This window comes from Lissotriton helveticus, chromosome 6, assembly GCF_964261635.1.
Source record: "Lissotriton helveticus chromosome 6, aLisHel1.1, whole genome shotgun sequence".
Lineage (NCBI taxonomy): Eukaryota > Metazoa > Chordata > Amphibia > Caudata > Salamandridae > Lissotriton > Lissotriton helveticus.
The window spans coordinates 811,809,658-812,098,015 of NC_136067.1; the positions used below are offsets into that span (position 1 = coordinate 811,809,658).

The 288,358-nt window shown below is 43.3% G+C and overlaps 1 long non-coding RNA gene across 2 annotated transcripts; it reads left to right on the forward strand.

Moving 5' to 3' along the window:
* Positions 1–48,709: 48,709 nt before the first annotated feature.
* Positions 48,710–222,771, forward strand: LOC144761543 (uncharacterized). 2 transcript variants are annotated; one of them, XR_013595777.1, is made up of 5 exons: positions 48,710–48,832; positions 81,487–81,627; positions 87,427–87,567; positions 198,969–199,012; positions 222,697–222,771. It is a non-coding gene; the product is annotated as an uncharacterized LOC144761543 (long non-coding RNA). The 2 variants fall into 2 exon arrangements; XR_013595778.1 differs by lacking the exon at positions 48,710–48,832 and adding an exon at positions 54,759–54,878.
* Positions 222,772–288,358: the final 65,587 nt, after the last annotated feature.

A 288,358-nucleotide genomic window follows, 5' to 3' on the forward strand; every position in this document is an offset into this window, starting at 1 on the left:
TATGGTTTTTTATGTACTTTGAAAACCGAATAAAGATTTAGGGCCAGATGTAGGTAGCCAAATACCGGTCGGTAACGGCCGAATTCGGCCGTTACCGACCGGTATTTGGCTACCGAGATGTAGGGGGACTGAAACGGGGCAAATCGGTAATTTTACCGATTCGGTAAATATACCGGTCGGTAAATTTACCGACCGGTATATTTACCGAATCGGTAAAATTGATATGTAGGTGGGACTCTTCTGAGTCCCACAAGGCCTACAAAATCGGTATTTTACCATCGAATTGTATTTGATGTTAAAATACAGATTCAGGTGTGCATGCACATGTGTGCATGCACACCTGTGCCATATGACAGGCAGACCTGCCCTTAGGGCAGGTATGCCTGCCATATGGCCCCCGAACCTTTTTTGGGGGTGCTAGAGGGTGTCAAAGTGACACCCCCTGCACCCTTGTCAAAATCGGTATTTACCGATTCGGTAAATACCGACCGGTAATGCCCCATTCATTCCTATGGGCTTCAAAGCCCATAGGAATGAATGGAGCATTACCGGTCGGTATTTACCGATTCGGTAAATACAGATATTTACCGAATCGGTAAAGTACACATCTGGATGGACCTACATGTCCACCCTTCATATTTACCGATTCTTAATTACCGAATCGGTAAAATTCGGTAATTAAGAATCGGTAAATATTTTTTACCTACATCTAGGCCTTACTTACTTACTTACTATAAAAGTTCATTAAGTTATCTTGTTCCGTTCAGAATATTAATGATACGTATTTTTGACACCTCTTACATCAACTGCTTGCACTTATAAAAATCTTCCAGTACATTGTTACCTAGAATCAAAGGGTTAACATTTACACTTATGTCTTCTTTTTAGGCATTCACTGGATGTATTATATGAGGTTCACTTAAAGGACATTTCAGTTTAACTCAAACCAGTACATCAAAGCCTCAGACAGGTTGAAGAACCCCTTCCTCCTTATCTAGTTGAGCGCTAGTTGATTTAGCCTATATTTTGCATAGAATTACAGGTTTTATTACACACTGGCTCTCTGCGACATTTCACAGTCTGGTCAGCAAAAACGCTAGGTTACTAGGTACTCAGATCATGTCTCTAATGTCCCCCAAAGATCGTCTCCTCAGTTCAGCCCGACAGCTCCAATTTATTTCCTCTGGGCCGTCTAGTCTCTAGGACCGGGAACGTAGGTTTCTATTTTTGGAATCCCTCGCCTTTACCACAGAACCTGCTTACTTGTTTTAGCGGAGCACCGCTTTCTCACTTCACTCCATTTCACCATGGATCTGCGAGCAAACCTCACTGCCAGTCTCGGGTGTTCCGTGTTGATTTCCCAGCACAATCAGGTCGCTTTACTTCAGAGCCTGTGCTGAGGAAGAGTCGCGTTGATCTGGCAGGAGCGTCGGGATCGCGTCTCTGCGTCTCCTCACTCGAGCGCCCCCGTCGCTCCCATCGCAAGCCGCACACTGGGCCTGCGCAAAGAAGCAGCATCTGAAGCGCGGGGCCGCCCTCCTTCCCACGCAGCCGGCAAGCCCTCTAACAGTTCCGCCTACAAGCGGCTGATTCTCCAAGGCCACTCCGCCCCCTGTCAATCTTGAAAGACGCTCAATGGGCCTGCGCAGGGGAGCAGTGTCTCCTCGATCTTGCTCTACCACCTATCGCTCTCCCCACAGTGCAAACAGGGGCCTGGTCTATCGCCTGCTCCAGGTCCACGGGGCAGCCTGTTTCTCTCACGGCGGCTGTGCCACCAAACCAGGGAGCGTGACAGGGTGTGAACCACTTTCCCAGCAGCACGAAAGAAACCGATGGGACCCAGCCAACGTGGGCAGTGTACAGGAAGGACAGGGTAAGAATAAGGCTGATTAATTCCCTCTGTCCGGGCCTTGCCCTCTCAAAGCTCCAAGGGTCTGTGGTTGACTCCCTTGTCAGAGGTAATAGGGCGGAATTCTCTATTCAGCTCAACCACAATACCCTTTTCTTCTCCTAAGTCTATCAGGTCCATCCTAGTACTAGAGGTCAATTCCTCCTAACACGCCAGGAGACCCCAACCAAGTCCAAGAAAGTAGTCATACAGCAGGGCCAGATCTGTGGGTAGGGGGGGCAGTGGCAACAGTAAGACAGCAACCCTCTATCAAGAAGTCAACCCTCTGAGCTTCCTAACCCTCAATCCCCACAGCCTGCACTCCGACTGGTTCTGTGTCCACTTAAAATGGCCGCCCAGGTTCTGGCCTTTTATAAACTGGGCTCTGGCTGCTAGAACCAGCCAGAAGGTTCTGGAATTTCCCATAGAGTCCTATGGCCTCAACTCTGAGGTAACATTCTGTCAGTTAACAGGCCACCATTTTGTGGGACTAAATTTTCATGATAAAAGGGGGGCATCTAGGCCTAAAAGGAATTTAGAGGGTCAAGGACGCACCTAACCCCTAGGACAACATCAAAAAGTCAAGTGGACATAAAAATGAAAGGAATTGGAAGTCAGTAAGGGGACAAAAATAAAGAAATAAATAGGAGGGACCACCCAAAGGGCTGACAGGTCTAACACGCGTCCCCCCCAGCTGAAAGTGGGGAGAGCTACCCAACCCCTTGGGAGTTCTCATCACTAAGGCGGAAATACCTAGAGAGACCGTCTGCATTGGCGTGGTCTACTCCAGGCCGATGTTCCACCCGAAAGTCCATTCCCTGTAGGGAGATAGACCATCTCAACAACTTGGGATTTTCTCCCTTCATTTGCATCAGCCAACGAAGGGGTCGGTGGTCGGTCTGAACCAGGAAGTGCGAGCCAAACAGGTATGGCTTCAACTTCTTCAGAGCCCATACCACTTGCTATGGCTTCCCGCTCAATTGCACTCCACTTCTGTTCCCGGGGAAGCAGTCTCCTGGACAGGAAGATAACAGGTTGATCCAGACCCTCTTCATTGAATTGCGATAACACCGCCCCAATGCCATGCTCTGATGCGTCTGTCTGGACAATGAATTCCTTGGAAAAATTCGGAGTTCTTAGGACTGGTGCCACACACATTGCTTGTTTCAACTTTTCAAAGGCTTGCTGACAAGCCTCCATCCAGACTACCCATCGGGGTTGCTTCTTGGATGTAAGCTCAGTTAGGGGTGCTACAATAGTGCCATACCCCTTCACAAAGCGACAGTAGCATCCTGTGAGGCCCAGGAAGGCTCGGACCTCTGTTTGGGTCTTGTGGGGCTCCCAGGCCATGATAGCCACAATCTTCGCCAGGAGGGGCTGCATCGTTCCCCTGCCCACCAAGTGGCCTAGGTACACCACCGACCCCTGCCCGATCTGACATTTACTGGCCTTGATTGTCAAGCCAGCCTGCTTCAGGGCCTGGAGAACAGCTTGTAAGTGACACAAATGGTCCTACCAACTGCTGCTGAAGACGGCAATGTCATCCAGATAAGCAGCGGAGAAGGCCTCCATCCCTGAGAGGACCTGGTTCACCAGCCGCTGAAAGGTGGCAGGGGCGTTCTTGAGCCCAAAGGGCATTGCGCAGAACTGGTAGTGGCCCTCAGGCGTGGAGAAGGGTGACCTTTCCTTTGCTCCATCTGTAAGGGAGATCTGCCAGTACCCTGAAGTGAGGTCAAAGGTACTCAAATATTGGGCAGCTCCCAGCCGGTCAATAAGTTCATCCGCCCTAGGGATCGAATGTGCATCAGTTTTGGTCACTGAATTCAGTCCCCGGTAATCCATACAGAACCTTAGTTCTGGAGTGGTGCCCGGTGGGGCAGCTTTTGGTACCAGAACCACCGGACTAGACCAGGGGCTGCTAGAAGGTTCAATTACTCCTAGCTCCAGCATTTTAGTGACTTTACTGTGGATGCTGGCCTTCACCTTATCTGACAGCCGGTAGGTCTTAGACTTCACTGGTGGGCTGTCTCCTGTGTCCACATCATGGGTACACAGGTGGGTCCTCGGCGGGATAAGGGAGAACAGTAAGGAGTACTGCTCCAGGACCTGGCGGCAGTCCTCCCGCTGTTCAGGAGTTAGGGATGGGGAGAGAATCACTCCATCCACCGACCCATCCTTTTTCTGAGACGAAAATAGATCATGGAGAGGTTCACTTTCCTCTTCCTCTGCTCCATCAGTCACCATCATCAAGATGACCTTGGGCCTCTCATGGTGGGGTTTGAGGCGATTAGCATGGAGCACCCGCAGGGGCTGCCGGGGGGTCTTCAGATCCACTAAGTAAGTGGCCTTACCCTTTTTCTCCAACACCTCAAAGGGACCTGTCCAGCGATCCTGGAGGGCACTAAGCTCTCCAGGTCCCATCACCCACACTTTCTGGCCAGGCTCCAACTCCACAGGGTGAGCATTGTGGTCATACCACTCCTTCATCACTGCTTGGCTGGCTTCCAAGTTGTCAGAAGCTTGCTTCCACAACTTAGCCATTTGGCTCCGGAAGGCCAGCATGTAGCTCACCACATCCTGGGGAAGCTTCCTGGGAGTCTTTTCCCATCCGTCTTTCACCAGGCTGAGAGGACCACGCACAGGGTGCCCATACAGAAGCTCGAAGGGGCTGAAGCCCATTCCCTTCTGTGGAACTTCCCTGTAGGAAATCAACAGACAGGGTAGGAGGACGTCCCATTTCCTCCGCAGGCTCTCAGGCAGACTTCTAATCATGCCTTTCAAGGTTTTGTTGAACCTTTCCACTAGACCATTGGTCTGTGGGTGGTAAGGAGTGGTGAACCGGTAGGTAACCCCACACTCTTTCCACATAGCCCGCATGTAAGCTGACATGAAGTTGGTCCCCCTGTCGGACACAACTTCCTTGGGGAAACCCACTCGGGTAAAGATCCCCATCAGGGCCCTCGCCACTGCAGGTGCAGTAATGATCCTCAGAGGAATTGCCTCTGGGTATCGTGTGGCGTGATCCACCAGAACCAGGATGAACCTGTGACCAGCTGTAGTTGGTGGATCCAATGGCCCCACAATGTCGATGCCCACCCTTTCAAAGGGGGTGCTAACGACAGGAAGTGGTTCCAGGGGAGCTTTCAGCTTCACCCCTGTTTTCCCACTGGCTTGGCAAGACACACATGTCCGGTAGTACGTGTCGGATGCCACCTTCATCTGAGGCCAATAAAAGTGGAGGACAAGCCGGGCAAAGGTCTTGTCCTGACCTAAGTGTCCTGCCAAGGGTATCTCATGAGCCAGTTCTAAAAGAAAGGCTCGGTAACGTTGCGGGACAACCAAGGCCCGTGACAAACCGTGCACTGGTGCCTTTGGCTCACTGTAGAGGAGACCATCCTATTTTTTTCTATTTAGGGAGTTTTGTAAAGCGCTTGGTGACGCCAAGAGGCCTGTCCCCGCGCTGAGGAGCAGATACTTACTGGAACCTACAAAAGTGGAATACCTTACTGTTCGAATAGTGCAGTTTTAAGCTTGGCCCTAAATATTAGTTCTGATGGTTCTAGTCGCAATGCTATGGGTAGTTTATTCCATCTGGAAGCTGCAAGGTACCTAAAGGATCTTCCGCCCATCCGTGCTCTAGACACCTTAGGAATAACCAAGAGTCCTGAGCCGGAGGATCTCAGAGAGCGGGACGGCTCGTAAGACGTCAACAGTTCTTTCAAAGGGAGAGGAGACCTCCCATTGATGATCCGATGGCACGTGCATAGTGCTTTGAATTCTACCCTGCTTCTAATCGGGAGCCAATGCAAGGACCGGAGAGCCGCTGAAGATGCGGCTCTTCGGGAAAGTCTAAGCACTAGCCGGGCAGCGGCATTCTGTAGAACCTGCAGGCGGCTCAAATTCTTCTCTAGAGTCCCTAAATAGAGAAGATTGCCGTAGTCCATCTTTGATGTGACTAGTGCATGCACCAGGGTTTGACGGGCTCTTATAGGTAAAAACTTCAATGCCTTCCTGAGACTTTTGAGTGTCCCGAAGCATGATCCTACCACCTGATTGATCTGGGTGCCAAAGGTCAGGTCAGAATCAAACCAGATGCCCAAGTTCTTTGCTTTCTGGCACGGAGTGGAAATTGGACCTAGGCAAGGTGGCCACCATGCCGACGTCCACGCCGATTGTCCTCCCCCCACGACCAGCACCTCGGTCTTGCCTCCGTTAAGCTTGAGGTAATTGGCGGACATCCAGGCAGCTAGATCTTGCATGCAAGCTCTGAAGATGTCCGCCGAAAGACCGGGTGCGCGCGACAGGGAGACGACCAACTGCGTGTCGTCGGCATAAGACACCATTCGGAGGCCGTGACTCTCTACCAAGGTGGCAATTGGGGCGACATAAAGATTAAAAAGTGTTGGATTCAGGGATGAGCCCTGCGGCACACCCTGGTCCGAAACGATTCGCTCGGAATAATGGTCACCTTGCCTCACTTGGAAGCCTCGGCCTACAAGAAATGAATAAATCCATTTCAGCGCTGCCCCTTTCACCCAACCTTTGTTCAGACACTGTAGCAAGATGGAATGAGCTACAGTGTCGAACGCTGCGCTGAGGTCTAAGAGGATTAAAGCCATGGTTTGTCCCTCGTCAGCACCTTGCCTCAGGGTTTCGGTAGCCCTGAGAAGGGCGGACTCCGTGGAGTGACGAGGCCGAAACCCAAATTGGGTAGGGTGAAGAAGGTTGCTTTCCTCCACATGTTTCATTAGCTGTTTATTTACCACCTTCTCCGCTACCTTAGAGAAATAAGGCAGCAGAGAAATGGGGCGTAAATTGTCCAGCTTCTCAAAGCTAATGTTGGGCTTCTTGCGGAGGGGAAGCACCACGGCCTGTTTCCAACCCTCAGGTATAGAGCTGGATCGGAAGGAGACATCTAGCAAATGCCTGATGTAGGGTTCAAGTGTCTCCAGACTGTCACTCAGCCTTTTTGGAGATGCAGGATCTCGAGGAGAGCCGGATTTAACAGATCTACAAATTTTAACTAAATCCTCCGGTAAGGGGATAGTAAACTGGAGTAGCGAGTTTTGATCGGCTTCCTCTCCTGCTGAGTCAGCAGGCTCTTCCGCTGCAGGAGGTATGTCGGGAAAAGCAGAGTAAATCTTAGACACTTTGTCTCCAAAGTAATTAGCAATGCGGTTGCATGCTGTTACTGAGTGGTCTTCGTCTTGAGTGAAGGTTTTTGGGGTGGATAGGGACTTATATATGCTGAACAGTTCCCTGGCGGAATTTTCCGCCCCGTGGATTCTGTCAGCATAGTATGTGGCTTTCTCTATCCGGATTTTGTTATGATAGGTACGCCTCTTAATAAGATAGGCCTCTTTCAACCGGTCATCATATGCCACTCTCCATTGTCTTTCTGCTCGTTTACAATCCCTTTTAGCGCAGCGAAGCACCTCGCTGAACCAGGGGGCAGTTCTTTGTCTGCGAACACCTTTGATTGGCTGACCCAGTGGGGCAGTGCAGTCCAGAGCAGCCGTAATGCGGTCATTGAGCAATTTATTTGCCATTGCCACGTCGTTGCCTCCTGGGGGCCCTTCCGCGGTAAGAGCCTTATTAAACTCTATCAGGGAGAATCTTGCCCACCTGCGACGAGGGTAGTTAAGAGGGGTGGGAGCGCTAGCTTTGTACTTGGGCAAGTGAATAATAAATGGTACAAAAAAGTGATCTGTCCAGGGCAGGGGCACCGCGGGAGCGGCTAAAACATCCTCCCAGTTAGCAAATATAGGGTCTAGCAGATGCCCACGATTATGTGTTGGAAGCTGCCCTTTTAGCTCTAGCTGTAGGGTGTGAAGTTCTTCCCGGAACTCCACCGCTCCTCTGTCTAATGAGTCTTGCAGGTGTATATGTAAGTCTCCCAACAGCAGAAACTTGTCCCTCCTTATCGCTGTTTCTGTGACCCACTCTAAAAGATTGCCTTTAAATCTGGACATAGGTCCCGGTGAGCGATAGACTAGTAGGCCCTTTATAGTCATGCTTCCGTCGATTGTTATGGTGAAAACACCCGCCTCACATCCTGCCAGATTGACTAGTTCTAATTTGCAGGCCCATTGCTGTTTAAAAGCGATCGCAATTCCGCCTCCTCTGCCTACTGGTCTGTCCAGGCGCACCATCTGATAGTCATCTGGTAGGGCCTGAATGATATCGGGATCAGAGTTGGCATCAAGCCACGTTTCAGTGATAAACAGCAGATCAGGGTGTTTATCACTGAGAAGGTCATATATATCATGCTTATGACAGCTAAGCGACCTCACATTAATGAGGCCGCAGGACAGCGAAAAATTGCTGGCCCTGGTGTCTGCTAGCGCTGTTCTGAAGCGGAATTGGCAATGACTACACCCTTCGGTCTCCCCTACCCTTACGCTATGGTGACCGGGGGTACACACATTAGAGGAAAAACTTACTAGTTCACTCCTACTCCAGGTGAGTCTACACTCCGGGCCAGGGGTGGGGGCCCTGGGCCGAGTCCGGTCGCGGACGGGCGCAGACGGGCTTGGCTTAGGCGCGGCTTCGGCGCGCATCTGGCGCGCCCGCTGCGCCAGCCCGCTGCGCCGTCTGGCCGGTACACACATTATGTAGGGTGTGAGGAGGGCGGGAGGGCGGCGCGACTAGAGCGCACCCCCAGCCCTACCTAAAATGGCACCCACCGCCGCCAACAGCAAATCACACAAGACGGCTGGGCGAGGCAGAGAAAAGGAAAACCAGCGTGTTGAAGAAATGTTAGTGTGCCTACATTAATTCCCCAGTTTAAAATTCTATTTAGAAACCCCCAAGTGAAAATTCCTAAAACGATCTTTTAGCAGCTTTAAAACACAGATTCACTCGTAAATATGCCAGCAAATAGGTTCCAGTTAAAAACGCTTGCAGCCCTAGTGTCTCTCGCTAGGGAGAGCTCTAAAATGGGCAGCGAGGGTTTCAATAAGCAGCTCTAAATAGCCTGGGAGGGCGGGAGGGCGGCGCGACTAGAGCGCACCCCCAGCCCTACCTAAAATGGCGCCCACCGCCGCCAACAGCAAATCACACAAGACGGCTGGGCGAGGCAGAGAAAAGGAAAACCAGCGTGTTGAAGAAATGTTAGTGTGCCTACATTAATTCCCCAGTTTAAAATTCTATTTAGAAACCCCCAAGTGAAAATTCCTAAAACGATCTTTTAGCAGCTTTAAAACACAGATTCACTCGTAAATATGCCAGCAAATAGGTTCCAGTTAAAAACGCTCGCAGCCCTAGTGTCTCTCGCTAGGAAGAGCTCTAAAATGGGCAGCGAGGGCTTCAATAAGCAGCTCTAAGTAGCCTGGGAGGGCGGGAGGGCGGCGCGACTAGAGCGCACCCCCAGCCCTACCTAAAATGGCGCCCACCGCCGCCAACAGCAAATCACACAAGACGGCTGGGCGAGGCAGAGAAAAGGAAAACCAGCGTGTTGAAGAAATGTTAGTGTGCCTACATTAATTCCCCAGTTTAAAATTCTATTTAGAAACCCCCAGCAAATAGGTTCCAGTTAAAAACGCTCGCAGCCCTAGTGTCTCTCGCTAGGGAGAGCTCTAAAATGGGCCCAGTAAATATGGTAGTTCCCCGTGACGTTACCTGCTGCTTGGGCTTCGGCCTGTCGCCTCAGTCCCTCAAGGGTAGGGCACTCCTTCTGGCCCTTACAAAACTCCTCCCTGGTAGGCCCTCCTTCCACATGCCACTCGGCAGGGATAGGTAGGTTCTCCAGGGGGATAACATCCCCCTCCGTGGACTCCTGGTCCACCATTGCAGGTGGCCTATCCGTCCCACGGGGCGTGGATACCGAGGCAGGCTTCTCCTGTCCCCGCATCTTTCCCTTTTTGGCAGCCGGCTGTGCCTTTGTTCCAGGCTCCAGCCCAAGCGAACTCCCCCTCCGGGTAGTCGCGGACCTTGTGCTAGCACAGGCCCAGTCAGGTGTACCCAGCATCTCAGAATGAGTCCGGTATTCCACCTCCTTCCAAGCATTGTGCTCCATATCATTTCCCAACAGACAATCAACTGGCACGGCAGGGCTTACGGCAACTCGAAGTGAACCTGCAACCCCTTCCCACTCAAATGGAACCTCGGCCACGGGGTAGTGGCCCAATCTGCCGTCAGCCATCGCGGCGGGGTGGAGTACATGTGGAATCACCTGCTCTGGAGACACCAGTTGACTCCTTACCATAGTCATACTGGCTCCTGTGTCTCTCAGAGCCTCCCCTCTTTGGCCATTGATGGTGACCCATTGCCCATACTTAGTAGTATTTGAGGGCACCTGGATCTTAGAAACCATCTCCCAATCTCCCAGGGACACTAAGGTGACACCCGCCCACTCCCCCCCCTTATCTAAGGGCAACTCCTCCCCGAGCACTACACTAGCTACTCCTGGGGCTTTTCCTCCAGTGGGAGGGGGTGGTCTCTTTGGGCACTTAACATCACCTTTATAGTGCCCAACCCCACCACACTCATAGCAGCGGACAACCCTTGGCTGCTGACTATGGTCAGGATGAGGGTTTCTTGTCGGGTTAGCCTTGGGAATTAATCCTGTTCCTTTTCCCTGGAAATTGTTTTGGGGGCCTCTTGAGAACTCCCTCTTTTTATCTCCCTCCTCTTTCTTCTGGGGAGCGCCCTGTCTGGTCCTTTGGGAATCCCCTCCAGTCCCCTTTGAGGACACCCGGGTACTAGCCCAGATGTCCGCTTCCTCAGCAAGCTTCCGGGGGCTGGTCAGCTTGCTGTCCACCAGGTGTTGTCGCAGCTCGGGAAAACATTTCTCGAGTAGGTGCTCCTTGAGGATAAGGTCATACAACCCCTCATAGTCCCCCACCTCGCTGCCTTGTACCCAACCCTCTAGGGCCTTCTTTGCATAGTCCAGGAAATCCACCCAATTCTGTGTGCCTAGTTTGTGACTATTCCTAAACTTCTGTCAGTATTTTTCTGGAGTCAGCCCAAACTTTTTTACCAGCACCACTTTCATGGTGGGGTAGTGGGTCTGCTCTCCCTGCTCTAGGGCCAAAAGTGTATCCCTTGCTGCAGGAGGCATGTATTTATACAAGCCACCCCCCCAGTGTTTTTCCAGTATCCCATGGGCTCTTAAGGAGACCTCATAGGCAGCCAGCCACTTGGCAATGTCATCCCCTGCGCTGTTGCTGGCGACTATGTCCTTTGGCAAATAGGGTCTGGGTTCCCTGGTTATCTCCTTGGATTCGCTGCCACCAACAGGAGTACTAGGAGTCCCTATTTGTAGGGCCTTTAGGTCTAACTCTCTGAGACTCAACTCATGAGCCATCCTCTGTTCCTCCCTCTCCTTTTCCAACTTAGCTAGCTCCCACTTCAGCTGTCTTTTCTCTCTCCTGTCAGCTAATTTGGCTTTGGTCAAGCTTCTTTCAGAGACACTGCTGCCCCCCCTTGAAAGTGTCCTAGGACCCGTTAGTAAGTTCCCCACTTCAGGTTGGTAGAGTCCATCCACCCCAATGACAGTGTCCAGATCCCCCTCTTCCTCCTCCTTCCCATCTGGGTGCGCTGCCACCCACGCTCTCAAGCTGGTTTGGAGTTCCCCCTTTTTAGCACCACGCTTGAAAAACACTCCCATACTTTGGCAAAATTCCCTAAGTTGGGCCACAGTATAGGTCTCCAACTCTTCCAGTTCAAAATCCATCTTGCCAATTAGAGTCAGTGACAGCCACTTGGAAGAAGTTAAGACAGGGGGTAATTAAAAGCTACCTCCACCCACCACCAGGAGTAAATTTGGAAAAGCAAAAATTATTAATTAGGGAGTCCGCTAGGAGAAAACTCCAGGTGTTGGCAAGTGTTGCACACTGAGTTACTATTAAGTGGATGCAAGCACAAGCTCTAATCCCACCACTGATCACCAATTATGTTAGACCTGGGCTTACCAGTCAACATAGGGTAGCCTGGCACAGAGCGGGTTTGGCTAACCTCCCAGGCAACTTGCATCAATCACTTACAGTAACCCAATGCCTAGCCACTAAAATAACTGACACCACACCAGTTTAGAAAAATACAAGTACTTTTTATAAAAGTTCATTAAGTTATCTTGTTCCGTTCAGCTTATTAATGATACATATTTTTGACACCTCTTACATCAACTGCTTGCACTTATAAAAATCTTCCAGTACATTGTTACCTAGAATCAAAGGGTTAACATTTACACTTATGTCTTCTTTTTAGGCATTCACTGGATGTATTATATGAGGTTCACTTAAAGGACATTTCAGTTTAACTCAAACCAGTACATCAAAGCCTCAGACAAGTTGAAGAACCCCCTCCTCCTTATCTAGTTGAGCGCTTGTTGATTTAGCCTATATTTTGCATAGAATTACAGGTTTTATTACACACTGGCTCTCTGGGACATTTCACAGGCTGGTCAGCAAAAACGCTAGGTTACTAGGTACTCAGATCATGTCTCGAATGTCCCCCAAAGATCGTCTCCTCAGTTCAGCCCGACAGCTCCTATTTATTTCCTCTGGGCCGTCTAGTCTCTAGGACCGGGAACGTAGGTTTCTATTTTTGGAATCCCTCGCCTTTACCACAGAACCTGCTTACTTGTTTTAGCGGAGCACCGCTTTCTCACTTCACTCCGTTTCACCATGGATCTGCGAGCAAACCTCACCGCCAGTCTCGGGTGTTCCGTGTTGATTTCCCAGCACAATCAGGTCGCTTTACTTCAGAGCCTGTGCTGAGGAAGAGTCGCGTTGATCAAGCGGGAGCGTCGGGATCGCGTCTCTGCGTCTCCTCACTCGAGCGCCCCCGTCGCTCCCTTCACAAGCCGCACACTGGGCCTGCGCAAAGGACAGCATCTGAAGCGCGGGCCGCCTCCTTCCCACGCAGCCGGCAAGCCCTCTAACAGTTCCGCCTACAAGCGGCTGATTCTCCAAGGCCACTCCGCCCCCTGTCAATCTTGAAAGACACTCAACGGGCCTGCGCAGGGGAGCAGTGTCTCCTCAATCTTGCTCTACCACCTATCGCTCTCCCCACAGTGCAAACAGGGGCCTGGTCTATCGCCTGCTCCAGGTCCACGGGGCAGCCTGTTTCTCTCACGGCGGCTGTGCCACCAAACCAGGGAGCGTGACAGGGGGGGAACCACATTCCCAGCAGCACGAAAGAACCCGATGGGACCCAGCCAACGTGGGCAGTGTACAGGAAGGACAGGGTAAGAATAAGGCTGATTAATTCCCTCTGTCCGGGCCTTGCCCTCTCAAAGCCCCAAGGGTCTGTGGTTGACTCCCTTGCCAGAGGTAATAGGGCGGAATTCTCTATTCAGCTCGACCACACTACCATTTTCTTCTCCTCAGTCTATCATGTCCATCCTAGTACTAGAGGTCAATTCCTCCTAACACGCCAGGAGACCCTAACCAAGTCCAAGAAAGTAGTCATACAGCAGGGCCAGATCTGTGGGTAGTGGCGGCAGTGGTAACAGTAAGGCAGCAACCCTCTATCAAGAAGTCAACCCTCTGAGCTTCCTAACCCTCAATGCCCACAGCCTGCACTCCGACTGGTTCTGTGTCCACTCAAAATGGCCGCCCAGGTTCTGGCCTTTTATAAACTGGGCTCTGGCTGCTAGAACCAGCCAGAAGGTTCTGGAATTTCCCATAGAGTCCTATGGCCCCAACTCTGAGGTAACATTCTGTCAGTTATCAGGCCACCATTTTGTGAGACTAAATTTTCATGATAAAAGGGGGGCATCTAGGCCTACAAGGAATTTAGAGGGTCAAGGACGCACCTAACCCCTAGGACAACACCAAAAAGTCAAGTGGACATAAAAATGAAAGGAATTGGAAGTCAGTAAGGGGACAAAAATAAATAAATAAATAGGAGGGACCACCCAAAGGGCTGACAGGTCTAACACCCACCCTCCTCTTTCTTTATGTAGAATCATTTTTGTGTACGCTTGTCTATGTCGTTTATAACTCCATAAGAATCTGGTTGACATTCTCTCTAACTCTTTAAAACAGCTATTGATAATAGCTTTCTATCAAATATATATTCAAGGAGGATACAACTCCTTCCTATCATTCTACCCATTCTACCCATTACCAATCCCCCCCTCCCATATCACATCCTATCGCATCATATAAAACAATAAACAGTTTATCAGGGGAAGAAAGAAAAAAAAAGCATAGTTTCTCTCTTCAAAGAAAGAAAGCATATATCAACATCATCTTCGTTTTAGTTCAATTAGTTCAATTCAGTTGTGGAATTATTACAGCGAAGCCAAAAATTCCTTAGCCCTGTTCTCTGAAGCAAAAAATTGGGTTCTCTCCTTATGTACAATCTTAAGCTTGGCAGGATTAAGCAAAAACGCCTGTGCTCCTTTTTCCTGGAAGAGGGGTATAAGCTGCCGCAGAAGCCATCTCTGCTGTACTGTGACTTGACAATAGTCAGGTCTTACAAAGAATTCTGTACCTTTCCCCTTCCGTTTTTGGTCAGGTCTGGCTAGGTCGTAGAGCGCCTCTCTTGCGAGGAAGTTGTTCAAACAAATCAGGATTGCCCTCGGTCTTACATTCGCAGTCCCTCTAGAGTCTTTCATATGAAAGGGAAATCGATGTGCTCTTTGGACTTCTCTATCCCATTGCCACTGGGTTAGCTCGGGGAAGGCTTCTGTAAAGAGATCTATGATAAACTGACAAATGTTTTTCCCTCACTTCCCTCCTGTATACCCAGGACCCGTAGATTGTTACGTCTGGACCTATTCTCTAGGTCAACAAGTTTCCAGTCAATATCGTCACGCAAGGACAATAAACTAGTAATCTGCGTTTTCTGTTGCGTCATTGCGTCTTCCATCGATGAGATTCTTTCTTCGACCTCCACTACTCTAGACGCAAGCTCATTACAGGTTTTAGCAACTCTTCGCACCGTGTTTTGGAGTCTCCGCACTGCTCCTTGAGCTCTTAAATTCTCAGTTTTAGTATCCTTGCGGTGCTGCAACATAACCTGGTAGATAGTTTCAAGCGTGATGTCAGACCCTGCATGTATCTCGTTTATACTCTTAGTGGCTCCCTCCAACTGATTCACGATTAGTGACCCCTCATTTTCTATGATACCAGTTACCGTTGGAGGAGATTGGGAATGCGTGATCTTACGGACTGTGCCTTCCTCAAGAGGCCATTCCTCCATCCTTGCTGGTGTCACATCTCCATCCTCCTCCTCCTCTTCCTGTATAGAGCCTGTAGTGCTGGCCAGGCTCCTATCATCTCTTCAGTCATCTTTACCCTCCACACTCTCCATTTCTAAAGCGTTAGAGAGGTCTGACATAGAATAAAAATTGCATGCGGAGTCAACTGAGTCTGAGTTTAAAACACATTCTGGTACAGCGCCTGTCATTCCTATATTTCCTGTCTTTCCTGGCAGAGTTAGCTGCTCCTCAAATTCGCCTTGCAAATTACCAGCCGGGGGCACTGAATTAATCTGTGCCTGATCCACATGTATAGCTATCTCAAATCTTCAGTAATAGGCAGAGCTTCTATTACTAAGCTTGCAGTGTTAATATTTGCCACTTCATTTAAACATTTCTTTGAAATTACAGGCGTTTGTTTCTTACCTTTGGGTAAGTTCTCCTTTTTGAACATTTCCGGAATTTTCGGAACAGCCCTCTCTGTTGGTCCACTTTTTGCGGAGTGTGTCACAGGTGTATTTATAGTGGTATTATTCTCCAATACTGATCCGGTATTCACGGAAAACGTTGCAGTTTCCTGTTCGAGAATGTTCTCTTCTGGGCTCCTTATATCCGTTTCATTTGCAGCAGCCACCGCTCGGGTTTGCGGTCTGCTCGTTTTATTTTGTGCATTTGTATTAATACTCTTTGGTGGCATCTTTAAATTTCCTATCTCTCTTTGTTTGCTCTGCTGGCTCACAGCCGTACCGTCATGAGAGTTAACCCTTTTGAAGAGAAAGCACTTGGCGTTTAAGCACACCACCGCCTTCTTCTCCTCTGAGCCAGCAAAACTGAACGCTGCCCTGCACGCTGCTTCAGTGGACACACCTGCGGGGTTCTGAGTGATGAATCGGCAGCGGCAGCAACTGCACCGCTCGTAGCAGCTAAGCTGTCGAAGACGTAGCCGGGGAAGCTGCCAGTAAAGACGAATACAATCTCCGATCATTCCGGAGCGGGGGGAGCTGCAATTCGAAAAGCCGCCACTCGCCGTTAGGGAGAAAGGGTCCGATCAGAGGTGAGGCACATCACAGACTGCTCACTCGGATGCGCGCTCATCCGCCATCTTGCCTACTGCTCACTCGGATGCGCGCGCATCCGCCATCTTGCTACTGCTCACTCGGATGCGCGCGCATCCGCCATCTTGAAAATCAATTTTTACATAACTTTTTGTAACTTTTAAAACATAGTAAATATAAACATTTTACTTTAGGTGTTATTTAAAAATGTGGGAAATATATGTTTTATTTAATTTGATATATTTCATTTAATTAGGTATTTAATTTAAGTATAGTTAATAGTCCTGTAGCATTTTAAAAATGTTTTCTATATTTAAAATTCATATTTAAAATGTGTTTACTTTAACATTATGATAAAAATATTTTAACTTTTTTAAACTTTTGTAAATGTTCCTATAATTTACCGCAGGAAGATCTCTGTTCCGATTGCTGGGGTCTCAGACAAGTGTAGGAAAGGTAAAATGTGGTTGGATAGTCACCACTGTCAGTAGCTTTATGGTTGTATATAAGGTTTTAATCAGCTCTACCTTCTCTTTCAGGAAGTGTCAACATGTAAGTTTACACTTTCTAGTAACTTTACAATAAAAAATGGTCATTAGCCTAAAGTAGTGAAGTTACTACAAACTGTAAGAGTAACTGTAAGAGTAACTATACTTATGCAGATTTAATCATGTGTAACATTACCTTTGTTAATAGTCCCTTACATTGGTATCAACTTGATACATGTGAGCAGTATGAATACAGTAATCTAGTATGGTTCATTGGTTGCCTCAACTGAAGCACTGGTATGCCCTGACAAAAAGACTACATGCATCAAGAGCAAGAACACCAAGTAATATTCTAGAGTTTAACGTATCACTTTGTCTTTTAGAAATAATGCCAAACTTAGAAAAAGCTTCAAACTTTCCATAATATTTTTTTATTTGAGAATTAAATTTGTGCAATTGTTTGTTGTATACTTGTGTGTGTATTTCTTCATATTGTTTTGAGTTTCAAATTGCAGAAATTGCTCAGGCCGGGTTCCCCAGCTTCCAGTTGTGATTCACTGGGGTCCACTGCTCTAACAAATCTCAATTATTTTACCAGATCAGGATTTAGAAACCTCCATTTTAGTAAAGTATACCCACAAAGTTCATACTCACATATGCCAAAACCTCCAAATTCTTTGATCCATCTGCATGGATTGTTATGCAATGGTTTGAAAATGCCTTTTACTAATATTCCTACCACTAATGATTGTTCAGTAAGTTTAAAATTAGTTGTCACTACCACCTCACTTTTTTGATGGATCTATTTTTTCTCTTTTATCATAAATGTAGTTGAGGACACTCTAGAAACAATAATTCAAACCCAGCCTCTCATTTTACACACGTAGTATAGCGCACCAAACATTTCTTCAATCTCCGTCCTGATTCAGTTTTTTAATCAGTTCTTATATTTTGAAAAAAGAATGGCTCATGAAATGTACTACAATTGATGCATTAGAAACATCTACTTACAATAACTTAAGTGTTATGTTTTGATCAGCTTCTTATGGTGTGCATGCAAGATCAATGAAAAACATGACAGTGCCCATGATGAGAAAACAAAAATAAAATGTGTGTGTATGTGTGCACGCACAGATGACCCCCTGATCAGTGCTTCTCTCTTCAACACCAAGAATATCTGTGCAGGTCACCTTTCATCCCTATTGACCCTGGAACAATGTAAAATTGCAGTTTCTGCTTTGTGATATTTGGTAGCCCTGCACATTGCTTCCAGTATATCACTATACAAGGCTGAACTGCTAAGCATTTTAAGTACTATTGTGTTTTGGGAGCTGGTACAGTTTCCAATTGCAGGAAGTCTTGCTTTGATTATGTTTCACACCTGTTAAGCTGTAAAACATTTTGTTTGTACAGGTCTCCTGTTACAGGGAACCAGATGGCATCTGACAATGGCGATTTTTATACATACTGGCTGTGTTTTCAGTCTCAGGAGGAGTCTGATGATTGATCTTATCCATCGGTCAACATACTTACTCTACGCATCTAAATAATTGTGTGTTCTGATATTACCTTATTAATGTGTTTTTTGTTCTACAGATTTTGATGGCGTGACTCAGATGACCAGGCACTGTCATTGTAAGGGCTGCAGAGCAAATTATTCTCCCCTGAACAACCAAGTTTGCATACCTTGAAAAGTTAAGGGACCCTATTAAAAAATTCCAGGTCAGTTATTACGGGGGGACATAGTGGATTCAGGTGGCCAGAATACACAAGGTAAAGAGAGTAACAACAGGTAAGAATAAGATTTGTTGTAAATGGAAAGAGGGTTTTAGGTTCTAAGGGCTAGGATTAAAGAGATATTTTCAAAGCTCTAAGTTCAAAGCGCTAGGTTTGACGTGCTGGATTCACAATGGCTGCTTCAAAGTGTTAAGTTCAAAGTGCTAGGCTCTTATTTCTAAGGATCCTAATGTGCAGTGCATCAGATATGGATATAGATGATTACCGGTATGAACATTAGAGACAGGGTGTTGGGTATTAATTCAAGTTTGGAATGTTGTGAGTCCTGTATAAATAGAGGTATCACCGTTGGCTAGGTCTAATCACTTAGTTCAGATGCACCACTTTTCTCACAAAGATGAGATCCTAAAGTGCGGGGGAGCTTTGTGAGAACATGACCCAACACAGAATATTTGTTTCTATACCCTGGGTTCCAGCATTGTTCTTTTGTTTCTTCTTTCTTTTCCCAAAATGAACTGTTTTTGCGCCTCGAATGTAGAGCAATACCTTTTGTACTGCTCTTTAACGAGAAACATCATGCTGTGTTTTTGCCTTGAGTCTAGAGTGATACATCATGTAATGCTCTTTAGAAAGAAATATCACAGAAGAAAAATAATGTAAGCTTTACACAATCCCATCCCTTTTCTTGTCTCCACTATCAGAGGCCATCTGGTTCCCCATAAGAGGAGGCCTGTACAAACAAAATGTTGTAAACTTACCATGATAATATTTTAAGCAAGGCTTTCTGCAATTAGAAACTGTTTCAGCTTCCCAAAACATGATAGTACGTAAAATGTTTAACAGTTTAACCTTGTACAGTGATGTATGGTAAGCAATGTGCGGGCATAGCAAATGTCCCAAAGACGAACATGCTATTTCAACTTCTTCCAGGGTCGACAGTTTTTAAAGGAGACCTGCACAGACTTTCTTGGTGTTGAAGAAAGGTGCACTGGTCTGGAGGCCATCTGCACACAAGCATTTTATTTTTGTTTTCTCATAAGGGTCACTGTCATGTTTTTCATTTATTTTCCACATTTGTATTGTGGTTTTGTGTCCATATCCTAATCTTCTATAAATAGTCTAATCTTTCTCAGTACCTTTATTCCTGTGTAAGGAGCTTTGACATTCAATGCTTTGCTGATGTTTTAATAATGTATACAACTGATACAGGGAGCATTCTCATGGTTGACATCTTAGTACTATCTGAATCATTGTTAAACTTTTCAGTTAGTATAAGAAGTTGTTTATTGTTTCTGATATGTTTTTAAGCAAAAGGGTTTCACTGTTAAAAACAATTTAAGATCCTCATTATTGTTATTCTGCAACTTTTCTTGTTTATTTTTTTCTGATCTACAAGCTCTGTAACAAATCTTTCTTTATTCATTCTAGCTGTTGGTTTGTGACTATTTTATTAAACCATGTAAAACAGTTTAGCCTCATGTAAAATCTCTTGATGCTAACCATTTTTCCCAAACAATTTGCTCACTCATTTATTTTATCCCCTCTATTTTTATCCAGCATACTCCACCAAAAGGTTTAGATTACTGCACAAAAACTATTAAAGGGACGACCAGCATCACTCACACTGAAACATATTAAAATCATAAATATCTCCAAAACATATCAGAAGCTCACATAGGACAACAGAGTTGAGGGTGATACAAGTGAAGGGAGAAAACAGAAGAGATGAGAAAAGCATAAGTGGGGTGAAGTGAAAGTTGAATTGACACTTTAAAATGTGGTGAGATTAAGAGACAAGAGAACTCTCAGATAAAAGATCAATAATAGAGTACAGGAAGAACAAAAATAATCTTTGGACTCAAGAGAAGAAATAATTTAAGTACGCTGGTAGATATTCAGTTTTATCCTGAAGACCTGACTTGACTTAGTCTGATTTTCATGCAGGATTGGTGATAAGCAAAGGAATGGGATTTTTGGCATTAAATAAGTGTTTCTATTGCACATTAGAGTTGATATTTGTTTTTAACGTGTTTATTTGCAATACCATTAATACTCTACTGTTGGTAGCTGGGTGGCTGATTCACAAAGGTAAACTGCAATAAAAGTCCAACTTTATGACTTTTGGTATTGACAGATCATTTACGAGTCATATCTTTACGCCCACAATCGGGTTGGAATCTCTGCTCCCGTGCCAGAATCTCCACACTTGGGCAGGAACCTCCGCTCTCAGGCCAGAATATCTGCACTCAGGACAGAATCACTGGCTCGGACGGAATGGCCAATGCCTTCAATCCTAAACACCTGTGTAGGTGTTTACCACCCCCCTCTGCTAAAGCTGAAACACTGCAGCCCAACAACCAATCACTTCCCTGAAGCAAAAATAAAAGCGGAGCTACCACATACAAACCCTTTAAGACCTTTCAATATGTCGCTGAATCTATTTGTTGCACTGCCCCTTGCCATGCACCAAGAAGATTTGAGAAAGAGGAAGAGGACAGTAGAGAGGATTTTCAGAGAAAGGATTAACCTATTTGGGATGTCCAGCCAAGATGTCTGGCCAGATACCATTTCCCCCCAGATGTCATCTTGGAGATGGTTTGTGAGTAGGAGCAGGAACTTGACTCTGTGACTGGTCACTCCCATGCCATCCCAGTCTATGTCAAGATGATTTCTGCTCTCCATTTTGTTGCTACGGGGTCATTCCAAAGTGTCACCAATTACCTTGTGGGTGTCTCACAGGCAAGCCAGTCCTGATGCTTGCATCAGGTACTGAGCTGCATCAATAGGAGAGCCCATCTCCACAAAAGAATGCCTCAAATACTGGCCACGAGGCAAAGGGTAGCTTGGGATTTCTATCTCATTTCCCGCTTCCCACGTGTGCTGGGTGCAGTTGATTGAACCCATGTGGCACTTCAGCCACCTCACCGCATTGCACACGTTGTCTGCAACAGACACTGATGGCCTTCCATCAATGTACAGGATGTCTGTGATGCCAGTGGTAGATTCATTGATGTGCATGCAACTATGTATTCCGCAGGTCACCTCTTGCCTGGCAGATGGCTGCGGGATCATTTAGAAACATGTGGCTACGGGGTGAGTACCAAGCACAACAATATGTGTGAAATGGATACATGTAATGTATAAATTCTATCTCACATAAGCAACCATTTTATAACAATATTCATCATGACACATACACGGCCTCGACAGACACTGCATGTACCAAAGTATAGATCATGTACTGTACAGATGCAAGAGGGACTTAATCAAGTTCCCTAATTTCCCTCCTCAGGTGATGCTTGGTATACACTCTCCCCTCAACTCCTCACAGCATCAGATGTGCAGCCACTGTACCTCTACGTAGGTACAATAGGGCATAAATATGAACTTGAGCCATCATAGAGTGCCCTTTTGGTCTCCTGAAGTCATGATTTAGATGTCTTGAACGTACAGGGAGGTACTGATGTATTCCCCTGAAGTTGTGTGCAAGATCATAGTAGCCTATTGATTGTGCCTTGCACAATATAGCTTTAAGTCATGGCTTACACATACCTATGGACTCTCAGCTAGGTGTGAATTGGGGCAACCAGGCCATGTCACAAAACAGGGGGCAGGGTATGCGAGTCTGTGATCAGCTGGTTGGCACTTTTTTCACCTGAGCAACCTGTTGTGTTACGGACAACATGAGGTTTGCAGTCTGTTGTCAATGATGAAAGTTGGAGAGACTCTGTCCAAAAATGCCATCCTGAGTCTACTTTGCAAGCCACACTCAATGTATGTAAACACCAATTGTTGACAGGAGTCAAACGTTTGGCCATGCAATATGTCTTGTGCAGATGTCAGCAAATAGTGTTGTCATTGTCTCTAAGGAATCCATTTCCTCAGAGGATTAAGTGTCTGCACATGTGTGAGACATCCCAGGACCATTTAACAATGGGGGCATGATTCACAAAGGGACTTAATTATTGCATTGTGAAGGATTTGTCCCCAACTGAAATGACTCCCCCCACAACTGAGGGGCCTCCAACATGATTGTGTCTGAGATACACAGCACTGCTCCATCCAAATTTGGTGTAACACTACAGCATGTGGAGAAGCGTGGCTCAATTGTTAGAGCGGCAGACCCTGATGCAGAGGTCTGGCCCGGGACCAGGGTTCAATTCCTGTCTCGGCGGCTCTTGGACTCAATCTCCCCGCACCTGATAATTCTCGCCTTGGTGCCTAGTCTAATCATGGGTCTCACTCTGTGACTCTGGGCAATAGCTTGCTTAATCTCCACAACAGCCCCAGCAGTGCTTGGATGCCTGGCCTCACCTTGGGGGTGCCCAGGAGTGGACATTTCACATGGAACAGCCAGGAAGGGTTCCACAGTGTTATGAGTGCAGCACTGGGACGCCCCGTGGCGTGGGCAGCCGTGCGCTTTACAAATACAATTTTTTTTTTTATGCCAGAATCTAGACCACCATTGTGGAGTGCTGCAGTGCAGTGCAGTAGGCTTGTATGACCAGTGGGACAGGGCATGTCATAAGTGTTGGTAGGACCTAAAATGGTGGGTCAGGTTGAAGGCCGAGGTAATCTAGGGCCAGTCCTCCCAGCAGCATGTGCACCAGCCTGCCTCTCACCCCTGTACAAGAGGGTACTGAGGGCAGCCTGGCTAACCCTCCGTGCTCATCTGGAGGAGGATGAGCAGCAGAGAGCTGGTAAGCACCATACCTGCAATATGTCTCTGAAAGTATGATGTGAGGGAAGCGAGAGCTGTACCGTCAAGTGTCCCATGTCTCCATTTACCTAATCTGTGCAAATGCAGCAGCCATTATAAGGCCAACAGCTCACTGTAGCACACAGAATGCACTGAGCAGAGTGCATACTGAGACCTGTAGTTTTTGGAATCCACCGAGGGAAAAGAGACACACACATGCATTTGTACGTAAATTGCACTGGCAGCACGATTGCTAGTGAACAAGGGCTTTATAACCTGATGTGTGCACTGGGTAAGCAATGGTACAAACACTGTCCAGTGTGTGGATGAGAGGCCTTTGGTGTTTTATGTTGTAACTTGCATGCCTTTGGTGTGTGTCTCAAGTCTCCATTTACCTAATCTGTGCAAATGCAGCAGTCATTATAAGGTCAAAGGCTCTCTGTAGCACATAGCATGCACTGATCACAGTGCATTCTGGGACCTGTAGTTTTTTTGAAGCTGCGGGGGGAAGAGCCGCACATGTGCATTTGTATGTAAAATTGCACTTACAGCACCATTACTAGTGAACCAAGGGCCTTATAACTGATGTGTGCATTGGGTGAGGAATGCTACAAACACTGTCCAGTGTGTGGATGAGAGGCATTTGGGTGTTGGATGCTGTAATTTGCATGGCCTTTTGTGATATTATGTTCTGATGTACCATGGAGTTAAGACAGACTTTGAGATCCTTGTCTGACTCTAAAGTGATAGCAACTCTTCTAAGGGGGTCCACATATACACGTCTTCCCAACAGTGGCTTGTTTGTCATTTGTCCTGTAAAGGTAGCTGTAACAACTAGCCACAACTGTTCACCAGAGCACAGCACCACTTGAGCAGTCTTTGAAAGCAAAAGGTGGTACTGGACTGACTGTAGTTGTGATCGAATATCGAATTATTAGAGTAACCTCTAAGCACAGCTAATGTCCAAGCCCTTATTTGTATATGTACACCCAATTGAACATCTGCACATAATGTGCAACTTAGTCTTGACTTGTGAGGACATTTATCTTTTATTTACACATATTGTGGATAATATTTTTTCCTGTGATCATAAGGGATCGTGCTTGTGACTTCGCAAATTTGGTGGTTTGATTGCTGTAAGTGCCTTTGCTATGTTGTTGCCGAGGTGCAGGTTGGTGTGATGCATCTACCTGTACAGGTGGGGAAGTTCCTGGACAGGGGCTGAAGGTGGCTGTACAGATGAGTGCAGTACCTGGACAGGGGCTGAAGGTTTCTGTACAGGTGGGGGGAGTGCCTGGACAGGGGGTGATGGTGGATGTGCAATGGAGGTGGGCTCAAGGGTGGTGGTGGCTGTGAACTCTTTCAGCAAGCCTGTGCAGCTGTGATACAGGTGGGTGGGTGTGATGTGCTCTAGGTACATGTGATGGCTCCTCTCCCTGCATTGACCTTAAAGGGAAACTTTGGATCAGTTTCAGCATGTCCTCCATCATCTTCATGGCCATGGCATGGTGCCTTGCACTCTTTTCCCTTTGTATGGATATTATCTAATTTATGTTCTTGGACACGTCTTGCCAAGATTTATCCATACTGTCCGACACCTGGGTCAGGTTGTCCACCACCTGAGGGATTTGGCGCATATCCTCCAGTGCCTCTGAAATGTCTGACAGAGTGGCCCCTATGGCTCTAATGTCCTACCTCACATCTGCCTGCTGTTGGAAGAACTCCCCTTCCCACCACAACCATCTGCTAGCCCCCTCCACATGGTTTGGCCATGGATATGTCCTTCAGATCTACCAGCGGGGGGTGTCGGGTGAGAGTCTGTGGACAGACAATTGGTGATGGAGAGAATGCCTGGGATGCACTGTATTGGGATGAGTGTGTAGGGGAACCACCACATCTGTCTTGGATGTGAGGGCTGTGAGGGAGTGATGTCTGTGTTGGGGTATCTGAGAGCTGTGGCTGGTTAGTGCTATGCTGAGAACAGGCAATCCTGGGCTTTGGTTAATGAGGCACTTTGCTGGTCCGAGGGGGGTGCCCTTACACACTTTGCTCTGTGGACCTAATATTTTGGTCAGGGTGTCTGACTCTTCATCCTCTATATGAAGGGCCAGATAGTCACCTTCATCCTCCAATTCATCCGCCTCCTCCGGAACTTCCTCCTCTTCATCCTCTTGTGCATTACTGGCAGCTAATATGGCTCCTTGTAAAGTAGTGGGTTCTCCCCTTCAATTGCCCATCGTCCGCGACTGGTGGAAGGTTCATTGTCCTCATTGTCCTCATCACCAGGAAGACAGAGGTTGCAACAGGATAAGTAATTGACCTAGTATATGATGTGGTACAACACAAACGTTGATTCTACTGTACGTTGCACCAACGGCGGATGCACATGTGACCTAGTTTTGGTACACCTACACTTGATAGCTCACACCATATCACTGAGGTGTTGAATTAAGATGTACAATGCACAAGCAAACTCACCAGCTCCAGCCTCAGCTCTGTGTTGCTTTGAGATCACCCCTGATGTCAACTGCTGAACCTGGCTCCTTGTAGGTGTAGCTGAAGATGTTGTCCTCGATCCAGCAGCTTGCAAAGGAAGTGACACCATACTTATTGATCTGCATGACTAATATGCTAACAGAGACATGTGACACACACATAACTAAATGAGTATGTATGAATGTGACACCATACTTAATGATCTGCATGAATAATATGCTAACGGGGAACACGTGACACACACATAACTGAAAGAGTGTGTATGTAACCTTTTACATACTAACTACATATGCTATGCAGAAGGGGATACATCTGCTAAAGTCCTTCCCCAAGGATTAAGATCTTCTGAATTATTTTAGAATCCATAATTGGGAACACCTTATGGCATGCTTACCTGAGAGATAGATGTGAATGGGGTTGACTGCTGCAGCCAGGATGTCTTGCATACGCCTGGGTGGTGTTGTCTGCAGCACTGATGAAATATTGCCAGCAGCTGTAATGATACATACATGTCCATATAAGTTCACAGAATGATAGCAATGAGTTAACATGTATATGTCATTGTCATAGTGATATGCTATTTCTGGCCAGTGTGCTATATGTTTTCCTCCTGACCTTTACATGCGGGCCCCTGGTCACCAGCAGCATTTACCAGCTGATACTTCCGTACAGCACTAACATCAACAAGATATTTTATTAACAGACAAACGTGTATTAGAAGGTAACTGATATTTGAAGGAAGGGGGTAATTATGGTGAACGTCTCCACGTACCTTTGATACACCTTCATTGTTAGGCCTATCATGTATCATGAGTATGATGTTGTCTGTCGACAAATCTAAAGGAGTGTACCTCAACATGCAGACCAGGATCTCCTTTGCACATCAGATTATATCACTGCATAGGAGAGTTAATATGTTAGATATTTAATAGTCAGGTACATTTTGGGCAACATTGATGCTTCCGTCACCATGGAGTCACAATACCCATTTAGGATCGGGGATCACACATTTGTTATGTGCAATTTTTGTGTGACCTCCATTCCCATTATACATGTATGACTTCATGGTAGATTTTAGCTGTCAATGGATGAGGTCGTGGGCAGCGCACATCCTAAACTCACATATTTAACCTGTCACTTATATATGAGAATAGAGTAGAAGAGGAGGCAAGCTGAATTCAACATTTGACTAGGATGACACTTTGTGATAAAGTGTAGAAGCTTCGACAGTTGCCACCTACACTGAATTTACGTTGTGCAGTTCAGCCACCAGATGTATATATTTCACTTCCTATACATCCACCTTAGCAGCCATCACACCTCTCCCCAAACAACACAACCCAACTGGCATCAGTGTGACCCTCATCCACTTCAATTTCCATTCATTAGGGACCCTGGGATTTTGCTTGAGAGTTTTCATGTGATGGACTGTCAATCCATTTGTGGCTACTCCACTTCACATGACACAATATAGTCTATTATGTACATACTGCACTCACTTGCCATACATTTAGAGTAATTCTTTCACTAGTCAGCATTGTGTGATATGGTATGCTGTAAAATGCCATATGTGGGCATATTAAGATGAAGGCCAACAGTGATGTTTGCACATACAACATACTGTGGACATTAAATCCACATTTTATGAGCATAATTCTTGGGTTTACTTACCAGGGTCCCACATCCGCCCAGTGCGTGGTTCCTGACCAGATGTCACAGTCAACCTTGTAGCAGATGTCACTGTGGGGTCTGGATTCTTGAACAACATCATCGGGCAAACAAAGATATGTGTGTTTGCCAGTTCACATTCCAGTTGCCACATGTTATGCATTCGTTTTCAGAGTTCAATTCACACTGTTGATGGATGTTAGACTTGGCATCCTTGGCATAGTTTCCACTGACTTTTTGCCTCTACCTCCTCTGTTTTTGATACTATGCTGGATTTCATTTTTGCTGGGATGCCCTAGGAGGAGTGCCTCTAGGAAAGAGGAGCTTCAGAAGGCCCTGAGGGCCTGTTGGGAGTCCAGAGAAGCTGGGGTGACAGGGGATGCAGTTGTGGACATGGATTTACCAGAAGGGGGCTTTGTGTCCCTGTAGGAAGAGCAGCCTCTGTGGCTGGCAGCAGCATGTCTTCCAGAAATTTGTCTCCAGAGGAAATGGAGGAAAGGAAAGTGTCAGAATCATGAATTGAAGCTGCTGAAGCTCTAGATGAGGAAACTGGAAATGGAATAAGACCAGGAAGCTACCCTTGCCTTTGAAGAAAGGAAGTTGCTTTTTGCACATGAATTGAGCATGAGAGAGCTAAAAATCAAGGCCAAACAGGCAGCGTCCAGTGCAGCTGCTGGCAGTGTCCAGCCAATGCAATTTGGGGGTACGGTCTACATTTACAAAGATCTTGTGCTGAAATTCCAGAATTGGGAGGATATTTATGCTTGATTTGCAGCTTATGAGGTAGGACTGTGTATGAATGAGGTCCCTGAAAAACACCGGGGGTGGTCCTGTGGCAACACTTTGAGGTCAATGGGGGGAACACCCTGACACCTTTGGAGGAGGCAGATACTCTCACCTATTCCAATATGAAGGATGAGTTATGCTTCAAGTATGGGCTCACACCTGAGTAGTACAGGGAAACGTTTAGATCTTTCAAAAAACCTAAATCAAACACATCAGTGGAATGTGTGAATTTATTTTGCAGAGCACTGGATGGTTGAATAAAGGGCAGCAAGGTAACTGACTATCAGCGGTTGTACAATGTGATTGGTTGGTGGTACCTGTCTAGGCTTTGTGCTCCAGAGCTGCATCAGCATCTGATGGATAGTAAGCTGACTGACACCAGGAAGCTTGTTCAGGAGGCAGACTACTGGACAAGAACCAGGGTCCACAGGGGGTATGTGGGAAATCCAGCCAAGGGTGGGCAGGGTCCCCAGCAGAAGAGTGCGGGGACAAGGGTAACCAAAAGGATTACTCTAAAGGGCCCAAAATTGTTCCTAGGGCAAAGATCCCCAATCTCCAGTGGTAAGAAGCAATTTTCACCCGATATCCCTTTTGCCGGCACCTGCAAAAATGCTAGAGAAACTTGCACAACGGCAGCTAGTCAAGTACATTGAAACACATGACCTCCTGCATGAGTCTCAATCTGGATTTCGGACAGGCTACAGCACTGAGACAGCTTTGATTGAAGTGGCATAATCTGTGAGTATGACTGTGGATGTTGGCGCTACTGCTGTGCTACTTTTATCAGACCTATCAGCAGTATTTGACACAGTAGCACACTCAATCATATTGGATAGACTAAATCAGCTGGGTATCTACAGGGTGGCATTATCCTGGATTCTGTCCTATCTTAAAGACCACACCCAACAGGTCTACCGGCGACCTTTTCAATCCACAGCTAAACCCCTACGGTATGGAGTGTCTCTGGGCTCTGCATTGAGTACACTACTTTTTAATATCTACATGGGGCCTCTTGCAACTCGCATTGCATCCCAGGGAGTGAAAGTAGACTCTTATGTGTACGATACCCAGCTTGTGTTTTCGTTCATAGAACATTTCGAGGCAGCCTTTCTCATTTTTAGGGTGTGCCCAAAGGACATCTCTAAATGGATGCGCAGTAACTACCTAAAATTAAATGCAGATAATTCCAAAGTACTGTTCTTTAGTCAGGCGTCTCCGCCCCCTGTGGACCTCTAGTGGCTGGTAGAACTGGGCTCACCACCGACCTGACAAAGACAGCAAGGAATCCAGGCATCAAATGGGATACAGATTTGTCTTTTGCAGCTCAAGTTCATCAGATTTCTTCAGCCTGCTTTGAAAAGCTGAGAATCTTAAGAAAAGTCCTTGATTTACTGCCAGAAGATAGCCGCAGAATAATAGTCTATGTAATGGTGACTTCGCACTTGGAGTATGCCAATAGTCTGTATTTGGGGCTGCCAGCCTACCTGATCTACAGACTGCAGTTAGCGCAGAACACAGTGGCAAAACTAATTTGGCGGGTACCTTTCAGCCATCACATATCTCCTCACCTGAGGCTGTTACTTTGGCTCCCAGTGGCATAGAGGATTGAATTTAAGGCTCTTACCCTGTCCTTCCAAGCCACCCGGTACCTGGGCCGAGGTTACCTTAAGTTTAGGCTTAGTCCGTATCTGTCGCGCCTACCAATCATCCGTGGAACTGAACGACGAACTGACGAGACCAATCCAAGATGGCCTCGCCGTAATGCGCATGCGCGAGGGGTATGAGCCGAATATAAGCTCGAGTTCCCCGGCTCTCAGCGCTTTGCGCTCTAGTTGCTATCTCTATCGGCTAGTTACTTCCGCTTGGCCTTTTCCTGTTTCACGCCCATGTTTAGTTATGGGAATACCTTCCGTGATCTAAGATATGACATTCTATCACCAAGTGCCGTTCGTTTTTGCTTGTTTGCTTCAGCCTGGGGTTTATGGTTTCCTGGAACTTACCTCTCGCCCGGAGACCAGAGCGGTCCATCCTGTCTTTGAAGCCGCTTTTCTGATTTCTGTCCGAGGCTCTGTCTTACTGAATACCTCGCACCGAGTCATTGTTTTCTTCGGTGATTCACATTGGTATTTCGGTATCGCCTCAGTCCGGTAGACCCACTCATCCTATTTAACGTGGGTGCTACTTTTCCCTTCCTCCCCTCGCTCAGTGCCGGCTGTCTTACCCCTGTGTCATTGGGACTTTCTGCACCCTGCTTCTAGCGGACCCGTCATTGGGCCGGACTACGGTTCCGTCTATCGACTGGTATTTGCTGGATCAGTGGTGCGGGTGGTTTACGTGGCATTGTGGGATTTGTGGTCTGCCTGGTGAGATTCCTACTTCCTTTTATTTCCTTATTTTTGTGTTTGTTCACTGGACATCCTGGATGGTTGGCATTCATCACAGTACAGGGACACGAAGAACCGGTAAAGCGCTTGTAGCGCACTACATTTACATTGCGTTCTTGTTAAGTTTCTTTTGTGTTTATGTATGCATTTATTGCCCTCCAGGCAGCTACTTCTGTGATTCAGATCTTTTTCTAGACAAGACACCTTAGATGGGCTGTGGTTCTGGTTGGGTAAGAAGTATATATTATACCCTCACTTAAGTACTTACTTGTGATTACTCAGAGGTAACAATTCATACCTCTCCATGACCAGACAAGTCAACGCCGTCTCCTCGTCGTGCTTCAACATCCTGCGCATGCTACGCAAGATCTTCCGATGGATTCCCACCGAGACCAGGAAGACGGTCACCCAGGCCCTCGTCACCAGCCGTCTGGACTACGGTAACTCCCTCTACGCCGGAACCACCGCCAAACTCCAGAAAAGACTCCAGCGGATCCAGAACACCTCAGCACGACTCATCCTGGACATCCCCCGCCGCAGCCACATCTCCGGACACCTGAGAAACCTGCACTGGCTCCCGGTCAACAAGAGAATCACCTTCCGGCTCCTCACCCACGCACACAAAGCCCTACACAACCAAGGACCAGGATACCTCAACAGCCGCCTCAACTTCTACGCTCCCAAACGCCAGCTTCGATCGACCAGCCACGCCCTCGCCGCCGTCCCCCTCATCCGAAGAGCCACCACAGGAGGAAGGTCCTTCTCCTACCTGGCCGCCAAGACTTGGAACTCCCTTCCGACCCACCTCCGCCTGACCCAGGACCACCTCGCCTTCAGGAAGCAGCTCAAGACCTGGCTGTTCGAGCAGTAGCGGACCCCCTTCCCCTAGCGCCTTGAGACCCTCCGGGTGAGTAGTGCGCTATATAAATGCTTTGATTGATTGATTGATTGATACCCCTCAAACTAGGTCATACTGGATATCTATAATTTCCGTGATCACGTAGATTCCCAGAGGATATCCTAGTTGCTTTCATTGTCACACCATTGTGCTATCAGGTAAAGGTGGTTTATGTATCAACATTGGGGGCTTGTGAGTTGACTGTTGTTGTATTAACCCATTATTCCTTTTAGCTTCATCTTCCACTTGAAGAAGAGAAGTGTCCGAAGAGTCCAGTGTTTTGTCTTCCCCTACTTTCCTTGTTTTGTTCCTTCCTTTCCCTCTATATCACCCTTGTGTCCTAGTGTTTGATAGGCACAGGCGGTGTAGGGGGGAAGGGTTGGGTTTCTCGTCCGCCCCTGGCACTACTGCGGAAACTGCTAACGGATCCTTACAGTATCAACAGGTACAGTCATTGAGATCTAACTATCAGTGTCTGCTCCGTGTTCCGCACTTTGCGAAGTCTCGTCTTGGGGAAAAATCTTTCATGGTCAGGTCCTCCAGACTCTGGAACTAAATACCATCTCATTTGCGCCAGATAGAGTCGGAACGTGATTTCAGGAAGGCCTTAAAAATCTGGCTTTTTAGCCAGGATAGGGTTTACATGGTTCGGCTAATCCTCTACTGCTATATCTGCATAGAGCTGGGACACCTCTATTTGAGGTAGCTGGGCACTTTTTTAAATACTTATTGTATTGCATTGTATTGTATTGTAAGAAGCCATGGCCCATAGAGGTTAGCCAGGTGATAGGGGTCCCATAGATGTTTTGCATGTTGTCCGGAGGATCACCTGATAGGGGATTCCAAGTGTCCAAGGCCCATGCCAGCACCCACTGGTGCTTCGTTACCGGGGTTAGTTAGTGTAGTGCTGGGGTAGCAGTTGATTCCTAGTGAAGAGAAGAGCCAGTTGTGATTACCCTTATCTCGCTAGCAGATAGAGAGATGGTCCAGGAAACCTGCCTGCAAGATAAGGCTAAGAAGTACCTGCAGTGGGTGACCATCAATGGGAGGAAGGTGGAAGCGCTGAGAGACACAGAGCAAGTGTGACATTTGTGAATGTCAGTGGATGTCTGAGGATCAGGTAAACCCCAATGTACTTCACCCTGTAGTTGCTGAAGAAAACTATGAGTGCCTGTGTAAGGTGGGTCAGGTTCCCTTTGAGTGGGGGAGGGTCTCAGGTCCTTTGAAGGTCATTGTGAGTCCATCCATCCCTGTTGATTGTCTGCTTGGCAATGACCTGGTGAGTTCCCTTTGGAAGGAGGTGGAACACCAGGCTCCTTTGAGAAGATATTGGGTCTGCCCGAGTGGGCATGAGTGATCACCAGGCCAATGGCAGCCGCTAAGAGTAATCAAGAGGACCTAGACCCGGAAACAGTGGTCCAGGTGCCTGCCAGAAATAGGAGGGGCAGTGGGCGTGGGAAATTCACCCTAGAAGTTCCCATGGTGCAGGATACAAACTTCATATCTAGGTATATGACGTCTTTGTGGGAGGAGTGCGGTGTAATATACAAATTCACAACTCTTTACCATCCCCAAGGAAATGGGTTGGTTGAGAGATTCAGGCGAACCCTGAAAGACATGATAAAGGGTCTTACAGAACCCATGAGACGTAAGTGGGACGTCTCCTTACCATGCCTGTTGTTTGCCTACAGGGAAGTACCGGAGAAATCCTTAGGGTTCAGTCCCTTTGAATTGCTGTATGCGCATCTTGTGAGAGGACCTCTTAGTCTGGTGAAGGAGGGCTGGAAGAAAACTCCAGGTGAGACTCCCCAGGATGTATTTATCTACATGCTGACCTTCAGAAACCAGACTCAGAGCTTCAGGAAATTCACCCAGTCAAACCTAGAAGCCAGCCAGGAGGAGATGAAATGTAGGTACAACCAGAAAGCCATTCTGGTAAAAAGTGTGGGTGATGGCACCAGTGTAGTCTTGTTCACTCTGGGACAAGTGGACTGGGCCATTTGAGGTGGTGGAGTGCAAGAGTGAAGTAATCTACTTGGTGAACTTGCAGACTCCTAGTAAGTCTTTGAGGGTCCTCCATGTGAACCCCCTCACATCTCACTTTGAGAGGTCTGAAGTAACTATGCTCCTGACTACTGATCATGGGATGAAAGAAGAGAGTGAACCTCTTCCTGGCCTCCTGTCTGCCAAGGAATATGATGGGTCAGTGGATGGTGTGAACCTCTCTCCCACCCAGAGAGACTGTCGCCATGTGCTGGGACAGTTCGTCTCCCTGTTCTCCCTGACCCCAGGAATCCCCAATTGGTGTGTCCATGATGTGGACACTGGGGGCAATTTGCCTGTAAAACACAAAATGTACAGGTTGACTGACAAGGTCAAGACCAGCACCAAGGAAGAAGTTTCCAAGATGTTAACGTTAAGGGTGGTAGAGCCCTCCAGCAGCCCCTGGGCTAGCCCAGTCTTCTTGGTTCTGAAAGCTGTTGCACCTGGTTCCACTCCTGAACTGCGGTTCTGTGTGGACTACTGTGGGCTCAGTGCTGCCACCAGGACTGCTGCGCACCCCATCCACAAAGCTGATGAGCTCATTGATCGGTTGGGAGCTACCCGGTACCTCAGCACGTTTGATCTAAAATCTGGGTAATAGCAGATTGCTTTAACTGAGGGGGCTAAAGAGAGGTCTCCGTTCTCTATGCCGGAAGGGCACTACCAGGTCCATGGGATGCCCTTTGGGTTGAAGAACGCCCCTGTAACATTCCAGAGACTGGTTAACCAGGTGCTGTCCAGGCTGGAGGAATTCAACACTGCCTACCTGGATGACATAGTGGTGCTCAGCTCCAGCTGGGAGGATCACTTACAACACCTCTTGGAAGTGTTGAAGGCTCTGCAGATGGCAGGGCTTACTAGCAAGGCCAGTAAGTGCCAGATAGGGCAGTGAAGTGTGTTGTTCTTAGGGCACCAGGTAGGAAGTGGCCAGGTGGCACCCCTACAGTCTGAGATTGACACCATTCTGGCTTGGGGGCCCCCGAAGACACAGACAGAGGTGAAAGACGTCTTAGGTCTCACCGGCAACTAAAGATGTTTTGTCAAGTGGTATGGCACCAATGCCACCCCCTAGACAGAGCTGACTTCAAGGAAGCAGCCAAGAAAAGTGATCTTGACTGATGCCTGTCAGACCGCTTTTGATGCCCTGAAATCTACTATGTGCACGAAGCCCATGCTCAAGGCACCCAATTTCTCGAAAGAATTTGTTGTGCATACAGATGCATAAGGGCATGGTGTAGGTGCAGCTCTATCACAATTGAATGACGAGGGCTTGGACCAACCTGTAACTTTCATTAGTAGGAGGCTACTTCCCAGGGAACAGAGGTGGAGTGCTATTGAGCGAGAAGCTTTTGCTGTGGTCCGGGCAAAGAAGAAGCTAAGGCCCTACTTGTTTGGGACTCACTTCCGGGTTCAGACAGATGATAGGCCCCACAGATGGTTGATTCAAAGGCGAGTAAGAACCCATAACTGTTGAGGTGGTTCATTTCCCTACAGGGAATGGACTTTACGGTGGAACAACGCCCTGGTACAGAACACGCCAGTGTTGATGGTCTATCCAGATTCTTCCGCCTTAGTGATGTGAACTCCCAAGAGGGTGGGTAGTGACTTGGCATCTTTGGTGTGGTTTCCCTATCTTTTTGCCTCTAACTCATGTAGTTTTTTATTTTGTTTTTGCTGGCTTAGATGCTTTGGGCATTTTACCACTACTGATCAGTGTCAAAGTGCAAGTGCTCCCTGTAGATTTTTATTCTGATTGATTATCCCTGATGGACATATTTGATTTACTGGTAAGTCCCTAGTAAAATGCAAGGCATGTGCCAGGGCCTGTACATCAAATGCTACTAGTGGGCATGCGGTACAAAAGGGGGTGGTGATGGACGGAGCATCTGAACCAATCAAACACTCACACCCAGTCAAAAGATCTGGGTTGAATCCATCACCGTTCTTTAGCCCACTCTGCCACCCCAGTTCAGACATGGCTATATGCAAATCAGTCTGACCCTGTGCCTCATGGGAACAGTCCAGCCCGAACTGCCAAGCCATGCCTTCCCTGGACCAGAAACAAGCTTCCGAAGACCGGTTTCTGGCATTACAGCCGTCTTCAGCCCGGCTTGCTTGAATCCAGTGGCAAAGTGAGCAAGGGACTCACGTCTGAGCATACCCTGCCACACTTATGGCGGCCAAAAGCGGTACAAAAGGGGGTGGTGATGGACGGAGCATCTGAACCAATCAAACACTCACACCCAGTCAAAAGATCTGGGTTGAATCCATCACCGTTCTTTAGCCCACTCTGCCACCCCAGTTCAGACATGGCTATATGCAAATCAGTCTGACCCTGTGCCTCATGGGAACAGTCCGATACAAAAGGGGGATGATGGACGGAGCGTTTGAGAAAATCAAACACTCACCCCCAGTCAACTGATCTGGGTTTAATCCATCACCATTCTTTAGCCCACTCAGCCACCCCATTTCAGACATGGCTATATGCAAATCATTCTGACCCTGTGCCTCGTGGGAACAGTCCAGCCCGAACTGCCAAGCCATATCTTCCATGGACCGGAAACAAGCATCCTGGAACCGGTTTCGGATTCATAATCCTCATCAGCCAGGCTATCTTGAATCCAGTGGCCAAGTGAGCAAGGGCCTCACGTCTGAGCATACCCTGCCACACTTAGGGCGAACAAAGCGATACAAAAGGGGGATGATGGACGGAGCGTTGGAGAAAATCAAACACTCACCCCCAGTCAACTGATCTGGGTTTAATCCATCACCATTCTTTAGCCCACTCAGCCACCCCATTTCAGACATGGCTATATGCAAATCAGTCTGACCCTGTGCCTCGTGGGAACAGTCCAGCCCGAACTGCCAAGCCATATCTTCCATGGACCGGAAACAAGCATCCTGGGACCGGTTTCGGATTCATAATCCTCATCAGCCAGGCTATCTTCGTCTGAGCATACCCTGCCACACTTAGGGCGAACAAAGCGATACAAAAGGGGGATGATGGACAGAGCGTTTGAGAAAATCATGGGAACAGTCCAGCCCGAACTGCCAAGCCATGCCTTCCCTGGACTGGAAACAAGCTTCCGAGGACCGGTTTCTGTCATTACAGCCGTCTTCAGCCCGGCTTGCTTGAATCCAGTGGCAAAGTGAGCAAGGGACTCACGTCTGAGCATACCCTGCCACTAGTGGGCATGCAGCACTGATTGTGCCACCCAAGTGAGTAGCCCTGTAAAAGTATCACAGTCCTGCCACTGCAGTGTCTGTGCGTATTCTTAAACTGTCATGTCAACCTGACAAGTGCACCCATTTGCCAGGCCCCCAGCTTTCCTTTTCCTACATGTAAGGCACCCCTCAGGTAGGCCCAAGGTACCCCCATGGGCAGAGTGCAGTGTATGTAAAAGGTGACACGTGTACTGGTGTGTTTTACATGTCCTGATAGTGAAACAATACCTATTTCGTTCTTCACTATTGAAAGACTATCTGTCCAAAAGGCTAACATGAGAGTTACTTTGTAACCTCTTACAAGTATAACTTTCCATTGGGATCAGATCGGCAAATGGAGTTTAGGCTCTCTGAACTCAGAATTTACTAACATCTTTTTAGGAAGATGGTTTTTATATTGTGTGTTCGAAAATGCCACTTTTAGAAAGTAGGCATTTTACCTGTTTAACCATTCTGTGCCTCTGCCTGGTTGTGTATTGACTGTCTGGTTTTGGAGTGACAGAGGCTTTTGTAAAACCTTTTAAAATAGTAAATATTAAATAGCAATAGATATTTCTCATAGATATCACAATTACTATTTAAAAAGGTTGCACAATATAAACTTTAGTTTATATCTCTATGAGAAATTTTGTTTATTCTTTCTCGCTTATGTGCACTTGGAAAAAGTCATAAGCCTTGTTCAAAGAAAATTGATTGTTTTGTATGTTGTTCTTTCCTATGACACTGTATCAATACATTGATATAAAAAAGAGAATATAGGAGATCATGTGCATAGTGAAACTCAATGGTATGATTTAAAAAAATATTTTTTAACGTTTTTAATTTCTGTGAGTCATCCACCCGCCGTAAAGGCTGTTTCATCCACCGACTGCCGGCCTTCCCCCACTCACATTGGGGTAAGTGCTGTCCTTCCATTTACAATGCTCCTACTTTTTTCCTCCCTTCCATCCTTCCCCAATCTATGTGTGACTTTTTCTTTTCCCCTCACATTACCAGTACCCGGCTGGGTCCTCATGTGAGTATCATCTTTGCTTTTCATTTACCACGTGTGGCACACCGTCTTCACTAGGCTGCGCAGTTGAACCAACAGGTACTTCCTAATCCTATACACCCTTCTCATATTTTTTGCATTTGTGCCGGTACATGGGCCTTATGCTTTTCTCATCCTTTTCTTCATAGATGTCCCAACATCAGTCAGTTGTGATGAGACCCTACACCGATTCGAGGGTCGAAACGTTGTCGACACATAGAGGAAGCGAACCATTACTCAGCGCGTTTCACTGTATATAGCTGCTGTTCACAAGAAATATAATTGATAATGGCCGACTTATATGAAATTGTGGAAACCTTGTATATAATTATCACACTTTCACTCATGTTTTAGATTACTTTGTTCACTTGGGACACTATGCACAATAAATGTTTTTCAATGAATCTTGAACATTGTATATATCTTTTTTTCCTTGTTGAAAACGTATAAATTGTGTATACTGAACAATCAGTCTATGTGGTTACTTTCCCCTCTGACCTTAGTTAAACCCGCTTTATTGCAATTGTGCATATTATCACAAATATTGACTGTATTATTCCACAGGAACCACTGTTTTCCTTTATAACATTTGCAACATCTAGCATTGCTCCTTAGTAAATATTTGCCCCAGTTTTGCCTCTTGCATTGAGTAAATTCAGCATTGGCTGCCTCTGTCACTCTGTCTCTTGACCCACACCTTCAATTTTCAGAGGTGGCCTTGTGACATCTACCCATAGACCCAATTGCTCAGGGGACAGACAAAATGCTAATATGGCCTCTGGTAAGGTCGAAATCTACCAGACAACCCAGCTGTCTGGTTTGCTAACTACATCTGCGGGACATTCGGAAAGCTTCCCTGGGAATGCATTCCACGCATTACTTACCATTAGTTTTATGGGTTGTAACTCACATTTTCTTGCTTTCTACTCTTTGGCTTTATTTGTTTTAGGCTATCTAACTTGGGTTTGTCCTTTCAATGCCCATACCTTATTTACCGTATTCTTTTGATTGCTCGCTTTCGGGAGACAGCATGTACAACGCAGTCATTACATCGCAGTTCCTTTACAACACGGTCGTTACAACGACCGCGTTGTTAGAACACGATGCCTTTACAACGCAAGTCATTAGATTGACTTACTGTAAGGGGGCGCTCTAACCTAAGGAATAGTATAATTTACTATTCAAACACCTTTCCTACTGTTGCGCAGGCTGGAGTTGGATTAGTAAATGATACTATTCCTAAATCCACGGACCCCCTACAACAAGTCGATCTAATGACTTGCGTTGTAAAGGTATTGCGTTCTAACAATGCTGTTGTTGTAATGACCGCGTTGTAAAGGAACGCGATGTAATAGCATGCGATGTAACATGCTATATTCCTCCCTTTTAGTAAACAGGCCTTTAAATCTTGTTCTTATTATGTCACATTTGCTGTGCATTCAAAGACAGAGGTCAAATGTCAGGCTCTTGTCTTCCGAAGGAGCTTGCTGTTGGCTTTTCCTTCTCTGACTTAAAAATCAGAGAATTTATGAGACAGCCTTGCTGAAAAATTGAAGTTTTTTTTCTCTCACACAACAGGAATGAATTGTTCTCATATTTCGGAATATATCAGAAATTGGAAAAGAAAAAACTTTTTTGTAATTCTGAAGAATGGTGGAACCAAATATTTTAATGCAATCAAAACACATCAATACACTAGGTGACACCATTTCTATATATTATCGCTTACGGGCTATATACTTTTATCAGTAAAACTGTATTTTTGTGCCACTCTACTCTGCAACACTGCACTCTATGCCACTGCACTCTAAGGCAATGCACTCTACTAAGTACCACTCCACTGTATGACAGTGCACTCTATTCCAATTCACCCTGCGTCACTCTAATCTACTCTGCACCACTCCACTTTGAGCCACGCCACTCCACACCACCCTACACCACTGCAGTCTACGCTACACCACTCTACTCTGCCCCACTCTACTCTATGTCACTGCACTCTACTGTAGCCACTGCACTCTATGTCAACTATGCAACTGCACTCTACGCCAATCTACTGTGCACCACTGTACTCTATGCCACTATACTCTACTCTTCAACACTCTATGCCACCGCACTATATGCCACTGCACCCTAAACAGTTTTAGTCTACGTCACTGCACACTACACCACTCTGTTCTACTCTACACAACTGTACTCTACATCACTGCTCTGTATGCTGCTCTACTCTGAAACACTCTACTCCATACCACTGCACTGTACACCCATAAACTCTACACCATTGCACTCTACATTAATCTACTCTGCAACTCTGCACTCTATGCCACTGTACTCTACGCAACTCTACTCTGTGCCATTCTACTCAGCGCCACTGCACTTTTGCCGCTGCATTCTATGTCGCTGCACCACTCCACGACAATCTACATCAATGCACTCTACGCCACTACACTCTACACCACTGCACTCTATGCTGTTGCACACTATGCCACACCACTCTACGCCAATCCACTCTACACATCACTACTTTACTCTACTATGCACCAGTGCACTCTTCGCCACTGCACTTTACTCCACACCAGTATAGGCCACTCTAGTCTGCACCACTCTACTCTACAGCAGTGTTCTGTATGCCGCTACTTTAGTCTACTCCAGTCTACCCTACACAACTCCACTCTATGCTTCTTCACTCTACTCTTCTGTACTCTATGCCATTGCACTCTACACCACTCTACGCCCCACCACTCTACATTGCGCCACTCTATGCTTCTCCACTCCACTCTACTCTGCTCCACTCTACTCTTCACCACTGCACTCTACACCACTCTACTTCAAACCACTGCACTCTACACCAATGTACTCTACAGCAATTTACTCAAACCATTACACTCTATGCAACTGCACTCTATAATTACCACTCTGCACCACTGCACTCAACACCACTATACTCTAATCTGCAACACTCTACTCTATGCCACTACACTCTATGCCACAACACGCTATGCCACTATACACCATTGCACTCTATGTCACTGAACTCTGCACCACTCTATTCTATTCTGCTGTACCACTGTACTGTACGCCACTGCTCTCTATAGCACTCTACTGTGCAACACGCTACTCAATGCCACTGCACTCTATGCCAATGCACTCTACACCAATGCACTCTACACCACTGAACGATGTGCCACTGCTCTCTATGGCACTCTACTCACAAGATTGTAGCCTCTGCCACTGAACTCTACGCTACTCTACTCTGCAAAACTCTGCGCTATACCGCTGCACTCTGCTCTGCACCACTCAACTCTACGCCACTCTACTGCACTCTACAGCAATGCACTGTACACCACTCCACTCCACACCACTCAACTCTACGCCGCTCCACTATATGTGACTATAATCTACTCGACACCACTGCACTCTACGCTACTGCACTATGCACCGCTTTACTCCATTGCACTCTACTCTACACCCCTGCACTCTATTCTGCACCACTCCACTCGACCTTGCACCACTTCACTCTCCTCTGAAGCAATCTACTCTATGCTACTGCACTCTCTGCCACTCCACTCCACCTTGCACCACTCCACCATGCATCACTCCACTTTACACCCCTGCAAACTACACTGCGCAACTCAACTCTACTCTGTACCATTCGTCTCTATGCCACTCTACTCTGTGTCACTTCACTCTATGCAAAGCACTCTACAAAACTTTACTCAGAATCAATGACCCTGCACTCTATGTCTACTTTTAAGCACTGTACTTTACTCCACTTTGCTCTACGGCACTCTACTCTACTCTATGACTCTCCATTCTGTGGCACTCCACTCTATGATTCTCTACTCAATCAAACTCTACTCCATTCCGACACTCTACTCCACTCTCTGCCACTCAATGACACTACTACAGTCTACGACTCTCTCCACAACTCCCTCTATGCCACTCCAAACATCTTGGCAAAGCAATAGGCGAGACCTATTAACTTTGCCAATGCTTACCCATCATGCCCTAAAATCTCAAGTGTAATGCGGTTGTATTTCTCTGCATATATTCGATTATGTAAGTGCTGAAACCATCAGTGGAATAATGTATATATTGAACCAAGAAGAAGAAAATAGGTACCCTGAAAAACCTATTGTGAAAAGCTGATAAATACGATTCACACATATGCAATAAAATTAGGTAGAACTTGTTTGTGACCTGTTTTGGACACAAAGTTGCGATATTGTGTTGCACACAATTCTTTGCTTATCACAATCAGTCTTTAGACCTATGTATAGTAGATTGAGGGATTCTGTGGGAGAAAGCCCCAAAACAGGTGGGAAAATATTGACCATTGTGTCAGCTGCCACTTAGACAGCAATGAATAATGAGGCACAATAAGGCCAGATGCTATGTGTATGGAACATCAGGAGAGAGAGATCACTGATTCTGCTGACCTGAATACTGAACTGTCTTATGGAGATACAAATGACATTGTTGTATCTTGAAAGCTGGAAAAAGATTGAGACTGTACTGATTGGTGCTAATTTCCACAATTATTCTTTTAATTACATTGGACTTTGTAAGAACTGGGATCACACCCCATTCCCCCCATTTCCCCTGTGTTTCCTTGACGGACAATGATGGTTTGCAACAAGCTGTGCTATCATATTACAATTTGATCCTAAAAAAGTACAAAGTTTAACACTTTGCAAAGAGTTAATTTTAGAAGGGCTGATGGAAACGAATTTACAGATGAAAGTCAGGCCCATTAAGGCACCAAATTTGCCTCAAGTTTCACTTAACCTCAACACAGCCCTCATTGTCAAATTTATTTGTTGAAAAAAAGAATTGCTTTAGGACAAAAACTAATTGATTCTTGAAAAGAGCTAGTTAGCCATTAGACAATAAGAAAATAGGTTCATGAGATGTAGGTCTAACTCTTATGAGAAACCTCCCCAATTTGCATTGTGGCACAACAGTTTTTCCTTTCAGATTCTAAACTCATTTCGCCATTTAGGAAAAACATAACATAAATCCAAACCTAATTTTGAGCAATTGCAAACTGATTTCTCTTATATCCAGCTTCATGTTAGCAAAATGTGAGGATGTAATATGTTTCTATTTGTAATATATTAAAGTCAATATAGGACATTGGTTGGAGAAATACAAAGAAGGTAAAAAAAGATCTAGACTGCGAAAAATATTTCACCAGCAATAATTTAGCCTAATGCCTTTTGGTTGTTGTAATGCTTTTAAAATAAAGTTACACTTTGGAAACGCAGTACTTCAATGTTCTGTGCACAGCGGACGAGCTAGACTGTAAACCATCTGGGCTGCATCATACAGCGCCTTTCATTGCTCAGTAGTCAGTCCCTCGGGAGATATAAGCTTTTTGGCAAACTCGGCTCCACAGGACTTCTGGCTTTGATGAATTTATATCACAATGGAAGAAAAACAACAGTTTTTGTCACGCGAATGAGAAAACAAACACACATCTTTTCTAAAGAGACAAAACACGGATAGGGCGGCCAGTTAAAAAATTTGCATGCTCGTATTTGCTTCCCTTCTTACTTTTCTTTCAACGGCTGTTGTTTGCCGCGGTCACCATGGCAACGCTCACTGGAGGCTGCATTAATGACTGCCCACACAAGCTCATCTGAAGTGAAACGGGCTCTGACAACAGGCTCAGCTCATACACGTCCAAGCATCGCGTTCCCAGGATGATGGTTCTATTGACATGATTTACAAATATGCCTTCCCTCTCATTATCAGTCCCTTGATCCTGGACATGGAAGGCAGGAAGTGACCGCCCCTTATATTATAAGGAATGCGGGTGATCAGTCTGTACTGTAGGAGCTCGTTACATTTAAAAAGCATTGACAAAGCCAATAGATCTGAGTTTCATGTGCCAAGGCAGGCGCCTGAGCCATGAATACTCCCCTGGGCTGAGACAAGATAATAACTGACACACTCTCAAGTCAATGGCTGAAAGAGACTGAAAGAAAGCCATTTGTTGAAGAGGTGTCCAAAAATCCAGCCTATGTATATATTTATACACAGCTGTTCCTGTCAAAGCTAGCAATGGGTACAATTGCATTTTTCCAATATGTACCTACCCAGCATTAGGAAAAGGGAGAAATGCAGGTGAAATATCATGCAAAACAAGAATTCGATTTAAGGAGGAACTCCAATACCACCCAGTACTTTGAGTAATACAACTGGAAAGCAGTATTGTAGCAAGGATGCCATAAGGGACGGACTGGCCATATCTGGCATTGGGCGTTTCCCCGCTGGATTCGAGGCCGGGGGCGATTTTCAACCAAGGGGGTCGATTTTCACCTATCAGGGCCTCTCTTAGTGAAGGATTGAACGGGACACAGTAATTCCAGCAGCGAAGTGCAATGAAAATACAAGCCTCAGCTCAGCCCGAGATTGACTATGCAGTGAGGGAGCTGGTCCACCAAAACTTGCCAGGGCTGCTTTTGTCTCTGAGTCCGGCCTTGAATGACATGAATCCTGGTGCAAGCAAGGACTGCTGGGAGGGTAGTAAATTACAGAAATTACCAGGGGTAAAAGGCAGCGCCGGTCCTAGGCCTTCTGAGGCCCTGGGCGAAAGGGAAGATGTGAGGCCCCTCTAAGTGCGCTTTTCCCATGATTATAATTTATTTATTCCCGCTGCCCGCAACAGCGCGAGGCCCTGGGCAGCTGCCCATACCGCACATGGCTAGGACCGGCCCTGGTAAAAGGACACTGCGTTCCTACTGGGAAGAATGTTGCGTAGTGACACAGCAAGAGACGTAGCAGTGCTAAGGAACTTAAAGAACAAAATGTAACCATTGTTTTTTTAGGCCCAGCCTAGAGGCAGGCATAGCTGTTTCACCATTCTCATTTCTTTACCAAAAAATCATAATAAAATTACAAACATTTTGGGTCAGCCATTTTCGTCCATCTGTCTGTTCAACAAACTCTGGAGAACACTATCCGAGATCTCAGTAAAAAATATGTGGAGCTCCCCCACTAACAGTGAATCACCTACTGCAAAGGGATACGTTGCAGCTCAATTCCTTGGTTGGAGAAATTGTGGAAAGATATTTTGTTAAATTCAGATGTTGTAAGGAAACAGGGTTTTTGCAAGTTCTACTACTCAATTCTTGCCTCCATTTGGACTGACGCTGCTGTTTTTTTTACTCTCAAAGTACACTGAGGCCTGCAAACCAGATCCCAGTGTTTTAATCCCTTACAAAGTGTTTGTCGAATTGAATATCCCCAATTGGCAGAGACTGACTTACTTATAAGCTCCTAGTATATGGTACCCAGGGCATGTAAGGCAGAGTGTCCACCTAGGGCTGCAGCACTGATTGTGCCACCCTGTGTGTGACTAAGTACAAAATGGCCCCCAGCCTGCCACTGAAGACTGGAAGGGCAGTTTTAAAACTAAACTAATGACAAAACCCCCACTCCCCTTAACAATATAATTAAATCTCCCCTAAGGAAGGCCTACTGACCTCTAAGGCAAGGGAGCTGTATATTATTAGGCAGGATGCACATGTTACTATATGTCCCAACGGCAAAGCTTTAATTTGTTGTTTTGGCTAACACAGAGTTATGGGCGAGCCACTAAGCCTGGCTAACTTCTGAAGGGGACTACTAAAATGGGTACTTCAAGGTATCAAATTAATCGTGGCATTAAATCCGACTTGATGCCCAAGCCAAATTTAATGTCACTTTTATGGAAATGAACCTTTAAAAAGTTTCTATTCTCTGGCCCAGTTTGGCCAGTGGCCTCACACAGTCCCTGGCAAACCAGACAGCTTTTTGCCCTCCTGGAGAGTAGTGTAAACAACTCCCAGTCTCAGGAACAATTGCAGCCTGCTACAGGGAACCACTAAGGGTGTTGGCCCAAATGGCGACCTTCAAAGGCAAAGCCACCTTTGGGGGGCAAATGGTGGTTACAGTCCTAAAGGGTTGCCCCTTTCTTAAGGTACACAGCTGGTAGCGGGAACAGAGAGGGGAGACCAGTGTCCAAACCAGTTTTCCCGTGGGTAAGTAGCCCCCAGGTAGCCACAGCTCTAGGGTGGGCTACCAAGCTCCTAATATTCGAGGAAGTATTCAGACATCATGGGAGTGGGCAGAATAGTGCACCCTGGTATTGCTTGTTGCCACACGTAGCCGGAAGTGTCCACAAGGTGGGGGGATCCTGATAGCCCATAGGCTAGTGACCCCATCATTTCCCCAGGGCACTTTCTGGGCATAAATATGGCAATTGCTTGCATCCTGAATGTCATATCATAACAGAAACGGAGAAAGGACCAAAGAAGGACTTCCCTGCTGACCCGTGTACTTGGCAAAGAGAGGTTGCACCATCTGCAGGTCTGCACCTTGGGCTAGCGAAGAGAAGACTATGCCTGTGGCTCCTGGCTTGAGAAAAAGTAGCTCCCAAGCCCCAAATCAAAGAGGGGACTCCAAAGGTCAGTAGGCTGACCACCTGAAACCAGCACCGGGGCCTTCAAAGCAAAAGTAGCCCAAATCGGCAAGTCAGTAGTCACTTCTGGAGAATCACCACTGATCACTGCTGGGCACCCCAAGAGACCAATCCTTGATGGCCAAATGTTGCTCCTGAGCCTGCTGGACCCATAAGTGTCACCTGACTCAAGATTGGTTGCCAAGTAAGGACACAAGCCTCCACCAAAGGATACACCTGAGACCGCTGTGGACAGAGACCGGATCGCCGAGAAACAGCTGGTCTTCTACTGGCACAAACAGGACTTTAAGGGGAGAGGGGTTGGCCTAACGGCTAAGGCGCTCGACCTCGGACCTGGGGATCTGGGTTCGAGTCTAGGTAAAGACGCCAAAAACCCCCTGTGATTCTGGGCAAATCACTTAATCTCCCCGTGCCTAAAATGAAAGTGTGTCCTCATGTAACGTAACTGGTGCTATGTAAAGCGCTCTGATAACTGATTCGGTTCGTTTCTAGTTCGCGCTATATAAAACTCTGCAAAAAAAAAAAAAAGAAAAAGGGGTCCCAACCTCTGTGGCCAAAGTTGCCCCACCTCCCCATGGACTGGAGAATTCTTTTGTGGCCCTGTAACTGTCCAAATACTCCTTAGTGCCCCCCTGACCTTCTTCCTGTTGCATTTGCTTATCCCAGTCAGGCTGGGGTAACGAAACATAACTCTTACAAACTTTTCAAATATTTACAAACTTTTCTGTTACCAGTGCTTGTATAAGGTTGAACTCAGATTTAAGTTTTCTTTAAAACGCTATATCTTCTGAGCCATTTGGTGTATTTTGCTAATCTTAGTCTCTAAAAATTCATAATATTTTTTAAATTGATGTCACATTTCTTTTGTGTTGTGTCACTTCTTATTTCATTGTTTGGTGCTGTTAAATTCATTACTCTAGTTCCTTTATTTTAGCCTTGCTGCTTGCAGCCACAGCTACCCTGGGTAGAGCTAGAGGTTTTACAAACAAGCCTGACTGGAACCAAGACAGTTTTTGCGAGTGTATTACATGGTAAGGTCTCATAACCATACCATTAAATACACATGAATCCTCACAGCTGTCGATACCAACATGGTGAGAAAACCGGCAGGTTTCTGGCATTACAGTTATGAAATAAAATTGCAGCTTAAACTGATGCAAGGTTCTAATGCATCCTTTCTCTATCACTCACAGGTTTGCCTCTCTTATGAGTCGCTGTATGACTCAGACTAAATGGATATGCAGGAGCAGATAGGCACATCTATCCAACCTTTGCACCTGACTGTCCTTTTCAATGAAGGTAGAGAACAGTTTGGGAGCAAAATGTCCAGAGAGGAAAGTGCACAGGCTATCTCAGCACTGCTGAACTGTAAATCACCCTGAAGGATCGGTATCAGGGGGAATTTTGCATGTTTGGGAAATCTCTGGTTGTCCCCGTGCTACATCAAGTCCTTAGGAAAGCAGTATTTATGGGTTCCCTGAGACTAATTTCAAATACGGCCAGAATAATGCTTCTAACCAAGGTGAGCAAGGACCCTATTGAAGGGGCGAGCTATCAGGGATGTCAAGATATTTGCACTTGCCCAGGTGATCTCTGATAGGAGTCAAACTAGAATGCACATGGCCAAATCATTTATGAACTTTGGTGCATCTCCTGTGGTAGACTAAAGATTACCCAATGGAAGTGATAGCCATCCCACTCGATGTTGAGAGGCCTTTGAGCGGATGGAATCATTATATTTCTTTCACATCATTGCCAGAGTTGGGTTGAGGATGGATTTGATCAAAAAATGTGTTGACTTTATGATTTACCCATCGTCTATATTTATTGCAGTGGATTCATGTCCAGGACAATAATTATTAAAAGAGGCATTCATCTGGGTTGTTTGTTGTTCCTTTTGGCACTAGAACCCTAAGCTACAGCTATCAGGAAATCTCATATGGTACACAAAATGGACACTAGTGTAAGTACAGCCAAAGCATTCTTGTATGCTGCTAACATTTTATTGGCATTTACCCACCCAGACATCTCTTACCCTCTGTGATGTCTATCATTGAAACCTTTTTGCATTTTCCTGGTTCTATGATTAGCTGTAATACATGTGACATTGTTCTGATGTCCAGGGCAATGACCAGGGCGAGGCTCTAGACTTTTATACAAAATAGAACTAGCTATTGATATTAATAGAGGGTTGGTATAAATGGGGGGTAGATAACCTAAAACCTCAGATAAACCTCACTAGATATGACGGTTTGAATTGGACCCACCTTGCTCTCACAATGGGCAGAATGCAAACTATGAAAATGACAATTGTGTGTCTGTTTAATCATGTCTTCATCGCATTACCACTCAAGATCCCCAAAAGATATTAACTGAGACTGAAAGTATCTAAACTATGGGAACATACTATGACTGATTGCCTCACATGCAGGTTTATATCTTGGTTTTCAATTTATTACAATTGTCATGAAATCTGCAGCACACAAAGGAGGTGCATTTATATGTATCTTTGAAACGAAAATGGTGAGTGATAAAGATAATCCTACACTTAGGTGCATGAAAAGCTATCTGTCAGGATCTAGACAGGTTTGCGCCTGCTTGAACTACAACTCCCATGGGCAGAGGGCTTAGAACTACGGTTCCCATGATCCTTTGCACATCGGGATATAGCAGGGCAAGAACCAGGAAATAGTGCTCATGATTTTGGATGTGTTTGGAAGGAGCCTGCCGGTTCCTCTTTCTCCGTTGTACCAGTGGCGCTCACCTTTCGATGCAACTCTGAGAAGTTCTGTATTACAGCGCTGTGGTGAACAGAAGGGTATAGTTTTGAGCGCTTGCGCTCTTGTTTGTTTGTTCACTGGCCTTTTGACTGGAAGCTTAATTTAAACGTGCCACCTTTGAAGAGCCTCGCGGCTGCGAGGCAATTACTCTGTGTTAATTTTCGAACTTCGACGGGAGTTTATATATGCCTTTTCTCAATCTCCGGCTGGGGATTGTATTTCACTATTCAAGTGACGGATAGCAGGGGGGGGGGGGAGTTTTTCCGCTATGCCGGCATGAAAGGATAATTCATCTGGATTCTGGCTCGCTATTGTTTGTGGATTACAAATGCTAAAGCGGATGCTGGTAGTGTTGTTTAACTACAGCATGCCGTGTTTAGATGCTTACTGGATCTAGAGAGGATATCTGGAACCTGGTTTTGAATTCTCTAACAGAGGAGGAGTCTGATGCAGTGCAATTGAGATACTTTATAATTGCTATACATGTGCAAAGAACTGCTCAATATAGTTTACGTTTTCCTTTGGAGTGTTCCCAATTTAAGAGTTAGCTTCTTTTCTCACAGGGTATGTGTATAGTTGCCCCATTACATAGGAAGATCTTTGTTTGTGGTGGCATTATTAATTTACGTGCTTCTTGTGTTGTACAGGGGGACAGGAGTGATATATGAAGATACTACATATGAAGAGGCACATGCTGTATTTGTACAAGGTGAATCAGATTGTGCATTATTAGCGAGAATGTAATGAGAGTAGCGTTTATACCATTATTAATTCTTTGTGCATTTCTGTTGCAGCTTCTTTTCCCCTGCTGTCCCTCCCTTCTCTTCTTTCCTTTTGGGTTTTTTCCCCTTTTGGGGTTTTTCCCTCACCGTATCCCCTAAACACCCTGTGTATTACGTTCATGGTATTTGGGAGGTCCGGAGGTGGAGCATTTCTGCTACATACGGATCCTGCGGAGTGCGACTGTGTCAGAATCACGAGCCCAAGAATTTCACTCTGCCTGATCCGTGTGTAGGAGGAATGGCGTCCATGGAGGATGTGTTGCATGCTCTGGTGTTGGTGCAGCAGGAGTTGGCTGCTTCTAAGGCCGAGACAGCTGCTCTCAGGGAGAAGGTGGAAAGGTTGGGGAGTAACCCTTTTAATGCTTCTGCCCCGGCCTCTTCAGTACAGCTTACAGTCCCTCCTCCCATCCCTTTGGCCAACCCAGAAAGGTTCTCAGGAGATCCTCGGAAGGTGCAGGTGTTCCTGACCCAGATCCTTATGCACTTTTCATGTAAGCCTTCTTCCTTCCCTACGAACCATTCTAGGGTGGCGTTCACTATTTCCTATTTAGTGGGGGATGCCGCTAACTGGGCCGTACCTTTAGTGAAACGCGATGACCCTATCTTGTCCGATTGGTCAGCATTCAGAACTGAATTCGAGAGGGTTTTTGATCGGAGGGCTACGTCTTGTAGTGCAGACCGAGAACTACTTGAATTACTCCAAGGCAAGGGAGATTTGGTTCCATATTTGACCACATTTAACAGGTTGGTGGCCGAAGCTGAGTGGCCAGAGGAAAAAAGGATGTCCTTTTTTATTTGGGACTAAAAGAGGAGTTAAAAGACGTGGTGGCACAGGTGGATCCACAGCCCACCACTTATGTGGATATGGTGAATTTGGCATTGAGGTTGGATAGCCGCTTAACAGAGAGAGGAGGTAGTAGAAGACGTTGGGACAAAGGTATTCACTGTTACGAACGAAACCCTCGTAGGAGTGCAGGAGGAGCAGAATCTGCTCCTGAGCCGATGGAGATAGGAGCTCTTAGGGCACCGTTGTCAAGAGAGGAAAGGGAGAGTAGGAGAGTACAGGGCCTGTGCATGTACTGTGGGAAGAAGGGGCACTACGTTAGAGAGTGCCCCTCCAAACCCAAGACTTCGGGTGGCTTTAACAGGTTTAAGAAGGTGGCGGTATCTTCAAACATGTTAGATACCTCAGCAAGGGAAGAAAATAAACCCAGGGCTGAGGGGGGACAGGAATGGAAACTCACCTCGTTGTCCTCCGCCGGACCAGAAGAAACTGAAGTGCATCTTGTGATAGTTATGACTATTGAAAGTGATGATGTGCCACATCAAGTCATGGTGATGTTGGACTCTGGAGCCACTGGCAACTTTATTGATGACGGTTTAGTGACACGTTTAGCGTTGCCTCGTATTCCCAGAGAGAATCCTGAAGATGTTTTGGCGGTTGATGGGCAGCCACTAACATCAGGTCAGATAACAGAAAGGACTAGTGAATTAGGATTGTCAATGGAGTTGCAGGGGTATGTGCAAACAGAGAAACTGACGTTAAACATCATAGCAGCTCCTCAATATGAGGTCATCCTAGGCATGCCTTGGTTACACAGACACAATCCTGTGGTGGATTGGAAAACGAAGACCTTTCAATTCACACCCGAAAGTTGTCAGGATGTTAATGTTAATGTTAATGTTAATGTTATGGTGATTTGTATAGCGCACGGCTGCCTCAGCCAAGGGGCGTCCCGGCGCTGTGAACAAACAGTTTACAGAAGAAGAGAGGCGCAGAAATGGAGCAGTTAGAGAAGAGATGAGTTATAAAATGGAAAAGTTATTGAAAAAGATGGGTTTTGACAGCCTTTCTGAAGGCTAAGAGATCCTGTATCCCACGGATAGCTTCAGGCAGGCTATTCCATAACTTGGCCGCCAGGAAGCTAAAGGAACGGCCGCCCACTCTGGCCAGTCTGGTGCGGGGAATGATTGCAAGATGCTGCCCCTCTGAACGGAGCGATCTTCTAGGGATGTATTCTGACAAAAGCGGGCAAAGCATTGGGGGAGAGGAGGTTTTAAGAATTTTAAAAGCTAGGCACAATGCCTAGGATCATTTAGTTCCATGTGTTCCAGCTCATGTGGCGGGGTTAGCAACCCCGTTTATGGCTGCTACCGCGGCAGAAACAAATGTTCAATTACCTTTTGAGTACAGGGCTTACAGCGATGTGTTCAGTGAACGTAAAGCAGAGTCTTTACCCCCTCACCGGGAATATGACTGTTGTATAGATCTGGTGGAGGGGGCTACAATACCCACATGTAGGGTGTACGCGTTGTCTGTGCCCGAAACCACCCACCTGAGAGACTATCTAGATCACTATGTGCGGTTGGGGTTCATTAGACCTTCCCGCTCTCCAGCAGCGTCTCCCCTGTTTTTCATCGCAAAGGCTAATGGGGAATTGAGAGCATGTGTTGATTATCGCGTTTTAAATAAGAACACTATACGCAATCGTTACCCTCTTCCTCTCATTTCAGTCTTGCTTGACCAGGTGAGAGAGGCCAATATTTACACCCGTTTGGACTTACGTGGGGCTTATCACCTGGTCAGAGTAAGAGAGGGGGATGAGTGGAAAACTGCGTTCAAAACGAGATTCGGTCTTTATGAATATTTGGTGATGCCTTTTGGGCTTTGTAATGCCCCGGCGGCGTTCCAATTTTTCATAAATGACGTCCTGAAAGAATATGTGGATAGGTTTGTAGTAATGTACAATGACGACATCCTGATCTATTCACATGATGTTACATGCCACAAAGCTCAAGTATGCCAAGTTCTGGACAAACTGAGAGAACACAGTTTGTATGTGAAATTGACCAAATGTGAATTTGGGGTGCAGGAAGTGGAGTGCCTGGGTGTAAATCTTAGTCCTCATGGCCTCCAGATGTCAGAGCGTAAGGTACGGGCTGTCCAGGAATGGCCAGTCCCAAGAAATGTGAAAGAAGTGCAGAGTTTTTTAGGCTTTGCGAATTATTATCGCCGGTTCATTCTGCACTTCTCACAGACGGCGGTTCCCATCACAAGGCTGTTACGAAAGGGAAGACTGTTTGTATGGACTCCTGAAGCCGACAAAGCATTCCAGGCCTTGAAAAGAGCTTTTACCACTGCCCCGGTGTTGGCACACCCGGTGCTGGAAAAACCGTTCATAGTAGAAGCCGATGCTTCTGATGTAGCCATAGGGGCAATCCTATCCCAGCGGGACTCTGATAACGGTCAGCTACATCCTGTTGCTTATCTGTCTAAGAAATTGACCCCGGCGGAGGCTAACTACACCATAGCAGAGAAAGAGTTACTGGCTATCAAACGAGCATTCCAAGAATGGAGACCTTACCTTTGGGGGTCTAGTCACGCGGTGACAGTATACTCTGACCATCAGGACCTTCAGTATATGTCCTCAGCAAGACACCTAACGCAGAGACAGATGAGGTGGATGCTGTTCTTTTCTGAATACAATTTCGTGGTAACGTTTCGTCCTGGTGTAGAGAACAGGAAAGCTGATGCTCTGTCCCGGCAGGAGACAGGTACAGAACCAGCTGAGGAAGTACGGCATTCCATAATCTCCCCTACCAAGGTAGTGTGTGAGGTTCGCGCTGAGAAGTTCTTGGGAGACATTAGGAGTTCAAGAACTTTGGGTTCATGGGAGAGATGGGCTGCTATGAAACCAGGCAGAAGGGTGAGACAGGGGTTGCCTTTTCAGGGTGACTGTCTGTTTTTACCAACTGAGGAATTGAGGAAAAAAGCCTTCGTTTGGTGTCATGTAATTCCATCAGCAGGACATCCAGGGGTTACCAAAACTGAGCGACTGCTTAGAAGACATTTCTGGTGGGAGTCTTTGGTTTTGGATGTCGCCAAATGGGTAGGGAAGTGCGAAACCTGCGCCAGAGCAAAGGGCGAGAACACCAAACGGAAGGGTCTTTTGATGCCTATGCCCACCCCTGATCGCCCCTGGCAGAACATAAGTCTGGATTTTATAACAGGCCTACCTTTGGATCAGGGCAAATCAGCCGTGTTGGTGGTGGTGGATAATCTGACAAAGATGGGACACTTTATACCTTGTGTAAACCTCCCTACGGCAGGTCAGACCGCTCAATTGTTGGCCTCGCAGGTCATACGGTTACACGGCATTCCACGGGTGATCGTGTCAGACAGGGGACCGCAGTTTATTGCTTGTTTTTGGCGAATGTGGTGTAAGGCATTGGGCATAGAATCGGCGCTCTCTACTAGCTTCCATCCGCAAACGGATGGTCAAACGGAACGTCTGAACCAGACTCTGAAGAAGTACCTACGCTGCTATTCTGAGGCAGCTCATGAATCCTGGGTGGACTTGCTGTGGATGGCTGAGTTGTCATATAATAACACATGGCACAGTTCGACCGGTATGTCACCTTTCAAGGCTAACTTTGGTTATGACGCTGACACCTTGCCTATTACCATCCCTGCTGAGTTGGCCGATCAACCTACTGTGAGAGAACGTATCATGGCCTTACGAAAGGTGCATAGGGGGGTTCAACAGCATCTTATGAAAGCAAAGGAGGTGTATAAGAAATGGAAGGACAAACATCGGGCACAAGGTCCTCTGTTCCAGGAGGGTGACAGGGTATGGCTCGCAACTAGATACATCCGGTTTAAACTGAGGAGTGTCTTTCATCCTCGGTTCATTGGTCCTTATCCCATAGTGCGTCAAGTAAATCCTGTGGCGTACAAGTTGAAGTTACCTTCATATTCAAGGATACATCCTGTGTTTCATGTACAGTTGTTGAAAAAGACCTATTCTACATGCAGGAAGGCGCCGCCTCCGGTTGTATCCGATGGTGGATTGGAATACGAGGTGAAAGCTATTCGTGACTCTGAACTCCGCAGAGGGGTGCTGTGGTATTTGGTCTCCTGGAAAGGATATGCTGCTGAGGACGACTCTTGGGAGCCTTGGCACCACGTGCATGCCCCCGGTGCGGTTAGGTCTTTCCATGCTCGGTTTCCAGCCAAGCCTGGTCCTAGGAGGCGCATGGGAGGAGGGCGTACTGTCAGGATCTAGACAGGTTTGCGCCTGCCTGAACTACAACTCCCATGGGCAGAGGGCTTAGAACTACGGTTCCCATGATCCTTTGCACATCGGGATATAGCAGGGCAAGAACCAGGAAATAGTGCTCGTGATTTTGGATGTGTTTGGAAGGAGCCTGCCGGTTCCTCTTTCTCCGTTGTACCAGTGGCGCTCACCTTTTGATGCAACTCTGAGAAGTTCTGTATTACAGCGCTGGGGTGAACAGAAGGGTATAGTTTTGAGCGCTTGCGCTCTTGTTTGTTTGTTCACTGGCCTTTTGACTGGAAGCTAAATTTAAACGCGCCCCCTTTGAAGAGCCTCGCGGCTGCGAGGCAATTACTCTGTGTTAATTTTCGAACTTCGACGGGAGTTTATATATGCCTTTTCTCAATCTCCGGCTGGGGATTGTATTTCACTATTCAAGTGACGGATAGCAGGGGGGGGAGTTTCTCCGCTATGCCGGCATGAAAGGATAATTCATCTGGATTCTGGCTCGCTATTGTTTGTGGATTACAAATGCTAAAGCGGATGCTGGTAGTGTTGTTTAACTACAGCATGCCGTGTTTAGATGCTTACTGGATCTAGAGAGGATATCTGGAACCTGGTTTTGAATTCTCTAACAGAGGAGGAGTCTGATGCAGTGCAATTGAGATACTTTATGATTGCTATACATGTGCAAAGAACTGCTCAATATAGTTTACGTTTTCCTTTGGAGTGTTCCCAATTTAAGAGTTAGCTTCTTTTCTCACAGGGTATGTGTATAGTCGCCCCATTGCATAGGAAGATCTTTGTTTGTGGTGGCACTATTCATTTACGTGCTTCTTGTGTTGTACAGGGGGACGGGAGTGATATATGAAGATACTACATATGAAGAGGCACATGCTGTATTTGTACAAGGTGAATCACATTGTGCATTATTAGCGAGAATGTAATGAGAGTAGCGTTTATACCATTATTAATTCTTTGTGCATTTCTGTTGCAGCTTCTTTTCCCCTGCTGTCCCTCCCTTCTCTTCTTTCCTTTTGGTTTTTTTCCCCTTTTGGGGTTTTCCCCTCACCGTATCCCCTAAACACCCTGTGTATTACGTTCAGGGTGTTTGGGAGGTCCGGAGGTGGAGCATTTCTGCTGCATACGGATCCTGTGGAGTGCGACCATGTCAGAATCACGAGGCCAAGAATTTCACTCTGCCTGATCCGTGTGTAGGAGGAATGGCGTCCATGGAGGATGTGTTGCATGCTCTGGTGTTGGTGCAGCAGGAGTTGGCTGCTTATAAGGCCGAGACAGCTGCTCTGAGGGAGAAGGTGGAAAGGTTGGGGAGTAACCCTTTTAATGCTTCTGCCCCGGCCTCTTCAGTACAGGTTACAGTCCCTCCTCCCATCCCTTTGGCCAACCCAGAAAGGTTCTCAGGAGATCCTCGAAGGTGCAGGTGTTCCTGACCCAGATCCTTATGCACTTTTCATGTAAGCCTTCTTCCTTCCCTACGAACCATTCTAGGGTGGCGTTCACTATTTCCTATTTAGTGGGGGATGCCGCTAACTGGGCCGTACCTTTAGTGAAACGCGATGACCCTATCTTGTCCGATTGGTCAGCATTCAGAACTGAATTCGAGAGGGTTTTTGATCGGAGGGCTACGTCTTGTAGTGCAGACCGAGAGCTACTTGCATTACGCCAAGGCAAGGGAGATTTGGTTCCATATTTGACCACATTTAACAGGTTGGTGGCCGAAGCTGAGTGGCCAGAGGAAAAAAGGATGTCCCTTTTTTATTTGGGACTAAAAGAGGAGTTGAAAGACGTGGTGGCACAGGTGGATCCACAGCCCACCACTTATGTGGATATGGTGAATTTGGCATTGAGGTTGGATAGCCGCTTAACAGAGAGAGGGGGTAGTAGAAGACGTTGGGACAAAGGTATTCACTGTTACGAACGAAACCCTCGTAGGAGTCCAGGAGGAGCAGAATCAGCTCCTGAGCCGATGGAGATAGGAGCTCTTAGGGCACCGTTGTCAAGAGAGGAAAGGGAGTGTAGGAGAGTACAGGGCCTGTGCATGTACTGTGGGAAGAAGGGGCACTACGTTAGAGAGTGCCCCTCCAAACCCAAGACTTTGGGTGGCTTTAACAGGTTTAAGAAGGTGGCGGTATCTTCAAACATGTTAGATACCTCAGCAAGGGAAGAAAATAAACCCAGGGCTGAGGGGGGACAGGAATGGAAACTCACCTCGTTGTCCCCAATTTAAGAGTTAGCTTCTTTTCTCACAGGGTATGTGTATAGTCGCCCCATTACATAGGAAGATCTTTGTTTGTGGTGGCATTATTCATTTACGTGCTTCTTGTGTTGTACAGGGGGACAGGAGTGATATATGAAGATACTACATATGAAGAGGCACATGCTGTATTTGTACAAGGTGAATCAGATTGTGCATTATTAGCGAGAATGTAATGAGAGTAGCGTTTATACCATTATTAATTCTCTGTGCATTTCTGTTGCAGCTTCTTTTCCCCTGCTGTCCCTCCCTTCTCTTCTTTCCTTTTGGGTTTTTCCCCTTTTGGGGTTTTTCCCTCACCGTATCCCCTAAACACCCTGTGTATTACGTTCAGGGTGTTTGGGAGGTCCGGAGGTGGAGCATTTCTGCTGCATACGGATCCTGCGGAGTGCGACCGTGTCACTATCCATTCTCTTCTTAGGCTAAACCCCAAGTTACATAAGAGGGTACAAACATGGCATAATGTAGGTATTCAGACAGGAGGCTGTATGGACACAATAAACCATTCAGTGACATACAATTACAATACAACATACCAGCAAAAGACTACAGGAAACATTGGTAGTTGGCGCATTGTCTCTGGATCGTACTAGGAACAACTCAGTGTTTTACGTCATTCCCCTATAGTGCAATATTTGAGGATCTGGGGCACCTACAGGGGGTAGTTTCTGACCTATATAGAGCTATTATTTCCAATGTATATCCTTCACAGGTTCAGAATGCTGCTAGGCTTTACAGGCAGACTCTACTTGAAAAACAATGTTACCCAGAAGACCTGACCCTATTATTACATTACCATAACAGTGTGCTCCCAGAATCAAAATTGAAAGTCCTGTATTTCAAGATTTTATATGATATGATTGGAACGGGACACCCCCTTGAGTTGATGAGGGTGGTTTAGCTTGGGCACTAGTTATTGAAGATGTGGCATGTATAATTGTAATACTTATCACATCCTATGGGACTGCTAGAGGCTGCAATCATACTGGGGTGCAGTTTAGACAGAGTTGTGAATACTTAAAAACATTGCTTTCTAGCCCTCCTCACTTTTGGCTGTCTCCCAAGATGCCTCAGATATTGTTGGCATGAGAGGACACACCCACAGATGAATAGCCACCTCTCTAGCAGCAGCAAAGTTATGTATACTCAGACACTGGCATCAAGTGGCTTTCCCACATGTGAAGAATGGATAACTGAATTGTGTTAGAGATGAGGATTGCAAAAAGATTGCTTACAAATAAATGATTAATTAGAGATATTCAACGCAACATGGAGTGATTTTCTTGCAATGTGAAGGAATGTTACTATTAAAGATGGGATAGTCATACGAAAGATACAAGCAACTGGCTCTGAGGTAGGATCACAACCTAGACCAGTCTATAGCACTCATTTACATGCCCCATGAATTAGAATCGGCCAGTTTTTCCATTATCGTTTCCCTAACCTTTTTTTGGTACGCCTCTGTTGGACCTGGCCCTTTTTGCAGGGTCACACTCAGATTGTTACCTTCTGTAGCTGAACCCATTTTTGTTGCCATTACTATTCTCTGCACTTCCCTGATGCGGGACTGATACATATGGTGTGAGACTGTCCGAGATTGGGGAACTACGGGGCATCTGTGTGTCAAATATTAAAGGGCATAGCTCCAGTGCGCAACAATGATTTAATGAAATATTGTATTTTGGGGCTGGGACCAAAAGGGAAGAAGGGTAAACCAACTCATAAGTACGCTAATCTTGCGCTTCTATTAGCCAAAAGGAACATTACAACACAATGGAAAGCCAAGAGGGCGCCACTCTTGCAGGACTGGCATGCAGAAATGGTCAAGTGGGGTAGAGCAGTGGGAGCTGAATTACAAAGAGGAGAAAAGAGGGTTACGGAAAACACCGATATCTATGGCTTGGAATGCACTGTTGGAGGAATATAGGGTGAATGACATACAATCGTATTGAGAGGATATAGTTGCACCCACCCAATTCACATACAGTGAGCTGTAATTAACACATATGATGTCAACGTACTTATTACAGTACGGGCTGGAACAACAGTAGAAATTCATATAGAGACACTACGTATACGGGACTGTGGTATGAGCATGTGTATGTATCACAACGGGGTAGTGGTTGCCGAGCACGTGGAGGGAGGGAGGGGTGGTTGAGTTTGCTATGGTAAGTTAGATGTAAAATATCAGACGTATATACTTAATTCTACGATTTTAAAAGGGTGTTTACTGGCAGATTCATGAAAAGTGCGTACGAGTTGTACTGTTGTAAATCGGCTTGCAAGTGTAAACCTGCCATATTGTACGCAAGAAACAATGTACTGTTAATTGAGACTTGTACGAGGTCCTCAGGGACCATGCAGGGACTTGCTGTGCAAGTGATGTAGCCGCATACGATGTATGAAGTACAAATAATATGCCAAAATGATGCCTTCTCTTATATGTGATATTGATTAATAAAATCAATAAAATATGTTTTTAAAAAAACTATTCTGTGCACTTTTTCCTTGCTAACCAGTGGTAAAGTGATTATGGTCCATTCCTAAAACCTAGCACAAGTGGCAACTACCTGATCGATACCTTTAATTTGATTACAAGTCCCTAGTAAAGGGCCAGTAAATTAAATGCTACCAGTGAGCCTGTCACACTCAGTGGGCCACCCACTAAAGCAGGCTTTTAAAACATGCATTTGGCCTGCCACTATAGCCTGTAGTAGAGTTTTAAAATGCCATTTCGACCTGGCAAAATAAATCTTTTGCCAGACCCAATCCTTCCTTTCTAATACTTGTAAGTCAACCCCAAAGGAGGCCCTGAAAGCTCATAGGGCCAGATGCGTTGTATTCAAATAAAGGACATGTTTGCTTACGTTTTTCATCTTCTGGCAGTAAAACACACCTAAAGTAATTTTTCACTGTTGTAAAGCCTATCTCCCCAAATGACTAACAATAGGTTTATTTATTACATTTAATACGTGATAACTTTGGATTGGGGCAGATAGAAACATACTGTTATACTTAAATTAATTATCATTTAAAATCCTCTTCAATGGTAAAGGCAGAGTTTAAGTCACAACTCTGAAAATGTTACTTTTAGAAAGTTTGCTTGTTTTTGTACCAACCATTTGTGCCTTCTGCTGGTGTCCTGGGTCACATGGTTGTAAATGGCTCTGTTGCTGGGGTTTCTGTATTGCTTCCAGACAGTAACGAAGGGGGCTTAGGTGTGGTCGGACTGGCAGTTTGGCTGGGGGAGGAGCTATACTCAGCTCCACTTACACTTTAAAAGGCTTTGCCTCCTACACACACAAAGGAACCTGATACTAGGCCTACCCTGTCTTTCCTCACTCCAGACAGTTTGTAGCCTTGACAGTGTAAGGGGAAGAGCTTTCCTGAAACAGATGTTTGGGTGCAAAAGGGAGTCCCCCCCCATATAAATTGCCACCAGGTATAAATGTTGGACCTCAAGAGTCACTTATCAGAACCCTCCTGGACCAGTGGAAGTCACTGAAGAAGGACTTTCCTACTGGCAGAGGACTGCCCTTATGCTTTAAGGGCTGCCTTAGTGTCTGTGAAGGAAGACTGGACCTGTTTGTCTTTAGCCCAGGCTGTTGAGAATAACTCCAAGAGTCAGTTGACTGACCTCGTGTGTGAGCTCCAGGGACACAACAAGCCTTGGAGTCCTCCCTTCAATTGGTCAGCTGACCTACTGCTCTGGACCTGCCTGAGCCTGCAACTATACCTGCCTGAGCACTGCTGCTGGACTCTACCTGGAGAGAGTCCTGCTCCCCAAGAGTTTCCCCAGCTCCTGGACCCTTGGTTGGCATCAGTGTGTACATCTTCCCGCCTACCTGTAGGGCCACTCAATTCCGACGCAGTGTGCTGCAGCTATGAAACCAACGCTGTGCGTGCCTACTCAACGCAGGTCCTCATATCACAGACCTCACAGTTCCTGGTGCAGCTGGGACGCAACTCGATGAAGGACTCTGCAGCACAGTGCAGTCCCTGATCAGAACTGATGCCAAGCGATGCAAAGCCTCTCAGCAAGGACATAAGGTACAACCTTCAGAGGACTAACCTGGTCACTGTATCTGTGCCCTGTTCCATCACGCTCAGTCATAACTTGCGACATTATCTCGGTCCGGTGTGACCAGATTACCCTATTTGGCTCTTTGTGCTTTTAGGTGCTATTTTTACTTAAAAAGATGAATGTGAATATCACTCATTCTTCTAATTGGATTTTTGTCATTCTGTATCATTTTCTTAACTAAATGTACTGGATTTTTCTAAATAGGTTTGGAATTTTTCTTGGGTTGTGTTTTCACTTTATTACTGTTTTATTATGCATAAATACTTTACACATTGCCTCTAAGTTAAGCTTGACTGCTTTGTGCCTAGCTAGCTACCAGGGGGTTAAACACAGTTTAATCTTCTTACTTTTGTGGTTCACCCCAACAAATTTTGTGGTTGTTGCCTGAGTTGGGTTTCCACCTCCCTCAACCAATTATCCAATTTTTCACACCCTCTTGCATACTTATAATCTATGGTGAATAAAGAGTCCTTTGAAATGTTGTTTGTTTATATCCTCGCAAATGCCTATGTCTGAGCCCATGCCCTTATTTTATAATAAAGTAGGCCCTCAAAGTGGAGGAAAAATGCCTCCTTCTGCACGACTGCTTACTGCTGACGAAATACATACTTAAAGAAAGTGGTTTTGAAGAATTCTTTTCATCCAACCTTTTAGGACAAATATTTTGTTATTAGTAGATTTCTTCAGATTCCCAAAACTATGCCTGAGAATCCCATTTTTGGAGAAATTTTTATTTCTTCATTTTTATTTATATTTTAGAGGGTGTTTCACCTCGCCACTTTTAACTGCCTTCACCTTACCTTACCTCACCTCCTCTTCCCTTTGTTTAATACCAAAATCGTGCCCTACCCCTTTACACTTATATTCTTTTACTACTTCCCCTAGCCCATTTACATTGTCCTCCATTTTAAACACCCTTCTCAGTAACATTCCTCCCTTTTACTCGCTTCTAGTCTTTAACCCTCACTTTCCTTTCTTTAATATGTCCCTATCATCTCACTTTTAAAATTTTACTCTAAGTACTTCCTCCTAACTCATCTATGTTTCCCCATACAATATGTTCTTCCCCTGCAACCTTCCCCTTTTTACTTCCCATTCCTTCCATACATCTTTTATCTTCCCACTTTTCTCCTTTTTAAGTTTACTTTTATTACTTCCCCATAGCCCTTTTCATTTCCTCATCTTATAGCCTCTCCCCTGATACCTTAAACATTTTGCTGACTCTTTCTTTTTTTTTAATACTCAAAGTATTGGGCTATCCTACTTTTCTTTTTTACATTTTTACTGCTCTCCCCACTGCTTTTTGTTTCCCCCATCCAATGCATCCTCCACCTATTACCTTCCCCTTTTTACCTCTTACATGCTTTTACCTCTGCTTCCCTTTCTTTAATATTCATACGTATTCTATCCTCCAGCTTTAATCCTTTTTTAGATTTTACTTTCATTACTTCTCTCCACCCACATATGTTTCCCCATTCAATACATTTCCCCCTGCTACCTTCCCCCATTTAATAGAGGTGGAGAGGTGTGGCTCACTGTGGAGAGGTGTGGCTGGCTGGTTAGAGGTCGCAGACCTGTAAGCAGAGAACGTCCCGGGACCAGGGTTCAATTCCCGACGCGGCAGGGTCTTGGACCAGGGTCAATGGACTCGATTATTCTCGCCTCAGTGCCTACTCTGACCAGGGAACACACTCGGTAACTCTGGGCATTAAGCTTGCCTCATCTCTACAACGGCCCCCCACAGACGCTGGGGATGCCTGGTTTCACCCTGGAGATACCCAGAAAGGGACCATCTCACAGGGAAAACCAGGACGGGTTCCCCAGCGGTCTACAGCGCCAGGACACTCGGGTGGAGGAACAGTGCGCTTTACAAGTATCCAACATTTACATTTAATACCCTTACTTTTCCTTAAGACCATGCATGTTGTAACCTGTCACTTTACTCCTTCTTTTCCTTTTAGTATTTTGCCACCCCATTTACATTTCCACATCCAGAAATCCCTCCCCTTTACTTCCTTCTATTCTTTCATATTCCTTTCCCTTTATTAAATGCCCATGTGTCTTCTACTCTCCTGCTTTACTCTTTTTTTAAAGATTATTTCACCACACCCAATCTACGTTTTACACCATGTTAAACACTGCCCTTTCTTACCTTTTTAACTTTATCTGGAAGACATATGCCTTTTCCATGAAAGCATACTATTTTTGTGGAAAATGTATTTTGTCATTTTGTTACTTCTGTAGCCTGTAGTTTAGTCATCCTGATTTTGTCAGGATGGCTTTCCTCACATTTGGAAATCATCAAATTAACGATGGAAAAGTGACTATTTGCACTGTAATGAAACTGAAGTGTGAAAGGGTAAGGCTCGATCAGTATACAAAAGGAAAACATTTTTGATAAGTAGATGCATAATGGTCATATATTACACATTGTAAGATATTGAAGTGTAGGATCAAAATTAATCATTAAAATTCCAATGTTAATTTTTTGAGTGTTTAAATTAGCATATCTACTAGGCCTGCATTGTTTTTCGTTTACAGCTGAAGACAACATGGCTTTTAAAAGTGCAAGGAACATTTTGTGTGTGCATTTTTTATCTCTACAATGCCTTTCTTTCATAAAATATTGGTAATGGGATCTGTACTGGGATGCTGTGTTGAACCAAAATGTAATTTATTTTGAAACATTCTCTGAAGCTGTGTTCTAATTGTACTCTTTATTGCAAAAAGTCAAATAATTTTCCTGTTCCTGCAGATGACACTGTAGGGTCCATGTATGTAATACGTGCAAAGATGTAACACCGTTCTCTTGTTTTTCGGTTAAGGGTTAGCATTCATTATGCATTCTGAAGGTGCCTCTAGCAATGTTGAAGTTAATGTAGCATGTGTTTATGAAAATCCATTGGTTGTTGTCATTATTACTTCATTTCACAACATATCTCAGCGTGACTTTCACTGTTTGAAAACCTATAAGAAGTGCCTTTTTTTAGGATATATGCTAGAGCTTTTTGCCTATTCTCCAGAGGCAGATCCACGGCCGGACTGGCCATAGCGAGCTCCGGGCAATCCCCCGGTGCGCCGCACGGGTGGGGCCGGTTTTGGGGGCCGTTTTTGTTAATGGGCCATTTTTGCAGCATCAAAATCGGCCGAAATCCGGCACCGGCACAGAGCTCGGCGGCACCTCCAACTCCCCCGAGTGGGGAGGAGGGGGTGGGGGGGCGGCCGAGTACTTTGCCGGGGCCAGTCGTAGTTCCCAGTCTGGCCCTGGGCAGATCTCATGTTGGTCCTCTTCCTGACTCTATACTTTTATTTTCCTTTTGACATATGAAATAAATAGACGCTGAATTCACTAAACAATTTCCCTTTTTCCTTTCTGTAATTATAAGTTTCCTTCATTTTCCTTGTGCCCTAGTACTTCCAAACGTCCCGTTAATAATTTGTTAGTACAAAACGATAACAGATGTTATTGGCAAACTCAGCAAATTTTATACAAAATCTCAATGAAATTGGAATCGGAAGATAAATATTATGGTTTTCTGCTGAAAAGGTGTGTGGCGAAATGTCAGATTATAGGTCTTGTGAAGCCATAATAGTCTAGCTGCATATGAACTAAGCAGGGTAGTGTTGTTAATTTCTCTGTATGGTAAATAGATATGCTGACTCAGAGATTGATTGCCCCTGGTCGAGACCCTATCTTGATTTTGGTACAGCCGGAATCCTATCTGGATTTTTCCCTTACCAATCCTTAGAATCCACGGTCGACTAGATCTTTTTTGTCTGCTAAGAAGTGTAAAGGGAAGATTACCAAATACATAACTCACAAACATTTTACAATTGACCAAACCAATCCAATTTCAAGGAACCACTGACTAAGAAATACAACTTTAAAAGGTTTATTACAAAATCAAAAATAAATGAACATACAAACACCTCAGCAAGAGGTTTAAGAAATAGACGGGCACTAATACAAACATAATCCGACGCAAGAGTCTCAGACGACTCAAGATGAAGAGTAATGTGACTTCCAAGAGCATCAGGCATACGATGACAGTTCCTGCGTGGAGCCTTGACTGCATTTACTCAAAGGAAAAAAAAGTTAGTCTGTCCCTACTCTACTCTAAGGTGACATCCCTACTTAGCATCCCTTCCAGGCAAGAGAAATGGTGTCAGCAGTGAAGGCTTCGTAAGAAGCACACTCACTTTCTTCAGGTAAGTATCCTAAGCTACCAAGCTTGTTCTAAGATGCTCCTTCCTGCTTCCCCCTCCTCGGACTCTACTATTCTGTTCTCATCTCTGTTCTGCCTGCTCCAAGACTAACCTCCACCCTCGTGGTACTGTCCCTAATACAAAATCCCCAAAACAGTAGACACGCCTTAAACACACCCTCTTTAGGCAGGTGCTTGCTCCTGGATTTTTCCACAAGTCTCCAAGTCCGTCCAAAAACCGTTGCTGTGTCCTTGGGTCCCAGGTGTAGTGTCCTACTACAAATAACACACGGACGCGGTGGTATCCATTCAACCCCTTTATTCTCTGCGTCTACTTCGTTCCCCGTCCCTACTCTAACTGCCCTTTCCTGTCCTGTCCCCTCCTCTTCCCCTCTGCCCACCTAGCTCCGCCCACCCCAGCTACTGGACTGCTAACTTCGTTACATCTCCCCCTTTCTTAATAAAGTAACAAATGAAATAGAGATTAGTCCATCTCTGCAATCAGTCTCTTGGGAGGCCGCACGTGACGGCGGGGTCTCGCTGGTGTGGACACGACACCTTCAGGTGAGGGTTCTTCTATAGGTGAAAGTCCGGTGTTGGGTGCGACAGTCTCAGGGTTGTCCCGGCTTTCAGGTGTGGGGACCACAGGTGTACTTTCATGGACGTCAGGAGAGCACTTCTTGAAATGAGAAGCGTTGCGGGTGACTCTTCGTGTCTCTGATTCTGCTGTCACCATGGTGCCCTTTTGTTGGGTAATTGTTAGGGGCTCATCCTTGAAACGACAATCAGTCTTTTGGCGTTGTTCCTGTTTGACAACAACTCTGTCGCCTTCCTTCAGGGAGGGGGATCGGGCCCTTCGCTTGCGGTCCGCTTACTCTTTCATCTTGTCTTTGCGGTGCCGATCTGTTATGGCCATTTCTCGGTGTTGTTGATCCGACGGAGGTTTTCTCAGTGCTCCGTCCCATGTGGGGATCCGATTCCTCATTGTCCTCCCGAGCATGAGAGTCGCAGGGCATTGGCCCGTTGTAGAGTGGGGAGTGGTCCTGTAGGCACTAAGGACCTCGTTCAGTGCTGACTGAAGATCTTTCTTTTCGGCCGTGGCTTGCTGGAATGTTCTCTTAATGGTGGACATGAATCTCTCCACAGTGCCGTTGGCCTGAGGCCAGAGTGGCGTGACTTTGCGATGTTGAAAGTCCATGTGTTTCGCGAAGTCGCTGAATTCATGACTATTGAATGGGGGCCCGTTGTCCGTCTTGATGACCCTGGGAACACCCCAAGTCGCGAAGACTTCTTCAAGCACCTTGAGGGTGCAGGCGGCACTGGTGGATGATATGAACTGGGCCACTGGGAACCTGGAGTATTCATCCAGGATGACGACTACATACTTCCCGGATTGCAGGGGGCCATAAAAGTCCATGGCAACTTCTTGCCATACCCCATCAGGCAATGGGGTCATCTGTAGGGGTGCAGGTGGATTACTGTGGCTGGTCAGTTGACATGGGTGGCAGTCTTTCAATGTGTCCTCAACCATCTGGTCGAGGGCTGGGAACCAGACACGTTCTCTCAGTGCTCTTTTGGTGGAGACGACTCCTCGATGGCCTTCGTGGGCCAAGTCGATTACTCCTTGTCTCAGTGTCGCTGGTATAACTAGTCTGTGGTCTCTGAGGAGGAGGTCGTCACCGGTTACAGAGAGTTCGTCGGAGACATGTCGGAAGGCTTGGAGTTCTTTCTTGACAGCAGGGCTTTCCTCTTCCTCCTGCGGGTGGTACCTCCATCTGTTGGTTCGGGTACGCTTTATTACTGCTTGTAGGATGCTGTCTTGACTGGTCGCTTCCCGAATGGCGTGCATGGGGATGGCTGGTGGACGAGCATGATTAGCCACAAAGTGAATGTATTCTTCCGCAATGGAGGGCGCAGTCTCTGATGAGTCTCGGGGGTGGCGAGACATATAGTCAGCTGGATTCTCATCCTTCCCCGGTTTGTGAATGATCGAGAACGTGTACTCTTGCAGCCGCAAGCCCCATCTTTCGATCCTGGGGGGCATCTTGCACTTGGGATTCCCATATATCGTGACAAGTGCCTGATGGTCGGTTATGAGTGTGAAGTGTTTCCCATATATGAAGATGTGGAAGTGTTCGCACGCCCACACGACGGCCAGGCTCTCCTTCTCCGGTTGGGAGTATCGTCTCTCAGGGTCTGTTAGGCTCCGACTGGCATAGGCGATGATCCTCCTCTGATCCGACTCATGGTCGTACTGTGCCAGGATGGCCCCTAAGCCCACGGGGCTCGCGTCCACGGTGATTTCTGTTTTCCTCTTGGGATTGAAATAGGAGAGGCACTTGGCTGATTCCACGGCGCGTTTGATGTCCTTGAAGGCACGCTCACACTCCGGGGTCCACACAAATTGCGCGCCAGCTTTCGTGAGGAGCCTCAGTGGGTGACTTACGGTGGCGTAATCACGAATGTAGCGGGCGCAGTAGCTGGCCATCCCAAGAAAGGAACGCAGGTCGTTGACGTCCGCCGGACTCTTGGTGTTGTTGAGCGTGGCGATCTTGTCCGGGTCTGGTTTCATGCCACTCGCTGAGAAGATGTGCCCGAAGAATTTCAGGGTCGACTGATGAAATTCACATTTGTCCTTGTTGAGGGTTAACCCAGCTTCCATCAGAGCGAGGCAGACACGATCGAGGGCGGTGTCATGCTCCTGCGTGTCTGAACCGTAGACCAAGATATCATCGCTGTAATTAAGGGCGTTAGGGATGTGGTGGATGACGAGACGTATGGCCTCCTGGAAGATCTCGGCGGCTGATGAAACGCCAAAACTGAGACGTTTGTAGCGGAAAAGACCAATATGGGTGGCAAACGTCGTGATGGGGCGAGAGCTGTCGTCTAGCTCGAGCTGATGGTAGCCCTTGTTCAGGTCCAGTTTAGAGAACACGGTTGCCCCGTTGAGGGCCGTGATCATGTCGCTCAGGAGTGGGCCTGGGTGTCTCTCCCTCTCAATAGCCGTGTTCGGCAGACGCATGTCCACACAGAGACGGACTTTGTTTTGGGACCCTTTCTTGGGGACGATAACCACCGGGGACACCCATGGAGTGGGGCCCGCAGTGTGCTCAATGATGTCGGCGTCCAGAAGTTCCTGCAGTTCACATTCAACCGCGGATTGCAAGTGAAATGGCACTTTTCGCGGGTGTTGAGCCACCGGTTTGATTTGCTCGTTGATATGCAGATGGATCTGACGGCCTTTCAGTTTCCCCAGACCTCGGAAGAGGGAAGGGAATTTTCCAGCGCAGTCCGAAATGTCATGGACGTTGACGAGGATGTGCACCAACTGAAGACGTTCAGCCGTGGGGAGGCTCAGCAGACAGTCAGCCTCAGGTCCCTTAATTACATGGATAACTGCTGGGATGGAGAGCTTGCCATGCGTGAGGGTGGCGTCAAACTTGCCCAAGCATTGGAGAGGTTTCTTCACCATCCAGGTGTAGACGCGGACGGGCGCGAAATGCAAACGTGGTTTGGGGTCCATACGGTCATGTTCGGCAACTGATATGTAGTTGAGCGATGCTCCGCTGTCCATCATGAACTTGGCGGCATGGTTGCCCACTTTGATGTTGAGGCGTGGATAACGTTTGAACTGATCATGGTCAGCAAAGTTGACATATTCGGTGGTGTAGGATGAATGCCTGGATGAGGACGATCTTGAGTCTCTTGATGGAGAACGACGGTCCCATCGGGAACGCCGAGAGTCGTGACTGGAGTGGGAGGACGTGGGAGATCTAGGAGGCTCTTCTTGAACTGCTCTGATGTGATGACGCTTGGCCTCCGATCGTGAGGGCCGCTGCGACCCATCCTGTCTGTCACCGTCGTTGCGTTGTTCTTTGTGGTAGTCCCCACACATGGCCTCAAAGTGGTTGGACCGTCCACATTTTCTGCACTGTTGGCCCATGGCGGGGCAGGAGTCGATGTGAGGGTAGTCGTATCCACACCTGAAACATCGCCTCGTGCGTTCAGGTCGGCGATCTCTCCTTTCGGATACTTTCCTCCTGTAGTCCGGGCGTCGCCTGGGCGAGTACTTGGAGCGCCGCGATCTGTCTCGCGGGTGACGTCTTCCACTGTCGCGCCGATCCTGTCGTCCCTGCCGTCTCTCAGTGATACGGTTGGCGTGTTCACGGCTGGTACTGGGTCCTGTTTCAATTTCCGCCGCATTTTCTTCAGCTTGGTCGTACAGTCGGGAGTTTTCTTCGATCTCTGCTAGTTCCTGTGGTTTTCTCAGCAGTCGCCGTCTCAGCGACTCCGAGTGACACCCAGTGATTATTTGCGATTTGATGGCTGCATCCGGCGAGAAGTTGGTAAAGTCACAATGTTGGGACTGCCGCCGCAGTCGATGTATGAAGGAACTCAGTGGTTCTTCCTTTCCCTGGCGCTGCTGGTGGAACTTGTGTCTCTCATAGTCGACGTTTCTCTTATGCAGAAAACGGTTATTTAGAACAGTTCTTACTTTATCATAGGTGTCACCATCTGTGGCTGGGATCTCTCGTACGATCTTACTTATTTCACGCCCCCCTAGATTGCGAAGGGCTATGATCTTGTCTTTGTCTGGTTCAATTTTGGACCCTTCAATATAGTCCTCGAAGTCCTCTAGCCATTCTTGCCATTTTAGTCCCATGCTGCTTCCTGTTGTGACTGTTAGTGGTTCAGGTGCTCGTAAATGCGTGCCACTCTGAACCTCCTTTTGCGCGGGAGGGTTAGACATCTTGACGGTGGGTCTTCTGGTGCTTATCTCCGATTTTGTTTCACTGACTGGTGTGCTTTTCCCAGGATTGTCCTATTGTGGCTGACAATGCTTGTTTACGTCTCTTTTCCTTTTATATTTGGGTCCGCTTGGTTCTCTGCCACAGCCGGAAAATTTTCACTATTGGGGCTCGTCTCCGGCTCTTGCCTGACTCAAAGATGGCCGCCACACAATGACTAAGGAGCCTGTCCTCTCACTTGCCTGACTCCAAGATGGCCGCCACCAGTCATCCACGAGGTCTGAGCTCCTCTTCCCTCTCAGTCACACTTGGTCTCTTTCAGGACTCACCGAGGGTCTTTTCTTCCAGCAGCTAGGATTTTGCAGTTCCCTTTCACCTTCTGGCCACTTTCCACCACTCAGGTAGGCTGGCGCAGGTTCTCGCGTCTTGCTTGCCGCAGCGTGCTGTTTCCCACGCATCGGGGGTAAGACCCGGTGTCGGCAGAATCAGCGCTCTTGTCCCGGCGCCTCTGCGAGTTTCGCTTGCTTCCCGCTGCGCTTCTCACTTGAGCGGGACACTTCAGGAAGGCGGGGTAGGCTCCCGATCTCTTTCCTCTCGATTCCCTGCTTCGGGGCAGACTCCCAGAATTGGCGCGAGCGGAGCGCCGGGCACCAAAGGGGCAGCGTCTTACTTTGCGCTGCTCTGACGTGGCCACACACGATCTCCTGGTCGCGGGCACCTTCTCCACCGCTGGCCTCGGGCTGGAGGCGGCGGCAATCACAGGGCTCAGACGTCGCGGGCAGCGGTCGCGTCTGGCCGGTGTCCTGGCCGGGTCAGCTTCTTGTCTTGCTCTCTAGTGCTACGAGTGGGTCACCTTATCCCACCTTCGTCGCCAGCTGTAGTGTCCTACTACAAATAACACACGGACGCGGTGGTATCAATTCAACCCCTTTATTCTCTGCGTCTACTTCGTTCCCCGTCCCTACTCTAACTGCCCTTTCCTGTCCTGTCCCCTCCTCTTCCCCTCTGCCCACCTAGCTCCGCCCACCCCAGCTACTGGACTGCTAACTTCGTTACATCAGGCACCTTCTCCACCAAATGTAACATCTTTGCATTCCGATTCACTCCCTCCGTACTCGCTCCTACCATCATATCTCATAAACAAAGGGTTATTCTACGTAACGAAGCAAAAGTGCTTGCACCTGCAACAGAAAGGTGTGAGAAAGCAACCTTGCACGCACAAAATATTGCAATTGGAAATTCAACTGAGAACGGAACTTTCCCAAGGAAAATACATTTCAAGTCTACTGCGTATAGTCAAGCTAAGAAAATACAGTTATGCCTCTACTAGCATTTTCATGTCTCAGGCCTTTACACGTTTAAATGCACTTCTAACATAACATCCTAAGCATTACATTCAAAATCATTCCGAAGGCATTATTTCATTGCATTTCTAAAGCATCACTTTTACATGTGTCAGAACATTACGCCATTTCATTAATAAGCAACCTACACGTGCAACTTTAATATGGCACGCTAATCCTTAATGCAACATTTCACACATGAAGCAGTAACCTCTGCGTTACTTAAGGCATATTCTTGGTTAAAACACTACATTAGACTTCAAATGATATGAGCACACTTCTACATCTTGCAGTACTCTTGATTAGATCTACATTTCTAATAGTCACACGTTAATACAGTCCTCTAAATATGTGGGTGCTGACTATCCGTGAATATGATGCACCCCTACAAATTTCAGAATAACATGGCACTCTATCAGTTCCCCCTTTGATGACCTGTGTTATCACCAAACTACACCATCCTTGGGGAAAGAACCGACTTAAACAGAACTTGTTGCCATTTTTCCTCTCCTGAGCAACTCCATGTTTTTAAGGTTCTGATATTGACTGTCCTGCAGTCTCTCCATTTGCCTCTCCTGCACTCTCAATGATCTCTCAAGCCTGCTGGACTTATACCACTTGTAAGCCCTAATCAAGCCCCACAATCCAATCACACATGCCACAACTATAATAAGAGGTTTCAACACATGGTCAAGGAATCCTTTTCCTAAGCTCACAAACCAACCTCCTACCTGACTAAATCCTTTACCAACTTTTTCCCACACACCTTCACAAGTCAAATCTTCTATCTCATGATGGATCGTAGTAATGTTACTTATGTACTTTTCCAGATCCTTCCTGTTGTCTGGAATATACATGCAACATTCCTGGACATTCAAAAGTTTACAGACTCCTCCCTCTTTTGCTAGAAGGACATCTAAAGCAAGACAATTTTGCAAAACCATGGTCCTTATCGACAACATCTCTCCTTCAACCAACACCAATGATTTAGCCGTATTCATTGACAATTCATCCACAACAGTCGCCAACTGTCTGATCTTCACATCATTCAAGATTACTCCTAGTCCTGGTATCACTGCTTCAAAAATATCTCCAACTATTGCTGCGGCACTTTCACCTCGTTTCACTCATCCATGCTGTCCTCCTTCTAAATGCTCCAAATACTCCGCTTGATACATCTTGGGGAAAATGATCGCTAAATAACACGTTTCATACCATTTCGCAGGCAATCTCACATAGGCATATCTCCCACAAACAAAATACACAGTTAGAATCACTTGCACCACACTCTACAAAAAGTCCTTTGCAGAATCTTCCAATGTGAAGATTTGATCACGCGTGGTCTGTCCCACATTAACATTCTCATAATATTTCTGTGGACGCCTTATGCTTAACTTCCCTTTCTGTACTTCATCTAGAGCTATAGGACCATAACTACCCTTCGATTTGTGCAGCCTCTCCTCATCTGTCCAATCCACTTTATCTTGCCCTGAATCTTGCAACTGCTTTTGTTTCCGGTATCTATCTTCTACTTTATCTACAAACTTCTTCTCTGTGTCCGACAACCTACATGTCAGATTATGGCGATGAGCATAAACTGTATCTAACTCTACAGTGGGTATGAAATATTTCCTAAGCCAATCTTCTGATTTGTAATAATCATACTTATTTAAATGCTTGTGGGCAGGTACTTCAGCAAACACTGCATCATAATTCAAAAAGAAGTACTCAAAACGATTACGTCCATAGAAAATACTAAGCAACAAACTACATGAAATACCATATGTCAGCGGGAGATGATGGTATCTAATACCCTCATCCACTGACGCAGGCAACTGCATACACACATAGCAATCATTCTCATCCATTGCATCAATATACTCATACAGCAATTCTGCATACGCATTGAACTTAAAGTCACTTCTAGACAGATCTATGTGAAATCTACGACTCTCCTCTAGTAGCAAAGCTTTTTCATCTCCTATTTTGACCTCTTTCTCACTAGGATCCCCTGTACCTCCACTGCCTACTCATGTGGTGCTGAATATGAAACTACAACTATTAGAACTATGAAGAGTATCACTCCTCCTACAAGTGTACCGACTTTACATCTAGCCCTACGATTTGGGTTTCCAGCCTCCACGGTCTCAGAAATATTTTCAGCTTCTTGGTTCAGCACTAAACGCTCAAAAGTCGCTTTTCTCCTTCTTCAGATACTTGTAAACCAACTCAAACCACACCTCAGAAAGCTGGAGGTCCCCTTTTTGTTTCAGTCCTCTATTTACACCATACAAAAAGACAACCTTATTCCTTCACTGACCTCTGTGGAAAGTCCCTATATTTCTTCTTCTTCCACTCGGACCTAGGTTATCTGTTTCAGCTTATTTACAACAAAGTTTCTTTTTAATCCAAAATCAGATTTGCTCCAACAGCTTCCAGAACATGCTGCAAAAGTTCAAGACGAAGAACAATAGATTTGTGAGATGGTATTTCAGTTCCAAACGTAGGAAATATCAGTCTATTGAGAATCAGATTACAAATTCTGCTCAATATCAGGGGAATCGGGACTGTGATGGTCAGTACTCCTTCGATTTCAAGTCCTGGCACCAACAACACCACGTCCAGTTTCATGTTAGGACTGGTACTCACCACTGTCACTGCTCTCAGTTTTCCCGATCTCAGTACTCCTGGCATCAGTCACAACGTATGACCACTCTGGAGTTGCGTATTTCCGGCAAGGCACTCTCGTTCATCTTGACCTCCTCAGACCTCCACGAGCTTGCCCTTTTTTGCCTTCATCTAATTCAGAGTCTTCAGACACTGGAGCAAGATCCATCTCAGGGACCAGTGTCAAGTTCAGTTGCCTCTGTCTTTCCGGCCACCGCTCTTCTGCTCTGCTGGTTCTCCTACTCTCTTCTTGCTCACCCTGCTCACAACCACTCTCATCTGGGTCTGATTCTGGACCACTTTCAAGCAACTTCCCCTTTCGGAGGCAGTTTCAGGGTCGCTTTTGTTGTGACCCTCCTCGGCTTGGTCTGGTGAACAACCAGCTTCTTCAGCCACCCTCACAGCTTGGCTTGTCCCCTCCTGTGGCCCTGCCACTTCAGCTGGATTTTCAATTGGGAGAGGAGCTGTTTCTTCCAAGGGTGCTGGAACTTGATGGGTGTGGGAAACATGGACCCAGTTTGGCAGTCCACCACACTTCACTGCAGTGTTTGTTACCAGTATGACCTGGTAAGGGCCTCTCCAACGAACATCCAGGCAGCTCTTTCTCACGTGCTTCTGAACCAGTATCCAGTCCCCCGGACTCAGGTCATGACAGAGATCACTTGAAGCTGGAACCACAGCAGCCTGCACCTGATGGGACACAGAACTGATGACATCAGCGAGTCCCTTGCAATAATCAAGAATCAGATCATCTGTGATGCTAATCAAGGCTGTCGTTTGCCCCGCTGGTAATCTCATAGCCCTCCCCATCAGCCCTTCATGAGGTGAAAGAACTGTTCTCCTGTCAGGGGTACTGCGAATGCTCATCAACACCAGAGACAATGCATCAGGCCACTTCAGAGACGTAGATGAACACACCTTTGCCATGCAAGCTTTCAAAGTCCTATTGATCTGCTCCACTATCCCAGAAGCCTCTGAAAGATAACTACAATGGAGTCTCTGATTAACATTCAGTGCTGTGCAAAGCATCTTCATGAGTTCACTATGAAAGTGTGTTCCTCTGTCCGATTCCAAAGAGGTTGGAATCCCAAATCTAGGTATGAGTTCCCTCAGCAACAGTTTAGCTACTGTAAATGTGTCGCACCTGCGTGTTGGGTAAGCTTCCACTCACCTTGAAAATACCCACACCACTACCAAGATGTACCTCAGCCCATTGCACCTAGGAACTCGATAAAGTCCAACTGTATCCTATTAAAAAGTCCTCCCGACCCCCCAATGTGACTCATTGTGACCACAGTTTTCTTTCCAGCATTCATTTGTTGGCATGTAACACACCTCCGACACACAGCCTCAGCCACTGCATGAAATCGCAGATTATACCACGTCTGTCTGAACGCTCACACCAAGGCATCTCTTCCCAAATGCACCGCACCATGAATCTGTCTTGCCATCAGGTTCAATAAATGATCTGGCAACACTGCTCTACCATCACTTGAGACCCAATTGTCCACATCTCCTTTCATGCAGCCTGAATTGGTCCACACATTCTTCTCCTGATCGGAAACCTGTTCCTGCAGGCACTTGAGAGCTCATCTCTATTATCTGCCATGGCTAACATCATGTTGAACTCGGTTCTCTCTTGGCTCCCTTCTATGTGTCTTTCAGTAAAAGAACAACCCTGTTCAGCACAGAAACGTGTAACTTCATCCGCATAGCGGTTTCCAAGTGACACAAAATCTGTCTCTTTTCCATGAGCCGTGCACTTTACAGCAGCAATCTCTTTGGGGTGCTGCAAGGCTTCTAGAAGCAACCTCACAAATTCCCCATTCTGGATGGGTGATCCAGACGATGTCATGTACCCTCTCTGGGACCATAGCTGTCCGAAATCATGAACCACACCAAATCCGTACTGCCTGTCATTGTAAATGGTCATTCGAATCTGGTCTGCTGCCAAGCAGGCATGAGTCAAAGCAATGATCTCAGCTACCTGAGCGGAGTATACTCCTTCCAAGTACACTGCTTCAACCACTCCCATAATGGTGCATATAGCAAATGCTGCTCTCAACTGGGCGATATTATCCCTTAAGCATGAACCATCCACAAAGAAAATCTCATCATGGTCAGGCAATGGTTCATCAACAATGTCAGGTCTCGGTTTGGTGCAAAGTTCAGTCTCATCAAGACAATCATGGTCCGTACAATCTTCATCAAATGTGTTTGGCAATGGCATCAATGTTGGAGGATTCAAAACAGAACACCTCCTAAGGGTCACATTCTCCGCAGCAAGAATGACTTGCTAGTAGAGTGTGAGCCTATTATTAGTCAGGTGCCGTGTCTTGGTCCTTGTCATCAACAGTTCAGCAAAATGAGGAACATACACAGTTAACTGATGACCCATAACAATACTTTCACATCTCTCAAAGCTGACACCCATTGCAGCAACAGATTTGAGACATCAGGGCAACGCTGAAGCTACTGGATCTAAAGTAGCTGAAAAGTAGGCAACTGGTTCACAACAGAATAATGAAAAAGGTATGTTGTAGTCAGGCATTCCCAGTGCCGGAGCACGACAAAGGTCCTCTCTCAACTCTAGGAACGCCTTCTTACAGTCATTGTCCCATGGTACCAGATCACTCACATCCTTGTGTGTCAGTCTCTGCAAGGGTTTTGCCTTCAACGATAAATTGGCAATCCACTGACGTCAGTAGCCAACCATCCCTAGAAACATTCTGACTTCCCTCTGTGTATAGGGCACCGTCATTTTCATGATTGCTTCAATTCTGTCAGGTGACACCTTCCTCTTGCCTTTTTCTATTTGGTGACCCAAGTACTGCACCTCGTTCAAACAGTACTGTAACTTATTTGGCAACACCTTGTGTCCATTCTCTGCCAAATGATTCAGCAAGGCAATGGTATCAATCATACATGCATCTTAAGTCTCTGACGCCACAAGGAGATCGTCTATATACTGAACGAGAACAGAGTTCTGGGGCAGTACAAGACTCTCAAGATTTTTTTTCAAAATCTGAATAAAGATCGATGAACTCTCTGTATACCCCTGTGGGATATGACACCACGTTAAAACGCGGTTTTCCAGCTTAAATGCAAAAAGAAATTGTCTCTCCTCGTGCAAAGGCATCAAGAAGAACGCCTGACAAAGATCAATCACAGTGAACCATTCTGCTTCACATGGATGCGGTACCACTGGACAACATGGAACAACTATGGTGTTAATCCTGCATAAATCCTGCACAATCCTAAATTTCCTGCTTGGTTTCTGCAATCCCATAATAGGTGATTTACATTGACTGCCCATTACTTCCTTCTGAATCCATTGCTTGATCATGGACTCAATCACAGGCTTTAGCCCTGCAATCATTTCTGGTGTCAAATTGTACTGAGGCGTCCTCTGGAATTCAACATTCTCCTTAATCTGAATCTTAACTGGCTCAACTCCTTTAATCAAGCCTATGTCCTCGCCTGTAAAGTCCCACACTTTCTGTGAGATTGAGTCTCTCAAATCAAGTGGAAGTTCTTCCACTGTCAGCACGGGGTGCATTTCTATGCACAAGTGCTGATTCGTAACCTTAAAGGTAGCATCATCATCGTTGGTCTTTAGTTCCACTCCCTTGGGGGTGCAATAGATGGTACAATTAAGTTTGCACAAGAGATCTCTTCCTAACAAGCAAACAGGGCTCGAATCACACACCACAAATTGATGTCTATCCCTAAATGTTCCTATCTTCACAGGAATCCGCTCAGTCAGAGGGTTTGTCATTTTCCTATTTGCGACACCTACAACTTGTTTTGATTGTCCTGATAGGGGTAGGTTGGGGACTACTGCAGATCTCACAGTAGAACAGGTAGCACCAGTATCAACCAGAAATATGGTAGGGGGACCATCAACATCAGCTTCCACAAATGGTCCCCTGTGGTCTACCTCCAAGACTGCCCCAAGTGTGCAGTCTCCCTCCCCCCTCAGGCACACCCATGCCAACTGGTCTAGGTAACAATCGTCGCTGTCATCAAAAAGAGGCATCTGCTGGTAGGTCCGGGTCCCTGTTGGGATCCTCGGTGGCTGGGGAACCTGTACTCGTGGAGCCAAAGTCACACCTTTCATCGACCTTGGCTTCATTACTGTCGTAGTTACCTCAGGCGCCTGCACTTGTACTACTTCTTCCTCCTGCTGTAACTGATTCGCAGGATTCAAGGGACACTCGCGTCTCCAGTGACTCTTACTCAAAGGAAAGAAAAGGTTACTCTGTCCCTACTCTAACTTTAAGGTGACATCCCTACTTAGCATCCCTTCCAGGCAAGAGAAATTATGTCAGCAGCGAAGGCTTCCTAAGAAGCACACTCACTGTCTTCAGGTAAGTAGCCTAAGCTACTGAGCTTCGTTCTAAGATGCTGCTTCCTGCTTCCCACTCCTCGAAGTCTACTATTCTGCTCTCATCTCTGTTCTGCCCGCTACAAGACTAACCCCCACCCTCCGGGTACTGCCCCTAATACAAAATCCCAAAAACAGTAGACACGCCTTAAACACACCCCCTTTAGGCAGGTGCTTGCTCCTGGATTTTTCCACCAGGCTCCAACTCCATCCAAAAACCGTTGCTGTGTCCTTGGGTCCCAGGCACCTTCTCCGCCAAATGTAACATCTTTGCATTCCGATTCACTCCCTCCGTACTCGCTCCTACTATCCTAACTCCTAAACAAAGGGTTATTCTACCTAACGAAGCAAAAGTCCTTGCACCTGCAACAGGAACGTGTGAGAAAGCAGCCTTGCACACACACAATATTGTAATTCGAAATTCAACTGAGAATGGAGCCTTCCCAAGGAAAATACATTTCAAGTCTACTTAGTATAGTCAAGCCAGGAAAATACAGTTAGGCCTCTACTAGCATTTTCATGTCTCAAGCCTTTACACGTTTAAATGCACTTCTAACATAACATCCTAAGCATTACATTCTACATCATTCCAAAGGCATTATTTCATTGCATTTCTAAAGCATCACTTTTACATGTGTCAGAACATTACGCAATTTCATTAATAAGCAACCTACACGTGCAACTTTAATATGGCACGTCAATCTTTAATGCAACATTTTACACATGAAGCAATAACCTCTGCATTACTTAAGGCATATTCTTGGTGAAAACACTACATTAGTCTTCAAATGATATGAGCACACTTCTACATCTTGCAACACTCTTGATTAGTTCCGCATTTCTAATAGTCACACGTTAATACAGTCCTCTAAATATGCGGGTGCTGACTACCCGTGAATATGATGCTCCCCTACAAATTTCAGAATAACACGGCGCTCTATCAATGTGATTGAAAGTACTGAAGGGGAAAACATCATCCCTTCTTTGTTTTGTTTTCAGTCCCCTATCCTGGTAGGCAGAGAAGGTATTTGTTTTGGTACATGTATTGCATTTCAAGTCTGGTTTTGAAGTCATATTGTGATTAGTGGAATTAGTTTTGTGTTGTGTTAGGTTTAGATTACAATAGTTGCATGTTTAAATAAGCCAGCGATTACTGCTTATGGAGGAGACTTTACACACAGCATAATATGCTGATGGGCCATGGGTTACATACATATATATGGAATGGGATAGAATTACTGTTGACAATAAAAAAGCTACCATTTCTTATGTATGGTTCATCTGAAGTCAGAAATACTGAGATTCTGAGGTGTACCATATTTTAGATGAAACCACAGTCTAGACTTGCATAGTTTGAAGCCTTGAATGACTTGGATTACTTGGTGAATAAGAGAACACATACCAAAATGGTAATAGGACAGCTTGATAAAGCTGTTAACCATTGGATGAATCTAAGATTACGTTTATGGAAGAAGACATGGAGGTAGGAAGTACTAGAGACTATAGGAGGTTTCCCGGCGACTTCCTGAAGAGTCAGACAAAAAGAATGCTAAACATGACAGAAAGAAGAAAGAGACAGAAAATAATGAAATTGACTCAGAAGATGAATTTATGAACAGGTTGTTTACTGAAGTGAGACCACCTCAGTATAATGAGGCACATGTTTAAGCATAAGTGCAGGAGGTAGGAGCAGGATAGCCAAGTATCAGGAAGTACCTCATTCAACTTCAACTTCAAAAGATGAGTTGGGTGGAAATCAATTCTTTCAATCTTCTAGGAGATTTGGAATTAATAGGGGTCACAGGAGGAGGTGATAGAGACAAAATTTCAAATTATAATAAAGAGGAATATGGATATATTTGAGTGCCAAAGCAGGAAAACATGCTCCTCAAGCATTTGGAAAATGTCAGGTATTGGCAAGAAGTCCTAAAGTGGGTTTGACACAAAAGATCATTTGAGAATCAAATATGACAGGCTGCCTAGGAGAATATTACTGAACCAGAACACCCATAAAATTGACAGAGACGATTATTAAACTGGAAGACTTGACAACGTTTCAAGAGGAATGGACAAACCAACCAGATAAGCTTGAGGACTGTAGAGAGATTAAAAGAAGAATAGTAGAAGAGTGATTGATTCTGAGCGTGAAGTGATGGTTAAAAAAGGGTTTCTGTTGGTTGGGAGAAGGACAGGGAGGAGCATAGGTGCATGTACCCTGGTTAAAAAGATATCCCTACAGATTTACTAAGAATTTTCCAGTCCCCAGGGAGGAGCCCAACAAGTGGTTCTGTCAAAGCCCAGCTCACCGGAGTTTCTGTTCAGTTCTGATGGAGGTTGAAGACAGTCCGACCCCACCCTGAAACTGCTTGTTCCAGCACACTAGTTTTAGACAGTGCACTAAGAAACAGAAGCTCAAGGGAAGGGGGGAAGTGGATAAAATAAAAAAAGAGAGACAACACCGTTCTTGAGTTTCCACTGCTAAAATCTGCGGCCCTCTCTGAATTCTGTAGAAACTGGTGCCTAATGAAACATAAACAAAGAACAGGTAAGTGCAACCTATTCCTAAATGTGTTCCTGACTATCCCTTTATCTATTAGAAATTCTCTTCTAAAAGTACCTCTTGGATCCTGGTCTCTAGCTTCCAGGTTTGGAATGTGTTACTGTTCTGGGATGCGCTTTCTATTACCGTAAAGCTTCTATAAAATTAAACGAATACCATTATCAGAATTACCAATATCAAACATTCACCTTAATATAACTAAAGCCTAAATTCTTAATAGCAAACTCACTTTTCACACGTTTCCAGAATTTTTATAAAACAAATACTGTACTTTTACATCAAAATACAACAGGTAATTTGAGCAAGTCCTTGATTTACTGTTTGCCTTGCTGTCAACAGTTTCCACTGTTCGATTCTTAAAAGTTCCATGTAAAACAATGTTTATTTCACAAAGTTCCACAAAGTATTCTTGTAACAAAGGGTTTGAATCACAATGTTCGTGGAAGGTATCTTGTTCCAAAATGTCTATACACGAATCCAGAAATCGCTGTCAAAGATCTTTCAGGTAATAAAAAGTTTTGCACTTACTTGTTGCTGGAAAGGGATACTGATCAGTCTAACCTTGTCCTCTTTCTCTTTTGCAGGTCGATTGTATTGGACAGGAGAGGGGCTGAGGCAAGGAGGAGCCGGAAACCGGAAGAAGGAAGAGCCAGCAGCCGCGCCCGTTGAAGCCGATGAAGGTCTGTAGAGAGCAGGAGTGCCAGCGCCGAAGGATCTGTTCTCAGGTAAGCAGGAGGTAGATGAGCACAAGCACTGGGTGAGGCTCGGGGGCTGCCTTTTATAGACAGGGCTGGGTGTGGTTCGAAGAGCTGGGTGTGGTTCGAAGAGCTGGGTGTGGTTCTCACATGCTGCACATGTTCTTAAAAGGTCTGTAGAGCTTCAGTTATTATGCAAATGAGTTGAATTAACACATGGCCTAGGGAGGGGTGCTCTAAAGAAGCCTTGGTAAAAGCAAGGTCCAATGTGTAAACAAGACAGCAATGTCCAAGCTTGTGAGTACATTGAGCAACATACACAGAAGCCTAAGGGGGGGGGGGGCAGAGATAACAAGAAAGGCTTTCAATAGTATGTTTAAAAGAGAGCTATTACAGAGACCACTAATGCAATGAGAGGGAACATGCTCTTTGCTGTGCACAAACCCTAACAGTCGCCCCCCTCAAAGGCCCTCCTACTGGACGGGGTTTCCCTGGATTTTTTAGATAAAACTGTCAAATCAACCGTGGGGCATGTACATAGGACGCTGGTTCTCATGAATTCTCAGTTTCGTCATATCCTTTCCATTCTACTTAATAAAACAGACGTCCATGAATTCTTTTTGCGTCTTTTATGCTTTTCACTTCATATTCTAGATTTCCCTTAATTGGTATGGGTGGAGGTGGTGATTCGGGTCGGGTTTTTTGGTTGTACGGCTTAAGCAAGGACACATGGAATGTGGTATGTTCTGGGTATTCTTTTGGTAAGTCCAATTTTACTGTTACCGGGTTTACTATGGCAGTTATACTAAAGGGTCCAATGAAACATGGTTGCAGCTTTCGGGATCCCTCTAGATGTAGGTTCTTTGTGGAGAGCCATACCTTGTCACCGATTTTATACATTGGGGCCTCAGATCTGTGTTTGTCTGCTTGTCTTTTCATGCTTTCTTTGTACTTTAATAAATGTTTCCTGGCCTTGTCTTGATTGTCACCTAAGCTCGTTAGTCTATCCGTTACTGTAGGCAACAGGGAATCTTCTAACAAAATGGGTATAGCTCTTGGATGATACCCCTGCATGAAATAGAATTGTGAGTAAAGTAGAGCTGCATGTTCAGTATTATTATAAACAAACTCCGCTACAGGGAGAGCTTCCAACCATTCACTAGAATAATCAGCCAATAAACAACGTAGCGTTTGAAGTAAGGTTTGGTTCAGTTTGTCCATCTGTTTCTGGACGGAAAGCAGTGGATAATGCCACATCTATTTTCAGTTTTTCACATACATTTTTCCAAAATCTAGAGTTGAACTGGCTACCTCGGTCTGACACCACTTTGCTTGGCAAACCATGTAAACGCACAATTTCTCTTATAAAAATATCGGCAAATTCTGCCGCAGTTGGCAATTTCCGTAATGGTACAAAATGTGCCATTTTAGATAAAAAAAATTCACTATCACTAACACTGTTGTGAAGGATTTTACTGGTGGTAAACCTACAATAAAGTCTACACTCACAGTGTGCCAAGGTTGTTTGGGTGATGGAATTGGTATTAACAAGCCGTCAGGGGCCTTATGAGAAGATTTATATCTTGCACAAATTGGACAGGTAGTGACAAATTGCTTAATGTCCTTACTCATATTGTCCCACCAAAAGTGTTTTCGCACATTTTCCAGGGTTTTTACCCAGCCAGGATGACCTGCCAACGGTGAGGCGAGATGCCAAATTATCACCTGTGTTTGTAATTCTGTGGTGGGCACTAACAGCAAGTTGTCGTGATACAATAAACCTCATTGTATTGTTTTATGGGAATCCTTTAACCAATCTTGAGGTGCTATTTGCATGTGTGCATTATATAAATCTGTGATGAAATCCTTCTGTTGTACTGGTGCCAAAAGTTTTTGGGGAGGAATAATGGGTTCTCCTATTTTGTCTTGTTTCATGTCTGAGGTATGTCCGTATCTAGATAACACATCAGATTGAATTTGTTGTGCACCTGGTCTATAGGTTATAACGAAGTCAAATGTACTAAAAAAATTTAACCAGCGCATCTGACGTGGTGTTAGTGCTTTAAGTGATCCAAAAAACTGTAGGTTCTTATGGTCAGAAAAGATGATAACAGGGTACTTGGATCCCATTAAATGGTGCCTCCATTCAGAAAAGGCTACTTTGATAGCTAATAGTTCTCTTTCAGCCACAGTGTAATTTTGTTCAGCTGGTAATAACTTTTTGGAATAGAAGGCTATAGGATGTAATTGGCCATCTACTGCATCTCGTTGAGAGAGAACTCCTCCTAAAGCTACTTGTGAAGCATCCGCTTCAACAAAAAATGGGAAGTCAGGATCAGGATGTTTCAGAATTGGGGCTGAAGTGAACTTTTGTTTCAGGGGTTGAAAGGCGTGTGCCGCCTCATCAGTCCAAAGAAATCGTTGACCTTTCCGCAACAAGGTGGTTATTGGGGCCACAATGTCTGAAAAATGAGAAATAAACCTCCTATAAAAATTGGCGAAACCAGAAATTTCTGAACATCTTTTACAGATGATGGTCTGGCCAATCAGTAATAGCACTGATTTTCTTTATATCTATAGTTATTCCTTGAGGTGACAGGCAGTATCCTAAAAAGTCCACCTTGCTGACATTAAAAGTACACTTTTCTAATTTAGCAAAAAGATGATTTTCTTTTAACTTTGATAATACTGCACAAACATATTGGGTATGTTCTTCCGGGTTCTTAGAGTAAATGAGGATGTCGTCTATGTATACTATGACAAAAACGTCCAGGAATTCATGTAGGACCTCATTTATAAAGAATTGAAAGGCCTCAGGGGAATTACACAACCCAAAGGGCATTACTGTTTACTCAAATAGACCAAACTTTGTCTTGAAAGCTGTCTTACACTCATCCCCCTCTTTTATTCGGACCAGGTGGTAAGCTCCCCTCAGATCTAGTTTAGTGTATACAGTAGAATGTCTTAATTGATCCAACAACACAGGTATTAGAGGAAGAGGATATTTTTTTTTTTATTGTAGCCTTATTTAGTCCTCTATAGTTGATACACGCGCGCAGGGATTTATCCGGCTTTGGGATAAAAAAGAGTGGAGATGACACCAGAGTTGTGGAATTTTAGATGAACCCAGACTGTAGTAGGTCGTCTAGGTAGGTTCTTAAATATTTGGTCTCTTCGTCAGTCAAAGCATATAATCTGTTATTAGGTAAAGGGGCCCCTGGGATAAGATCTATACGGCAGTGGGGGCAGCACACTAGCCTTCACTGGATCAAAGACGTCTTTAAAGTCAGAATATTCAGGAGGGAGACTTGGTTCGTCTTGTGTAACACTAGCACAGTGTATTACTGTGCTCTGTTCTGTACCTGCTTCTTGATAGCAATTGGTTCTACAGAAAGAGGAATCCAAAGTAACTGTTCTATTCACCCAATCAATTTTTGGGTTATGAGTTGTTAACCAGGGTACCCTGAGAATCAAGCAAAAATTAGGGGTATCTATCAGATCAAAGCTAATCACCTCTGTGTGCCCGTTTTGACAGACCATAACAAGTCGACTTGTTTGTTTTGTGATTAATCCAGAGGTCAATTCTGACCCATCCACTGCATATACTGCTTCTGGACAAGGCTTTAGGCAAATAGGACGACCTAATGTTTTAGCTAACTTATTATCCACAAAATTTCCTGTCGCTCCTGAGTCCAGTAGGACAGGGAGAGAATGTCTAACTTGGGTAGTAACAATTAAAAAGATCTGAATTATGAAATGTCTAGGTATGTGGTGTACCATGAAGGCTGCAGAATTAGAGGTTTGATTAAGATGTTTTCTCGAACAAGTAACCTCCTCCCTTGTCGAGCTTAATCGTTTCCCGATTCAGTTGAGGAGGTTGAGGAAACAGCACCCTTTCGTGAAGTTTTAGGTTTTACTGGACATTCTCTGGCAAAGTGACCTGCCTTGCCACAATATAAACATAATTGAAGTTTTCTCTTTCTTTCTTTTTCCTCTGATGTGAGTGGACCTCTGAGTGTCCCTATTTGCATAGGCTCAGGTTCAGGGAGTTTATTATCTGTGTCTTTCTTCTCGTGTCTAATAAAAGTTAACCGTGATTCCAGTTTGGATTTATCTCCCTTTCTTTCTCCTAGTCTGTGTTCCAATTTCACGACTAAATCTACAAAGTCAGAATAGTCTTCTGGCAAATCAACGATATGAGCCTGCGCGTCTTTTAACTCGTCTCTCAAACCTTTATAAAAAAGGGAGACACGCTTTTCTTATGGCCACCGTGTCTCGGTGAGTAAACGATTAAAACTAGTGAGATAGGTCAATAAATCCTTGTTACCTTGTTTAAGATTTAAAAGCTCATTATCACTTGCCGGCATGAAAGTGTGTTTTGCAAAAAGGCTGGTCATAGTACGTTTAAATTGATTCCAACTATGGAGGATGGGATCATCTCTATCCACGAAAGGAATTGACCAATCGGCTGCTGTGCCACCCAAATAAGACAAGACGAATGCCACTTTCGTAGCATCAGTAGGGAACTGTTGTGGCTTACAAACGAAGTGTAATTGACATTGATTGATAAAAACATGGAATTTGTTACTATCTCCATACAAACGTTCAGGTGCTGCTAAAGGCACAGCATTAGGAACATTAACAGTAACCTCAACTGGGGGAGGCAAAGTTGTATGTTTTGATCGCGCCCCTGTCTCTGAGGAAGTTTTAAACAAAGGCGTAAAAGCTGTGTTCCACTGAGATCCCCTAGGTTTATACCTGCTTAAATCCTGTTTTAAAGAGGTGTTCTCCATCTTTAATTTCTCTATTTCCTCTTGCATATGTTGCAAGATGCCAGACACTGATTCATTATGGGCCAAGTCCTCATTTAGGGCCTGCGCCATATCCGTGGCGCCAATGCCCTCAATTTCTTCTCCGGCATTCATCGTCCAAGAGAACTGAATATTTTAAGGCTTGTGCTTCTGTCAAAGCCCAGCTCACCTGAGTTTCTGTTCAGTTCTGATTGAGGTTGAAGACAGTCCGACCCCACCCTGAAACTGCTTGTTCCAGTACACTAGTTTTTGACAGTGCACTAAGAACCAGAAGGTCAAGGGAAGGGGGGAAGTGGATAAAATCAAAAAAGAGAGACAACACCGTTCTTGCGTTTCCACTGTTGAAGTGGTGCTAAAATCTGGGGCCCTCTCTGAATTCTGTAGAAACTGGTGCCTAATGAAACATAAACAAAGAACAGGTAAGTGCAACCTATTCTTAAATGTGTTCCTGACTATCCCTTTATCTATTAGAAATTCTCTTCTAAAAGTACCTCTTGGATCCTGGTCTCTAGCTTCCAGGTTTGGAATGTGTTACTGTTCTGGGATGTGCTTTCTATTACCGTAAAGCTTCCATAAAATTAAACGAATACCATTATCAGAATTATCAATATCAAACATTCACCTTAATATAACTAAAGCCTAAATTCTTAACAGCAAACTCACTTTTCACACGTTTCCAGAATTTTTATAAAACGAATACTGTACTTTTACATCAAAATACAGCAGGTAATTTGTGCAAGTCCTTGATTTAATGTTTGTTTTGCTGTCAACGGTTTCCACTGTTCGATTCTTAAAAGTTCCATGTAAAACAATGTTTATTTCACAAAGTTCCACAAAGTATTCTTGTAACAAAGGGTTTGAATCACAATGTTCGTGGAAGGTATCTTTTTCCAAATTGTATATACACGAGTCCAGAAATCGCTGTCAAAGTTCTTTCAGGTAATAAAAAGTTTTGCACTTACATGTTGCTGGAAAGGGATACTGATCAGTCTAACCTTTTCCTCTTTCTCTTTTGCAGGTCGATTGTATTGAACAGGAGAGGGGCTCAGGCAAGGAGGAGCTGGAAACCGGAAGAAGGAAGAGCCAGCAGCCGCGCCCGTTTAAGCCGATGAAGGTCTGTAGAGAGCAGGAGTGCCAGCGCCGAAGGATCTGTTCTCAGGTAAGCGGGAGATAGACGAGCACAAGCACTGGGTGAGGCTCGGGGGCTGCCTTTTATAGACAGGGCTGCGTGTGGTTCGAAGAGCTGGGTGTGGTTCGAAGAGCTGGGTGTGGTTCGAAGAGCTGGGTGTGGCTCAAAGAGCTCTGTGTGGTTCTCACATGCTGCACATGTTCTTGAAAGGTCTGCAGAGCGTCAGTTAATATGCACATGAGTTGAATTAACACATGGCCTAGGTAGGGGTGCTCTAAAGAAGCCTTGGTAAAAGCAAGGTCCAATGTGTAGACAAGACAGCAATGTCCAAACTTGTGAGTACATTGAGCAACATACACAGAAGCCTAAGGAAGGTGGCTGAGATAACAAGAAAGGCTTTCAATAGTATGTTTAAAAGAGAGCTATTACAGAGACCACTAGTGCAATGAGAGGGGACATGCTCTTTGCTGTGCACAAACCCTAACAGGTATACAGAGGTTTGGAAAGTGATTGTGAGAGAACGTTGGACATATATGGATGTATTATTTTTGATTGTTGTACCTTGAGATTTATTGACTGAGTGTAACACTATAATACAATGGCCAACAGAAGACCTGCAGAGAGAAGTCCCTCACAATATGCAATCTCCTGTTGTTAGGGAGAAATATAATATTGATATTGAGAATTTGAAAACCAAGCTTCCTCAGGAGAAAGCAAACTGTTCAAAGATTATGATAGTGACCCATGGTAAAATGATTGTGCATAATGTGAGAGATTATTGCAGATTTAAGGTCAAGACTCATGAAAGAGTGCTTTTCTGGATACATTTTGGCTATTTTTGTTGAAATTGTGGCAGGAGATTAGTTTGCATATTCAGCAAAGTTTGATCTATTGGCAGGCTAAATCTATGGAGGAGATCATGGCCTACGTAAAGTATTATATTGATTGTTCTGAAGCTAAGAGGAAAATGATGAAGCAGAAATTGTTGATGACTCAAATGAAGATTTCCAGACGCCTGGACAAGGCGGTTTCCAGGTTTCTGGCAGAAAATTAGTTTGCATATTCAGCAAAGTTTGATCTATTGGCAGGCCAAATCTATGGAGGAGATCATGGCATATGTAAAGTATTATATTGATAGTTCTGATGCTAAGAAGAAAATGACAAAGCAGAAATTGTTGATGGCTCAAATCCCTCTCGGCAAAAGAGATCCAAGTTTCAAATAAACAAGTTACTAACAAGTTATCAGGTAATGTGTAAAACTCCTACTCTAGGAATGCCAAGTTATGAGAAAGGCTTTAATTTTTTTGTCATGAGAGAGATGGGTGTGCACTTTCAGTCCTCATGCAGCATCAATGGACGGGGCAAAAACTACTGATTGCAAAAATCATATTTTTATGCTACACTGGGTGCAGTAGCCGCAGTGCACCTGGTCTATATGAAGAATGTGACAGCTGATTCCCTGGCAATTGTGCAAAGTGAAATGATTGTGATGGGGCACACATTTATTGTGCTGGTTCCTCATTCAGTTGAGACATAGCTGACATGCACCTGTGCTCACCATCGTACAAACAGTAATTTAACTAAATGTGAGAAAATAATACTGGCAGCAGAAAACATATCAATGAAATGCTGCAATACCCTGAATCCTTCAACACTTATGTCATTTCCTTGATAGGAAGTTGATAATAAAATGGATGAATTTGACCATGATTGTATAGATACAACTGAATTGTGCACCACTTGAATCGGCTGAATTTATTTTATTTGTGGATCGGTCTTGTCTGAGAGACCATTATAAAGCTCTTTAAGTGGCATATGTAGTCTGCACAATAATATATATTGTGGAAGCATCACACGTGTGTAATTTAACACCTGCACAAGTGGAAGAATGAATTGCAATTAAAAGAGCATGCTACAAAGGCAATGGATTGAGTGTTACAATCTATACAGAAAGTCAATATGGTTTTGGAGTGGCTCAACATTTTTAACAATTGTGGTCACAAAAAGTTTATTGACATCTGCTGGCACTCCAATAAAGAATGGATCACACATTATGTATTTATTAGAAAATATGCAGTTCCCAAAGAGGGTTGCTGTTGTTGAATCTGCTGCACACAAGTGTGTAGATGAAATTGTTTAAGCAGGAAACAATTATTCAGATGAAGTAGCAAAGTACTGTGCTCATGCGTCTGGGACATTGAGAATAAATAAAACATCAGAATGTGAAATAGATAGATTCAAACATTTCTTGTCTATGCCAGCTCAGTCACTTGAGGAATTGAGATAATTGCAGAATGAGGTACCAGAGAATGAAAAGAAAAATGAAAAAATGCAGGTTTTTAAAAAGATATACCATCTGGGTATCGATGGACGAAAGAGTTGTTTTGTCTGATTCTGTGTTTCTACAAATGGCAAGCTATGTTCATAAACCAACACATGCAGCATGTGATGGTTTGTTGTCACTGTTTAAGAAATACTGCTTTAATCCTTATTTCAGAGAGTTGTTGCAGATAATCTATGCCAACAGTGCATTATCTGCCTGCAGATGTATGCAGGTATGAAGATGAATGTTATCATGAGCCTTATAGGGAACTCTGAAAGATCCTTCTAAGATTACAGATAGATTTTCTTGAAATGACATCATACTATGGACTAGTTGGTTCCCCTCCAGACCGCATCTGGAGGGGAACCCACTAGGTGACATACAGTGAGGAAATCTCTCACCAAAATTTAGGAATACGAGTCACCCTGAGGCCCCTCCATGTCCATGGGGCACAATTTTGCTACCTAATATATACTACTTGACAATGTTCAATCATATGTATATATTCACGCATGCTTATTATTCGCAGCGTCATTTATTGTTAGATTGCCATACTTAGGTTAATTAGGAGTGGCGGACACAGGGCTGGCCCCTGTGTAGTCCTTACAAAGAGCTCTGGGGAATGCTCGAAACATGTTGACGAATACTAGGGTCACCTGACCCATTATAGCTAGGTCTTCCAGTATCCTACCTCATTTTTAGATATACCAACTAGGAGCAAGAATAAAATTATTTCGCCTACTAGCTAGGTATTTTTAACCCACCCTTGTCCACTCCACCACACCTTTTGCACCACACATAGTCTTCACAAAAGTGCTCCTACGTAATACCACAAGTCGTAGCACACCTCAGTTCATAGAGGACTGAGATGGCCCCTATGATGAAGCATGTCACCCTGGGGAAACCCTGGTGAGTGAGGGGACTCAAGAAAGAAAGTTTTCTTTCCTGCTGATTTTCTAACTCATATTGAGTGAAAAATCTCTTCTTTCCTTTGGCTAGGTTGTTTACTCGACATTTCGGGTTTTTTCAGGTCTACTATTGCATCAGGAGGGTGGACCTAGCTCATACCTCTACCTCCCCCCATTTGATTTGGATTCTGTAATTACCTACCTACGTCTGGTACAGAGGGGGTAATATATTACCAATTTGCTTTTAACTATGAATTGATGTTTAGTGTTCATTTTTTAACTTTTACTGGAACAGGATTTATTAAAGGAGTTTGAGTCAGACTATGAATTGCCATTTAAGGAGATGCGTGAGATTAATAATTCAGTTAATAAGAATATTAGTCCCAATGGCATTGCATAGGATGCATGCAGCCAGCTGCCTGGATCCAGAGCTCTGTCGTCTGAATCGAGGAGAGGCAATAATCCTATTCTCCCTGGGGCCACAGCACCCGTAAACCTGGGGAGCGAGGTGGCACAAGTAGTGGCTTCAAGGCTGTCCGACATGGGAGAAGCCGCTGTGCGTAGCAGTGGAGCCGAGGAAGACAAGGTGGTGGCCAAGTGAAGAGAACTTCCCTGGTGGCCCACCCCTGCTCTCAGAGACGAGCTGCCAAGCACAGAACATGGAAGGAGCCAGTCCGTAGACAGGAAATGGCAAGGGCCATGCAGAGGAGGTACCAACAAAAACAAGGTAGCCTCTCCTAGAAAACTATTCATCTATAGGTAATATATCCATCAATTTCTATATATTAACATTGTCCCACATAAGAGCATTTATTTGAAAAACATATCACTTTTTTATTTTTTGTCCAAAAATCTTGACTTTTTGCATAGAAATATATACAATATAATTCAATAAAATAGACATATCATGCAGCCCCCAAACAACCTCAAACAAGCAGGCATCCTCACAGGCAACCACACCACCATATACAACAACAAAACCATATACAAATATAACAAATTACAATACAGAAATACAAAAAGCACAAACAAGAATGAATACAGGCAAAGAGCGCCAACGCGCATTTCAGAAAGGACAAGCATCCTCAGATCCTTCGTCAGGGCGCAGAAAACATATACGCAACTTCTTCTAAAGCGTAGAATTCTTCGATATTCAAATAATCAATTCCAAATGTAGATACATAAACAACCAGGGCTGTCTCTTCAAAAGTAATACATGTAACTTTGTAATATCTCGAGCGGTCCACAGAGTAGTAAAACTAACCCACAGCGTCCATAATGTGGCTGGCAGAGTCTCAACTCAATGTAAGGGCAAATGCGCCTCAATCAAGGAAGATACGATATTAATGGAAAACTCTGTGCTGGAATATCAGAATCCTCCCTCAGGTAAAGCAGAATAGAACCTGGGGGTCCCAATCTTAGCGTATTCCCTCCGGGGAAAATGGGGCCTTAAGTCCAGATCGAAGACTGCTCCCCCTATTGCTGTACTGAAAGTCACGGGGGTCCCAATAAATACAAGTTCCCTCCAAGCTGACAGGGGCTTAGATCAAATTCACAAATTCCTCCTGCGGCAGCAAGTCATCCAAACGATCGCCGGTGAAATGTCAGAGGAGGTGCCACAAGTGCTATTGTTATTGGTATTGTTATTTTGATTTATTTTTTAAGGAGCTCAACTACCCTAGGGCTTCCCGGTGCTGTCTGAAAAGAGCCAAGTACAGAGGAAGAAATCTATATGTTAAATAGCCAAGTTTATAAACCCCTCCAAAAATTCTCATAAGAAAGTTCATTCTGGAGACCTATAGGAAGGGAGTTCCATAAAGAGGGACCCAGGCCGAGAAAGAGTGACCGCCCATATGTACTAATCTCTTACTAGGAACAGTAAACTTGGCCTGAGTGGCAGAGCGGAGAACTCAAGATGGTACATAAGGGTAAACTAGAGTCTTCAAATAGTGTGCCGCCTTACCTGATTTTATCTTAAACGTAATACTCAGCGCTTTAAATTTAATATGGTTCTCAATCCTGAGCCAGTGGAGGTCTCAAAGTGACCCAGAAATGGAAGCAGTTTTAGGAATCTTACAAAGCAGCCTCGCTGCAGTATTCTGTGCTAACTGAAGTTTGCAAAACACATCCTTAGTGGCACCCAAGTACAGAATGTTACTGTAGTGCAGTCTAGAGATGATAAGAGCCTGGACCACGGTACGTTGGGTAGAAGGCGGCAAAATCCATAAGATTTTCTTAGGCCATCTGAGGATTGGGAAGCAAGTCGAGGTAACTCTCAATGCTTGCTGCTTCATAGATAGTTGGTCGTCAATTAAGAAAGCCAAATTTTGGACCTGATGTTTCGGCTGAGGTAGAGAACCCATTTCAGTGGGATAATGCTGGGGGCCCCACAGGTCTTAATTCTTGCCCACGATCAGCTAGCGCTGTTAATATTGGGCGAGCCACCGTCCCTTGGAGATGAAGCAAGCAGTGTCAAGGGGGCCTGACAGGGAGACTTTGCAAGTCCACCACAGCCATCAAGGGATTAGCTGCCCAGCCCAGACCACTGTGGTGAGATGCCGGGCCGATGAGTAATCAATGAAACAACTGCCCCATACTGAAGGCACCGTAGACCGCCCTGCAGAGGAGCCAGTAGTGTTGGTGTCAACATACAGTGAGCCTCTGCACCATTGGTGACATGGGGGACCCGGCGGGGTGACAGAGCAAGCACATAAAAGCCGTTGGGAAAAACCAAGTGGACCAAGTATTCTGCGGGGTGATAGGTGATGGAAGACGAGTGCTGGAGGGCCTGAAACTTTTCACCCATACCTGTGCTTAATGGTCTGATGCTGGTCCATTGGTTTTTCAAGTACCCTAAACGAAGCCAGGCCCACACGAGTTGATAAGTGTACCTGCCCTGACTCCAGGAGACGGTTCTAGCTGCGGAGGTGCTTGTGCCGGGACATGCCAGCTGACCTTACTTGGGGGAAGATGCCCTGGCCTAGTGTGGATCCCCACCTGCTAGATGGTGGGGCAATCTCTGAGTGCCTTGCTGGGGGCCAAAGGATGACAGATCATGGGTGGGGTGGCGGCGCTGGTCAACAGTGGTCTCCAGAAAAAATAAGGGCACATCCCTGGAGCAAACTGGATGAGTCTCTGACTGAGGTCCCTTCCTTGAAGATGTGTAGCTCTGGGAGGTCATCGAGGAACAAGAAGTGCCCTGCCCATAGATCTAATAATGGTATATCTAAAATCCACCAAGACATTCATTCCCACAGGATCTTACGGCACAGAGCAAGAGTCCAGAACAAGGCACTCAGGCAGTGGTATAAATAAGTCACAATGAAGGGTGCACCTGGGCTGATACTAAGGCAGGGGTATAGGGGAAAAAAGACTACAAAATCAAAAAGACAAACCACCTGCCTGGAAACTGTTTCTTTCATATGGTGGAAAATCTCAACTATAGGTCCGGGACATAAATCGTCACATCCACAAGGGGCTAAGACTAGTGTGCAGTTAAAGACACTTATATAAAAGGTAGTGAGAATCAGTTTTCATATTAACAGAATGTATATCCTGAATTTATTATGTACACCATACAAAATGTATATATAGCAGTGTACATCAGCTAATCATAAATAGTTAGTAAAATTCATACACAATGAGAGAATACATCTAGATTAACATGTACCCCTACAGATCAGAACATGCTTCATAAAACTGCCCCATGCCATAAGGAAATCCTTCAGCATGAGCTCTGACATTTACACTCTCACTCGAACACATGAAAAGGACAAAGACTACAAATCAACTGACAAGATACTAATTACTAAAAAATAATCATAGATAGGTAGAATACACACATAAAACAGTATTAATTCATACTAATAACTATAAAATACTAAGTAGATATCAACAGATACTGTTATTATTACTTTCACTTTTTTTAATACATATTTTTCTTGAAAAAGACACATGTTTGTCATCCAGTCTTGTTCAGATGGTGCACCAACGCGTTTTTCGGTGAACGACCCGAGAAAATGTCACACCTTCTTCAGGGTGCTTAGAGGATAGAAGTAGGGGGCAGAAGAAACGAAGAGGGTATCTGAACAACAACTCGTAGTCGGCCAACAAGTATGTTGTTGCTTGGCCTCATTCAGCGCATCAACCGGGTGAAAGATATAGCAACCTCAAGGATAAGGGAAGAATCTCTGAACCAACAGACCCACACATACAGGGCCTCAAAGTATCCAGAAGTAGTGTGCTAGAGAAAATTTGTGTAGAGGGGTCCAGGCTCTGGCAGGGTTTATATAAATACCATTATAGAAGAAAAATGCACTCTGGAAAAAGCAGAACCAAGAGGGTTGGCCTATCCCAGCATCCTTTGTCTCTAAAGGGTGTGGATGGGCAGGACCTTGGCCCCGGCTCTGCCTGGGTGTGGCCCGCACAGCAGGAAAACCGTTTGTTTTTTAAGTGCTGCGGGACTCATGCTCTTTCTCTCCCACTCGCGCATTCCTTGATGCGAGGTATGCTGGGGCTGGAAATCCCCAAAGCAAATAATGCATCCTGTGCTGTGGGAAAACTGTTGGGTCATGCTCCTCCTACCCCGCTGGCACCTTCCTTGGTGTGAGGTATGCTGGAAGTCCCCAAAGCAAAGTTGCGTCCCGCCAGGACAAAGGATGATGGTCTAGGCCACCCCTCTTGGTTCTGCTTTTACCAGAGTGCATTTTTCTTCTATGATGGTATTTTCATGGACCCTGCCGAAGCCTGGACCCCTCTACACAAACCTTCTCTAACACACTACGTCTGGATACATATTCAGAAGCCGTTATCACCAACACAACATTCAGTGATGTTGTGGTGGGGATAGGGGCCTCGCCTTATTCACAAGGCAGAGTTAAGCCACTTAATGATTCTTAAAGCTGCCTAGGGAATAGGCCCGCTTCCACGCTGTGTTTAGTGTGAAAGAGGCGTGCAGTGGGTGTTGTGGAGGGGGTTCCACCGCAACACCCATTGATATTTACGCTGCCCCCTATTCAGAAGGGCAGCATAAATAGGAGCTAACACCAAACTTAAGACCAGGAAATCCCTGGTCTTAAGTTGGCAATATGAGGAGAAATGCTTTATTTCTCCTCGTTTTTGCATTTTCCATGTGTGCTGTCTTGTGCAGCACACATGGAAAATGCAAACTGCCATGGTTTGTTTATGTGCAGGAAGGTGTCACTTCCTGTACATATACAAACCTTTTTTTTAAAAAGATTCTGTTTTATAACTTACATGTGTGCTGCATGAAGCAGCACACCTGTAAGTTAACAAACTGGCATTTTAGGTTTGTTTATGTGCAGGAAGGGACACCTACCTGTACATAAACAAATCTCCCTGTTTGCAAACACCCTTGCACTCTGGTGCAAGGGTGCCTGCGTTGGCGCTAAGTTGTGAAACTTAGCTCCATAGCAGGGGGAAAAGAAAGGCTGCACCATATCCTTGTGAATAAGGAGCAGCCCTGCTTTTCTGAAGTGGCGGAGAGAGGTGTTAAGCCAAGAAGGCTAAGGCCTCTTCCCGCCACTTCCTTGTGAATATCCACCCACTGTGTTGGTGTGGAACTGTTGCAATATCTAAAGTGCTCATGTTGATAGGGCAGAAGCACTTAAGGCAAAAATGTAATGTGAGGCTGGCCATCATGTTATGCTGTTGCACACTACATTGTTTTGGTTTTTCAGAAACAAACTCCCAAAGCCAGGGTTTGTTTTAGAAAACACAATTAAATGTCTCTGATGTGCTGGGTGTTATCTCCTAGTATGTGGAGTTGTTATTTCCTAGTATGTTGGAGGCATAGCTGCATGTGTTCTGTTCGGCACAAGGAAAAAATATTTTTTTTCTACGCACACGTGTACATATGCACCATGACTTTATGACCATTTTTGTACATTTACTCTGAAGCAGTGACCTAGATAGGGCTGAAAGAAGCAACAGAAGAGCTGGGCAAAGCAATAGAGCAACAAAGTGAGAGCTGGGTGGTGGGAATTAGACCACAAAAAGGAGAGACAAAGGAAAAACATCAATCCCATGAAGTGTAAAAAGTAGTTTCCTGAATGTGAGCAGTGGGAGGATACAAGTCATCCAATTAAAAGAATGACACAGAAGCTATGCTGCAGAAGAGAGACAGGCACATTAAGGGAAGCCATTAAATAAGAAACAAGCAAAAGCGATAGGCAAGGAGGCCAATCAATGCTAAGTAGTGTGCTGACCAAAGCCCACTAGAAGTGTTACTATTGGCCACATTATGTCTCCGACAACAGACAGGACAAGTCTGTACTCATGACCTAAAAACAGAAGTGAAAGGCCCATCCTAAATGGGGCAGGCTTACCAGTACTGTTTAATCAAGGACCCCTTTAACATATGGGTAAATGGGAAGTAGTTGCCAATGGCAAAGCTGAGTAAAGATCTACTGTTAGAAACTTGGCATTTCCCTAACCTTTGAATAAGGTTGGGGAACCGTGAGGTGTGCGAAACAGGACATCCATCAACTTATATCAATCCCAGCAATGTCTGAATGAACTGCATTGCCCTTATTTGTTCCAACTATCCCCACTTATCAAGTCAACTCATATTACTTCCAGGTAATTTACATAAAATGGAAACTAGGAAACAATGACACAGCTGCAGAGTCTCTAAACAAAGAGAGAGGGACCCAACAACCAAAGGGGTAGGGTGCCAAAAAGACAGAAGTCTAAAGAAAAATCCCATTTCTTTAGACAGCTGCAGAGTCAACAGGGAAGTACGACTGCATGGAATTCATAAATCGCGTCAATAAAATGTCTGCAGAAAATGCACATCTGTAAAATGTAAATAATATTGATGGTAATAAACTTATCTCCAGAGATTTGTGCAGGCATTGTTGTGGCATAGTTGGGATGCAGTCCTTCTGTTCTCTTGGGATTCAGTCCTTATGGGCATTTTAATAGAGGTTTCACTACTGCATCTTTCCACTTTTTGTCACACATCCCGTAGCGAGATTTAAGAATCCATTTTGGCTCTAAGCTCAAGTCAACAGTGATCCAGCACTGCAGCACTACTAACAACAAGTTCCCCCCGAGGCAGAGAGGCCCAAAATCAGTCTTACCCACACCAGCAGGCATGGAGCATCAAGAGTTCCTGAGTGTGCCTTGTCCATTGGCGCTCGAAGCAGCTACAGCCGAGTTTAGGTAAATCTGCCACAAACAGCATGGGCAGCTGCACTCAGACGGTCATGCTTCTGATGTGGGCGGAAGTTCTCTGCAGCTCTTCCTGCCGGGTAAGTGTCTGGTTTGTCACCCACTAGGGGGATGGTTGTGCTTATCCTGTTGCGGGCCCCTCATCTGGGTGATGATGCACTGCTTGCTCCCACTGCATCCCTACTTCTCCGGTGGGGGATGGCAGTTCAGGCCACAGTTCTTCATGCTACCCGTAAACCCACTCTGGCATACGTAGTCACCAAATCTCACAGCACACATTCACCCGACCTCTTGGCATGGTGAAATCTTCGGCGACTGCTCATCCTGGAATATGTGTTCTTTGCCTTGGCACTATGCACAGGCCCTGGCCTGATCAGTGCAGTGCAGCACACAGCTCACTCCAAGGTGTCACTCCCCAGGCATGCTGGGGTCACCAACTTTGTTCTGCACACGGTTAATGACTCGATTGGTGCAGCAGTAGTTTCCTCACATCTCTCAATTGGAGTCCACTCCCCACTGGACCTTGATCCTTCCAATGCTCTCCTCTTCCTCACAGGGCACACTAGCCTAGGCAAACAGGCAGGGACTGGTTTTCCAGGCTCTAGGGCAGGTGGTCTTGGAATCACTGGGTGATGTCTCCTCACCCAGCAGATAAGCTAGCTGGCCTTGTCCCCAAGTCGTGGTCACAAGCAGAAGTCTTGTAGAACCTCCACTCCCCACAGAGGCCATCTGGCTGCTTGGAAGATTTCAATTTTTGGAGTCTCAACCTCCCCTTTCTATATTCCATTTCCAGACACCAAATGGGATTTAAGGGCTGTATTTTTGAAGTTCTATGTTGGGGATCTGTCTACTTCTCTGCTTCCTCTTCCCTCTTGAAAAGCAGTCTGTAACGGAAGGAGGGACACCAAAGCTAATAGTCCCACAACTCAGGCCACGGGAGTGACTAGAGTTTATACTGACATGCACCCACCTGGACCAAACCTCGGAGATTACACTGGAGCCGATGCTGGACCTCCTATCCTTTCCAAAGACAGCTAATGCTTAGGAACCTAACCTTATCCCACCCTCCCAGGGAGAGGATGTTCTTGTTCATATTGAGGAATGCTTGTGTTTTCAGTGTAGAATTTAATTTGTAATCTACATTGGTTGCAGTGAGAGAATTAGCCCATTGTATCCATCTTGGATGTAAGGCTGTAGCAATTGAAACGCTTGACTTTGTAACAGCCTCTAAGGCTAGTTCTGGAGTTACGACAATAATTTGGTTTCCCTGGGCCAGTGCTTTTTCTCTGACTACAGCGGTCTGTACTGCTGTAAGAATTCTTTCTGAAGAAGCAAAACGCATTTCAGCTTTTGTGTACAAGTGTGATTTGTATGCTATGGCTAGTGTTTCGCCTTCATTGAAGGTTAAGTAAGTATACCCAGATTGACCTGCTATAACACAGATCACCAGATTTGTGGTGTTTTCATGTGTGTGTAAGTGTTTGAAAGCTATCATGTCAGCTTGTAAAGAATGAAAGATATCTGTGTGTTCCTCTGCCCAATGCCTAACTGAAAAATCTGGTCTTATTAGGCCATAGAACGGTTTTGCTTTTTCTGTGTAATCTAAAATGTAAGTTCTGCCAAAACGTTTTTCAGCAATTTAGGAGGTAGGAGCAGCGCACACTTTTCTAACAAGTTAGCTGCCAGGCTTTTACCTTCACCTGAAAGTTTGTATCCCAAAAATAGGACATTGAGGTGGGCTAATTTAGATTTTTTTAAATTAAATTTGTAGCCCTCTGAGGTGAACCCCAAAATAAGTTGCTCACCCTGGTCAAGTGATCCTTGAAATCATCATCCGTCAGATAAATATCATCTACATAGGACAATGCCTCTTCATCCAAATTCTGAAGTAACTCTGTTACCCTTGCGGAGAACAACCCAGGGCTATTCTTATACCCTTGGGGGAGTCGACAAAATTGATGCTCCTGGACATGGTTTTCCGCTTCTTGTTTTATTGGGTACTGTTTCCGTGGAGGGTGCAATAAACTAAGAAAAGAGAGGCTTGCAGTGTTGGATCTGCTCTGTGGCTACGCGACACTGTGCAACAGGATCTGTCACTTCTGAGACTTCCTACATTAGCCAAGTAGATGTGCCCAGGACTAGAACCTCTGTTTTAGTGATGACACAATTCACTGGAAATACCAAGAGGGGGCGGATACCATAAGCATACTAACATGTCTTTACATACAATGAAAAAACATTAAATTCAGAGACACAAACAAACAGGTTTCATTAGCAGCTCGGCATGAGAGCCGCATAATCAAAAATATTGATTAGAGCTATGCATTACTTTGGAATAGCTTAAAATACAGATTTTGGTATAAGGTTCATACATATATCACAGTCTCTGAAGTGCTTTCTCTAGGCACTACTGTTCATCAAACAAACACGAAGCTTAAGCCCACCAGCTATGCACCCGACATTTCAACCACCATCCCAGACATTTTCAAGATCCAGAGGAAAGACTGTCCCAACCACCCTGGAGGTGGCCTCACCATTGTACACAAAAGCTCCCTCTGACTCAAAACCGCCATCTAAAATGACCCCTCCCCCCCATGGAACACCTCCACTTCCACATCCAGATCAACGCCAGAATGACTCTATGCGGATCTCATGCCTGCAGACCTTCTGGACCCCGCGCCTTGTTCACTAACACCATCACCGACCTCATCGTGCCCCACGCCCTCGCCTCCACAGACTACGCACTGCTCAAAGACCTGAATTTCCACCTCGACAACCCCAGCGACCCCAAATCCACTGCCCTCCTAGACAACCTCCCCAACATCGGACTGAAGCAGCTTGTCACCACCCCCACCCACAAGGCAGGACACACCCTCGACCTCATCTATGCAGGACGAAACAACATTCAATTAAGTCACACCACGCAGCCCCTCGGAACAGACCACCACTGCATCCACTTCTTCTCCAAACCCACCGCACACAAGCCCACACCTCGCCACTGTGCAGAAACTGGAGCAAGATCACTGAAGAGCACCTCACATCTGCCCTCAGCCACACTCCTCTACCCACCACGACTGACGCCAACTCTGCAGCCAACAAACTCCAAAGATGGATCGCCGACTGTGCAAACACACTTGCCCCCCTCCAGAACTCTGACAGACAATGCATCACAAAAGCTACCTGGTTCACCATGGACCTCCGAGAATCCACATGCCGGCGACTCAAGAAAGCATGGAAGAACAGCAAAACCTCAGAAGCATGCACCGCCTACAGAACAGAACACCACCAACTCATCAGATCCACGAAGAGGAACTTCATTCAGGATAGAATCCTCTTTAACTCCCGTGACTCCAAGGAACTCTTCAACATCATGTAAGAATTCACCAAACCCCCCAGCAAAACCTCTGATATCCCTCCCTCCCAGGACCTCTGCAACAAACTCGGCTCCTTTGTCCATCACAAGATTGGGACTCTCTACATCATCTTCGACGAACAGAACCAATACACCAACACAACACCGGCCACCAGCAACACCACCCAGCTGATCATCAAATCTTGGACCCCTGTCACCACTGAAGACACCACAAAGACCATGAGGAGCATACACTCCGGAGCTCCCACGACCCCTGCCGCACATCTTCCACAGGACTGCCTCTGCCATAGCACCTGTACTACGCCACACAATCAACTGCACCCTCGAAACAGGCACATTCCCCGACGACTGGAAATGCACAGCAGTCAAACCCCTCCTTAAGAAGCCCACCGCAGACCTGGCGGACCACAAGAGCTAGACCCATCTCTCTCCTCCCCTTCGTCATCAAAGTCACTGAGAAGATTGTGAACAACCAGCTCACATACTTCATAGAATCCAACTCATTCCCCGACTCTTATTGACTCTTCTCAATTCTAGTAGACCTCTCAGCAGCCTTTGACACGTCTCCCACCGCACACTAGCTACCAGACACCACGACAACAGCATACAGGGAACCACACAAGACTGGATCCGCTCCTTTCTCACCGGCTAAACTCAAAGAATCAGACTCCTACCTTTCCTCTACAAACCCACAGAGATCAGATGCGGAGTACCCCAAGAATCCTCCATCGGCCCCATGCTCTTCAACATCTACATGGCCACACTCACAGCCATAGTCAGAAAACATGGACTCAGCATAGTATCCTACACTGACAACACCAGCTCATCATCTTCCTCACCAAGTAACCCAACATCACCAGACATAGTTTCCAGGAAGGAGTGAAGGACGTCGCATCATGGATGGGCAGCTGCTGCCTGAAGCTCAACTCGGAGAGAATGGAAGTCCTCGTCCTCAGGATCCACCCCCTCTGCATGGGACGACACCTGGTGGACCCCCACCCTCGGAACTGTCCCACACCAACGGACCACACCCACAACCTCTGCATCATACTCGACTCCTCCCTCACTTTGAATTGACAGATCAACGCCGTATCCTACACGTGCTTCAACACCCTCTGCATACTCCGCAAGACCTTCAAATGTATCCCTCCGAGTCCCGAAAAACTGTCACCTACGCACTCATAACCAGCAGACGGGACTACGGGAATGCCCTCTACGCCAGATTCAACAAATCTCTACTCCACAAAATCCTGACCATCCAGACTCGTTCTAAGCATCGCACAACAAGACAACATCACCCAGCACCTACAAGACCTCCACTGGCTCCCAGTCAAAAAGAGAGTGACTTTAAAGCTGCTCACACATGCCTGCAAAGCCCTCCACAACACCAGACCCCAATACCTCAACAAAAGAATCTCCTTCTACGCCCCCAAGAGGAACCTCTGCTTCACAGACCTTGCCCTGGTTGAAATCCCACGCATCCGCAGAGCCAGAACGGAGGAAGATCCTTCTCCTACATCACGGAAAAAGACCTGGAACAAAACTCAGCATCAGACAAACCTCCACACTGCAAGCATTCAGGAAGAGCCTCAAGACATGGCTCTTCAGATGAGCCAGAGCGGACCGATTTCCCCCCTCCCACCAGTGTCTTGAGACTCATGGGTGAGGAGTGCAAATCCCTGATTGATAGATTGATTAAAGTCCTTATCCTTGTGCAATATAGTCCTGGCACCAAGGTTGTAGGGAGGATCCAGAGTATAAACAGACAAGAATCACAGAGAGGAAATGCAGGAAAACATTATAGTCTTTGAAAACGGGTTTACTCAGTCCTGTTTACTACTTTAGGAGGATTAGTGCGCAGTACTTAGTCTAGTTCTTCACTTTGTCTGAGGTTCAAAGAAGAGCTCGAAGCTTGACTCAGGATGAAACGGGGTTCCGGACTTGCTGTGCAGGGCGGAGGGAGGAGGAAGACTTCAAGGAAGCGGATGCCAAGGGAACCACTGGTTCAGATGGACGTTAAGGAGACTGGGGCACTTCTTGGTTTTGGCAAGATTTTTTAGGTGAGTGGAGAGGGTTAGGCTTGTTCTACAAGGAGCAAGGCCAAGCCACAATTTAGGTTTGGGTGGAGTCTATATATCCTGTCGAAGGCTTGATGGATGTAGCTAGATCACGTTCAGCAGTTGGAGAACATGGCCATCTCGAAGGTTCTTGAGCCTTGGGGAAAACACGTTAGTGAACTCTCTATGACCTTGCAGAATGAGCAGGGGCTACTTGTTGATCGGAACCAAATAGCTGAAAAAGAAAGTATTGTTTTGGCTTGAACGTGCATTATGGAAAACACCAAGTCCCCTGTAACAGCAGGAGCAAGGCTTGCCATTTGTTCACGAGGTTATGGGGGAAGCTTGCAGGGATTTCATGGAAAACCACGCCAGGGCCCCAGGAACAGCAAGAGCAGTTAATCCATTAGTTCTCGGGGTGGGGGGACCGCTTGCCGAGGTTCAAGCGTAATGGACATTGTGATTACTGGAGAAGCATCGGTCATGAGGGTGCTGGGGAAACACTAGCCATAAAGTTCCATAGGGGTAAAGCAACATGAGCCCTGCGTGCTGGGCCCACTATACAAAGAGTGCAAGAGAGGGTTATATCACATACCTGGATGTCAGACACAGCGATATGAGAATCAAAAAGTTAGCCCAGGGCACCCAACATTCACTCTTTATGATGCTCTTACCAACTCCATTTACTTCCTGAGATGTGTCTAGGCCCCTTCCTTGTGACCGCTCATTGAGTCAAAGATCACCCTTTGAAATGGGATGTATGACATTACAACGCATGCTTTTACATCGCATGCCTTTACAACGCGGTTTTTACAACGCAAACCTTTACAATGCATAGCGCTTTGGGGTGCTGGATAGTGAATAGTTTAATTTACTATTCCAAATCCAGTCCCCGTGGACACTAGGGAAGGTGTTGGATAGTAAATTAAACTTATTCCCTATCCTAGAGCGCCCCCCATCGCAATGCGTTGTAATGGTTTGCATTGTAAAAGTTGCGTCGTAAAGGCACTGCGTGGTAAAAGTTGCGTTGTAAAGGATGTTTCCCTTTTAAATGTACTGGGAATGCCTGGCTATACCCTCACCATTATGAGCTCACCCAGCTTACAGAAATGCAGCAAAGCACAAATCTGTCTGGGGGAATCTATCAATCTCCTCTCTGTGGTTTACCATGCAGGCTTGGGTTTTCCAAAATAGAACCCAGGCCCCCATGTAGTCTACCATCCACAGGCACACACTCCCAGTGCACAGTACTGTATCCTTCATGTATTTTACCTCTCCTAGGCACACATACATCCAGCACATGCTTTCACCAGGCATACACTGCACAGCACTATATCATTCATGTAATGTACCACTCATAGGCACAAATACATCCAGCACATGCATTCACCATGCACACACTGCCCAGCATTGAATTAACCTCTATATTATACCCTTCCCAGGCACACATACACCCGGCGTAGATACCCTACTTCTGCGATGTGAAGCTCTTCACAGCAAACTGATGTAGGCCAAGTATGAGGTAGGCACTCAGCATCAGAACTTTACAAATGTGTAGGCTATCCTGCTGTAGGATTTAAACCTATAATAACTTCTAAAAACCCAACAGAAAGGAAAACAGCCCATCAGTGTAAAGGAAAGTAAGAGTGAATGAGTCATTTGGATTTCTTTCCACAAGATGTAACTTTGCTATACAATGGAGCAGCAAGATGTTTATTCTGCTTGAGTTTTTTTGTTTAGAAATGCTACTAAAATAGTGTTTCTTATTAGTTGTTTCCTCCAGTTTTTTGTGCTTGGATTAAGCTTGCAGAGTTAATAAGTGTGTGGCAGGCCTCATCTAATTATTTTATACACTGTTGAGGTTCTTTTCTGGGAATATTAAAATCATAGTTCATCTTTTGACAGTGTTTAATTTCTTCACTGATTGGCAAAATGGTTGGCTCATAATACTTTTGTCCAACATATAGTATCTCATTTACACCCAGATATAGAATGAATAAAACCATTTGATACATCAGCTCTTTTTTTCTAACAATTCAGTATTGATAGGAGGTCACCTGCCAAATACCCCGGGCTATAAACATTCAATGCAAGGTGTAGTATCAGGTACCAGTAAAAAGAGTTATGTCTCGATGCACATGGAATAGAGGTGAAAAAATGACACATGACCTTCCACATGTTAACATATATCATAGCTTCAAGGAATTCCATTGTTACAGGTGATATTTTCAACCAATCCTGGATTGTTACCCAACTTCACTTTACTGCTGGGGTTGTTACCCCATAGCTACAATGTAAGCAGCACAATTTCAAGTCCTAGAATACAATGTGATGTCTCTTAATAGGTCACGACTCACTTAAACGGAGACATTTGCCGCAAGGACTCTTGCCAGCAATGAATGTCCACACGATAATTGCACCACCTGTTATGTTTCATATAGGTACCCCAATACAGGCTTAGGTAGCAACCTAACCTTTCACCTATATTCTCCCCTACCATTACAATACATAACGGTTCTTGGGTCTGACCTTTTACCTAGTTATTGTACTGCTTACAGGATTTAGGGTTTTCCCTGAAACTAGCCTCATCCATTATGCATGAGGAGTCCTGGAAACTCAGCAGGACTACCATCTCCTGCATAATAACCATAAATAAGAGTCATTCCTTCTGTCATCCTAAGTCGACATGACACAGAAAGGTAGAACCCCTAGGGTACATGGTACATGGTACAGAAACACCATATTTTTGCTGAGGCAAGAAGAGGATAAAAAGGACTTCCTGCTGACACACTGACGTGAGACAGTGAGGTTCCTGCACGCGGACACTCCAGCTTGCAGGGTGTCCATCTCGAGACCAAGACGGGGTCCCACAGCTTCCCACTTTAGGTAATGGGGTTGACTTTATCCTTGAGGGATTTATGGCTCTACAGCTACATACATGCTAGGTACACTTGATAGAGCGCGCAGGTCACCCGACTAACAATTTTACCATTACGCACACTTGGGCCCCTATATTTTCAATACACCATATTTATTAATCGGGTAACCTTACACTCTACTACCAGTAACCCAGTTCATTCCTATTGGTTTCCAATGTACCCGACTTACCAATCCATGTCACGGGTACCTATGATCACAATGGATCAGGGAGCTAGCTGTAAAAGATAAGCAGTCACCAAAATACAATAACTTTTATAACATTTGCACTCATGTAATAACCAGAGACACGTGAAGTTTTGGAAAACCTTTATCTAGATCTCATCAATTTCGGCAAGCAAGAAATTAACAGTGAGTAAGCTATCAATAACCAAGATCATGAATATCGTGTAACTATGCAGGAAAAAGATTATGCCAACCATTCTCTAAAGGGTAGGTAAGAACAGGGAACATACTAATAAGAACTTTCAGAAATTAGACTTGATATCTAGTATCTAAAGGACGGGAAAAATAAGGAACATACTAGAATATCACAGTTGGAAGACTTAGGGGAACTTGGAATAACCATGTGGCTATAGGGAAGGGGACAAATTGGAACACGCTAAATACTTCAGAGTACCCACATTAAATCAAACTAAAGGAACATCTATATTTCATGAACTGTATGTGGGAATGTACTTATAGGATGGGGAAGAATGGAACATGCTAGTATAACAACTAAAATGTAAGACCATAGCCAAATACCGGTCGGTAACGGCCGATTTCGGTCGTTACCGACCGGTATTTGGCTTTTGAGATGTAGGGGGACAGAAACAGGCTCTTTCGGTATTTTACCGAATCTGTAAATATACCGGTCGGTAAATTTACCGATCGGTATTTGTACAGATCCGGTAAAATTGAGATGTAGGTGGGACTCTTCTGAGTCCCACAAGCCTTACAGAATCGGTATTTTACCATCAAATTCAAATTGATGGTAAAATACCGATTCCGGTGTGCATGCACATGTGTGCATGCACACCTATGCCATATGACAGGCAGACCTGCCCTTAGGGCAGGTATGCCTGCCACATGGCACCCGAGTCTCTTTTGGGGGTGCCAGAGGGTGTCAAAGTGACACCCCCTGCACCCTTGTCAAATTCGGTATTTACCGATTCGGTAAATACCGAATCGGTAATGCCCATTCATTCCTATGGGCTTCAAAGCCCATAGGAAGGAATGGGCATTACCGGTCGGTATTTACCGAATCGGTAAATACAGATTTTTACCGATTCGGTAAAAAAAAACATCTGGATGGTCCTACATGTCCCCCCTTCATATTTACCGATTCTTAATTACCGAATCGGTAAAATTCGGTAATTAAGAATCGGTACATAAATCCTACCTACATCTGGCCCATATCATTTGTCAACACAGGGAGGGTAAGAAAAGGAACAATGAGCAAGTACGATTTTATTTTAAACCAAGGAAATAAAGAATGCAAAATTGGGTTTCCTCAAATTTATATTTACCTAGAACTGTGTGGAGACCAACCCTGGCCAAGGGTCAGTTAAGGACAGGAGAAACCCCAAGAAAGGACAGTCGCCAGTAGGCCAGCAGGTGCAGAATGGAAACCCAGGACATGAAAACCAGATTAGGATCAGGACAGGACCACCAAGGTAAAACCAGCACCCGCAGTTCAGTTGCAACGCCTGCGCTACACCCTCTCTGCAGCTATCAGTCAAAACCCCGACTTGGGTTCTCGAATTCCCCAGCAAAGTGCTCCGCCAGCACTTACGGTTCTCAAAACCCCAAATGGGTCTCTGAGTCTGTCGGACAGAGTGCTCCGCAGAACCTCTGCTTCTTGATCAGCTATTGAGTGCGTTGGGTCAGTGACAGGTCAGCTATTCTGACAAGTCGGACAATTTCTCTTGCTAAACCTAGGCTAGTTATACTGTTTTCGGGTCAGTGTACCACCCCCCAAATGTTGCAAGTGTAAGAATCCCCAATTTCGATTGGTCCACAGGAAGGACAGGTCATCACACCAACCAGGATTTGACTTTCTCAAGCCCTAATTTACATCTTTTGGGACCGCCTATTGAATTTGGGGTTCCAATGACATGCTTTACACATAACAATGAAGAATACAATATTCATATACAATTGTTACCAATGCAGTACAGTTCAGCTTCGTCTTGCTGGGTCACAGGTCGGTTCCCAGGAGCATCTTGGCTGTGGCAGCCAGCTGGCTGGGTTCCACTGGTACAAGGTTTTCTTCCCTCTGCCAGGGTGACTTGTGCAGTAGGGACTTCTAAGATGGAGTAGTAAGCACCTCCCAGGTCCAAAAGATTCGATACATGAAAAGTAAAGGAAAACAATTTAGAACACAGAACTAAATGATTACACTGTATACCAGGGATCCCTATATTACTCCCATTACTTCATATTAACTATAGCCTTAGTTATTAATGCGGACAGACAGCATAGCAAAAAACTGCAGTGCAAGCTTCGGACATGTGAGAACACAAAACAGCAATTTTAATACGACTGCGCAAGTGCAAAAGATTCCCACCAGAACTGCGAGTACGTCACATCACATGGGTATGGCCGACGCATGCGCAGAAGAAATTCCACGTAGCAGCAGCCATTTTAGTGGCAAGCGTATTAGGATAAGTAAACACATAAGCAAGCATCACTGGGACACCCCAAATGTCAGAATAGAAGGGAAATTAGTAAGACAAACAGGTTGAATTAGTTCATTAAGGTTATTCGAGGTTCTTGAATTCAAGCAAGTCTCTGTACGTGCGAATCCTTGCTCCATCAATCCCCTCTTTGATGATATTTTATTTCATCACAAATTAATGGAACCAGATGCCAACTTTTCAAATTTTTCCCAGTTCAATCTCTTCAAACATTCGGTTCAGCTTTTCCTTAGTCTCTTTATTAGGGTGAGAATTTTTCACCCTTTTATAAATCTGAATATTTAGTTCTTCTAATTCAAGTTCATCCACATTTCGTTTCACTCCTCTCTTGTTCCCAGTGTATTTCTTTTGGTGTTTTCGACATTTGCAGCACATTATTATAATGAATACTGCTATCCCTATCCCCGCAATTGGCATCAGTACTTTACTCAAAAGACTTTTCCCTAGGTTAGAAAACCAATGACCTACAGCAGAGAGACCATCAGTAAGTCTCTTCCATGCACTGTCAACCTCAAGTGGTTTGAGCTCTCTTTCCAAATTTGTAATGTTCCTTACATACCCTTTGATTTCCACACTTTTGTCAGGTATGTAAGTGCAACAATGTTGCGCTTTCAACATTCTGCAGACTCCGCCCTCTTTTGCCAATAATGTATCAAGAGCAAGTCTGTTTTGTAAAACCATTGATCTGATCGCAACCATTTCGGTATTGACCATCAGGAAACCTCCAGTCAGTTGATAACCGATCTACTACTGTTGACAATTTGCAAATTCTGTGTGTGTTCAGAGTCACTCCCACTGCAGGTATCAATGCACTAAAAATATCTCCTACTATTTCACCAACACTTTCTCGTTTGGTGCGTACTAATTCATTAGTCTTTTCAGTGCTTCCAGTGATTTTCCCCACATGGTATATCTTTGGGATGACAATACCAAAATAACAACTCCCATACCAATGGTCGGGCAATTTGAAATAAGCCTTATTTCCACATATAAAATAAATTCCAGGAAACACAGGCTCTGACCCATCTGTGAAACCCCAACCCCCAATTACCTTGTAATTGTGTTCGCATTCACTGGGACCAATGAAAATATTGTTATAATAACTAGTTCTTTCTCTATGAAGACAAAGTTTCCCTTTCTTTTCGAAATCCAGCAACATGGCAGCGTTAGCTCCACCATTAGAGGTGCTCCCTATACTCTCTGCCCATTTAGGAATTTTCTGATTCTTGTCTTTTGCTTTCTTTTGGAAACTTTCTCTTCTTTTATCTACCATATTCAGAAACTCTTTCTCCTTTTCGTGTAATGAACAGGTCAAGTTATTTTTATGTACGTCATCTATATTTATTTTACCTACAGTTAGAAAATAATCACTCATGTATTTAGCTACATCTCTAGTTGTATGTAGAGGGTTCAGGTTTCTCCTCACAAGAAGTTCAGAAAATGTCACATCAAGATTTGAGTAATAATACTGTAAAGGTCCTCTTCTATCAAATAAACTAGTTAGTATACTACAGGAGATTCGATTGGTTAAGGGCAAGTGGTGGTAAGTTACACCTTCAGCTACTGAATTAGGTAGCTGCATGCAGACATAACAGTCATCTATTTCCATAGCTTCTACATAATGTACTAACAGGTTTGCGAAAACATTTAAATGAGTTTTGTTCTTAATTCTATTAAAGTGTAATCCTTCCTCATCTGGTGCTTCTAAATCTAACTTTGTTTGTTTCAGCCTAAGTGGTTTGTCTAGTGCGCCTACTCTTCGTGGTGTATTCCTAGTATGTGCTTCTACAGTGTCGTCAGGTAGATTATTATTTGGATAAAGACTTGGGTTTTTACTCATCATAGAAGGAATAGTTATTGTTAGTCCTATCCAAAGTATCAATACTATTGCTACACTACATAAACATACTTGGCAGCATGTTTTTAAACAACTTTGTCTCGGTCTCCCATTCACAGAAGAATCAGACATTTTGGCTTAAAAGAAAGCTTCAACCCCTCTTTGTAACTCTGCACAGTTTGCTTACTCGAGCAACTTTTCAGGTTGGTTTCGCTTCTTCTTTACTGGTCTGGTCAGTAATCAATTCTTTCTCACTTTCGTCACTTATTTCCAGATTCTCAAATTCTTCCAGTACAAAGTAAGTCCACTCAGGACTCGGGTACTTGTTATTCGATTTCTTGATACGAGCACTTCTTCTTTTATGCTTTACTACTGCTGGGTCAGTTTGACTTGAGACCTCATTTATCTGTTCAGGCTCTTCGTTTATTGTCTTTAGACGCAATCTCAGTCTATTCACAAATCTAGGTACTGAGTCACCTTTTCTGAGTCTTTTAACTGGCACTGTGTCTTGGCCTTCTTCAAACACTCTTTTGTTTTCGTTCAGTTGTGGCACATTGAGATCAAGTTCGTCTTCAGTATTGCTCCCTAACTGACTAGGTCCAGGTCTTTCATCTGTTTCTTCTGCCTGGTCCCTAAACTGTCCTTGTTCAGGTGTATGCTGAGTTTGGCTTTGATCTGTTTTGATTTCTTCTTCCTGAACACAATTGTCTAGTCCTATCTGTTCCTGTTCAAGCTCTTCGAACTCTTGATTTTCTTCCGCTTGAACTTCCGCCCTAGTTTCTATCTGTCCCTCTTCTGGTGCAGGTGTTCTTGGTGGAATGTCAATTACCTGTTCTTTCCCTATCTGGTCCTCCTCAGAATGAGATTTGACTTGGATTTCGATGATCTGAGTACCTTCTCCTTCACTTGTCTCGTCCTCACTATCCCACTGTCTATCTAGATAGATTTGTCTTCTGGTTCGTATAGGGTCGATTGTCAGGTCGATTATTGGGACCCAATCATCTTGACTGGAGTTTGTTGTTCCTCTTCAGCTACTTCAGGACCGATATCTTGGGACCCCTCAGCTGCACAAACTTCAGCCTCAGTTTCTTCAGGTTCAGTCACTCTCTTTGTATGGCTGGCATGGATCCAGCGAGGTACTCCTGCACACTTCACAGCTGTGGTGGTTACCAGGATCACCTGTCGTGGCTTTCCCCACCTTGGTTCAAGACAACTTTTCCTGGTATGTTTCTTTATTACGACCCAGTCCCCTGGATTCAGGTCATGTGCTGGAGTCGTTGGCCTGGCGATGGCGTCTCCCCCAACCTGGTGAGAGATAGAACGCAGTTGGTCAGCCAGCTCTTTACAGTATTCTAGCACCAAATCATCAGATATGCTTATCAGTTTGTATCCTGGAACCCATGCTTGCCGCATTGCTCTTCCCATTAGAATCTCGTGGGGACTCAAGCCCGTGTTCCGGTCTGGAATACTTCTGAGTCCCATCAAAACAAGAGGCAGCGCATCTGGCCATTCCAATTGAGTGTATTCACACATCTTTCCTAATCTTGCTTTAATTGTACCATTCAGTTGTTAAACCACTCCAGAAGCCTCTGGGCGATATGCACAGTGCAGTTTTTGCGTAATTTTGAATGCTTCACAGATTTGCTTAATTATTTCGTTCTGGAAATGCCCTCCTCTGTCTGATTCAATCGTGACTGGGAATCCGTACCTAGGTATTAGTTCCCTGAGTAATAATTTGGCTACTGTGATGCTGTCATTTCTACGTGCAGGGTAAGCTTCCACCCATTTTGAAAACAGGCAGACAATGACAAGTAGGTATTTAATTCCTCGACAAGGGGGCAACTGAATAAAGTCAAGTTGTAGTCTAATAAAAGGGCCCTCTGCCTTCCCAATTTTCCCTGGTAACACTACAGTTTTCTTTCCAGGGTTAAATTGTTGACAGATCAAACAACTCTGGCAGAGTGCTTCTGCTACGTTTCTGAATTTCGAATTGAACCATGTCTGGCGAAACATGCGAATCATCGCGTCCCTGCCTAAATGTGTGTCTCCATGTATCAACCTAGCCATAGGAGCAAGCATACAGTCTGGCAACACAGGCATATCATCAAGGTAAACAATGACACCATCTTCATTTCTCCTTCGACAACCAAAGCTTCTCCATCTTTGTTTTTCCTCTGGCTCTGCTGCTTCCTGCAAGTCTCTCACTTCCTCCCATGTATTCACTCCCTCTAGCATCAAAGGTTGGCAGCTGTTTCCGTTTCCCCCAACCTTTATATTGATTGCTATTCGTTATCTTGCACAATGTTGGGCTAACTGGTCAGCATATCGATTACCTGCTGTCACTTTATCATCGCCAGATTTGTGAGCAGCACACTTGACCACAGCCAATTCTTTTGGTAACTGGATTGATTCCAGTAAATCCTGTATATATTTTCCATTTCTGATAGGGGTGCCCGAAGAAGTCAGGAACTCCCTTTACATCCACAACTGGCCAAAGTCATGCACAACCCCATAACCATACTTGCTATCAGTATATATGGTTATTTTCGAGTTCCTCCCAAATTTACAGGCTTTTGCTAATGCAACCAATTCAGCTAATTGTGCAGACTTGACTCCATGTAAATAGGATGCTTCCACTGGACCTCCTAGAGTGCATACTGAGTAGGCAGCACTTAGGCCACCTTCCTCGTGTCTCATGCATGAGCCGTCCACAAACAGCTCATAATCCTCATTGATTAAAGGGTTTTCTTTTATGTCTGGGCATGGTTTTGTACTAAACTCGGTCAAATCAATGCAATCATGTTCAATTTCCTCCCTCACTTCTGCTGCGAATGAGCTAGGCAGTAAGGTAGCTGGATTCAGAATGTTACATCTAGCATTTGTCACGTTTCCTGCACCTACAAGGATTCTCTCATACTTAGTCAGCCAACTAGGCGTGAGGTACTGAGTTTTGATTCTTGTCAGCAAAATTACAACAGAATGTGGAACATATACAGTTACTGGATGTCCCATAACAATGGACTCACTCTGTTCAAGACTCGCGCAAGTTGCAGCTACAGCTTTCAAGCATCCAGGTAATCCAGCTGCTACTGGGTCCAATGTGGAAGAAAAGTATGTCACTGGATGTCGAGTCAAACCATAAATTTGGGTCAGGACTGAAAGTGCACAATTATCTCGTGTGTCACAGAACAGTGCAAAGTCCTTTGAATAGTCAGGCATTCCTAATGCAGGAGCGGTACACAGACACTCACTCAGTTTTACAAAAACAGTCAAGCTTTCGTCATCCCATTCCACTGGATCTTTTGCTCCTTTCTTTGTCATTTTTATCAATGGTCTTGCTAAGACTGCAAATCCCACAATCCACTGCCTACAGTATCCTACAACTCCAAGGAACACTCTGATTTCTTTTGGAATTTGGCAATTCCATGTTTCGAATTATTCTAGTTCTTTCTGTGGTAACTTTCCTGATACCCCTCTCTATCTGGTGTCCCAGATATTTTACAGATGTGGTACAGAATTGCAGCTTTTCTGGTGATACTTTATGTCCACCTTCTCCCAAATGGTTCAGCAAGGCAATGGTGTCAGTAACACAGTCGTTTCTGCTCTTAGACGCAACCAAGAGGTCGTCTATATATTGCACCAGGACTGATTTTCCCGGCAATACTAGGGTTTCAAGGCACTTTTTAAGGATCTGATTAAAAATCGAAGGGCTTTCTGTGTACCCTTGAGGGACACGATTCCAGACGTAGACGTGACTGTCGAACTCAAATGAGAAAAGAAATTTGCTATCTGGATGTAACGGAATCGAAAAGAATGCATGACATAAGTCAATGACGGTAAACCATCCAGCATTCCATGGAATTTGGTACAGAATCACTGCAGGGTTTGGCATAACAGGACAACAAGGAACCACAATTTTGTTAACCTTGCGCAGGTTCTGTACTACCCTGTACTTACCACTAGGTTTCTTGATGCCAATTATCGGTGAGTTACAAGGACTGCTCAACACTTCTTGCAAAATTCCTGCTTCTAGCAATATTTTTATTTCAATGGCAACTCCTGCTTTCACTTCTGCACTCATCTTATACTGTTTAGTATTTGGGTAGACTGCATCTTCTTTAATGGCTATTTTAATTGGGTCAACATTTACCATTAATCTTACATCTTTTCCAGTAAAATCCCATACTTCCGGTTTCACTGTCTCTTGTAGTTCTTCAGGTAAATCCTGTATTGTCAGTTTTTTAATTTCTGAGTCAGGTCTTGCTAACATTAATTTGTAAATCCCATCTTCGTCTGGGGTCTGAATTTCGACGCCATTTGGTGTGCAAAAGATAGTACAGTTCATTTTACACAACAATCTCGTCCTAGAAGGTTTACAGGACTGGAATAACACAACAAATCTATGCATTTCTTTACAATTCCCAATTTTAATCTCCATGGGTTCTGTAACTGGGATACTAATTAGCTGATTAGAAAGGCCACTACTTGGATCGCTTCTCCCGAGAGGGGTAGGTTTAGAACGTCTGCTGTTCTCACAGTAGAACGGGTAGCACCAGTGTCCAACAGAAAGGTGACGTCATTTCCTTCAACCATTCCTTCAATGTATGGCCCTGACTGGTCCACCGGCAAGGAGGAGCCAAGCTCGCACTCCTCGTCCTCCCCCCTCAGGCACCATCAGTAGGTGTCATCACAGAGAAATCTGTCATTTAACAGAAATTGTTGCACTTCTATCCTCCCTTCCTTCCCAACCATCAGTGTCTTCACTCTGTTGTGCTTTGCTCCTGTAATTTGGCCTAGGTGCATGAGGCAACTGATTCTGTTTTACCTGCTGCTGGGTCTTCCGTGGAGTTTCATTCTGCGTCTGTGGATTTAAATCATTAATTTGCACATTACCATTCTGCACAGCCTTACACTCGTCTCTCCAGTGTCCAATCTTCCTGCACCCATGGCAGGGGAACTTTTTCTTTGCCTCTTCTCAGCTCATTTTTGCTCTGGGCTTTCCCCCACCCCCGGGGCCTTGACTCTGATTATTAGTCATTTTACTTAACTGCTGTTCCTGGTGCTCTGCTAGTTTTACCTGTGCCCACATGACTTTTTCCTTTAACTCTTTTAGTTTATCTGCCAGCTCATCCTCGCAATATTTGGCATACTTTAGGACCTCATCAATTGGTTGCGACTGCCAGCAAATTTTATTGTCTTTAATCCACTGTGAAATCTCAGGCCTTAACCCTAGCACAAATCGATAAATGAAGTGGGTCATGTCTTTCATCTCAATGTTATCCAGACCACTGTACGTCTTGAACACCTGTAACAGCCGTTCATAGTAAGAATGCACAGTTTCATCTCTATTCTGGGTAGTTCTGTCTATTCTGGTCCAATCAGTTTCCTTTGCAGGCACCTTTCCCTTCAGATACAACATCACCTGGTTGTACTTCTTCATGACGTCCCCTGAAGGGGCCCCTGTCTTCAGGGCCCTTGGGAATTCCTCACTAGGCCAATCAACAGCAATTTTACATTCTGTCCATAAATCTACGGGAACTACAATATCAAAGAAACCATCTAGATCTTTCAGGAGGCATTTCTGAACTTTCACAAATCTCTCAACCTGTCTGTACCAATCTACAGGTTTTTCTCGTAATTTCGGGAAGTCATTTGTAAAGGACACAATATCCTGTCTGGACCATGGAACATGTACATATCCTCCACCTGGCACTTCTTGCATAGGATATAATGTTTCTGCCTTGTCAGCTTCTTTTAAGACATACTCAGAAGCCATTAGTTTGGATCTACTGTCTTCCTTTTTCTTGGCCCACCTGGCTTTCCACTTTTCTAAATCTCCCCATTTCTGTAACAGGTTTAACAATTCTCTGATCTGTACCTTTTTCCCTGACACATTCATGTTTTCCAAATCCTTGTCTGAGAATTCTGCTCTGTAGGGTTTTTGCAAAACTTTAGATCGACTAATGTCTATTCCCATACTAGCCGCAGTGTCCATTAATTTCTCATGGAACACTCGGGTATTACGGGTGATACTTTTGCAAATAAACAGCAATTCTTCTTCAGTAAGGGTGTTCAGTCTGTCCAAACCCACATTCCCAGCCAATAGTTCCTCCAGCTCTATTCTCAGTTTGTATACATCCAATGGTTTGGGCTGAGGATTTTGTTTTTCTAATTCTCGGCTCCATCTTTCAATTTCTTCAGGAGTCACTACTGTGGCACTTCTAGTACCTGAAGATGACTCAATTTGAACTTCTCTTGAGATAAATGGAGTGTTCTTTCTCTGTGAACTCCCTTCTGGTTCCCTTATCGGTAAATCCATCAAGGAAATCACAGATTCACATGTGCTTGCCTGATCATATACTATCAAGGGCTCTTTTCTCGGCTGTACTACAGATGGGGTTATAATTGGAGTCTTTGGACTTCCCTGCTTATCCCCGTACAAAGGAACAACGGGTCCAATAGTTACTGGGATCTTCAAAGCTTCAGGACTGGTATTCAGTTGGGAGATTTTCTGAATTAATTCTGTTCTTTGTTTAATTATAGCCTCTCGTTCCCTATCCTGAAGTACTTTGTCCACGGTGGTTTCATGTACTATTTGCGACACTTACGGAGGACTAAAACTTGGGGCAGTTTGATGTGTCATACTCGGTCCATCACCATAATTAGGTTTCAGGAATGGGTTTCCTGTACTTAAGGGTCTTGATTCCTCCTGATAAGGAGGTCTCAGGCATGTATCTCTTGCACTTACGGGTCTTGATCCTTCATTATAGGGTGGAGGGTTTTTCATTACCAATTCCTCCAGATAATCATCATCTGAATCCCCACTGGTCATTAAATGCTTTATCTTCTCTGTCCTTTCCCTTCCCATGGGCTCCTCTACTGTTATTACAGGGTACAGTCCTTCTACCATCATGTTCTGTCTCCATTCTTTTTTCTCTGGTCTCTCTATTTACTTTCGGGTAATATTTTGTCAACCCTTTGTCATTTCTGGGTCTGTCTCGCTCAAAAGCCTCTATTTCCCATTCTTCTAAGGCTTCGTATTGCGTTAGTCTGGGTCTGGGATGCAAATCATTCATTCGGGTCCTCAAATTGAACAGAATCCAGCCATTAAATGTGCCTTCTAACGGGAATGCCAAAATCCCGTCATCTTTAGTATATTCCACCCAATTTTCCAACCATACGCAAGCATGGTAGCCCCTGTCGAACATCATAAATGATGCGGGAGTATTAGGTGGTGGGATAATAACTCCTTCTCTAGTTTTGATGGGCTTGTCTTTCTTGAAATAATTCTTTACTTTGTTTACAAGTGTAATTTTCCTCTTGCTCCCATACATAATGTCATATCTACCTGTTCTCCACTGATCTTTCACAAAACCTTGATATCTAGGATCCGATCGGGACTCTGGATGTCTCGAATACCACATATACCTTTTTGCAAATTACTTTTTGTTTACAAAAATCACTTCCAATACAAATGCGTCTTTTATTTTCCTGCAACCAATCAAATGCGCGATTTCAAACAGTCTCAACCAATGGGTGCGCGCGTTTCTCGTAAACGAGTTCCCACGCTCCTGTGCTCACCCCTCCTTTACAATTCTGTCTCAGCTACACGCCCGCTGTCTCAAACAATACTGAGTGACGTCAGCTCAGCTCCGCAACTGACTCCCTCCTTCACAACGTAAGGAAAGCTCCAATTTCTACTCTTTTAAAGTGCAAGTGCTCTTTTTAATTTACAACGCAAAAACATTCGCCACTGTACTCGAGTGTCTAGAAAGAAAAGATTTGTTTCACTGCAAGTAAACCTCTTCTATTTACTTTTCAAATACTGCAAGTAGATCCCTTCTGCCTACTCTTCACACAAGCATTATTGAACCTGCTACTCCTTCGACTCATCCACTCAGGGATATATACTAAGCCAAAAGTTTCACCAGTGAACCCCTATGCTACCAATCAAGCTCAGACGAACCTGCTACTCCTTCCGTGTGACCCTTACTAGGTGCTATCACAATAGAAGTTTTGCCAGCGAGCTCTTTGCTATCATTTATTCATACATTTATACAGAAAACCCTAATTAGTGCTTCCAGTTCTGCCTAACCTGCACCACTTTTCCTCAGGTAAGTGACCTCACTGCGACGTGGATTCTCCACACCACCCGCTATTCTGTCCCCGGGGATTCCAGACAAACATGTAACAATCACTAACGAGTGTATTAGTACATATATCAATATAGCAGCATTTCAAAATCAATTTAAAACATTTCATAACATTTCAAAGCAATTAAAAATAACAATTATACTTTTGATCGATCGATACCTTTAGCAGCTACAATTTTCACAGTTTAGCAGCAGTTTACCTATCTACCTATCTTAATTAGTCCTACCTACCTTTAACTAGTCCCTAACCATTTCCTCTGCTACCAGAAAATCACTGATAGAGCGCGCAGGTCACCCGACTAACAATTTTACCATTACGCACACTTGGGCCCATATATTTTCAATACACCATATTGATTAATCGGGTAACCTTACACTCTACTACCAGTAACCCAGTTCATTCCTATTTGTTTCCAATGTCCCGACTTACCAATCCACGTCATGGGTACCTATGATCACAATGGATCAGGGAGCTAGCTGTAAAAGATAAGCAGTCACCAAAATACAATAACCTTTATAACATGTGCACTCATGTAATAACCAGAGACACGTGAAGTTTTGGAAAACCTTTATCTAGATCTCATCAATTTCGGCAAGCAAGAAATTAACAGTGAGTAAGCTATCAATAACCAAGATCATGAATATCGTGTAACTATGAAGGAAAAGGATTATGCCAACCATTTAAAACTCTAAAGGGTAGGTAAGAACAGGGAACATACTAATAAGAACTTTCAGAAATAAGACTTGATATGGAGTATCTAAAGGACGGGAAAAATAAGGAACATACTAGAATATCACAGTAGGAAGACTTAGGGGAACTTGAAATAAGCATGTGGCTATAGGGAAGGGGAAACATTGGAACACGCTAAATACTTCAGAGTACTCACATTAAATCAAACTAAAGGAATGGGTAAAGAAAGGAACATCTATATTTCATGAACTGTATGTAGGAATGTACTTATAGGATGGGGAAGAATGGAACATGCTAGTATAACAACTAAAATGTAAGACTTTATCATTTGTCAGCACAGGGAGGGTAAGAAAAGGAACAATGTGCAAATACAATTTTATTTTAAAGCAAGGAAATAAAGAATGCAAAATTGGGTTCCCTCAGATTTATATTTACCTAGAACGGTGTGGAGACCAACCCTGGCCTAGGGTCAGTTAAGGACAGGAGAAACCCCAAGAAAGGACAGTCGCCAGTAGACCAGCAGGTGCAGAATGGAAACCCAGGACAAGAAAACCAGATTAGGATCAGGACAGGACCACCAAGGTAATACCAGCACCCGCAGTTCAGTTGCAACGCCTGCGCTACATCCTCTCTGCAGCTATCAGTCAAAACCCTCTCGAATTCCCCAGCACTTAAGGTTCTCAAAACCCCGAAAGAACTCTGAGTCTGTCGGACAGAGTGCTCCGCAGCACCTCTGCTTCTTGATCAGCTATTGAGTGCGTTGGGTCAGTGACAGGTCAGCTATTCGGACAAGTCGGACAATTTCTCTAGCTAAACCTAGGCTAGTTATACTGTTTTCGGGTCAGTGTACCACCCCCCAAATGTTGCAAGTGTAAGAATCCCCAATTTCGATTGGTCCACAGGAAGGACAGGTCATCACACCAACCAGGATTTGACTTTCTCAAGCCCTAAATTACATCTTTTGGGACCGCCTATTGAATTTGGGGTTCCCATGACATGCTTTACACATAACAATGAAGAATACAATATTCATATACAATTGTTACAAATGCAGTACAGTTCAGCTTCGTGTTGCTGGGTCACAGGTCGTTTCCAGGAGCATCTTGGCTGTGGCAGCCAGCTGGCTGGGTTCCACTGGTACAAGGTTTTCTTCCCTCTGCCAGGGTGACTTGCGCAGGCCCAAAAGATTCGATACATGAAAAGTAAAGGAAAACAATTTAGAACACAGAACTAAATGATTACACTGTATACTAGGGACTTCCATTACTTCATATTAACTATAGCCTTAGTTATTAATCCAGACAGACAGCATAGCAAAAAGCTGCAGTGCAAGCTTCGGACATGTGAGAACACAAAACAGCCATTTTAATATGACTGCGCAAGTCTAAAGGATTCCCACCAGAACTGCGAGTACGTCACATCACATGGGTATGACCGACGCATGCGCAGAAGAAATTCCCGTGTAGCAGCAGCCATTTTAGTGGCAAGCGTATTAGGATAAGTAAACACATAAGCAAGCATCACTGGGACACCTCAAATGTCAGAATAGAAGGGAAATTAGTAAGACAAACAGGTTGAATTAGTTAATTAAGGTTATTCGAGGTTCTTGAATTCAAGCAACTCGCTGTACGTGCTAATTCTTGCTCCATCACACTTAGGTACATCTAGTTAGGTTCGCATCGTAGGAGTACGCATTTTACTGTCATGTATTTTTATACTTGCCTGTATTCATTGTATAGCAATATGGTATAAATCTACTATCCTTTTACTCTGTTGGTGCAGACAATGATTTATATATGTTTCTGTCTAATGGTTGTTTCAGCACTAATATGGAGACATTTTCCGACCCAACAGGATGATTTAGAGTGATGTGTTACTATCGCATTTGTAAAGCACTATAGTACATTGCAAATATAGTAAAGTCTCATCACAGCAAAAAGATTAACATGCACAGTTATCATCAGGAAATAGAGGGTGATAAATCCACACACAAAGGTGTATGAAAAGTTATTTTTGCAAGTTAAATATTTCTGTCAGACACTTGAGCAATGTTAATATTTAACCTCTCGACTGCAGTAAATACTGGGGCTCTGAGTGTTACTTTAGCATAACGCTCATAATTAGCTCGGTGGGTGCCATAAAATGTAGGGAAGCTTTAAAGTACTGTGGGCCAGCGTGCATCATCTTTAGTGTGGGGTAGTTTGATTGATTTTAATAACTTTTATTTAGAGGTAACACGAAAGACACAAAGTCGGGCTTTTAATTCTGTTATACTTCTGTTTATTATAAATGTAATATTTCCCCAAAAATATGTGATTTTTTTTCCATGTAGACTTGGTAATGCACGTTGCACAGTAAAATAGTTTCTTGCATATATATATTGGATAATGTGATTTGCAGAAGTGATAATCGCTCTGCAGGACATGGGATTTGCTCCCACATTAATCTATGCGAATGTTATGTGCAATTTTGTTTCCTCTGATTTAGACTGACCATTTAATCTTTTTTAAATGGTGATTCTTCGCACAGTGGCATACGTTTATACAAAATGTGGAGCCTGAACTGACCTGCCCAGTGCCTGCATTCAGTAAAGATATATTATGTAGATATAAGAGTTTATCAATCAGACACACTTGGTTAAATCTCCCGCGGTCCTTACATCCCCTGACTATGCTGCAGGTGAATGTGCACATTTTCTAGGCATTCACGCTGGGGAAAGCTGGGGAGTTTACAGTTGGGAATCTGAAAAAAACAAATTGTTAGACCATGAGCAGGGGGGTAGAGGCCTGTGAAAAGGAAAGCAGGAAACCTGTTAAGAGAAGAATATTGGGTGTAGTGTACCTTTTAGATTTTGTGCTGGTGTTTTGGTTTACAAATGCTTCAGGGCATGACTATGACAGTCATATTAGTTAGCAGCCAATGTGCTTGTGATTGTGTTAAGATCAATAAAACTATGGTATGCACTTAAATGTGCTGCCAGGCACTAGGGAAACCTTTGCAACTTCCCAAACGTTGCATAGTTCTTTGTTTTGCCACTTAACTGTGAACGTGAAGAAAAAATCCGCAACATTGTGCCATTGTGCAAAGTAAAGCTTAGCAAAAGGTTAAGTTACAGATACATATTCTGTATGCATTTACAACTTGGTTGGGTTCCATTAGAGTGAATCTGATCTTGCTACTGGTCGAAACTATTTTACGGTTAGGCACACACTTCACTCGAGTGAAAGTAGAGAGAAAGCTTTGCTGACCCCTAGTGAGTGGCCGATGTGAACCTTGAGGGCAGTGCTTGTGAGCTACTGGCTGACTTCGTGCCTTCACTGGTGTACTTCAGTGTTTGTAAACTTCTCAGTCAATTGTGACAGAGGTCCCAGATAAAATATGGCATTCCTGTCATGTCATAGTTTAGTGAGATGGGCACCCTCCATCTTCATTCGATTTGGTTATTGTGTAATTCACAATTGTCTTCTGCTCACTACAGCATACAGCCTGGAGCATGGGTCGGCCACTTCATTCATTGGCTAACTTCATTGTGAGTGACAGTATTTTGCCCTTTCCCAAGGAGCACTTTTGCACACAAAGTTATTCCCTTCAGTCTTAGAGACCACTATGCCAATGTATGATGTTTGAGACGAAAAAGTTAATGCTTTATTGACAAAGGTACGGCAGCTTCCCCAACAGTAACGTCTTGCAATAACCATGGAAAAACAAACATTGACACAGTCAAAAGGCTGGCAGCCAAAATCAGACTTATCGACTTTGCCAATGCTCATCATCTCTGAAGCAGGATCACCAAGAGCCAACTTCCCATGCCTATATAGGTCATCCAACACTTCCTTTGTTGGACCTCCAAGACTCTGCCATCAAAGACACAGCAAATTAACTTTTTTGCATTTAGTCACAACTGTCTGTGACTCTCATGCTACTGTGTAAGTTCCTTGGTTTAAGAAACAACACTATAAACCTACCTGCTTCATCAGCGACTTCTCTGTAAATGTTTCCTCTCCGCTGTCCTCCCTGCTGTCCATCCTGCCTGCACTCCCTCACTGTAAATGACCCATAAAAAAATATTTAACTAAATAAATAATAATGAGGCATATGCAATGCTTTATACACCATCAAAAGCAAAAGGAACAACTGATGGACGGAATGCTGAACAATGAAAATATTCAACCCCTGTCACAAAGATCTGGACTTAATTCTTCGTTCTTTTTATCACCACGCCACCCCAGTTGAACCCAGCCATATGGAAATAAGTCTTGACCCTGTTCCTCATGGGAACAGTCCAGCCCAAACGACCAAGCCAGGTCCTCCCTGGACTGGAAACAAGCATCCTGTGACCGGTTTCAGGGCACCACCCCTCATCATCCAGGCTAGCTTGAATCCAGATGTGCAGTGAGCACTGGACCCATGTCTGGGCATACCTTCCCACTTAGGGCAACAAAAGCAAAAGGAACAAATGATGGATGGAATGCTGAACAATGCAAACATTCACCCCCAGTCATAAAGATCTGGGTTTAATCAGCACGCCGCCCCAGTTTGGACCCAGTCATATGCAAATCAGTCTTGCCCCTGTTCCTCAAAGGAACAGTCCAGCCTGAACTGCCAACTGTTGCTGACCGAAGCCATTTCTTCTTTAAAGTGGACTGTGATTTCTTCTACATAATAATGCTTGAAAATCAAGAAATGTGCAATAAATCCATGAAAACGAAGGAATGCTGCAAAATCAATTTAGTTATACCACGTTATTAGGAAGAAACATTAAGTGAATTAAAAAATGCTATGATTTCCTGCCTTTGATCAATTCTTTTTGCGAAACATCTAAATTTGCAAACTTATGCATTTTTCGTGGTACACTATTATGTAACTGCTGTTTGGTGGTGGCGGCTTACCTACTACCCATGTTGCTGACTCGATGATGTCCTTTAATTGCATCACATAGAGCCAGTATATTTTTTAATTGTACATTGGTGGCTATCCCAGCCACATATATTTTCTCATCTCGTCTCTGTAGCAGTGTCCATTTTGAGTGCCTGCATTCCATCATGACTCACTTGCAACCATTTTGATCTGTGCAGTCGTGCAGTCAGCACTTTTCTGGACAGGCCTTTGCTCCAGAATCACTCTGAAGAACTTGTTGGATCACTGGTTTCTTTGTGAAGGTAATGCATGTTTCCAACACATTCATGACTTTAGACTATGTTCAAATTTATAACAAAGGTACAAATGACCAGAATGCATCCCTATAAACTCAGCTTTTTCTTTGAAATAGTTTTTTTGTGGGCCTAAACAATACATAATTTAAAACAGTTCATTATCATAAAATCGCAATAAAATGAATAAAGTAATAACTACAATTTTACCTAATTAAAACGGTCACTGTATTTTCCTCATGCTTCATATAAAATCATCACTTATCTTATAATGAAACTCAACATCTTTTGCCACGACTTAATGGGACAAATCTAAAAAGCATCACCTTTACTTGCTCACAGTTGGGTAAAAAAACAATTCAAGCACAAATTCTGGTCTTTTTTGACTAATCTCATTGCTTTGGATGTACAAAACTTCTTTAAATAAGTCTTACACAGACCTATCAATTCTGGACAGTTGCTCATTAAGGGCCTCAGTTGCTATATATTGACGCACGGCAGCACAGCAAGCCTTTCCGCTGCTCTGCTGTGAGTCAAAATAAAAGGGCAGGATTGCACCATATGTACTAGATCCGGCTCATTCCTGTACTTTTCCCCTGCATGGCACACAAACAGCAGCTGTTCCTTAATGCAGACACCCTTATACCATGGTGCAATGGGGTCTGCGTTTCAGAGATGAATGTTGTTTTGCAGGAAGGGACACCTTCCTGCACGAAAACAATAACTAATGCAATTTTGCACCTTCTATGCATGCTGCCAAATGCAGAACACATAGAAAGAGCAAACAACCGAGGATAAATAAAAGTATTTCTCCTCGTTGCACCACTCCTATGCCTCGCCTGGGGAGACGTAGTATTCTGAAGCATTCCAAGGTTTAGGACACTTTGTAAATATGGAACTGTGTCAGGTTCCATGGATCTTGCATGGGAACACCCAGAGCAACACCCACGGAATGCTCCTTTCAAGCAGAGTAGTGCGTGAAAGGGGCCTGTATTTACAAGGTCATGAAAAGCTATGCAGGGTGACTTTATGCAGCCTTGTAAATATTGGCAGGCACACTGCAATGGACTTGTAAACATAGACGTTTTAAGGCATGGGTAAAGTGGGCTCTGGCCCAGTGCCCCAGCCTTTCAGGGGCCCTGTGATAGAGCCAGCTCTGTTCTGCAGATGTTCTGCATATAGTCTTGCCCTGATGACCTTGAATAATTCTTAAACAGGTTATTTTAAATACAATGTTCCTTTCATTTATTTGTAGCATGGGTGATGTGAAAGAGTCTATTACAGACATTTTGCAGAGAAATGTTGTGTTTGTGTTTCATGCACCATCCTTTAAAATGGTTTTTAGATCAAAACAGAACCTCACATATGCAAAATGGGAGGGTGCAACAGAGATTATTTTCAGTAAAATTAGTGAGCTGCTGCTCTGTTACAATATTGAAAATATCACTATCTCTGAATATTAGAAGTAAACACATTTAGAATTTGGACGAGTCTGCCTGTGCACTGTCAGTGGCCTGGCAAAAGAGGGCAGGGTAGAGCTGAAACTAGATCATACATTAAACGCTCTTCCAAACTGGTGCCCCCAAAATACGTTTGGCCCAGGGCCCCCAATACCCTTAAGATGTTCCTGATGAGGCCCTCTATGTGGAAACTCTTCATCCTCAGAACACAGTCTAAATAATTTGTTTCATTTTGATGTATTCCAGCTCCATACAATTGCTGTTAAAGAAACCATAATATAGCCTGAAAGAGAAGAATGTTTGATACAGTACTTTACACACACACACACACACACGCACACGTACACACACACACACTGTTGCGGGGGAGAAGTTATGTAACAATACATCAAAGCTTTCAGTAACCTACACCCGTGGAGTTTTACTTGACTATCTTAAAAATGTCCAGTTCTAATATTCTCATGAACTAGTCTTTTCAAGGGGGTGTAGCTTGCCAGCGCCGATGGCGGACGCTTGATCCCGGAGCTCCGCCCCATCGCCTAAATAATCCTGTCAATATCCTCCCCACACGGTGCCTGAAGGAACGAAAAGGTGCGCACACCAGACTGGAATTCACTATTGTCCGGCTCGAGCGGTGGCGGAGTCGCAGGGACTTGCGGGGTTGCTGGCGGCAGGAGAGCAGGGTCCGCCATTTTAGGCCGCGCATCCCCGACCTGGATTTTGGGGGCTGGCGGGCGTGCGTGCCCTGACGTGCGGCAGCCCGGCGGGACGTCGCACGGTGAGGAGACGGATAACTGCGGGGACCAGGGACCGATCCTTGAGACGCGGGTGAAGAGCGGAGGAGGGCCCGCGCGGTCTGCTCCACCCAGCACACCTTGAGGGGGAGTCCCTCACGGGCGCTTTGGAGACACACGATTGGACTTGAACTCGACGGTCCCGAGGCACAAATTGCGCAGGACCCGGCGGCTTCCTCAACACCCTGCTGGACGGCGCGCTGCCACATTTCAGCTGTATAACTCTCCGGACACTATTTACGCTGCCCCGACCTTGCGTGGTGGTGGCGTGCGGCCTCTGGAGCTGTGCAGAGAGGCCCCTGAGCACCTCGATATCGGCTGCGGCTTGGTGTGCAGACTGCGCGGCATCGTCACAGGCGGTGAGGACTTTGTGGTGTCTTGGTGGAGTGCCCTCGGCCTAAGCTATAGTGGGGGAGAGCTCTATACCTGGACCTTCAGTAGAGACATCCCTGGCTGGATGGCCTAGCTGCGTTCCTTGGGCCTGCGGATATAGGTCGGAGTGGCCATAGCTGCCCGCTCAGAGAGCTGCGATGCCGACCACGTGGCGTGGGGGCGGCCTGACGCATTGAGAGATCCGACCAGGAACTGCTCGTAGACTTGAGGGCACCATGGGCAAAGGCGACAAAACTCAAACTAAGCTCCCCTTTGAACAACGACGCACTAAGGCCCCGGACGTGCAAGACATGGACACTTCCCCAACAACTGGAGGGGCGGAGGTCTTGATCTATGCAGACATCAAGGCACTGCTGGTGACGATGGAAAAGGGCCCCCAGGACAGCATGACCTCCCTGGGCTCTAAAATTGATGCGATTGCTTATCGCATGGACCGCATGTCAGAAAGAGTGGATAAGCATGCGGAGCGCCTGGGCATGGCAGAGAGGCGCATAATGGAGGTAGAAGAAGCACAATCAGACCAGGACAAAGCTCGAAAGCAGTATGATAGAATTCTGCAGGTCATCCAGGATAAATCGGAAGATTTGGAAGCCCGCTCTCGAAGATCGAACATACGCATTACAGGAGTGCCGGAAACTACCCAAACTGGGAAAATGGAGATCATTGTGGAGAAGCTGCTGACCACCCTGTTGGGAGCTGACGCATTCTCGCCGATGTTCATAGTTGAGAGAGCACACCGCACGCTGGGCCCATGTCCGAAGCCGGGAGCTCCACCGAGGCCGAACATAGCCAAGCTTTTGAATTATAAAGATAGGGACACGGCCCTGCGTATAGCCCGAGAAAAAAAGACACTGCAATATGAGGGATCAGACATCTCTTTGTATCCGGACTTCACTGCGAAGGTGCAAGAAGAACGAAGGCACTTTACCCCATACAAACAACAGCTCCGCGACCTTGGCCTGGACTACGCCATGCTCTACCCCGCAAAACTGAGAATTAATCGGCTGGGCCATTCGCACATATTCTCTGACCCTAAAGTCCTCCAAAAAGCACTGAAAGTTTGGACAAAGGAGTGCAGGAGCGGCCCCAGGAATCAGAACGTCGACGAAGAACTCGGCAGCCAGCTGGAGAAGCAAGATTGAAACTGCTCAACGGACTAGGGGTTGCGCCCTACGCAGAGACGTAGCTGATTGCTGAGCTCCCCGACCTGCAGTTGGGCCTCGGCATGGTGGCACGAAGCTCCCGGGTGCTTGAAAGCGCAATCTCCATGACGCCTCGAAGGGGCACACGAGACCCCGGAGGATTTGGCCCTGCTGGTGAGACTGTTCCGATTTGCCTATTGCTGTCACACTTAGAAGGCATGCACTAGGTATGCTGCTTCCTGCGCGCAGTTTACTGGTCTGGGTTGTCCGATCACTATTGCCTGGGGTGCCCCGGCCAGTAGGCGCATGTTACCGTAGATTGACAATACCCTGACGGCATGTGATGGGACACTAATCCCTGGCGATGGCGCAGTGGGCGATGGTGGTGCAGGCACCGAACGACAATCAGACTATTACACATGGCAACCTCGGCCCTTGCGCTGTGTGCACTGTTGATCCTCATTGGGGATTTCCTGAGTTCTATGGGGGTGTACTGGGGGGAGGTTTTTGACATGCTGGGCCAAGTTGGGGTTGGTCTGCTGTGGGTTGGGGTTGGAGGGATTAAGGGGGGTATTGTTCTGTTATTCTTGGTAATCTGACAGATCTGACTTGTCCCTCTGTGAATGTGCTGTGCATGGCCCATGGCTTGCTCCAATTCTGTTTACGGGTATTATGCAATGGCTGACTCTAACCCAAACAGCGAGATAACGCACGAACCTAGTCTAAAGGCGCTCACTTGGTATGTTTGTGGTCTCAATGACCACCGCAAAGTCAGGAAAGTCCTCAGTTATTTACAACGCCAACATGTAGACATAGCCCTGCTTCAGGAGACTCATCTCCCTACACACAGCCACATGCTTAGCTGCAGGGGGCTTGCGGGCAACATCTCTGTGGCGGGGTACACCTCCTGTTCCAGAGGAGTTTTGACATGGGTGAACCCTAGGTCTAAATTGCAGATCACAACACTAGAGACAGATGCTGCAGGCAGGTTTGTTATCTCTAGATGTCATGGCCCCACCGTAGATTTCACTGTGATCAATACCTATGGCCCTAACTTTGACTCACCGGACTTCTACAGGTCTCTTGCAAACAAGGCTAAATGTTATGTCCATAATGCCAGGCTGCTGTGGGGGGGAGATTTTAACCTAAACATGGACCCGACTCTTGACAGGTGGTCTGGACCTGCTCGCAGGCCTACGGCTGCGGCTTTAGAGATGAAGAATGTGATGATTTGCTTGGGCTTGTTGGACGTTTGCCGATCCAGCAATCCCCAGCAAGGTGGATTCACGCCCTACTCAGCATATCACAATGTACATACCAGAATAGATTACTGGCTTGCTCCCTCTCCCTACTATGACCACATCAGAGATTGCAGGGTGCTACCCAGTACACTGTCTGATCACTCGCCAGTGTTGCTGGAGTTACGCATTCCGGGCAAATCCATACCACCATTTACCTGGAGGTTTCCGCCCAACACTCTCTTGGACCCGGTGTTTCGGGGAGAGTTGGCTGAGGCCATAGAGGTATTCTTCGACACTAACATTGGCACAGTGGATAGCTTTCAGACGTTTTGGAAGGCTTTCAAGGTATATATCCGGGGGGTTGCAATGTCCAAACACTCGGGCGTACTTAAGGCTATCAGGAGGAGACTGGCGGACCTCGAGGACCATTTGGGCAGACTGGAGCGTAGACAGGGCGACCTGGCAGATAATACAGTGGGCGACGAGATTAAGAAATTGCTTGCAGAATATCATGAAGAAGCAGATAGGGAGGTTAGGCACATGGGCAAATACGCCTCTGCCAGGATGTACGGTGAGGGGGAGCGCCCGAGTGCGGTTTTGGCCAATCTCATGAAGGGAGCACGACGCCGACAGCATGTCATGGTAGTAAATTCTCCCACTGGAGACCAAGTCACCGACGAAAGGGACATAGCTGATGTCTTCAAAAACTACTACTCAGATCTGTACTCCTCCAAGTGCGGAGATCTGGGAGATGACAATGATTATCTAGGCCACATCGACATCCCCACACTGTCTAACTCAGACAGGGAATTCCTTATGCATCCCATTGAAAAGTAGGAAATCCTAGATGCACTGGCCGGCATGAGATCGAACAGCGCCCCGGGAGCGGACGGGCTCACGGTAGGCTTCTACAAAGCCTTTAAGGACCAACTGCTCCCGCACTTATCATCCCTCTTTGACGACATTTGCGTGGAAGGGAGCATGCCACACTCGATGAGGGAGGCTCTCCTGGTCACCATACTGAAGCCGGGGAAGCCACACGATGAATGCAGCTCATACAGACCACTGTCGCTATTGAATGTCGATGCCAAACTCTTTGCCAAGGTCTTGGCCACCCGCTTAGCGCTCCTTGCAGAGCAACTGGTAGCCCCGGAGCAGGCTGGTTTCCTCCCTGGTAAAAACTTGGTCTACAATATACGCACGGTCTTGGGCACGATACAGCATGTGAGACAAGATAGGAAACCACTGGCTGTATTCCTAGATATGGAGAAGGCCTTTGATTCGGTGGAGTGGCCTTTCATGCGTAAGGTACTGCAATGCATGGGCCTAGGGCAGCCGTTTCTGCAGATGTTGTGGGCGCTATGTTAGGATCCGCGTGCTCGGCTCCGAATGGGAGACTTCGTCTCAGACTCTTTTCCCATAAGCAGAGGTGCGAGGCAAGGGTGCCCTCTATCGCCCCTCCTGTATGCCCTGGTGGCAGAACCGCTGGCGTGCGCTCTGCGACAATACCACGGGAATGAGGGCATAGGATTCCCAAGCTATAAGATCATAGTGTCGATGTACGCAGACGACACCCTGCTGTATGTGCGTGACCCTGATAATAACCTGTCTTCGGTGCTCAGGGAGGTGGTGCGTTTTGGGGCTCTCTCTGACCTGAAGGTCAATTGGACCAAGTCACTGGCTTTTCCGCTGACGCTGATCACTCAACCCACATCTATGGAATACCCGCTCCAATGGACGACAGATCCGGTCCGTTATCTAGGGATTCAGTTGCACACGGATGCGGAAACCCTCCTTAGAGCTAACTATGGCATTGCCGTCAGTAAATTAGAAGGCGATGTAATTACCTGGAGTAAACTCCCTTTGTCCTTAATGGGGCGCATATCTATAATGAAAATGGTGGTACTCCCCAGATTTTTGTTTTTGTTCATGACCCTCCCGATTGTTCTCCCCAAATCTTTCTTTGCACGGCTGCAGCAGCAGATGATCAAGCTTGCCTGTGGACGATACTCACTATGCCATACTCTATAGGGGTTAGTTATGGTGAAATTGAGTTTCCACCCAATCGCGCACTGTTCACTTAGCGCCCTAGCGCTTTCTGTAATTTATTGCTTTAATCCTGCTTAAACCACACTTGTTTTAGTTTGCTTAAATTTTCCTTTTATTTCTTTTATATGTTTTTTTGCTGATTAATTATCATTTCATTATTCAAAATTCACATGTCTGTTTAGTTGCAAACTAAAATTCACAGTACATTTTCACATCATAATAATACACATTTGTTTGGCACATATGTTACAATGTATTTAATCAACATTTCTCGTGTGAGCCCAATGCATTTCGGCACTTATGTTATGTTATGTTATGTTATGTTAAAATGGGACTTTTATAGCGCAACGGCTACTCCAAAGGAGTGTCCCGGCGCTTTGAGCTCCAGACCATGGAAAAGAGCAAGAGACATAACAATAACAGAAAGAGGCCCAAAGAAGGGGAGAAATTATCCTTATGTGTGCCTTCATCAGGGGCAGTCTCTATGAAAAAAAGTAAGAAAACCTAGTGTAAGTGTCTTTTGTTTGAAGGGGGGTTCTCTTAATATGTGGCCTTAATATTTGCCTACCTGGTCGTTGTTGCTTTATACCTTTTAAAATTCTGTTCTTCGTTATTGCCACTACTAATCTGTTTGAAAACACAAATGCAGACCCATATGTAACTGATCCGCTTATACACATGTGATTGTTTGTAATACTCCACTATGTACCCAACATACCTCCAGTGATCCTGTCACGTGTTACTGTAGAAAAAATAAATAGACAACAACGGTCTTAACTCCTATGTGCCATACACTGCTTCCATACTCATACCTTATATATTGATAACATACCTCAATCGAAAATGCCTTTAGTCTCTGAAATACACAAACCACAACTATTCCTTAGTCACCACAAAAAAAAACACTGGAAGAAGAAAAACGGGTCGCAGTAGCTCTCCGTGATTTTACCTTGTCTTGCTCGGTGTGTTCTTTATCTAAAAAACCGAAAGGCAACAATGTAACTAACCCGCAACGCCCGTCTTCAATCATTTGCACTCCTGATATAATACGCTGCCTACATACCTGTGCCAATTCCTTATCTCGTAATGAAAGATTCCGACCGACCGCTACGTCGTGTGTCCGTTCCGGTTTGTTTTTATCAAAAGCTCCGCTACTACCCAAAACAACTCCGCGATGTTTGCAATTGACGACGGACTCGCGCAAAAGTCCTCGTTTCCATTTGTCTCCGTGGGCGCCATCTTAACACACTGCTCACATACCTCGCTTCCCTGCCCAAAAACCGTCATAACCTTTTGCCAGTGCTGTGAAACAATACTTAATCTAATTCCTACTAGTTATTCGAGTGCTCCCCTGTGAATATGTGAATTTTATGTGCATTGGACCCCTATTTCCTATTGTGAAACTGAAACCTCTAGTGTATTGCTAGAGACTGAATGCCACTCATGTTTACAATTGAAATATTATCAAATATTGGTGATCGCTAGATCTGCTTTAATTGCGTTTTCTTCAGTTGATAATTTCTTCAATGGATTGCTGTGTTATGCTCAAGAATTAAGTTTCATGTTTTGTGGGCTTGGTGTCATTGTGTACTTGAATACCTACTGCGACCCGTTTTTCTTCTTCCAGTGGTTTTTTTTTTGTGGTGACTAAGGAATAGTTGTGGTTTGTGTATTTCAGAGACTAAAGGCATTTTCGATTGAGGTATGTTATCAATATATAAGGTATGAGTATGGAAGCAGTGTATGGCACATAGGAGTTAAGACCGTTGTTGTCTATTTATTTTTTCTACAGTAACACGTGACAGGATCACTGGAGGTATGTTGGGTACATAGTGGAGTATTACAAACAATCACATGTGTATAAGCGGATCAGTTACATATGGGTCTGCATTTGTGTTTTCAAACAGATTAGTAGTGGCAATAACGAAGAACAGAATTTTAAAAGGTATAAAGCAACAACGACCAGGTAGGCAAATATTAAGGCCACATATTAAGAGAACCCCCCTTCAAACAAAAGACACTTACACTATGTTTTCTTACTTTTTTTCATAGAGACTGCCCCTGATGAAGGCACACATAAGTGCCGAAATGCATTGGGCTCATTCGAGAAATGTTGATTAAATACATTGTAACATATGTGCCAAACAAATGTGTATTATTATGATGTGAACATGTACTGTGAATTTTAGTTTGCAACTAAACAGACATGTGAATGTTGAATAATGAAATGATAATTAATCAGCAAAAAAACATATAAAAGAAATAAAAGGAAAATTTAAGCAAACTAAAACAAGTGTGGTTTAAGCAGGATTAAAGCAATAAATTACAGAAAGCGCTAGGGCGCTAAGTGAACAGTTCGCGATTGGGTGGAAACTCAATTTCACCACAACTAACTTAAGTACCAGGACTGACAACCCTCAACAATCGCGGCACCAGTGTACAAGAGTGAAAAATCAGATAAAGAATCGGAGTGCTCCTACAACCCTTCCAATATATTACTATTCAGTCACAAGTAAGGAGGCACCCAAGCATTCAAGATGCAATTCGAAACAATCACAGTAATTACGGACAACAGAGCCAACACATTGGCTTTCTCCAATGATCAAGCAGACCAAATCTATTCCCTCATAAAGGAAGTCAGAAACATGGACGTACACGGGGGGTCCATAAGTCAGCAATTAAGACAACTGGAGTACATCACACGTAGACAATTAAACCAAAGGATGCATGCATCGACCCTCATCCAATACCACAAAGCCAAACGGATACCAAGGGGTTTACGACTGTCAATTAAACCAATGTTGTTCCGATTCAACCTAAACACGAAGTTCATGGACAAGTGGTATTGTATCCTCAACAAATGTTCATTGGATCTAATACTACTTATTATAGAGGAACTTGCTAAGACCATAAGGGAACTAGAAGAGGAGATAAATATATTGAAAACAGAATTGGAGACCAGGATGGAAGCGGATTCATGGAAAATCAGTCTAGAGGGAATTAATCTTAAACTTGAGACATATGAGAAGGAATTACAAGAGGGGAAGCTGCGCAAGTATAAACGGGATACCATAGATTACAAACTCAACGAGGTTTATACATGGGCAGACATCTATGCCCGTCGCAAGTTTGTCCCACTGAAAAGAACAACACCGGCCCAACATTCATCAGAAGAAAGTCTGGTCACTGACAAGGAGACATCGATACAGAGAGGACCAGTTCGAGTAACCCAGGAAGGAGAGATATTATCTACTGATAGCAGCCAACATGCAACAACAAGTAGACACACAGCTTTTTTGTCACAGGACCAGGATCAAGGACAACCACCAACGACGCAAACAACATCATCCACAATAAACGCAAGACAAGGCGAGGAAGTGGCCGGCAAAGCTTTACGAAGCGGACGGACAGTAGTCTAATTATAAACATTTCATCAATAACACTAACAAAACAACAAATAACAACGTTGAACAAAGGACTATCATTTGTGCCAACCACTCCAACAAATGAATTGGAAACAGAAGGTGCATTTTTCAGGTTCATGAGAACACTGAAATTAAAACATTACTTTGGCAATGTGGTTGAACCAACAGAAGTTCAAATAGAAACAACAGACAAGCAATTCAGACCAAAAAGTGTATTCCAAGCCCCAACGTCGCATAAAATGCTCGACACCTTTGAGATCATGGTGAAGAATGATCTAAAGACACTAGATTACAAGAGGAAAAGATACAACAATTTGACGAAACATGAGCAGCACACAATCGACAACTTGGCTAATGATGAGAGATTAACAATACAAACAGCTGATAAGGGGGGAGCACTAGTGCTTATGGACACCTGGTATTATGAGCACAAAGTACATGAACATGTTTCGAACCAAGATACATATCTTCAGTTGCCTTCGGATCCAACAACAACACTTCAGAGAATGCTGGAAGGAATACTACAGACAGCCAAACTAAACGACATAGTGGATGATCAAACAGTGGCATTTTTAACAGTCAAAAATCCAAAAAGACCACATATATACATGATCCCAAAGATACATAAACACCCAACCAATCCACCGTTCAGACCGATAGTGTCAGGGTGCGGATCTATCTTTGACCCCATAGGACAATACATTGATCACTACTTGCAAAAATTTGTTCAGCAATGGGGTTCATACATCAGAGACACAACTGATTTTTTGAACAAATTATCCTGGATAGAGGAAGGCTACCAAAATCATTGGATACTGTGCACCATTGACGTGGTGGCACTTTATACATCAATACCACATGCAGCAGGTCTGGAAGCTGTGGAATTGGCACTACTCAGATTGGATGACATACCGACAGACAAAAAAATTTTGCTGTTACAGTTACTAAAATTCTGTCTCCACAATAGTTATTTTACATGGAAAGACACATTTTTGCCCAATTGACTGGAACATCCATGGGCTTTGCTGGGGCCCCAGCATACGCGAATACCTACATGGCTCAGTTTGAGTCACAAAATCTGATGAGCTGGCACGAATGGTCACATGTAAAGTTTTATTGTCGTTTCATAGATGACATTTTTTTAATCTGGGACGACACTCAAGACAAATTGGAACACCTCATAACAGCACTTAATCAGGTGGAGACAAGAATACAATTCACACACAAGATAAGCAATGAAACGATTGACTTCCTTGATGTTAGAGTTATCAAGACCCCAGATGGATTTGAAACGGAATTGTACACAAAACCTACAGATCGAAACAGTGCCCTCAGTTACAAGAGTTTCCATTCGAGGAGTCTAATCAAAAATTTACCATTATCTCAATTCATCCGCATAAAACGCATATGTTCCAACACTCAAACATGTGTGGAGACTTTGAACAGACAATTGAAGAAATATGAGGATAGAGGATATCCTAGCAGCATACTACAAGAACACATTGAAAAGGTAACCGCAATGGACAGAACGAAACTACTACAATCGCGACCCAAATCACAAAATGACAGAATGGTATTTGTAACAAAATACACTACTCAATCATACAAAATCAAGAGCATTATCAACAAAAGGTGGGAGTTATTATCTCTGGAACCAGATTTTCATGGATTATTTAAAGAGCTGCCACTACATGCCTACACCAGAGGGCTAAATTTGAAGGAGAAACTGAAATTAAAACATCAACCAGACACAGGTCATACAGAGAAAGGAATGATCCGGTGTCACAATTGCATCAATTGTAACAACGCAATTATAGGTGATATCTGCACTCATCCTACGACTGGTAAACTGATACGTTTAAGGCACACAAGTGACTGCAACACGCAAAACGTGGTGTACGGAATCAAGTGTCCTTGCGGAAGAATGTACATCGGCAAGACCGAGCGCAAGATAAAAGTGCGAATATCAGAACACAAAAGTCGAATTCGAAATAACTCTCTAACCTCGCCACTGGTACTACATTGGATTCAAGAGAAACATAGCATCTCGCAACTAAGATTTCAAATATTGGAACAAGTACCATTGAAACAAGGCGTAAACAATCACCAGAAATTACTGCAACGTGAAATTTTCTGGATCAAATATCTACAGACCATGATGCCAACAGGTCTCAATGACAAGTATGACCTAGCGTGTTTTTTATAAGGACAATCAGGAATGATAATAACAAAAAAACAGCAGGTTGCATTTCTTTATTGTAATATGATTAAGTACAAAGTAAGTTAATTACATAAAAGAGGATGATGCAGCACAACAGTTGAGTACCCAGAAATATGAGTAATGATTCAAATGATTATACATTATGAGACCCAACATAACCAGTTAATAGCACAGTTCGCATACCATATAATTTTTGAAGAGGTATTCAAGTACACAATGACACCAAGCCCACAAAACATGAAACTCAATTCTTGAGCATAACACAGCAATCCATTGAAGAAATTATCAACTGAAGAAAACGCAATTAAAGCAGATCTAGCGATCACCAATATTTGATAATATTTCAATTGTAAATATGAGTGGCATTCAGTCTCTAGCAATACACTAGAGGTTTCAGTTTCACAATAGGAAATAGGGGTCCAATGCACATAAAATTCACATATTCACAGGGGAGCACTCGAATATCTAGTAGGAATTAGATTAAGTATTGTTTCACAGCACTGGCAAAAGGTTATGACGGTTTTTGGGCAGGGAAGCGAGGTATGTGAGCAGTGTGTTAAGATGGCGCCCACGGAGACAAATGGAAACGAGGACTTTTGCGCGAGTCCGTCGTCAATTGCAAACATCGCGGAGTTGTTTTGGGTAGTAGCGGAGCTTTTGATAAAAACAAACCGGAACGGACACACGACGTAGCGGTCGGTCGGAATCTTTCATTACGAGATAAGGAATTGGCACAGGTATGTAGGCAGCGTATTATATCAGGAGTGCAAATGATTGAAGACGGGCGTTGCGGGTTAGTTACATTGTTGCCTTTCGGTTTTTTAGATAAAGAACACACCGAGCAAGACAAGGTAAAATCACGGAGAGCTACTGCGACCCGTTTTTCTTCTTCCAGTGTTTTTTTTTGTGGTGACTAAGGAATAGTTGTGGTTTGTGTATTTCAGAGACTAAAGGCATTTTCGATTGAGGTATGTTATCAATATATAGGGTATGAGTATGGAAGCAGTGTATGGCACATAGGAGTTAAGACCGTTGTTGTCTATTTATTTTTTCTACAGTAACACGTGACAGGATCACTGGAGGTATGTTGGGTACATAGTGGAGTATTACAAACAATCACATGTGTATAAGCGGATCAGTTACATATGGGTCTGCATTTGTGTTTTCAAACAGATTAGTAGTGGCAATAACGAAGAACAGAATTTTAAAAGGTATAAAGCAACAACGACCAGGTAGGCAAATATTAAGGCCACATATTAAGAGAACCCCCCTTCAAACAAAAGACACTTACACTATGTTTTCTTACTTTTTTTCATAGAGACTTCCCCTGATGAAGGCACACATAAGTGCCGAAATGCATTGGGCTCATTCGAGAAATGTTGATTAAATACATTGTAACATATGTGCCAAACAAATGTGTATTATTATGATGTGAAAATGTACTGTGAATTTTAGTTTGCAACTAAACAGACATGTGAATGTTGAATAATGAAATGATAATTAATCAGCAAAAAAACATATAAAAGAAATAAAAGGAAAATTTAAGCAAACTAAAAGAAGTGTGGTTTAAGCAGGATTAAAGCAATAAATTACAGAAAGCGCTAGGGCGCTAAGTGAACAGTGCGCGATTGGGTGGAAACTCAATTTCACCATAACTAACTTAAGTACCAGGACTGACAACCCTCAACAATCGCGGCACCAGTGTACAAGAGTGAAAAATCAGATAAAGAAACGGAGTGCTCCTACAACCCTTCCAATATAATACTCTATAGGGGGGCTCGGAGCACCGGATCTGGAAGCATACTACCGTGTAGCACAAGCGTCACATCTACACACTTGGCTGCATGGGGACCGTAACATACCGCAAGTCCGCATGGAGACCCTCTTGGCGAGCCCTAACTCTCTTCCACATACGATCTTCCAACCGACTGATTGCAGAACTGGCCTGTTAGATTCTGTAACAGCCACAAATCATGCCTGGCATAGTCTATTGCAGAAGCAGGGTGGCGCTCTGTTGTACTCGCCGGAGATGCCAATTCACTGGGCCAGATGGCTGCCCCCGCTCAAGGAAAAGGGAGTAGTTATTGCCTTACAGTCAATGAGCATAAAAACAGCAGGTGACCTATTCGCTGACGGGGTTGCAAAGATATGGGAGCAGGCCCAGGGGGACCTGTGACACCCCCCCCCCCTTTTGACACGATTCCAGTACCACAGGGTGCGCAGTGCTCTCGGCGACTTGCTGGGTGGGGACATGGCGGAACCACCAGAGGTGCCCAAGCTCACATATGTCATTAAAACTGCTTCCTCCCGGAAACTGTTATCTAATCTGTACAAATTGACGCAAGTGAACGCACACCTAGCATACCCTAAGGCGCGCCTAGCATGGCAGACTGATTTAGATACTGCACTAGACGATGACACCTGGCAATATTGCTGTGCTAATATTAAGACAGTATCGCTTAATGGCCGACACAGATTGGTTCACTTCAAATTCATAAATCGTGTGTACTACACCCCGGCTAGACTCTGCAGATATGGCTTGAGGGATTCTGCTTGCTCTGAGAGGTGCAGTGCACCGGAGGCAGACTTCCTACACCTTGCTTGGCAGTGCCCTGGTGTTTGGGACTTCTGGGGGAAAATATTTGCTGATATTAGTGAACTAACGGAGGTTAACATTACGCCTGACCCCCTGATGGCCTTGTTAGGTTACACCAAGAAGCTGCCAAGGACGATTAGACGACTAGTAGACATGGGCCTGCTCATGGCCCGCCGGGTCCTTGCTTGCTGCTGGATGAGGGACCCATTGCCCACTCCTAAGCACTGGAAACACGACATGCTCTATTGCTGCACTCAATCTGAGAATTATAGCGAGCTGCAGCCCCCCACTAGCAGACCTAAGAACTTTTCGGGCCTGTACCAAACTTACTTGAGGGACAGAGAGGGAACTGAGGGGGCTACAGAATGATGGAATGCTGTCCACGAGGAATACAGATGTTACTGTGCTGGAGCTCGGGGGGTTTCCTTTACATTGTTATGGCGTATTGAACAGAATGTCTATTACCAGCAGACCAGTTTAACATCATGGTGAAGCGCCGCCTGCCCCACTACGGGTTGTTGGCTGAATGGCTGTGTATATCTGTATTGGAGGGATGCAAAGTTGTAATGTAAGCAGAGGAAATCAGTAATGTCAGATGGGGGGAGGGGGGATTCTGCACGGGATTGTTCTAACATATTGCTGCCTTTCACTTAAATGCAATAAAGAAAGTAAAAAAAAAAATGGTCTCTTCAAATCTGTTCTGTAGTAGTACAACCAATCCAAGTCAGAAAGGGACAATGTATGTCAAAGTACATCCAGAAGGGGTTCTCAGCTAAATTTTACATCTGTAGCATTTCACTCCTGATTATTGATTTGATCATAATAGCTACTGACAACTTTTGCCAGAAAGAGAGAGAAATAGCTCAATAACAGTACAATGAATAAATAAAAAAGGCAACACCAAAGAAGACGGAATAAAGGCACATACTAAAAACTTCAAGTATGGCATATCCATAAAATAAGGTGACAGATTTGCCATTTGAGCTCCCAAATAATACATTATAACTTCTTCATAATGAATTTCAATATGATATTCACTTTACTTCACCCCTCAGATCCAGGACCTTTAAATGTCTGTACATTAGTGATTTTGTCTCATCGTTTCTCCAAACTAGTGTCCATTTTGCCCTCATTTTGTCACTCCACTCTTGTACCCATTTTGTTGTGTGCCACCATTCTGTCAGGACTCTTCTGGACGCGTGTTTGTGCCTGATCCTCTAAGACAGACTTGTTGGATTATTCATCTGTCTTCGCCTGTAATGTATGTTATGGTCGCCTTCAATACCTTCATGGATGTCTTTTCTCGTGTAATAGTTCCTTTCTTGTGGGTGCTGCAATGATGAACCTTGAATGACAATAGGCAAACTAATTTTTAGGCATACTAGACCTGCTTCCAGATTGAGTTTAAACTTCAGGTCATATTCTTTAAAATACCTCCCCCTCTTTAAAAGTAAAAAGTATATATTGTAAAAAATGTATTCAAACATTTGGGAATAGCAAACGTACCCTAACGGTATAGGACATCTAATAGTTCTTCACATGGGGGCATATCATCAAGGGGCCACGATAAAATTATCTCTGCTTTAGCGTCCATTTTCGGGCAAAAAGCAGCGATAATTTTATCGCTTTATTAGAAAGGACACGCTAGTGCATGTTTCCTTGCCTTAGCACCCGCCTTCTTTCCGCCTAGCCTCGTATCGCTAATGAGATGCAAGGTAGGCGTGCCATGTAAAACTGTGTTGTAAAATATCGCTAACAGGCCTTCACGATACTTACAAGGCTGTCCCTGACATGTCTAGTGATTTAAAAAGCACAGTTATCGCCGGTGTCTAACGTCTGCAAAATTTCAGACTTGCCTATCTGTATATTGGGAGGTGGATTATGAGGCTAAATCCACATCTCCCTATCAACAAGGATTTACCTATTGCTGCAGTTTTATCGCTGGATTGCCAGCAATATTACTGCATTTCGCCGCTTTGTCGGATTTTTTATCGCCTCGGTGATACGCGTTGTTAATAACGTGCTAACCGGGCGATAAATTCTAGCGATAAGCAGCAATAAATAAAGAAGCGCTAAGCGCACTTTGCGATATTTATCGCCGTCTATTGATAATATGCCCCTAACTTCTATAGGCTATAGCCTAAAAGACTGTTCTTGGGATATGTCAGCCTTAAGGCTGCACAGTGGTATAACTTATGTGTGTAAAAGAATAAGCACAGGGGTAAATCTGTAAAATAACAGGGTGTAAGTTAGACATGCGGATGTGTAACTTTTGCACTTGTACTTTTTAGCTTATGTTACACCTGTGGGGGCATTCCCAGGGTTGAACATCCACTCAGATGTAGGGTGGTGTGTATTTTCTAAGATATGCAACATTTTTAAATGTATTTTGTTAACTTCCAAGTACACATAAGTTAGGCTGAAAGATCTTGTTGTAGGTACCAATGACAACATGGGAAAGAACCCCTTTCCTCAGTTTACCAGTTGGGTGAGGGGTAAGAAATAAATGCGAAAAATATTGTTAACTGGAAAGAGGAATATGATAGTAAGCCATGACAAATTATGCTGTGTTCTGCTAAATTAATGGTAATTGTACAAAAATTAATAGTTGTACATCGTTTTCAACCATTGTTATGGCACCTTAGCACTTTTTTCTTCTGTTTAAGTGTAGTTAGTAAACAGTTTATTCGGTGTTTAGTGTAGAGATGGTTTGGGTGAGTCTGAGTAAAAGTAAAATGAGTTAGAGCTAGGGAGATCTTTGTGCTCTTTAGTGTATATGGACATTCATATTTTAGGTTGAGTCTGCGTGAACATGTGCTCTCGCTTGCGAGACTTTTGTGTTCAATAATGGGCTTGCAAACCGCCCGTTGCTTACCATTCATTGGCATAATTGTCACTATTCTTTGCTGCCTTCTAATTGGGCAGCACTTGCCATGGGTCACTTCCTCTTTTTCCTGATGCTCATTGACCAAGCACAGATTAATTTACTTTGATTATTGTGCCTCTGCTGTCCATCTACTGCTTGTGCTGTGATTCAGGCACTATTTCTTCAGAAGGAAAGAAACCTCTTCTGAATCTAATTTGTTGGCAAGTCAGTGGCAGATGGTCTTTGAATCTCATTAGCTGATTAGCGCTGCGTTGCGGGGCATCTCCTGAGGTTCCTACATTGGCAGAGACATGTTTGCTTTTTATTTGACAGGATGAAGGAGAGAGTGGATTTTTTAAATCATTGTTTATTTCTGTATTTTCTAATCCATGCTTTTGTATCATGTACCACCGGGTAAACTGTTAGGATTATTTGTTTATATTTTTAATCTAAATAAAAAGTCAAACGTGGTGCTGCTATTTTTGGTCCATGTCTGAGCACAGTAAAAAAAAAGCCTCATTGTCATTGTTTGCTAGTTGCACTGCACCCATCTCATGTTGGTGCTTAAATGGCGCAGTCATGGTCCTCAAACCTTTATACTTGGGTGTTCCAAATATCCCTGCATGTCTCTGGACTCCTGGGCTACATGCCCTGCCTCACCTGGAAGCCTAGGTGCATGTGTCCGCGTTCCATGGCACTCTGCCTCCTCCACTGCCTTGAATGTGGAGTCCTGTGCCAGGTGGCGCTACAGACTCTGTTGACTTTGCAGCTCCATACCCCGCTTACTGCCCCTGCCTGTGACTGAGATATACACAATCCACTGTTTATAACTCCATGCTCAAAGCACCAACTCGTTCTCTGTGTCTGCTTCAGATATAAGCACAATTCATTATTGGGCGTAACTCCATACTCCATACTCCATACTCAACCCACCCCACGCTCTCCAATCCTGTCTCAGTTACATGCCCAATTCACTACTCATAACTTCTTGCCCAAAGCACCATGCCTGTCCTGTATGCCTGTGAGATACACACAGCTTACTGTTCAGAACTCCATCCTTTGTCAGATGGATAGAGCAGTCCACTATTATAGCTCATTGATCACCCTTCACAGCACTTTTTAATCATCCCGTTAACTAACACCCACACTCCCATTCTCCACCCCACCCACCCTTCTATTGTCCCCTCCTATTCTCTCCCCATCATGGATGAAACTTATTGGCTTTGCTTTGCCAATGCTTGTTTCTCTCAGTTGGGGTAGTCAAATATACATTGCTCAGCAAGGGTTTGATGTATCATAATGAGAGGTTGAGTGCACAGGGATCTGTTATATTTATGCTAAATGTATCTGCATGTTCTAGGATTTATAGCGCTGTGCTGGGTGCTTGCCAACTAAGGGCCACATGTAAGAAATAATTTTGCATTTGCACATGCTGCCAAGGAAAAGCACAAACAAGTATCCTGTGATTATTTAAGTTAGGCTACTCTGCATAATTCTTCAAACAATTAAATATTGACTATTGACTATTAAATTGTGGGTATGAATTCTCTCTAAACGCCTACGTATCACATTACCACCAAGCAGCATGCTGGCGCCATAAGAAAACAAGAAAATTAACATTTACTTTTAACATTGTATAACCCACTAGGCTGCTTGTCATATTTCTTATCCTTGCTGAGTGGTTGTTTGCTAGAACCAATATTGCTTGCTTGCAATTAATGATGCTGCTCTCTTTTTAATTTTGGAATGTTGGCCTACACCAGGATTCATAAAGCTTTTCTCAGTTTTAAATGTGGTTTACACTTTGCAAAAGTCGAGACCTGCATGTGTGGACTGTTTACAACTCACATGCACCATGTACACATGTTGGTCCTGACTCAGATCAGAATAGTGGGCATTTCTAGGAGTGAGAGAAGCATTTATGGAAGTGCAATAAACATTTTCATTTTACACTACTTTTCATTACATTTCCCTCCCTAGTGGCTAAAGCTGCTGACTCCGGAACTTGGGAAACCAGGTACGAATCCAAGCCTCTGCTCTTGACTGATTATTGTGTGAGTCTCACCAAATCAACCAATGAACACAATAAGATGATTGGCGGAGTGCTGAAACTTTTCAGACACTCACCCGCAGTCAAAGATCTGGTTTGAATCCATCATCGTTCTTCTGCTCACTAAGCCACCCCAGCATTGACCTTGCTTCTCATGGGAACAGGCCAGCCCAAACTGCCAGTCCAGGTCCTCCCTGGACAAAAACAAGGATCCTGGGACAGGTTTACGCGTTTCACCCCTCATCAGCCAGGCTAGCTTGAATCCAGTGGCAAAGTGAGCAAGGGACACACATCTTGCATACCCTGGCCACTTAAGGCGAACACAGCAAAAATAATAATCGCATCGGACATACTACAGAATTGGTTGTCAATCTTGTATTTTACTATTGTATTTGCTTCCCTTTTGTCATTATGTTTCATTGACTAGCCCATTCTTCGCTTACCCCAGGTTTATATATAGTCTTTTATGTGTGCACTATTTGATTCAATGCCTACGTATATTCCCTATTTGATTCATCTGTTACTTTCATTTCCCTCAAACTGTAAAGCGCTCTGATATCCTTCGGGGTCAAGTTCGCACTATATAAAACTTTATGAATAAAATAAATAAATAGGATGATGAACAGATCACCCAATGTCCATCTGCATAAAATGTGAAGTGGAATATATTTTTTTAATCCCCTCAATGTGCACAATTTTGCTATTAGTTTCCCATTCCCTCAAGTAATGTACACCTGTCCTTTGCCTTTTAGCTTGCCTTGCACTAAGTACCAAAAAATACATCTTAACTACACCTAAAGGGAGCAGACATAACTAAGGCATTAAGGGGCAGATCTACAAGAAAGTGCCACAGCGCGGCATCGCAAGCCCATTGGCTGAGCCACGCTGTGGCACTTTCAGAGCACAGGAATGCAACATATCTACGATGATATGTTGCATTCCTGTGTTCTCCCCAGCGCTGGCGCAGAAACAGCTGCCATGCGCCGGCGCAGGCATCCTTGCACCATGGTGCAAGGATGCCTGCGCCATGGGGAGATGGCGTCTGTGAAGGAAGGGGCCCCTTCCTTCACAAAAGCAATCACTGCAGGCATTTTCCTCTTACAATGAGTGCTGTAGAATGCAGCACGCATTGAAAGAGGAAAAAACTAAGAGAAATGAAAACATTTCTCCTCGTTTCACTTGGCTATTCCACCCCTATGGTGGCACAGCAAACTGACGCATTTCCAGGTTTACGATTTCTCGTAAATCTGGAAATGCATCAGTGGACATTGGTGTTGCGTGGGAACACCCAGAGCAACACCCATGTCCGGCCCCTAACACGCAAAGTGCTGCGTGAACAGGGGCAATATTTCCGCAGGGTGACTTTACCTGTGCTTGTCAATATCCCTTGGCAGGCTGTGCCACCGGTGCGTCATGCAGCGTGATGCACCGGCAGCGCATTGGGCTTGTAAATCTGCCCCAGAGTGTGGGTAAGTAAACTCATATATACAGTTCTCATAGTGTGTGTCTATAAGGTCAAATTCTTTCTGAACACAGCTCCATTATATATGAAGACCATGTATTAAGTATAGTTCTAGTTGTGTAGGAAGAATTGCACATGAATACATTAAACAAATGCAAACTACGAATGTTGGTGCATGAATTGTGCTTGTTTTATTTTGCACGTTTTACAATTCTTTACGAAACTCTCAGCTATTGTTTAAAGCACTATTTGGTTCAAATTATAGGGAAAGCAAACAGAAGCTATAGGGCTTCGAAGCCCAGTCCTTTACACCTGAGGAGCACGGCCTTATACTTCTGTTAACACTTCACTCTGTATTATTTCTGACCCTCCACTCACTACGAGACACTTATAAACGCCATCTGTAAAAGCTAGGTGTTATCACCTGCAAAAAAAAAGTATTCTTCACTTTGACCCCTGCTTGAAAGAGGCGTCAGCTAAGTCTCTGCTGGATAACTGCAATGTGTCATTCAAACTATCCGCTGAGCAGTGGCCAGCTGCAGAGGTCCAACCCAGTGCAATCCAAGTAGTAACAAGGTACCGACTCACAGAACTATGCCACGAGTTTGACTTACAGCTAGAGAAAGTTGTAATGAATTACATGAATACTTTACTCATTCTGTTAAGGATTGATCCAGACAGCTATATATGTAAGTATCATTTTAAGTGAAGAGAAATCCAAAGCCCCTTCAAAAAAGTTTGCCTTTAAGGCAGAGATCTTCAAACCTTTTGATTCCGTGACCCCCTTGTCAAACTTTTTTAGGAATACGGACCCCCTTCTGACAAAAATTTCTAGAACCTGGTACTCCTCATCATCGACAACTATCGACAACCATAATCACCCTCAATTCCCACAGCAAATGATTTTTACGGTGGTGAAATAATATTAAACAGTGTTTAGCAAACCAAAGGTCAGTGAGCATGGGGGTGTAGTCAAAGGTGTAGCAAAAAACAAAGGGCCTCTTGTATAGGAAATTGGCGTAGGGAAGCGCTGTAAGTGTTTTTGCTGTGCTGCCCTATGCCAATGTGAAAGGGCAAGAATGCACCATATTTATGAAAGACGGTGCATTCCTGTCCTTTTCCCTCGTGTTTGCGCACAAATTGCTGCCTAGCACTAACACAGGCAGAATTGTTTTTGTGCAGGGCGGGGCACCTTCCTTCACAAAAACAATCCAGAGAGGTTTATTTACTCTTTCTATGTGAGCTGCAGAATGCAACACCCACGGAAAGAGGAACAAACAAGCAGAAATGAAAACATTTCTCCTTGTTACACCTCCACTGGGGGGGCATCCATTTTTGGAACTGCCCCAGGTTTACTTGATTTTGAAAATAATTGTCAGCATCAAAATCCATGGGTGTTGCATGGGAACCCCACGCAAAGCCCATAGAACACCTCCTTGACGTAGAGTAAGGCAACGTGGTGCTTTGCGTTGCTATGTCTTACTCCATACCTATGAGGCCATGCAAAGCCATGCAGGGTGACTTTGCACTGCCTCATAGGTATGGTTGAGACGCTTGCACCACCGGAGCATCAAAAAAGTGATGCTCCGGTGATGCAAGCCTCTCATAAATAAGCCCCAAAACATTCTGTCGGTTTTGTAGGGCTTTCACCATCAGGTATCTACATACAAAACAATGGGCAGTGTAAATGAAAAATAAATTTAAAAAGTTGTTAGTCAGTGGGAAATTCACTGTAGTACATTATGAAACGTCTATTGTGTAATCAGAGAGCCACAAAATTAAATCTTGATTGGTGCAGTGGAGAATAGTGATGTGTATTTTTAGTGCTACGAGGCTACGAGGTCACAGCCTGTGACAAGTAAGTACTGTGAATATGTAAATTACTATTTTATACTTGCATTACACACAGTGTAAGATAGGATGCTGCAAAACGTGCAAATAGTTTTATGATAAAATGGTGCTTCCAAAACGTAGATTTTAGTAATACCAGGGCGTATTTAATGAAATTTTGTTTTACATATATCTGTCCCAACAACACTGCTTATAGGGCACTAAGAGCTGTGTAAATGCAGTTAAAATTAAAAGCAAGCACTTCCCGACCCAGTTGTTAACTCTTTGGACTTCCACTCAAAAAACCAAATCTTTTTCATCACAAAACTTGGAGTGATTTGATCACTTAAGGCATCCTTTACACTTGCAGATTAACTGATAGGCACATTTGCAATTCATTCAGGCAATCAGCTAACGATTGTCCCAGGATGGCTGTTTTTTTCCAAATGGAAAACAAAGGTTTTAGATTGCAGGGACAAGTAAAGCTGGGGAATGTGTGACCCCCTTCTCAGGACTCCATGGCCCCCCTGGGGATCGCGCCCCACAGATATAAGACATCTGCCTTAAGGAAAAGATATCTGTGGATTGAACAGTGTTTAAACATGACTTCTTTGAGTAGTCTTCAACTGGCAGAAGTCTACTTGTCTTCTCTTCAGAACCACCCTGTGTCCTTTCGTCCACTCTCTTGGCTTTAATTAGGTTTCCTAGCATCCCAGTGGAATCGGTTCATTGTGCTTTGCTCTCAGAATAGTTGAATTGCAAATCAGGGTGATTCTGTCTGGTATAACGACCACCAATGTATCCAGGAAGTATTTTACTCCCATCATTTTAGACTAGGAAGTACTTAAACGTTGACAAAGTAGAACCACTTCACACGTTTTGTGATTTAGAAATTTAAGAATTATTTTCAAAAAGATTAACTTGAGATCCACCTGTAAGTTGGATCTATTTGTGTTTTGGAGCCAATTTTCATGCTTTTTTCAGGACTGTAGTCAATCATTCCTTTATCGCAGAAGAGTCAAATGACCAGAACATCTTATACAGAAAGTGGGAGACAAAGTGTACTAGTAAAAAAGATAAACAATCATATAGGTCCAAAATAAACAAAGGAGGCACAGACAGGAGGGCATCAAAAAGAAAAAAAAAGATGACAGGAAAGGAGGGGACTCAAGAAAGAGAATACATACAGAAGAAAAATCAATCTAAAAGGCAGCGACGTCAGAAAAACAGAAGCAGAAAAATAGAGAGAAGGAAAAGGTAAGAATGAGAAATGGAAAATATGAACCATGACAGAATGGCATATGATTACATTTACGACGCAGACCATAAGTTAATAATTTGTGGACTGATTTTAGTCAGTGAAATAAGAATTTGGAGCCACAGTACAGAGGGTATATTAAGAGGATAAGAAGATGACACGTGGGAGAATCACCAGTTGTTATTTGTAACATGTTTACATGGTTTATTTTTGGATGTGTGTGTAGCTATGTTGAAATGTTATTTTGATACAGAGGTACGTAATTCCACTAGCCACAATATTTTTCAGCGCATTTGACACATTCAATAATCTATGGGCTTGTTATACTAAAGTATTGTGCCTCTGAGAAATCCAGAAATTCTCAAAAGAACAGGGATTGTAACCACACATTTTATTTGACTATTTACAGAACTATTTTTATGATTTAGAAAGCCTGTTTGTTTCGCAAAAGGGGCTTTGTGTCTCATATTGCATGGCATTTAGGATGGAATGGGAAGGGGTGTCTCCTCCTAAGAATAGGACACGTTACAAAGCAAAGATTTAAAACACATGCCTTTACAGCACAGTCTTTACATTGTAACATCCATTACAACGCATGATTTTACAACACATGCCATCACAACGCATTTTTAGAAACTACATTTACAACACATTCCATTACAATGCATACCATTACAATGCATACCATTACAATGCATAATACTTTTAGGGCAACAGTAGGGTAAGTGTTGGATGGAGTAGGGGTAAAAAATTACTATTCCCACTCCAGTGAGTGCAACAGTAGGGTAAGTGTTGGATAGTGTAGGGGTAAACATTACTATTCCCCATTACTTACCTTATAATGCGTTGTAATGGAATGCGTTGTAGTGACATGCATTGTAATGGCATGAGTTGTAGTGACATGCGTTGTAATGGCTGTGTTTTAATGGCATGCGATGTAAAGGTAGTTGCGTTGTAATGACTGCGTTGTAAATATAGTGCGTTGTAATATTTCCAAATGAGGTCGCACACCGCTCGTCCCATCAGCGTGTGACCCCGGAGCATGATGGTCGATGTAGTAGGTATCAGCGGGTGCGCTTTTACCTGAGTCTTGAATCTTGAGGGTATCAGCAGGGATTAGGCGTGTGCACGGGGTTGCTGCGTGGGCTGCCGAAAATATTCTTAAGTCCAGATACCTCTTAAGGCGCGCAAGTGCGTTATCTCGAGGTCGTCACCTCCACCGGCTCAAGGGAGCCTGTATAAATAGTATGTCCGAATGAGGTCGCACACTGCTCGGGTAAAAGCGCACCCGCTGATACCTACTACATCGACCATCATGCTCCGTGGTCACACGCTGATGGGACGAGCGGTGTGCGACCTCATTCGGACATACTATTTATACAGGATCCCTTGAGCCGGTGGAGGTGACGACCTCGAGATAACGCACCTGCGCGCCTTAAGAGGTATCTGGACCTATGAATATTTTCGGCAGCCCACGCAGCAACCCCGTGCACACGCCTAATCCCTGCTGATGAGCGTTAATGAACGCGAAACACGTGTCCAGGGATGGCAAGCACACCAGTGAACACCCTCAAGACTCAACACTCGGGTAGAAGCGCACCCGCTGATACCGACTACATCATGCTTCGGGGTCACACGCTGATGAGACGAGCAGTGTGCGACCTCATTCGGACATACTATTTATACAGGTTCCCTTGAGCCGGTGGAGGTGACGACCTCGAGATAACGCACCTGCGCGCCTTAAGAGGTATCTGGACCTATGAATATTTTCGGCAGCCCATGCAGCAACCCCGTGCACACGCCTAATCCCTGCTGATGAGCGTTAATGAACGCGAAACACGTGTCCAGGGATGGCAAGCACACCAGTGAACACCCCCAAGACTCAACACTCGGGTAGAAGCGCACCCGCTGATACCGACTACATCGACCATCATGCTTCGGGGTCACACGCTGATGGGACGAGCAGTGTGCGACCTCATTCGGACATACTATTTATACAGGCTCCCTTGGGCCGGTGGAGGTGACGACCTCGATATAACGCACCTGCGCGCCTTAAGAGGTATCTGGACCTATGAATATTTTCAGCAGCCCACGCAGCCACACTGTGCACACGCCTAATCCCTGCTGATGAGCGTTAATGAACGCAAAACACGTGTCCAGGGATGGCAAGCACACCAGTGAACACCCTCAAGACTCAACACTCGGGTAGAAGCGCACCCGCTGATACCGACTACATCGACCATCATGCTTCGGGGTCACACGCTGATGGGACGAGCAGTGTGCGACCTCATTCGGACATACGTAGTGCGTTGTAATGACTGTGTTGTAATGGTAATTCTCTCCCCCTCCGAATCGCAAATCACAATGAGATATATCATTGGTCGCAGTTGCAAACCATTAAAATGTTACCGACTCCTGCGAGGAGGTGCTAACAGATTTGCAAAGGGCAAACTGTCCATGTTGAACATCTTCCCCTTTGGGCATTGTGTTAGGCTAACTCAGAGAGAGCAGAGCAGGTAGTGGTCCAGAGGAGCACTCTCTGCTCCCCCTGAAGTCTTTCTGCATTTGTTTAATTCTGTACTTGCTACTTTAAGGCTGCTTTAAAAAATGGATTTCCCTTTGGGAATGCAAACACAGGTGCGTCGGTCTGCTGTTCTTTGCAGGCCACCATCCCTGTGTTTGTAGCTAAAGAGAGCCACTAATAGCGACCTGCCGGGGGGGCGTGGTCTGGCCACGCAGGAAGATGGCCGCCTGCTAGGTGAGCTCCGCCGAGGGACGGACCCCCGACGAGATTCCTTACCTTCCCTGCTCGAGTGGGTCGTCTCTTTGGAGCCTGCAGGACTCGGGAGACCATGGGGGTTGCTGCGGTGGTCTCCTTTTTCCGCTGACGGCTTCAGCTCTCGACGCAGTGGAGAGACGGTGAGGCGGCCGGCTCCTGTGGTGCGCGCTGCGATATTCGCGCGCTTCTCAAGCCGTGCCTCTCCTCAGAGAAGGCGGCGCCCTTGCTACTTCGGGGCAGCGCCTCCTCACATTTTAGGCCGCGCCTCTCTGGAAAGTGAAAGCGCGCTTCAACACGGCTCAAGACTGCCTTTCTTCATGCCATTGCCTGTATTAGCAGTGAGCAGCGCCCCCCTCAGGCTTTTATACAGATGACTTTCCTCACAGTTACTACCAATGCAGTTTTCTTGGAAAAAGCGCTATGAAGGACAGGAGAGAAAAGGCTGAAGGTTTGCCACAATCATCTCTCCAATGAAGTGCGCTTTTCTTTTCAGTCAACTGTGTACGCATGCCCACATGAAATATTAATGCTGACAGGGCTAAAAGCTGCTTGATTTATCATTTCATAATATGTGCTATTATATGCAGAAGCAGGATATGACTGTCACATGAAAATTCATTACTACCGGTACTGGCAGATTCACTTGCAAGAGTACTGATTCATTTTTCTCCTTGACTTTCTTTAGCCACTTTCTGTGACATATTTGTCATTTGGGTCAGAATTACTTGACTCTATCGGACTTACCTCTCCTCCTTAATACTTCAGCCTGTTCTCCTATTCTTACACTCTGCCAGTTACGCAGGAGGCAGGGAGGGAAAGGGTAAAGGGCCGATTTCCATTCCCAATTGCCGCTCCATGTTATGAACTCATGTGATTTATTTTTCTTGTTTTGCGCAGTATTGGATGAATGGCCTGTTGATATATTGCCTCACCTTATTCAACTGCTTTTCCTCATCAGGGGATTTTTGGCGCACAAGGCATGTTACTATTGCATTGAACCTCTTTCATATTGTACTGCTTGCTATTTTGTGATAATGCTTTAGTGACCCCCCAATTTGATGCATTTTCGCTATGTTACATATGTTGGTCACTACATTATTACATATCCTTTTTTGCATTTGGTAATTTGATGTCCCCTTGGTTTCACCATTGCTTCCCATTCCAACACCTTATCAGTTCGCTTTTGTAGAGCATCTCTACAACAGTGCGTTACAATGTCCAATAATAGAAATGGGGGTCGTGGTCCAAAACCGCCACTTTTTACTGAAGTGCTGAAACAAACCTCTAACACACCAGTCAAAGGAAATGGCTCCGCATTACCCCCCTCATCGCAATCTGCGCCATCTCAGAATGACAAGTCTCTGTCAGATACTATGCAACGTATCCTGCTAGGACTATCTGGTGTTAATCGCAGATTGGAGGGGCTGGACATTACCATGACATCTTTGGCTACAGAGACTAAGTCCATTTGTGCTGAACTTACTACCTTCCACACACGAATTGATGCTATTGACTCTAAGATATCGGATATGGAAACTCGACTGGATAATGTCCAAGGCTCAGATCAAGATCTTTTATTTCTACATAGTAAAATTATTGATTTGGAGGATCGTAGTCGAAGAGACAATATTCGTTTTTTTGGATTTCCGGAAAACATTGAAAAGCAAGACATGAAGCTTTTTCTATACGAGACTCTTCCTGTGCTGACTGGTATTTCTTTTACTCCTCCTCTTGAAATACAACGTGCTCATAGGCTGGGCCCTCCACGTTCTGGCGCTTCTGCCCGACCTAGACCAATTATTGCTTGCTTTCTTCGCCATGAGCACACTCGACAGATCTTGTCAATGGCTCGTTCCCGTGGCTCCTTCTCATTTCAAGGTCATACTATCCATATGGCGGCGGACTTCTCCAAAGAGACTAATGAAAGACGGAAGGCGTTCCTCTCTTTCCGACCCCAGCTGCGCCGCATGGACATTAAGTATGGATTATTCGAACCCGCACGTTTTCGCATAACCAGGAATGGAGAATCCAAAGACTTTTATGATCCTGCTCTTCTTCAGCAATTTTTGGATACCATCACGTCTGATGATATGGACACCCAATCTTCCTCCTGTGCTCAGAATTCTCAGTCAAAGACGTCATCTGCAGGTCTCACAGCGTCCTCTTTGAGTTCCTCTAATGATCCTCGACAACGGGGCAGGGATATTACCCGTCTGCCTCGTTCTCAGGATGATAAGGCCTCGGCACTACATTCAGTTTCCTCCCTAACTAAAATGCCACAAAGGAACAAGTCCAGGTCTCCTCTTAAGCAGCCTTCAGATGCTGACTGATTTTTCGGCTTTATGGTATTTTTGCTATTTTATGGTTTACGATAATTCCTATTATCTGATGCTTTAACAGTTCACTTAACTGCCTGTGGTTCTTTAGTATTATAAAATATGCATATTGTAGTACTGTTTTATTTGGTGCTCTATGTCATATTGTTATCCTGTGAGTTCCCAACAAATTTTGCATTTTATCATAAGGCTTTTTAGGAGTATTTACGCATTTTTTATCTCGTTTATTATATGCTGCATATCTATTACCTATTACATGTGGGACTCACTTCTTATTCATTCCCTTCTCCATGTTGTTATTACTGTGGTTTAGAACTCACACTGTTCATTTATTATTTACTGTATGGTAATTGTACCACGCATTTAATCATTCTCTTTATTCATTGACTGTGCTTTATGATAGTATCTCATGTTTTTCCACGACTTTTGATTATGTTACCCTGCTCTATTGTGTCTCGTATATTCCATATTATCCTTTGTTCTTTAGATTCCCACTCTTCTTTCCTCGGACGGGGTCCGGTTACCCCTTGGCGCTGCTTTTAGTGCGCCCAGACCCGTAGATAACAGTTTAGGTTCTCTTCTCTTTTTCTATCTTCGTATTTGTTTTACTTTAGTTTCTATCTGCTTTGTCTCTTTTAGATATTCACTTTGTTTTTCTAAATTACTTCTGTATTTCCTTCTCTCTTCCTTTCTTCTTTTCTTCTCCATTTTATTAGTTTTCCTCTTCTTCGACACATTTTGTCTCTTGCTTCCCAGAGCAACATTTTTCTTCTCTACTTTCTGTCCAATTGCCTTCCTTTCTTTCTCTGTACCTCTTGAATTCTCCTATCATGTCCTCTCCTAATTCGCTGTCAGTGATTTCCTGGAATGTTCATGGCCTCACTCATTATATCAAGCGTAAAAAGGTACTCACATACCTGCGCTCTAAACATGTGGACGTTGCTTTATTGCAGGAAACGCACTTAGATGATATTGAATCTAGTAAACTCAGCAGAGACTGGGTTGGTAAAGTGATTCACAGTAGCGTCTCCAAGCTTGATCCTACCAATCCTAATCCTGTTCGCAAGTGTGGGGTTGCTATACTTTTTCGTAAGTCACTCCCCTTCACAATTCTCAAAACATGGTCTGACCCGGAAGGTCGATATGTGTTTGTCAAGTTGAAAATTGGGAACTCTTTCATTTGCCTTGGTTCTATTTATGCCCCTTTAGGCTCCAAAAAACAGTTTTTTCTTCGTCTGAACCGCCTTTTCACGGAAATCGATGCCTCCCAGTTTCTCATTGGAGGGGACTGGAATTTGGCACCAGATCCTACTTTGGATAGAACAGGTTGCTTTGACACCGTTAACGCTCCAGATAGAGCCATTCTTAGGGACATTCTTGCTGATACTGGTCTAGTTGATCATTGGAGACTGAGTCATCCTCAGGACAAAGAATATACGTTCTTCTCATCTACACATGGTACATTTTCGCGTCTTGATTATTTCCTTCTTTCGCAACAGGCAGTCCAATTGGTTACACAGTCCCAGATCTTGGAAGCAGCCATATCCGACCATTCCCCTGTTCTTTTATCTCTTGATTTGGGTCTCTCCAAACCAGGACGTAAACCATGGCGCTTGAATATAGCCAGGTATAGAGCTCCAGCAGGTAAACTTCTTTTGCAATCACATCTCCAGGATTACCTTACTCTCAATGATACATCAGTCTCTTCTAAGAGAATAGTTTGGGCTGCGGCCAAGGCAACAATTAGGGGTAACCTCATGCGGGATGCTGCCTTACGCAATAAGGAAAATGCAGTCAAACAGACTGCTTTGGAGGACGACATTCGCCGACTCTCTCAATCGTATATCTCAAAACCAACTCTTCAGGCTCGTAAATCACTGGAGAAAGCGAGAATGTCTCTTAATAGTCTCTTTACTTCTAAAGCCGAATACGCTTTGCAAAAGATGAAAGGACGTCATTACGAGCAGGGGGAAAAGGCTGGTCGGTTATTGGCTGCGCAATTGAGACAGAGGGAGGCCGCTATGGCAATTCCAGCTATCAAATCAAGTGGTGGTGACGTACTTACTCGACCACAGGAAATTGTTGAGGAATTCGCTTCATTTTATAGATCTCTTTATTCTCCAAGCACTCATACAGATACACTTGCGATGAACACATTTTTAGATGCAGTTCATATTCCTAAACTCTCGGATGAGGGTAGAACCCTACTGGATGGTATTATTACGAAGGATGAAATTTCTTCAGCAATAGCTGCCTTGCCATATCATAAAGCTCCGGGGGATGATGGTTTTCCTCCTGAATTTTTTAAATGGACCGGTCAGGATATGATTGACACTTTACATGCTGCATTTGGTGAGGCGGTGGAGGAGTCTTCTCTTGGTCCTCTGTCCAACAAGGCCGTTATAGCTGTCTTGCCAAAACCTGGCAAGGATCCTTTGTTATGCAGTAGTTATAGGCCCATATCTCTTTTAAATTCAGATGTTAAGATACTTGCTAGCATCCTTGCATCACGTCTTCGTAAAGTTTTACCTTCTTTAATCCACAATTCGCAGGTAGGTTTTGTCCCAGGTAGGTCATCTCGCAACCATTTACGCACCTTATCTCACACTTTATGGTCAGCTAAACATCTCACTGATGATGCATTACTTCTCTCTCTGGATGCTGAAAAAGCGTTTGATCGCATTGAGTGGGAATACCTTTTTTCTATCATGCAAAGGTTTGGGTTAGGCGACCAGTTTATAGATAAAGTGCGCCTGCTTTATGATGATCCATCGGCTCAGGTCAATTGCGGCGGTTTTCTTTCTACCCCATTTCCAATTAGACGAGGTACTCGTCAGGGATGTCCACTCTCCCCTCTTCTCTTTCTTCTCGCAATGGAGCCTTTAGCTGCTGCGATACGTCAATCTACTAATGTGGTAGGTGTCCCCCTTCCAATTGGTCACTCTAAAATTTATTTATATGCAGATGATATTCTCCTTACACTCACTGATCTTCCCCGCTCCCTTCCTGCTCTCCTCCGCATCATCAATGATTTCTCTTCTTTTTCTGGCTACAAGATAAATTGGGATAAGAGTGAAGCATTACCCATGACCATTGGTACAACGAAAGATGTGATTTCTGATTTCCCTTTCCATTGGCAACCATCCCGACTTAAATATTTAGGAATCTTAATTAATAGAGGGTTAGATAATATGGTCACGGACAATTTGACTCCTTTAATCATACAAATGCAAAGAGACTTTGATAAATGGAAGGCTTTGGGTTTATCCTTATGGGGGCGGGTTCAGGCGGTCAAGATGGTTACTCTTCCTCGATTTCTTTATGTCTTGGGTATGCTTCCTCTTCACATCCCCTTGACAACTCTGAGATCCATTGACTCCAAAATTAAACTTTTTGTCTGGGGTACTGCTAAACCGCGTCTTTCCTTTGCAAAACTAAAATCCCATCAGTTACAAGGGGGTTTGGGTCTTCCTTCTATCGAGCATTACTCGCTCGCTCTTCATCTTTCACAACTTGTTTTTTTTCTACCCAAATCTAAAGACATACCTCAATGGGTCCCCCTTGAACGTCACTTATTAACTTCTGGTCTTGGTTTGTCCCTTTTATATGGTAAAGGGGTCAGTTCTTCTGATCCTAAAAACCCTATCTTATCTGCAATGCACAAATCCTGGCAGAGAAGTCATCGTATACTTAAATCTAATTCACGTATCCATTTTAAAGCCCCTTTATGGACTAACTCTGCCGTTCGTATTGGGGGTCGCATTCTGTCCTGGTCTGTATGGCAGGACGCTGGTATTCAGACTATAGATCAATTATTTCATAATAACTCTTTTAAATCTTTTTCTCAACTCTGTGAGGAATTTCATCTGCCATCCACACAATCCTGCAAATACACTCAGCTTCAACAAGTTCTCACAAAACATTTAGATTCTCCGCCTGACTTAATATCTATATCTCCTATTTTGTCTTACCTACAGTCTTGGGGTACTCTTAAAGGTGTGACTTCTGGTCTTTATAAAACTTTTTTGCATCCCTTATTTTCACAGCCTCTCTCGCAAGCTCTCCAGTTAAAATGGCAATCTCGCCTATCGGTTGCATATTCCAATATTCAATGGGACCAAATCTTGGAAGGGTTGCATAAGGGAGTCCGTGAAGCCCGTCTTAAATTTAGCATTTTCAAAATTATACATGAATGGCATTGGTCTCCAGTCAAATTGCATCATGCTAAATTGTTATCACATACTTTGTGTTGGAGGTGTTCAGCTTCTGGTTGTGATATTACGCATATTGTTTGTGAATGTCCTCATACGACACCTTTTTGGCGTTTTGTACGGGAGACATTGGGCAATACCATGTCACTCCCTCTGCCCCTTACTCCTCTGAATATTATTTTGCATGATTTTCGTAGCCTTCCGAAGTTTTCTAGGCCGCAAACTCGTCTTCTCCACACAGCTTTGGCCACGGCAAAAATTTGTATACTGCGGCACTGGAAATCGCCTCTGCCTCCTTCGCAGGAAGAGTGGTTGGTGGCTATGATGCAAACAGCTCTACATGAACGTACAATTTATAATTTGCAGGATCAAACTTCCATTTTTCTCCAGGTGTGGTCTCCTTTTTTGGAAGCCACTGTGCATAGTGACTCTGTTTCCACTCCTCCTTCCCCTTTGACTGTTCCACCTTCTTAATTCTCTTCTTTTAGGTTCTCTTTTTTCGTACTGCTCAGTTTTACATTTTTTCTCCTTTACCTCTTGTGCTTACTCATGTTGCTCTGGGATTCTTGCTTATTCTTTTCCTTTTCTTTTTCTCTTCCTTTTCCTTTTATTCATTTTCTTCCTTTTCCTCCTGTTTCCTTTTCTTTATTCTTCTTCTATAATGTACTTATTTTACTATTTTCTCATTATTATTGTATTTAAGATTATGAACAATACTATATTTTTATGTCCTTATATTTATCATACTTCGTGTAATACCTTTCCTCATTTGTATTATTTTACTTGTCAAAGATATTATCCTGCTTTAACTTTTGTATCTGTACTTTTATCTGAAAATTTCCAATAAAAAATTTCAACACAAAAAAAAAAAATAGCGACCTGCCTAATTGACTTTCTCTAGGCAAGCTATTCTGAGAAGCTCTGAGACTGAAGATTTTGGGACAGGACCAAATTGTATATAGTTAACATAGCAGAATTAAAGAGAGGTCGCAAATGGTGCACAATTTGCACCTACTATTTGCAACCTCCGTGATAGTATATCTGAATGATTAAAATACGCAGAACACTGTACGAAAAACTAATGAGGAATAGTGTTCCATGCACACACAAAAAAATACATTTTTAAAGAAACCTATTGATTTTCAAGCGAGTGATTTTGGCCGATGTCCATGGCAAAAGTGGTATTTTTCTCATCATCCTTGAAAACAGGCAAACAAATATTCGTTTTTCTCTCTAAAACAGCTTGAAATTGGGTAGAGGATGTGGCATAACATCCAGAGTTGGCGACTTTGGAGCTGGGTAGCCAGGTTCGAGTCTTGGTGTCGGCTCAGCATCCTGTAATTCTGTGCAAATCACATAATCTCCCTGTACCTACCTAAAAATGAATGTGTCCTTATGTACTATAACTCGTGCTTATGTAAAGCGCTCCAATACCTTCGGGTCCAGTTCGTGCTATATAAAAATGCATACAAAAAAAGATACAATTGCAACTGATATATGATTAAGGAAGGATCAATGACTAGGTCAACCTCTGTATGTTCTACTGAGCATTGCATTTTTTATGCCCACTTTGGCAAAAAATTAGAACAGGTTTTTCGAAGTGTTCTAAAATGTTTTGATTCATAAAATGTGACTGCTTTGATATAGCTATGGATAAATTAAATGGATTGGGCCTTCTAGATTGTTAGCTCCTAGACTAAGCAGTGTTGTAATTTTGTGTCACCGTTCTTCATATTAAAACACAATACTCTTTGGTAGTGCTCTGTTCTTTAATGACTCTGGAAGAGTCCAAAGTTTCTAGTAAGTACTCAGATGAAAATAGTTATTGTCACTGAACCTGGCTATCTTACTGTTGTCGAATATTTTGCTAAACAAAACTGTGCAAAACGTAATGTTTGTGATTTCCTTAATTTTTATACTTTGCTTATATTTTACAATTTACAATATGGAACATTCAACTTCAAATTATGTAAACGATCTTGGAAGTTTATTGAACTCTAAGTAGTCTTGGTTAATTCATGAAAAAAGTTTTTTTATTTGTAATAGTTGAAAGTCTCTGAGGCCACAGCAGTGTGCGGCAGGCGTGGCCAAAAAAAGATGAGGTTTCTTAGTTAAACCAATATTGCCTGAATACCTCAAGGACCAACCAGGAATGGGGTAAGTATGATCAAAGAAAGACACAAGTTCCTAGTTTATTCAAAAATACTGGAAGACTGTAAAGTCCTCCTAGGTGCACATATGTGGACCAAAGGAAGATGCAAATTCCAAGTTAGACCACACAAGTATTTAAAGGCAATGCAGTCCTTCCAGGAGTGGGCTAGGTGTGAATAAGGAAGAACCTTCATACTTACAAAACTATAAAGTTCACTCTCAAGTGGTGCAGTTGCACTTGAAAGAAGGCACAGCTTCCTAATCAAACCAGTATCACCCGAAGATGATTCAGTTCAAGCAGGAGTAGAATAGGTGCAGCTAAGGAAGGCGCAGCTTCCTAGGTAAACCAAATTTAACCAAAGACAATAACGTCCTTCATCGTCAGTAAAGATCTCACCCAATAAAGAACCAATTTATTAGATAAGCCACCAAAAGATTAAGGGACGATGATGCCCACCGAGATTTAACGAAAGGAAGATGCAGCTTTAAAGGTAAACCAGAATGCAACTGAGGACTATAAGGTCCATCCAGAAGCAGCATAGAAGTGTCCATGGTGCTGCATTGTAATTAAACCAATATAATACAGATGATAATTCCACTCAATAGTGCAGAAGGTTTAATCAAAGGATGGCACTGGTCTCTAGTAAATCTACAGACGTATGAGAAGGATATCAGGTCCATCCAGGAGTTAAAAAGGAATGACCACTTCGTTGTGCACCTACCTGGTGCTGTAGAATGTGCATTGAGTGTGTATATTACATGTGGCAACCCAGGAATCCATTTTGATTTCCTGCACATGAGTGGATTATGAAATGGAGGTTGGGTAGAGGCCAGAGAGCAATATGAACTGTATGTCTTCTCCTAAGGATTCATGAGTTATTTTGTAAAAGACCAGACTCTAGGGTGTGAAAGGTAGGAGATAAGAAGTCCTTTGTAATTAGGTAAAACCCTCTCCTCTTTCCTGCTCCTATTTTCCCAGATAGGCTACCCACAACAAGATGTGAGGTAGCTAAGTGGTGAAACCTTCCAGTTGTGTGCCTTAGTTTTGGATATCTCCTGTTAGGAAGCTCCTAACTCCACCCAACATTTATGCTGTACTTGAGGACAACACTGTAGCTTGAAACTGGTCCAAGTACACAAAGGGTGGTATACACTACTTCTGTCTGTATGCAGAAACCACAAATCGTAGTGCCAATATTTATCATCACCCAGGAACCATGGTCTCATATCAGTGACAACCAAGAAGCTCTTTTGTGATTGACGGTTTTGGATCTGCGACTGACAAATCCTCTTTCTCAGATTTATGGCCTGGACCTTCGTGAGTTCTGCAATCTTTCTGGAAGAGCTGTCTTGAGCTTAAATTGAGGAAAGGAGCTCCCTGGCTACTGATGAGGGTCGCTGGAGCTACTTTTGCATGAAGGATAAGCTACATAGAAAAGGAGAACTCAAGGAGCTGAGGTAGGAAGAACTAAACCATTACCTTGGAGCCCAGACTTGCTTTGTAGCAATCTTAGCATTGTAACCCTGACTGCCCTGGAGCTCCTAAAAATGTTTTCACATAGAGAATGTGATTGTTTACTTCTGCACTTAGTAAGTAACACGTGCAAAGGAGTTACACCAAAAATGTGCAAAGAAGCACAACAAGCAAGCCTTCCCATACTTTCCTTATTATACTATATTGAGTTTAATAGTAAATCAAAGTTGTCATTCATTCTGATACTGCAAAAGGTATATAATTAAATTCTATATGGAATCTACAAAACTAGAGTCTATGGTTTCAGCGTTGATCACGTTGATCCCAAAAGCCTTAGAAAGATAAAAACATGTTCTAATTGTCAATTCAATTCTGTGCACAGTGGAGATTTTGCTACTTTATATCAAGATTGGTGGCACGGATTATGTGCATTCTCTCATTTATTAAGCATACAGTAGCAACCATTAAAAATAAAAAAATCTCCGTAGTAACAGAACAAACATATCTTTAATTCTCTAATCTCCTGGGAACCCAGTCATTTCTTTTGCTTCCAACAAGAGAATGCAATGCATTCTTTGTTATTTTTCTGTAGGTATATGTTTTTGAGCTATATGCATAATATTAATTTGAGTTTGAAATTTTATTGTGCAGGTAAGCATGAAGTGATGATTTGTTTTTCTGACGGGTGTGAATTTCAAAGTCAGTTTCATTGTAATGGTATAAATGTGCAGGGAATAATGAAGATATTTGTTTTTTGAAGATTCAGTTTTCAGGCACTCGTATTTCAGGTGTCATGCATTTATTTTTAGTCTTAGGGGCTGATTATGATGTCGTTCGGAAACTGTTCCGAACAAATTGGTCTCGGAATCGTTTCCGTACCAATCAAGTCCTGCGAGTCCGAATTACCGATTACGATACTTCTCAACATCGTACGTCGGACCCGCATTGACTTCAATGGGAGCCTGTGTTCTGCGAGAACACAAGCTCCCATTGAAAAAAAGGAGTGGTTGGGGAAAACCTTGCACCCAGTGGGGGGCACTCCATGGTGGCTGCCACATTGTGCATGTTTGAGAAGAGGGATCCTTTGGGTAATCCCACGGACCCTAGTCAGATGCCTCTGGGTGAAAGCGGGCTGAGACAGGTCCCCAAAGACAGATTTCAACAGCCATTTTGTGTCGGGCAGACCAAATTGGAACAGCTGTCTGAATTGGTAATCATAATCGTTCATATGGAAACCGTGTCCATAGAGCTATACAATTTGGCTCCGAAAGACATGGCCTGTCCAAATGCCTTTCAGAACCGATTAGGACTGCTCGAATGGTTTCCTGGCCTCATAATTGGTCGTTGGGAAATGTGTACAATTTGTTCGGAAACAATGGTTTCGATTCAGATTCTGCAATACTGAATCCCATTCGGAGCCTTTCCGAACGACATTGTAATCAGCTCCTTAGTGGTTTACTTTAATAAAAAAGTTAGCATGGAGGGCAATAATGGTCTGGTGAGTTGAGTAATCGGACTCGCATAGGGGTTGTCAGAACCCCTTTTTGAGGGCCACGTGAATGCAGGGTTAGTGGGCCCAACCTTGGTGGTTGAGGCCTTTGACTGCTGATGTCCTGGGATATGTACTATGTACTGATGTACTATGAATCCTAAGCAACTGGGCCCAAGTACCCCTTCTGTACTTGACTGTCAGTAGTGGCTGTGGATGAGCATTCAAAAGCTTCCTTGGGGGGGGGGAGTGTAGATACTGGTGGGTGAACACTACTAATAACTCAAGGTGCACACAGTACTGTCAATATATCAATATCCAGTCAAATACTCGCTCTTATAAGGGAAATAAGTATTTTATTTCTAACATGCAAAGGTATAACAACATTCATAGGCAATAATACAATTGCCTTCAGGTCAGGGCTCTAGTGTATGTCAGTCAAATCCCAGTCTCACCCTCTTCGGTGAAGTGTGGTTGGGGTTATTCCACATTCACTGGTGGCTGCATCCAGGGCATGCTCATTATTAGGATGTACTCAAGAGATCGCCTTTGACTTTAAGGAATTTGTGAAAAGTGCCTGTGGTACTGCAGCACCATCATCAGCAAATCCTGCAGGGCCCCTCAGGTCCAGTTCGAGTCTTATCGGCTATTCGGGCACAGAAGTGTATGGCATTGCAGGGTGTGTCCTGAGCGCAGGCACCTGTGAGTTCTGATTTTGCTTGGAGAAGGTGGACTGCTAGCAGTACATGTGGCAGGACCTGGCAGGTGCAGACCCCCCCCCCCCCCCTGAGCTGCAACTTCCAGCTCTCACAGCCACTGTAAGTCTATTTTACCCCCGGGGGGGCAATTCAATCATTCGGCTCCTGACTGGAGCCCAGCTAGGGTGCCACATCTTCCTCTGTGTCCTCCTTTTCCTCCATGTCCTTGGGAGTCAGTCAGGGCACATTGCGTTGTGCAGGCTCAACCGTCTGGCTACAGCCTCCCTCTGGCCCCAGGTGATGGCCTGAAATCTTTGGCAACTTGGCAGACAGGATTGCTACGATACCTCTGGGAACAACATAGACTCATCTGGTGCAATCCCCCACAGCAGCCCCATCCGGCATACGCGGTCACCACTAAGGAATTCACAAGTCCTGGCACACTCAATCAATCAATCAGGAGTTTGTTAAAGCGCGACTACTCACCCGTAAGGGTCTCAAGGCGCTAGGGGTGGGGGGGAGTTGGGAGGGTGCAGGTTCCATTCCATCAAGGAGGCGGTCTGTCGAAGAGCCAAGTTTTGAGGTTTCTTGCGAAGATGGGGAGCGATGTTGTCTGTCTGAGGTGGAGCGGAAGGGCGTTCCATGCCTTTGCCGCGAGGAAGGAGAAGGAGCGGCCTCCCGATCTGGTCTTTCTGGTGCGGGGGACCACAGCGTAGGAAAGCTGGGCTGATTGTAGGGTCCTTTGGGGTGCGTGGAATTTGAGTCGGCTGTTCAGGTATGCTGGTCCGGTGCCGTGGAGGGCCTTGTGTGCGTGGGTGAGCATCTTAAAGGTGATTCTCGCCTCGACGGGGAGCCAGTGGAGTGTGCGCAGGTGCTGGGAGATGTGGCAGTGTTTTGGCAGGTTGAGGACCAGTCTTGCGGCGGCGTTCTGGATGTTCTGTAGCTTGCGGATGAGGTTTTTGTTTATTCTGGCGTAGAGTGCGTTGCCGTAGTCGAGTCTGCTGGTGACCAGGGCGTGAGTGACTGTCTTTCGGTGTTCGAGGGGGATCCATTTGAAGGTCTTACGAAGGAGGCGGAGGGTGTGGAAGCAGGAAGATGAGACAGAGTTGATCTGGCGGTCCATTTTGAGCTCGGAGTCCAGGATGATTCCCAGGTTGCGTGCGTGGTCTGTGGGGGTTGGCGGGTTTCCGAGGGCGGTGGGCCACCAGGTGTCACTCCAGGCGTCGGGGTTTGGGCCCATGATGAGTACTTCTGTTTTGTTGGTGTTTAGTTGTAGGCAGCTGTTTTTCATCCATTTGGCGACGGCTTCCATGCCTTCTCGAAAGTTGCGTCTGGCGGTGTTGGGCTCGTTGGATAGGGAGAGGATGAGCTGAGTGTCGTCTGCATATGACACGATGTTGAGTCCGTAGGTTCTGACGATGGGGGCAAGTGGAGCCATGTAGACGTTGAAGAGCGTCGGGCTGAGGGAGGAGCCCTGGGGGACTCCGCAGGTGATAGGTGTGGGGTCCGAGAGGAAAGGGGGGAGTCTGACCCGCTGCGTCCTGCTGGAGAGGAAGGAGCAGATCCAGTCAAGGGCCTTGTCCTGGACACACAATTACTTCAAAGGTGGTCCTCTCTGGCGTACGGGGTAATCGCAACAGGGCAGTAAGGGCATGGCACTCTCTGCAAAAAGTTTGATGCATGGCTCAGTCCATGCTGGCTGTCTCTTGGCAAACAAGGGTCACTGAAAACAATCCTGCATGCGGGCAACAGCCCAATCAGTGCACAACCAAATCCTCACACCTCACAGAGGTTGTCCTAATGGTTGGGCTCCTCTCCGGACCTCACCCTCTCCAATGCTCTCCTCTTCCTCAAACGGCACATTCGTCTTTGCAACCAGACCCAGGCTGGTGCTCCAGGCGCCAGGGCAAGAGATCTTGGTTTCCCTGAGTGGATACCCTCACCCAGCAAGAAGAATAGCTGGCCTTGGCCCCCAGTCCCAGTCACAGGCAAAAGTCTTGCAGAGCTTCCCTTTCTCACACTACCTGTCCGGCTGCTTGGAAGATGACACATTTTGGTCTCTTAGCCTCCCTTTTTTTATAGACCTTTACCAGACATCAAATGTGATTTAAGATCTGGATCTTTGATGTTTTATGTTGAGACATTGCTTCTTTTGAAGTGTACGTTTTTCCTTCCCTTTTTTTATTTTGAAAGGCTGTCTGTCACAGCAGAGAAGACTCCAATGTTGATAGACCCATAACATAGTTTGTGGGAGTGACCAGAGTTCACAACTTGATGTCAGCCACCGTGATATGTGCATCAAAAGGTTAATCCTGGGCTCCCAGTTTTCCTCTTTATGATTCCCTGATCAGCCCCATCTCCTTTCTGAGGTGTGTCCAGGCCCCTTCCTTGTGATATATCACTTAGTCATAGAGCACACTTTTGAAGTGCAAAGAGGGAGTCTCTTCCTCCATTTCTCCAGTGTGTGTCTCACCCAGCTCACAGGAATACACCAATATACAAATCTATCTGGGAGGATTCCTCTACTCCTTATGTCTTTACCAGCGAGGCCTGGACTTCCAAAAATGGAACCAATGGTCCGCCATGCAATGTACCCTTGCAGGCACACATGCACTCAAAGTACATTCACAGCACACTTACTCTCCAGTACTGTTACCTCAATGCATTGTACCACCACAGACACGCATGCATTCTGCAAACACATTCAGTGTGCATGCACTGTTCAGTTATATAGATTTTCTGTATTGTACCAGGGTGTGCTATTTAAAAACACAAACTGTGCAAGTAGAACACACATACTCACCATGTGTGTGTTGCACAACACTTAAACGCTCATGTATTGTACTCCACACAAGCCCACATCTATCCAACACATACTTCCACTGTGCACACACTGCATAACACTACATCTCTCATGTAATGTGTTTCTCCCAGCCATAGATACATTCCGTACAATCTCTAATCTCACATGTCTATTTATTTTATTTATTTGTTTGAAAAGTTTTGAACAGCGCTGGCTAGACCCGGAGGTATCAGAGCGCTTTACATGAGGATCAGTGACTTACAGGTTACATAATTACATAGACAAGTATAGACATAGGAGAAAAAAACATGAGATTACACAATAATGTCAGTTATTAGCGCGTACACACGTCTTCTGGAGAGTGAAAAGGTAGAGGGCGAATGGTAAACAGGGGTAAGGAAAACAGGTAGGAAAACACAACTGGGAGGCGAGGAAAACAATGTCCGATGTCCTGCTGGGTAGCTGCTGGCCGAGGGGTGAACCAAAGCCAAACTCCTCTAGAGCTGCATAGGACAGCTCCACCGGGCATCAGCCTAGGTTGCTCGGGCACCACAATAAGTATAGACAGTTAAGGTTTTCACCAAGGGGGCATCGTCAAAGTTCCATCAAGAGCACCAGTCACGGTGTTGCTGGGAAACACTGTCTGCCTCATCCTCCAGCTCGCCCCAGGTCAGGCGAGGAGAGAGGAGGGGTGGCAGGGACAGTTCCAAAGTCCACAGATCATCACCATTCCCAGCAGCAGTGGTGAGTGTTGGGAATTTGAGCAGGATCCCAGTGGTAGGGGGACCCAGGCTAATTTTGGGCCTCATCCGGTGGAGCTCCAGCTTCAAGCTGTTACTCCACCACCATCTTGGTTGCTCCTACCTTGCACAACCCACTGCAGGGTGCTATCAGTGTTTGATGGCCTATGTGGGAGGCACCGATCCCCTCCTTCATTACATCCCTCCTGTTGCATTGTGGAGTTTGTTGCCGCTGAGGCTCTTTAATGCAGCACCGCAGCCTCACCCCTTTTATTTATACGATCTTCTGCAGCGTGTTGGCGGCCATTTTGGGGTCAGACACGGCCAGGCATGGATCCCTTTTGCCGTTGTTGCAAGCTTGAGGCTGGCTGACCTGTCTAGAAATTGTACCTGCTGCCCTTTGCTCATATCATGTCTATGCAGCTCGTCCCCTCCTCACCGGTTGTACAGTTTGCGCCCTCCTTGGGACCGTGAGCGCACCAAAGACACTCCACGAGCTCCTCCAGTCACGGTCTGAAGTTGCTCCGATCATGCAGGGTATCCTCCCGCACACTGCTCTACTGAGAACCTGATGGGATGGCGAGCACCACAGGACTTTCCCCTCAGCTCCGGTAAGGTGACTGGGCAATTAGCGGCACCTCTGTCCTCCGGACACGGCAGCCGCCATTTTGTGTAGCACTGCCGCAACTCTCAGCCCCGGGGAGTCTCAAAAGGGGTCTTTCCCTAGCGTGGAAGGCACTCGCTTAGCCTCCACCCATTCGGTCGCGTTTCCGGTGCCTCTGGGGCCTGTTTGGCGAATTTTAATGGCGCTTATGCGCTCCGTGCACTGACGCGGACCGGGAGCCGAGGGGAATCATGTCGACTCAGCCATTCTTAATAAACTTAGAAAAAACATGTACTACACAGTACTGTTCTATACCTGTATGGTACCCTTCTCAAGCACACAAACATCCAGGACAGAATCACTACTCTTTTGTTGCGCAGCACTCCACATTTACCAGATGTAGGCCAAAGGTAAGTTAAGCACACAGCTTCAGAACTTTAAAGAAAGGGAGTGAGCCTGTAGACTTCACTCCAGTGACATAGAGTAAAAAAGACCTGGTCACTTCTATTGATCACTACACCGTATGCTGGCACCACCGCATGTGTATTGTGTACTGCTTAACTCTTGGTGAAGAAGGCAGCCTTCCACTACTATAAGAGTAGCACCTTGGGTACCCCCTCCTGGTCCAACAAGACTGCAATCTGCGAGACAGGCCTATGTGATGGTTTACAAACACGATCTGTGTTTACCTATGACACATCAAATCATCATTAGGGATCCAGAAACAGTACAGTTGAGCACTCATGGCAGGGGTGCAGATCTTTAACCATGCAGAGGAATTTTTGTCTCAATAGGGGTCCTGTAAACAACAGTTTGATCTTGTGAGGGCTCTTGTTGAGGGCTGTTGGAACCTCTTGCGTAGGCTTGCAAGGTGGCCCACAAGGCTTCATAAAGCACACAGTGAAGTCAGTGGGTTTCTCACAATGGTGTGTGAAGAGTGAAAAAGGTTAACGCACGGTCACAGCAGCTATATAGTGTATAGTTGGACAGCAGATTCATGTTTCACAGCTTGAAAGTGGCCGTTATATTTGATTTGGCCTCTGTTTTAGTATTATGAGAGAGGATTTTCAGATTATGCCTGCTATTTTGAATAGGGTTAAAACATATGATTCCAGTGGTGCAGAGGTTAACAACTCCTTCTGGACATGAGCCATCTTGCCTACTGGTTTATCAAAAGTCACTGATTGAGGGTTACTCTTTGAGGCTGCTATGCATCAGCTCCTCTCTGCTGTGTGGCAATGTCTTCCTCTTGGTTAAGTCCTGGGTGTCTATCTAGGCATTTGGAGGCTTATTTACAAGCCCCTTGCGCCACCTGTATGTCATTTTTCCCATGTTAAAAATTACTCAAAAGTGGCACAAGGGGCTTGTAATAAGCCCCTTGGTCTTTCCTTCCCCTGCTGAAGAACAATTGTGTGTCCTACTTCAAGGTTTAAATATGTTTTATTTTCCGCCCAACTTCTTGTTTAGTCTTTCTATTTTTCTCTTCTACTCCTGCTTAGTCTGTCTTCCTTTTCTATCCTTGTTTGTTTTAATTCTTCTGTTAGAAATTGATTATTTAGAGTGAGTGACTAACCTCCTCAAGGAATATTCACAACCGTTGACAGGGTGAACATTCAAAGTCTCTTAACCTGAGATCCACCCCTTGGTAGCTATGGTACAGAACTGACAGGCTTTACTTAGGGCAATGTGTAAAGTATGTATGCTGCACCGAAACAGAAGTAAATTTGAAATGCAGCAAAATAAGAATCACATACTATATTAGAAAAAGAAAGTAAAAAAAATATAAACAAAATTAGAGTAAAATAAAAAAGCTCCCATAAGGGGATATGAAGGTGAATTAATAAGATATACATTTTTAAAGCTTTAAGGAGGATTTGTGCCAAGAAGCATAACATGCCAATGATAGTCAATGGTCATGTTAGGCCAGAACATAGATGCAATTTGATGTTGACTGCAATGGAGAGTGTGTTTGAAATATCAACCAGGTTCGTATTGGTCAAATATTTTACCTTCTGACTTAAGTCCTTTAAGTTCCAATCCACAATAGTACACTTCTAAACCCCCAGGAACTCAAGGAGGGCACTTAAAGTCTCACAGGGTGTAAGGTAGAAGCCAACAGCAGGGTCCAGTTCAAGTCCAGTTGCCACTGATCAGCTGGGCTGAAGTGAGAAAGGCCTTTTGTAGCTTGTTGTATCCCTGTAGCTTGAAAGGGAGGCCAGCCAACTGACCTTTGAAGTTCACTTCTTTGTCCTGGGTATAAGAGAGAGCAGGTCCAATCCTCAAGCGCTTTTCCCAAGGTGTAAACAGGGGTTTCAGAAATCTTCTGATCTTCATCAGGTCCAGGAGTGTTTTGAAGTAGGAGCCTGGAGATGCCACATTAATGCTTGGTACAGCTAGTGGTTGAGAGTCCTGGTCACACCCTAACTGATGAGGTGAAAGTTCCGGGAAACATCCTTTACAACGCAACTTTTACCACGTAGTGCTATTACAACGCAGGTTTTACAACGAAAACCATTACAACGCATTGCGCTGGGGGGCGCTCTAGGATAGGGAATAGATTTAATTTACTATCCAACACCTTGCCTAGTGTCCACGGGGACTGGAGTTGGAATAGTAAATTAAACTATTCACTATCCACCACCCCAAAGCGCTATGCGTTGTAATGGTATGCGTTGTAAAAACTGCGTTGTAACAGCATGTGTGGTAAAAGCATGCGTTGTAAGGTCATACATCCAAAAGTTCCTTGAGCAAATACTATCCACTTTGGTTATTTTCAAAGTGTCAGAAGTCTGCAGTGACACTAAAATTGGGCTCAGTAGGTTGGGGGGGTGTGTATGGGGAGTGTAAAATGGTAACCCTAATGCCTTTCCGCGTATGTAACTAAAATCCAGTTTGGGGCAGTCATTGAACCTCCATTAAACCCAGAGACAGAAGTCAGGTAGAATAAAACAGGGAATTCAAGCATCCAGAAAGTGGATACACAATAATTGTTTTGGCATCCTGTTTCCCATCCTTTGAAGTTTACTCCCAATATTATATGTGTTATATGCAAAATTCCAACAGATCTGTGAAGCAGAATTTTGCACTCCTGAAGGATTTGACATTGTAATGGTAAAAAGAGGCCTACTGAGATAAGAGTCTGCCTGGCTGGGGGACAAAGGAAGGGCCCTGTCCCAATGTCAGCTAATATTTACCTGTGACAGGGGAGGCCTCTTTGAAGTGAATCAACTTCTTTGGCCCATCCCACTGGTCAGCCTGTCTAGGGAACAACAACATTTTCTAACACCCAGGTCTTTGTTCTCTGTTTTATGAGTAGATTTCATACCTCTTCAAAAGCTAAGTACTGCCTGGCAAAAGTGGGTGAGCAAATGCCACGTAAGCCTCCAGGAACTTCAGTCAGGGAAAACGTAACTTTTTAAAGTTACTTTTCTGTAATATTTATTAAGAATCCAACTTCACCATTAAATTGAGTTTTGGCTAACTATTGAAAATAGTTGTTTAATTCTTTTTCTACCTTGTCCAAGTCCTGAGATACAGTATTAGAATGTTTAATCTGTACTCTGCTTTTCTATATAGGATTGCTATGCTTGCCACACAGAAAAATAGCCTTAGGGTGCTAGTCAATGTGAGGACATGTTAACATTTAAATCTCTATATATCCCACTTTTAAAGGCTAAGGACCCTGCTTTTGTGAATTTTAAGGCTTACATAGGGCTGACTAATTAATATATAAATGTGAGGTTTTGACGTGTCAAAAGGTTTTATTTTGACAGGTTGAATTGCAGTGTTTAAATTGCCTCAGTCAAGCTGCAATCCATGTTTTACACTATCACTGTAGTGGGTGGCACAATAGTGGCTACAGTCCACTAGTGACATAAAACTTATTGGCCCTGGGTACATCTTGCCCCATATGCTAGGGACTGATATGTAAGTTAAATATACTAATTAGCAGTATACCAATTTCATCACGTTGAAAGGCGGAGCACAGGTTAGCAGGGGTAAAGTACACATATTCTTAAAGTCAGCAAAATTATACGGTCCGGCAAGAGCCAAAAGAAATCAGGGGTGATCACACAGAACAGGCAGATGAGCAACACCTCAGAGGTTTTAAAATGAAAAAAGATAATTTCCGCATATGAAGAAGAATTAGAGGAAGGTGAAGATGATAATCTACAATGTGACCCTATGATGTTTGATGGGGTTGAGAGGAAGATAAGAACACATTGAATTAAATGAATGAACTGCTCCCATCACTACCAGACACTGCAAATCCTTTATGACTGCTCAAGCACTTGCATTTCTCTGTGGCCACACTCATAGGAATCACAAGCATGAATCAATTGCTACCAATATGTACCTATACTGGTTAACAGAATATATTGGGCCGATGTGGTCCAAATAAATCTCCCTGGATGAGATGCTGGAGACTGTGAGGAGAGTTGGCGGCGGGGTTGTCTAACATAGAAGGTTTGATCTGTGGGCAAATATTGTATTGTCTAACATAATCTCTAGTATATTTATATGAGCAAGGCCACCAGTAGTGTTGCTGCAGCATTGCTATAGCATTGCTACGTTTGCATTAATGTCAGCATAGGCAGATGCTAATCCCTAATGTACTTCCCTGATTAAGCTTAATCTGGGCAGTTTATTAAGAATTATCCTGCCTCCCACTCCTGGTATAGTAACTACTGGAGTCTTATCTGCAAGAGGCTTTCCCCACTTTGTGGTTGCCTGAATTGCTGTTAATATATCTGTGTCAATCTTAGTCTGAGATCTGGTTAGGCCTAGTACTCTGAAAGTCTGTACTGTAGCCTTGGCAGTGAAGTCAGCTACACAGTTCCCTTTAACATGACACCCATCATGCTGATGGCCCAAAGTGTGCATCACATGGACCAATGGAAGCTTCTCTTGTGAGACAGCTACCTTTCCCCAGAGCTGTTTATTCTTAATGTGTTTGTCCTTTGAATCCTTGAATCCATTCAGGTGCCAATGTTCCACATACACATTTCACCCATGTACCCATTTCTACCATAATTAAAGTGTCATCTACCAACCTAACACCCTAAAATCTACATTTGTGTGCTATACTATGAGAGCGATCATGGAGTCGCATGAATTGCATCTAGTGTTTTTAGGAGATATCAATGCACTGCATATCTATTTACAGAAAAATGCTGTAGTTATCAGCAGTCAGACTAAGTGTTCCCCCGAAAGGAAAACATATGTCGGTAGCAGCATCTCTACTCCTGGACATGGCTCAGAATCATTTTGAGCGCAGAATGGGAGGTAACACCATCACATCCATCTGAAGATCTTTTGGTAGGATCTTGAGCGATAATCTGGGGCAAATCACCTCTCATGACATATGGACAGTTGAAGGTCTTTATAGACTTTATCTTATTTGAGATAGGAATGTATGACATAACCTTAGGAATGTATGACATAACCCGTGTGGATCAATTAAACATGCTAGTCTTAGATGCATTCTTAGATAAAAAACAATATCAATTCACAGTATACTATTTATTTTGTTAATATTATCTGACTTTGAGATAGAGATTACAAGGCACTTGTTCCAGACTAATATCGCATCAGGTGTCTTATTGAGGTCACTGGCTGTGCATCAGGTGTTTTATCAATGTCATTGTCTGAATGACTTGATCCTTTCACAGGTTCTTGAAAAGATAAGGACAGACAACATCTGTGTCAAAGGCAGGCAAGTCAATGATTATACAAAAATAAAAAGAATTGAGTCTGCTCACAATAGAGTCTGACCATGAGAACTTTATGTCAGCATAGGATCAACAACCTCATTACACAGCCCATATATTTGTGGAACTCCAAGATACCGATACTATGGTGTTATCATCTTATGTGTGCATTTTTCATTGCTTAATCTTTAAATAGCAGCCAGTATACATTATTACATTTTATAGCCTATGAATTACCTTGCTATCCATCAGCAGCAACCTGACAAGGCCCAAAATCACACTCTTGCAAGTCTTCTAAACTTTGGCATTGGGACATCCAGTTCCTTATTCATCATTTTAAGTTGTGACCCATGCATCCAACTAGCCAACAGTTTCATGTATTCAGTGAAACTTTTATTTTTAACCATGGTAATTTGTTTAGTAGTTTGATCCACATGGCATTGTTTACCCTTAAATTGCCAAGTGATAGTTGACTGCAATTTTTCATCCCTTAGTTTGAATTATTTTTTCTTGTGGGCAATGATATGAGGCACAAATCAGACAGCGTGCTGCCAATCCTGAGAATAAGATCAAAGAAATTCCCTCTAATTACTTCACCATCCATCACATACCTCTACGAGCATATTATTGACATTTTGTCCTTCTGTAAACTCGGAAATCAATCCTGTCCCTCATTAAAGACCATGTTTCTAACGCATATCCATCATTAGGTTTCTTTTGGTGCCTCAGCTAGAGTGAACTTTGCTAAAATAAGGATGCATGCTGAAGAATTTCCATCTCCTACTACACTGACCCTCCTCATTTCTGATGGGTCATTGAACTTTAACACATCTGCAGGGGCAGATTTACTAACAAGTTGTGCCGGGTGTGCATAACAAAAGTGATTCAAATCGGCAAAAACTGTTCGTGTGGGATTTACTATCCAGCATAAAATGTTATTTGCACTGGGGAGTAGCAGTAAGAGATTGGATTGATGGTTGACTGTGGTGTGAGCCCTGGTCAAGAAGCAACCACACTGCTTGTCAGAGTGAGGCACGCACCAACCCTAAATGAACCTGTGGTCAACCCTCTGGTAGCTTGGCACAGAGCAGTCAGGCTTAACTTAGAGGCAATGTATAAAGTATTTGAGCAACAATTCAAAAAAGTAAAAATGTGTAATCATCACACAAAAAGGATCCCACACTCAGTTAAAAAGTAGAGTTATTTTAAAAGAATAGAAAATAAGACCAACACTGCAAAATAAAACCAGAAGAAATAGAACTATGCAATTTTAAAGATTTTAGTGAAAATAGCACCAAAATGCACAAAGAGCCTTCTGTGGATATCAGGTCCACCGGACGAGGAAAAAAGTCACAAGTTCAGGCGGACTGCAATGGAGTGCGGGCGGGCTATAGGGACCCTGTTAGGTCTGCTGACAAAGTACCTTGAATCCGGGTTTGCGGAGCATTACGAGGACATGAATCGAAGATGCGTCAATCAGCCAAAGCGATGTGCTGGTTCTGAGGTGTGGCGAGGATCAATGCGAGGGCTTGAGATGCGAAGTCCAACGTCAAGGATGCGTTGCACAGTCAAGGTGATGCAGCTGTTCCGAGGAGTTATGAGGCTGCAATGTGGAGTTCAGCATCTGCATCCAGGCTGCTGTTTATGAGGGATGGGAGGGCCTTTGCTGAGAATGCGTTGCATAGTGGCAGTTCCAAAGACGTTGCTGACTGAGTAGGTGAAGCGAGTCTTTGCAACAAGTCCAATCTGCGCAGCAAAGAAGATGCATCTGTTCCGCTGAATCCACAGGGAGTGCCAGAGCATTTTAAACCCACTTCCAAGAGTCCAGTGCTGGGGGTGGCTCCACTTGGCAGGGTAGACTCACAGTTGGCAGAGTCCAGGTGGAGGTGCAATGTTGTTTGAAGCCTGTTATGTCCCTGAGGCTTCAGATCAGTAGGCTAGCCAACTAACCCTTGGAGTAACTCTGAGGTTTTGGGTTCAAACTTTACATGTCCAGTCCTTCTCACCAAAGCAATAGGGCAGCCGGCAGCAGGTCAATCCGCAAGGCAGAAGTTCTTCAGAACAGCAGTCCAGTAGAGTGCCAGTTCTTTCAGCAGCACAGCAGCCCTTCTTCCTGGCAGAGTATCCACAGGTCCAGAAGTGTACTGAAGACTTGGTGTCTGAGGTCCAGCATTTATACCCAGTTCTGCCTTTGAAGTGGGGTCAACCTTCTAGTGGCATGCCTTTCAAGTTCACAGGTGCCCTGCCTTCCTGACCCTGGCTCCAGACTAAGTATGGGGGTATGCAGCCCTTTGTGTGGAGGCAGCGCACAGCCTCTTCATGTGTAAGTGGGGCTGTGCCCAGCTCCTCCATCCTATCCACTGATTTCCCATCCGGGCCCATCTAAACTCCCTAGTGCTTGTGGCTATCTAGGAGGAATACATGATGCCCAACTGTGAACTACACCCGGTCATGTGACCTAGAGACATGTTGTAGGAACCAAATGGCTAAAGCAGGAAAATGCCACTTTCTAAAAGTAGCATTTTCAAAATTGCAATTTAAAATCCAACTTCCCCATACATTAGGAGCATTTATTACAATTCCAAAAACACCAAACATTAACTGGTTGCCTGTTCCCATTTGGAAATTATAGCATATTAATTGTAATAAGGTAACTCCAATGCTATCCTATGGCAGAGGTAGGCCTTGCAGTAGTGAAAAACTAATTTAAGAGTTTTTCACCATTAGGACACGTAAAACTTAAAAGTAAATGTTGCAAATGTCTTACTCTCTGGGTGACTCATATGTATTAGAAGGGAAGGGTTTGGCCAAGCAAAAGGTATATTTTGCCCGGTCAATATGGCAGTTTAAAACCGCAAACACAGTGTTATATTCTAAGTCATGTACTGTATCTTTAATCAAGCTCATATGTTCTGCTGCATGTGCTTCTATGAGGTCATCGCATCTGGTCTATTGTAGAATGTTATGTTTCAATAGAGAGAGCAAACTGCTACTGACTATGGCACATTGTTCTTTCATCTATTCAAGCGTCAGTTATGCCAACAGTAATCCTACGGTGATCCACTCACCATTTTCTCAAGTGGATCAAGATATTCAATTTAATTTTGACAATTTCACTAATATCAACTTGTGTGCAACGTTAATCAAATCGAGTTTATGTTTTCTTAGTTTATGGTTCAAGTACTATTTGTTTCACTCATATTTGAAGTGTACATCCTGCGTAAGGTTGGTTTTCTAAAAATGTAACATGTCTTCTGTACAGTCTATTAATGCTCCTCCTTCTTTCCTGGATACTCCAGGGGATCCACCGGTGAAGTGGGACATTTGGTTTGGTGCCTTCGAGACATATCTTGGTGCTATTGGAGCTCTGAGGTATCGTAAGGAAAGAAATAAATGTCTTTTATTACACTCGCTAGGTTTCGAAGGTAGATCCATTTTCAAACATCTACCTTATCTTCCAGGAGAAAAAGAATTAATAGATGAATATCAAATTACTGTTATCAAACTCAAGCTTAGATTTGATAAACAACCCAATGTAATCGTCCTCAGGCACAAGTTTTTCAAGAGGAAACAATCTGAGAGTGAGGATGTTGATGCTTATATCTCTTGTCTCAGAAAGTTAGCTTTTGTCTGTCTTTTCGAAAATTTTACTGAACAACTAATCCGTGACCAATTTGTTGGTCATTGTAAAGACAAACAAATCAGGCAGGTTACTTTCTATGGACAATCCTTGGCTTGGTGAGACTATTAAGGTAGCAAAGAGCATAGAGACATCTCATATTTCTCTTAAAGAACTGGAAGACAGACCCGTGGATAACATCAATTTTGTTGGTGTTTCAAAGAAAGTCAAAAACAATTCTATAAAGAATGGGAACGTTTCTTCCTCAAAATTTAAAAATGCTTATTCTGTACCTAGTGATGTTTGTTTACGTTGTGGCAGCTCCACTCATGGTAAAGGAGCGAAATGTCCAGCATTGACTGCTACGTGTAACTATTGTAAGAAAATAGGACATTTCGCCACTGTTTGTCTAAAAAAAAAAATTCAAAAGAAAGCTATAGCCTGCGTTTTAGAATCAGAAGATGATTCAGATACAGAAACTATTTCTGTTGTCATAGATCATACGGAGTCAAGCAACATGTCAATACCACTTACAGTTGATCCATCAACTTGTGTTGATCCCATAGTTAAGATACTTGTTGGTGAAAAGAAACGCAATCTTCTAGTAGATTCAGGTGCTAGAATTACCATGATAACAGAGAAACTGTTTCATGAAACATGGGGAGAGTGAGAGAATTGTTTCCTCCTGACAGATCGCCTGTCTCTTACGAGGGACGGAAAATTGAATTATTGGGTTTTCTTGAAGATTACCTAGTATTCAAAGGTAGAAAAATCAGGGGAAAGGTTTATGTAGCAGCCAAAGGATTGAATATACTGGGGTGGTTTCACCAGGGCCTGTTTGGCATGCAACTTAAACCAGGCACTAAAGAACAGGTAGTGTTAGTCTCTTGTGAAGAAGAAAGCACTAGGTGGGTCAATGAATTTCCCTCTGTATTCAGCAATGATTTGGGAAAGATCTCTGGGTTCAAGCATAAGATCATTGTTAAGGATGGTGCAACTCCTGTTAAGCATAAACTCAGGAGTGTACCTTTCAGCATCAGGGAGGATCTTAACAAAGAACTGTCTATGCTATGTGAGAAGGGAATAATAGAGCCTACCAATTCTTCATTATGTTTGTCTCTTCTTGTAGTTGCACGCAAGCGAGATGGAAAACTTAGGGTGTGTGTGGACCTCAGATCTCTGAACAAGGAGATTTGGGTTGATTCCCATCCCTTACCTAAAATTACGGACTTATTTTCCAGCATCAAGGGTGCAAAGATTTTTTCTAAGTTAGACCTGGCTAGCGCCTACCATCAAATTGACCGTCACCCTGAATCAAGTTCCTTGACGGCGTTTGTCTCTCCACTTGGAACTTTTCGCTACAAGAGGATGCCGTTTGGTTTGGCCTCTGCGGCGTCAGTGTTCCAAAGGGTCATGCAAAACTTATTGAGGAATGTAGAAGGTGTTCTTGTGTTCCAAGATGATGTTCTGATCTATGCCAAAGATGATGTAACACATGATCACATTATTAGGAAGGTTTTGGAAATCTTCAAGAAAAATGGTGTTGTACTAAAAACAGAAAAGTGCAAGTTTGGATGTAAAGAAATAGAGTACCTTGGTCATTTGGTTTCTCGAGAAGGGATCAAACCAAGGCACGGGTTGATCGATGCTATTATGAATGCACCTGTACCTAAAGACAAATCTGGGGTTAAGTCATTGCTAGGTTTGCTAGAGTATTATTCTAGATTTGTTCCTAACTATGCATCAATAGTTAGACCTATTAGCAATCTTCTTAAGACTTCTACAAAATGTTTGTGGTCAGCAGACTGTGAACGTGCTTTTATGGAAGTCAAGGATGTTTTAAAGAGAAGTGATGCTCTTACGCCATTCGATCCTGACTTACCATGTTTCATAACGGTGGATGCAGGCAAGGTTGGTTTAGGAGCCATTCTCACTCAACGTTGTGGTGATCAAGAACACACCGTGGCGTTTGCTTCTAGGGTTCTTAGGAATGCTGAAACTCCGTACTCTGTTATTGAGAGATAATTATTGGCTTGTGTGTGGGCCATTGATAAATATCGACCTTATGTTTGGGGAAGACATTTTAATTTAATCACAGATCACAAGCCACTAGTATCTATTTTGTCTGTCGGACCGAGCAAATGTTGTACATCTAGGATTACTAGGATGGTTAGTAAGTTGCTTCAATATCAATTCTAAGTTACACATATTGCTGGTGGGGAGAATACACGGGCTGATTTCTTATCACGTCACCCTCAGAGTGGTGATCTTAGTGAAGGGACAAGTTTACAGGAATTAAATGATGAAGATGAGGAGGATAGTTTTGTGGCATCAGTAGATGTGCCTATTTTAGCTGTTGGGTCTGAAGAAGATTGGAGAGCTTATATTTTAAATGACAGGGTGTTGCAAGAGGTTTTAAATGTTATCAAGAATGGTTGGCCAAAGGAGAAGTCTTTATCCACTGATTTACAACCGTACTGGAAGGTTGAGTCAGAAATTTCGATTGAAGATGGATTAATAATGAGATGTGAAAAATTTATTTCACCTCATTCTCTTAGATCCATTATTGTGAAAGAGGCTCATGAGGGGCATTTAGGTATCTCACTTACCATACATCGTGTACTGCAATATTTTTGGTGGCCAAGTATGGACAGTGAAATCAGGATGTTTATTGAAAATTGTCCCGTGTGCCGTTTTACTGAAAAAACACTTAAGGTTGTTGTTCCTCCTTTGTCTCCAATTGAATGTCCATCTAGACCATGGGTCAAGGTTGGTATTGACGTCATGGGTCCTTATGAGGTTTTACCTTTGGGGATGAGGTTCATTTTGGTTTTGATGGATTACACATCTAAGTGGCCAGAAATAAAAGTTGTGAAGGAAGCTAGTTCATCTAGTGTTATCAAGTTCCTTAAAGAGGTGTTTTTAAGGGAGGGATTTCCTCAGTATATCATCTCAGATAATGGGACTCAGTTTTTGAGTGTCGAATTTTAGACTTTTCTTAAGTCTAGTGGTGTCAACCATCTTAGAAGCTCACTATATTATCCACAGACTAACGGTCTTGTGGAAAGGATGAACAGGGTTATTGGTGATTGCATTAGGTGGGCAGTAAAAGGGAGGCATGATCTTTTTGCATCTATCGAAAGCATGCTGTGGTCTTACAGGACAACACCTCACTCATCCACTAGGGTTACACCTTTTGAAGTATTAAGGGGAAGGAAAGCTAACACTAGTTTTCGACCTGGATGGATGGGTAAGTGGTCTGATTCGTTGGTTGATGTTGAATCACTTTTGGAGACAGTTAAAAAAAATCTGAGATCACACAGATTAAAGAGAAAGAATGGTTTGACAAAAAGAAAAATGTCAAGATTGTTTCACTGTGTGTGGGTGATTTTGTAAAAATCAAGAGTCCTGTACACACCAAGAAAGGGAAGTGTAAGTATAGTGAACCCAACAAGATTACAAGAATTGGTAATAATGCTGTACAAGTAGAAGGTGGGTGTTGGTGGAATCTTTCAAAGGTTGTCAAAGTGAGAACAAGATCCTTGTGTGATGATCTTAATGGACGGGACGGTAACATGAATTCATCCCGCAGGAAGAGTACTAGAGTTTCCATTTTACCTCGTAGGTATCGTGATTAAGTACTGTTTTGTTTCTGCTTTATTAAGAGAGATGCTATGTTATAGTTTAGTTTAGATAATATTTATAATTGTTTATTTTTACTTCCTTGTTTTGTTGTTATTATTTTGAAGAAAGGGAGGTATGTTATATTCTAAGTCATGTACTGTATCTTTAATCAAGCTCATATGTTCTGCTGCATGTGCTTCTATGAGGTCATCGCATCTGGTCTATTGTGGAATGTTATGTTTCAATAGAGAGAGCAAACTGCTACTGACTATGGCACAGATGTGACTAGCAGATGATGAGCTGTGTAGGATTTCTACAATTAAATTCTTTTGAATCAATTACCTGTATCCTGGATTTACTACACACAGGATGCAATGGCATGTGTGAGACATGTTAAAAGTGCTACTTAAATGGGTGGCACAATCAGTGCTGTAGGCCCACTAGTAGCATTTAATTTACAGGCCCTGTGCACAGGTAGGGCCACTTTACTAGGGACCTACAAGTAAATTAAATATGCCAATTGGGTTTAAGCCAATTCTATCATGTATTTAAGGAGAGAGAACAGGCACTTTAGCACTGGTTTGCAGTAGTAAAGTCACAGAGTCCTAAAGCCAACAAAACAAATTCAGCAAAAAGAGGAAAGCAAGATGTTTGGGGGTGACCCTGCAAAAAAAGACCAGGTCCGACACAGCGCAGGGAAGGAGCAGAAGTGAGCCATATCTAAGTAGTTATGGTGCATTTGTCCACTATCTGTTTCAAGCAGCATAGCATAGCAACTGTTTCATGAAATGTTGGCAAATATTCCCCATAACATGTACCTGGTATCACTCTAAAAGTTAAGCCTTGATTTGTGTCAATTAACAATATCCACCTGTTTTGGGTAACCATGCACTTCTCAATTATCATTTCAATGATTTACTACTATATAAAACGCTTCCAACAGAAAGACTAAACCAAATAAAACTTTCTAAAAAGTATAAAAGCATGCTTTCCTGTTCAACTTCTTGAGCACCTTTGTTCAGACAAAGGTTACACTAGACACTGGTGTTGGTCTCAGAGTGTAAACACAATCCATTGATTAAAGCAAGTTCACACCTTCCTTTACTCCGTCACAAGCAGCATGGTAAATATATCAATGTTTTTCTCGCCTAGATTGAGCTTTAGTCACGGTTGATTAAAAAATATGATTGCATAAGCATCAACAAAAAAAATATCAAATCTTTACACACTCTGCAAATATTGACAACGGCAGTATTGACAAGAATAGCATTGTAAAAATATTAATATTGTTTCCAAATGTAAAGAAAGCGAAACCATTGTTTACCAAAAAGCACAATACAATTATGAATAACATCGACATTATAAATATTAACAACATAAATATCAGCAACAAATATAAAAGAAATGAGTGTATGTAGAAACCAAAATAATAAACACTTTTATAACAAATTAATAAAAGTAATCTTTAAAACATACATTAATTAAAATGTAATTTCAACCTAATCAGTCATAGGAATTACTGAAACAATCAGATTACAAACTATGATGGTTAGCAAACAGAAAACCTCAACTAATACTTGAGGGGTATAAATAGAAATGACCCCAAACAATCAAAGCTGTTGCAATCCTGACGAGAGAGAAGAATGTTACACCTCACAAAGAGAAAAAAACAGAATTAAGCGAACATTTCTTTATTTGTTGCTAAAAAATATACCTATTCTAACAATTCAAACAAACTTCTACATTTAGGGGCCGATTCCGGACCTGAGTCCGTCCGACATCGGTCAGGAGCCGTAACCGATCGACCTGCTGTGGTCGGATACAGCCCTGCAAGTACGATGTGACCGAACAGGGTTCGGTCGCACTTGTATGCTTCACAATGGGAGCATGCATTCCGAGCGGAATGCATGCCTCCATTGTGAAATGCAGGGGTGCAGTTCATCCCTGCACCCTGTGGCCAGCACCCCAAGGTGCCTGTCACCGGGTGCAGGGATCAACGGAGGGGCACGATTTGGCGGGCTCACACCCATAGGGGCCCTGTTGGGGGCCCACAGAGACAGTTTCCGACTGCCTTTTTGTGCCGGACACACCGGCACGAAAAGGCAGTGACAAACTACCATCGTACTCCCTCGGTCGTAAAGAGGTGACCGGGGGAGTACTGGAGGATTTCCAGAAGGCAGACGAGCTCTCCGAGCCCGTCGTAGGCCATCCGGAAATCCGAGTCGGATTCCTTTCCGACCGAGCCCATCGGAATGGCTCGGTGGGAAAGGAATCTGGCCGACACGTTCCGATTCGGTCGAAAGGGCTCCGAACATGGTTTGGAGCCCTTCCGACCAGAATCGGAATCGGCCCCTAAATGTTAAAAAACATTCATAAATGAAATACCCTCTTAATATATTACCACTTAGACACCACAGAAGAATTTATTTCTGATTACACATACTACAAGAGAAGATAATACAAAGTTTGGAAGAAAATGTAGTTTCATACTATAGTATGGGAAACAACTACTAAGTCAAATATATATATTCATCAAATATAAAAATGTAATACCAATTAATATCTCACAAAAATCTCAATCTTAATACATGTATTTAATTTATATCTTTATGATTTACAGATCCCAAAATGTCAACTGAATTGACCTGTACAACCTCACATAAAAGGAATAAGCTATTGACTTATAGGGGATACACCTACTCTAAAGAAATTAACATACACACTTGAATTGTTCTAAATACTATTCCAATGGCTTTTGTGGGTGACCATAGAAAACGTCAAAGAGCACAGTCAATCCCTTACAATGACTGAAATATAAGAAGTGTTGCATATAACCAAACAGCTAGTGCATCAACCTCTACACCTTCTACAGGAAATATCATAAAAGACTGTGCCCCCGAATCCCAGCACAACTAGCTGGTAAAATGCCACTGCACAATACCTAAACAGAACGATTACTAGACAAGAAAGAGTTCAAAAGCACACCAAATCTGCATCCAAAGCTTTGAAGAAATTCACTTTCTTCCCCATTCTAACACAGCAAGGAAGAGTCCCTACTCCAAGGTAACATTAATTATAAAAAGATAAATATAATTTTCCGCACTGCGAATAATATAAAACATTAATTGAGTCACCCAATTGGCTAATGCACAAGGAGTTTGTTATTCCCTATGCTCCTTTAGCCATATTTCTACTATGGACGAACAATATTTCAGCTAAAGTGTTCCTATAGCCTGTGACCTTTTACCAAACAAATAAGCTTCAATCACCTAAGAATTCATCACAGCAATACACCATATAAGAAATCAATGTGCAACTCTCTGAATACAAATAGACTTCCTATGTTTTCAATATGCTATGGTAAATATCAAAAATCAAAACCTACCAAGAAACTGAAATTCAAGTTGCCATTTTCATTCAAATCAAACCTTTTGATGGCACTTACAAAAACCTTCAGTAATAAGTAACTTCACTTTTGAATTAAACAAATATCTCTAGATTTTGTCCCTCGCACTGAAGTAGTTAAACAGTTTGACCAACTAATTGACTCGCCTTGCTATAAATGCAAATAAAGAAAAATAATTGTCCTTTTCCAATTTAGAAGACACCTTGGTGAGCTGTGTGCACACTTTAGGGCACAGGTGACTGCCCAGTTTTGACATTCTATTATAGAAGGTCTACAAAAGTACATAAAAAGAAAAAAAGAAATCCAACAGATGGACTACCCACTCATTAAAAAAAACACTTGGGCTACACCACCACATCCCTTACCAGTATACAAAAATGTTTTTTTTAAAAGAGCATTGCTACAAAGAACTGAGAAAAATACAATCACTTGCACAAACTCTTTGCCCTAAATCATCCAGGCAAACTAATCAAATGCATGACATGCCGGCTAATAAAATACAGCTATTTAAAAACATAAACGGTCTAGATTACTTAGAAACAATAGTTCAAAACCTACTTTACCCTGAACCTCAATTATAAACAAAAAAGTAACCAATCATACAAATCTAAAAACCAAATGGCTTACAGTTGGATATTTCAAGTTGCACCTATTACAGAAAGCCCATGATAAGGCTGGATGTGTTTAGGCATGAAAAGTGTCTTAATCGTTTTCACAACACTAAGGGCCAGATGTAGGTAAGTTCCATTTACCGATTCTAAAATACCGAATTTTACCGATTCGGTATTTTAGAATTGGTAAATAGTATGTAGGTAAGTATTCGGTAAAGTTTACCGAATCGGTAATATTCGTTAATTACTGATTCGGTAAATACCGAATCGGTAATTCCCATTCATTCCTATGGGCCTGGAGGCCCATAGGAATGAATGGGAATTACTGAATCGGTATTTACCGATTCGGTAATGGGGGAACACATTCCAGGGTGGCAGGGTGTCACATTGACACCCAGTTGCACCCCTGAATAGTGCATGGGTGCACATGTGGCACACATACATGCCCTAAGGGCATGTATATCTGCCACATGGCACTTTTGAAAAAGGCAAAAATTTGCTTTTTCAAAGGTTTTCGATATTTACCACTAACTTTTATTTGATGGTAAATACCGAATCCTTAACCATGCAATGCACTCATTTGAGTGCTCCTTACATTTCAGATTCGGTAATTTACCGATTTGGGGCCAGATGTAGGTCGGTCGGTAACGGCCAAAAATCGGTATTTTCGGCCGTTACCGACCGGTAATTCAGAAATGGTATGTAGGGCCCTGAATTTTACAGAATCGGTAAATTTACCGATCGGTAAATTTACCGATTCTGTAAAATACCGAATCGGTATTTTTACCGATTCGGTAAATTTGAGATGTAGGTGGGACTCTTCTGAGTCCCACAAACCTTACAGAATCGGTATTTTACCATCAAATCCAATTTGATGGTAAAATACCGATTCCGGTGTGCATGCACATGTGTGCATGCACACCTCTGCCATATGACAGGCAGACCTGCCCTTGGGGCATGTATGCCTGCCACATGGCACCCGAGCCTATTTTTGGGGTGCCAGAGGGTGTCAAAGTGACACCCCCTGCACCCTTGCTAAAATCGGTTTTTACCGATTCTGTAATTACAGAATCGGTATTGCCCATTGATTCCTATGGGCTTCACAGCCCATAGGAATCAATAGGAAATACCGATTCAGTATTTCCAGATTCGGTAAATACCGAATCTTAACGATTCGGTATTTTCACATCTGGAAATACCTACATCTCCCGCCTTCATATTTACCACTTCTTAAATACCGAATCGGTAAAATTCGGTATTTAAGAGGTGGTAAATATGAATTACCTACATCTGGCCCTTGGTATTTTAAGGAATCTGTAAATTACCGATTCCTTAAACTACCGATTCTGTAAATTACCGAATCTGAAATGTAGCCACCTACATCTCAATAGCCTAATACCGGTCGGTAACGGCCGAAATTCAGTAATTTCGGCTGTTACGACCGGTATTAGGCTTCCTACATCTGGCCCTAAATCTCCAGCCATCAGGATTACATAACTTTGGTAATTAATTATGTAATAGTATCATAAAGTAATTGATTCTGAGATTGTCCCTTATAACATTGAACACTATGGATAGACTCACAATAATGTAATAAATGTGGCCCAAGCAATATATTGCTTTGACAAATGGAGGGTTCGTCCTGTGAAACCTGTCAGCTTTGATGATTGTATTGAAAATATGGGATGTATTCTAAATATTGGATAAAATATCAATATATCGCTTGTCTTTGAACATCTGTGATGAATTAAAAAAGATGTTCATGAAACAATACTGATTAGTATTCAGAGTAAATAGCATTGCTCTTTACAAGGATATATCACTTTGTATTATTATGGTTTGATGGTACTCCTGAGGAACCAGTTTTTTTTCATATATGTTTAAATATGGGTACATGGTACCTCTGTGGTGAACTGGGTGCTCAGGATCAGTAGCCTACCTATCCTCTTTATTTATAGTACAAAATAATACAAATAGCCGCGAACTTAAAAAACTAAAATATTGAAGTACAATAATACATATAAAAACTGTGAGAGCTTAACTGTAAAAAAGCCCTAACATATTCACTTTTTAAACTAAATTGTAAACATCAAACACAATTATTACAATAATATCACTCCAAAATATTATGTAAATGAACCTAATACTAAAACACTACCCACAGAAATACAGATTTTGTGTACTGTAAAATACATTGGAAATGCACTCCCTAAAAACAATAAACCCTAACATTTAAAAAATGTCGACATATTAAAATGTTTTTTTGAAAAACAATATGAAAGAATTGTAAAAAGAAAGTAATGCTTTACTAGTTTATAAATATATCAATGTCACACAAACACTCAAAATAATCCACAGTCAGTTAAATAAAAACATTAAAACAAAACAACAATAAAATTAAATACCAGAAAATTAACACCTAATAAAGCACAATATCCTATGTGGATATAGTGAAAATCTGGAATGGACTTGCCCTCTTAGACGGCTCTGCTGTATCCTATCACGGAACGTAACATGTTTGTTGTTACTCAACGATACTCATTTTACCAACCTCAGAAGGATGAAAGCCTGAGTGCATCTGCTGGGATTTGAACTTATGACCATGATGTTGAACACGAGCCCCTACAGTGGTTACATTAGTCCACTAAGCCACCAAACCCAGAGACCATAAACTCTACTACAAACTTAAAAGAAGTTAGCATTAGCTAGATTGTCCTCCAGTTGGACAAACACTGTATTTCTGTTTACTTTCCTTAACAAATCCACATGAAATAGGACAACAATTGACAAATATACTGCTGAGGAAACCTTAAAACATTTAGAGCAATTGTGGACATGCCATTTTTAATTAGTAACTTTCTCAGAAAGGGGATCTGTGTATGACCCACATCGCTGACCAACCTAGTGCTAAGAAAGTCTACCCAAGTAGCCAGAAGAGAAATGGCTCTTGTTCACATATGGAACATGTCTTCCCAGTACTAAGCATGAGGCACCCTCCATGCAGAGACTACAAAGAATTATTTCACAACCAGGCTTATCTGCAGCTTGACAAATACAAGGAGTCAACTGATGTTAGCCACATGGAAGTGAATATTAAAACTCACAAAGCACTGAGGTATTTCATTGTGTTGCTCTTCAGTCAGACAAACCCTGCTATGCAACCAGGGTTCAATGAATGACGCTGTGCAGTACTGCTGGAGGATCACCTGAGTGTCTACCTTCTAACCTGCCCTAAGATCAGGGCTTTAAGTGGGCACGGTCTCACCGGTGCTGAGCACCGGCAGTTTTTTAAAGGGGGGCTCGAAGCGGGTCTCTATCGGCCTTTGTTTTGTGCCCGGGCACAGGCAGTGCATTTTTTTCCAGTCTGCAGTGACAGCAGGCACATCAATGTGCGTGTGCTCACACTGCTCATATCTCACTAGTGGAGAAGTTACAGCATGACGTCATGCCAGGTGAGCGTTGTAGGGGTAGGGAAATCCTTTAACTCTTTGACCGCGGCACGAATTCCGCCGCTGTGCGGGTGATTTATGGAGTGGGCGTGTTTCAGACGGCCCCCAACCGTCCTCCGCACACGCCCACTGTGACGAACGGGTTAAAGAAAGTCATTTTCTCTCCAGATTTCCCTTCTCTTTTTGAAACTCAGGAGCAGCAACATTGTTGTGGTGTCACCAGGGCTTTAAGTGGAAGCTTTTTCAATATTATATACAAGCCATAGTTGCTGCTTATTTATCTTTTGCAACTAACAAACATTGACAAAGTCAATAGTCCTGACTTGTTGTAGGTATGATGCTACTTGTTGTATCATAAATCTAGATGCAATGACAGAAACAGCAAAATATAAGTCGGGTGGCACACTATGCTAAGCACAGATTTTTAGCTTACTTGTTTTTAAGCTATGCCCTTAATTACATTGGCCACGCCCCTTTGAGAGCCCCCAGATTTTTTCATCCTACTTAAAGCCCTGCCTAAGATCCTCTACCTATATTACATAAAACCCATCTTCTGGCCTGGAAATCTTTAGAACACAACATGGCATTAGTTCTTCTTTGAGCAGGAGTCTTATATTTTATCAGATAAATAGAAAACGGGCACAAGCGACTAGCAACTTTTGAAATTCCAATTTCTATGTCTGATAATTTAACATTAAGGGATTGTTAGATCATTAATACCGCACAACAGTTTCACAATGCTTCAAAATCAGTACCAACTTGAGCATCTTAAATAACAGTGATCTGACATGATAAAACTAGTCAAATTAGGGCATATTGTGCTGGAGAGCTGACCTCTCAAAACTGCTTTAAAGAAAAGGCAGGAACTGGACTGTAAAAAAAAAAACTAGACAAGCAACCAGAAAAAATAATCTTTCGCAATTAACCTTTTCATTCCGAGACTGTAAAAAAGGATTTTGCAATATGTCCCTGGTGCTTAGGTTTTCATTAAAATAACATAGGACATATTCGCTTGTTGTTAACTTCAGGTACCCCGACCTCCTGATCCTGGATGTCTCTATTCTGTAGGCCTGACAGCTCTCATGCCAAAGTGTAGCACGGAATTCCTCGCCCCTTGATTTATTGTGTACAGCTGCTTTAGCGTTTCAGACGTGGCAGCTGCTTTTCAGAAGTCTTCAAATTAAATTGAACGTCTTAAGAGAAAAAGGAAAAGTCTTGACTCGAAGCTGAGTCTCTGCAAGAACAGGAAAATAAAAGATTGATGGCAAAAAAGCCCCGAATTCATCCCCCAAGCTCTGAATTGATCCCAGCCTTCAGGGCAAAGGAAAATGTTTGGTTTATTTCATAAGCCAATTAGGTGCGGGAGAGCCTGCCTGGCATTTGCTATTGACTAGTCCTAAGCGAAAAGTGCTCGCTTGGAGCTTGCACTCTAATGGATCAATAACAAGCGTGTGATTGGATTAGCTACTTGATCAATGCTTTGTGCTAATATATTAACAAACAAATTACAGCCAGACCCTAACAGCAAAGTACTGGCGGTAATTGCATTACATACCCTCCCCTGATCTAATGACCCCCGGTGCTCAGGGGTCTAGTTGAACGTCAGAATAAAAACTCCATCGTTATAATAAGTAGCATTGTAGTGTAGGCAAAAACCGATATATATAATCGCCTTTTCGTTTATGTATCTCGGACGAACTTATTTTCGCTACTGGTTCTGCAGTACAAAGAAATACAAAGAAAAAAAATAGGAATGCGCTCTTTAAAACGCAGATCCAGGTACTTTTTAAACCTTCTATGGTGCCCCGAATAGAAAAAAATAGTACTCTCCCTGCATAAATTGTGGAACAACCTCCCCCCTGAACTGTCCAACCAACCTTCCCTTCTCACGTTTCGGAAGCTTCTGAAAACTTGGCTCTTCTCCCAGGCTTATCACTGAATCTTTTTTTTGTTTGTTTTCTCCGTATATGTAACTGTTTAGTTATAATTTATGTTTTAGTCTGCGCCTTGATGCCCTTGGGCTAAATCCGCGCATTACAAATAACCATTCATTCAGTCATTCATACAGTGAATGCAGCCTCACCGCCATCTCAGGCTATGTGCCTCCTGATAATTATCATTTATTGCAAAATATAAAAAAAATCCATACTTATGCACTGTCTTTTGTACACAAACGTATGCTTTTAGAATGCTTGCTTAATTGTTGCATTTGAAAAATAAACTATGCAGCTGGTGCGTAACATATGAAAACAGTAGTTATACATATGTCTTATTTTTAAAAGTAACGAGTATCTGCAAAGAGGTCGTATGTTCCTATAAAAGAGTCGCAATAATCGTCTAATCTCGTAATTAAACAAGCCTTAATCTGAAGCGTTTTAGTGGATTCAACATGTATGTACGAAATATAACGTGTGCAAACAAAGCGTCATGTGGTTCGTCCTCTCCATTTGTGAGCAGCAGAGCAGTCACTGTTAGCCGTTCCACAAGCATCTATTTATTCTGATTTGGGCCGTGGTTTTTTACCATTTATTCGCTTTTCCGGTGCGCCATCTATTTCTGATTTAGAGGAAGGTGTTAAATGCTATTCCGTTCTCTCCTGCCCCCTCTGTCTTTTTGCTCACTGGAAGATTTAAGATGAAATTGACAGAAGCCCGCCGACTCCCGAGGGGCGTGCGCGCGCTGCCGGGCCGCGAAGCGGAGGCCACACTCTGTATTCACGAGTTAGCAGTAAAAGGCGCTGTCAGCGATCCCCGCAGAGCCCAGAATCCCTGCTCTGACTGGCAAGCAGCGGCCTAGCAATTTGACCGAGATGCAGCTGCGAAAACAACCTGCTAGCCCGGGCTCGAGGCTTAGCAGAAGGTAACCCTGTCATGCAGTGGTCAACCATGTACAATGAGAAACATAATTGCTATTTCGCTGGCTGATTTACGGTCCGCGGTTGGTTCTTGACGGACGCTTGTGTCATGGAAGCTCGTCCGAAGGGCAATTGACAGCATAGTCACAGCTGTAAAAGGTATTCATAATGGTTAGAGCATGAAATCACGGCAGGCGTGTGTGTGCTGCTAACAGGTGGAAGGCTTCCCGACCCTCATCTGCCCCATTAGTACTGCCCTTCCCCCATTCGTGAATGTGTACCTTTCCATTTTTATGAAAGTTGAGCTTCAATTAAGACCTTGAGGCTTGTAAAGGCTGGCTAAACGCTATGGGGCAGATTTATGTTGGTCATGCGCCACGTTTGCGTCACGCAACTGCGGCATAAACGTGGCGCATCCCTACGACCCATTTACAACGTGACGCATCTAGGCAGATGTGTCACGTTGTAAAGCCCGGCGCCATATGTGGGCGTTCCGGCGCAGGGTGGGCGTTCCGGGGCAGGTGCGCCTCGCAAAAGTGGCTGAGTGAAATCTATAAGATTTCACTCAGTCACTTTCAGGCCAATGCTGCGTCAAAACCCTGCGCCTGCTTGAAGCAGGCGTAAGGCTTGACGCAGCATTGGACAGATAGGGCACCCCCGAGCATTGCTGGAGCTGCGTCGCGCTTGCGACACAATTCCAGCAATGCGCCACCTTTACGGCACAGATGCGTCACGCATCTGTGCCGTTTTTGCCCCATGGTGCGCCGCATTGTAAATGCGGCGCACCATGGGTGGCGGAGCTTCGGCGCAAAATAACTGGCGCATCCCTGGGGATGCGCCAGTTATCATAAATCTGCCCCTATATATCCATTGAATTAGCAATACGTGTAAATCCTATGGTTTTTTTCATTATAACGTGTGAGGCTTCTCATTACTACCACTGAGAACCTGCCACTATTTGGCAGATCTTTAGACTTTAAAAGCACTTTGAGTATTGTCTTCAATAGTTTACTGATCCAATCAATCACAATTAACATGTCAACTGAATTATAGGACTCTGGTAGAAATGTAAATTCACCATTTTCTACAACTGTTGTTCTGTAGATTTCTAAAATCACATATTTCACCAAGTGGATCCAGTAGAAACCATTTGTAAATGGGCAATAAAAATACATTTACAGCCATAGTATGCAGAGAAAGGGTCTGATTTAGACTTCGGAGGATGTAATCTACTCAGGGTGGGGGTAAAATACTCTGTCGCCCTTACGTAGTACCAGACCATCGAATTTAGAGTTGTCTGCCAGCCCAGCAGACAACTTTAGTCATTCATGAACCGCTGCGATGCAGGTTCCTGTCAATGAGTTGAAAGTTTGATGTATGACCCAGTCAAACATCACATCTGCCCATCAAACCTTCAACAAGATTTTGTTTCTTCAATAACATAATTCCAAAGCAGGATTTTGTTTTTGAAAAACGAACAACTAATGAACGCAACACCATGGGAGTTTTCTCCATGGTGTAGGGGGCCTTTAAATGTTGTTACTGTCCATTAACACCACGTTTTTCCTGCTGGTAATGGAAAAACTGCCCATTTGACCACCCACTCTAAATCAGGCAGCATTCGAATGGCCAAAACCTCCGACTGCCCCTACTCCATCGGGCCATCGGAGGAGCATGTCGGTGATGGAGAGGGAGTTGTCTCTGCCACTCACATTCTTCAGTTTGACAGAGAGGGTATTCTGTTGCGTCTAAGTTTGAATAAAATGGCTGCAGTCTCTTTATAGAAATGCTGCTGCTTTTATTAATTCTTCATCAAGAGCAAAGCATTCCCTCTTTTGAAGCTGCCCAATCCTACCACCCCAATCCAAAATGGTAATTTTATGCATTTGGAGAGTGGTAACCCAAGCCATTGTAGCCCCTAAATTGCAGGGGGCCCACTCCTCACGGGCTCCAGCTTGGCCGAGACATTTTCGGCCTGAAACAAAAAGGACCTCCACACTCATGGCGGAGGACCCACTGTTGTGCGAAAGTCCCCGCACGCAGGATGGAATCTCTGCAGTGATAATTCTCATTGCGAAGATCCTGTGTCGAGTGAGGAGACTCCCCGACAACTGCAGGACCTCCGCCACGAGTGCGGAAGCCCATTATGAATCAGACCCTCAGTATATCTGTGGGGTTGTCAGGCCAAGTAATACTATAGATATAGTCACCTAATTTTGCTTGGAGTTTCCATTATTTTCTGGTGCTCTTTTTCTCATTTTACTGCTTTGGATACTTTTACTTGGAATCTACGGATTGTCTTAAGTCTCTCTCCGTTCAAGAAGCTACTTAAAACATGGGGTTTTAGTTCTTTTTTTTCACTTGTGGGTCTCGTTACTGTAACTTTCCTTGATGTGTTGTGCCTTTCTACGCCAGGATACCACTTTGGCAGTAATATATACTGACAGGGTGCAAACCTGTTGGCTGGTGAATCTATTCACATAAGGATGTTCAGCTCTGTTAGAAGGAATTGTGTTTGAGCTACTTAGGAACTAATCAAAAGTGAATGTTCTTAAAAATGTCCATAGGATCTTTGCTGGAATTAGGTTTTGGTAAACTAATCCTAAAAAATAAGGCATAGTTGTCTCTCTAGATAGCTGAAGCTCCTTCAAGGCCTCCTTTCCAGTCTCATATCAAGAAATATTGGTATACAAGTATATCTTTAACTAAATACATCTTTGCAACACAAAACAGGGGAAAGACAGAATTTCTCTGAAGAGAAGCTGACCAAACACCTTCCCTAAAAATGTCCATTGAAAACAAATAATGTAGTCCTCCTACATAAGGTACTCAATCACTGCATGGACAGTATGTTGGGAAGAAAATTCCATAGAATGATGAACCTCACTCACCTTGAGTGGAATACTTCATCATAGTGATCCAGCGGCCTATAGAAAATATATCATAAACAACGCTACCCAACTTCATAACCTATAAACAAAATTCTATACTAAAATATGGACCCATTTATAAACCTGACATATTTTGGGCCTACTGAATCAGGTGGTCAGATTAAATCTATATATACATTATCTACAAACTATATACAATTTTATACATCTGCGGAAAGAATATTGTCATTAGAATAAAACCTAACCATTTAAACGACCACCATTGGCGACGTGATCTAGCTAATAGTAACCTACACTCCTGAATAACCAAGACCAGCTTGTTTGTCAAAAGTAAGATTTTATTTACTAAATTATGGTATATAAGTTGATAGTTTTATAAATGAATTTTATTAGCATTGAAGCAAGTATGATTGTAAAGAAACGTGAGAAAAATACAATTTAAGCAAGTGAATCAAATTAAAGTGAATATTTAAGGTTTAGCATTTCTAAAACCTAAGTCCCTAACTAAGCTAAATAGATAGAAATTAAAGTAAAGTTCTTTGAGGATTCTTACGTGCTCCACGCAATGTCCGACAGCACTTCACCCTCATCGGAAAGTCAGAAAGCAGCAGCCAGCCCATCCCTAGGGGCATGACTTTTTATACCTTTCTACGCTAACTAAACTACGCAAAGGAAAGTTTTCAGAAATCTTCGACGTCCCATTGGCTGAGAGTGACAAGTGACATGTCACCCACATTTCAAAAGTTCCATTAGGTCACTTTTCTTAAGGACCATTGTCTTTTCTGTATGCAACCAGGAGCTTCCTAGGTTTGCTACAAATGTCTCATTGCTTCCAATTGACTTCCGCGGATGCCAAGTTAAGGGCTGACAAAATGTTCTTTTTCGACCTTGGCCATGTCCGACAGAATGATGATAGCACGTCAGTTTTTGCTTTGTGAACGCAGTTTTTGACGAACATTTTATTTCAGAATGGGCGTCTCGTGACTTTTGCAGAAGTAAAATTCAGCTTTTTGCAGCTCGAGTAAACTAGGCCCAAAAGCAGGCAACTTATGCTTTCTAGTATAAAACAAACACAAGAAAAGTATTAATGTAAGAAATAATGTAGATTCTGTATCCACCCCAAGATTTACTAATTAATTAACCCACCCGATTAATCAAATGTTACCTAGCCAATGCAAACAAATAAAGCAGCGTTTATATCTACCAGTCTTCGATAATCCATGAGACTTATATGCACCTAGAATAGTGGAAATGACATCACACAGACAAGGAAAAGCAAAACAAGCACATGCTTCTTTTAAGTTTGCAGCAGTTAGTAATGACAAAAACGAAAACAATAAATTATTTTATTATTTTGCACGAACAAAAAGATGCAACAATTATGCACGTTTATGAGCACACATGTTAGTCCCCCCATGTGTAAAGTTTAATCTAAGTTGTATTAGCACAACATATCACAAATCATTAATATTATTAATCATGTTATGGAAATGTGACTTCACGAGTTTAAACAAAATTTTGTTTTCTATCTCGCTCCATCAATAGGGGTCCTCACCTATCAACAGGAAGCAAACTTTCTGTGATCCTAGATATTTTATGGACCTTGTTAGGTGTGTCATGTAGGGGGATAAATAGAGATGAATGTGCGTGAGAGACTGTGTGAGACGAGAGTTAAGATTTTGTGTTGATTGGCCCCTCAATATTGCGTCCCCACCAAAAAGGTTAAAAACGCACTGTATACTAGGCCCAGCATGACTTGTTAGTTTAAATCTTTCGCCACTTTATTCTCATCCTTTTCTCACCAAAGACCTGCCCTGTTGGCAGGTTCTTTCCATATTTTCTCCAATATGTCTTTATCATTATGAAAATGTGTACAGTGGTAAGGGAACCCCCTGTTAATGCTGGATACATGGCTGTTTCTCGCTCTGTGAACAACCATCTGATATTGCTTAAACACAAGATCCCTTTCCTATTTGATCATCTTGAAAACATTACTTCCCATCCTATACTGCTTTCATGGATTTCTGTACCCCATGTGCATGACTTTTCATTTAGCAGCATTGAAAATATGATCCCAACCCCTTGACCATTCTTCTGGATTTTCATAAATTGTAACCATATTATGTTCACTTATGCCTATCAACATCTGTAAAATATTACATTTGCACCAACACTATTGGGCCAATTACGGTGCGCTCCGGAAAGGCCCCGACCAATGGTCAGACCTTCGTAATCGGCCCCTCGGTTTACTTTCCGACTGCTGCATCACAATGCTGGTGCTCGGAAACTAAATTGTCCAGTCATTCTGGCTAGCTTCCGACGGGCAGTCAAAACCGTCTCGAAATCCCAAAGGGCAGGCCTTTCCGCATGACATGGAAACCAAGTCGGAAAGCGTGTTTGGGGACTCCCAGCAGGGCCCCCTTGTGTGTGCGGCCTCCGGTTGGGGGCCGAGGGGGCACCTATAGTGCTCCCCTGTTGATCTGTGCACCCTGTGGCAGGCACCTTTAGGAAACTGCCACGGGGTACAGGGGTTGAACAGCACCTCCCATTTCCCTATGGGAGCATGTATTAGAGCCAATTTACGTCCGTAATGCATGCTCCCATAGGGAAATGAAGGAATGAGACCAAACAGTGTTCGGTCACATCCTAATTAGGCGGTCAGGACCGCCCGACCAAAGGACCGAGATGGTGTTGGGAGGACTTAAGTCTGCCTGACAATGTAATTAGGCTCTATGTGTAAATTGTGGTTTTGCACTAGATGTTCCATATAAATAAAATTATCACTAGTGCATATTTAAGTAATCTAGCTTCATGTCTTTGATTTCGCACTCGCACTGGAGTATCACCACTATTACGAATGTTGGGCTCGATTCACAAAGGTACATTTACATGTGTATATCTACTCATGGGTAGACCTACTCCTACACCTAGGTGTAGCTCTACACTTTTTTGGTATTCACCATTTCTGAGTATAAATTGACAACTACATTTAGACTTACATGTCTCCACCCCCTCCAGGGAAAGGGGGGGTTGAAGTCTCCGATGACTGAATTTATGAGAGTAAAGTTACTATGAGTAACCTTTCACCTCAGAACCAATGCATCTCCTCGACTGAACAACACATCCTCAACGTGTGACCTTGCCATGGTCCACAACCAGGATTTAAGGTACCCTTCTTCAGGGGACCTAACTGGGTCCCTGTAACCAGCCTTCACTGTATCGCGGTCAGCCTGAACTTGTGACTTTTCCCCTGCCCAGTATGACCAGATATCCACAGTTGTTGTTATTTGCTTTTTGGAGCTATTTTCACTGAAATCTTTATAACTGCATATCTTTGCTTTACTGATGGGAGTTTTGTCATTTTGGCCTGGTTTTGTATATTTGTAATCTATTAGTCTATATCTGGTGTGGGATCCTTTTGTGGTGTATTTTATTGTGTTACTCTTTGAAGTGTTGTGCAAATAATTTTCACTTTGCCACTAATTTAAGCCTAACTGCTCTGTGCCAAGCTACCGGGGTTGAGCAAAGGATAAGTTAGGGTTTACTTTTGACTTCACCCTGACAAGGATTGTGGTTTCTGCTTGAGTAGGGGTTTAACTTTCTCAACTAGCAACCCAATTTCCTACAGAAATCTTCTTATAGTGCCATTGACCGTATCCCCCCTATGAAGAGAGGAGGAGGCAGCTGTCTCTCAGGAGGATGGAATAAAGTCTCATTATTGAGCTGCAAACCAAGATGCAGCAAGGCCTTAATACTGAGGAAGAACTGATTATTCATTGAGGTGTGTTCAATTTGAAATATTTCTTTTGTGGTGCCATATTCAATTTAATTGATTGTAATGTTTAACACTACAGTTGTATGGTATGTTTTACAGGTTTTTTGTTTTTGTGCAGGTAGTTATTTGGATATTGTGGTTGATAACAGAAGTCTTTTGAAGGTAAGCTCTATACAATATTAATTATGCATGATTATTCCGATTTTGTTACAGAGCAGATTTTTGCAGCTATGCTTCAAAAACAGCCCTGTAACAAAAACGGCCCCCAGGGGCCCAAAACCGGCCCCCACCCTTGCGGCCCACCAGGGGATTGCCCAGTGCCCGCAACGGCCAGTCCGGCCCTGCTTGGGCAGCAATCTCTTTTTCTTTTGCTTTATCTTCTGATGTATTGACATTTTTTTATATTGAAATCCCCTTGTGTAAGGAATATTACATTGTTTATTTCTTAAGCTTCATTTAATTTTACGAGAGCATGTTATGCTGGTATTTCATAATAATATGCTGTGGTATGGACCCATTCTGCCATGGCCCACTTATGCCTGGTTGAATTATTTGCACTTTAGCACTTTCTATCACTTGGCCCTTGAACTTTGTTCTGTTTTTTTTATGCTCGAATATTTTATGGGTCAGGTCGGGCATTTGAGCTCATTTGATGAAAGTTTTTGTAAGTTATTGATCACAAAATACTTTATGTTTTCTCTCTAATTGAACTGATAATTTGTTTGTAGTATGGATTGAATTAACAAGTGACAATTTTTCTTTTGATATCCTTGATGTATATTAGTTTGCATTTGTTTGATGTAATGCTACTTATGTGTTGATCTAGCTGGGACAATTCAATATGGTGACTCCCTCTCTGCCCATTCCTGAATATTTTTTCACTATGCTGTTTTCTATGTTACTGTGTAGTATCTTTAAACACGCTGTTTATGGTAGTTACTCGTGATCAAGGCTGAGACGCGTCCAAAATGCATCAGATCTGAATAAACCTTGATGCACATCAACTCTGGATTGCGTGCAGTGTTTCATTTAGTATGTGGATTGTTCTTTGGGATAATATGGAGGCGCCCAGACCCCCAACATCCACTGGTAGTGCTAGGGCCTGAGGTACTTGTCTGTGGGGGCTACATATGTATGTATGTGTGTGTGTATATATTTATATATATGCGTGTGTGTGTGAATGTGTGTGTTATAAATGTATCTGTTATATACACAATGTACTATGTTTAGAAATACATGTATGCAAAAATAATGATGCACCATTTCTGAAAAAAATGCTTAAAAACATACAGGACTTACAATGTAGTAAGACAATAGAATACATATGATACTTTCCCCAAAAATGTATAGAAATATGCTACTAGTGTAACATGTAAATATTATATAATGTTCTTTCTTCCTTATAAAATGTATGTGTTAAAAACTAAAGAATGGAAATGTACATTAAGTGAAATAAATAAAATATATGAAAGAATTGTTAAAACATTGAAAAATATTTCTTTTTTATTTTTTATAAAATCCCACATATTAAGTATGAACTGCAAACCAATTTAGGGAAGGTGTTGGACATACACATAAAAAATATCATTTGCACTCCAATCTAAACCATTTTGGGGAAGGTGCTGGACGCAACAGGGGTAATTTTGCTATTCCCACTGAAATCTAAACCATTTTAGGGAAGGTGTTGGACAGTAAAGGGGACCCGTTTACCACTCCCACTCCAATCTAAACCACTTTGGAGGAGTTGTTGTACATTAAAAGGGTTACATTTACTATTCTCAAACTATTCTAAACGATTTTGGGGAAGGTTCTGGACACTAACCCCCACATGCATCAAGCATTTTTGTAGTCGCAAACGGTGCGATTCCTTAAAATCGGCCGTTTGCGAATGCAAAAGTGCTTTTTGGGATGCATGAAGCAATTTTAGAATTCGTAACATTTTTGCGAGTTCTAAAATTGCGGGTGCTTTTAAGAAGTCGCAGATGTGCGATTTCTTAAAAGCAATGCATCATTACTTTTAAAGGGTAAATTCGCAATTAGGGTGCCAAATTTACCGAGTGGTTGAACCACTTGGTAAATTTGGAAAAAGTGTTTCAAATGCTCAAAATGTTTTTTTTTCAACATTCATGTTTCACACACACATGTCCTTAGGACATGTGTGTGTGAAACATGATGCGAAAAATACATTTCAGGGGTGCATGGGGGGGTCCTTTGGACCCCCCCCCTGCACCCATGAAATTTTCAAAGTGCCACTCGCAATTTGCTAATGCCTTCCCATTGACTCCTATGGGCCTTTTGGCCCATACGAATCAATGGGAATTGCGAAAATTAACTTAAGAATTCGGTATTTATTTGGGATTCGGTAAAAATTGCGATTTTTACCGAATCACAAATGAATACCGAAAATAATGATGCATACCATTTTGCACTTCTTAATTTGCGATTCCTTATTTTTCGCAAATTAAGAAGTGCAAAATGTCTCAATGATGCATGTGGGGGTAGATGTGTCACATTTACTATTCCTACTTCAATCAAAGATGTCAGATTTACTATTCCAACTCCAGTCTAAACAAATTTGGAGCAGGTGTTGGCCATTAAAGGGGTTACATTTACTATTCTCTCTCCAATCTAAACCATTTTGAGGTAGATGTTGTTAAAATTGGGTTTTTGGTTGGCAGAGGTATGCACCCTGCCTAAGCAGGAACCACAATCCTAGTCAGGGTAAGTCAGAAACACACTTAAAATTAACCTTTGCTGACCCTCTGGTAGCTTGGCTCAGAGCTGTCAGGCTTACCTTATGAGCTAATGTGTAAAGTATTTGTGCAACACTTCGAACAGTGAAACTGTGAAAACACCACACAAAAGATACCAAACCTATTTAGAAAAATAGAGCTCTATTACCTTAACAAAACTAGACGAAAATGACAAACATCCAACAATTAGAACTGGAGTTATGATTTTTTCAAGAATATCTTGAATTACATTGCTTAAAAGCATGAAATGCCAACCCGGGCTATCTGGTCATGCTAGACCAGGTCAAATCCAAAACGAACCGCAATGAAGTGCTTGTCAGATACAGGGGCCAACCTTGTCCCGATGCAAAGTACCTTGTTTGCGTCGTAGACGAAGTTCCCATGTGTGGAGCAGAGGATGCGATGCGTCATCGCCAATCCTTATGATATAGGGGATGCGTTGGTTCTTAGCAGTACAAAGTCGGAGATGCATTGAAAAAGATGATGCGCCACTGTGGTGCATCGTCGTTAAAGGAGATGCACCAGTTCGCAGTGGCACAACTACGGCGATGCGTGGATTTTGGCAGTTGCAGCACTTTCTACCCACTTTCAAGGGCCCAAGACCGGATTGGCACCACTTGGCAGGGCAAACTATCAGATGGCAAAGTCCACGTGTTTTAGCAGATGAGCTGAAAGTCTTTGATGTCCCTGAAACTTCAAAACCAAAGGCCCTAAAGCCAACAAAAATAAATTCAGAAAAAAGGGAGGAAGAAGGCAAAAAGTTAGGGGTGACCCTACAGAAAGGGTGATTTCCAACAGGTGTTATGCCTTAAGGGGTTCAGATGTACTACTCCCATTCCATTCTAAACTATCAAGGTGATGAAGAATCAAAGGGTTCGATTTTCTATTCTCATTCCAATCTCAATTATTTTGAAGAAAGGTTTTAGACACTACGATGGGTATTACTACTTCACAAGTCTGTTTCTGCACAGCTGGTAAGCTGGGCCAGAGAAAGTTACCTGTCATAATGACACCCCTGAGTAAAAGTGGGGTTATGGAATACCTGCCTTCTGTCAATTTGATACATCTAGAATCTATTACATTTCAGCAACAGTCAACCATATATCAATATCTTAGCGCTTATATGGAATCAGTTACGAATTGAGACTACGTTACACTATGACTGGCAGGGTGGTGGTAAGTGGACCCTAGTCACAGTTGGTCACATGTTGTATTGATAAATATAATAGGCTAGAATGTTAGTTCAGTCAGTTACTATTGTGCTGGTGCCCCTCAAACCTTTTAAGACGGGGCTGATGACAGCCAGTTTAGACACTGCCTCTAAATGTAGGGCCAGGGTCATTTTGGTCAGATGTTGGATAAGTGACATAGAGAGAACAGTGAAAAGTGATAGGTCAGATATTTCACCCTACTGCATCTCTAAAGATAGATGAGGAACAGATGACATTGTAAAAGGCAAGGTAGTTACTCTTGAAGCTGCAAACCCTGCTCAGACCACCTCTTGATGCATTAAACAGTTGAACGCCCCCTATAGTCATGTGCTTTCCAGCTCTCTGCTATCCTGAAGTTACCTATGATGAACGTGATCTTTACATTTTGGAAACTGTAGTTTGATCCTAAGAAAAGTTTGCCCCCTTGGCTTGTATTGAGTTTCTTGTGGCCGAGGTGATTCATTTCCTTATGTAGTTAGGGCTTAGTGAGACAGCGCACATGGGCTATTGCTTGTGACGATCTGATTTTTCTTTAAACTCTAAAAGGGGGCCTTCTGCCCGCTGATTACTTACCATTGGTTTGCCTCATTATTACTCTTATATTCTTCCTTTTCTGTGTTGAAAGTGTGTCTACACGTGTCGAGTTCAATTGTCTCTGTGTTTTTGTTTTCTCCTCAGATGCATGAACCAAGTACTGACTGATTACTTGATCAGCGTTCTTCTGTAATGCTTGTGCTCGGTTTATGGTACTTTTTTGTGAGTGTGTATTGTTTGTTTGTATGTTCTTTATACATGCTCCTATGCCACGCTATCTTGTTTTTTATCTGCCTTTATGCCCCTTATGTTTTGCCTTTTCATCTTGGGCCCGCTACTGCCTTCGCTCGTTGTTTGCTTTCCAAATTTTTCAAAACTTCACTTTCCACTAAGCCACTTTTCTCCGCCCAGTCTTGTCAGAACTGCATAACAACATAATTTATTACATGTTTATAATGTTGCAACATTCACTCAGCATGCATTTGGTTATAACTCATCCTCATTTTGGTTCCATTCCATCCAATGCCGCCTCTGTCCCAATTTGGGAAAGCCAACATAAGTTATGTTTTTTAATTGTACCAACTGGTGATATTGGCATTTGCCTAAAAGCGGGTGCATGTGTGCTGTTAGCAGTACATAGGTTGTACATCTCGATAACAGGCCATACCATACTCATACCTTAATATACTGTAGAATACCAGGCCATGACCTACCACACCATACCATACTATAAAATAACAGACCACAATACACTGTATCATACAAAACAAAACCATTCCATATCAAACCATATTATACCACACTTTAAAATAACAGGCCATACCACAACATACCATACTATTAAATGACAGGCCAAGCCATATCATACCATATCATACAATACCATGCTGTAAAATGACAGGCTGAACCATAGCATTTTATCCAATCAAGCCACCCTCACTTCCCTTTACCTCTGTCCACCACTGGAACCTCATGTCACCCTCACTTCCCAATACCTCGTCCCAACTCTGAACCCTCAAGCAACCCTCACCTCCCTTTACCTCGAACCACCCCTGAACCCTCAAGTCACCCTCAGTTCCTTTTATATTTTTTACCACCCCGGACCCTAATATTCCCTTCACCTCCTGTTACCTCTACCCTCCCTTGAAACCTTAAGTGCTCTCACTTCCCTCTACCTCTACCCATACCTGACCTCTCAATTCAAGTTAGTGTCTGAAGCATTCAAAGTATTACCAAGTTCTGGGTAGTTTCATAGTTAGTTTTGTTTCTTTTTCCTGGAAGGCTGCTCCTGGTGGGGTTCTAGATCATAACATCCATCTTAAATAAACCAACTTAATATCTACATGGACCAGGCGTCATTTATTCACTACATTTTGGTGACGATTTTGAAGAAGAATCCTACGTGTCCTAAGTGGACTGAGAGAGGTAAAAATCAGAACTGAACCTATATTAAACAAACCTGTGGAAACTACTGAAAGAGTACATTTAAATGAACCGAACCTAACTGAAACAGAGCTGAGTATACTACTTAAAGAAAAAGTTTTAAGGACCCCTGGAAAATTGAAGTACACAGACAGACTGTTTGCCCTCTAGCCCCACCAATGTCCTTTTCGGGAAACGTCGTTTACAACGCGGTCGTTACATCGCGGTTTTTAGAACGCAAGTCGTTACGACTTGCGCTGGATGGCGCTCTAGGACAAGGAATAGTATAATTTTTTATCCAACACCTTCCCTACTGTATGTAGACTGGAGTTGAAATAGTAAATTATACTACTCCTAAGTCCAGCGCCCTCCAACGCAAGTTGTTGTAACGACTTGCGTGGTGAAAACCACTATGTAATGGCATGCGATGTATTAGCATGCGTTGCAATGTCATACAACCGTCCTATTCTACTGGAGTAGCCTAACAGCCAGGGCATGCTGGAACCTAATACACCTTCACAGGCACTTTACACCAGTGATATTCCCAACTTTTGCCTGCTGGGTCATTTTGTGTGTGCTGAAAATGTCGTTAGCACACTAGGAGCAAATTGAAGTGCTGAGCTTTCAGGAGGAATCTAATGTGCTAATGGATGCTGTCAATTACAGCAACGGAGTTATTGTGGCGTAGAGTGTAAAGAAGGGGATGTTGACAACCTTAGTTTGGTGGGAAAACGTTTGCTTTTATGTTATCCAGCATTTCAAAGAGCAGCCACATAATATGTTGAGGGAGCTGTTGCCGTTACAGTATGCAGCATTTTGAAAGGGCTGCGACATACCGTTAAGTTGCCTCGCGCACACCTTACCTGCCCCCGGTGTCGCGTGATAAGGTTGTGCAGTAGTCCACAGTTCCATTGGTTTTAGGGCAAGCCCAGTATTCAGCATGGTGAGGAGCCATGGAACTTCACTGTGAAGCAAGTACATGCTGGGAGCCATCTGGCACTCTCCTGGCATGCGTGCTGTCATCTTGTGCGGGTCTCTGTAACGTTTGCACTCTCATTGACTCTTTCGCCCGAGTGACGTCTGTCTAAAGCTGAGAGTCTGAAGCCGGGGAAGTTTTGGTGTTAGATGTCTTCCTCAACCCCGTCATGGAGTGAGTCAGGTTTGCACTTCTGCGTGTGTATTCAATCGGTTATGTACGGAATGTACTTGACTTGTGGGTTTGCTGCAAACTTTCATTCTCATTTTTTTTTGTGAGGACTAATCGAAACTGCTTTCTGAGAAGAACTTACCATGTGAGTGCTGGCATGATGTCCGAGCTTCCTCTGAAACTGGAAATGCAACAGTATTATATTAACAAATTTGAAGGGGCACTTATGCAGGTGTGTTTATGATACATGGAAAGATTAGCCTTTCTCCTTTAAGGTGTTGGTCAATGGGATTATAACATTTCCTACTCCCTCAAGAGGAGTAATGTAATTTGTTTATATGCATCGAGCCTTTGTTGGCAAGACGAAGAAAGGAACATCTAGATTCTCCACTTCAGTTTTAATTGATCTCCCTATGGTGTGGTACATTGGGTTGTTCATTTTAAAGAGGGAATTTCTACCATTATAATTTATGATGTTGTGCAGTGTGTTGGTTGTATCCTGGAGTGTGTTTTTTTGTGTTGTGGGATTAGTTGCAGTTGTCGGATGGTGCAGTAATACCATCCACTGATGCTGTTGTGCTTGTGCTGTTGTATACCAATTTCATGTGGTTATGGGCTGGTGCAGTAACACCACCCACTGTGGAGTTCGTGGGAATTGCAGTAACATCTCCCACTTTTGGTTGTTACGTCGGTGATGATTTGTGGTTGATGATTAGATGCATTTTTATAAGTTGGATTCTACCCTCACTACGGGTTTGGGTGAAGAGCATGGTAGATGCTGAATGTGTGGTGTTTGGAGTGTGGAATTTTTGTGTGTGGATGACTGTATAGTTTAAGTCACCCAGTTTTAATTGAAATGTGCTGTGTGGGATGACTGTGCGTAGTTTGTCACCCAATTTTGATTGATATGTGCTGTGTAGGTGACTGCGCATAGTTTAAGTCACCCGTTTTAGTACGTTTGATTGCAGATTACACCCTTACTACGGGTTTGAGTGAATGGCAGTGTAGATGCCATATGGTTGGGATTAGTATGATAAGATGTTCAAGGAGTCTCAGAAAATATGATGTTTACAACTATGTTATCTGATGTTATCTGAATTAAGTAGATTGAGATTTTTCATGGCAACTGAGTCCTATAAAATCCAAAGTTAACTTTTCCTGAAAGAGAAGTACACTTAGGTCATTCTGGTTATTGCTACAAATTCATGACCACCGAGACCCAAAACAGAGAAACACATTTGTTCTGTCCAGCTACTTCTGTCTCAAGTCAGGATTTTGGACGATCTTAATCAAGCAACACCTTAAGATTTCTCCTACTTAAAGCGGAAGTGCTTTAAGCTCATCTCACATTCCCCTAATGTGCAGGGTGAGTCTTTTCTAAATGAATTATTGATGTATTAATGTCAAATCTCTTATTCCTGTATTTTAGTCCCATTTTCTGTAATATCCTGGGCTTGATCTTGTTCTGTTTTCCACCGCTTGAGCAGTATTGTAGATTAATGTGATTGGCTGAGATATATCTGTTTTATTGATAGAACTTTGTGAGTTAGAGAAGAAGCTGTTTGGGGTATCTCTTCATGACTAAATACAAGTTATTTAGCTGCTCATTGTCCTGTGTGGTGGTTGATAATGTTGCTTCCTCTTTCACCCGGACTTCCTAGGTTTGCGGCCTGAGTCGGTTTTATATAATGAATTTCCTGCTCCTTTACTTTTTGCAGATAACCTACTGCAAAGGCATTTAATTCAAATGGATTCATTGCTATGCAAACAAATGTTCCCCTGTTTGCTGCTAGCTTCTCTATAGAAGATGCTGCCATCATATGTTTTTTTTAGACCAGTTCCATCGGCTGCTTCCATATCTTGTAGGTTCTACTCTACAATATCTCATTCATAATAAATCTGGAGCGTGGTTCAACAAAATACCCTCTGCCTGCTTTTCCTGGGCCACTTTAATCTGCCTCATCTACCAGCTGTGATAGCAACATTAATTTGGTTATTTGCTTGTTCAGGAGCCCACCATCTCCCACATCTTGGTTTCTGTTATGATGAGTTCTTGTAGAACTTTGTGAAGGTTGAACCTTTGTTGTATTCTAAATTGGGTTATTCCATGGTAACATGGCAGTTTATGCCTGCCTATTTGGGAGGGAATCATGCTTGTGTTGTTCTCCTCAATAAACTACTTTATATTTTACTAGCAGCCCGTCCCGACATTGTCCGGGTATGAATTGCTGCCGGCCAGTAGTATATTGTTTTGTAGGATTTCGTTTTGATAGCATTTCTTATCTGTGACAGGCCTGTGAAACGCTCCGATTCACAATGCACTGCTGATGCACTTAAGAGTGCGCGTTCGGTAGTGTGTGAACTCGAGTTTCCCTACTTTATTTTTCCTTGCAATATTATATAGCGCAAACTCGACAACATGGCATGAGCACAATTTACATTACAGAAGAACACATTCATTTGTGGTAGGCACGGGGAGACAAAGCGATTTGCCTGGAATCACAGGATGTTGAGCTGATGCCGAGATTCGAACGTGGCTCCCCAGCTCTAAAGTTCGCAATTCTAGAACTTGTGGCGGGAGGTGTGTCTAAAAGTGTATGTCGGTGCTGGCCATCAATGAGAGATACCTGTGCATTTTTCAAATGGGTGGTGAAAAAATATGAGTATGTTGCTGGAGATGTGGGCCGCCGTGCCACCAATGTACTTACTGGGGGAGGGTAAACACCCATTATTCCGCAACTTTCTTTCCGCATACCATCACTCAGCATACTTTTATTACGAAAGTACCATTTATTTATTTATGCATTTTATAAAGCGCACAACTATCCGAAGGTGTCTCGGCGCTGCAAGAGAACAAAGCAGAGGGGACCAGATGGATCATTGGTTAAAAAGCCAGGTCTTTATTTGTTTCCTTAAAACAAAAAGGGAAAGGCTGGTCTTAATGTTGGGTGGCAGGCTATTCCAAAGCTTGGTGCTGGCATATATGAACGATCTGTCACCCCATGATGCCTTTTTTGTCCGTGGAACAATGAAAAGATTAGGACTGGATGATCGAAGTTGTCTGGATGGGGTGTAGGGAGAAAGAGATTGCTTGAGAAAATAGGGCCCGATTGTGTGAATGGACTTATAGGCAATGCAGGGCGCCTTGAACTTAGCTCTACTTCTGATCGGCAGCCAGTGGAGTTGGCGAACCATCTTGGAAATAGGTTTGAATTTTGGGGTGCCTGTTAGAAGTCTGGCTGCCGCATTTTGGATTAGCTGAAGTTTATTGTACACCTTTTCTTGTGCATTGATCAGAAGTCCATTGCAGTTATCTACTTTGGACATTACTAATGTACTGATCAATTTTTTGGCCTCTGCAGCTGGGAGATAAGGGAGAAGCTTTTTGATAATTTTGATAGAATGGAATGCGGATGAGACGACAGAGTTAGCATGATGCATAAAAGTAAGCTTGATGTCAAAAATAACTCCCAGGTTTCTTACTTTGGCAACTGGGCTAGGGGGTGTTCCAAGGTCAGATGGCCACCACAAATCTGACCAGGCCGGTGTCAGATTACCAAAAATCATGACCTCTGTCTTACTGGAGTTGAGCCTCAAGGAGTTATCTGCCATCCAAGAACTTATGGCAGTCATTCCTTTCTGGAAGTTGGATGCAACCCTCGTACCATCGTTGTGTATAGCTAACACAAGCTGGGTGTCGTCAGCATAGGAGGTAAGGCCCATATTATAAGATTTAATGACCCTCGCCAAGTCCAGCATATAGATATTAAATAGCGTTGGACTTAGCGAGGATCCTTGAGGAACCCCACAGGGGAATGAAAATGGAGGCGATTGGAAGGTGCCCAACATGACAGATTGTGAGCGATTGGCCAGAAAAGAAGCTAGCAGAGTTCTAGCCATATGTCCAATTCCTAATGTAGTAACACGGTCGATCAAAGTAACATGATTGACCGTGTCAAATGCTGCTGAAAGGTCGAGCAGGACCAGGACCGCTGCTCCTCCATTGTCCATGATTTATCGAATCTCTTCTGAGACTTTAATAAGTGCGGTTTCTGTCCTGTGTCCCTTTCTGAAACCAAACTGCGTGTCATCTAATAGATGATGTTGCTCGATGAACTGAGTCAATTGCGTGTTCATCACCTTCTCGGCAATTTTTGCTGGGAGTGGCAAGGACGCAATAGGCCTGTAACTAGCCGTGTCATCTGGATCTAAATTAGTTTTTTTTATGAGAGGCTTGATAATGGTCTTTTTCCAAGCAGTAGGGAAAATTCCGGTCTTAAACATAGAGTTGATTATGGAAGTCAAATTTCCTCCGATAATATCTAGATCGAGTTTAAGAATTGCAGGGGGACATGGATCCTCCGTTGATCCTGATTTATATGATGAGATGAGGGGTAGGATAATATCAACGGATACTGAGGTAAGTTCATCAAGGGTTGGGGTTTGAACTGTCGGGGGGGTGAGATCCCTATCGGAGAAAGAAGATAAGCTGGGATCACTAAAGTCCCGTACGGATGTGGTGGAGGGCTTGGTGTTTGTAAATGCATTATAGATGGAGCATACTTTCTCTTGGAAATAGGTTGATAGAGAGTTGCAAAGACTCTGTGTTGCGATGGTACGGGGTGTTAGACCTTGCCCCGTTAGTTTGGATACGACTTGATATCGTTGTTTAGCAGAGTTTTTTGCAGAGTTGATTTGGCTACAAAAGAATTGACTTTTAGCTGTGATTAAAAGACGTTTATCGGTGGCAAGGGACTGTTTATAGATTAGTTTCTTGGAGAGTTCATAATTCAGACGCCAACTGCGTTCCAAGTTTCAGCATTTTTTCTTTTCACATCTGAGGGACTCATCAAACCAAGGTGCAGAAGGCGTGGTTCTGTTATTAGATCTAAATTTAGTTGGTACTGCCTTAGTGACTGCCTCTTTTATCCAATTGGTGTATGAAGTGGCTGCTAGGTCAGGGTCAACCAGGGAAAGAACAGGTTGATTAGAGACAAACGAGGTGTGAAATTCAAGAGAGTCAATGTTGCTTAATGCCTTAAACTGTTTCGGGAGTGAGGTAGTGAGACGGGTGGCCTGCTTATTTTTACAGTCAATGTGAAAAAAAACGACATAATGATCCGTCCAGGACAGAGGAATGATGTTTCCTACAGTCAGGTTTTGGTTATTAGAGAAGATTCAATCCAGAGTGTGACCTGCAATATGGGTGGGCAGCGAGACCAGTTGAGAGAGGCCTACAGCCTCTAATTCGGCCTTTAGCGCTATTATGTCCTGATCCCCTTGGGCCTCCTGATGAAAATTGAAGTCGCCTAAGATGGAGAAATTGTTCTCCCCTGCGACTACTTCTAATAGGGAGTTCAAGGACTCCACAATGCCATTATAACGCATGGCATTACATTTTATATGCTTTTACCACGCATACATTTACAACGAAATTCGTTGTAAATGCATGAATGGTAAAAGCATGTTCTTTTTTAATGTTTGGATAAGGTAAGTAAAGGTATAGGGGTATATGTTTTGGGGTACTGAGGTATATGTTTTGGGGTGTTTGGGTATTTTAAGGGTTCAGATATAGTTTTGGGTTATGGGGTAGAGGGGTAGTTTTAGGGTTTAGGGGTACAGGGGTATTTTTAGGGTTCAGGGCTAGGTTTGGGTGTTGGGGTATAGGGGTATTTTTAGGGTTCAGGGGTAGGTTTGGGTTTTGGGGTACAGGGGTATTTTAAGGGTTCAGGGTTAGGTTTGGGTTTTGGGGTACAGGGGTATTTTTAGGGTTCAGGGCTAGGTTTGGGTTTTGGGGTACTGGGGTATTTTAGGGTTCAGGGCTAGGTTTTGGTTTTGGGGTACAGGGTTATTTTTAGGGTTCAGGGTTAGGTTTGGGTTTCGGGGTACAGACGTATTTTTAGGGTTCAGGGGTAGATTTGGGTTTTGGGGTACAGGGGTATTTTTAGGGTTCAGGGCTAGGTTTGGGTTTTGGGGTACAGGGGTATTTTAGGGTTCAGGGGTAGGTTTTGGTTTTGGGGTACAGGGTTATTTTTAGGGTTCAGGGTTAGGTTTGGGTTTTGGGGTACAGGCGTATTTTTAGGTTTCAGGGGTAGATTTGGGTTTTGGGGTACAGGGGTATTTTAAGGGTTCAGGGCTAGGCTTGGGTTTTGGGGTACAGGGGTATTTTAGGGTTCAGGGGTAGGTTCGGGTTTTGGGGTACAGTGGTATTTTTAGGATTCAGGGCTAGGTTTGGGTTTTGGGGTACAGGGGTATTTTTAGGATTCAGGGGTAGGTTTGGGTTTTGAGGTACAGGGGTATTTATAGGGTTCAGGGCTAGGTTTAGGTTTTGGGGTAAAGGGGTATTTTTAGGGTTTAGGCATAGGTTTGCATTTTGGGGTACAGGGTATATTTATAGGGTTAAGATGGGTTAGTGTTTAAGGGTGTTGGGGTATTTTAAGGAGTAAGGGTGGGTTGTGATTATGGGGTGCAGGGGAATTTAAAGGGAGCAGGGTGGGATTAGCACACAATATGAGACATGGCATGAAGGGCGGAACGTACCACACGCCCCCAGGGTTTGTCACGACCCCAGCACGCGCCCACAGCACAATGCAGACACGCCCACAAGGAACTACTTTGCTGGCACGGTTCTTTTACCTTTTAAATGTATATGTCGGGCGTCTGCATAGCCTATGTCCTTCTGGTGCAATTGCCCTTTCCAACGCTCTATTGGGTGTTGTGATAGGTGCTGTGGTTCCTGAGATTACCCGCCTCAAAGGTTTGGGCTCTCTCTTTATTATATTAGTATGGATGAGCAGTCAGTCAGAGTAATATTTACCGGAAATTGGCAATGATTTGGCCAGCTGATTGCACAACGTATCGAGGTCAGTGGCAGGAAACTATGTTTGCAGAAGGAAGAAAGAGAAGTGTAGTGCAAGTGAGGTTTTAAAGAATATTGGAATCCTGCAACAGTTTGGGAATTTCAGGAGACTGGTGAAACTGCAACTGCATTTGGTGAGAGAATTATTTTTTACCATACATTGCATCAATACTTTGCATCATGGGCAAACGACCTAGTGCACAGACATTTCTTAGAGTGAGTGAGCTCTGAATGTTCCAATCACCTCCAGTCCAGCTCCCGTGACGTGTGCATTCCAGCGCCCTTAGACGTGTGTGACATGTGCGTTTCAGTGCATCATAATGTATGCATCCCAATGTGATGCGTACACAGAGGCCATATTGGATTGGACAAACCGCAACATTTTGAACGGAGTACTTGGGCTAACTGCAAACACGGTGATACACACACCTATTTCTTGTTGTTGAATCAATATATGGAAGATGACATGCGCACCTGTTATTACAGTTCTAGTGTAGGACTTGTGAAAACCATTTAGCATACAGTAATGTGCACACTATGGATCAGAAGAGATACACGCAGGCAACCAGTGAGACTAGGTGCATATTGTGAAGTGCCCATCTCTTTATGCCTAATTTCAGAGGGTGTTTCATTGGTGATTATTATCTCTGATGACCAAGGAGTCTACATACGCAGGCATTATTACTCCACCATTTTTTCTGTCTCAGGCTGGTTCACAACGTATTAATTCGGAAGATTGGGTGTGGAATGTTTGAAAATTACTTAGAAGCTCTGGATATACAAAATTTTCATTCCTCATGAAAAAAAACATTATTGTTGAGTTCTTTGGGTAAAGAGGGTCAACGTCTATTATAATACCTACCTGTTGTGTGTGAACCTGATGGGCAACCAATTCAAGATGAATTTAAGTATGCCAAGGAAAGGCTACTGATTAGATTTGACAAAGAAGTTAATTTGGTTATGTTGCAGTATACATTTTATACTCAGCGACAAAATGTTGTTGATTCAATTGATGAATTGGTAGCTAGGCTGAAAGAATTTTCAATGAAAGGTCAATTTAGTCCCATGACAAATGAATTATTACGAGACCAACTTATTTTGCAGTGTAAAAGTAACAAAATACAGGAAAGATTGTGGGCTGCTAAGAATCCTTCTTATAAAGATGTGATTGATATTGCAAAGGTTGTGGATCAGTCAGACATATGTATGTGAGAAATGGAACAAAAGGATAGACATGACAATGGGAATGTCTCAGCAATTGATGATAGCAATGACCCTAATACTCTATCGACAATTGTGAAGTTGTAAAATCATTCCATCAAAAATACTGCTACTTTTAAACAGTATGTTATGTTAATATGTTATGTTAATAGCCTTTTATATAGCGCACGTACACCCAGAGGTTTCATGGCGTTGACTAGCAGAGACCCAGGTGGAAAGAGGGGTTATGCTTGGGCCACAGGAAACAGCCAGGTCTTGAGCTGTTTCCTAAACATTAAGAGGTCGGTACAGGAGCGAATCCCCAAAGGAAGGGAATTCCAGAGTCTGGAGGCAAGGATCGCAAACCTGCGTCTTCCCTGACGTTGCAGTTTAAAAGTGGGAGTAACCAAAAGATGAAGATTAGCAGATCAGAGATTACGGGAAGGGATGTACCCGGGCAGGAGAGTGTTAATAAATCGGGGACTACGAGCATGGAGAGATATGAAAACGATACATGCTGTTTTGAATTCTACTCGTTGGGAGATAGGGACCCAATGAAGTTGTTTTAGCAGCGGACTGTCTGACTGCTAACGGGGTTGACGGTGAATCAATCTGGCTGCCTGATTCTGCACCAGTTGAAGGCGTTTACTGAGAAAAAGGGGGAGGCCCAGATAGATGGAATTGGCATAATCCAGGTGTGACAGTACTAACGCTATCACCACCTGGGTCAAGGCCGACCTGGGTCAGCATCCAACTGATTTTCTTAATTCTGCGAAGCTGTTAAAAGCAGGAGGATACCACTGTGCCTTCTTGGGTTTTCAATGACAGATCCCTATCAATGGCTACTCCCAGGCTCTTTACCGAGATAGAAATGGGTGGGCGGGGACCGAATTCGGGGAGCCAATAGTGTGGGCCCCAAAATATTTGGCTTTTGCCATTAAGAATTATTTTGGTCTTGCCGGGATTCAATTTTAAATGATTAGAGTCCATCCAATGGCGAATATGCAGCAAGGTGTCCTGGAACTTCCTGATAGAATCGGGAGAGTTGTCTATTGTAAAAATAAGTTGAAGGTCGTCAGCATAATTAAATGTGACGGCCTTGAACCTTTTCAGTGACTGGATCAGAGGGACAAGGTATAGGTTAAATAAAACGGGGGACAACGAAGAAGCCTGAGGAACCCCACAAGGGGTCCGGAGTTTGGGGGCAGTGAAGGGAGCAAGGCGGACCGCTTCCGTGCAGTCGCTGAGGAAGGACCTAATCCAACTGTAGGCTGAGTTGCGGATGCCGGCCTGTTCGACACGATCCAATAAGGTGGCATGGTCGACCGCGTCGAACGCGGCCGAGAGATCCAATAGAACCAAAGCCTGAGGTATTCCCTTATCTGCATTGTCACGGAGAGAGTCCATGACAGCGGTGATAACAGTCTCGGTGGAATGAGCGGGGCGAAACCCCGCTTGATGAGAATCCAAGTGGTTAGAATATTCAATAAAATTGGAGAGATGGGTGGTTACATGGGCTTCAAGGACTTTAGCCAGGTAAGGGAGAAGAGAAATTGTCAAAGGTGTGGCAGTACTTATCAATGCTCAGTCTCAGTCTTGTTTTGCTCTAAACAAACTATACAGAAAGTGTGGTTGTTTAGGCCATTTCAATCAGAATGTGTGAAGGGGGTGGCATGAATTAGGTGGCTGTGTCAGAAAATTTGCCCAGAAATGTTTCAGTGGGGAGTCTATTAGCGCCAGGATTCCTGACAGGTGAGAGTGCGCTCTAGAAATGCTATAAATAAATAAATAATAAATAAGTTGGAGGTGAGATGGGAGAGGAGAAAAGAAAAAATAGACCAAAAGGTAAAAGCGAGTTTTACTATCAACTTATGGTTGACTCTGGGTCAATGTACACTAATATACCAAAATAAATGTTTGAATCAATAAGATAAGTGGCCTGGCAAACTATTGGAACCTAAAGATATTTGTCCAGTTAGATATCAAGGTGAACCCATTGATATTGTTGAATTTATGCAAGCAAATATTTTGTTTGAGAAACAGCAAATCGAGGGGAATGTTTATATAGCTGAGCATTAGCCCCCAATATTGGGATGGATGCATCAATATGATTTAGTTATTGTGATTTACCCAAGGGCTCCTAATTAAAGTATGGTGGTAGGGGATGTTTCTATTGATTACATTTTGAAGAAAGTGTCCTCTGTGTTTGATGATAAACTTACTGAATTAAAGAGATAGGTGCATAAGGTTATATTAAAGCCTGATGTGATAGCTGTTCAATACTAGGTGTAGAGAGTACCTATTGTTGATATGTGATGTTGTAAAAAAAAATGCAAGAGAGATGTTTGAGGAAGGAGTTCATCGAGCTAGTTGGAGCTTCATGTTGGGTTTCTCCTATAGTGATTACAGAAAAGGCTGATAGCCTTTTGAAGTTATGTATTGACCTCACCTCATTGAATCACAATTTTGTAGTTGATACTTTTACGTTACCCAATATTTATAAGTAAGTGTTATCATTGGAGGGTAGTAAGTATTTTTCAAAATTAAATTTGAAAACTGTGTACCCCCAAATTAAGTTTACAAATAATTTAAATCACTTACTGCCTTCATCACCATGGAAGGGACATATAATTTTACTCGCATGCCTTTGGGGTTGTCTTTGGTAGTGAGTGTTTTTCAACATATGACGAGTGACATTTTTAAAGAGAATGCATAACATAATGCTTTTACAAAATTGTATTTTGGTTTTTGGAGAAACTGTTGATCAATAGAATCTTACATTTAGAAATGCATTACACAAAATTGCTTAGGTGGGTCTTACTTTAAGAAAGAGCAAATGCAATTTTTTGGAAGAGGACATAGATTATTTGGGATATACTATATTTGGGGATGGGTGAAACACAAATTAGACTTGGTGAGAGTGATTAAGCTTGCTCCTGCACCCTCTGACAAGGAGAAGTTGAGATCATTTATGGATCTAATTGAATACTACTCAAAAGTTCTGGAGCATTTTGCTGATAAGACAGACATGCTTAGATCTTTGTTTAGAAAAGGGTGCAGTTTTATATGGAATATTGACCAACAAAACTGTTTTGAGTTCATAGAAAAGGAAATTTGTGAAGCTAAACTTTTTCTACTATTTGATACCGAAAATAAGCTATTCTAACTTTGGATGCTAGTGCAACTGGCATGTGTGCCTTTGTTTCTCAGAGGCATGGGAATGGGGAAAACTATTGTATTTGTATCCAGGACACTTACTGATTCAGAAAGGAATAATTCTGTAATTGAGAGGGAAGCCCTAACAACTGCATGAGGTGCAGAGTATTTTCGAACTAACCTGTAGGAAAATACGTTAGTCCTACGTTCTGATCATAAATCATTGGTGAAAGCATTTCTTCCTGGTGGTGCTGGTAAAGACTCTGCTAGAATTTCAAGTTTGACAGCTGGGCTGCAAGAGTATCTTATGAAGTGGAACATATTCATGGATGGAGTATCATTCAAGTGGATTACTTATCGAGGCTTTCTGTAGATTGGAGAGTTGTGGATGGGCCTACAGTTTTATCTGAAGAGAGTGAAGGGGCAGTAGCTTCTGTTCGGAATGTGGTAATGGGGAATTAAGGTACGTTTTAAGTTGAATATTGGGAATGAGCAGCGATTGCAGATACTACATTGATGGAAGTGGTGAAGTTGCTGGTTTTAAGAAGCAGAAGAGAGAGTTGTGTTTTGCTTTCAGTGAGGCTGTATATAAAATCAAATACAAGTTAACCTTGTGTGGAAATAATTTACTCATGAGAGGTGAAAGGTTTATACCACCATCTGGTTTATGTCCTAGATTTATTTCTGTGTCTCATGAGAGTCATTTGTGAGAAATTTTGACTAAGAAAAGGTTACTGATACAAATTTGGTGGGCAGGTTTGGAACACATAACTTCTTGGGTTCAGAAATCACAGTATGTGTAAGGAGGTAACAAAAAGGCATAAAGTTTCTGAATTGTGAATCCAGGTAAGCCATGCACAGTGTGTGTTTAGATGTTTAGATGTTATTGGTCCGTTGAATGAATGAACTCAGACGTGACTATCTGTTTGCTTTGGTTGTAGTGGATGATTTTTCTAAGTGGGTGTGTGTGAAGAAATTACTGTTCTGGTCACTATGCAACATTTGAAAAAGATTTTTTTGGAAGAGGGTGTTCCATTGATATTGATAAATGATAATGGTACTCAGCTTATTTCAGGTGAGATGCAGATTTTTTTTGTCCTTATTGGGTATTACATGCCATCGTACTTCTTTGTATAACCCATAAGTCAATGGCATATTGTGTGTGTCAAGCAATTTGTATAGGGCATGATTTGAATGACTATTGCAAGTGGCTATGACAGAGCTTTCCAAATTATGTGTCACAACACTCCGCTGTGTCGCTTGCCATGTGTGGGTGTGTCGCGCTTGTGTCCATTATTTTGTATTATTTATTATTATATAACATTACGATGACGAGACTAATCATGCACTACGGTACTGCGCCTCATGGTGTATGGAGGTCAGAGGCGCAACTAGAGTCAAATGTCGGGAGCGGGGGTGGGGGGCCGATTCTTCAAGGAAAAGGCAGAGTGGAGCTGCAGGGGCTCTAAGCAGGGGGGACGGGGACGACATTAAAGCCTCATTAACAAGTGAAAGGTCTTTAAAAGACCTGTGAAGTGCTCAGGTACGGCTGTGTGTGTGCCCGGGAAGCTGTCTCCTCCCGGGCTGACACACACACGGGGGGCGTTGCATGCCCGATGGAGGTGTGGGCATGATCGTTCGGGAAAACGGAGTAGAGTTCCTTTCGCCTAAAACCTTAAAGACATCCTATAATGCACTGTGTTTATTGAAGAAATAAGCCGTGGATTGAAAAAATGCATTGCACACTATCAATACAGTCACCAACGAGGTTTTAGAAAGCTTCCAAAAAATCAGCAAAACCTTGGTGCAGCCCCCCCTTAGAATCCATGTTAGAGGGCACGTGCTGAAACTCTGGCACTGCTGTAGAGATCCGTAGCCTGGGCCGCAGGAGTGAGCCACAGTGCAGGAGCTATGGAGGAGACCCCCTAAGAGAGCCCTGTAAATTGCGGTACCTAATGTCTGCACCACGGTGGGGCACCGGAGCTGCGACGAACTGCCGGCCTGACTTTTATAAAATTGCAGCTTGTTCAGTGCTGTGCATGGGGCGGCCCTGAACAGTGGAGATACAGGGGCGCTGCAGCCTAGCACACTCGGCACGTGAGTGACCAGCGCTCTGCCGAAGAGACTGATGAGGTAGTTTGTGAATATTGTCCATGCTGTGTTGAGTGGGAAAAAAGTTAAGAACACAGCCCAAATGTGGGACTAACTTGCAAGGGAGTAGTCAAGTGGTACATGAGTGTTTCGTTGTTTGCATGTTTCTGCCTCAGTACATGTTTCTGTGTTTGTTGGTGGTCATGTGTGTGCCCATGTTACTAGAACACTTTTGGCCTTTTAGTCCAAACTGTTGTGGTGCTGCTGACTGTAGGTTTACCAATATGGAGAATTGGCGAATGTACTTCAAAGAAAAGTAGGCTTTTCTTTAACACAACAAGTGGTACATGCAGAGGCATGGCGGCTGGATTCAAGTAGGTGTAGAAGAAATATGTCTACTGTTAGCAACAGTAAACCCACCTTACGCTGTTGGGCACATGGCTAGATGTTGAGCAGCCAGACTTCCTGTGATTTGTGGGATAGCGGGAAGCTTTGGCAACATGGTTAGCTGAATAGACAACAAGAATCATTATCGTCACCACTTAGCTATCAACTCCCTTTTCACACATGTTGGTATTACTTTACCAACATTCAGTAGGTAACTTATGGGTAATTTACCAGGGCTGTTCCATTTTCGTGTGCTAATTCCAAGATTCTACACAGCTGAAAGGTAAAAATAAAGCCATTTTTGCCTGTAAATAGTGACAGGCTCCTGTTTAAAATTTAAATTACACCTATCCTAAACTTTGCATCTATCCCAAAAGAACTGTATGCCGATACCCAGAGCGAGATTACTATTCAGCTAATGAGGTGTAAAAGCACAAAAAAAGGAACACCAGATTTTCCAGATCGTGTTCTCATTAAAGACATGCAGGCGGCTATTATGCTTCCTTGCTTTGTTCTTGCTGTTTCTGTTTTAACTTATAACACGAAAGCATAGCAAGAGCCTCCTGTCTTGTCATAACATTTAAAGCAGGGTTCAACACTCCTCCCCCCATCAAGTTAGTGACTCGCCTTTCATCCTATTTATTGGCTTAGCATTGGCACAAAAAAATGGGTTTGCATACATATTCTTTATGACACAACAATGACCCAGCATAATGATGTATGCACGCATGCGAGTCACCATGCATGTGCCAATATACTGCATGATGTGGGCACCATTTTGTTTATTTTTTTTTTTATTACCATACATGCATGGCAGGTGCCAGTTGTGGAACAATAAATATATAAATACACATAATGTATGCATTCAAAAGCACAAGTTGAAGAAAGTTGTCTGGCAACAAATATAAGCTCTCCGGCCTGACCAAAAAATTAAAAAGAAACATTTAAAAAAAACAAAAAAAACGACCACAATAGTTGTAAATCTTTTACACCTAATTTCATTGAGACTCTCATTGCATCCCTATCTGTATCTACCCCTTTGCTTGCCAAATTTCTGCAACCCCAATGTATGTGTGTTCTTACAAATCATATATTTAAAAAAATCCCAATGAAAGGTTTTCATGAGATATGTTGCGTCCCCATACATTTCATTATTTGCTAGTGAAACTGAATCACTGTGTCGCGAACAGATGCGTGTCTAAAAAGTGTGTCACCAACATGAAAAATTTGGAAAGCTGTGGGCTATGATGTTGGCAAGCTGGTGAATGCCAACATCTAGGGAGATGCGTCATGTTGTAAAGTCCTGCGTCACATTATACCTGTGTCAGGTATAATGTATGCAGGGTGGGTGTTTACATGCAAAAAGCCATGTAGAACTGACGCAGTGAAATCTACAAGACCAAGTCGCCTATTTCCCCTTGGTCGTCTAATGTTGCAATCAAATGAGAAACATCAATATCAGATATTGTAAAATTAGAGGCACACATTGTATTCATGACAGGTAAACGGACATTAGGTTGTTCTGAAAAGTACTTTTTTAATTTCAATTTACTTATAAAGCAAAACAAATCCAGATGTACATTATCCATTGCATGTTTATCCGTTAAACAAAAATGTAGACCTTTACACAATACAGCATTGTCTTGTTCATTAAATTCTTTTGAAGCCAAATTAACCACATTCACATTATTGTTGCCAGCATCTGTTTCTATACTGACCACACCGTGGTTCGCAATCTAATTTCTTCGTGCTATTTGTTGTTCTTATTTTTGCTTTTGTGACAGACGTGGTATTTCTTGCCACCCCGCCTGATTCATCGCCTAGTGCTTTCGTTTTGTTCCCCAGGCGATATCTCTGCACTTCTCGTAAAAAAGCAGAGGGTGGCGGAACTAGTACCCTCACCAGGGTCACTCTCCATTGATGATACAGAGGAGACAGAGGTAGTGCTCGATGAGATACTAGGGGCCCTGTTCTCAGTTAAAGGAGCTGATGTACTTTTAGCTACTACATCGTCCTATTTGTGCGCAAACGTAAATATGCGACCTCTCTCATAGTCATTTTGATCTCTTTCGATTTTTTGTTGCTTCTTTCCCTTCAAATACAATTGGTAAGAAGCCAATTCTTTTTTCAAGATTACATAATTTTTCTGTATTGTTTCTGGCAAATTGATGTCATTTATTTCTTTCTCTAGGGCCAAAATCTCATCTCTAATCTTTTTCCCCTCTTCTTTCCGAATTACGTATTAAAATATCCATCACCTTTTATGAGGCCTTGTGTAGACCCTCTTCTCATTCCCCCTAGATATCAGGCTCCAGATCCTCATAATTGGGGAAGATAAGAATCCGTAGGCCTCTGGGAATACGTTTATTTTCTAAATACTTTTTAAGTGTAGCGCCGTCCCACCATTTGGCGAGTTCTTGTTTTTTTAAGTTTTTCAAGGCGCACAAATTTGTTCTTAAGTCCATCATATTTTGTAGATGACATTGGGGACGGGGAGCATTCTTTTCAGTATTAAAAAGGTTTCCTAGAAGTTCTTCCCTATTGTCCTCAAAGTTCATGATGAAGTTCCCAAGCTCAATATCCTGTAAGATTCCCTGAGTAGAGTTTTTTTTTCCGTGCTAGGCAGCTCACAAAATACAACAACACAAATGAGGATCAAAGCTTTGATGCCTGCGTAATACAGGACAAATTGCTCTCGTAAAAGATGTTCGCCGTTAACCTAGATCTATTTTCTTGGTACTGACCTAATTGACATAGGCTATAGTGTGGTATAAGAAAAAGTGCCTTGTAAAAGATTTCCACCTTAAAACTTTTTACCATACTATGAAGTGTTGTTCTTCATAAATGACGATTCATTGCAAAATTTCACGCTAACATCAAATGGATGACTTCCGAAATTACTGCCCTGTAATACATGTTGTTAGTCTAACAGTCGACGTAGGATTATGAAAACTGACGATTGTGTTAGAAGATGGATATCTTTTCACTTATCCCAATGGCTTCTGTCGATACTTTAAAATAGTATGTATTAGAAACTTTGGACGTTTTAACTGTTGATACATGTTACACTTATCTAATTTGTTTAGGATATACTCCCCATTGGTATTGTGAAACTACTTTTAAATCTAGACCGCTGCTGGAGTACATAGGCGTTTTTTGAAGTAAGTGTTATTGCCTCAATACTAGGAAATGTTTTTTCAATTAAGGGAATGACAAAGAATAAGAACTAAGATGAGCTAAAGTACAATGTAGTAATGTTTTTAAACAGCCATATAACACCCATATGTTGTAATCTTGCTGATGACAGTGCCATACAGGGACCTAGAAACACAGGTTTTTTTAACAATGCCTTTGCTTTTTGCTGTTTTTTGTAAATACTAGTTCTTACCGGTGTGCAATTATGGATATCATTCTATTTACAGATTGACTGGCTTTTTATTCATTGTGTACAGATTTTTTAATTAGGACTACCAAAAAGGTATTTTCTTTTATACAGAGAAATAACTTCGTTTGGAAATAAAAGAGGCTTTGCTATTGTATAAAAAGAATAGTTGTCTCTAATGTTACAATGCTGATAATTGTTATTATTTTTCTCTTTATATGCACTTTTAAATAACTGTTTAGATTTTTCAAAAAATCTTCATGGTCCAGTGTTCGATTCTAACTAGTGTGTTTTCACAAAATTGCTTGGCGAGTATGTTTATCCAGAAATGAGCACATTGTACAAGAAGGATTGTGGACAGACATCTTTATAAAAAATCTGTTTTTTTAATATGCTTTTAAATGTGTGTCTACATTATTGTAAATAGCATTTTTCTATGTCTTTTTGTATTCTTATAGCCCAGAAGAAGTCCGGTAATGGACGAAACGCGTTGGCTATTCCTTTTATAAAGAATTTTGAATAAAGAACAAATCTTAAACCTGAAGAGCCTTCATTGACTTCTCTTGGGAAAACAACTGAATATTTGTGAATTGCCTATAATAAGAATATTGCTAAAAGCTTTGTACAAAATCTGATATTGAGATGAATACTTGTGTTGTGTTGGTACTATTTGAAGGGTGCAGGGCTACTTTGTGCATGTAATTCTTGAGAAATTAGGGGAATTGTCTTCTTCTTCTCATTTATGGGACATAGCGGATTGTGTTCCAGGCTACTTGCACCTTCACTGTATCGAGCATCACTTTTGGGACGTTATAACTGGTGCAGGCATCGAAGCTTTGATCCTCATTTGTGTTGTTACCATCTTATCTTTGAGCCTGTGTCACACTGCCATGCAAACACATTTATATAAGTACTAGGAAAGCCAATAGGACTCACTGTACTGTGCTAAATCATGAAAACACAGGCATGTACAAATGCTATTTTCCACAATTAAGCCAGAACTCTTAGCTTTCATGCATCTGGGAAAAAGTAAAAATGGATTGCTTTCTGTAGACAATGCTTATAAAGAATTGAATGTGACAGTGTGGTGATTGGGTGTACTTTTCAGATGTAACATAGTGCCTCATGCATTCTAATGAAATCACTACCTAGATGGCAGAATGTTACACCGTACATCCAATCATTCCCCGTGGATGATCCTCAAATGTTTCCTCCCTTTTCCGCGTCCCCTTCTCTCCATACCCTTGCATCCCTCCCACCCTCCCTTTGTTCTGTGACTGCATCCACACTTATGGAACTCTGCTCTTTGACTTATTGTAATTACTCTAATCAATGGTATTTGCTTTAGACCTTGCACCATATACCTTGCCTATGTGACTCTTTAGTATATCCAGTCTTATCCCCTCCCTATGTATATAGAGATAACTCTAATGACTAGTGTATGCAGTAGACCTTTGTACTCTCTACCATTCCTATGTGTCCATTAGAGTATATCCGGTCTTATCCCTTCCTATGTATATAGAGATAACTCTAATGACTAGTCTCCTATGTGACTTTTAGAGTATTTCCATGTGTATCCCTTCCCTATGTATATAGAGATAACTCTAATCACTAGGACATGCAGTAGTTCGCTTTGCTCTCTTCCATTCCTATGTGACTTTTAGAGTATATCCAGTCTTACCCCTTCCCTATGTATATAGAGATAACTCTAATCACTAGTTTATGCAGGAGTCCGCTGTGCTCTCTACCATTCCTCTGTGACTCTTAGAGTATATCCATGTGTATCCCCTCCCTACGTAGATAGAGATATCTCTAGTATATGCCTAGAGTTTATCCATTTGTATCTCCTCCTTGTGTGACTATCTCTTGTACATTTGCAATTTTTTTCTGTTTGTACCTTTTTTTGTAACGCATGTAATCCTAAGTCCGTATGTTTTCAACTGGTTCTTATGTAAGTCAAAAATTTGCAAATCTGTTTTTCCGAATGTAACCATCAGTCCTTATGGTTGAAACTGGGTCCTATGTAAAGCGCTCTGACACCTTCGGGTAAAGTTCGCGCTATATAAAATCGCATAAATAAATAAATAAATAGCACAAGGTAAGAAAGAAATACTCCTCTATGTGAGGTCAAAGACTAAGGGCCAGATGTAGGTCGGCCAATACCGGTCGGTAACGGCCGAAAGTCTGTAATTTCGCCTGTTACCGACCGGTATACATGAAATGAGATGTAGGAGCCTAATTTTCACCGATTCGGAAAACATGAATCGGTATAATACCGACTCGGTAAACATGAGTCGGTATAATACCGACTCGGTAAATATGAGTAGGTTTTTTACCGAAGCGGAATTCTCCGAATTCATATTTACCGAATTCTTATTTACCGAATCGGTAAATAAGAAACGGTAAAACAATGGGCATGGGGATGTAGGAAACCCCAAAAATACCGAATTTACGGAAATTCGGTATTTATGAGTCGGTATTTACCATGGATTGAATGCAGGTGGTAACCAGGTGAAGGCCATAAAATGAGTCCCAAAATGCAACAGTGTGAGCAGAATGGCGGCTTTCTATGTCATTGCAAGGCGGCAAAGACTACAGGAAGCAGGAGAGAGGGAATGGCTAAGGGAGGAACAAGTGTACAGGCAGAGGATAACACTTTTCCAACTAACAGAGCCAGAAATACTCCAGAGGTACAGGCTACATCCCCAAACCATCCAGGACCTGATCAGGGACTTACACCCACTCCTGGAGCACTCAACACCCAGGGCCCACGCCATCCCACCCCATGTGCAGGTGCTGTGTAGCTTACACCTGCTTGCCTCTGGGAGCTACCAGGGTGTGATAGCTGCACTGGGTGGTGTGACCCAGAGCTGCCTGTCCCTCTTCTTCAGGAGGTTTCTTGACGCCATGATGCAGAGGATGTAGCATTATATTTCATTCCCTGACACACCTGCGGAACTTGCAAAGACCAAGACTGAGTTCTATCAACTGGCACACTTCCCACACGTGATAGGCTGCATAGATGGCACCCACGTACCACCTGCAGCCACAGAACACATATACAGGAACCGGAAGTCAACGCACTCCATCAATGTACAGGTCATATGCAACGCTGGCAACATCATCACAGACATCGTAGCAAAATTCCCAGGACGTACCCATGATTCGTACATATTTCAGAATAGTGGGATACACATATCTAGTTGTCGGAGAATTTGGAAACGGATACCTGCTAGGTAAATGACATTGACACACCCTGACACTCACAGAAGATAAATGTATCATGTACATGCAACTAATGTCAATCTTACTCCCCCGTAGGCGACAGTGCATATGCCCTGCGGTCCTTTGTGCTCACCCCCTACCTCAACCCATCCAACAGGAGTGAAAGGCGGTACAATGTGGCTCACAGATCTACACGCAACGTTGTGGAGCGCACATTTGGACTCCTCAAGAGCAGGTTTCGCTGCCTCCACAAGAGTGGAGGGGCACGCCAGTACACTCCAATCCTGTGCTGCTAAATCATTGCGACCTGTGCCATGTTACACAATCTCGCCACCAAGGAAGGCACAGAGGTGGAGATCACACATCATGAGGACATTGATGATGACACAGAACAGGCAGAGCCCCATGCTACAGTAGCAGCACCAGCTACAGATGGGAGACTGAGACGGGCAGAGATCACACAGCAATATTTCTGAGTAAGTAATGAGACACAGACAGGCTGTGATTATGATGTACGTAGTTTTATTTTCACTACGCAAGTGCAATGATACCACACAATGGTTAGACGAAATAGCAATGTCCATGACTGGGTGGTCACAGTTAACACCACTGTGACCTGTCCTTTGGGTGGAGGTCCACCGATTACAGGGTGGGACTGATGTGGCTGGGTGTCATGGCTTTCGGTGTGGCCTGTCTCTGTTGAATGACGCCTGCCGCTCCTGCGTATTTCTGGGACAGCAGTGCTTGCGCCACTCCTGCTGGTGAATTCCTCACTGTGAGCCACACATGTGTCGCCTCGGGTGGCTGTCTGTTGTGCGAGCATGAGCTCAATGGCAGAGGTCACTCAGGCCATCCCCACAGATAGATTGGTGCAGCACTGAACAATAGCATCCTGCATCGCCACTGACCGTCTGCACATCAGGGAGGTTGCAGTGGCAAATCTGTTTAAGGCTTTTGTCTGCTGCCGCGCATCCACACGAGCCTTGCGCCTCTCCAAGTAGTCCCTGTCCAACGTGTCGCACAGGACAGTCAGGCACTGTGTCATGTCTGTAATGCCAGATGCCAGCGACTGCATGCTCTCAGAAATGTCTCCTATGCCCTTGCCTATGTCATCCAGCTTGTTGTTGGTGCTGCGTGCCTGCCTCTGAACACCCATCATTGCCCTTGCCTGCAGGCGCTGGACCTTGACCATGGTGGCCTCCACACCGCAGAAGACCCCTGACCGTGATGCCCTTCAGCTGCCTCCCGTGACCTTCGTCCTCGGACACTGGCCCGCACAGCTCTAGGAGTGGGCTGCTGCTCAGCGTTGGCTGACTCTTGAGGATTGATGGCCATGTCACCCGCATCCTCTTCCTCCTCAGATGTTTCCAGTATGCGGGGAGGGGGCACGTCAAGCCGCCTTGCCCTTTCCAGCACAGGGGACGGAGTTGTCGGGGAGGGGGACTGTGCAGCCGCTCCTGACTCCTGACTCCCAAACAAAGGAGGAGACTGAGGCTGTGGTGTGGTTGTCTCCTCAGATGACTTTGCGGCCTGCTCTACGTCCTTCCCTCCTTGCACTGTGCTGGGACCAGCTTCATCTCTTCTCTTCTCCCTATCCTTTTCTGTGCTGCGCGAAGACTCTCCTGTGGACAGACATGGACATTGTGTCAGTGGAGTAGTTCACCTGTGTCTCTTGATTAAATCACACTACTATCACACATTTGCCTGTCCCTCATTTGCTTATGCTAGTAGTGTGTCGCATCCCTTGTTGTATGGTATGCTGACTGCATAGAGGTATCTACCTATGACTACGTCTCCCATTATGCATTGCTGGGCATTAGTAATACCTGTTCTGGAATATGATGTAGGCACACAGAGTGTGGAAGGGGAATAGGTAAATGGGTTTTATGACAACGTACATGCATCTTACCTTGTTTCTTTGCAGCGCTTGCGGAGCTGTCAGCATCCCCAATGCCATGGATGGATTCAGGCTCAAGGGTGGATTCCACCAGCTCCTCAATGTTGGTGAGTCGAGGTGCTCGCTTTCTGCCTCCCCCTGTTGCTACAGCTTCTTTTCGGTGGGCAGCTAGTTTCTTTTTGGTAATGATGCGAAGGTCATACCACCTTTTTTTTAAATCGTCTATTTCATGGTGGGTGACACCAATGGCATTTACCTTTGCTTGAATGTCAATCCAGGTGTTGCGCTTGATGGACTCCGCAACATGCAGTGATTGTTTCCCAAAAATCTTGCTGTAATGTTTGACAACCTCTGCAACAAGCACCTGCAGTTCTTCAGGGCTGAATTTCAATTTTCTTCTGCGCTCTGCAGCATCCCTCTGTCCATCCTGACTCTCCATGGTGCTGTACTGGTAAGCTCAGGGAAGCCTGCTCCTCAGTCTGTCCTCCTGCTCTCCTGACTGTTGGTTTCTGCACCTGCATGGGTGCGGCCACTCCCAGGTACTGGGGAGGGGTGCTTGATTCTGATTGGTTGATTCCACTGTACCTTTGGTTTTGGGTGTGGTTGGTGTTCCTGATTGGTTCACAGGCTCACATGTTTGTCAGTTTCAAATTTCCGATTCGGTATTTTCCGATTCGGTAAATTCCGATTCGGTAAAACACATTCATTCCTATGGGCCATGAGGCCCATTGGAATGTATGGGTTTTACCGATTCAGAATTTACAGAGTCGGAGAATACTGAATCGGTATATACCGATTTCAGATTCCGAGTGAATCCGAATCGGTAATTTTTACCGATTTGTTTTTAATCTACATCTCATTTTCCGATTCATAAATACCGATTCGGTATGAGTCGGTATTTTAGAATCGGTAAAATGAATTTACCTACATCTGGCCCTAATTGTTTTAAAGAATTGGTAACAATAGGTCCTACAGACAACTGTATTGTTATTCCAGACCTAAAAATATGAAAGACTTCTCCTCAAATCTCACTGTTTATTTTAGATAATTGGTTACATTAGGTGAAGCAGACAAGTGTGCTATCAAGCCAGAACTAAACATGAGATGATTTGCTTGTGTGGGTGCTGCTGGTCTGGTGATTCTGCTCATCACACTCTATGCTTTTAGATGTTTTTGACTGATGATAGATTACAGGGGACACATGTAGCTTCCTTTCTGCATGGACATGTTTTCCATGCGTCTTCTTCTAATTCTCGGCTCTGAACTTCTTGGTAATAGTATATACTTTATAACACTTTCATGTATGTATAGCTCTATGGTGTCCAGTTTGTGTTTGGTGAGTGCATGTTAAAACTCAAATTAACGAAATAAATAAAGCACACGCTTGCACCTGTGTTCCAGCTTGCACACATGTCTCTGTTATGGGCGGGGGTTGCCCAACAGAATTGTGTGAAAAGATGAACGGATATGTGAACAGATGGGAGTGTGGAATGGTGAAACATTGGGTGGTGGTATGAAAAGATGGATGGAGAGGGACTAGGATAGATGGATGGGTGGATGGAAGGGTTGGAAGATGAATGGCTAAATGGGTGGACATAAGGGTGAAAGGGACTACTCTAGGAAGGGTTGGGCATACTTGCTTTACTCACTCTGTGTTATTGAAGGTTTGGTTCAAATTTTAACTTTTTGGTTGCTACCTTGCTTTTGTCAGCATAAGGCATGCATTGCATTGCTGATAAAGAATCAAATCATATCTTTCTTTCAACTCTTATGTCTGACCACCTAGTTCTTGATGTATATCTATCTTTACTTTTTTGCAATTTTATATAGTGCAAACTCTATTCTAAGGTATGGGAGTGCTTTACATAAGCACCAGTTACATTACTAAAAGTTACTTTCATTTGTTTTATACATAGGCAGAGGGAGGTTAAGTGGATTACCAAGAATCACCGGATGTTGAGCTGGCGACTGGAATCAAACCTGGCTCCCCGTTCCAAAGTCAGCAGCTCTGCCCACGACGCCACATCCTCTCATTGTTTAGCGGGAAGTCAGGGGAGTCACAGAACAATATTTTACAGGAAGGCTGCATTAGAGAACCTTTCCCATGTAGCTGGTTCTGCTCTCTTAATATTCTTTGCATCCGGGATGGACAGAAATTGCAGACTAGACTCAATAATCAACACATTTATTTGTATCCTATGGGTCATGGGATTCATAGCATTAAGACCACACAAACATTGAGTCTCCTTCCGTAATGGAAGTAAAAGAAATGGAAAGAAACAGGAAACAAAGATGTAATTACAAAGTTGGTTGCATTATGTCACTAGTAAAGAGAAGAACATCAGCGGCAGTGTAGCTTCTCTATGATTAGACTTACATTTACAACCCTTCAATATTGATCCCAGGGTCTAAAATGGCCATATGGTCTTACCCTACGCCATCCCTGTCTTTAGTCACTCGCCACCTGCCAAGAAAGGGCCAAACTAGGTGCATTGCCCCCTATTCACCCTTTCAGATAAACTTATTTTTTTGTGCTGCCATTTGTTGCAAAAACAAAGGGTACTTCCTAGCCCTCTGAGCACCACTAGTGTATCAAGATTTTATTTCAACATACTAGTCTGTCAGTTACCAAGCAATGCAAACTAAGCAACAAATGATTTGCTGTAAAACTCACTTTCAGGGAAAAGATACATTAATCCTACACTGTGCCATCAGCCCAGTGACAGGCTCCTTCCTAATATTGTTCGCAAGTGGTGTGATGTACACATTGATCTGTGTCATGATAAAAGCTGTTATCGCCGTAGAGGATTAGAATAATTCTTCACTGCCCTTATTGTAAGAGCATCAATTCACAATGTTTTCATTCGTCAGTTTCGCTGTCTATAAAATTGATTTGACCCCTTTGTCAAAAAAAGGAAGCCGGTTGTTATCACACTGGCAGCTGCTTCTCAAGTGGCAAATCCCTGACTGCCTGTCATGCTTGGGGAAATTCATCTTTGTGGCTAAGCTTCCAGCTGTTGCGTCAGCAGGCAGCAGTTAGGCCTTTTTTCCACAAGGCCGCTGAAATGCGAACCTAAAAGCCATCGGGATAACATACATTAGTAATTTAAGAATTGAATGTAAGAAAAACAGGCATAATAATAATAGCCAAAGTAATATTTCCTACATTAAGTATAATAAATGCAAAGCCATGTATTTGATAAGAGTGCATATTGAATCACCTGCCGTATTATTATAATAATAAAAATGCAATAATATTTTTGGCATGTTTTTCAGTAAGGTTACAGCTGCGCTACCATGAATAGTAACCTAAAGAAAATGAACCACGTGCACAATAGATAATCTCACCAAAATGAAGCACACAAGGGCCCTTATTTATGAAGGGCTAATGCCGCAGTTACGTCACTTTTTTGTGAAGCTGCAGCGGAGAAAACAATGCACCATACTGCGCCCTATTTGCAAAGTGACACATCTAGGCAGATGCGTCACTTTGTAAATGTCTGTGTTACATTATACCTGCATCGGGTATAATGTATGAAGGGTGGGCGTCCCCACATAAAAAACCTCGTAGAAGTGGAGCAATGAAATCTATGAGATTTCACTGCAACACTTCTATGACTTGACTGCGTCAAGTCCTTAAGCCTGCTTCAAGCAGGAGTAAGGAGTGACGCAGGGCCTTTCACATTGAACTCGCCCATGTGTAATGACACCATTGCTGGAGTCGCATACGATTACTGACACACTTCAGCAATGCGTCATTACTGCGCCACCAGATACGTCAGGATTCCTGACGTATTTGGTCAATCCTTGCGACATGGAGCGCTGTACTGTAAATACTTAAAGTAAGGAAGAGTGTGAAACCCTATATACCCCTGGAGGCTTGGGCAATTCAAGTATTAGCAAGTAAGTGTGCCTACACGGGGTCTCAAATGTCCTGAAGATGGTCTAGCGGATGATTACAATACATAGACCGAGACGTCGACAACCATACCAATTTTGTTAATTCTATTTGATTCAACGATATGTTGTCTGTTTAATTGGTCACATTCTCCTGTAATTGTTTGGGAAAGGTGTTCGCAACTGCAACAATGAGGTGTTTGTAACAACAAAATTTTGGAAACTTCTGGTTGCATTGTGCTATTCTATGGAAATCTTTTTACCTTTTTGTACCCTTTAAAATATTTTGTCAATATAAATCTATCTTTTTTGAATATATACACTTGTTAGATTTTTTTCTTCAGATTTGTTCATATTGAAATAAGTAAATTTGAATTTAAAAGGATTTAAGTGTGTGCTACTGGATAGAGCCTGATTAATATCGAATGCCGAATTAATGTTTAATAATATGTGTTTTAATAAATCCCTTGTAGGCACACTTACTTGCTAGTTCTGTTAATACAGCGCATCCATGGTGTCGCAAGGAGGGCCCTATGGAAAGTGCTACATGGCTGTTTTTGCCCAGCGATGCAACACTCTTCATAAATGAGGCCCAATATGTTTTGATTCACAGTTGCGTCTTTGTGGCATGTCACTGAGGAACTAGAAACTTCAATTCATCAAGTAATTACTGCCACTTTTTCCCACTGAGCATCACTTTTTGGGCAACTTCACAAAGGAGACATGTTCCTCTTCCAGCATAGTTAACTCTTGTCTAAACATTGCTGTGTTTATGTGGCTACTGGTGGCAAACCCACACCAGAGTTGGAGCTCCAGCCCTGGGAGGAAATTGTAGGCTTGATCATCAACCCAACAAGCATTGGGGTCATTGAAGGAGGACCTCAGGCTGGAGGCATGACAGAGCTAGATGATACCTATTGAACCAAATGATTTACATACCAATTAATGGAAATGATAGATGGTAAGATGTAGATTGGCTGGTGATAACAGCCTTTATAATTGCCATGTGTACTACTTGCTATGAGGAGAGAGCAGGATTGCATAGTATATTTTATGTTTTGTCCCATCAATGCTGTTCTGACGTGCTTCTTGCTATATTCAAATACAAAGTGTCACACTTGCAGGCCTTCATATTTGTCAGTGGCCATATGGAAACGGGAAAGGCTGATGTCCAAAAGACACACACGGGCAGAATTAGGATGAATGAAATGCTGGCCTTACTGTGGCATGTTTAAAAAAATAAAATAATAATAGTAATAATAATGTGCCAAAAAGTAGTCACTTTTCAATATCCATGCTTCTGCCTACTGTTCATTGCTATTAATTCTAGTGTCTAGTTACTATGTTTTCAACCAGCACCAATGAGCAGGCCTGAAGAATCAGTGTACCACCGCAAACATAAGGCGGGAGACGCAGGATATGTAAAGCCTCAGCAACTGCCACCACTTCACATGCTCCTGCTAGCAACATTGCCACTACCAGTGCCAGGGGAATCACACTCTCAAACACTGCGGGAAAAAGAACAATTGTGATCTCCACAGAAGCAACCACGGGGAGGAGAGAACATGCCACACTCCAGCAGCACTCTGTCTAATCCACAAAGCCAAATATGGAAAAGAATAACATCTCTACAGAGCTTGAGAGCTTACAGTGAGCTAAGGCCCATTGTGCACTAAAACATAGCAAACAAGTGCAGTGGGGCATACGTTCCAAGCAAAGATAACTTGTTCTGTGCCTAACAGAAGAGATTGCCAACAGAAGGACCATTGGGCCAGTATGTGCAGGACCCATGCAATACAGAAATGTACTAGAAACATTGATGAGTGTCAAGCTGTAATGTTGGGCTTCATTGCAGGGTAGGCTGACAACCAATCAGATACCTATTCTTGGACAAACCAACAGTGCCTCCAGCAACCCCCCTGCTAGTTTATCACTTCCCCCCTAAGACCCTGCAGGAGGTCTGCTTGCATTGCACATCTGCAAGAGTCCGGCCACACCCCACTGGGAAAAGTGGTCTGTGAGGTGATTGTAAACAATTGTTGTAGAGTTAGTTGTCAGATTGGATATAGTTTAATTGTAGCAAGGGTCAGGTAGGGAGTGGCCAGGATGTAGGATTTACTTTGGGTTCTATTTGTAACGGTGTAGGAATTAATAGGACATGGGTAATAGATTCATGAGGGTAATTGGATTCGCTGTTTATATTCACTTATATATTTTTAGCTCTGATATATGTGTGACTTTTTTTTTATTCCTGCATGCAGTGTTACTGTTGGTGGCAATGCCCCTGTGCTTCTAGGTGTTTGCACGTTTGGTGTTGGCTGTATATAAGTACCTTTTGTGGTAACGTACCTTTTTTAACATTGGCATCAGCACCTGACCATCCTTATGATGGTTCTCGTATGTTGTTTTCTACAACTTAACAATTTAATAAAAGCATCACAAATAATGTAAGCGTACAATGAATGAGAGGAATGAAGAATGATATAATGTGATGTAACTTTACTGCTGTCAATCAATGTTTTTCATTAGTTGTTTTACAAAAATTACAGCGCTTATGATTAGTTGCCATGTTTAAGTAATTTTATGATTTATTTTTATTGAGACAGCATTGTGGTGGTGCTTCGCTACGGTTGTCAGCTGCTTAGAGTGGTGGGGGGGCATTCAGGTGCTATTTCCTAATGTTCTTGTGACTTTGCAACAACTAATATTTGTTTCTGCATGCACTCTATCCACATGCAGTATTTTAAAAAAAATGTTTTTGTCAAATCTTTTTTATTTTCCAAGGCAAACAGCAGTCAGAGGACTACATGTCACACAGCCACAAGCCTACAACCCATTTAGGGCTGGCCGCGTCATTAGACAATGCAATAAAAAACTGTTCAAGGCCACATACCAGGTCCTATTGTACACAGCGGTTCGCCTACAACCCCTGAGGGCCGGCCGCGTCATATATTGTCAAGCAACGGCCATGCAGTCGTGCCGATGGAATCCAACCCCTTGGGTTAACGGCTATCAGGCAACCAGCCTCAACAGAACAAACGGACCAGAGGAGTCCAACACTTTGCAAGATAACAAACAAGGCACCAACAGGAAAGAGAGAACAGCAGGAATAAGTACAAAAAGGAAGGGAGGAGAGCGGACAGCCGAAGGAAACGCAATATGCACAAGGGAGAGGGGGGGAAGGAACTACAGGGCGCCCGACTCCGTCCAGCATACCCGGCCGCCCGGCCCCACAACATGAGGAAATCTACAGGAGCAGCCTATCTGGGTCAGAGGGGACGGTTGCATCCTCAAAGAGGCGCAGCATCCGGAGCTTGGCAGGCATGTAGCGCGTGTGTTCAATAGCACATAAATATTTGACTAAGGGCTGCCAGACAGCCCCAAAGCGCGTGTCCCGGGCTTGCAGCCGAGCTGTAAAGAGCTCCATCGCAATAACATGCCATAAGCGCACAAACCAGGTTGCGATTGGAGGGGCCTCAGGCTTTTTCCAGTACAAAGCGATAAGCTGCTTAGCTGCTCCCAGCATCTGAAGCGCCAAAGTCCAATCGCTCCGAGTCAGTGCCTTAAGACCAGCAGGCTTGATACCTAATAGGAGTGTGCTTGTGGCTTCAGGCAGTGGGAATCCCAATACCCCCCTGATGTGGCTGAGGATCTCCTTCCAGAAGAGGGTCAACGTCGGGCATGACCACCATATATGGATAAGATCCCTTGTTGCAGATCGGCATCTCCAGCAAACAGGCGAGGAAGCAGGGAACATCTTATGCAGGCGCTGAGGCGTGTAGTACCACTGGGTAATAACACATGCAGTATTTTGCTAAGATTTGCCTGTGTGAAATACACATGAGAGAACAACAGGTGCAAACCTGCATGAAACCAGTCAGCAATTTCACTCAGCCTTACTCACAATTGAACCTTGATGGCAAATAGTTAATTTCTAAGTATAAGAGGACAGTATCATTGGTCACATCCGGTTTCGATTTAAGGGTTACTTCACTGGTTGGTTGGTGATGTTCTTATCCATGGGTTTTATAGGTAACTGCATTGTCACATTGTGCAGATATATTACAAATATGCCACTAGCTTTGGTCAAATATGTAGGATTCACAGACTGCTGTATACGTTTTGTTTTCTCTCCCAAGAACTGTGCAATAGATTTTGGAGAAAAATTGCATTTCTATGTCCATTAGGTCAGTAAAACTGATCAATATCTTGTAGGATTTAAATACTGCCAAACACAGAAATGTGTGGTTTCGACAATATCCCTCTTAACACTCTTGGGCAATAAATTTTCAAATGCTGCAGTGGTAAAAGTAGTAGACTAATAGGATTATATTTAAATCTTCCAATTTTTACAGATTTTTATAGATAAATATGGGCAGAATGGTATCTCTTTTCTTATCTGCTTATTTATTTAATTCAGAAAAACTGAAACATATCAACTAGCTGTGCAGAATGAAAGGTATGAGAGTTAAAGTTAAAGGGAAAGGTTTCCTAATGGCGTTTAAATAGCTTCACGATTGCAGCCATTTCACCTTTGACTCCCGGTGTAATATGTGTATATCTGATGTCAGTATATGTGTCCAGTGCTCCAAACATTCCATTAGCTAGCCTCCCACTTACAATCCCTGTGAACATTCTTGCTGAGCAGCTACAAATTATTTCTACCTGATCTATTGGCTGGAGAATGGGCTAGCTTAGAGCAGTTGATTCCAGTCATGTGTTGGGACTGCTACGGGTGTTTAAAGCTGGGTGTTGTTGTTTAATTTAACAATTAGAAATTCCCTTGTTTTTTCCACTGTGCATGAAAAGTTCAATAATTACGTTTTAACTCTTTTAATAGAAACCATGCAGTGTTGGTCAGCTGGAATTTGCATCAAGTACCCACAAAGGAAGGCGGTGCTTCATTCGGCAGGCAAGCGTACCTAATCTATTAACAATGGCAGTGGCTTGGGGGTCACTGGGGAGAGAGGTCAGTTCACCTTTACAAGTACTCTACAATTCTTTGGTTTCAATGCTGATTATACTGGTACAAGACTCTCTAGGTGAATATTTGGCATGAGACCCCATCTCACCTCTAACACCTTTAGCCAGGCTTGCCATTTTCTAGATTGTCTGAGTACCAAAGCAACACTGGCACCACAAAGGTACACAAGCTGCCAGATTCATCAATGTCCCGTTTTGCGAGTCCTTAATAGCGATTATTAAGGAATCGCTATTAAAGACTCGCAAAACGGGATTCATGTAGAAATCGCAAAAATAATTGCGATTTCTACAGCTTCCTTATACAATTTGCTAATCGCAAATAAGGATGCGATTTCAAGGGTGCCAGGGGTGTCCAAAGGACACCCTGTAGCACCCCTGAAATGAACATGTAGACTGATGTTGTGCACACACATGTCCAAAGGACATGTGTGTGTGTAACATACAACTTAGAAAAATGCACTAAAGTGCATTTTTCTACGTTTTCGCTATTTACCACGAAGTCAGACTTCGCGGTAAATAGCGGCCAAAAATTGCGATTTCGCAATTCTAAAATGGTTCATGAATTGCATTTAAGGAATCTCAAATAGAGATTCCTTAAATGCAATTCCTCGCAATTTAGCGATTTTGCAATTTGCGATTTTTGCATTTGGGATGATGAATGCAAAAATTGCGCTTGCAAAGGGCCAGATTCTCAGAATCTGGCCCTTTGCGAGACGAATTTCCGTTGATGAATCTGGCTGTAGGTCCTTATCCAAGCAAGGAAAGATAGCAGTGCATCCATAATCAGGGTGTAGTCGTCCCTATGCACAACTGAGCCCTGGCATCACTGCTCCTCCAGCACCTATGATAGCTACAGCCCTGCAAAGCAAGCTGTCTTTTCTGCCAACTCCACTGTGCCATCACTCCAAGACATGAGGTTTGCAGCAGGCTGTCTGCGATGTGTGTGAAAGAAGGGAAAGAATCCCAACATCTTGTTCACCTGTAGTTTGGGCCTTGTTCATTGAGAAGCAAGGGTTCCCTGAGCCCCAATGCTAGCAAGAAAAATGGGCCCCTACTCTGTCTTTTGGTAGTAGGACAGCCTTAATTGGGGTGAAGTGGCCTCTCACACCCCGAGGCCCTACTGCATCTGCTGCACCAATGGCAGTAAAGGTTCATTAAAAAAAGACAAATCCCCATATCTTGCCGTTTTTCCATGAGCATCTCTCTGAGGAAGCTGTCTCTGCCCATTTGTAAACAAATAAGTGATTCTCAACATAATACCAGGCATTTGTACCTCATTGGAATTCAGCTATGGACTACTGGGCGTGAGGTACCTTGGAATCTGCTCCCTTCTTTTTAAACCAGGGAACAACCTATCGATGGCTCTTTCTACTTGAATTTTATTTTTAGTTCTGTGAGTTTGTCCCCAGTAGTTTCACTGGCAAGGTCAATAAACTTTGGACGAATGAGAGATGTAGAATCCCCCAATTTCAAGGTGATTAGTCCATTTACTTACAAAACTATCCATTGTGTATTTTCCTGCAGAATCACATAACAGACAAAAAACCTATGCAAGTTCATAAAGGCAGTGCATATGCTTTGAGTACATAGAGGGCGGCCCTCCCACCTGGAAAAAACTCTGAACTTTTCTTAATCTGAATATGTATTAAAAGCTGTCAATCTCCAAGAGTGTAGGTACACCTGTTGCAATTCTATATCATGAAGGTAAGTATATAAAGGTAAATAAAGATTTAATATTCTTAACTTCACATCCACGTGCATTGAAGATATACATATATTGGCAAGGTAGATACTTGTGAAATGAAGTATAGTAAACCTATCATAACCTATATATTGGCTTATATTGTCAATACTTTGCTAGTCTATTTTTCCCACAATATTTGTATAGGACAATATTTTGTCCACGATGGTGTAAACCATTATTTGACATGAAAGAGATGTAGAATATGTATTAGATCAACTATTACAGGCATTTGGCCTTCCAAACATAAATTAGTATTTGAAGGGTTTTTCTTTTAGGTTGCTTTGAAATTTTTAATCGTTGAATTTGAGTACATTATGTTTTGTTCCTCCCACTGTGAATAGGGGCACTGGCAAACTATTAGGTCTGGTGTCCCTTAGGCAATTCTTGTTTCGTTTAGTCATTTTTTTTTGGGAAAACGTTATTGTTCAGGTAGCTGTCGGATCTTTATCAATCTAAAAAAAGACATTGGCTAAAGGCAAAACTGTTGTTTTGATCTCAAAAAAGCAAACATTGTTATAGTTGTCACAGGTAGTGAAGGGAACTACTTTGTGTCATGAGCTTATATTTTGACATGTGAACTGCTGGTATGGTATGGAAAAGCAGCTTCAAGATAAACAAAGGCCAGTTCAAAAGGCATATACAACAGCAATGGCAAGAGACAGGAATGTGCCCTGTGCTCACAGCTGGTAGAAAGCATTCTGCTATCACAACAGTCTCTGAAAACAAAGGCAACACTAACAAAACATTAAACTAAAAACATTGAAACTGAAACTGAATGGGACTACCTTGTGTGTGGATGTGTTCTTGTAAAAGGTATAAATGCAGTCAAAACCGCAATATAATAAGTGAGCAGTGATCATGAGCAAAGATGACGAATCCAGGTAAGCTCAGTGAGAAGATTTCCAAGGAATTAGGGCAGAAATTAGTTAATACATAGTAGTTTAACTTCTTTTATGAAAGATGCAGTTGAGGGATTCAGTCTGCTTTCATAGATAAGCGAGTTCCAAATTCTTTGCACGATGCCAGAGAAGGATCTCTTATAGGTTTTCTTTTTAGAGAATCTCTGAGTTTTCAGCAGTAAAGTGCAGAAACAAAATGTAAATGCCACAACAGACCAATGGATGCATAGGTGGCTGAAACCCCCTTTAAGTACATTTAATTTTAGTAAAACCATAAGGTCTTTGCTAACACCAGACCTAAAAAGTGAAAGGAATGCAAAGTTTTTTTTCTCTGTTAATTATCTGCACTGTCCAAGTCATCTAAGGAAGTCAGTAAAGGAAGACCACCTCTCTAAGGGGCATATCAGCAAGGCGGCGCTATGAAATTTTTGCAGCTTTTGTGTTCGTTTTCAGGCGCAAAGCGCCGATAATTTAATCGCCTTATCAGCAAAGACACGCTATCGCGTGTTTTGCTGATTTAGTGCCCCTAACAACAACGCCCAGCTTTGCATCTCTGATGAGATGCAAAGTGGGCGTTCCGTGCCAAAATAACTGGAAAAAATGTCGCTAACCTACATTTCTCCAATTATCAAGCTGCACGCAAACAAGCAGAGCGATAGGAAAAGTAGCACTAACCACACTTTCCTTACGCCTGCTTGTAATCTGTTTTAGCCATGTAATCCAATGGGAGGTGGACTACATGGCTAAAACTACCCTGCCCTATCAGCAAGGTATTGCTGGTCGCAGTGCGATTATCGCTGGATTTCCAGCGATAATCACACTGTTTACCACCCAAAGCATGGATTCCTATCGCTTGGGAGATAAGCGTTGCTGATAGCACGCTATCTCTGCGATAGAATCCAGCGTTAGCCTGCGATAATTATCCTCGCCCTAAAAGCGCTGAGGGATAATTATCGCAGGCCCTTGCTGATATGCCTCTAAATGTTTAAGCTAAGTTGTCAATAAGCTTGTCACAAAAGTTATGATTGACATGAAAAGGATGTAATGACAGCATGCAGTTTTTAAAGAAAGTACTAGGAATAAGGTTAGGGGTGCTCTAAATAGAGAATTTATATCAGGGGGAATTTTTCACCAGATTGACTCTACCCAACAGAGGTAGGAGATGATAATGCTATTTTCAAGTAAACAGCGAATCATATACTTTAATGCCTTAAAGATAAAGGACCAGATTCAATATCCAGCTGATGTGATTTGATCTTAGATATTTGACCACAGTTCAATGTCTTTTACAAAAATAAAACTTGTATTACTCTCTACCCCATGTGATCTCTGTTTCCACTCCTAAGCAGTGTTTTCTTTCTATCCCCTTTTTAATAAATGTTTTCAACTTCTTAGGGGGCCTACAGCTACAGTTTCCTTCTGAGCTTCCCTTTGTGAAAATGCATCTTGAGACATTTTTCTAAATGTACCTCTCCAAAATGAGAATACACCATCTTGGAACTTTACATTTGAGAAACAAAATGGAAGCCATATCCTGATTATAAATGTGCATTTATGGTGATGCATGCATGTGAATATATGGTGGGGCATGCATGCGGTCGTCATCATGCTGTGGTTCTGTTGCGTCATATTGCATATGTGCACGTGTGATGATGCGTGAGCTCATATACATTACCCCACTCATCTTCTTTTGCAAAAGCTCTGGCAATACTATTCTTTTTCTTTTAGCCAATGCTAAACAGCATCAGAAAAAAGCATTGGCAAAGCCAATAGATTTACATTGGCAAAGCCAAACAGCAAGACACAGTGGTCTGCCAATGCATGATTTAAAATGATAATAATTGATTATGCGGGACAGATAAACTATTAGACTTTTGAAAACTGAGAGAAAATTGCATGTAATAGTGTAATTAATTCATATTTTAATTCTGGGGCTTTTTGTAATAAATTCATACCAGTGAAGATTGAAAGGAAACAGTTTTACTCACTGAAATCTTTATTTATTTATTTATTTTGAAGGTTTTATATAGCGCAAACAAGACCCTCAGGGGTATCAGAGCGCTTTACACATGTTAAAGAACAGAGACTCATACGATCAATATAATAACAGTTGAGAAAAGTGCATAATATGGCAGATCTCCAAAGAGGGCGGGCTCGCCTCCATGATAGGACAGATAGGTCAAAACAGTAATATAACAAGTGAGCCGTAATCATAAGCAAAGATGACAAGTCCAGGTAAGCTCATTGAGAAGATTTCCAAGGAATTAGGGCACAAATTTAGTTCATACATAGTAGTTTAACTTCTTTCTTGAAAGATGCCATTGAGGGATTCAGTCTTGTTTCATGGAGGATTGAGTTCCAAATTCTTGGCGCAATGCCAGAGAAGGAGCTTTGTGGTTCATGCATTCAATTTTCAGGCGAATTCTTGCTCGGGAGTGAGTTGAGGGATTTCAAATCAGGGATGGTGTGGTTGTTTCTTTTCGATCCAGTGTTGAACCTAGCCTAGCCGCAGAGTTGAGGGAGGCCCTTAAGGGAGCCATTGTTGATTTTGGGAAGCCACTAGGGCTGCGCTTCCATAGTTCAGCCTGGGGATCACTAGGGCTTGGAAGGCAGAGTTGAAGCCATTGGGGGGTAGTTAGGGTTTTAATGTTCTTATGATTTTTCTTTGGAGGTTCGCTCCTTTGGTGGCAGCATTGTTGTGATTCTATATGTTAAGGTCCTTGCCGAGAATAATTCCTGGTGATCTCGATGAATCAATGACCTGAGGCAGGCAGTTGAAGGATGTTAGTTGCTTCATCCATTCATTTATGACTGGTGATTGATTGGGGGGGGGGCGGTTAGGAGGAATTCAGTTTTGAGAGTGTTTAGTTTGAGGTTGTTATGCCAGTTTGGGATTTTTTTGTAGGGCAAAGTTGAGGGGTTTGAGTCTTCAAGGGAGGAGACTTTCAAGTATAATTGAGTTTCATCAGCATACATGTTTTACAGGGTGTTGGATGAGCGCAGAATTAACATTAGTGGTTCCATGAACATGTGAAAGAGAGTGGGTGAGAAGGAGGAACTCTGTGGGACCTCTATGGACCTCTAAAGTGACATGAATTGACTTAGACAGGGACTAATTAACCTTGATTATTTTAGTTCTGTTTTGAAGAAACGAGGTGAACCAGTTTAGGACGGTCCCTGAGAATCCCATCCTACGTTCCAAGTGGTCTAGTAGGTAGTCATGTTGAATGCTGAAGAAAGGTCGAGGAGGATAAGAAGGCATGATTTGTTTTGATTCAACATTTTCAGCTCACCGTACACTATATGTGTAAGTACGAATTTGGTGCTGTGCCCTGGGGCGGAAGCCGGATTGGAATTAGTCAAGAAGATGGAATTGCTCTATGTGGTTACAGAGTTGGACGTGTACACATTTTTCCAGGAGTTTCGCTGCCACAGTTGGAATGTTTGAGATGGGGTGGAAGTTCTTTAGGTCGATGTTTTTAGAATAGGGTTGCCCGGCCCAGACTTTAGGCAATCAGAGATTGTGCTTTGAAGTAGAGAGGCATTAATGATCTTGGTCCAAAGTAAGAGTATTGATAGTTGGATTTCATTGAAGAAGTTTGGAGGTAGCGGGACGTTGTTCCATGAAGCATTATTTTTGAGGTTGTGCTCCGGTAGACATGAGTGTACAACAATTCGGGAAGAGGAAGGGCTATTGTGAGATGAGTGCTCCATATCCCTTTGCAAATCGGATTTAATATTTTATCTATTTTCAAGGAAGAATGAGGCACATTCTTCGTAGTATGTTTAATTAATGGAAGATCCAGACTGCCCATAGCTGATTAGTCCTACCCCATATGTGCTTGGTATGAAAATAATTTGGCTGAAAGATATAAGAAATACATGCCTGCATCATCTGTTGGGGAGTCCGCTGCTCATGTAGCCTCTCCAGTAACAACTAAGCAACAATAAAGTGATGTAATTATAAAAGGACACCTACCCTTAAGAGGTCATAGTGCTGAAATGAGAAAGCTCACTGAGAAAAGCAAAAGGGCATGATTGAATATGACAACATTGCTGAAATTGTGGCCTTGTGGTTTTTTTTTTAATGAAGCGTGATGCTTGTGCACAAACACTAAACACAAAATCACTGGGAATAGCACTAGAAATATCAAAACAGGAAACATTTGTAAAGCGAGTGTGCGAAAATCAAATACCTACTTTAAATATGAACTGCTCAATATGAAAGGCTGTGCTGCTACTTGTGATATATACAGAAAGCTCATATAAGGCATTGCTAACATGACAACACCGTGTAAAATGAATATGACAATGCTGCTCTCTCGGTCCATGCATCTTCTCTTCAGACTAATAGAAGTGACAACCTAATTTACAGCAAATATGCCAAAAAAGAAGAGCAAACCGTCGTTTTTGCTGAAAATCCAATGTTTCATGTCTACAACCCTAAAAGAGGACAAATAGCACATACCGTGCCCAACTCCACCCTCAGCTTCCTATTTCACAGTAAACAGGCCTTGGGCCATATTAGAGAAGTGCCCTGGGGGGTGCAGTGGGTGTTTGTACCTACTTTGTGTGCCCTCCGAGCACTTTGATATTACAGAAGTGGCCCCAAACATTTGTGAGGCCTCTTCTGTAATACAGATAATACTCATTAGAGGGTGCTCCCTAATATGCACGAGGTGTGGCCCCATGTAAATGAAGGAATCTCTTTGCCTCTGCGCCTGCGCGGTACTACCAACGTGTTAACAAACAACATTGTCTCAAAAGGTTCTATTTGAAAGGCAATTAATCAAGCGTAAATAAATTACAAGAAGGAGACAACATGGGAGAGGCAACACGGTTGAATATCACAGTCTGTATTAAGACTCGTAGCAGGAAAACATTATTTCAGAAAGCCTGAGGTATCAGGTACTAAAAATATTCAAGAGCAGGTAAGGATTAGGATGGCAGTTCAGCAGCGTGCACATAAACTATCGAGCCAACACTAGTGCAGGCTTACAGAAGGAAACAGGGGTCAAGTTGTGTTTGGGTGTCCATGTAGGAGCACGGAGATGAGTGGTGCATCAATGCAGCCAAAACCTGACAGGAGCGCATATTCGATCGAGCCAGAAATAATAATTACCCAACTTGAGAGGTGGAAGTCAGTGAATGTTTAGGGCTGCCACCGAGGAGCGCGGTAATGGCAAGGAAATGAATCAAGCCAAAATAGGATGATAAGGTGACCAGGCAAAAGCGCGAGATTAATCATACAATTAAACAAGCTCTCAACATTGCTGTGGCGGGGGGCAAATGTATGTTTTTGCATGAAAAAGACTGTGTGTCAAACGCTGCCTTTTGGAGTGTGATTAGCGCGACTCAAAAGACCACGCTTCATCGGAAGGAAACGACAGAAAGAGAGAGTAAAAGAGAGTCTAGACACATGTATGCGTATTTGAGCATTGATGGAACATCGCAGTATTTACAAGTCGAAGGAACCTGCGAAAGAGAGCGTACAAAGGATACAGACAACGACGCATGCGACATGGATGAGAAGACGAGGTTAGGAATCCAAAATAAATGTTTAAAAAAAAGGTATGATGAGTGGTGGTGGAGAAAGAGAGACGGTGACTAAGATAGACCTGATAGTGAAAACTAAAGTGTGTGAAAAATGTTAGATTAAAAAGCAACAAACGACAAGAAAGCAAAATGAAAGAAATACACAAGAGATTGAGTCAGAGTATAAAAAGTAACAAACAGAAAAGAAAGAAAAGGAGAACAAGCTCACGGCATTGCTGTGACGGGGGGCGGGGGAGCTGCAGCCATTGAAGTTTGATGCCTAGGCACAGACAAATGGTGGTGCGCGATGTGCACGCAGGGGGGGCCGTGGAGCGGCAGCCTTTAAAGTCTGATGCCGAGGCACAGACAAATGGTGGTGTGTTATGTGGCTGGCGTGCAGGTGCATGTCACACATGAACTGTATGGGATCCGCAGCCGTTTTGGTAGACTTTTCTTTTCCACTTACTATAATCCCACCAGCAACGCGCAAGAGCATTTGCAGGCGATACCTAAAAACACGAGAGTCAAAAGATAGTCAAGAGCAACATTGCAGGTGCATGATTGAAGGTAGGGGAAGAAACAAACCAGCCCATGAAGCCCAATCAAGCAGGCAGGGGGGCAGCGTACTGGCGTATGAAGCAGGAACCGATCTTATGATGATAATTAATTCAAAAGGAAGCCTAGGAGGAGTACTCGTGGGCAGGTCATCGCACTGCCAGGACTGGAACTAGTAATGCTACTACGAAAGTGTGGGGCATGCCTGGAGAGATATATAAAAGAGTAGTCGGAACACTATACTGAATGCCAAATATGGGGGAATCCACGTGCCTTCGGGGGAAGAGTCAAAGATGAAGGGGAAAAGAGTAGAAAGGAGGGTCTGTGGGAAGGAAAAACTGGACAGATAGGGTTTGAATTATGCAGAATGTGGAACAAAAACTTAAACAACCAGGAATTGAACTATACAGGGTGTGATTGAAAATGTAAGACGTTGAACAGAAACCTAAATAGGATAAAATTAAATTAAGCAGAATGTTGCAAGAGCTCATAGGTATTCATGTCCGTGATGATCAGAATCAGTGCACAATTACCAGGAAGGATATAGGTATAACAACATAGCAAACTGGCGACATGCAGTTGTACATATATCGGTTTACATATTCATGAAGTATGTCTATTGGACACAATTAAGGAAACACAACTACAGTAGAACCACAGTGTGGGAATCAGATTCATTAAAAGCATACAATTCTTGGGTAATATTTGGAGTGTATAATTAATGTCGCCAATCATAGGGTAAAGTAGTAATTAATGCGTAGCGCAGGAAGAAGGGTACCAGCTGGTACATATACGAGGGTCATGTCAGGGTATATGTATGCAGGGTGGCCTATGTATAAACTGTATTATTCCACTTGTCAAGTGTGTTCAGACCCTCGTTGACGAAGTTGCAATGTGTGATTAATCGAGATTATATCCTTAACAAAAGCAAGAGATCATCCCCGCCTAGAGGGAGGGATGGTTGATCAATCACTTGCCAGTCTGTCACGTAGTGATTAAGAAGTATTGTAGAAGGGGCAGAAAACACTTGTGTGGCCCCTTCTGCAATACAGATAGCGAACATTAGAGGGCATTCCCATGTGAGCGTGGAGCGTGACCCCATGCAAATGAGGGACTCTCTTTTCCTCTGCAGCCTCTGACACGGGCGCAGAGGCAAACTTGCTTTTAGGAATCACTCTTTCAGTGTGCCACAAAATGGTGGTGCACTTTCAGCATGCCTCCTAAAGGCAGCCCTCTGGAGGAATCAGTCACTCACTGCACCCGCCTGCAAGGGGATCTCTAATCCCTCTTAAAAGTGCAGACGGATTGCTGCCTGCACAGAGAAACACAGAGCAGCTCTTAAACAGCTGTCCCATATTTTTTCTTGAATGCACTGTCCTGAGGGTTGCACATTCAACATAATAGGGCACACTTTCCCTGTTTGCTCCTGGCGCACCGGCTTAAATGTGCGCTGTGGCCAAAAACAGGATCTATACACCCTATCTGTAAAATGGCCACAAGTCTCTCTTTTGAAAGGGGTTAGGGATCCCCCAAAAAGGGATACAGTGAGTAAAAAACTCCCATGTGGTGCATTCTTAGTGTGCCTCCCGTTGGCCTGTTTGCCTCTGCATCTGTGTTTTGACTTAACATTCACCCTCTGAAATCTTAGAGCTAATTAATGTGATGATTTCAGTGTCACGCTATATTTCAGTAAGCTCAGTTCATCCTGAATCTACAGAGTAAATGTGTTCCAAAGATTGGCTGCTGTTGCCAAGGCCAGCCTCATACACATTTTCTGAAAGTTGGGGATCATCAATTCGGCAGAAGTACTGAATCTAAGCAGAAGCATGGTATGTTAATGGTTAAAGTGATTGGACAAGGGAGATAATCTGTCCTCAAAGTCCCATTTATGGGAGGACACTGCAAATTGAATTTAAGGCACTCTGTTCCTGGTAACAAATGATAGGAAGCCAGTACTGGAGGAATATGTTCTGAACGAGTCAGGTTGAGACCACTCTGGCCACTGCATTCTGTTTGTGAATAGATTTCTTCCTTAATACTAAAGCGACTGCCTGGCAGTAGTCTAGGCATTAAGATAGAAATACACGTAATATTATTAATATGTATGAAAATTAAGGATACTTTAAACATTGCAAAACAAGTAGCCGATGAAAACAGTACTGAGACACAATATTAATGCGCTCGAAGCAGGAATGTGGCCAGCAAATACCCAGCCACAAAACCTGCCCCCGCCATCAGTGAAACCAGCCCCCACCCTACCAGCCATCGAAATCCCTGGCAGGCAGTCTGGCCCTGATGGAACGCCCCTTATCACCTCTCTTTTCCATTGCTTAACCCCATAATGCTGCTGAAGCAGAGCATCACACAGTTACTGCAACACAAGAGAACAGAGTATTGGGATGAGGACGAAGATGCAGGCAGGATGAGGATGATTTCCAGCTTGTGAAAGTTATATAGGTGTGTTATTAGAATATTGTAGAACATCATATGACAAAATGTTAGCTACAAACATGTTGGCTCAGTGGGGTAAATAATAGAAAATCTACACTCAATGGGTTATTATTTTTGTCAACAATATTTATCACACAATTTTATGTCATATGCTATGTCTGTATATGATACTAAAACATACAATTTTACATTAGGCTAAAGTGTTGTTTAAGAGGAGGGCCTTCCGTTCCTTCCTGAAGAGCAGGATCACATGAGGTTTTTAGATTTAGGTGAAAGTTAGCTAGAGACATGTTGTACTATATTTACTACTTTGCAGGTGATGCAGCTGTCTTTTTGTTTTTGGGGGAAAGGCTTAGAAATATTCTCTTTTGAGTGTCATATTGTGGAGTGGCGAGGTTTGAGAATATAGAGGTCTTTTTTTTCTGCCAAAGAGATGCCTCAGGCAAAAGACTGTCATCCTGAGGCGTAGGATGCGAGTGAGGGGATGGGAAGGAGGGTAGAGGAGCAAAACCTAGAACAACATTTAATCTGTTGCCCATGTTTGAGATTCTGATTTGGGGTGCCAATGCATTTTTCAAGCTCTCGTTTGCCTGGTTAAATATATGGGACCATGCTGAGAATCTTGTGCTGTTTTGTTGATTATTTTATGCGGTTGAAATGGGGTGAGACGCCTCTGTTTTTTTAAGACAATAGCTACTTGAAGAACTGAAGTCTATTAAAGGTGAGACAGAAGATCTGTCCGAATGGGCTGCACAAAGGGGATTGTCCAAGGGCTGGTCATGTGACCCTTTATGACCCATTGTTTTCCCACCTCTCTGTGCACATCCATTCAAGATGTTTCAACAATAAACCAAACCAGCTAAACAAGATAATTTCTGTGACCCCAGCCTCGGTCTGTTAGGGTGAAGGGCCTAAAATCTTTCCCATTCAAACCTAGTTAATCTTCCAAACTGTAACGAGGCTGGGCAAAGGTCTGCCTACTCCTGCTTAGATTGAAACATCTCCACCATCCTGATTTCACTGGCACTTCACAACCCACCACAGCAACATACCATCAAACCTTCAGTAGCCCACACTGCTGGTTGCAGATGCTCCTGATGAAATGCAATTTCATGACCCTCTACCAGTCACAGTCCAAACTGAGCGTACGTACCCAACCAAACCAGTGCTTAATTTGAGCCAGTAGTTTCCGCTGCTCTGCACTAGCACTTAATTGTCACCACCGGCACTTATGACAGTCTGCCACATGGTGGTGGTGTTTGTCTAATTCGGAGATTAGCACAGCAACTTTTGGTTAATAATTAACTATACGTTAAAAATGACTAGTACCTGCCACTCAAGCCATTCTTACAGCTTTGAGTGGCATGGAATAGTATGACTTGTCACAATTGTGGAGATGTGATAGTTAGTAGTTGTGTTGGTACTTTTATTGGCAGCGCTGAGTGGTGCAAGTTGCAGTGGCCTCCTGACAAGAGAACTGGCACTTATTTTTTACAAACTAAGCACTGCACCATACAAAGCAACACATCAGGCTGTCTCATCCCAGAAGTACACTACATGGAGCATGTGGTCACAAAGGGGAGCAGATTCTAATGGAGCCAGTCTCCTGCACTCCAGAAATCATGAACCTGAATGGTAAGGAAGGTGTATCAAATAACACCAATCCTCAAAACACAAAATATTCCCCCTACCATCATTGGTGGGGTCCAAGGTTACACGATGTGGGTAGATCAAAGAGAGATTGGTTCATAGGGAATGCAGTGCTACCTTGTTGTAAGTAAGCCCCTCACATTAGGGAAAGCGGAGACACCCTCTTTAAATTGTGTTGTCTGCTGACAACAATGCTTGACTCTCTTGTACTATACCTAACACCATTATCCCTAATAAGCATTCTGCTGCTATATAAATTGACAAGACTGGGATACTGAAAAAGGAAGACACAACCACTTCCTTTGTGACAATTCCACATTGAAACTGAAAGTGCAATAGAAAACATTCTTGGTGGAACAAAGTGACACTTGAACACAGCCGCAAAGGGACAGAAGCAGTGCTACGGGGAAAGTGAATAAGACCATTGACACTATGGCACCCTCAATTTAGCTCATGTCAAAGAGACAAGGAGTTAGAAAGACAGACACCAGGATGCACTGGGAATTAACTGCACTGATAGTTGGGCAGGAAGTCTTACACAGTGACTCTGAGAATGGGCCACACTAAGAATGAGATGGGAAGGCTCTAACATTGACACCTTATGCAGTTACTCTGGGATTGGACCACAGTGAGAAAGGAATGTGACACTAAGAAAAGCACATTGACACTGAGAAATGTATATATTGACATTGGAACAGGTATAATGTTTGATTTTGGTTCAATATGTAGCTCGGACACTTCACCACACTGACATGGAATAGGAACATAATGGCACAAGGGCTTGCTAATTTGGGGCACTCTTGTGGCTGGGCCATGCTAATGTTGAAACAGTGCCACACAGACACCGTGTCATGAAGATTCAGAGAGAAAAACACTGATGATAGGACTGTGAGACACTGAGGTTGGGAACTAGGACACACGGATGTCTCACAGGGGGAAAATGTCACCACCCGATCTGCCTGCACAGTTTATTCCTGCTGTAGACCCACAAAAGAGGATAAGACCATCTAGGTACAGCCCCTCCACTTCCTGTAGTGAGTGCTGTAGAATATATGGAAATTATTAGGTATATGTGGCGCTTGTGTTACCTTGCTTATTAGATGTTTTCCACAGGAAAATACACATGGAGCTTAGCATATTTTGGCCTCACTCCATCACATGTCCTTAGGTATTTACGAGATCTCTGCAAAGTGTACTCATCAGAAATCATGTGGTATGGGGTAGGTACTATATATAGCACGTCCCCAATTGCCATGGTACTTGGCTTTACGTTCTCGAATCAGGAGAAGGATTTTTTTTTCCTGGACCTGTAACCCAAACGTCTTTCTTTTCGGACAGGCGTTTTGCCATGCTGTCCTCTGCTACTCTGCTCCGCACCAGTGGCACCTCATCGACAACGCCCTGCTGAAGCTGTTTTATTTTTTGTGAGACCCATATTCTGGAACAGCATTTTCCTATCTTGCATTGCTGGATTTACTCCCTCCTACCGCCTGGCTGCAAATAATGTCAGCATCTTCTGTGTGCAGAAATTCTCTGTGCCTTGCATTTTTACAATGAGTCTAGGCCAGTGCACTGTACCATAGGTATATAGGCTTAGTTTTGTTAGCATGTTTTTCCCTTCTATTTAATTCACCATTGCCTGACTAGATTTATCAGCCTCTGTTTTGTTCTTAAATTAATCCTTGCATTTCCGAGATATTGACTTTGGGCCCCTTTCTCTTAAAGAATTTTGGGCAGCATATCGAAACCTTGTTCTGTTTACTTTTTATATACTTTTCCTATGATAACTAATTGGAAAGTTCCTTGATTAAACATATATCAGACTTCTTAAGGATTATGGGGATTGTTGTTTTCTTATGTTTGTGCTAAGTACATATCCGAGGTTTTCTTGAATGGTGCATTAGGGTTACCTTTTTATCTAAATATCACTTACGTGGTGTTCCTTGTGATTGTGTGTTATTGGGATGGGTGTCCAGGATGTTCCTCAGAACAAGACTATCCCTCATAGTGCGAGCCATGCTTCATTTGAAACCAATTCCTTCTCCCTATTATTTCCCCCTTTTCCCCTTAGGGATAGCTGCCCATCCTGCTTTGTCAATGTGGAGAGCTAGCTTGGAGGTGAGAGGCTGGACAATCACAATTTCTGTGGATCCTGGCTTATGGGTGAGTGGGGCAGCAACAGAAAAGTACACTAAAGCTAGAAGGACATGAATACTTGGACTGAGATGTGTGAGAACTCAAGGAAGCAAGCACAGACATCGGGGAAGGATGCCTGTATAACCAATGAAAAGAGACAGGAGCACAATCAGAGGAATACTTAAACACTACGGCAAGAGCACCCAATGAACTGAACACTGAGAATCTTATACCACGAAGGGGTATATAAAGGGATCAGAGAGACAGTGATACAGGACAAGAAGATATAGGCACGAGGTTATACCAAAATGGAATCTATGACAAAATATCGAATACAAAAATATCTACATACAAAAATATCGCAACCAAAATAGCGATTAAAACAATATCGAAATCCTATCTCCAACAAGGTAAGTACAAAAATATCCCCAAAAAATATAGATGTCAAAAATATCGTTTTTTGAAAAATATCGTTTTTTTAATTAAAGAAATGTAATATAAATAAAATAATACTTATATATGTAATCACCATAGTTAAAAATATATTATAATATTTAAAAGTAATACATTATGTAACAAAAACAAATAATAATAAAGATATAATACATAGTATATACTTCATTATTAATAACTCTAAAAAATGATTTTAATAACTTATAAATAAATGAAAATATAATAAATTACAAATAAACGTATATACATAAAATATTAATATAAATAACTATTAATAAAAATGTACAACAAATTTTAAAAAATAAGTAAATGTTGGATAGCGTAGGGGTAACAATTACTATTCCAACTCCAGAGAGTGCAACAGCAGGGAAAGTGATGGATAGCGTAGGGGTAACAATTACTATTCCCACTCCAGAGAGTGCAACAGTAGGGAAAGTGTTGGATAGCTTAGGGGTAACAATTACTATTCCCACTCCAGAGAGTGCAACAGTAGGGAAAGTGTTGGATAGCGTAGGGGTAAAAATTACTATTCCCACTCCAGAGAGTGCAACAGTAGGGAAAGTGTTGGATAGCGTAAGGGTAAAAATTACTGTTCCAACTCCAGAGAGTGCAACAGTAGAGAAAGTCTTGGATAGCGTAGGGGTAACGATTACTATTCCCACTCCAGAAAGTGCAACAGTAGGGAAAGTGTTGGATAGCGTAGGGGTAACAATTACTATTCCAACTCCAGAGAGTGCAACAGTAGGGAAAAAGTTGGATGGCGTAGTGGTAAAAATAACTTACTTATAAATAAAAACTATTTTTAAATAATAAAAAATGTAACTATTAAATAAATATAAACCATTTACAAATACCAATACATACTTATTAAAAACATGATTAGCAATAAATATTTAACTAAAAATATTAATAAAAAATACCATTTAATAATATTTAATTACCAATTAATAGTTAAAAAACAATTATATAATTAACAAAATAATTAATTGAAAAACATTATTACCTAATTGCATTTAAATGACTTCCCACCCTATGCTCCTATAAACCCACAACCCACTACAGAACATATTTATCAATTAATCAATTAATAAAAATTAATTACCAATTAATTAAAATTAATTTATATTTCCTACTAATTAATAATTAATTTAGTATAATTAAATTACTTCCCACCGTATTCCCCTATAAACCCACAACCCGCTACAGAACATAATTATCAATTAATCAATTAATAAAATTTAATTACCAACTAATTAAAATGAATTACCAATTATTTAAAATTAATTTATATTTCCTAATAATTAATCATTAATTTAGTATAATTAAATTACTTCCCACCCTATTCCCTTATAAACCGACAACCCGCTACAGAACATAATTATCAATTAATCAATTAATACAATTTAATTACCAATTAATTAAAATTAATTACCAATTAATTAAAATCAATTTATAATTCCTACTAATTAATAATTAATTTAGTATAATTAAATTACTTCCCACCCTATTCCCCTATAAACCCACAACCCGCTACAGAACATAATTATCAATTAATCAATTAATAAAAATTAATTCCCACTTAATTAAAATTAATTACCAATTAAATAAAATCAATTTATAATTCCTACTCATTAATAATTCATTTAGTATAATTAAATTACTTCCCTTCCTATTCCCCTATAACCCCACAACCCGCTACAGAACATAATTATCAATTAATCAATTAATAAAAATTAAATATCAATTAATTAAAATTAACTACCAATTAATTAAAATCAATTTATAATTCCTACTAATTAATAATTAATTTAGTATAATTAAATTACTTCCCACCCTATTCCCCTATAAACCCACAACCCGCTACAGAACATAATTATCAATTAATCAATTATTTAAAATTAGTTACCAATTAATTAAAATTAATTTATAATTCCTATTAATTATTAATGAATATAATATCATTAAATTACTTCCCACCCTATTCCCCTATAAACCCACATCCCGCTACAGTACTAAAATACAAAAATGTATTACATTACATAAAAATAAATTAAAAACATAATAAACACATAATATACAAAAAATAATGTAAAAATCGATATTAGTAACATCGAAATTATTAACATCGATATTACTAACATCGATATTTAAAACATCGATATTAATAATTTCGATATTAATATCTATCGATATTACTTACCTTCTATATTATGTCCCTTCGAGATTTAAACATCGATATTATTGTATATCGATATTTAAATTTCGATATTTTGTCTGCATACCACCAAAATGATCTCTGCAACAGTTTAAGACATGAACTCAAGATCAAGGATTATTTTTTGCTTGGACATGGAGAAAAATACACTAAATAGGAAGACACAGACACTGGGAAGAGGATACTGTCATACTGGGACAAGAAGAATTCCACAGAGGACATCTGAAAGATGCTTGCTAAAGCTGGGGTATGCAGACATTGATTTAACAAGTCTCATAATAGGCAAACAGGGAGGCACAACACTGCAATAGGACTCTCTAAATGAGAAAGATATTACTAATTTTGAAATGTTGGGATATGCCCACCAGGTGCAGTATCATACATATCATGCATTTTCCTTGTTTGCACTGGGTGCTCATTTTAAAAGGTGAGCCTGGTGCAAACAAGGAAAATGCCCCATTTTAGGAAGAATGCGCTGACCCCCAGGGTAGCTGGGTCCTCATGCTGCCCTGGATCAGTGCATTCATGTGAAAAACAGAGCGGCTGCTTTGAAGCCACTCCCTGTTTCACAGTGCACACGGCAATCTGACTGCACTTTTAAGGGGGATTAGAGATCCCCTTGTAGGCGGGTGCAGTGATTGAATACATTCGCCTGCAAGGGGATGTCTGGGGGTTCATTTGACCCCCCCTGACCCCTTCAAGAGGGCTACCATCAGGGGGTGCACTGACGGTGTGCCACCTTTAAGGTGGCTAACTGTCAGTGCACCACCTGACAGCCTCTTTTGCCTCTGCACTTGCATCTGTAATACAGCACAGGCGCAGAGGCCTAGGGGTTCCCCCATTTACATGAGGCCACCCCCATGCAAGTGAGGGAGTCCCCTCTGATAATAGTGCTGAGGCTTTATATGCGTCAGTGCTATCGGTGTTACAGAAAGGGACACACAGCATCTGCGGCCCCTTCTGTACTACCAAAGTACCTGGGGCACACAAAGCATGCACACACGTCTGTTGTAACCCCACAAATGCCTGTTGTGTCCCTGGGACACTTCTGAAATATGGCCTGAGGTAGGCTGCACCTAGAAAAGCACATGGCCTGGGAGACATAGCCACATACACTGGTCAGTGAGAGATAAATCGCTATTCGGGCAGCGAGACAATGATACAAACAATAGGACAAAAGATATTGACACAGTCAGGGAGGCAGAGAGATAGATGCTTGAACAGTTATTTGGATGGAAAGAAATGGCCAGTAGACTGGAAGATACAGCCACTCTGATAAACATAACTACAGAGACATAAAACCAGAGTCAGAAAGCCCTGCGTAGTTGGACATGGAAATACAGACAAACCACAGGAAGACTAGTACACTGGGGCAAGGAAACCAGCACATTGAGACAGGAAGATTTCCACAATGGGACACTGCTCATGATTATTGGGGCAGCAATACATATACCTATATTTACAAAGTCATATATATGGGGGCACAAGAGAGACACACAATTGGACAGTGACACTCCCTCACTGAGGAATAGAAAATTACACATTTGTGGACAGTGGATCATCCACAGCAGGACATGCCATCCTGAACACATACCTGGGTAGGGAGACAGCCACATAGCTCGGCTGCAAGAGTTAACACAGGCAATGGGGCAAAGTGACAATGTGTGTATGTAAACATAGGTTTTTGTAGAGCAGACACCTAGCTAGTGATAAATGGAGCTCTGAAGAAAAATAGAACCCTAAGTCATGATCATTTAAAATGAAGCAAAACGTGTGGGTGGTAAATCCTATTGTTTGGAGGTAACGTAATCTATGAAGAGGTGTCTCTTCAGTGGGAGCAAGGCTTTTCTTCTGTTGTTCTCGTTTTTGCAGTTTCGGTTTTCAGTCATAATGACTCAAACACTTTAACAGCAAAGTACTATCCCACTCACGGAATCAAAGATATTTGGAGGAAAGTAATACACAATCAAACACTGTACATCTGGGAAACTGACAGAGCACTTAGACCTTCACACCTTACCATAACCCATTCCATGCGCACACACATTGCCAACATAATCCATTCCAAGAACTACTCTTGCCAATGTTATGGAAAATTGCAAAATCACGTATACGGGTAACCATAACACTTGACACACTGAGCATATTTATATTGGTGGTAGACAAGAACGCAAGACATGTTTCATTTGCAGTGTTGCTTCCAGAGGAAACAGTTACAGCCAGCAGACAACAGACTGAAAACCCAGACTGAGTACATGACCCACAGAATATACACTTATCAGACAACAATCCACAGGTCAAGACTAAACAATTGACACAAGTAACACTCTTCAATGGGTCTTGGAGAAAGGTGCAAGGCCCAAACACTCTTTAGAGCCCCTCCCTTACTAATAGAGCACCCTACTACCTGTTAGCATCAGAAAGAGTTGTGAATGCAAGCTAGTGGGCTATACAAGAACTATAGAATGTACTGTAACCACATAAATAATAAGTAGAAGGAATTCTTGTCTACTGTGCGTTGATATGATAATCAAATTAGGATAGCACAAGGATTAGGGCTAATAACTATCTAGAAGATGAAAGAAGCTGATGACGGCAAAAACACAAAATAACATTAGAGGAAGTGTTCAAGTAAAGTAGCACGTTTAGGGGCTAACATTTGTAGACCTATTTGTTCACAAAGAAGTTCTTTGTGTGAAGGAGGAGGCAACATCAGGAGCCTGTAAAGTCTGCTGTACATAGAAAATAAGCAGGTAAATATGCCGACAAGGGATTTGTTTCTATAACTCTTCGATACTTAGCAATGATTTTCAATTGAGTTCTTATTCCCGTAACTCACATCAAGATTAATCACAAAGGATCACGTTTAATTATCAATGAATGAATCATCAAAGAAAATAACACAAGGGTGTGTGTAATCAAGTAAAATTTAGTACCAATTAAAAATTCATTAGTGTAGGGTATATAAAAACCACAACACAATGCAACCAGAAGTAATATTAACATGAACTGAAAAATCCTTCACAGTCACACATGTGAACACCTTTTCACAGAGATCTATTTCGGGCAAACTAAGAGATCTATACAAAACTAATATTGCCTCTCTTTCATTTGAGTAGGAAATAGGTGTAGAAGTCGAAATTTTGTTCTAATTTTGGCTTTGTCCGTTAGACCATCTTCAGGGCGTAGAAAGTGTTGATTAAAAAAAACCTTTTAATTAAGTGGGAATCTTATCGATATTTGTCAACCGCAAGATTGATCTACAAGTGGTTTGATAAATCCAGCTTAAAAGATGTATGCGTACTAGGGACAAGGACCAGTTATTTACGGACTCTTGATATGGAAGCCTGCAGTGTTATCTGCGATCTCTTGACAGAACAAACCAGTGGGGAATCTGTTAGTCATTGTCCAAGACAATTCCTCTACAGCCGCACTCATCACAGTCGGCAATTTCTACATGGAAAATGGCACCATGGCTGGCATCAGTGCATTTCATAGAACGGCCAACCTCAAAAAGTGCTTTATCATGTGAGAGAGGAGGAGTGCATGTACAGTGGTGGAAGGGCTTTGAGGCAATCACTGCCTGAACAGTCATGAAGGGGCCTTGGAGGTATAAGACCATGGAGAAGGGGCAGGGCTAATTACTTCTAATGCCACCCCCAGTGACCTGGACAGGTTACTGGAAAACATGTCATGGATCTCAACTGTTCACTCATTTCATACACAAGCTAAAAAACTTAGGGCCTGATTCACAAGGGTAAATGTACACTTTTGTGTAAGTTTACAATTGTTTGCTATTCACAAAGGGATTTACGAGTAGTATCTTTATGAGTGTGCCGTGTCACACACGAAAAGACCTATCTAGTAAAGATACTACTCATGAATCCCTTTGAAAAACGCCAACAATCGTAAACTTACACAAAAGTGTAGGTTTACCATTTTGAATCAGGCACTTACTGTCTGCGGGAGTTTCTAGCTCATCTTTCGTGTGATACTGAGTCTTTGCCGGAGGATGTTGTGAATGGTAAAGAGTGGGAGATAGTGATACATGGAGACATAGTAAGAGATGCCAGTTTTGCTGTCATCCCATTGAACTGACAGGGTCCTCCCACCCTCTAGAGCCCTATGCTGGTGACAGATTGGAGCTTAAAGGTTAGACAACAGTCAGTTATTACAGAATTCAGAGCGGACTGTATCACTCAACCCCAGTGATCAGGCTAAGGGTTTGTTCCTCATGCCATCTGCTGTCTTTATTTGTTTTAATGCTATATTATAATAAAGTATGGGCATATGCAAAGACCACATCTGCCATTGGAATGTGTTTAAGGGATAGGAAGGGAGCTCAGTATATACATTTGAAATGGCCTCTCTTTGTATTCAGCCAGCCTTGAGTGGCACACTGGAAATGAGGTCCTGATGAGGTCATTAATGAAGTGGCGTTGTGGCAAAGAAAGTACACGTTTGATCGTCTGCACCCAGACTTTTATCTGGCATTTTGGGACCAAAACAAGCTTAACGGGATCAAAACCACCTATATGTTGCCCTTCTTTGTGTTTAGTGAGAGAACGCTTTTTGCAAATAGGAAAAGGAGCAAATTGGATTTTATTTAGAAACCATATTGCATATCAATGATTACAGCAAAAAAAACAATGTTCAGATTTAATCTATAAAGACTAAATATAAACATTGATTTTACAGCCACCATGCAGCACTGACTATGGCAAGCAGAAACGGAGTGCAATAGAACATGCTTACATCTATGCTGTATCCTGTTGACTAGCATCTAGGTGCACATATGCATCATCCCAATCATTGTGTCTGACATATAAAACTCATTTTTCACTTCTGTATAAATCTCCTACCTGTAAAACAAACTGTCACCAACTTTCCCTTTGTACCAACAACACGTTTGCTGTAATGGGAAGTAAATGTTTGGTACTGAAACTGATTCCACTGTAGCCAAACATTCAGTGTTTCTGGGGAAATGACTGATCTTCCGTGCTCTCTATTTCTTCCTCTGTCAAAAGTAGGAGGAATTTACAAAAGACCAAGCAGTAGAAGTAAGAACAGTATAGAACATTTAGGGCACAGCGAATGGACAGCAGCAATTTTATGTATAGGCAATTGGTCTGTGTATGCATTCAACTTGCTACCAACCCTTTTATGTTATCATTTCAAATTTGAGCACTTTGCTTGGATGACCTCATTAAATAAAAGACAAAATGCAAGCACTGTACTTTGCCTCAACAATTACTGCATGCAGCACATACGTAAGATACCATAGTCATGAATGTGTCTTTACCGTTTCACATCCCTAAAATAATGCCATTAATCTTGACCACCAAGCCTGGCTCAAAAGCGTGCTAAAGGAACCGCAAGTATATATTCCACATTGTAAATAACTCTAAAATAATCTCATATCATGAAAAAGTCACTGAAAAAGACTTTCTTTTCCAAGCACAGCTGCTCTTGAGAGTGATTTCTCTTTGGGTCCTAAGCTAGGATCTCTGAACGATAAGTACTAGTCTGTCGAAGACACAAGGGCCATGGATGAGAAGGAGAGGGGCAGATGCTGGTGAGAGGGTGGACTCAGGCCCTGCCATCCTATAAGTCTGACCATTCTGTTCAAACGAGAACACCCCCTGATTGCCATTGTTTTACCGATGAGCCGTCGTCTCCCTTGCGCCCCAAAGGCAAACCCGCCGACTTTCCTCTGTCAACACTGACACCTGTAAACCAAGCTGTTCAGCTCGGCGCCTGTCTGCCCATCTGTCGCCTGAGAATGTTAAGTTAAGTATTTTGAGACTCGAGCCCTCATTTCTTTGTAAACCGTGAAGAGAAAGCGACTAGAACGCTAATCCGGGAGCCACATGGCTTCGCCGAGGCCTGCGCTGACTGAAGGAGAAACATTGTCAAATATGTAAAATGCCTCTCGTTCTGGCCTAGCCTCACTTCTCTGCGTCAGTTAACAGAACGCCTAGATAATCTGCTTAGTTGACCAAGTATGGCTTTTTTTCGCCCCCTTTTCCCCAATGAGATCCCTCTGAGCACGATCAAAGTCCCAAACACATTCTTGTCTAACTCGATTGTTCCCCAGAGTGGGATTAATAGCTAATTATGTCAGGTCACTCATCCAGATGGCCTCTCAGATGCGCCTTTGTCATTGCCTGACCTTCCGTGTGTCCCTTTGACCTTGAGGTTTATTGTCATGGCAACCAGAAGCTGCGGTTCTCCTGCTGAGGTTGCCAAGCAGTAGCCACAAGATGGCTGCGGGGATAATCTGGCCACACTTGTTATTCTGCGCCCATCGCGCGCCTTGTTAAATCCAATGAATAGATAAAAACGCGATCATGTCCCAGCTGAGTGATGACCGTGGCCGAGCTCCCATGTAACATGCTATGTTTTTTAAATCAGCGTGCAGCTTTGCACGTGGAAGCGTGCTTTTCATTTGAAGGACATCAATCGCCATAATGTGATCTTTTCATCTTATTAATGTTAAGCAAGGGCAATAGAACGGAATTACAAAATGTCGCTGTGAATTGAATACAATTCGGAGACTTACAGATATTCGCCAGTAAAGCCCCTGAGATCTCGGGCTAAGTTCCCTTGTTCAGTTTAATAAATGAAATATCTCTCTGCTTCTCCTGCGGATTCATACATAGGAGAAGATTAGACTCAGTATAATAAAAGTGTATTGTTCCAAAAATGCCTACAATAAATAACGTAAAAAGTAAACATTTTCCAGATACACAAAGTGGGTCAGTGTCACTCAGTTTAACTGTTGAGGCGGGAGTGTACCATCATGCAACCTGCGTTTTTTAAGAGAACTTCATATTTCATAGAAAGAAATGTAAAGCGCCGTACAGCAGAAAGCTATTAGACCCTTATTAAAAGTAGTACTTTATTTTCATAATTAATACCACACCTGGCAATGAGACACATCTTGGTACGGTATTATCTTTCTATCCTGAGATTTCCACCTCGGAATAGAAGAACTAAAATAATACTCAATGTTTTCCCCTTCCCGAATTGCAAGACTCAGTATCTGCAGCATTTTCCAAGCACAAATCTTTTCATGTTTTACCTAGCGGCATTTTTGCGTACAAACATAACATGCGTGTTTGTAAAGCGCACATTTGCCCAGAAGGTTTCATGACTCTGAATAACAGACTTCCAATGTTACCCAGTTTAATTGTACTCATTTTATCGACCGATTAAGGATGATAGTTTGAGGAGACCCATTGGGATTTGAACCTGTGATCATGAAACAGATTCCGCCAATAGGTGCATTAATCCACTCATCCACCATACCTAGCTAACATGAGGCATTATTTCTGTCCTAATTGCAATTCTTATGCAAACATTGCTTTGCATCTACTTGGGATCGCTGACACATTTATCATACACTTCTGATTGTCACTATAACAATGTGTGGCAATATCATGCTCAGGCCCTCAATACGAGTCAGGCAGGGTGGAAATACCGCATGGAATTCTGCTCCGTCTGATTATGAGTGGATAGGTTTTTCAGGGGGTGGGAGAAACAGTCCTGATTTTACCACGTGGTAACTCTGCACTGTAAAATTGCATGAGGCATTGGCTGCAGCAGCAGCCAAGCCTCATTCCATGTTTTTTCAGGTGGGAATGCTTACAATGTTTCTCCTGCCCTGGATTACCACCCCTTCCCTCCTGTACTACCTCACTCCTTTTCTCACCCCACTCCACCCGGAGTCCTCACATACATTTACCGCCTGCTCAGACTAGGAGGCAAATGTTTGCGCTAAAACACATGTAACTCCAAAGTTTGCAGCACATTTATCAAGCTTTTACGCAGGGCAATTCAGCAATGCACCTTGCTGTGCTGCGTGAAAGAGCAGGACTGTGATGTATTTAGCATTATATGGCACATTCCTGTCCTTCTGCTGGTGCACAATGTGCTGCCTAGCTTCAACACAGCAACACTTGTGCCATGGTGCTAGAATGCCTGTGTTGCAGGCAGGATTGCTTTTGTGTAGAAAGGGACACCTTCCTGCACAAAACAATCCTCGGAGGCATTTTCCTCTTTCTATGTGAGCTACAGAATGCAGAACGCATACAAATAGGAAAATACCAGAAGAAATAAAGATATTTCTCCTCACTACGCTTACCTGGGGAGGCGTCGCATGTTGACGCATTCCCAGGTCTACCAGTAATGGTAAATCTGGAAATGCAAAAAAAAAAAAACAAAAAAAAAAACCACACAAGGAGGGCCTGAAGGGATACATTTAAAGACTCATGGACTCAATCCCCTATTTCAATTCATCAATACACAAAAAAGTCCTAGAGTCTGTCCACAAAGGAATGTTCATCAATGTATGAGCAATCTAATCTCATGTACTCAGCTGTAGTACAAAAGAACAACAGGGAGAGGTCTTTTAAATTGGTTTGAGATGCAGAGAAATAACGGCCAACAAGTAGATGGCCTCAAAGAGGGAAAGGAAAGGAACAACCAGAGAAAAACAGGAAAAAACTCTGTTGGGATCATTGGTGTCCCATCATTACCCTTTGCGTGTCCAGTGTCATCATCAGGGCTACCAAATAACTATACTTCACCATACCTCCAACCAAGAGGAGGGTGGATAAAAGATATAGTTTAGCCCTCTTTTTAGAGTTTTTTACAAGAGAGTAGAATGAGAGAACGAGACTCTCTTGAAAGATTAGTGCAGTGTGAAAAAAGAAGAAAAGAAGTGATTTAAAAAGGATACACATCGGAGACACCAATAATACTAAAACGGGATCGGTTGCCTCAAGGATGTATTCCTGTCTAAAAACAGTGAAAAGAATAAATCAAGAGCAGTCCTGACCCACTACCGGAGCAGAGGCGGATGGATGTGGAACCTGCGGCCGCCCTGGCGGCCAAGATGGACACTGTTTTGGCGGCGGTGGAACGTATTGGGACTACCCTAACGCAGACCAAAACCTCCTGGGAAGCGCGTCTTGATAAAGTCACCTCCGACTTCACACTGTTGCCCGCGGATCATCGCAAGCTGTCAGAGTCGGTCGCCGTGCAGCGCCAAACGATCCAGGAATTGCAGCCCGTGGTCCACAGCCACGCCTCGGCTTTGCAGGATCTAATTGACAGAGTCCATGTCCTCGAAGAACGCGCGGAAGACGTGGAAGGGCGCTCTCGGCGCAACAATGTCCGCGTGGTGGGCCTGCCGGAGGGAGAAGAAGGGAAGAACCCTGAACGGTATATGGAGAACTGGTTGCGGACGATCCTGCTGACTGAAGTGCTGTCCCCGCATTTCGTGGTGGAAAGGACACATAGGGTGCCGGCGCAAGCCCAGAGGCCTGGTACTCGGCCCGTCCTTTCCTTTTTAAACTCCTCAACTACCGAGACCGTGATGCGGTGCTTCGCGAAACGCGAAAGATGAAAGACATCAAAGTGGGCAACAGTCAGGTGCTGTTCTTTCCTGACTACACTGCGACGGTGCAGCGACGACGTGGCTCCTATCTGGCAGTGAAGCGACAGCTACGGGAGTTGGCCATACTCGCTACTGTTCCCCTCCCATTTAAGAGTGGTCACCACGGAGGGCACGCGCTTCTTTGAGGCCCCATCGGAGGCTGGGGGAGACGAGGCCGTCTGATCGGATGGGGGCAGATGGCAGGAACAGCGATCCCGGAGGCGGAGGAAGAGGAGAGGGTCCAGGCAAGGTGCGGGCCCGGGACGGGCTGCCCCCAGTCCAGAGAAAATGCGGCAGGAACGGCAGGAGGCCCTCGAGACGGTAGCGACGATGGGAACAGTGAGCACAAGCACTGACCTAAGCTGTGGACAGCTGAGCGAAGCACACACCAGGGGTTCCTCTTCACCGTCTACTGTTACGTCAGGGGACGCTGCGATGCCTGTAGCCACTCCTCAGACAGCAGACTTCATCTTGTGACCAGAGGCGGACTTGAGACAGTCTGATATGCTACCTGTGTTAAATGCAATGCTCATTGTATCCTTTATTTGATTATAACACCATGCTCTTTTAGCTGACTGTTTGCGCATGTGCCCCGCGCAAGCTTGGGTCTCTGAGGCGCGCCATAGGTACACAGCCGCGCCCTGTGAAGGGAGGAGCCCGGTGTTTCCCATGCGCGCTGCTCCCGGAGGGCGCCGTTGGTTAGACTCGGTGCCCCTTCCTGATTAGATTCTACATGAGCACCTCTGACTCTATGCGGGCCCTGGACGAGGGCGAGATATGCTACACCACCGACAGCGCGCTCCGCCACGCACCCTTGGCTTGCAGACACGTCACTTTGAAGAGTAATCACTCTAATTAGTTTGGACGCTTACCCCGTTGGGAAACCGCCCTTAAACTTACAATGTTGGTTCTGGTTTTTATGTTTCAGATGCGACGCTCAGTGTATACACCCCATAGACTCAGCCCACGGCCTGGTGAGGCGGCCCACCCCACCCCCCGAGTAACTACATTGCAACACACACCATGGCATGCACCAACATTATGACCTGGAACATCCGTGGTATGCACACCCCGTCGCGCAGATATGCGGTCTTTGCCTACATGCAGCAACACTGGGTGGGGATAACACTTCTACAAGAGACACATATGTCCAAGGTAGAGCTGGGACGACTCCGCAGCCGCTGGAGAGGGCAGATCCATGGCACCACCTACTCAACACAGGTGCGGGGCACTCTGGTATGGGTAAGAGCCGGCGTCCCCTTTACATGCACTGACGCACAGGTGGACAATGAGGGGAGGTACACCTTTGTTCGGGGGAAGCTTAACGGGCAGGACATACTGCTGGGTTCCATCTATGTCCCCAACGTGGACCAGCCCACTTTCCTAGCAACCTTAAACCCCATCCTTCAGTGGTACGCGGGTCTTCCCTGGCTGATTGGTGGTGACTTTAACATGGTCATGGACACCCATCTGGACCGCTCCTTTCCGCCCCTTCGTGCAGTGGCAGCAACATCGACAGCACAGGCCCTTAGGAATTGGTTAGTACACTGGGACATTTACGACCTTTGGCGCGTCCAGCACCCTGTGGATAAAATATACTCTTACTACTCGGCAGTGCACGACCTGCATGTCCGCCTGGACCGCATAGTGGGTTCCCAGTCTCTGCTCCCCCTCCTGTCCCGGTCAGAATACCTAGGTAGGACACACTCGGACCACAATCCCCTCTGGTTCCATCTCAGTTGGGCGGTAGATAGACCCCCAGTGCCCACATGACGGTTACAGCCTGCAGCGTTGGAAGATGCTGAGTTTAGGTCCTCCCTGAGCATGGCCATTCTCTCCTATTTTGAAGACAATGAAGATACAGTGAATGACCCTGGGATAGAGTGGGATGCCCACAAGGTGACCATCCGTGGCCACTGCTTGGGTGCCACGTGGAATATCCGCGCACAGGTGTCTGCATCTCTTGCTGATTAAAAGAACGTGAGTGACCCAGTTAGACCCTTGAGGGCTTGGGTAGTTAAATGAAAGGGTAGAGAGGCCTTCAAGGGATATAATTCAAGAGAACAATCAATTGTTTGATGTAACTCTAGGAGAAATTAATTAACCTAATGTATGAATCATATAAGCAAATACACAAAATCTATTTGTTTGGACCATATGTAACAACAAATAAACACATTAAAACATATAAACGTATAAACGTATAGACAACAGAACACAAGGGTGTATATGAAAAGAATTTTATCAAACATTCATTGAATCAGCAATAAATCAAAGAAGCAGGTATGGAAATGCTGGTATGGATAACGTGATAACAAAATAATCAATAGCACAGCAAAACCTAAAAAGAACATCTATCTCAAAAACAAAGCGACTCAAACACTGCAGAGATAAGATGAAAGCTAGGGACCTATAATCCTAATAAAAGCTTTTCCGGTGCCCTTTCGAATTAATGTTGACTGCGTCTTAGATTGAAGCAACCGCAGATACGAAGGTTCAAGCTCTTCGTCTTGCAACCGCCACAGCCCAAAAGATTTCGTTTTTTGTGGATACAGTCGTTGGATGTTAAGAGGATTATAGGTCCCTAGCTTCCATATTACGGAGCGGTTTTCACCCTGAGGTAGTAGCCATTTAGAAATTGATCGTCCATTTCATTTCCCGGCGATTGAGCCTGAGGGGCGTCTGTGCTCCATTTAAAGGCACTAACCCGTGTTCAACGCTAAACCCTTCCCTGAGACCAACTCTGTGGTACCTTACATCCATCTGGATTACAGTACAGCTTTCAGCAGTGTTTTAATGACAACAGTCCTGAGGATGGTCTCGATAATTTTGTTGTAAAGAGACCGAAACGTCGACTTTCATCTTATCTCTGCAGTGTTTGAGTCGCTTTGTTTTTGAGATAGATGTTCTTTTTAGGTTTTGCTGTGCTATTGATTATTTTGTTATCACGTTATCCATACCAGCATTTCCATACCTGCTTCTTTGATTTATTGCTGATTCAATGAATGTTTGATAAAATTCTTTTCATATACACCCTTGTGTTCTGTTGTCTATACGTTTATACGTTTATATGTTTTAATGTGTTTATTTGTTGTTACATATGGTCCAAACAAATAGATGTTGTGTATTTGCTTATATGATTCATACATTAGGTTAATTAATTTCTCCTAGAGTTACATCAAACAATTGATTGTTCTCTTGAATTATATCCCTTGAAGGCCTCTCTACCCTTTCATGCATCTCTTGCTAGCATAGAGTCTGAGCTCCTGCGCTATGAGAGGGATGGGAAAGGGGCTGACAGACATGCGCCCAAGCTTGGGGACCTACGTGCCGAGCATGCAGTCCTGCTTGAACGCCTGAGGTGCCATAATTACGCAGCGCACACTGCCAAGACGCACGCCAAAGCCGATAGGGCTGGCAGCTTGCTAGCCTGGTTGGTGCGACGGACAGAGCACATGACTCCGATTGGTGCCATTCAGACGGCAGACGGGGTACTAGTCTACACGCAACGCGAGATCCACCGAGCGCTGACCGATCACTATCGGGAACTCTATAGGCCGCGTAGCACCGGCCACACGCACTCGCTGACCGAAGTTTTGGAGTTGATCGCACTGCCGTCCGCCACGGAGGGTCGAATGAGGAGCTTGGCGCTCCACTCACGCTGGAGGAAGTGAGGGACGCGATCCAAGCGCTAGCGACCGGGAAAACACCGGGGCCGGACATTCTGGCGCCTAAGCTCCTTCGGATGTACAGGGCGTCGATTGATGTCGGCCAACTCCCGCCATCTCTGAGGGAAGCGTTCTTAGTGTCCCTGCCTAAGCCCGGCAGAGACCCCCTGTCCTTGAGCTCCTATCGCCCGCTGGCGATGCCTAACACTGATTATAAGGTATTCGCCAAACTCCTTGCGGAGCGCTTGGCGCTAGTGGTTCCCCATTTGATACTCCCTGATCAGAATGGTTTCGTACCAGAGATGTCCACCTCCCTGAATCTTCGGAGGTACTTCAGGGTTGCGGCGGAGGCAGTGGCGGCTTGGCCCAGGGCGGGGTGCCTGGTGCTTGACTTGGAGAAGGGTTTCGATTGCCTAGAGTGGGGATACCTGGCGTCGGTGTTGGAGGCGTATGGACTGGAGGCGAACTTTCTACAGATGGTGAGGCTCCTGTATAATAAACCAGTGGTTCGTGTCCGGATGGGATTGTGGGTCTCGGATGCGGTGGCGGTAGGCAGGGGCACTCGCCAGGGCTGCCCCCTGTCGCCGCTGCTCTTCGGTCTCACCATGGAGCCCTTGGCTGCGGCCATGTGGCAGCTTCTAACAGATGGCATCCCTGTTAGGGGACGGAGTTCATCAGGTGTCCTTGTACGCCGATGACCTGTTGGTCTTTGTCCGTGATGTGGGCCGCATAGCGGAGCTGCTGGCTTCACTGCTAAGCCAGTTCGCGGATCTCTCAGGGCTCCGAGTGAACGCAGGCAAGTCATGCCTCTATGCATTTGACAGTGCGGTACCCGACCTGGAGTATAGTCTCCACGGCACGCGAGTGCAGTGGCGGGCGGACACGTTTAAGTATCTGGGGATCCAGATCTACCGCCAGCCGACGGACCTGCTGGACGGGAACCTAGGCAGAGCAGTGACGGCACTCAGAGCCCAAATTGGCTTCTGGTCCACGCTTCCTCTGACGCCTACCGGCAGAGTGGCTCTCGCCAAGATGGTAATGCTCCCTCGCCTTCTATATTATTTTGCGAACTTGCCACTGTTCGTACCTGCGCCGTTCTTCTCTAATCTTAATAAGATACTCCGAGACTTTGTTTGTGGTGCGTCAAGGCATCGTCTGGCCCTTGGGAAGTTGTTCTTGCCCACTGATAAGAGCGGGCTAGCTGCCCCCTGTTTTGAGCACTACTACCTAGCGGCGCAACTCCAGTGGGTCGCCCGTTGACTGGCAGACAGGGGGAGAGAAGACACAGCCACGGCCGAGCCGCCTTACACGTTAGAGCGGGTCACTGCGCTCTTTCACCCGTTGGCGGCGCCGGCGCGCCCTATCCCGCTGCTGCTGGCAGTGGCATATTAATGCTTCCGTTGGGCATTATATCTCACGCGCTCGGTGTACCCTTATGCACTGGCGGTGCCGCTGGAAGGCTGGCCCGGAGGTGGGGGGGTGCTCACGCACTCTGTGCTGGAGCAGTGGCATGAAGTGGATGTCCGGACGCTGGGCGACCTGTACCATGATGGTGCGCTGATACCCTATGAGACACTAGTTGAGGACGTTGGACTCCCACCCGGGGGTTTCCTCCTGCACCGATCTCTCACGCCCCACATGGTGGCTCAGTGGGGGGATGTTGCGGTAGAGCCAGCGCAACACCTTACGGTGCAATACTTGCATGTCATGGGCAGGGGCAGACACCTAATTAAGTTGTTCGCGGCGTCCCTACGGACGCACACGGAAATGGACCTTGCCCCACTTAGGGGGAAATGGGAGCGGGATATGGGGCGAGAGCTGGCAGACAGAGAATGGGAAAAGATCCTTAAAAGCCCGGTGCGCATCCCTAGAAATATGCTATTTCGCCAATTCCAAGTCTACGTAGTGCATAGGGCCTACCTCACCCCGACCTCATCAACAGATACTTTCATAGGGCGGATGCGAATTGCCCCAGATGTGAGGAGGTCAACGCGGATCTGCTCCATCTTTTGTGGCGCTGTCCAGGCCTTGGAGCATATTGGAGAGACGTTCATGCACTACTTGCACAATGCACCGGTCGCATCATCCCTTGTAACTGGCCTGAATATTTCTTGCATCACTTCAAGAGATCGCCCAAAGACAAAGCGTCGTCTCGTTTCCTTGATCTGGGGATGGTCACAGCAATGCGACTCTTCACTAGGAGATGGAAAGCGGGGGACTCGCCAAGTGTAAGAGCATGGGTTCTGTCTTTCTCGTCGTGGGCTCGTGCAGAATGGACAGCCATCCGGCGGGAGGAAGTAGTGGGGCTTCGGAGGGAGCCTTTGGCAAAGAAATGGGAACACATGCTAAACCGACTACAGGCGGCAGGGAGTGCAGTGGACGAGGAAGGCGGCGGGACATTAGGCTGACATATCAGGTGTGAGGGAGGGAGTGCGCAGTGGTGGGCACGCCTGACACACAATTTAGTATATGGCGCGGTAAATAGGTGATGAAGCATTAGCCAAGGTGGTATGTGTGTCCTATGCGTAAAGTGGGGCAGGGGAGGGGGGTTCGGGTGGACTGGGGGGGTCGAGAAGGGGGGGAGTTTTGTAATGTACTACGGTGACAGTGTCGCAGTTAGTTGTTCCTGTTACTGTTTTGTTGTATATGATCATTATTAGGACTGGGATGCACATGTAAGGCCTGTTCCCTCGTGCAGGGAAGTGGGGTGTATTGTATCTTAATCACCAATTAAGGACACACCTGGGCGCTCATGATTTTCCTGCGGACTAATTGCATGTATTGCTACAGCGCCTCTAGTCGTGACATGTTGTCGGTACACTTCTACCCAGGAACGGCCGCTAAGATGCAATGTGTGAGATGGAATACCTAATGTAATGTTCATCTTTATAAATCATAATAAAAAAAGATTTGACAAAAAATCATTAACGAACAACATAAGGTTATTCCTTATTATGTCATTTTTAACCAGCGCAGACCGACGCAACCATACAATAATCATTTTACAAGTAAAGAAGAAACATCAAAAATGGAAATCTCAGTCGCATACCTGCCTGACCTGGTCTCAAAAAGAAAGAAAAAAGAAACAACAACAAAAAGCGGAAAAGGACTAAGAATAGACTAATCAGAAGATTCTCGAAACAGAAGGCGCAGAAGTTAAAATTTCCGAATCTTTTATCTTTTATCAGAAACCCCCAGAAAAAGAGCAAATTATAGAATCTTTAACAAATCCACATAACAACGGCCAATGTCACTCAACAACTATAGCAAGAGAGAACTACAAACAACTAAATTCTGTGGCCTTAAGCTTTTCTACGTCTTTGAATGAAAATCAGCTACCTCTACTGTCTCTTGTAAAACCAGCCGAGCATCTCTCTGGGGACACGATTCCACAGGAACTGCAGGTCCAAACACGCTTTTTAGAAATCACCGACTTATTTCCTACAGGGAATGATCTACTAAACTGAGGGAGAATAGCGAACCTCATCCGTAAGATCCATCCGCTTCAGTCACTAACAAGCTCGAAAATAAAACTAGTGGCCTTCCCGATCAGGTCTTAAGCCATGGTGGCCATTGTAGAATTTTGGTCTCTTGTGTTTACGGCAATAATTCTAAAAGAAAGTGAGATCTTCCATGAAAATGAATATGACGTTGCAGCAGTAAACAACAAAGAAAATCAAACATAGGAAAAATCCAAGAAGAACAACAAAAGGAAAATCCATCACTATGACCAATCATACTGTGGCACCAAAAATCTTGTCAGTATTGCCAACTAAAAGGTAACCATTTCAATAAAGAATGGAGAGAGTAAGATCTGGGGAAAAAACGCAGTCAAAAAGGAGATAAAACCAAAAGAAAATCACTGGTCCTGGATCTCGGAGAACCTAAACAGCTACAAACAAGGAAGGGAAAACAAACTCTCTTTTAACAGAAGCTTGAGCATTGCGTCCTGGAATATAGCCGGGAAGAATCCAGAGAAACTTGCACTAATTCTGGAAAACACTCCAGCAATGGTGGCCTACAAGAAACCTGGCCAACAAAAACTTTTGACCAAAAAGATTAATTTCTATATGACTTTCCAGCAGAACCTGTCAGCTGGGGTCACACTAAAGGTGGACTCACAATCCTCTTATGTGAAGATATCTATTGGGATCCGGAAGTCGTTAGACGAACACACAGAGTATTAAGGTTAAGCACTGTAGTGAAAATATGGACTTTTCACAAGATTTAATCATTTTTATCGTCTATATCCCTCCAGGTTCCAAAAAGGACGCTCTCATAATCAAAATATTTGAGGAAATTGAAAAGGTGGTGGAAGGAAAAGGATTCCCCTTCGTTTTTCTATCAGGAGACTTCAACAAGAACATTTCTAGTGTACTCTTAGAAATATGGTAATACAGTGAACAAGAGGAAGCTCTGTCAATCCCAATACCACTATTTTCCCCTGGGACAAAAGCAGATAATCGTGGGAAAATATTACTTTCCTCTCTCCCAGCACTAAAAGGAGTTATCTTAAATGGATGTACAGAAGGAGATATTCCTGCAGCCTGAATGAGAAAAGACAACTTCAGTTAACCAATTCTAGATTACATGATTTGCAGCCAAGACTTATTTGGGAGTGTATTAAAATTGAATTCCAAATTCACTCAGGAAAGTGATCATACAATATTATATCTCAAAACAGGAATACTATTGCAACCTATCTCTCCATGGTCTATCACGCACTTGCATAGTACCGTAGTTGTGAACCAGGTCCAAGGGCGGTTAACATGAAATTCAACAACAATCAATAACTTAAATTCTGCAATTGTCACTGCCCAAGTATTACAGACTCCCATTTCCTCAGACCCAATAATAAATCTCGAATTAGTCCTTAACAAAATAGTGCTATCACTGCAGGATATCCCAAAATGCTGGAAATCCCAAGTGGGAAATCGCAGAAGAAAGAACCCAGATAAAGGCTCAATTACACTAAATAAACTAATTCAGTTACAATTTCTACATTTCTCAGAGATTAGACACTAAGAACTCAAAAACGTAAAGAATCATTGCCCGAGGGGAAAAGAAAAAACCTAAAAGCTCAACAGGATCAAAACTGGGTTGATATCCAGATAGCAGCTAAACAAACAAGCCTTTGCAATGCAATAGGTCTCACATTAGGAAAGTTTGTGCTATTGGTATTGTAAATGAAATTTTTTTTATTTGTGTGTTGGTTTTGAAAATAGCGAAATTAATAGCTTTGTCATTTACAATGCTAATAGTTACAACTTTCGCAAATGTGACACCTATAGCACTTGTAATGCAATATGTGTCGTATTTACGTGACTTACATGTATTGCTATTACAAATAACAATGGCTTTTAATTTTTTTAATAATTAATACTTAAATAAAAGTTATTGTAATTTATAATGGCAATAGCTTAAACTTGTGTAAATAACTTTTGTGAGGATTATGTTCAGTGTATTTTATTGTGACGAAAATCCAAGAATAGAAGTGAAATATTAACATCTTTTTGTGACATTTGTAATAAAGCTTGAAACATTGAGAGAACATATTTGAACCAGTTGTTGTTGAATGGTTGCACAGATTGATGATGTGGTGGCGCTGAGTGATGTTGTGGTGGTGACGAGTGATGATGTGGCGTTCAGTGATGCTGTGGTAGCACATAGTGATGATGTGGTGACCCTGAGTGATGCTGTGGTGGTACTGAGTGATGCTGTGGTGATGCGATAGATAGATAGAGTAAGTGTGATAGATAGATAGATAGAGTGAGGGCGATAGATAGATAGAGGGAGGGCGATAGATAGATGGAGCGAGGGCGATAGATAGATAGATAGATAGATAGATAGATAGATAGATAGATAGATAGATAGATAGATAGAGTGAGGGCCATAGATAGATAGATAGATAGATAGAGTGAGGGCGATAGATAGACAGATAGATAGAGTGAGGGCGATAGATAGATAGATAGATAGATAGATAGTAAGATAGATAGATAGATCGATAGATAGATAGATAGGTAGATAGATAGATAGATAGATAGAGAGAGTGAGTGATGGCGATAGATAGAGTGAGTGCGATTGATAGATAGCGTGAGGGCGTTAGATAGATAGATAGATAGATAGATAGTATGAGGGCGATAGATAGATAGACAGATGGATTGAGTGAGGATGATTGATCATTAGATAGATAGATAGATAGATAGATAGATAGATAGATAGATAGATAGATAGATAGAGTCAGGGCGATAGATAGATAGATAGATAGACACATAGATAGATAGATAGATAGATAGATAGATAGATAGATAGAGTGAGGGCGATAGATAGATAGCGTGAGGGCGTTAGATAGATAGATAGATAGATAGATAGATAGATAGATAGTATGAGGGCGATAGATAGATAGACAGATAGATTGAGTGAGGATGATTGATCATTAGATAGATAGATAGATAGATAGATAGATAGATAGAGTCAGGGCGATAGATAGATAGATAGATAGACACATAGATAGATAGATAGATAGATAGATAGATAGATAGATAGATAGAGTGAGGGCGATAGATAGATAGAGTGAGGGTGACAGATAGAGGACGATAGATAGATAGAGTGAGGGCGATAGATAGAGTGAGGACAATAGATAGATAGATAGATAGATAGACAGATAGAGAGATAGATAGATAGTGTGAGGGCGATAGATAGATAGATAGATAGAGTGAGGATGATTAATCATTAGATAGATAGATAGATAGTGTGTGTGGTTGTATGTGGGGGGGGTTTGTGTGTGTGTGGGGTTGTATGTGTGTGGGGTTGTGTGTGTGGGGTTGTGTGTGGGGGGTGGGTTGTGCATGTGTGCGGGTTTGTATGTGTGTGGGGGTTGTATGTGGGGTGTTGTGTGTGTGGGGGTTATGTGTGTGTGGGATTGTGTGTGGGGGGGTTGTGTGTGTGTGGGTAGGTGTGGGGTGTGGGTGTGTGTGGGTGTGTGAGTGGGGGGTTGTGTGTGTGGGGGGTTGTGTGTCTGGGGTTGTGTGTGGGGTGGTTGTGTGTGTGGGGGGTTGTGTGTGTGTGTGGAGTTGTGTGTGTGTGTGAAGTTGTGTGTGTGGGGGGTTGTGTGTGTGTGAAGTTGTGTGTGTGGGGGGGGTTGTGTGTGGGTGGGGTTGTGTGTGGCTATGAGAGTACAGTAAACTTTGTCACTCGGACCGATAGTACAAGGATGATGCCACCACTGTGAAAACTGAATCTAGCTAAAAGTGTGTAACTGGGGAATGTTGTGTAACCTGCCACATCCATCCTCCCTAAAGTAACTAGAACCACCTATTTAAAACAAGATGATCCCTTGATGTGAACCAGATGGAATGAAGAAATAAGTGGCCTTCCAGGTAAACTCCCAGCAGCCATTATTCACTGGTCCGCACCAACGGCGTAGCTATTAGAGGTGCAGCCAGTTCAGCGGCACCGAGTCCCACCAGTGTGTGTGGCACAGCCTGTCTGCATCAGCTGCAGTTTTTTGTTCATATATGTCTTTATTAGCAATTATAGATCAAAAAGAAAAATACTAAACATAGGATGGCTACTGCAAAGTTCTCCAATATTTGTCTTCAATGATACTGTACAATATATTCCAGTTCCAAGGAAAGGAATCATGTCCGTATTAAGAGCAGGGCAAGAAGGGAAGGAAGGGGTACATAGATTAACAGTCACATTAATATCCATCAATCGTACGGGGAGAAAGAGGAACCCCGTTTTTGTCCCACATAAAAAGTCCTCTACGGAGTACAAAGGGTCTAGGCTGCAGTTTACTTAACAGGTCGAACGCACAGATTTTTCTTCCTGCACTTGCCTGGGGCCTGGCTCAGTGTTTACACTATAAACAGTTAAGGGAGCCAGGCGACGGAGCTACACGTCACAAGGATAAGGAATGAAATAATGGAGAGATACACCAGACAAAGTGGAGATAGATCAAAGAATAAAGAGAAAATGCAGAGAATGGATAGATAAAAGGGAGAGGATAGATGAGGAATGTGGGGAGAGACGCAGGGGATAAGGGAAGGAGAGAAAGAGTTGAGAGAACAGAGAAATGCAAGGGAGAATAGAGAATAAGAGTGAAGAGCAAATGAAAGAGTGAAGAAAAACAGGTAGTGCAGAGAAAAGAGGAGGGTTCAGAGATACAAGGGAGAATGGAAAGGTTCAGGAGCGAGATGTAGAATCTAGAGAGCAGAGAAAGAGGAGTTGGAGCAGAGAGAAAGAACAAAAGACAGAGAAGAAAACCATAGGAGGAGAAATGTGTGAACTGTAAATAAGGATAAAAAGACAGAGGGGATAATGGGAGCACGTAGGGAAGAGGGAAATTAAGGGATAGAAGAAAGGGGACAAAAAAGGGCCTAACGTAATGTAGTACAAAAGAAAGAGAGAAGTAGTGAGCTAAACATAGTGCACAATGGAAACCTCACCGGAGGCTGGATAGAAGGAAACGTGGAGAGATACGTGTAGGAAAGGTGGGGCGGGGTGAATGAAGAAAAGCAGTGAGATACAGAGCCACTGTGAGGCGGGTAGAAGGAAGATATATATGGAAGGCTGGACAGATATGGCAGATAGAGGCAGGATCAGGGGAAAGTTAAGAGATAGAGGGGACAGAGCGAAAGGGACAAGAATTCGGTACTGCGGCGCAGTCACTCACAGTAATGTTGCAAGTGTGGATTCCAGCAGACACAGGCAAAGGATCAAACGCTCGGGTGAGAAGCTGACGAGATTCACAGCTCCTCCCAAAGTATCACTTGCACAAAGGAAGCCCTTATCTGCCAATAGTCCAATTTCATGCTGACAGGAAAGGAAGAACATCTCTCAACAAGCATTGGCGGCCGCAAAATCAAACAAGAGGGGGAAGTGCACGGAACAGGAACAGGCACCCTCGGAAGCATCTGGTGAGTCAGGGGACGGGGGAGCGGGAGGCATTCCTTTGTAGTCTGATGCCGAAGCTCAGACAAATGGTGGAATGGTGGTGTGCAAGCGGCTTCCTTTCAAGTCGGATGAGGGGCGGGGGAGCAGGGGAGCGAGCGAGTGGGAGGGAAGGAGCATATGGGGTGTGAGTGAGAAGTGAGGTTGAGCGCGCACTGGCAAAGCTTCGCGCTTGAATGCCTCACATGCATTGGGGAGAATCCGCAATCCAAAACCTCTTGGCAGGATTTGCTGGTGGCCCTCTATATGTCTCAACAGCAATGCGCAAGCGCATTGGCAGGTCGAGACCTAAAAACAATTGGGCATACTTGAGCTTAATTGCCAAAGAAACAGGAACAAAGAAATTCCTGCAAGCCTCACCAGTTCCCCCAATCGAATGGGAAACATATCTACAATATTTATATAAATTAAACTTGAGGCAAGAAAGCTCGAACCAAGCAATAAGCAAAACAGGAAAAAGCATCCAAGATATCCTCGCTCCTGCAGCTCGGCGAATAGAATACCACATAAAGAATGGCAGATCTTCTGCTGCAACAGGTCTGGATCAGATCCCGATAAAAGTACTTCAAAGCAACCCAGAAAAATGGAGTATGTTTTAGCCCCCCTCTATTCTCATTGCTATGCTACCAGAGAAATCCCGAAATCATGGCTGGGGAGCATCGTGATCCCAATCTACAAAAAGGGTTCCAGGTTCCTGCCTTGCAATTATTGACAAATTGCCTTCTTGGATGCTACAGGGAAAATCTTTGCGGCAATCATCCTGAAACATCTGAAGGACTGGGCTTTCTCAAGCGGAGTGATCCCTATAAATCAAGCTGGGTTCTGACAAAAACACTCTGCTACTGACAACATAGCGGTGCTACAAACAGTAATAGATAAATATATTGAGTCAAAATCGCATGTCGTCTACTCTGTATTTGCAGACTTTACAACAGCGTTTGACAGAGTAGACAGATCTACACTCTGGATAAAACTTAGGAAATTAGGAATACCGAATAATCTCTCTATATTAATATAGCATTACACTCAGCAACATGGTGTCAAGTATAAATGGGGAGAGAGAAGGGACTCACCCGACCAATAGCTACACCGAATAGTCTCAGGCAAGGCAGCCTTTTAGCTCCCCTCCTTTTTCTTTATATATAAGTGATCTCCCGCATTGCTTTACCCAAATTATCCATTTCCCCCCCAAAAAAAATCATCTTGTGAAATCCACATTATGAGGTACGCCGATGATGTGGTTATCTTAGACCTTATCCCATTCGGCCTACAAAGGAATTTACAAGCTTTAACCAGATACACAGAAGAAAACGTTTTAGTTCCAAACAGAACTGAAATGAAAATTGTTCCGTTCAGAGGAACAAAACAACATATTCAACTGGACATTAGGGGGAAAACCTCTATAGGTAGGTAAAGTATACACTTATTAAGGGCGAATATTTACACAAATATTACCAAATTCCCCTCATCTGCAGCATTTGGCCCGCAAAGCAGATGTACACATCGGGGCTCTCCAATGCATATATTCCTCTTCCAGGCACAGGCACTTTCATCCCCATTTACAGGTTTTTAGTTTCAAAATTCCACCCATTTTATTGTATTCATTGGCATATATTCAATAAAACAGTGTCAACAAACACAAACTAAAGAAGAGAAAATACTTCTTAAAGTGATAAAAGTCCATCAGGCCGTTCCTACACAAGCTCTGCGCCTTGAGCTTTCTTTAGTTAGCTTATATGCCAGAGCTATCACTAACATCATAAGATGGGCTTATAATCTTCTACATGCAGAACATAGAAACTTAAGATATTTATAAAAAATGGAGACTTTCGAGATCAAATCATCACGCTATACTTTTAGTCATAATCTAATTACAGCTTTTAAATTATCGATTTATACAATTACACTACTGAGATCTTGGACTCCTGCACATTTGAGGCTCTTTTTAAAACATTTAATGCCAAGGCTAAGTTACGACCTCGACATTAAACATTGCTCTCAATTGAAACATTATGAACTTTATGCAGAGTCAATAGAATACAACTATTTGCAACAGGACATTTGTTTTACCTTAGGGCACGGAGTTCGGCGAGTATTATTTTATTATGGCTCGGATTCTCCCTTTAAGAACATTTACCTCCAGATGAAACCACATTGAAAATGCCACTAGTATTTGTGATCTCTGTAACGGAGGAGTGCAAGATTTACAGCATGTTCTGTTTGTATGCCCAAATCAGATATTAGTTGAGACCAGACACCTTTACTTAAAACCAATTCAAACTAGATGTAATATTACTTTAGTGCAAGGCCTTATTTCAGTTCTTAAATCACCGTCTGATGAATTTGTGTGTTATAATTTTTGTAATTTTTAAAAACTTTTTCAAAATTGTATTGAAATGATTATCTCACTAATGTTTTATAACAAATGCATTTTTAAAATGTGTTGTTTTCTGTAGAGAACTAAATCAAATAAATAAACGTGAACTTAAAGAACAATGGTTCTGTGTTTTTTTCAAAACTCGAAATAAGGCTACTCGCCTAATGAACCTTTGTGACTCACATATTTATTTGTTCATAAAAACAAACAAATCATAGCCTTTTATGAGAAAAACTCTTCATCCAGGAGATAGGTGTTTGTATAATGCATTAGTGCGTACAGCACAGTGCTAATAGATGCAGTGTTGTGAACAATTAACATGTAATACATATATAAACATACATTGGGGCTGTTACTGAATTTCCAGAATACCCACAGCCTTTGTTAATTCCTTTTTCTGTTTAGAATAAACCAGCATTGGACCCTCTCCAACATTATGTCGACATTTCAACCCACGCCCCAATTCAAGTGTTCTCACTGGGACAAAACATGCTGTCTGGCAAAAACACCTACAGTATAAATGTAGAGAAAGGCTATGTTCTTCAAAATTGACCTATCAGTTGTTATGACAACATCTTGTAATACCATCACAAAATACCTTACAACTGCAATAAACCTTTACGTGTGCTGAGATATTTGTGTTCCCAGCATTGTTCAGGGGATAATATTAACATTAAGATAACTGTGGTGGTTAATGCACTTGCATTAACCCCTTGGCTGCTGGGGTCATTCCCCTGCCGTGCTGGGGGGAGGGGGCGCGCACAGCGCCCCGGTGCTCATGACGAGCTGAGCTCGTCATGAGCATCGGTTCTCGTGTGCTCATGACGAGCTGGGCTCGTCATGACCACACCCGTTTGTGTAGAACGTTCGCACAGCAGGGGAATTTCCCCAGCATGCGAGCGTTCTAACGGTCATGACGAGCTCAGCTCGTCATGAGCACACGAGAACCGTGGCTCATCATGAGTGTGGCAGGGGTTAACTAGTCTCAGTTTTGACTCATCATAACATAACGATCACAGATTTGTATTATCTGTGACAAAAGAAGTAATCCACTGAGAAAAACTCAGTGGAATACTTATTTTGTCTCAGATACTTTTGTTGCTTGCAATTCATAAGTTATATCCTTCTAATATAGCATATTGAGCAACAAACTAGCATCAAGGAGCTGCATGCAAACTGCAAGCTATAGGATTTGAACCTTATTGTATTTTCTCAACCTATTATTATTCTAAGGTTCCTCAAAAGCGTTCTTTGAGTAGTAACAATGCCTTATTAGTACAGCCAATCGTAACCACTCGGTAACATTTTAAATCCTGAATTTGAGTTTATCCAAACCAACCACTCTTAACATATAATCCTACCAGTAGGGATGATATGTGATTTTCACAGATTCTAAAAATCATTTCCTTGTGTATTATTTTCTGTACATTGATTTACACACTTGCATGGTTCATTGTCTCTGTATAGTGTATGTGTGATGTAAAACATTTGATGCTCTACATTGGGATGAATAGTACTATAAAATAAATTAAACAAAAATTAAATTAGTGATTGCTATATAAATAGTTATTTGTGTATTTACACAAATATATACATCTGACATTCTTACAGTGCATGTATTACTCTTACATATAGAACTTTCAAAAAGATAAAAAACATTCCCTAAATCATAGTTTCTCTTAAGCACTTATAGAAGTGTATTTTCATATAAAAATAATAATTCTTATTTTAGGTTTGTTTTAGTTATCATGATTAGGATGTTTTAGGTTGAATATTAAAAGTGTTCACTTTTATTTTCCTGCACATAAGCCATGCATACTCATGCTTTCATTCCCTTTCAGAAAATCATTGAAATCCAAATGCAAGTCATTCATTTGTGCTGTGGTTGCTGAGCTTATTACATAACAATTTTCTAGCTTCCTAGCTAACAGAAGAAATTGAAACAGAACAAGGCTATGTCCAGTGCTGTGAATGTGTACAAGCAGTTCAAGTTTAATGTCCACCTTGTTTCCTCTCTTTAGCTAAATTCAACCAGTCTTAATCAATTGGAAGTAGGCGCTGGTTAGGTTGTTATGCAAACTAACAGTGTAATTGATTACTATGAAAAGTAACATTTGAGTACAGCCCATTTACGTAATGTCACATTATGTATTTGTGTGTTTCTATTGTCCAAAAATATGATAAATATACATTCCATCTGGAAGTGAGCCAGACTTTAAACGTTATGCTAGAGGCTTCAGGTTGCCAGTTGCTATTTTCTTTATGATTGTTATTATGCTAATTTACTTATTTAACTAACTTTTGCTTTCCGTTATGAATAATTTAGCTATTGAATACATCCTTAAATGTGACTGATGTCTTGAGCCACTCATTAATATTAATGATAACCTGGGTAATTACATGTATGAGAGAGCTCTCCCTTTCACACAATTTCAGGGATGTGTGTTGATTATTAGAGAATATAACAAGAGAAGAATAAAAGAGAGTGAATTTGAAGAAATGTGTTTTGATTCAAGAGGGGAGCATGTGATCATAATGTCAATGTTTGAACATTTGGAAAGAACAAGAAGCAAGTCTATGTATGGTGTGAATGAGGTTGAATGAAATGCATAACCCACTTATCATAGGGAATAGTGTGTGACCTGATGGGCTTCATTTTTTAGGTAAGCTTGATGTTATGTTTAAAGGTGTTTACCATATTTGTAACCAGACAGAGTATTTTATACTTTCACAAGGTTTGGCTAGCTCATTTTTTAGCCATTATTTTTATTTGCATAAATTACCCACTGCAAAATAACAGCAAATACAGAAACATGCAAGGCTAGCATGGACCCACATTGAAATACAAATGTTGATTGTGATGCATGCACCAATAACATATATAATAAAGGGAGAAAAAGAAAGAGAGGGGAGAAAAATAAGCTATAGGAGGAAAGTTAAGAGAAGAAGGGAAAAAGGACAGAAAGAAAAGAAGGGAGGGAAGACGGAACTACAAAGCAGACAAGTGCTTGTTATTTAGCTTTTGTTTTTTTTGAAAGTCTATCAATAGCTCAAGTTATGTGAGTCGTGGAAGAATGGAAAGAGAAACAGTACGTTAATAAGTGTCAGATGAGTTTGGTGTTTTAATTCTTCCAATAGGTGTCACATTAAATAAAGATTAATGGAATATTGCATGAATAGTGCTGATTCCGAATCAAAATCGCCTGTCTTTAGATATGCTTTTGCCTAAAGAAGGAGGAGTTACAGTGTGGTGAAAATGCATTGTTGTACATACATACCTGATGATAGTGAAAGTATTAAAAAGCCTATTAATAATTTAAAAGTAAAGGGAAGTTTACATTTATTGATAATAATAGCAAACATTTGAATAATAAGTAGAGCAAGATTCATCCAATGGCATGGCCTGGAATTTGGGAAATATTGGCTTGTGGATAAGTAGATTAGGTATAGATGTACCTATGAAAATTGTTGTGCCAATAATAATAGGTGTGTTAATGAGAATCTCAAATGTCAAATCTGTGAAACATTTTGTGTGAGCGATTGAAAATATAATTGCAGGAAGAGAAGAGGAAGACGATAAGATGATTTTAGAAGGAAGAGATTGCTCTTGACAAGAAGAAATCAGAGCTTTTTAATGACCTAAGAGCTCTGCAGAGAAATATTATGATAAAATCCAAGATGACAGCAGAGGTGTAATAGTGGAATGTGACAATGATAATTATCATCAGAGGGGGGATTATAAGATTGCATTTTCATATAAAATAATAACGCTTAATTTAGGTCTGCTTTAGTTAGTATGACTAGGCCTTTTTAGGTTGCATTTTACAAGAGTGCATATTTATTTTCCTGTGCATGAGCTATGCACATTCATGTCGTCATTCTCTTACAGAAAATCATGAAATCATATGCAAGTTATGATCTGTGTTTGCTGATCTTGTTAATTAACACTTTTCTAGCTTCCCGCCAATGGTAGAACCTGAAATAGTGCAAAGTATGTTCACTATTATGAATGTGTAGAAGCAGGTCATTGTGCAAAGTTTTATTGCATATTTATTTCTTCTTTGTAGGTAAATCATGTAGACATTAAAACAATCATAATTAGAAGTAGAAGATGGCAAGTGTGTTATGCAAACTTACAGTGTGATTGGTTACTATGCAAAGTAACGTTTAGTACAGCTCATTTACGTAATAAAAATGCTATGAATTTGTTGTTTCTATTGTCCGCAAACATTATGAAATGACACGATATTTGTGAGTGAGTCACACTTTTCTCAGTTTCCTACCATAGTTTAGACTTTACACTAGAGGCTGAGGGATGTACGACGTTACAACGTATACTATTACAACGCATGCTTTTACAACGCATTTTTTTCAACGCATAGTATACTACAACGCAATATTTTACAACGAATACTATTACAACGCAATATAGAGTAAGTAATAGAAAAGTACTAATACAACGAATATTTTTACAACGCATACTTTTACAACGCATTCAAATGCTTATTTTTTTTTTTTCATATATAAAATCTGGCACGGGATGCAGGGAAATTAGGGGTTTTGGGTGGGGAAGTGTTTTAAAATGTGGTGAAAAACTGCACGTTAATGCTCATAAATTAACGATTTTGTATAATAAATACTCGAGTAACAAAATTAATACTCGAGTAACAATGTTTGGTATTTTTTTAAAGATATATATATTCTGGCACAGGATGTAGGGAAATTGCGGGTTTTGGGTGGGGAAGTGTTTTAAAATGTGGTGAAAAACTGCACGTAAATAGTCAGAAATTAACGATTTCTTAAAATAAATACTCGAGTAACAAAATTAATAGTCGAGAAACAAAATTAGTACTCGCATTTATAAAAATTCACAAATTTTACTAACAGAAATATTATCTTTCCTTTAAAACGGACTTTAAAACATAGAAACGATTATTAAGTTAATGAAAAATAAACATTTTATATGAACAGAAAGATATTGCTTATATACATCCGCCATTTTAAGTACTGATGTTTACAAAGAAGTCCATCAACTATTTCCTTGACATTAAAGGTAAACAGAAGTCTCAAAATGGATGCCAGAAACGGAACGAAAGTTTTAAAACATCACTTCAAAACCAAACATTTTAAATTATACGTTTCCACATTATAAGTCTTATTATAAAATTAGAAATCTAACGGTGTAAATTAAAAAATTAATGATGCTAGTGACTAAAACATATAAATAGGAGCAAGACACCATTTTACATTCAGTTGATTATCAACTCCCAGAGTAAGCAGACATCAAAAGGTGACTCTGACCTCTTGAACTAGATATCAGCAGTAGCCAACTTTAAAGCGTTTATTCAAGGATATTCAAGTAAGTACTTAAAATGAAGTAAATAAATGTTTATGTAGAACATTTAATCAAGAAAAATGTAAACATTTAAACTTTATTAATATGTTTAATATTACTATAGTAGCCATTATTTTTAAAAATACCAGATTATATTTACAAAGTTCTCTCAATAATCCAATGTAAATATAAATGTAATTTTTATGAAAACGTTATTAATATTTCATGTGACAGTAATTTTTTCAGAAAATTAGATAACATGTTTTAAACAACGATAACTTTTTATTTCTTTCTGAAACAGTTCTCCAAAGAAGTGACACTAATACATAAGCTTCTTTTCAACAAAAGCTAATTTTCTCCGAATCAACATATCTCAGGGCGACTTATAATAAGGTATTTTTTTTAACGATTTACCTAAAAACATAACTAAATATTTTACAAACCTTACTAGAAAATATTCCTTAGCTATATTTTTATTTTTTTCACACACATAAACCACCTTGTTTTACGAAAAACATCTTTTCAATTTACAATAAGTAACAAATATTTTTAAAAAGGTAAATTTTGTTTAAAATTAGAAATACGAATATATTTCAGAAAGCAAGAGTCGATTATGCACTTCTCATTTATCATTTGCTCGAAAAAATAGTTCTGATTTTTCCCCAAAATTTTTTACATTGATTTTAGATACTGAAATTTATCTTTTGAAGCCCTCCAATCAATACTCAAACTGAGAATATACCTCGACAAACAAAGCCAAAGAAAAAGATCCAAATAATTAAAATTATTACTAAGGTAAGTGCTGGATAGTGTAAATACTCTATTGTAACTATAAAAGTGCATCAGTAGAGTAAGTGCTGGATAGTGTAGGGGTGTCACTTACTATTCTAACTCCAGGAAAGTGCATCAGTAGGGTAAGTGCTGGATAGTGTAGGGGTGCCACTTACTATTCCAACTCCAGTAAAGTGCATCGGTAGGGTAAGTGCTGGATAGTGTAGGGGTGCCACTTACTATTCCAACTCCAGTAAAGTGCATCGGTAGGGTAAGTGCTGGATAGTGTAGGGTTGCTACTTACTATTCCAACTCCAGTAAAGTGCTTCAGTAGGGTAAGTGCTGGATAGTTTAGGGGTGCCACTTACTATTCCAACTCCAGGAAAGTGCATCAGTAGGGTAAGTGCTGGATAGTTTAGGGGTGCTACTTACTATTCCAACTCCAGTAAAGTGCTTCAGTAGAGTAAGTGCTGGATAGTGTAAGGGTACCAGTTACTATACTAACTCCTATAAAGTGCTTCTTTATGGTAAGTGCTGGATAGTGTAGGGGTGCCACTTACTATTACAACTCCATGAAAGTGCATCAGTAGGGTAAGTGCTGGATAGTGTAGGGGTGCCACTTGCTATTCCAACTCCATGAAAGTGCTTCAGTAGGGTAAGTGCTGGATAGTGTAGGGGTGCCACTTAATATTCTAACTCCAGGAAAGTGCATCAGTAGGGTAAGTGCTGGATAGTATAGGGGTGACACTTACTATTCCAACTTCATGAAAGTGCATCAGTTGTGTAAGTGCTGGATAGTGTAAGTGTACCAATGAGTATTGTGATGTTTCAGAAAATGAGACATTTTCTAAAAATGTATACATTCAAAATACATGTTGTATACCAAATTGAAAAATAATTATTTAGTAGTTTGCGATACAATCAAATTTTTGAAATAATCAAATTGGAAAACATTTGAAACAATCTCCAATTTCTATTTTAGAATACAACTTGAAGATCCAAACCAGAGAAAGCAATCAACCAAAAACCAAAAGAAACATAAATTAGAAGACCAGGAAGAGCAGGAAGAAGCAAACACCAAAAACCTAAGGTAATTTATCATAATAATCACCTCTAAAGCACAAAATTATGAGCAAAATATAGATATATCCATTTTATAAAAAACAAACAAATATCATCAGAATAGTAAGTGCTGGTTAATGTAAATGAGTCACTTTCAATTCTAACAGCATCAAATTGAATCACTAGGATTAATGTGAAATATTTGTGAAGATCACATTTTTTATCAAAACCGGTGTAAAGTCCTACATTAATGTAAATATCGAAAAGTATAAGAGTACCACTTACTATTCGACTTCCATGAAAGTGCATCAGTAGGGTAAGTGCTGTATAGTGTAGGGGTGCCACTTGCTATTCCAACTCCAGGAAAGTGCATCAGTAGGGTAAGTGCTGGATAGTGTAGGGGTGCCACTTGCTATTCCAACTCCAGGAAAGTGCATCAGTAGGGTAAGTGCTGGATAGTGTAGGGGTGCCACTTGCTATTCCAACTCCAGGAAAGTGCTTCAGTAGGGTAAGTGCTGGATAGTGTAGGGGTGCCAGTTGCTATTCCAACTCCAGGAAAGTGCATCAGTAGGGTAAGTGCTGGATAGTGTAGGGGTGCCACTTGCTATTCCAACTCCATGAAAGTGCTTCAGTAGGGTAAGTGCTGGATAGTGTAGGGGTGCCACTTCCTATTCCAATTCCAGGAAAGTGCATCAGTAGGGTAAGTGCTGGATAGTTTAGGGGTGCTACTTACTATTCCAACTCCAGTAAAGTGCTTCAGTAGGGTAAGTGCTGGATAGTGTAAAGGTACTAGTTACTATACTAACTCCTATAAAGTGCTTCTGTATGGTAAGTGCTGGATAGTGTAGGGGTGCCACTTACTATTACAACTCCATGAAAGTGCATCAGTAGGGTAAGTGCTGGATAGTGTAGGGTTGCCACTTACTATTCCAACTCCATGAAAGTGCATCAGTAGGGTAAGTGCTGGATAGTGTAGGGGTGCCACTTAATATTCTAACTCCAGGAAAGTGCATCAGTAGGGTAAGTGCTGGATAGTATAGGGGTGACACTTACTATTCCAACTCCATGAAAGTGCATCAGTTGGTTAAGTGCTGGATAGTGTAAGTGTACCAATGAGTATTGTGATGTTTCAGAAAATGAGAATTTTTTTTAAAATGTATACATTCAAAATACATGTTGTATACCAAATTGAAAAAGAATTATTTAGTAGTTTGCCATACAATCAAATTTTTGAAATAATCAAATTGGAAAACATTTGAAACAATCTCCAATTTCTATTTTAGAATACAACTTGAAGATCCAAACCAGAGAAAGCAATCAACCAAAAACCAAAAGAAACATAAATTAGAAGACCAGGAAGAGCAGCAAGAAGCAAACACCAAAAACCTAAGGTAATGTATCATAAAAATCACCTCTAAAGCACAAAATTATGAGCAAAATATAGATATATCCATTTTATAAAAAACAAACAAATATCATCAGAATAGTAAGTGCTGGTTAATGTAAATGAGTCACTTTCAATTCTAACAGCATCAAATTGAATCACTAGGATTAATGTGAAATATTTGTGAAGATCACATTTTTTATCAAAACCGGTGTAAAGTGCTACATTAATGTAAATATCGAAAAGTATAAGAGTACCACTTACTATTCGACTTCCATGAAACTGCATCAGTAGGGTAAGTGCTGTATAGTGTAGGGGTGCCACTTGCTATTCCAACTCCAGGAAAGTGCATCAGTAGGGTAAGTGCTGGATAGTGTAGGGGTGCCACTTGCTATTCCAACTCCAGGAAAGTGCTTCAGTAGGGTAAGTGCTGGATAGTGTAGGGGTGCCACTTGCTATTCCAACTCCAGGAAAGTGCATCAGTAGGGTAAGTGCTGGATAGTGTAGGGGTGCCACTTGCTATTCCAACTCCATGAAAGTGCTTCAGTAGGGTAAGTGCTGGATAGTGTAGGGGTGCCACTTACTATTCCAATTCCAGGAAAGTGCATCAGTAGGGTAAGTGCTGGATAGTTTAGGGTTGCTACTTACTATTCCAACTCCAGTAAAGTGCTTCAGTAGGGTAAGTGCTGGATAGTGTAAAGGTACCAGTTACTATACTAACTCCTATAAAGT